Below are 288,358 nucleotides of genomic sequence, written 5' to 3'. Positions count from 1 at the left end.
TCCTTCAGAAAAAAGGGAATGCTGGTTGTTCCTGAATGCAGGATTTTTAGGAATGATAAAGGCACTATCCTCAGGAGAAAAGGATAAAGAAATTAATTGGATGCCTTTTCCTTTTAAGCAGGAGACCCATTATAGTTCACCCCAATTCTGCTGAAGTATTCCCATTTTCAAAGCTCCCTAAATAGTACATAAATTCTGTAGGATGGGAAGTAGAAAACTGGTTTTATTACAGTTTTCTGAAATTGCTACTGAGTTCCTTACTATCTAGCTATGAGGAAAAGTGTGCAAAACATACAAAATGCGTCATCTATTACTTTCACCGTGAACTTCAACCACACATTGCCTATACAATTTTAAGTAATAGAAATACTAAACTCTGAAGGTTGAATATTCTTTATATCGTCTCATGTACAATCAATATAAGGCTGGCCCACTAGGACTGGCAAAATTCCATTTTCATACTGACCCTCAATTGTTCTTGGGAAAAATGCTGAGAAATGGCATGGAGAGTTGGTTTCTCTGACATGGTGACTGAAACATTTGAGAAGGGCATGGAGAGGGGGCAGGGAGGAAAGCACCTGGGTAAGCAGGAAGTTAATTTCAAGGTAAGGAGAAAAGAGGGTGCTGAGAGGCTGGGTAATCAACGGTGGGAATGAATGCTTCCTCCCCATTCCCCCTTTAATGATCTTAGAGAGAAGGGAAGGGAGGAAGGAAGAGAGAGAGGAACATTGATTGGTTGCTTTTTGCACGTGCCCCTGTTGAGGACCGAACCCCCAACACAGGCATGTGCCCTGACTAAGAATGGAACCCCTGACCTTTCAGTCTGCAGGATGCTGCCCAGCCAACTGAGCCACACCAGCCAGGTCAGGAATGAATGCCTTTGAGCACTAGCCTGGAAGGTGCCAGTCAGATGCTTCTTTGAACCTGAGGAGATGACCTGAAGTTTATTGGAAAAGGAAAACAATTACAACATGAGATTATGTGCTCCACGAAGTCAGTGAGCATCATTGCGTGTTCTTCACTGTGTCCCCAGTTCTAACCCTGGAGCCTGGCTGTGTAATAGATGTTAATTAAGTATTTGTTGAATGCATGTTGAACAAATGAATGAAAACGGCAAGAGCCAGATCACTCTTTGGGGCTGCTTGTAAAGAGGTTGTAATATTGCTGGGGAGACTCTTCCTGGTTTCACAGGCAGTGAGGAGGTCAAGCTGGAGCACTATTCCTCAGTTAGCCCCGAGGTTAAGAGGTGGCAGAGAAGAAGATCTGATGGTCAAGGACACCATGTGGCAAACTGAGGTCACAGCACAACAGACTGGCAAGCCCGAAGCAAGAAGCAAAGAAAGGAATCCCAGGAGGCCAGAGAATTTAGGGGCCAATGATTCTACAGGGGATGTGAATTCAATCCAAACCACTGTGGACTATTGCCTGTACCCTCAGCAGCGGCTTGCCCTCTCTCATCCTCTCTCCAGTTCCCTGCTGGCTCCTCTCATGCTAGTGTGACTTGGGAGAAATGAGGGTAAATTTACATTTTAAAAAAACCTTCCTTCCTAAAACTTAAGTCTAATTCTGCCTTGTGGAACACGAACCCAAAATAAGTCTAATTATTTTTCCACATGTTAGGCCTTAAACAGAAAATGTAAGGTAGAAAAGAATTCCATTTTCCTTTTAGCTTGGAAAGGTCCAGTGGTTATTTCCCCTTACTTTTATTGTAGTTGTTGGAGAATTTTGTTCAAGTTATGCCTTATCGTCTCAACTCACCTTCTTGGAGCTCAAAGGACAATTTAATTAAGATACCTCAAATTGATTAATGAATAGAAGCAGGATCCTGTACTTCCCAGTTCACTTTTCTGACAATTTCAAAGTCATTTCATGTTGAAGGCATGTTAATTTTTTAAATTCTCACCCGAGGACATTTTTTCATTGTTTTTAGAGAGAGGAAAGAAGAGAGAGAGAGACAGCGAGAAACGTGGATTGGTTGCCTCCGGTACATGCCCCAACTGAGATGGAACCCAAACCTGCAGCCTGGGTGTGTGGCCTGAGTGGAAATGGAACCCATGACCTTTCGGGAGGAAGCTCCAACCAACTGAGCCACAGAGGCCAGGGCAGAGGCATATTAATTTGGTTTGGTTCATTACAAAGTTAAAATGGATTCGCTGTCCATTACGTAGGACCCATGGGGATAGAACTGTCTTTGTCATTCATTTCACATTGTCAAATTTATCAGATTAAAACTGCATGTAAGCAAATAATTTTCTGAATGCTTAAAGTTGGTCCTGATTCCACCAATAACTCTGGGCAAGACTGCCTTTCTTCCCTTTGTTTCTAGAGGTACTTCTGATATATAGGAGAGCAAAGATCTGGAAGAAGTCTCTCCTGGGTGACTTGCATCAACTCACCACTTTGAAGTGCACTTTCTGGTAATTAATGGGCATGTATACGTCTGTCTGCTGTGGAGTCTCGTTCCCCACGCTTAGGCTCGGAAACTGTAGATCACTGGCTTCCTTTTTGTTGGCTCCGAGTAGGGAGGAAGTCAGTGGACACATGGTGACTTTTGTTAGGTAACTGAAGATTTGAAACACCCATATTGAAGTTTGGTTCCTTGGCACTGTGACCCAGTCGCCATTGACTCTGCAGCAGTAATTGCCTCAGAGAGCATTCATTGAAGGGAGACACAAAGAACTTAGAATAGAGGCAAATTACATTTTTCTTTCCTTTAAAAAAAATATTCCAAATAGATTCTTGAGACTCAGGGCGAGGAATTTGTCTTGAAATGTAAGGGAAGCTTTTATTTGCAAGGGAAGCAAGGTGGAGGTGTTATTTATTTAATTTTTATTCTTTATTTTTTATTTATCTTTTTTTGATGAAGCAGCTGGATAGTTTATTATTAAACTTTCTTGTTTTCCTGCAAGGCTGTTGCTTCACTGTATTAAAATAGCACCAGCAAACTCAATATATTGCAAAATGAAGATAGTATTGTTCGTCATCTGACACTGTAACAACTAGCAAAAACTTTTCTCCACAGCCAGTTATTTCCAATGGAAAGATCGTTAAGTATTTTGACCCAAATCCGGAGACTGATGTAAGCAAGTTACAATATTACATAAGGCTTAAAATAACAATGCTATCCTTGAGATACATAATTTTTATAACTAAATTTTACCACAGACAATTCCAGAAATTCTGAATATTATAACTGTAGCCTAGCATCCAAATCATAGGCAAATGGGTTTTCCAGTTTGTCATATTCCTTTTAATTTTGTTTTTGGCGTTGGTGACAAACTACTTACATCTTTAGGTAGTCAGACGTATCAACCTTCCGTGTAATGAGCTCTTCCGTGGCTTTTATGCTTCAGGTCTCATTGATCCTTAATGAGTTTATTCTTTGCCAAGGCTTTCTTCTTGTTTTTAAATTTTAAAAATATTTAAACCACATGAAAGCCATCTTCTGGGAAATATAAAATAAGGTTCTAACTTGGATTTTTAAATGAATTTAATTACCTCGGTTATGCTCTCTGGGTCTGTGAGCTTAGAGTCCAGAGGAGGAAACAGAAGCTTGGAAGGGGGTCCAGTCATTCGCCCAGGATCACACGACTAGAAAACAGCAAAGAGCAGATTTAAACTCCTGCACCGGAAACCAACACATGCTCCCAAGTACTGGGGTCTGGAAAACAAGTGTCCCCCAAAGAATGTGTAGGCTCTGCATGATCTTGGTGACGTACTAAGTTGGTGGGGAAGCTTTTCAAATTGATTCTGAATTTCATCTGAAAGAATATGTTCATAGACATAGTGAAAAACATGTAGATCAAAGTATTAAAATGTTTGTGAACCATCAGATATCCAAACAAATTACTCAACTACCTTAATTTTTAGGTAAGCTGCAAGCAGCAAAGGGAATAAGTGATACAGAACTGAGAGCTTTGGAAGAGTAATACATTCAATGCCTGAAGAAAGAAAAATTGCAAACAAATAAAACAAAGGGCAAATAGTCTTAAAAAGAGACATATCTAATTGGATAGACACTAACACTGATATAAAAATGAGCAAAGGACACTTAACTTGGCAGGCCTGAAACGACTCGTACTCACGGCTGGTGAGTGTGGGTGCGACCTGGGCCCACAGCCCCTCTGTTGGGAGTCCCCCAGTAAGAAATGTCATGGGGAACACTTCACAAGAACCCCAAAACCTTTCCAGCTGGTACTTCCCTGAATATCTAAAGAGATACTGGACGCCGAATATATATTTAAACCTGGTACATTTTCACACATTACTTAAAATGGTGATAAGAGAAAATGGGGGGCTTCTAATTAATGATGATTTATGCCTAATCTATGATGGAGGGTATGTAGCCATTTAAATTTTAAAAATCTCGCTTTCAAATGATATTTGATGACTGGAGAACTGGTGATGATATAAGAGTAAATGGGAAAGAGCAGGAGGCAACTTTCTGCACAAGGCATGGCACTGACTTTACAGCACACAGATGTATTTATGGGTTTGCATGTGTGTCTTCACAGAAAAACGCTAGAAGAAACACACGACATCTCCATATTTTAAGTTGGGTGGGGGGGGAATCTGCCTATCTAGAATTAATCTCTTTCTCTAATTTTATGATTTTCTAATTTTTCCAGTGGGGGAACAAGTCTACCTATCAAGAATTAATGCTTTTCTTCTTTAGTTTTCTAATTTTATGATTTTGTAATTTGATGAAAACATTATAAATTGACACATCAAGCAAAACCATAATCTTATTTTTGGCATTTGTTATTTCTCTTTGAACCCTGTTGAAGGAAGTAATACAGGCCTTTTGGATGGCAACTTGCCAACATCACAGATCAGGATTTTAATGACATCCCTCCTTCGGAGGCCTAATTTAAACCCAATTTAAAGTAAACAAAACAAACATGTAACTCCATAAAGGAGAATGAGCACTTCTTTGTTGTGCAGGCTTTGAATATGAATCTCTTTATGAAATGAAAAATAGAGCAAAACATGAGTTTAATAAGCTAGGCTTCTCCTCTGCTCAGGCTTTCCTCATTAAGGTTTAATAACGTAAAGTGCCCTTAGAAAAGTTAGATTTATACAGTGTGTCAGTGGTGCAGTATTTTTTCCTCACCAAATGTTGAAAATGGGTGAACATTCCAAATGCAGGGACCAGCATGTGTGGGGGGCAATTTGCGGTTCATTAATGACCTCACTCCTTTTTATCTCACTTCTTGCCCTCCCACTGACCCCCCCCCCCACACACACACGTGCACACACGCACACCCTAACTTGTTTTGTGGCACTGCCCGCCACCATCGGTGCTGGACCTTACACATTCAGCCCGCCTCTTGGTGATGCCTTGAATCCTGCAGATGGAAAAGCCCACGACTGACCCCACGCTGGGAACCCTCCCAGCAGGGGGCAGGGAGGGGTGGGTGGAGAGTGATGTTCTCAGCAGCCCCGTCTGGTTTTTAGCCCATGCTGTGACCTGCCAGGCAACGCTAACATGATGAGTTTTGCCTGTCTTAGTCCATTGGGGCTGCTGTAACAAACAAACAAACAAACAAACAAACAAACAAACAAACCATAACTGGGTGACTTACAGACAACAAAGATTTCCATGTCGCAGTTCTGGAGACGGGGAAATCTGAGATCATGGCAATGGCAGGGTCAGTGTCTGGCGAGGACCCGCTTCCTCACAGATGGCCGTCTTCCGACTATGATTTCACGGCACCGAAGGGGCTAGGGAGCTATTGTGGTCTTATAATTTTATAAGGGCACTGATCCCTTCATGAGGGCCCCACCCTCATGACCTGAGCAACTCCCTGAGGCCCTACCTCTTAAAACAATAACCCTGGGGGTTAGGATTCCAGCGTATACATTTCTTGGGGCATACAAATATTCGCTCTGCATTGTTGTCCAGAGCATCGGCAGTTGTGAAAGAGCAGAGCACTGACTGGGTCCCCGGCCGCTCACTCTTCACTCAGAACAAGTGGACCACTGTTTACAACCAATTGCCCCAGTAAGGGAGCTGCGCACCTGCCATGTCCATTTCCCTGAATTTTCGCCCTGTCCAGTAAGTGCTGTATCCCACCTGGGGCAGATGAGGAAGGTGCAGCTCAGAGAAGCTTAAACCACTTGCCCAAGGAGTTTGTTCAGGTCTGTCACTCCTGAGCTCAGGCCCTTCCTCCGTGCTGCTCCTCTCTCAGCGGGAGGGCAGGGCTGTGACCCTCAGCGGGGCCTGGCCAAGTAGCGGCATCCTCGCCACCAGCCGGCCAAGCAGCCCCCAGCACAGTCACTGACCGACAACACCGACCTCTCGTACGCCCTTGCCTGCCCAGACCGTTAGAAAGAGCATTGCTCCTAGGCACTTGCTCGTCAATGGATCATTGGCTCTCCTCACACAGTCACTAGTGGTCTGTCGGGAGTTAGAAATAAACAGGATAATTTCCCTTCAAAACCTTCAGCCTTCTCTTCTTTCCAGATAGCTTTCTATACCTCCTCTTTTAATAACACTTGACATCACTAGTTTAGAATAACTTAAACATATTTACACAGATACACTAACTCTCCCAAGTGTATTTTAGTTTTCAAGTTTCATGCCATTAATTGGGGAAGAATGAGCTTTATTCAAGACTCAAAAATGTGCAGGATCGTAAAAACCATAGACATAGCACTTCCCCTTCTCTCCCCTCCCATTCCCTCAGCCTCCCTCCCTCCCTTCTTCCCTCCCTCCGTTCCTTTCTCCCTCCCTCTCTCTCTCCTTTCACCAATGGGGTGACTATACAGCCTCCCCTGCCAACCCCCAGAATAGTCCTCATTTTCTCATGTTATACCTATGTAACTATGAGTAACATTCACATTCACTATCAGAAATGTCCTGGTTTGAAGGATAAATCATATGATCTCTCAATCCATCAACAAGCATTTATTGAGCATCTCATGTACACCCACAACACATAGGACACTGTGCTGGGTGGTACAGAAGCAAAGAGACAGATCTTGGCCTGTAGACAAGTCAACCAACACTGAGTATTTCACTCCCTGTCTCCCTGCTAAGTGCTACAATGGACTAGGACATATTAGAAGATTTGTCATGGGTTTCTGGAGGCAGACTACACTGGTTTCTAAGCCCAGCACAGTGTAGAACTTTGGCCAAGTCGGCCTCCAATATCTCAATTTCCTTATCATTTCCTATTAAAATGGCCTCCTCTGGGGGCTAGGGAGAAGGGTAAAACGGATAATGTTCATAAAGCATCTAGCACAGAGCCTGGCACGTTGAGACTTAAAAGTGGTAGACATTATCAATATTTTATTATTACGATCATTACTGTTTTATAGTTTTCTTAATTATAAAAGAACAGCATGTTTATTGTAAGCAAAGCCAATAATACAGAAACACAAAATGGAAGTCAGAGCCAGCTGTCACCCTGCTTTCTAATTCTGCCGCAGGGGCGGCCAGCGTTCCCGGGCTGCAGGCACTGATATACGTACGGGTAGAGTAGGCTCTTTGATGTGTGCACAGACATTTAATTAACCATTCCTTTACAGAAGAGACATTGGAGATATATATATATATATATATATATAGATCTATCTATCTATCTATCTATCTATCTATCTACCTATCTATCTGCATTAGAGAGTGTGAGTGGTGTAAATGTGACAAGGTGCCAAATGGGGTATTTCCTATTGTTTCAGATTTGCAGCTCAAGCACCAAAGCTGAAGATAATAGATGATAAGCCACTAGTATTCTAAAGAGACTCATGACACAACTCACACAGGATTTACTAAAACAAAGCAAAATGAGACCCGTGTCATCACCACTAATGGCTGATGTGATGCAGCTAGAAATTAACGTGGAATACAATTTTTTGAAAGGAATTTGTAGGAGTGGAGAGAGCTGTCTTTGGCTTTTCCCCTCATCCTCTATTTCAGGCCTTATGGGGGGGGTCCGTACATGAATAGCTCACACCTGTGAGGAAGGAGACAGAGGTCCTTCCCCGGGCTGAATGTCTGCCGGGATGGATGCTGGTAAGGGCACTGACGTCCAGGGGGGCGGAGGGTTCTGAAGAGGACCCGGGGGATGTCTGGGAGTTGGGATGTATGGGCACACAGTGACGGGTGACCGCTTTCCTCAGGAGAAGCCCGAAGACAGGGGACTGAGTGGGATGGCAGCGCCTGGCGAGGGTCAGCAGTTTGTCAAGTCGTACATGGCGGGGCAAAGACTGTGAGTTTCACACACAGAGTATCAGTGGCCCTGACTCCTGCTGAAGGAAGCCTGCCCCAAAGCGGGGTCTGTTAGGGTGCAGGGCCCCCAGACGTAATGCATTGCAGGGTAAACTACTTTGAAAGTTGCAGGAGGGCAAGTGACTCCCTTGTGCCATTTTGAAGCTTCTACTAAGGATTCCCGAAGGACTCACCAGTGCGCCCCAATGAGGGAGCTAGAATGCAGATGCCTGCCATGACAGAGGTCATTGACAGGACCCCCGACCTCACAGCAGCGGTCAGACAAGACGTTTGGCTCTTTTTTCTTTAAAACCTCCTTTTCCATGACTTGACCCTGTTGGTCAAAGGTGGAAGGAAAGGAAGAACGAGTGGAGGAATGGACATTTTCCCCTACCCCACAGTTGCTCTCCATGGTACACAGGCCTGTGCTGGGAAGAGGGGAGAAGTTTTAAGCTGGAGGTAAAATTGAAGTTCTGATCCAGACTGGCTGTATTTTTCATATTTGCAAGTGATCAGAAAAGGGGCTGTGGGGTCTTCCTGTTATAGTATCATGGGACTGGGAAGGGAGAACCTGGAAACAAATACCCAGCTACTTTCTGTTGGTCACTGGGTTCAACTCATTTAAGAAGCTACTTAACACAGAGACACATACAAATAATATGTATGAATCATAGTATGCAATTTTTAAAACTAGCTTTTCTCACTAATCAATATATAGTCTATGATAATAAGTATAGAACTGCCTTGTACTTTTAAATAGATTATTTTATGCTATTTAATGTATGCACAACCATTTAATTAACCATTCCTTTACAGAAGGGACATTGGATATCTTCTAAATTTACACTTATGTGTTAGAAGTAATGCTTCAGTATATTTCTTTTTCTCCAAGTGTCAATATTTCTGTACAAGAGACTTGTGTAAGTGACATGCATATTTCAGAGTTTGATAAATATTGACAAGTTCCTCCCCTCCCTTAAAACTGGCATCAATTTATCTTCCCACTAACAGTATACAGGGGCTCCTGTCTCCTCACACTTTGCCGAGAATGTATATACAATTTTTTAGTTTGAAATATTAAAAACTCTCTTATTGTTATTCTCTTTTTCAGGTTTTTTAATCCCATAAGGTTGGGATTCTTCAAATAGGTTTTTAAAATTTTCTTTTAATGTACATTGTCTATTCACCTTGGCCACTTTTCTATTGGATAGTTTATCTTTTTATTGATCTGTGATAGAGTTCTTTCTCTGCTTCTCTGTCTCTATCTCTGTCTCCTTCTTTCCCTATTTCCGTCTCTTGCTATCTCTGTCAGTTTGTCTGTCTCTCTCTATATATACTCATATATGTATATAAACGAGTATCTGTCTATCTCTATATATGTTTGTCTCTCTCTAAATGTCTACCATTTATACCTTTTTATATCTTTCCCAGTTTATTGTTTACCTGTTTATTGTTACCTTTTCACCTTTGAATACTACTTAAGACATCCTTTGCCCCATTAAAGTTTTATTTCATGTACACAATGTTATTTGTTTTTTAACTTGCATTTGTTTTTTACTTTGTATGTTACCTAGGAAGGATTTCTTTACTCCAATATTATGGTTGTTTGAATCTTCAGATCTTTAATTAATCTGGCATTTATTCTATATGAGATGAAATGCCTTTTATATGGAGTATATAATAAATATATATTATAACCAGCATTTCTTGATTTTTTTTCCATTATATGCATCTATTTTTCTATTCTTATCTCAGCATCATATAGTTTTATTACTAAAACTTTATAGTATAAAGACAAATTTCTATAATTTAAAACATTTCCTTGTAGGCTAACTTGTTTCCAACAAATCCCTGTTAAGAACTACTAGAAGGGCTGGATAATATTATTTTAAGTCTCTTTGAAAGTCCTGAAGAACTACTAAAATAGAGATATATATGTAAAATAGAAATATACATATTATATATGTATATGTATCTCTATATTTGTATATAAATACATTTGTGTGTGTGTGTTTATTTTTTTTTACATTTCTGTGTGTGTGTCTAACCTTTTTGAAGGAACTGGACAGCTACCAATGCAGCAAGTACTTGAGGGGGAAGAACTCACAGCAAATGAAGTCCTTAGAGTTGAGACCAATTGGTGTCAGTTGGTGGCTGAGAGGCTGAAACTAATGACAGTTTTCTTTTAATTCATATGGAGGAGTCTGCCAAGAATTGAGCACAGGGCCCACCAAGAAGGACAAGCCCAAGGCTTTCCATTGAAATCCCTGAAGAGCTTCACTTTAGAAGTGGAAGAAGCCAGAAATAAACTAACTCCAGCTCTCCAAAGGACTGAGGCCCAGCAAAATATGAGCAAAATAAAATCTTTTCAAATGAACATAACATCTTCTATAGCCTTGAATGATCTCTGTAATTTTTCCTACACAATATTTACAATGTAATAAAAAATAATGAGTTAGGCAAAGAGATATAAATTAATTTAAAAAATCAAATCAAAAAAGAGAAAATAGAAATAGACCCACAGATGATCAAGATGGTGGAGTTACCAGGTGTAAACTTTAAATTAACTGTGATTATTATGTTCAAGAAATCAGATGAATAAATGGAACATTTCAGCAGAGAACTAGAGCCTACAAAACAGAAACACATAAAAACTGTGGAAATGAACAATATGGTAACTGAAATTAATAGCTGAATGGTTTAACATCACATTAGCCAGAGCTGGAAAGAGAATTAGTGAATTGGAGATAGGCCAGAAAAAAATAGATAATACAAAAACAGGAGGATGGAAGGACATGGTGAAAAGGTCTAGCATACATGTAGCTGGAGTCCTAGAAATAAAGGAAAGAAAAAATTGGGACAGAAGCATATTTGAAGACATACTGACTGAGATTTTCCAAAAAATGACCAAGAAATCAAATCACATTTTCAGGAAGTGCTATCAACATCATAAGTAACAAAGAAAATCACATCTCTATAGAACATAGTAAAACTGATAAAAAAAAAAAAACCAAAGACAAAGAAAATATTAAAATCATGTGATTGACTGAAATTCCTTTCTCATATTGTGCCTAAAATATATCTGTCTATAATTTTCACTGGTTCTAGTTTTAACACAGAGAATTTCAGAGAATTTGGAATTTCAGAATTTTGGAGGTAAGTCTTCCTCTATTTCTTTGTTGAGGATAATTCTCAACAGCTTCTGGAGTGGAGACTGAGAAACAGTTTTCAAACTAAGATCCACTACCATCCACCTTTTCTACAAACAATGAGCATCTATCATGTACCTGTTACTTTCCTAAGTGAAGTGAATACAATGATAACCGTAACACTCACTGTCCATAAGGTAAGTATCATGTAGAGGGTGGGAAAGATTGTAGGCAGTAATTGAAATGCTGTGTGATGATTTTAATTATAGGTGTAAGCGTAGTTGGTATGAGAGTACAGCGCGGGGGATCTAATGCAACATGGGGAGAGAGGACACAGTTCCTTAAGGAACTGATAGCTGAGATAAAATAGGAGTTAGCTATATATTTTTCTTTTTGAATGGAAAAGCAAAACAGGTGTCCTAATGTGGAGAACCATATGTGCAAAATCATAAAGAAGCGAAAGAGCATGCCATCTGGTCTTTCTGCCTTATTCTCAACTATAGCAGATGAGCTCCTTCCTGCAGCCAGGAAATAGAACTTTCAGCAGCTCCAGAACTGCATTGTTCCAGCTTAGCAAACTCAGGGGGAAAAGAAAGCTTTTTCCTCTATTCCACGGATCATTTTCCAGAGATGGGCGCTCATTGACCTTGCTTGGCTCTTATGCCCACTCCTTGGGCCATTATGTTTAGTGGAAGAGCGCTAATTCTTGACATCCTTGGACATCCTTGAAGCATGTACCTAGCCTTTGGAGGTGGAGAGGCCATGATTAGAGAAGAATCAATAATTTCCATCTCCGAAGGAATCTCATGGAGTAAGGGAGCAGTAGGATCCCAAGGGATAAGATAAGATGTTGGTCAGAAATAAACAATGCTTACTCCATTCACCCAGCCGAACGGCAGGGGGTAGCTGTAATACCAGTCTCAGGAGTTTTTCCATGTTGCCATGAAAAGAGCATAGAATTTGGAGTCTGAACTCCTGGACAGTTTCACCACTTACTACTTTTGTCACCCTGAGCAAGTCATTCTTTAAACTTCAACTTCTATGTTTATTTTAAAAAATGTGCAATGTTAGACTGGCTAGATTCTTGAAAACTTTAAATGCAATCCTCCATACAGAAGCACCTACCACAAGTCCCGGTGTTCAATACCTACTTAGGTTTCCTTGGATTCTCAGATATCTGAGATTAGGCCTGGGGGTGAGAATTGTACACATATATATGTTTGGATTAGGCATTCCTGAGATCGAAGGACCAGGGAGCAGACTGAGGAAAACGCCGAGTTGGTGGGAGAGAAGCAAAGATTTGAGTTGTCATGAAGAGGATTTGGGGCAAGGGCATCATTTGACTTGGCTTTTGACTTGACTCTGTCACCATTTGTGTGTGTGTGGGTATGTGTGCGCCCACATCTCTGTGTCTTGATTATATTGACCAAGTTAAAGGTAAAGTATTGACACTATTACAATTGACACTGAAGAATGAAGGACAAGAGAAAAAAAAACATCTTGATTTGACAATGTCAATGTAACTCCACCCTTCGTGTGAGTTGTTTACCGTTTATGCTAACTGCTCTGCAGTACAGTAAGAACTCTAGACATTATGAACTATGCTGCAGATTAAATTTTTTGCAAGATGTGTTTGATGACAACAGTCAACTTTGTTCACACATGCTCAGCCCTCCAGCTTTTCTGTCTGCTCAAAGTCTTGAAAGAGAAAGGAAAACTGCTTAGGAAACAAACGGAGAGAGAGCAGGTCTCCTCGCGAGGCTTATCTTGGTCTTCCCCATCTTTGCTACGAACAGTTCCTTCACTACGACCTTAGCGGCTGCATCTTGATTGGACCTCTTCCCTGGAATATAGTCAAACTTCCTGCGTGTGCTGAGAAAGGAGTTGGAAGTTGATGGTAATGAGAAATGGTGTAATTACAAAGCGTCTTAATATTGAAAAAGTAATTGAATCTTTAAATTTATTTTCATTAATAACACAAGACACTGGCATCCTGGAACACAGCTCTCTTCCTCCTCTCCTCTCCTCCTCCCCCTCTTCTTCCCGCCCCCTCCCTCTTTTACACTTTTACCTTCCTTTCCCTTTCTCAATTTTGATCTTTATTGTTTGAACAAAAACATAATAAACAATAATAAATAATTTAAAAATAACATGTATTTAAATAAAAATATTACCATCATTATATAAAAATATGAAAAAAAGAACTTGGTTGACTTTAAATTTTGCTCTTGTAATTACTGCTTCGAGTGCCAGTGTGACTGTGGAGGGGAAGCTGACTCCTGCAGCCGCAGCTCACATGCTGCCATGGAAACATCTGGGCTGCAGCGTTCACAGGGAAGCTTGTCATAAAAATTAACTCTGGCATGGGAAAATGACAGGGGATGGAACAATTTTGACTACAGGGGGTACCTCCATTAAGCAAAGTGTGTGTACACTTGTCTCCAGAGAGAAAAAAAATACGGATGACTCTCCTCCTTGTGACCATCCTTAATTTGCTAGCAGTGGACTTCCCATTAGGTTAGGGAGAGTGGCCTCTGGGACTTCGCTTCTCCCATTGTCTTGGGTTTCATTTTCTACGGTTTTTGTTTTTGTTTTTAACATATGCATTGTATTTGGTAATGGTTGAAAGTATATACTGAAACTGCTCTTAGAAAATGGATTTTCTCCAGCATGTTAATTTAGCTGTACATTCAATCAAATTTTAAATCAAACTATATTTCTCCTTCAGGGTGAATTCCTCTGAAAATCATCTCCAGATTTTGGAAGGAGTAACTTGACTGTAAGACAGAGAGAATAATGAGGCTGGGAGGAGGCAGGGGAGGGCAGACCAGTAAATCAAGTGCCTGTCCACCTGGGTTTGAATCCTACTTCTGTCCTTCGTTAATTTGTGGACACGGGCAACTAAGACAGTACAGAAACTCTGTACCTTTCCCCCCTATAATATAGGGAAGAGAAAGGTAAAAGTACAAGAAATTGCTTTGTGAGTTATAAAGTGTTATACAAATGGCAGCTGTTATTAAGGAATGTAAGTCTGTTTTACTTCCTCTTTACAGAGAAAGGTCCTTATTTAGAAAGACTTTATAAAATAGTTTCATTACTAGTGACAGAAAAAAAAGACGCCTGTTTCATTGTAAAGAATGGTTACATTACACTGTGAATTAAAATATTAATTCACGTTCACTCATATAGAATCTGGAATTTATTGATGCTGGTAAGTAAAAGGCATTGTGCCGGGCACTGCAAGGAGGTACTAATGTAAGCTCCACTTTTCCGGAGATTTCCTTTCACGGGGAAATAAAGGCAGAGAAATTCTACACAAAAGAAAAATAAATTACAAACTGTGATAAGTGGTACAAAGGAACAAAGAACGGAATTGGAAACACTTTACAACAGGAGGAATATGGAGCTAGAAAGATACGGTTGAGGAAAGACTACTGGAAGAGGTAAACCTCTAAAAGACGGGGTAAGGAAAGCATTCGGGAGAAGCAGCATGTGTGAAGGCCCTGGGGTAGAGAAGATGTTGCTTACTGAGCAGGAGAACTAAAATTAGGCCAGTGTGCCTGCGGCACATGGGCACAAGTTGAGAGTGGAGAAAGAGCTAAAGGCTAAATCATGTTGGGCCCTGGTAATTTTATTTCATGTAAAATTGAAAGCCATTGAAAAGGTTTTAAACAAAGAAGGAAATAGCTTCTTGGGCCATTCTACTCTGAGTCTTTAAGAGTTAGTATTCTATTGTAGTTATTCTGAGTACCTTGGCATACTTGAACATGTAAGCAGAAAAGAAATCCTGGTTACCACCACAAAGGGAAATCTGAAGATTAGGCTAAGTTCATTTTCATGTCACCTTATAAGTTTAAATTGAAAACAAGAGATGGTTTTATTAGTGGGAGGTCACGCCATCTTCCATTTCTAGTGAATGGCAAACTTACGACGCTGATGGTCTTTTGGAACCGAGGAATAGGAAAGAGCAGATCAAGGCTTTTCATCATCAAGGTATGCATATAATGAACTGAAATTCTTTGAACTTAAGTGCATCTAGGAAGAAAATATATTGTTAGAAGACTCTGTTAGTTTCCTATAGTTTTTCCTCCCAAGACAGTCAAGAATTCAGAGCACTGCTTTCAGCTAGAATATGAATAAAACTTTCTGTTCTGTTGTGCTTTCCATTTTAAAATTTTTGTTCTGGGCAGAATCCTGTCACTGAGCAAGAAATGCTAATTGGACATTTGATTCATCTGGACAGCTGTGAATGGAATTTTTGCTAACCAGCAGCAGATGCAGACCTCAAACAGCATGGCAAATGGCCACTGGCATGGCTAGGATGCTAGCTGCATGTGCCCATGCTCCGATCCTTGAAAGGGTTTTCTTACATATTTCTATAAATTAATCTTGGTGATTGTAAATGGCCAACCCAGTCCATTGGCATGGAAGGAGAGAATCTGCCATAGCATTTATAATACTCCAAAGAGTGACTTGGTGGAATTAGATGGGAAATACTTGCTTTCCAGCTGAAAACACAGAACAGATGCTGGCATTATTAACAGAACATTGCCTACTTGCAGTTCATGTCCTGGATGGAGTTGTATGCATCTTGGTCTCCAAGCTATGCTCTTTAGTTTATTTATGAATAAATGCCTTTTGAAATGAACTACCCCAAAGCAGGAATTCAATACATTCAGAAGATGATACTGATCTTTCTTATTTCCTTTTAAGTTTGATAAATTGGGGAACTGATTTTTTTTTTTTTTACCAGATGCTGGTTCATTTAAAGTGTAGTTATATTTAACCAGGACTGAACCTTGAAAATTACTCATGGAATTTATAACGAACAACAACAACAGCAAGATGGGTTTTATCTCCAGAGATTTTTATTTCAAAATTCTTCTTTGATCATTTTGATGTAGACCCATAGTTGAGAATCCCTGATCAAAACAAGACTTTAAAGAAATAGTTTAAGCTCCCTGTCTTTAGCATGGGAACGATCACAGCACACACATGCATGGTGCAGTTCCCACACTAAAGAAAGGTGGGGAGGAAATCCAAGGGTTTGGCATTTCCACATCCCCTGGCCTAGGATCCTCCCTACGATGGTCCTCCCTGTTGCAGTAAGCCATCAGGTCAGATTTTCCACTGGAGATTCCCCGGTGGAAGTGATGGGTTTGGTTTCCATTGTGTGAAAGAGCACCCCATCCTTCCTCCCATTCCATGTAAAGTAGAAAATTTTCCATTGGTCACATTCGTGTTGAGGGGAACCACATTTTCCTGTGCCTGCTTAAGTCTCTGGAGTGTTTCCTTCTGTGTGGAGCTTCTGAAGATCTACAGAGCAGTTCTCGGCCTTATCTGCACATTAGAAGTAACTAGGATGTTGGGGTTTTATCGTTTTATTTTATTCTTTAAATCATGCCTGCCTTCCCTACCATCCAATAGGTTCTGATTCAAATGGCTGGACCTGAGGTGCCTCACTGTTTCAATCCTGTAACAGTGTTCCAGGTGATTTTACCATGCAGCTAGATTTAAGAACCACTGGTCCATAGCATCCTAGTTTACCATCCACAGGTCTAATGATCTGGCTTACTATATTAAGAATAATCAATAAAGAGAATTATTAGCTGGAGTTATTATAAACATACTGGAATATGCACATTCTTCATTATAACCTTAATATGTCTTGGCTATTGTCAATCTGCAGATCCAAATGATTTGTCCAATATCTGTGGGTTTAGACCTCAAAACTAGCTTAGCACCTGACAGGGCTATTCTTAGGACATTCATCCTTTATTGACTGATTGATTGATTTATTCATCAACAATTATTGAGTACCTCCTATTTGCCAGGAATGGAGATAGATGTTGGGATATATATATATATCTTTATCTTAAAGGATCTCGGTTTAGTTGGAAGGAACAGATATGCAAACAAATAGTCGCAACATAATGTCATAAAAATTGTATGTAGGAGCAATGGCCCAAAGAGAAGATCACAAAAGAATGCCTGATCAGTTCTCTGTGATGAATAAGGGAACACATAAATTAGACAAGTTGACTGAGTGAATGGAAGTTCAACAAGTACACACATTATAGAGTTCAATGGAAAACTCCAGGCAAAGGGAAGTTGTTTTGCAAAGCCATGAGAATTCCAACTAGCAGGGTAGGCTGAATATAACTTGGTGAGGTTAGCTGGAGCATGGGCTATGTAGTAGGGAACGGTACATGGTAGGCACAGAGGGCTTTGTCTGCCATCCTTAGGAGTATGCATTTTGATCTATAGCCAGTGGAGCACTGTGAAAGGGGAAAAAGAAGCAGACAAATCAAGTGCCATCTTACAAAGTTGCAGGTCACTGTACCTGACCATCCATCCAGAGACAATCACATCATCCCTGAGCCAACCCATATGAAGGTGATTTAGGCAAGAGATAAGGTTCTTAAGAAAATACAAACCATCCATTCATCCACTTATTCACTGTGCAAACATTTATTGGATACCTACTATGTGCCCGACACTAAGAGTAGAGCAGGATTTCTCAAAGTTGGCACTGTTGCCATATGGACTACACTGGGCGCTGTCCTGTGCACTGTAGGCTATTTAACAGTATCCTTGGCCTCTACCCCTTAGATGCCAATAGCACTCTCCCCCTCCCCCACTCTCATGCCAAGTTGTGGCAATCAAAAATCACCACGGGGATATAGGCATGAATAAGACATAAACTCCCTGCCGTTATGGAGTTTACAGTCTAATCCAGCAAAGAAGAGATGCACATTTAAAAAGCATAGTTCAGGGTAAAAGTATCATAAAAGATACAAACTACTATGAAAGCTTATAAGGGATTGGCAAAAGTAGGTTTACAGTTGTGACTACATGAAACAGTTTATTCTTGTATTATTACTTTTTATTTATTGTATTATTTTTCATACAACTGTAAACTTAGTTTTGCCATCCCCTGTAGAGAAGGGAAATAATGTTTCCATTAGGGTAAGCAGGGAATCTTTATGCAAGTGAGAGGCATCTTTAGACCTTGGGCCAGTGGGGGAAACGCTGCCCACATCCCCTCAGTCACAAATGGGGAATGAATGCTAGATGGCAAAATAAAACAAGTGTACTAACTAATCTCTACCAACAATAAATATGAGTGTGATTATTATCAATATCAATTTCCCAGCAAGATTTAAAGCATCCTAGAGGGAAATAACTATATCTTATATTTTTCTCCATAACTTCATAGCACTGAACATATTTTCTATTATTACTTTCAAGAGCACACTTTGATTTACTTTAAGTATCTTATACCTTGATGTCATGTTTATCGGGTCTCAAATCATTTTGTGTCTCATTTCTAGGCAGTACTGAAATATAATGCTTCTTGAGCCCACTGGGGCAGTTAGTATGTATCGATGGATTGATTATGGAGATGAGCTGTCATTGCCTATTTATATTGAAAGGCAGCATGGGAAGGTGGCCTAGGCTCGGAAGGCAGAACACCATGGAGAGTGCAAAATGTGAACCATTGCGTACCGTAATTCACGGACATCATCTGATGGTCCAGCATGAAAGAGAGGGTAACAGAGTCAGAGTCAGAAGCTGAGACAGACCTAGAAAAAAAGACTGGAAGAGACCAAGACGAGAGAGAAGACTGAGACAGATAACTATAGCAAGTCTTCCAATGGCCCCAGAAACATCCATGGGGAACAGGTATGACTTGGGTGAAAGTTGCCAAGGGACTACTATTTTGTATTTTGAAAAAGTACGAAGGATCATCCACTGTCATAACTCATTGAAATCATTTCTTCTGGGAAATGCAGATTAGGTATTGTAAACATGTTATGTACAGAAACAGGCACAGGCACCCCTGGGGCACCGCAGGCCTCCTTTACACTGTGAAGTGCCCTTCCTCCAGAAGCCTGGGCATCGCAGAGGCAGCTGGGAATGCGGAACCTAGGCTCTCACCCCAGACTTAGGAATTTGATTCTGCGGCTTGCATGCACATTATAGTTTGAGAAGTACTGCCCTTGGGTATTCAAGGATCATTAGGGGAAAAATCGGAAGACTTGGATTCTAATATTCCCTTCGTTGCTCTCAGCCACGTGACTCTAGAAATGGCTCATTCCCCCAGAGTGTCAGCCTCCTCGTCTGTTGAGTGGGTATGATGTATCTACACTCCTTGTTTTTAGGACGTGGTGCGCAGAATCAATGAAATTTGAGCATGAAAGTACTTTGAGAACGGGAAAAGGCCCAGGAAATGGAAGATCTTCAGCTGCTTAGTACAGGAGGCTGGAGAGGAGACAGATCATTCCCCTGGCCGTCACTTGTGAGTTTTTTACTGTCGTTTTCTTTCTTTCTTGTTCTGAGTAAACTTCATCATGTGTGAACAAGTCAGCAGAGGATGCGTTTATTTTTGAACACGTTAATTTTTTTATCAGCTCTATTTATTTTCTGAGGGCATCACTGTATTACATTAATGCTTCCCGTTGTTAACAGTACCAGCTGGCACTGCAGGATCACTTAGTCACAGGGTAAAAGCTCAGGGGATGGCAGGGAAATCGCCATCCAAACCCCAGTGCTGGGTTTCCTCCTCGATGAGAGTTTTGTCTCCTTTTGGGTGCAGATCAACCATTCCCTCCTCTATTTCCAAAGCCTTTTATTTGTGATATAACTTGGCATGTCTGCACTTTGTTCTTCTCCAGTAGATTTTGAGGTCATCAGGGGCAGAGACTCTTCATGGTTTATTATCTCTGTCTCCTCAGTGCTAAGCACATCGTAGGAATACAAGAGGTGTTTGTCATTTGTGTGATGGAGGAAAATATAAAATCTACCATTTCATCCTTACCATTTAGTTTCGGCATCAATGGAACATTCAGGTAAGCTATCTGATGGTATAGGCCGGACCCTGTGTGCCCTTATTCTCCCACAGCGTCCTTCAAAATGCTCACCACCCAGGTCGGTACATCTTTACTGAATGTCTTTTCTGATCGCTTGTGAGCTCTCTGACAACAGGGATTGTCTCTCTTATTCCTCTCCATATGTTCAGGGCTCAGAACAATGTCTGTCGCATAGTAGGCGTTTAATAAATATGTGTAGAATTGAGGTGAGTGATTTGACATGGAGTCCAAGTTTTGAGGGTTCTTACTGCTTGCTATATTGTGATTTACAAGAAATATATATGTGGTCATTCATGTGACCAAAATACCTATATCTATCTATATAATAGTAATTATATATAATATATAATAGTATTATATAATATATAATCTATCTATATCTATATATATTATATATATGTCTTCACCCACAGTTCCTGCTTCATGGACCCTAAAACCCTTGGAATTTCCTAACTGATGAGAGCCATAAAGGTGCCTTTTGTTATGTTAATGAGGTAACTTTTGGAAAACACCTAATACTGGGGTGGGGGGGGGGTCAGTGGAGGGGGGGCTGGTTGCCAGTGGAGCCAACCATGTGATCAGAGGGTTGTAACTTTCAGTCCCAAATTCCAGGGAGGGGAGAGGGACTGGAAGTTGAATCAGTCCCCAATGGCCAAGGAGTTGATCGATCATGCCTGTGTAACGAAGCCTCCATAGAAACCCAAAAGGTCAGAGTTTGAAGAGCTCCTGGGTTGGTGAGCACGTGGAGATGCGGGGAGAGCGGCATGCGCGAGAGGACAAGGAAGCCCTGGGCCCCTAACACATACTTCGCCGATGCATCTCTCGCCTTGGCCGTTCTAAGTTATGTCCTGTTATAATAAACTGGTAATCTAGTAAACAAAATGTTTCCCTGAGTTCAGTGAGCAACTCTAGCAAATTAATCAAACCTGAGAAGAGGGTCATGGGAGCCTATTGTTTATAGCCAGTTAGTGAGCAGTAGAAGGAATAACCAGGACACGGGGCTGGTAAGTCCAAGGAAAGGGTCATTAGGACCTCCAGTCTAGAGCTGGTCAGTCAGAAGCACAGCTAACACCCTGGGCTCGTGACTGGTGTCTGAAGTGGGGTGGGGTGGGGGATGGGGGTGGTACAGGAAAGAGTCTGGGAGGACTGAGTCCTCTATCTATGGAATCTGCGGTCTCTGGGTGTCAGGATTGAGCGGAACTGTAGGACATCGAGCTGGTGTCCAAAGAATTACTTGGTATTTTGTGGGAACACCCATCTCTCCACACATGCTCAGTTGGCAATTGAGTCTGGAACCCTAATTTACCCGTCTTTGCTGTTTCTTTCCACAACCAATTTATTTCAACAGTAAACTTTCCCTGGTTGGAAATCTGGCCAATTTCTTTCCACTTTAGGAAGTTTCCTATCAGCTCTTTTCCCTGAGTGGTCTAATGCCTGGAGCAAAGGAAAGAAATCTTTATTATTGCTTACTTCCAAAAATTTGTGGTAAGTGTTACTATCTCTAGTGACAAAAAATGATGCCCTTCTTTCCTTTCTCCTCCCCACTGAATGGGAAGCATAGATGTAGGCACAAAATAGGCAGGGGGATGGTAATAATAGCATAGGAAATGGAGAAGCCAAAAAACAGGTATGTATGACCCCTGGACATGAACTAAAGGTGGGGATTTCTGGAAGGAATGGGGGTACTGGGTGGAGGGGGGCACAGGAAAAAATGGGACAACTGTAATAGCATAATCAATAAAATATACTTAATAAAAAATGGTGCCCAGAAGGGTAAGTGGCATGACTAAAGTCACAGTCACAGAGCTACTAAGAGGCAGAATGCCAACCCAGGACTGAGTTTACAGTCACTCTATCCACAGGTTCACATTGCCTGCCTAGCCAATGAGACTCAGACTTTCTCTCTGCATCTGGTCTTCAGGGAGGAACTGTCTGAATAGGGGCCGCAGTGTTTGAAATGAGTGATATCCTAAATTTCATTCCTTGCACACATTCATTTTCAACAAAAATCACTTCCTAACCCAACCTTCACCCCTCCGCACTAAGCAACTCTTCCGCCTGGGGCATGTAACTTGACTGTGGCCTCATTCCATCTTTCTCAGATCTAGGGCAGTGAGGGTCAGCCTGTTTCTCGTGGATGCTTTCTGGTTGATCCATTCACCCAGTGGCAGGAACTGGGTTAAGGCTCATAGTAAGCTCTGATGCAAAAGTATTTGGATTTTCAAGAAATACATCTTCCCCTCTCTCAGATACACTGTCTCTCACCGGCGTCTACTCTCACAGGACATATTCAACTCACATATTTCATGAAGTCTAAAGAGGAAAATGGTCATCCGCATACTTATTGTCTGGCTGTTTAAATAAAGCATTATTTAAAGTCTATTTTCTCATTATTTATATTTTATTTAATGTCTTAATGTTTTAATTGAACTTTTGAAGCATCTTTTCAACATTCATTCATCAAATACATGTATATTCGATGCCCACATTGCATCAGGTACTTTGCTAGACACTGGGAATGCCAAGGGGAGAAATTATGGGCCTTGGCCTCAAGTCTAATTCATTCCTACAAAATGTGTCCCAGTTTGCCTGACGGAGTCAAAGAAGGCTTTCCAGAAAAGGGAGCTGTGATGGAGACTGGATAGAGAAGAATGAGCAAGTCTGGAAGCAGTCATGGAAAATAAGAACAAACATAAAAACAACCAATTCTATAGTCCAATAAGTTCTGCCCATGCACTATTGTTTAGTGCCTCTACGGGGTGGGGGAAGGAATTTTTTAAAGGAGAGCAAAGGTGTGTCCGAAAACATTCAAGGTCATAGTCTTGCCCTGAGCAGATTCTAATAGGTTTTTCCTGCCCTGATGTAGTCATTTTGTGGAAAAGGACTCTGCATTTCAGTGGCCAGGAAAGAGCCATCAGGCTGCGCAAAGACAGATGCCTTCCATGTGGGCCTTTAAAATCAGGAGGGGTTGCAATGCTTTTGAGTGAGACAAATGGGACAGTCTGGTCACCGAGAATGAAGTGGCCGCTGTACTAAATGGCCCTTCTGTTAATGGCAGTGTCGTCTCCAACCAAGCCACATGGAGCACTAGAAAGATGTGTGTGTGTTTCTAGAACCCGTGCATTTCTTTTTTCCCTTCGGACTTGGGTCAAAGTTACACTGGGAGCTCTGGTCAGGCCAGATGACAGATGGCTTATTTTACATGCTGCCTCACCATGTAATGGATTCATTGCCTCGTCTGCCACAGAAAGTATCTGGTCTAAACAACTCTTTTTAGATGAGGAAAATGAGACACAGAGGAGTCAAGCAATTAACCCAAAGTCACACAGCCGATTAGTGCCCGGTCTCTATTAGACCAATGACCTTATAATAAGTGCTGACCTGCCTTATTTAACATTCACTAGTTTTTTCATTAATAATTATTTACCAAATGCCTATGGTATGCTAAACTCCTTGTTAGGCTATGGATTATTTTCCCTGGGGACACTGTCCTGTTGTGACTTTAACACCCATAGCTATTGGGTTTTGGACTAGTGGTATTACCCTGCTAAGCCTCAGTGTTCCCATCTGGAAAATGGAGGGGATGCCAGTCCCTGTCATAGGGACATCGTGAAGATGAAATGAGATAAGGCCCACTTAATACTGAGTTCACTATGATGATTGCGTTCTTCTGGGTTCTGCTGTCAGAGTGAAGATGTCTGTCTGTCCTAAAGATGGCTATGAAAGGGTTACACCCTTTGAGGGCTTACATTCTCTCCTAGTCCCTCTACATCCCTGGCCGACCACTCTGGAGGGCCGGAGCTTATCTCCCTCACAGTCCCTGCTTCTCCAGATACTCCATCCTCCTCCCCCCGGCTCTTGGCAGCTTCCTGTGAAGGGAATCTGGATGTGTTCTTCTTACAGCTGCATAACCTTGGGAGGGAGCTTTGTCAATGGCAGGCCCTCATTTCCTGAATCCATGCAGAGAGGGACAGGGGCCAGCTCCCGGATAGCATACTATCCATCTCCGAGCCCAGCCAGGTTTGGGTTGGCTTGCAAGATCCGGGACTTGTCATAATATGTCTGGCATTCTAAAAATGGGCTCCATACAGCCCCAGAGTTTAAAAAAAACCAACCCGCCCCCCACAAAAAAAAAAAAAACAAACACAAAACAACGCAGCACAGCACATCAGCCCTTTGGCAAGAACCAAGGGAGGAGTTCAGTTCGGCACATACTTGGCTATGCACGTTCCTAACAGCATAAAAGAATTTTCTTGGTTCCTCCTGAAGCTTGATCGCCGCTAATGTAATAAGTCATCTTCTGGGCAAGGGTTTTGCACATGCATGAACATGCTGCTTCTCTGGTTTCCTTTTGCAAATCATTCCCTATGAGTATGTGGGCAACCTACTCTTGTGCACAAGAGCCTTCTAGCTGGAAGGAAAGCAGGCCATTCAGTGTGCCGTTACTGATGGCACTACATGCCCCAAAGGGAGGCAGCAGCTTCAGCAGAGGTCTGGAACAGATGTGCAAAACACCCTGTCTGCATAAGGCAGCTCCACCATCAGTGGAATTCCTTAGTTTCACAGCTTTTGAGACTGAGTTGAATGGTTACCTTTTGCAGTTTCTTTGTCCTTTGAGGAATGAACTCTTTTTTATTTGGGATTTCTTACAGAAAATCTGAAGGATCTTATCTTTTGTTTGTTTGTTTGTTTGTTATCCATGAAAATCAAGATGTAGCTTTGAAGAGAAGGAAGAGAAATGAATACAGAGAAAGAGGCTATTTGTTTTTTTGTAGTGGGGACTTACATGAGAGGATAGTAATTCCTTCTTATCCATGGTTTCACTTTTTGTGGTCTCAGTTACCTGCTGCTAACTATGGTCCAAAAATACTAAACAAAAAAATTCCAGAAATAAATAATAAACAATTCGTAAGTTTTAAATTGTGTGCTGTTCTGAGTTGCATGATGAAATCTTGAGTGATTGGGCATCATAGGAAAAATCATACTTTCATCTCCAAGTATGATTTTTGCTGTGGATTTTTTCAAAAGGTGCCCTTTATAAGATTAAGATAAAGTTCCTTTCTATTTTGAGTTTGCGATGAGATTTTTAAATCGTAAAACGGAGAGGACTTCTGTTAAATGTTTTTTCTGTATAGATGAGAATATGACAACTAGCCTTTGTTTTGTTAATGTGGTAAGTTAATTGTTCAGCTTTTTGAATATTAAAATAATTTTGTTTCTTGGGATAAACTTTTCTTGGTCATAATGTATTAATCTTTTTAAATATTGCTAAACTTAGTTTGCTAATATATTGTGTGTAGTTTTTGCATCTTCATCACTGAGATCATCCTGTGATTTATTTTCACTTCTTGTAATGTTCTTGTCAGATTTTGGCATAAAGATTTTGCTGGCCTCAAAATAAGTTTGGGAGTGTTCCATTTTATGCTGGTCTCTGAAACAGTTAGTGTACAACTAACTGGCTATGACTTCATTAAATGTTTGGTACAATATATTGGTGAAGCCATGTGGTCTTGAGTTTTCTTTGAGGAAAGTTTATAATTATGGATTCCATTTCTTTGATGCTATAGGATGATTCAGATATTCTATTTTTCTTGTATTAGTTTTAACAAACTGTATATTTAATGTAAATTTTTGTATTTTACCACTTTGAATTTTAATAACATAAAATTGGTATATTTTCTTACTCTTTTTAATAGTTAAGATCTATAATGATGTTCCTTTTCTTACCTAACATTGGGTCTTTTCCTTTTTCTCTTTTTTCTTGATTAGTCTTGGTAGACGGTAATCAATTTCATTACTCTTTCCAAAGAATCAACTTTAGTCTTTGTTGATTCTAAGTTTGTTCTCTTTCCTTACTTTCTCCTTCTGTTTCTCCTTTATTCTGTTTTCTTTTATTATAATTTGCTCTCCTATTTCTAATTTCTTGAGATGATTGCTTAGTTCATCATCTGAAGTCTCTTTTCTTTTACAGTGCATACATTTTTAAAAAAGATTTTATTTATTTATTTTTTAGAGAGAGGGGAAGGGAAGGAGAAAGGAAGAGAAACATCAATGTGTGGTTTCCTCTAGCACGCCCCCTTCTGGGGACCTGGCCTGCAACCAAGAATGTGCCCTGACTGGCAATTGAACTAGCGACCCCTTGGTTCGCAGGCCGGCACTCAGGCCACTGAGCCACACCTGCTGGGGCACAATGCATACATTTAAAAGTAGAGATTTCCTATAAGATTTATCCTATAAGTATTTTTATATACTATTTTCTTGATCTTTCAGTTTAAAATATTTTCTATTTTTAAATTTTGATTTTTTTCTTTCAATGTGTTATTTAGGAGGATATTTCTTAATCTGTAAACACATTGATTCTTAGTTGAATTGCACTGATATTAATTTAGCTACACTAGCTTTTTTCGGTTATTCTTTGCATGCTTTATCTTTTTTCATTCTTTCACTTATAACATATTTTTACAATATATTTTAGATGACTCCTGTGAACAGTTACAGGTTTTGTTATAAAGCCTGACAATCTTTGCCTTTAGTTGGAGCATTTAGTCCATTTACATTTATCACTGATATATTTGGTTTGAATCATTTTACTGTTATTTATTTATGACAATTAATGTATATTCCTATTTTTCTTGTTTCTTGTCTTGTTTTATAGAGATTGCATTTTCTCCAGTTTTTTATTTTCCCTCATCTGTTAGCTTTTACTAATTTTTTGGTGATATCTTAGTCAGTTTGGGATGCTACAACAAAATATTGTAAACCAAGTGGTTTATGAACAATAAAAATTTATTTCCTGCAGTTCCAGAGGCTAGAAGTCTGAGGTCATGGTACAGCACAGCTGGGCTCTGGTGAGAGCCCTCTTCTGGGTACAGAGGGTAGATGTCTCCTTGCATCCTGATGTGGTGGGAAGACAGAGACAAAACAAGCTCTCTCATGACTCTCTCAAGGGCGCTAACTTTAATCATGAGGGCTGTACCCTCATGATCTCATCTAATCCTAATGACCTCCCAAAGGCCCTTCCCTCTTGCTGTCTTCATATCGGGGAGGATGATTTTAACATATGAATTGTAGAGGCTGCAAATATTCAGTCTATAACAAGTGGTTACCCTACACTTTACAACATGTACCTATTACTTGTCAATGGCTAATGTTCTTTGGCACTTTTTACCCTCTCTCCATACAATTCAAAGATCTCATAATATTTAAACTCTACCCTTCCTTTAACTCATATACTATTATTGCTGCATATTAATAACTTCACAGATATTTTGAGCCCTATGAGGCATAACTATTATTGCTTTATACAGCCAATATTCATTGAGCTCTAATCATATATTTTCTCTTTTATTGACATTTATTCCATCCTTCATCTCTAAGCTTCCATCTGGGATAATTTCTTTTATCCTAAAAAGCTTTCTTTAATATGGGTTTTCTCAATTTTTGTTTGTCTAAAAATATTTTCATTTCACCATTATTTTTGAAGGCTGTATTGCTGGGTATAGAATTCTAAGTTGGAAGATCTCCCTCCGCGCATCATATACTTGGTAGAAATAATTCTATTATCTTCTGTCTTTCATTATTTCTGTTGAGACAGTTATCAGTCCCTTTTTTCTGTTTTTAATGTTTTCCTTTTGTCTTTGGTTACCAGTTTTACTATGATGTTTTTAAATGTGAGTTTCTTTGTATTTATTGTGTCTGAACTAAGAATTCTTGAATTTATGACAATGTATTTCATCAGTTTTGGAAAGAATTCAGCCAATGTATCTTCAAGTTTCTTCCTCCTCATTCTTTCTATATTATCATTCTGAGACCCTAATAAGACATTTGTTAGACATTTTCAGTGTCTTTCATATGACATTAAGTCTTGTATATATTTTTATCCTTTTGTTCCATTTTGCATGATCCTAGATAGTTTCTTCTATGCTCCTGTTTTTAGTTGTGTTTAGATGCTGTTAAACACAACCATGGAGTTCTTAATTTTGGTTACTGTATTTTTTTAGTTCTAAAATTTCCAGGTCATTATTTTTTGTAGTTTCCATTTATCTGTCATAATTATGAATCTCACATTTTATCTCCTTTATAAGCAGTGTTATTCTAAAAGCTATGACTAATAAATAATTCTATTATTTAGAACTCCTTGGATCTTCTATTTTCTGTATTTTGTCTTGGTTCTTGCGTTTCTTGACTTGTCTTCTCATTTGTGCCTTATTCCTTTTGATTCTGTGCTGGACACTGTATGATAAAAACTAGGGGGAAAGCCTTATATCATGATGTTTTCTTTCTTCAAAGAGGATTTATATTTGCTTACTTTAGATAGCTACAGGAACTAGCAATCCAGGGTCATGTTAATACAACTTCATGGATTTAAATTATTTGAATCTAGGCTTCAACTTTTTAAAAGGTTAGTCTTCCATATTACCCTTGTTCATAGGATATCAAGACTTTAGAGTTCCAAAAGTTTGGCCGTGTCCCTTTGGTAGGCTCAGGACTCCAATTTTGTCTTTCTAACTCTAATTAATTTGTTAACATTTCTGTTTAGTAACTCAGACTATCATCTACCTCTTCTCGAATCAGCAGATATTCTCAGGGTAAAAGAGGTCCAAATGGTGGCCTTCCCTCTGTTTGTTTCCATCTTTTATGAGATATCAGTCTCATAAGTTCTCACAGCTTTGCAGGTCTCCAGTAGCTTGAAGACGATTAAAATAAAATGTTGTCCAAGTTTTCTAGTTGCTCTCAGTGAGACTGTTGGGTGAACTACTTAGTTCACCATTTGAAAAACTATTTAATTATCTTAAAATGAAATTGTCTCTTCTTTGTGCTGCCTAAGGGAACCATGTTGAAGAACTGGGTCCAAGCTCGGGCTGTGGGTTTCAAGGTGCACATAACATTCTCCAGTATCGGGGCAAGTCAGTGGCAAAAAGAGTTGGGAGAGTTTCTCCAAACTGTAAGGGGAAACTGAAACGGAAAAGATCCCCATTGTATCATAGATGCGTCTAGTTTCTTGGAATAGAATATTATAATAATATTCAGGTTTTAATTGTTTTCTATCTGTAACCACAACTATGTTCTAAGAACGGTGGTTATTGATGGTATGAAAACTTTTTCAAATCTGTTGAGCAGATTTGATAGATTTGAATGTTCAAGGATGGAAGAAAAACTGAATAGCTTTACAAAACAGAAGAGAATTAGGAGTTTTCCGTGGCAGTAATAGAAGAAGGAGGTGAGGGGAAACAAGGGGAAAGGTTAAGAAAGAGAGAGGCCACAGGGATAGAGGGTATGAGCTTAATGATGTAACTCCTGCACCTACACTGCTCACCTACCTCTCTTTCCCCAATCTTCAGTAAAACAAAACAAACTACCACTTTACAGCAGAAAGCAAAAAGTGAATTATCTTGTCCATTGACATGATATAGGACGAAGGCTTGGGATGGAAATCTAGAAGAGGCGGTTAGACTTGCCTGGGCTGTATGGGGCAGCCTATGCACCCATCGTGGCCTCTGGGCTACAACAAAAGCGGCCTCTCCTCCTGTATGGAGTCTCCTCAAGGGAAAGGCCCCTTAGTGGAAACCTGGGATAACGCCATGCTTCCTTGTTACGATTCCCACACTGGTCACAGTGAGGCATTACTACTGGAAGTGACAGAAAGCACAGTGACCTAGGAGTCTGAGAACCTGCATTCTAATTCTGATTCTGTCCCAGGTGATTGTAGAGTTGGTTGCCTTCCCTCTGGAGTGACTGTTTCCTCATCTCTACAATGAAGTTGTATGAGACTGGTGGTTTGCAATTGTTCTCTAAAGAATCCTTTGTAAAGTGAAATCTTAAATGGAAGCGTGTGCACATAAAGCAAGGAAAACGAACTCCATTTGAGCAGAGTGTCAGGCAGGCTGCAATCTCACCTGAGCTCACTTCCTCGCTCCACAATTCCTAAGAAGACTCCTCTGGGTGCCTAGATTAGTGGTTTGATAACCATTGGGCTTGATGGTTCCTTTAGTTCTAGCTACCTCCTTACACGGAGAAGAATGAATGCCACCTTTCAGTCATCTAAAGGCAACAGTAATTTACAGGAAAGATTCCTTTTTCCCTTTCCAAGGTGGGAGATGGGGAGTGGAAAGGAAGCTCACCTTTATGGAGGCCTTATTAAGTGCCAGGCACAGAGCTAGGCCTTTTCCTTAACCTTCCATGTGGAACAGGTTTTATGCCCAATGGAGGGAGTACCTGAAGCTCACAGGTGAGTGTTTGGCTCAAGGTTATGTAAGTAGTTTGTGACAGGGTTGCATGTCAAGCCCAGCCTGTTCCAACTCCACTATCACACATGGGGTTGGTGGGTAGAAAATCAGGCACCTTAGAAAATGAGTTACAAGTTTGAGTCCAGAAAAATGCCTTGGAGCATTTTCGTGTGTGTGTGTGTGTGTGTGTGTGTGTGTGTGTGTGTGTGTATCTTTTTGCCTTCAGGTTTAAACACGTTTATTTTCTTGTTCTTTAGTGTGATATGGGAGAGACTAATGAGATGACTCAACGCAAGGATGTGGCTTCTTTTAATTTCTAGTCTAAGCCTTCTTTCGCTTGGCTACCCACACTCACAGTCCTAGCCCAGAGGGCTGGAAAGCAGCTGTTAACTAGGGGTTTGTGTGTGTGTACGCGCTCTAGGGATCAATATGCGGCATTCCCCTACTTGTGCATTACTAACATAGGTTCCTATTTTTCTCAGGAGTTTTAAGGAAAACAGGCCTGATGATTAGAACCCTCGCCATGAATTGAATGGGTAAGATGTAGAAAGTTTTTCTATGGGAAGAAAAAATTGTTTGTGGCTTTTGGTTTCACTGTCATAATGCTGATGACTCTTTTTGGTTTTGAAGTGATGTGATACAGTGACTAGACAGACATAGAATGCCAAGTGCACAGTAATAACAGTAGCAATAATATTGCTAACAAAGCACCATTCAGTAAGTGTGATGGTTAATTTTATCGGTCAACTTGACTAGCATATTTGGTCGAATGTTATTTCTGGCCATGCCTGTGGGGTGTTTCTAGATAAGGATACCATTCAAATTGCTAGATTGAGTAAAACAGATGGATCTCTCACAGTGGGTGGGCTTGATCCACGCCGCTGAAGACCTGACTAGGATAAGCAGTGGAAGAAGAAGGAATGCTTTGTTATTATCTGTTTTGCAGCTGGGACATCAGTTTTTTCCTGCACTCAGACTGGAACTTGGCTCCCCTGGTCCTCAGGCCTTTGGACTCAGTCTGAAACGACACCTCCGGCTGTCCTGGGCCTCCAGCTTGCAGGTGGTGGGACCTCTCAGGAGCCAGGACTGCAGAAGCCTCTGGGTCTCTCATACTCACAACTGTAACCCTATTTTTGCCCCGCCCGGTCCCTGTCTCCTGTTGGTTCTGTTTCTCTGGAGAACCCTACTGCAGCGCACAATTCCTGGGTGGCAGGCGCTGCACTGTGCGGCTGCATGTAACATCCCCGACCCTCCATGACTTTGCAAATTTGGTCTTCCTGTTATATCCATTCTGCAGATGAGGCTTAGAGCAGTTAAGGAACTTTGCCAAGGCCATAGCTTAAGTAGGGGGACAGACACATGTCCAGAGTCATGTGGCTTTGAGTAGTCAATGAATTTATCTGACTGTATGTGTTCAATGGAGATGATAGCGCCTGCCTTGAAGGGCTGTCACATGGAATTAAATGAGGTGCTAGATATGAATTACTTGAAACAGGGTTGGGGGGACACCGCATTGACTCAGAAATAATAGCTTTTGCCATTTTATTTCTTACTGAGTTACAAAATTCAGAGGCTTTGCCGCTTGTGGAGTAGATGTAAATCCTCCAACCTATTATATCACTAAACATCTGAATTTGCTCATTTGTTCACCTCTGTTAAGCGCCAATGATAGTTCATGATATTCTGGGGGGAAGATGTGATTACTGTGACATTAAAAACCCTGCACAGCCCAGGGAGCGGGAGGAGGTGCGCTCCTAGAACGAAGGCAAAATCCTGGCCAGGCTGACGTTAGACAAGGCCAGGCTGCCGCGCCTCAGGGAGCCGGACAGCTGCAAAGGTCACCAGGAGGCCCGGTGTTTCCCCAGAGGTGTTTGGTGTTTACTTTCGCTCAAGCATGCTCCTCCTGCTCTGATAGCCGTTGTCATCTTCCATCACAGTAAGTGATGCCAGAGGGATTTTTACAGGCATATGGCGTTAATTTAGTTTTCCCTCTGCAGTCATAGAGAATTTGCAAAAATGAGGACGAACCAACCCAAAGCCCTGCTCAGCCGTTTATCAATTCATCTTTACTGCCCGGCGATCACGTGCCGCCCAGTGGAAGGACAGGTTCTCCACTTGGAAATCAGTGGGAACTGGCCCGTGCTGCTTGCTTCTCAATTTCCTCTCCGTTCCTCGGGAACCGGGTCAGAGGACTCTGCAGACTGCCTTGGGAAAGATAACAACTGCAGCCACGTTTTCTTTTCATCACGACATTACTCGGAATCATGAGCGTGCTCGATAGTTGCCAGAGCCTGCTGACGTCCGTCTGCTGCTTGCCACAGTCCCGGGAGGGAGCCAGGGCAGCCCTGGTGATTTCTGTCACGTGGGCGACCCGCAGAAGCTCAGGGGTGTTGAGACTCTCGGTCTCAGACACAGGAGTTTCTGAGGAAACTCCCTCCACCTTTGCTCCCTGCCCATCCATCCATCACATCATGGAGAGCCTTTAAAAAATTAGGCCATCATCCCGCTTTAGATTTTTTCCGTTCCTCAAACTTGTTCTTAGACTAATGCCAAACCCTTCAGGTGGCTACAAGTTCTGTCCAAACCTGGCCCTGCTCACTTCTCTAGACATCTCAGGCCATTCCCATTGGCCTCCCTCACATTGCCCACCCCCAAAGCTCTGTTCTGGCTCTTCCAGACCCTGCTGTATCACATTCCCTCTCTTCTCCCTGCCATTACTCAGGGGGTTCTCTCTCCTTCCTGCTGCCCCACTATTCCTTCCTTGGCTTCTGGTCCCCTTTCTCCACCTTCAGAGTCAGCAGTGCCCAGTCAAGCCCCTTTCGCATCACATCTCTCTCAGCCTCTTTCCTTGTCACATCTCCACCCCAGCCAGGAAAGATGCTCTGCTTTTTTATATATCCAGCTAACACTAATTATTTAACTATCCTTTTAGACATAACTTTCCCCAAGAAGCCCTCCCCGATCTCCTGAGTCTGGGTTAGATTCCTCTACTCTGTGCTCCTGTTACACCCTCTTTCACCCTGTGCTGGGTCTCTTTGCCTCTCCTGCCAGGCTGGAAGCTCCGTGATGGTAAAAGCTGTGTGCATCTGATCCACGGGCAGCACCTGTGCCCCTAGAAGGCAGGCGGCAGCTACCCACCAAGCCATGAATGGTTCATGAACTCATTCTGATGATATTTCTCAGACAGCAGATCTCTGCTTGCATCCTAAACATGACTCTCTGGATGACGCCTTAGGCCGCTCAGCCTCCGTCCGCCCCCACAGCCCCATGAGGAAGGGGGGCCCTGTGGGCTGCCTCCCCGGGGATCTCTTGCTGTGTGTTTTGGGCAGGCTTCCTCCCAGCGATGGAAGCACCCACAGTGGCAAGGATGATGGGAGGAGGTCAAGGTGAGGACAAACCCCTGACCTTCTGCCCCTTCCGGCTTCCATGCAGAGCTCTGAGAGCGGCTGCGGCCCCCACAACTACAGCTGCAGCGGGGGCCTCCTCCTCCGGGGTCCAGTTCCCGTTACTCCTCATTCCTACAAGTAGAAATGGCTTCTAACTATTGTTAGTTCCTGGGCGCTTCGCCATCACTTGCTTGTGAACCCTCATTACCAATCTATAAGTAGCGTCTTTATTTGGACCACCTGTAGCAGCTTCTACCTCCAGTCAGGTTGCTGACTGCTGAAGTACTCGACTTGGTACAGGTAAGATTATGATTTTCATATCCTCTGGGATAGTTTCTGGAAACTTGAGATTCTTGGAGGTAATTCTCAAGACAGCTCCAGATTGCTGCCTTATCATAGAGACATAGACAAGAATTTCCAGAAGGCTTTGCAGTAAAATTTCCCTTTGCTGCTTGGATTTTAGCATTTCCTCCAGAGCATCAGCAGTGTCTTCGGATCTCAGAAGCCACACTGTTCCAAGCAGGTTTGGTGTCTGGGTAGCTACATGACTCAGTGGGATCAGAAATCTCTCCCCCCGTGCTCAGGGACCACTTTTTGGAGTTCTCAAATCCCTCCAGTGCACTCTGCCTTCCTGTCATTTAATTCCCATAATGGTCCTGATGTGAAGGTCACATCCACAGTCACGCAGTGTCTGTTGGACTGTAGGGATGTTGTTGTGAAAGAGGTTGTAGGTGCCATGAGTTTAGGCATTTATGTTTTCCTTTAAGATCCTGCAATCTCATAACAATTATTTTAATAGAACAAAAGTTATGTCCTCTATGTGTAGTATGTAGGATAGACTGAGCTGTGATTTGGGAATGTCTGGGATCCACCATGACTAGGAGGAGGCAGAACCATTCTCAGACCGGAAATGCCCTGGCTTAGAATCTGAAATTTAATCAGTGGTCTAGGCCACCCTTCACTGAAGTAGGAGAAATTATATGTGCACAACAGTTATCTAGGTAAAATGTGAAAAGATTAGACTTAAACAAGAAAATATGTGAAAGTCATATATCTGACAAAGGAATTATATCCAGAATATACAAAGAAATCTCAAAACTCAGTTGCCAAAAAAAAAAAAAAAAAAAAAAAAACATTTAAAAATTGCAAAAGATCTGAATGGACATTTTACAGGAGAGGATATGGAGCTGGAAAAGAGGCAGGTGAAATGATATTCAACATCATTAGCCACAGGGAATGCAAACGTAAACTGTGATGAGATACCACTACATACTGATGAGAAGGGCCAAAATAAAAAATCCTGATAGTGCCAAGTGCTAACAAGGACAGGGAGCAGTGGGCACTGTCATACACTGCTGATGGGAATGTGATGGGTACAGCCACTCTAGAAGCCAGCTTGAAAGTTTCTTAGAAAGATAGACAGGATGAAGTCCCCCCAAAGATGCTCATGCCCTAAGCCCCAGGTCCTGTGACACATCACCTTCAAGAGCCAAGTGAGTTTGAAAGTATGATTAAGGGTATGGACTTTGAAATGGTGGCATTATCCAGGGTTATCTGGGTGGGTCCAATTTAATCATGTGAGTCCTTAAAAGCAGAGCATCTTTCCTGGCTGGGGTGGAGATGTGACAAGGAAAGAGGCTGAGAGAGATGTGATGCGAAAGGGGCTTGACCGGGCACTGCTGACTCTGAAGGTGGAGAAAGGGGACCAGAAGCCAAGGAAGGAAGCAGGGGTTCCAGTTCTACAACTGCGAGGACCTGAACTCTGAATGCTCTCAGGAGAGCTGACTGAGCGAGGAAGTGGGTTCCTTCCTACAGCCTGCAGGAAGCAACGCAGCCCTGCAGACAGCTGGGATTTAGCCTGTTAAGACCCCTGGGCCTCTGATCTATAAAACTGTGAGGTAATAACCAATCTGTATTGTTCAAGCCACTGAATTTGTGGTGATTTGTTATGATATCAATAGAAAGCAAATACCCCACATGATCAAGCAATCCTGTTTTGGGGCATTTCCCCTGGAGAAGTGGGATGTTCATACATAAATCAGTGCACAAATTTTACTTTTTTTTTTTTTAAAGCTACAATTGAAATATAAACAAACACCAAAACATGAATGTTTATAGCAGTTCTATTCATAATAACCAAAATCTAGAAACAACCCAAATGTCTTTCAGTGGGTCAATGAATGAACTAACTGTGGTTCGTTCACATAATGAAATACTACTTAGTAACAAAATGAATAAACTATTGATCATGTCACAACCTGGATGAATCTCAAAGTCTTTATACAGGGTGGAAGAAGCCAGTCTCAGAGGTTACACATTACGTAATTACTTATATATTCTCAAAACAACAACAAAACTATAGTTATGGAGAATGAAGAAGTGACTGTGAAGATTTGGGGTAATTTGGGGTAGGAAGGCAGAGCAGGAGGAAGCTTGTGCGGTGATAAATCTGTATCTTCATTATGGTGGTGATCAAATGTCTAAGTATGTGTTAAAAATCCATAGAATTATACAGCCTTCCCAAGTCAATTTTCTGTATGATTAGTTAAAAAATGTTAAATAAATAAACCAAAACTGTAAGAACTCAACAACAAAGAACCGAAACAGGCCTCACCAGCTGACACAGCTTTCTACGTTGTGGTCTAGGAACCCCTAGTTGTGGGGAACGTGCTACTAACAGTCTAGGGGAGAAGACAGTCACTCACCTTTCTTTGTCCCTGGAAGCCCCTCAGCATTTTCCTAAGCACAAAAGGAGCTACAGCAGGGTTCTGGAGACTAACCCAAGTTTTTCCTTCTCCCTGCAAAAGCAGGGGCTGGCTAACACTAGCTTTGTGGTCCTTCAGGGCAGGTAACTGGGGCTCAACCCAGCCTCTTGCCTTGGGTGCATGGTACCAACCACTCTGGCTCACGTAGGACAGAGGGGGCTCCCAGGAAGTGGGGCCTCCAGCTGTAAAACTGGGAAAGTCCCAGGAAAATTGGGACAAATTGGTAACCCTAACATGACTTGGGTCACATAACCTCTCAGTGCCACAGTTTTCTCACATGCAAAACTTTACCAGGTTACTGTGAGGTGCCAAATTTAAACTGTAAATTCTGTAAAATGTGAGTTGGTGGTATTATCAATATTTGAAAAAATTGAGATTTAGGGTCAGTCTTAAAATTTCAAAAAGTGAAAGTTATCCAAGGAAATCATTCAGTTTAAGTGTGTGTGAGCATGTGTGTGTGTGTTACTGCAAGCATTGTTGAGGTCACAGTTTCAATTTTGTGACTACAGGAATATATGGACCTAAGAATGTCAACTTTCGTTTCTGGCAACCTGCTCCCTGGGAAGTTTTACTCACCTGGATCTCATGACAGTCCAGAGCAGCAATCCTCACCCTTACCTGCACAGTGGATCACCTTAGCTACACACTGGAGTCACCTTAGCTACACACGGGAGTCACCTCAGCTACGCACTGGAATCACCTTAGCCACACACTGGAGTGGTTTAATACACAGGTGTCTGGGGTCTACTCACAGAGATTCAGATTGAACGGGTCCAGGGTTTGGGTAGACTTTGTGAGTTTAGCAATCTTTCCAGTTGATTCTAATCGTCAACCATGGGTCCCTTCATACAATGAGACTGGGCTATGCCCCAGCGGGCCACTGGGCGGTTACTACTAACCAGAGGGTCAAATTGTACTCACAGTCGCGTGAGCTCACTTGGCAAGAGAAGAGTCCGAGGTGTGCCTCCAGGAGGGCTGGCTTCTGATCTCAATAGGGCGGGAACGCACATCTGCAAAGAATGACCGACTGTGATGGCAGTCACTCAGGGTAGTTAGTAGTGTAACTATTACCTTTTTTTTAAAATTTAAAGAGGGTAGTTCTGGATTTGGGGGGTGTGGGTACATCAGTTTGCTCGGATTGCTGGGACTGAGGGGCTTAGACAACACAGTCTTTGGGAGTCTGGAGGCTACAACCAAGACGGGCTGGCAGAGCCCGGCTCCCCCTGAAGGCACCGGGGAGGGCGCCATCCTGACCTCCCTCCCAGCCTCCGGTGGTTCCCTGGCTTGTGGCCACACGTGTCCAGTGTGCGCGTGGTCTTCTCCCTGAGTGTGTCTGTCTCCAAATCCCCTGTTTTTATAAGGACAGTACTGATACGGGATTAAGGTCCACCTTAATGCCTTCACTTTAACTCAATTTCCTTTGTGAAGGGCCTATCTCCAAATGAGGTCACATTCTGAGGTACTGGGAGTTAGGATTCAACAGACAAATTTTGGGGGGACACAATTCAGTCCATAACATGAGAGAGTTACAGTTTCCGTGTAGATGGCACCCTGTACTGTATTATGTGTATGCAGATGGACTATAAGCACCATGGCAGGACATGGTCCAAAGAGCCTGGAGTCCAGCCCAGCATCTGGTAGGGAGGCATTCCCTGGCCAGCAAAGAAAACCCACCGAGGAGGCTAAGTCACAGGTTATTTCTTGTTGATAAATCAGTAATCTTAGTGGAATGTTATAAGAGTAATATGACTTTTCTTTTTAAGTTCTTAGCAATTTTCCCCTCAACAGGCAAAGCCTTGAATAGCTACTGGTCCAGAATGCTTTAAAAGGATGCTTTAATTTGAAAGGTGGTCGGACCAGAGGAACTTACAAATTCATATTGACTGAGATTTTGTGCTTCTTGCAAAGACATTATTCAGAAGCTCACCTTAGGTTTTGGGAGTAGAGTCCGCACCAGATACAGTGTCCAAAGAGGGAATACTTGTGCCTCATACTAAGAGTTAATATAAAAATTCCTAATCATGCATCAACTCTGCTAGAATCTATTGCTATTTTTACCACACAAAGGTTTTTAATGGAGAGAAAATAGGTCCTGGATCTTTGACAATGACAAGATATCAATGGCAAACTTGGGTGCCTCGTAGGATGGTTCACTCAATGATAAAGCCAGAGAATATTTAAATTGACATCTGAAATAACAGCAAAGGCCCTGGTCTTTACTCTGCCATCAAACCTGGCTGTCGCAAGAGGTTGGAAAAGGAAATGTCACATCTGTGGCAACTCTAGCATTTCTGGTAAGGAAAAAAAAAATCCCAAATAAGCATCGAATGCAGTGGATCTAACCACACAAGAGGTAGACACATATATTGAATGCAAATCTGTTTTATTGTTGTTGTTGTTTCCACAACAATCAATTTAATTATTGAGAATAAAGGTCAGGCCTCATTTCATCTTCCCAGCCCCTATAATATATAAAACAAGATTTCACTCAATTGTATGTAGAGTTCTAAAGCAAAATCCTAAAAGAATATAAGGGCAGTCACTTTTAAAAAAATAAACTACATGCTCACTGTAGAGAATTTTTAAAATGCAGAAAAATATAATGACTAAAATAAATATCACTAATAATATTATCTAATATTTTCTTCAGGTCTTCTGTGGTATTTATACATTGAATACTATTGGTATCTTATTGTTTCCACTTGAAGTTATATTGTGATACTTTCCCTGGGTCATTAAATATTTTTAAACATTTTTTTTCATGTTGAGTAACATGTTTTATTTAGATACTCCCCTGGTTTAAGGCATACATGTTTTGGGTTGTCCAAAAAGTTGTTTGTTTGTTTTTTCCTGTAAGATGGTGCTTGTCTTTAACTTCATTTGAAACATTTTTGTTAGATTATATCATCGCAGTTGTCAGATCAGCATGTATTAAAAAGAAACTTGTTTCAAAATTGGTGAATTTTTGTATAGCCATTTTAATATTGAAGATGGAAGAAAATATGCAACATTTCAGCATCTTATGCTTTATTATTTCAAGAAAGATGAAAACTCAACTGAAAAGCTAAAAAATATTTGTGCAGTGTATGGAGAAGGTGCTGTGACTGAGTGAATGTGTCAGAAGTGGTTTGCAAAGTTTTGTGCTGGAGATTTCTCGCTAGATGATGCTCCACAGTCAGGTAAACCAGTTGAAGTCGATAGTGATCAAATTGAGATATTAATTGAGAAAATCAACATTATACCATGTTGGAGATAGCCAACATACTCAAGATGTCCAAATCAGTCGAGTTATTGGTGAAAATGAAAAATTTGTCTTTTATTTATGGAAAAAACTAAACATCTTATTTGGCCAACCCAATATTTCCTTCAGAAAACCTTTTTGGTACATTTTGTTGGTCTAAAGTTGTGACTATTTATGAGTATAAGTTCACAGAAGTAGAACTAAAGGGTCAAAAAGGTTAAACATTTTCAAAGTCCTTGATAGATATCCCAAGATGGCTTTCGAAAAAGTTTGCAGTGACTTATAGATGGCCTACAAATACTTCAAAATACCTGTCATGTACTGTAGCATAGAGTATTATTGTGTTGTTAAAACTAGTTTGTTTTTGTCATATCTTAAGTAATCAAATATCCTAGGGAAGGCTCCTCACAGGTGGAAAGGTCTGTTTTTAATTTTTTTGAAATCGGCAAGGAACAGGCTCTGGAATGGGCTGTTGAGGGAGTTTGAATTGTCCAGCTTTAGAGGTTCACTTCACAGAGTAAAGAATACAGAGGCATCTGTCTCCTATAGCTTAGACATTCAACTCTCTGAATGCGTAGGGATGGATCACTTGATCTCTTCCAAGTATTTTCTGTTAGGATTTTTAGGAATAGCTTTTAAAATCATTTTTATTGAATTAAATAACTTTACTTAAAGGCCATTCTGTTTTCATTTGTTAAAGCATTTCATCTTTACCTCTATTTTAAGGATGCTGAGGGATGAGCAAGGTCCACGGGAATTTGATCCTCGGTACCGTATTTCATCGATGGTAAGACACGCAGTTTTCACATTTGCATATCTTAGAAATTCTGATGCATCACAGACACTGCCAGGCCTCTGGGACCCCTCCCCCACCCTCACGGACACCAGCCCCGCGCCCTCCCTCCCGGCGCCTAGCACCCGCGTGCCTCCGTGGCAGGGCTGCAACGGCCCACTTTGTGCATCTCCTTCCCAGGCCACTCCTGCATAACCAGTGGCCGGTGGTGCAGGGTGTAAAGACGCCGGCTCCCTGTCCCCTGACTGGGACACTTGTACTGTCCCCAGGGCCCCCCTGTGTGACTGAGCCAAAGTCCTCCCCGCCCCAGTGGCCTTTGCTGGACACCATACCTTTGCCTGTTTCTTCTCCCTCTTCCTTTGTGTTGGTCCTATTTCTCTATTTCTGTGCTGTTTTTTACTCCCAACCTACACAAATACTCACGTCAGGGGAACCAAACATATTATAAGATGTGTCTTACAATCAGTGGTGTTGGCCAGGCAACACAATGACATCGTTCTTTGCCTGTGCACACGGGAGCTTGGTTGTTTTTCCTGTGGTGTGACTGAACCGCTACTCCTTTAATTTTCCGTGAGTAAAGCACTGAAGGACTATCTGAGGAAGGAATATGAATCCTGGCTGCCGTCTGAAAATCTTCCATTAAATCCTTTCGAAAAGATTAAAGAAAACTCTAGCACCACAACCACAGAATAGCTGTCGAAGCCTTGGGGACACGCCCACGGAGGCCAGTGTGGCTCTCCCTTAGGACAGGCTTCGCTCGGATGGCAGAGGGTGTCACTGTGGGAAACCTAATGTAAGGGAAATCCCTTACGACCGGCAGCGACTACCGGTTCAGAAAAGGGAGTTCAGAGAGTTCCAGTCTGAATGTATAGAAGATTTGGAAAGTCACCATTTATTTATATTTAATTTTCCTTTATATACATACATGATAAAAATGTATGTTCCAAAAGCTCTTAGGTTTACTTAAAGGGCCATAACACAAAAATCCAAAGTACTATGTCACATTTTTAATGCCTTTTTTTTCAATACTGAGGGATATGTAAAATAATGGTGAGTCATAATTGATGGAGTCTTAAATTTTGTGAAATATTAATCAGAAATACGATACTCAAAGAGACGGAAGGAATATAATCAATGAACAACCTTAGCAATACTGGGAAAACTGATACAGCTTTGTGACCTCTCACCACATATATAATTCACATTAGGAGTTCCATCAGTGAGTAAGCAATCACTACTTTGGTCATATTCTTAAATTTTGTAGACTTTAGTCTATTAATAATTTCTTATTCCTTTAAAGTGTGTATATGTGTATACATGTGGTATATATACTCACACACCCATACTCACACATATACACACCCTATTTCTTTCAGATTTTCTATATTCAGCACTTATACCATTCAGAGATGTACTCCAGACATTTAATGTGGTGCAAGCTTTTAAAAAATTTTTTGTTGTAATCAAAAAACTATATATAGCCCATGGGATCAGTGGCAAAAATAGAAAGCTGGCATCAGATTAAATGCATGAATTGCTTCCCTGAATGATCAAACTACTCAGTCTATAGAGGCACGACCTGCCTACGAGTATCTTTCATATTCCACCCCAGAGAAACACCTGACCCCAACTGTCTCTGTATCAAGATCACGTTGTTATCCACCCACTTTGCTTTGTCTTCCTCTTTTCCCTTCCCACGTTTTCCCGATAAAAAATGAGCTTCTCAATTGTGAAACAGCAACAGTCGAGCAATTCCAGTGGGCTTAGTTATAGATGGGATAATTTCTGCACTTGCAAAATACTGTGGCAATACACAGCTCCCTTGTGCCAAATCAATTCTTCAGCACCATGATTAATTAACCTATAAGGACAGAAGTGTGGACGCTGCTGCCTTGAAATGCACTAACCTTGTATTTTGCTTTTCGGCTTTATCTACCCTCCCATACTCAAGTCATCCTGTTGTATTTTTCAAGAGCTTGGGCAAATTGACAATGTTGGAGCATGTGCTTTCCCACCCTCCGCTGCATTCACACTGTTTTATAGCCACACTTAGGCTGCACACGCTTCCTCCTTCAGCAAGATCCATGATGTTGCTCCAGCGTCAGAACTAGTTAGTGCGGACCGGCTTAAACTCCTGTCCCATTTTTCTTTTCATTCACTTTGACTTTTCCCTGCTGGAAGCAGGAAACAGCTAAAAGAGTTTTTGAAAACAATAGATCACCCTTTAAAATTTATTCTGTAAACATTTATTGAATATTCCTATGAGTGCAAGGGATAAAAAATACATGGACTCTGATTTAAGGGGCCCAAAGTCTAGTAGGAGAGACACACGTGTCCCTTTCCTGTCCATATTAACTGCGCATGCAGTAGGACGGAGGCTTTATTGAAAGGCGGGCAGTGATGGGGGCTGAGGAAGGGTGTTAGAGCGTGGCTCCCCCTAGTCAACCTTCTCACCGTCCAGTGATCTGGGTAAAAACACCCTGATGCACAAACAAGGAACAGGAGACTGTCTGAGCCTGTAGCCTGTCCTCCCCACTGGCCTCCCAGCTCCGCCAGATTCACCTGCCAAGCTGCTGATGTCAAGCGACAACAGCCACAGTGATGGAGACTAGCAGGTGTCTTTAACCAGAGTTCTGATTTTTGTTACCATGTGAAGATTTCAGGCTATTAAGACTCAGTCACCCAGCTCACTAGATAAAAATATATGAGCAAGTAAACGTAGTAACCCAGTGTGCGCCTGGACAGGCAGGTCAGCAGCTCCTCTTGGCGTGGAAGTTCTCACTCCCCCACCCCCGAGTGGGAAGAGTGGCTGGATGCTTAGGAAAAATGTGGAGGTGGCACCTACAGTGCCAGCGCTGGGTATGGGGAAGGCGGCGTGTGCCGAGGTCTTCACAGAAGACCGAACTGAGAATGGCTTCCTGGAGGAGAAGGAATCCGTGAGGAAATGAGGCAGGGGAGCTTCCGAGACAGGGAGAAGAGTCTATCTGAGTGATGGCTGAGGATGAAAAATGAGGCCGGAGAGATAACGGCAGGGGCCCGGGACCAGCAGAGTAACAAGGGAGCAGTTGACTCAAAGCTGTGTTTCAGAAAGAGAGTTCTGACAGAAACATGGTGGGCACATTGAGGGACACAGGAGTGGGAGAGAGGAAGAAGGTATATTGCAATTATCCATGTAATAAAAGAGAAAGATCTGGAAAACAAACAGGCATCGTTTGCATGGAACAGAGGGAAAGCAATATAGGTCAGAAATGTTCTAGAAACAGTACACATCTTGCTCTTTATTCCCAAATCACTGAGCATGGGAGCGGTGCCTGTGAGAGCAGAGGCAGAGACGGGCGGGAGGGTTGCTCTACAGAGCTCCCTCCACGGGGCGGGAAGCACCAGCACCCTGACCATCGCCAACCTTGGCCAGCTTACAGCTCGTCCTCTCTTAGGTGTCAGTGCTGCGCTCTGGGAGGCTTACCTAGTGCTAAGGTCTGACGTCACTGTCTATGCTGGGATTCACCGAGAGGCCATGGGGACTGAATGGATATCCTCACTCAGGACCAGTCAGTCTTCCCGCTACTCCTGCAATCCTTTTGGGTTCATGGAAATCAATCTGATTTGCTAATTTGAACACTGGGCTGGAGGAAGCTCCCTGAAGTTGTCCAAGGCTCCATCTCCTTAGACACACGGCACAGTCATTTCCAGGTGTAGGGTACAGGGAGGAGTGGGTCTCCTCTGCTCTCAGGACAAACACACTTGGGGTTTTGCTGCTTCAGGAAGGTGGCCTCTGGAGGTGGAGCCCATGCCCGTTTCTCTGAGCCCCATCAACGTTTTGGGCTTCCTTCCCCCCACAGCCGGGGGAATCACTTCCTAGGCAGGGAGCAGGGAAGCCTTGCTCTTCCTTGTTGTGTGTGCTCTCACATCCTTGGTCCAACTCAAGGATCCTTTCCAGGACCCTGGGGAGCCAGACTTTTAGAATTCAAAGAGCGCGTGTTTCTCTGCTTTCTGAGGTCACAACTTCTTTAAATTTTATTTTATTTTTTATAGACTTTATAGGGGTGACATGGTTTCACAAAACCATACAGGTTTCAAGTGTGCAGTTCAATGAAAAACATTATCTGCACGCTGCATTGTGCACCCGTTGCCCTGAGCAAAGTCTCTTTCTTGAAGCAATGAACATCGAATGGCCTAAAAGTCCAAATATGGGATAAGGGAGAAAGAAAATAAGCGAAAAGCTTTGGTTAACTTAAGTTGAATGTCCTTTCCCCAAGGAATACATCACATGGGGGCTAGGATCATGAAGTCTGTTTTGCATTGTATCGCTGGTACTTAGCAAAGTGTCTGGCATCCAAGAGCACTTTAGCGAGGGTTGGAGTGCATGAGTAAATACAAAGCCACGAGAGTGAAGCTAGGAACTAAGTCTTAGTTATTCACGACACATTACACATTCAGCTCCACGAGTGTGCACTGAACACCTGCTATGTGACAGGCACTGAGATAGATCCCAAGGACACAATGGTGAACAAGACAGAGAAGTATCTACCTTCATGGAGCTTACTGCAATTATTGCTCCTATTATTAAAGAAGACAATAAAAAAAAACCATTACAAATTGATACATAATGTGAAAAATAGGGTAAAATGGTAACAAATAATCTGGTGGCGGGGGGAATGGGAATAGGAGTTCCAAGCCATAAATCTGACGGCACTTTCCCTCAGATCCCCCCAAACCCAAGGGTAAAACTCAAACAAAAAGTGAACAAAAATAGTATTATTTAATGTAAAAATCATATGAAGAAAACAAATACAGAACTGCATTTAGTGTTTACATAATCATCGGGCAGGCAACGATATTACACGCGGATAGTTGTGGTTAAGGCATCTTGGGTATTTTATTTCTAAAGTTAAGCTCCACAGGCATATTCTGTTTAAAGTTCTTTTCATCTTCTCAAAAGCTACATGCAATAGAGCATGTGAGTTGTTTTAATGTTAGTTCAGTTCTTTCTGTTCTATATATTGTAAAACTCAAGTTTGTTGACCCTTGAAAAAGTTGCATTTCATTTAGCAGAGAAAATAAAATGTCCCACTTCCCCCTAGATAAAGAATAATATTTTCTAATTTTGCAAACACTTTATAAAAGTATCATTTGACTCTATATTTTTACAGCTGCTTTGCATTTATTATTGGAGAGGCCCTTCATACAGTATGTTTCTTTCATTTCTACTCAAGGGGTGTTATTATTTTGGAATTATTCAAATTTAAGAGCGTGATAAAGGATCTTCCTTCAGGGGTTCTTACTAAACAAACCCTTAACTTCTTGCTCCTAAGAGGAATAAAGACAAAAGGTTTCTGAGAAATAAGAAAAGAAAGGAAAAAGATGGTAGATTATGAGCTTCTTCATTTTGGAATTGGTACAATTCACCATGGTAAATTCAAGACCTGACATCTTGCCTGGCATTTAGCAGGTGCTCCAGAAATGGTCACGGAGTTGAACTGCTTTGGGAAGAGGCAGGGGGTTATTATCCTCCTTACACAGATGGGAAAACCGAGGGTCAAAGAACTTATAGGTGTGTCTGTACTGTGCTTCGCACTTCACCGATGGCCCTCACATAAGTGAGCTCATGTAAAAGCTGGTCCTCACAAAGGCAGGAAGGATTGAGGGTGGGAGGTAGGGGTGGGTGGGGCAGGGGGAAGTGGTGACAGGAAAATGTAGACAACTGTATTTGAACAATTAAAAAATTTTTTAAAAAGTTGGTCCTCATAACCATTACATGTAAACTAGGAAAAGTAAATATTTTCAGGTAAAAAGCTAAGCAGTGAAGTGTTCAACCTACAGTGAATTAATTAGTCACTGCGAGATGCCCCTCTATGGTGGAGAGAATTAGTCTATGATGGTAAAAAATAACTAAAACCTCCCAAGGAAAAAGTACTGGTCCTTAGGCAGCAGTGGAACAAAAAGCTACTCTTCAAAGCACAAAAACAATCAGAAAAGTTATTTGCAACCTCAAGACCCAAGAAAGTCCTGTGATATAGTGAAAAGCAGCTCTCATATACTATTGGTGGTAGCGTAAATTGATGCTATTTTTATGAAGGAAAATTTATGAATACCTAACAAAGTCAAAATGAACCTATTTTGACATAGCAATTTACTTTTATCCTTGTAGTCCCACTGTAGACATATTGGCACCAGAGTGCATAGGTATATGAGGAAAAGGATTGAATAAATATAAGAATATGAATATAAGAATGTTCACTGTGACATTCGTTGTTAGTAACAGGAAAACTTAAAACAGCCTAAGTGTTCATCAATAGCTTGCTGGCTACACAAGAGTTATCCAGGCAGTGATATTTTATGCAGATATTTGAAATATAACATTAATCTATGTATTGATGTGAAAAAAATGACCACAATGTATTAAGTCAAAAGAAAACTACTTAACAGAATGATTTCCTTTGAGTAAAAATGCTCATCAAATATTAGTGATGGTTCCCTCTAGAAAGGGGGATGGGCTATTTTTTTTTTACTTTATTCCATACTACCTGATTTTTAACGGCAATAGGTTATTTTTAAATACTCAAAAATTTCAGAGAGGCTGTCCAATTCTGGCCACCGAGGAAGCTTTTTACTTTTTTACCCACCAGTAAACAGAACCTAGGAAGTGGCTACCACCCTTCATCACCACAGTGCTTAACACAGAGCTTGCTCAGCACATCGTTGGTGCTCAGGAAATATTTGGAGAATGAGTGAGGCTGGCTCACCTTGGCCCCTCTGTAGTCAAGTGAGATGGAAGGACAGCAGAACACTGGGATGGCCCAACCCTAAAAATCTGAGTCAGTGGGTCAAGGGAGGAGAGTTTAAAATGACACATTGCTAGGGCTGGTTTATATAAAAGACAAGACTGGCTACGTAAATGTTAACTCACCGCGCAATAATTTGGGAGTTCTATTTGCAATGGAAAAAAGACTGGTAACACGTCCGTAGTGTAAGTTTCTTTGAGCATGTCTTGGGGCAGTTATCTGCTGGTTTAGAGGCCAGAGGAGCATGAAGAGGAGTGGAATCTTGGAGCCCGCTCAAAGGACACAGTCAATTCTGTCCCTGCACCTCCCAGCAACATTCCCATAGTAGGGAGTGTAGGCGGACGGACCATCTCCTGGGACAGCGCTCCCTCCCGCTTTCTCCTGGGGAATTCTTTTCCAGCGCCGACTACCAGGAAGTTCCTTATTGCACCGAACCAGAACCTGCCTCTTTGCGAAGCTGATCCACAGACCCCAGTTCTGCCCCTAGCATCCCACACAGTGACGTACGCAGCTCTGCCCAGAGCGGCTGCGTGAGACCCGCCTGAAACCCCCGCTTCTACACGAGTGCCGTGTGACTGTAAGGCCAAGGTTAGCCACTCTCTCCAAACCTGAGCTTCTTCTGTACAACATGGGGCGAGTATGGGTTCCACCTCACGGGTTGTTTTAGGAGGATAATAAAATAATATATGCGAACTGCCAATCACAACATATGGCACAGAAATACTTAATAAATAATAATGCAATTTTATAGGCCTTTCCCGTTAGGTATTTGACGGAAGCAGGGAGGGAAGTGGCACAAAATAGCAAAGTTAACATACAAGATGCCTGTCAGTGAAACGTGTGCCTGAGACCTTGATCTCCAGTGACTCCAGCATCTCCTCTGTGTTTCCTCACTAGAAACAAATTAGGAGAACACTCCCAGGAGGGAGCAGGAAATGCCATCCCATTCGTTGGGCAACAACAAAAAGCCTGTGCTTTCACAACTACAGATGCTAACTTATAAAAGTAACTCCAGGTGTTTGGGAATCTCACTCACTGACGGGGGATTCAAGGGAAGAGCCCCCTCCAGGGCTTCTCTCAAAACCTGTCTCCCTGAAGCTTCCTAACATTCAAACAGCCATCAGGCGGAACTCTGTCCTTTCCAGCCGTTCTGAAACTTTACCTATCAGCCTGGATTTGATCTTCTGTTATCATTATTCTAGACATAAATGATAAAGCCTATGTACATTCAGGAATGTGTGCGTGAGCACAACGTATACATGTAGTTACAATATACATCTATCTTACACGCTATATGAGATTCAGTGGCCTGGGAGACTGAGGGTCTAGGCCTGATGTTCACTGGGTCACTCAGTCCCTGCGTGAACTCTCGGGGCTGATGAGTCTTCCCAGGCTCCCGAGGCGCTCTGGGTTCGCACAGCAGTGCTGGGGGCTGCTTTCACCGGGTTCCAGGCCTTCGTCTTGTTTTAAGCAGAGCGGCAATATTTTTAAAATTGTGTTACATATATTGTGATTCTGTATGAGAACTCATTTGAAAAATGAGTCTTTTTCACCAGGTGTTTGGAAACTAGATGATGTTCAAGGTTCTGAGTTCTGTTTTCCTACCTGTATTTCAGAGGGGAGGTAGAGACGGAGAACGAGAGGGGGGAGGGGAGGGGGGAGGAGGGGAGGAGTATTAGTGGGGGAGGTGGGGAGAAAAGAAGAGGAAAAAAGTGGCCAGAGTGATGAACAGTAGCTTCTCTGTGTTACTAGGTATGGTTTGGGAACAGGCTTTCTGAGTAATTAATGATTCTTACTCACTTTCTAAGCATATTACCTAAAAATACAACACTGAATAAGTGCCTTTTTGTTTTTCAGTTGGTACCTAATGCCCTGCACATTTGAAATGATTTCCTCCCCACTTCCTTCCCCCCGCCCCCTCCAATTTCCAGCCCTGGGTTTGAATCATTAAACTGAGAGAAAATCCTTAGCACTCCAAGTCAATGGCTCATTCCTGCTAGGCGCTGTCTAGCATCCTTACAATAAAATAACGTAAGAACAAAAGCATAATTAGTTTGGTGGATGGTATCAGCAATAATGAGGTCTTGAACTTGGAGCAAAAGGGTTCAAGGGTGTCTCTTTTGATAGCAGAGGAGATTCTGGATGCCCCTGAAATGCTGCCTCTGGCAAGGGCCACCTACGCAGGGCAAATCCTTGATAGGAGCCAGCCTCAAGAAGCCTGCTGAAACATCATAAAACCATGCTCCTACCTGGCAAGGGTTTGGGAATGAAGAAGGGGTAAGGTTTTTAGGATCACAGTGGGGTTATGTGGGGGCCATGTTCAACTGAAGAGGTGCCTCCTGAATCTCGGCGGCCACCAGGGTGCACAGCGTGGGGCTCAGCTGCATCAACAGAACCAGGTGCCCTCTGTGTTGGGCTGTGACCTGCCTCTGCTGGGACAGCAGGGTGCAGTGGAAAGGGGGCTGGACAGAGAATCAGAAGACTCAGGGCAAGGTGCCTTGCTTCTCTGAGCCACTATTTCCATAAATGAAAGACAGAATAAAAATTACCCACTGGATCTGCCTCATGGGTGTGTTGGATGGTGTAAATAAAACAGGGTCAGGAAAGCATTATGTAAATTCAAAAGTCCCATAAAGGGTAGACTGTATTCAGTAGCCTATGAGATAGTTAACTGTGATCTTTAAGAAAAATCCCAAAAGCTTGCTTAATCACTTTCCTAAGATACAAATATAGAAGTCTAGTGAATTTTTAAATAAATGAAGTGTTTCACTATGTGCACATAATTTTCTAACCTTGGTCTTAATTCTAGAAATCATTGTATCAGACACTCCATAAAGAACTGCATATAAAATTACAAAGTTCTAATTATATATAAACATATACATAAGATAAAATTTAATTATATATGATTTCAAAAAATAGGACTAGATTATTCTTAAAGAACTACTGTAGTGGCAATTGAGCCTTTAAATATACACAGTTGTAGCAAAAAGTTTTACAAAAAATCGCCCTCAATCCAGAGTCTCCATTTCACAATATCAATAGGTCATATGCGTTTACTCCTATCTTAGACCACTGCGTCTCAAAGTCATCCATGTAGACCGAGGTGCTGGAAGGCCACGGAGCTCAGCTTCCTACAGAAAACCGTTAGCTCTTCTGGTCAGGAAGTTCTCGGGAGCAATCCTCTTCATTCTCCTCTGAGCAAGACAGGTTCAATGCGCTCATCACGGGATGGATCCAGGAGGTGGTCTGTGTTACGTGACTTGAGAAGAACAAGGAACGCAATTACAATCTGGAAGCTTGTCCTATCCATCCATGCAAGTACTTATCCTAGTGACATTGCTTCTACCCTACTGCAGTCCCTTGTGACAGGAAGTAATTGGAACTGAATCTAATCTATACATTTTTAAAAAATTTATTGATTTTAGAGAGAGAGAGGAAGGGACAGAGAGGGAGGGAGGAAGGGGAAGAGAGAGAGAGAGAGAGAGAGAGAGAGACTGATTTATTGTTACACTTACTAACACATTTATTGGTTGATTCTTGTATGTGCCCTGACTGTGGACTGAACCTGCAACTCTGGTGTTTTGGGATGACACACTAAGCAACTGAGCTGCCCTGCCAGGGCCTGGATCCAATCTTTTAATAAGTCTTAGATATGTTTTAAGGTTCACCAAAAACTGTTTCTTTTTTTTCTTCTTCAGTAACAAGAATTGCAGGACAGTGATTCATCTTGGATCCCTTGTTTTTCCTTATCTGACATTCATTCAGTCAGCAAGTTCTGCAACTGTCTTGCTGTCACATTTCTGGAATCTCTTACTTCCTCTCCTTTCCAATGCTGTTGCCTGGGTCACTGAAATTGCTTGTCTCTCTGCCTCTCTTCTAGTTCTTCTCTAATTCATGCTCCACTCCAGCCAAGAGATCTTTCTAATGACATACACTACTGATGCTCACTTGCTAAAAATTCAGTCCGAGCCAATGCTTCCTGGATCAAATACATACTTCATAGCATGAAAAACTTCAGGTTTTCTTTATTTCCTTCCTCCCTCCCTCCCTCCCTTTTCTTTCTCTTACTTCAACAGTGCTTTCTTCTCTGCTACAATCTTCCTTTCTCCCAGCTTGTTAATCCAGTGCACTAATTCTAAAGAACCAACTATCCCTCTATAGTCCTCCAACTGTATCCATGGTCTTATCTCTTATTAGGCTATACAACAAATCTCTGTTAATGCCTATGAAGCTCCTTCAGGGCAAGAACTGATTCTTCTCTTTCAATTCCTGGTGCCTAACATGTTTTCAGAACAAATGACTAGGCATTTCGGGGAAGAACAGAAGCAGAGGAAGGGAAGGACGTAAACAAGACAGAGGGCATGTTCGGGTAGCGGTGGAGCATCAGAAAGCATGCCCCTGCCAGGTGGACGGTGTTTCTCAGAACTGCTCCCCAGCGCCCCGGGTGCGGCTGGATGATGCCCTAAATCCACCACTGTCCGCCCAGCGCCTGTGTGCTGGACTGACAGCTTCTGGAATTAGGATTATTTGTTTCTTTTCCTCAGATATTCTTTCTACCCTTGGTTTATCCCACTGCCCTCATCCATCCTGCCTCAGTTTCCCTCACTCCTATTGTACCCAAACTCAGCCTCTAAAGCAGCGTCAGGTCTCAGAGCAAGTCACAAGTGCTGGAGCTTTTGAATGTCAAAAATAATTGTGGATCTGAAAGTGTCCCCTACATTACAGGATAACATTTTCCCAAGTGTGTCCCAAGGGTCTTCAATAAATGTTATGTGAAGAAGAGAATTTTATGGTCAACTAGGTTTGAGATACACTAGGTTAAACATAGGTAGGTAGGCTTCTTTAGGATTTCCCAGAACTTTAAATACACCATTGTGTTCTCTGACTCTCCAAGAGTATGCAATACTTCTCACACTAGTATGCCCCTATTAGCACACACATGGGGCTAGTGTTCTATAGAACGCAATTTGGGAATTATTACAAAATTGCTCTTGCTGGCTGTCGACGATAACTGAAAATGTTAGATTAAGTACAAATGGTCACTTTCACTGATATTACTGCATTTGGTTTGTTTCCAGTCCTATACTCTAAATTCTATCAATATCCCCTGATACAGGCTGTTAAACTTGTACGTTTAAATATTAAAAATGCATCTTTCCATGGAAGAAGATCACTGATAGGTTCACGACTGGGTAAAAGAGTTCAAGTTGTTTAAGAATCAAGGTGAAGGTGGTAAGGCCAGACATCTTCATAGTTTCAAAACCTCAGAGTGTGGTAAAGTAGTACAAAGAATCATTATTCTCTTGACAGTAATCCACATTACTATTATCTCTAAAATGGCTTAATGGAGTTTCTAATTATGGAGGCTGAACTTACTAAAGCAGTTGATGCTGCACAGGTTAACTTCGTTTCAAGGCCGTTATAAAATGAGAAAGCTGCCTAAATGGAGAGTGGTTTTAAATAAACGCTAGTGAGTGTGACCTAAGCGGGGTACGCCACACGAGGTGAGAGGAGGACCCGTTGTCCTGCACAAAGTACGTGTTTAGAACCAAAAGGAAGAAGTCTGGTGAGACAATTTTAAAATCTTGATATCTATATGCTTCAGTATTTACCAGCACATTTACAATACGCTAGTCCAAAGAAGAGACTAGAAATTACTACAAATCCTCCCTTCCCTCCCACGTTCCCTAGCGGGGGAGGGTGGAAGGAAGAACAGGCTCGACTGTCGGAAGGGGCGTGTGAGTTCAGGTGCAGGCTTTCCTATCTGACTTAAAAAAATATTCTCATGCTTGAAATATTATAACTGCCCATATACAAACATTCCATTAAATTGATCATTCAAAATAATCAAAAGCAAAATGCCTACGAGAGAAATGTCATTATAGACTCTGAACAATGAATATTAGAAAGTTCCACCAGAAAGTCATCCTCACCAGTAACTTTCCTTAAGCATTTTTCAGCAATGAGACAACATCTGATATTACACCAAACACAAATATTCATTGATTAATCTTATGTTCATGCTACGCTTTTCTGTATGTTTTAAAAACACACTCCTAAATACCCAAAAAATGCAATGATAGCAGCTATTCACTAGAAAGAAATAAAACTTCAGCAGCAGAGAGAGAGTGTTCTATGCTTCAAGTGCACCTTCCACCCCTGGGTCTTTGTGAAAACATCCAGGGCCAACACTTCTAAAGCTCAGGTGAAGCATGGAAAATGCCGGGCAATGAGCGCATAGTCCATAAATGATCATGGCTGGTTTTATTGATAATTAGAACTTTCTGGTTACTGCAAGAAAAACTTGGAATTTTTCCTACGATGATGGAATGGGGCATTTGTGTGTGTACCATTCAGTTTTATGTCCTAGTGAGCATTGTAACTGAAGAGCTTTGACATAATCAGTGTGACAAGATAATCCCCCCATTTACTGGCTTGGAGAACATTCTAGTATTAGAAATATTTCCTCCCTGATTTATGTGCTTGGTAATTCAACTGAGAAGAGAGAAAGTAAATCAGTCCTGTTGACTCTGTTTAATTAATAAAGATCCCATGGTTCATAAAGTGAGAGGCTGCTACTTAGAATGAAAAATTTAGAGGTCTAGAAAATAAATGAGGCTGGCTATGAAACATGAAAATCTTCCATTTGGACATGCAGTACCTCTGGCAAATGGTCCTGCAGAGAATGCATCTGATCTGATTTGGGGAGCAATCAACAGCAGTTCAGATATATTTGAAGGGATTATCCAAAGAATGCGTACACAGAACCTACAGACCCAGACGAGGGTGTGGTGATGGCCTCAGGGGAGGCGTGGGCGGGGACTGGGTGGAGGTGGGCAAAGCGGGGTTGGGAATTGGGGACCTGTGTGATAGTGTCAGCAATGAAATTAAAGCTAAAAAAAGAGACAAGAGGGAAGCGGGGGGCAGAGAAAAGGAACGGAAGGGGAAAGTCAAGGAACATATAGCAAGGACTCATGGACAAACCAAAGGGGAAGAGCTGAGGGAGGGAAGGAGGGAGGGGGCAAGGGAAAGAGGTGGGGGGGAGGCAGAGACAAATGTATTTGAAAAAATAAATTAAAATAAAATAAAAAAATAAAAAAAAATAAAAAGTAAGAAAGCATAATACTACATGCCTCTGAATGACTGCCAAATCTGTTATTAACAAACATCAATATGTGATTTGGGAAGATGATTGTATCGACCTTTTTCTTTTATAATAATAATACAATAAATTGAAAGACATGTTTTAGAGCTTATTAAAAAATCCTTACAGAACATGATTTATTTTATTGGCAAAGAAATGTAAGTGAATTATTGAAATTTTATTATAACTGCCCTCCTTATGTTCCTTACCTGCTAGCATGCAAAATGCTTTCTTCTAAAATACAAATTTAGGGCAGCATATTAAGAGAAAAATGGTTGAAAGATAAAAAGTACACTAGTTTCTAGAAATTCATTCATATAACCGTCTGTGATGGTGACGAGGCCTTTTTGTCAGTGTTCCATTGCAGACTGTACAGCATGGCGAGCTGAGGAGGACTGCGAGTATTATTTAATCACGTTTAAGATGAAGCCACAGTTAATGAGCCAAAGCAATTGAATTCTAATTTTTTTTTGGTGGGGGAGGGGCAATCTTTAGTATGTAACATTCATATGAACTAGAAAACAAGAATAAATAAGTAAATATATGTTAATTCAGTCTATTTCTGGCACCAGTAATGTTGAAGCATTAGAAAATTTTACAACTGGCCATAAACTGCAAACACTAAGGCAATAAAAGATTTATACTCAAAAAAAAAATGCCAATTGAAAACAAATCACATGTAAGAAGAAAAAGTGAATCATGTCAATAAGATTAAAAAGTCACCAAATCATGAGGTCACATGTTACCTTGTCAGACACTTGTTATAAGAATGACTGTAGGTTAGCAATATGAAGTATCCATTCCAAACATGTTTAAGACAAAATTACAGGCATTTGATCCCCCGATATATAAAGACTTTCCTCTTACATAAATTTGGAAGTACACTGCTAAAACAAAAATAAATATTTCTCAGAACACTTTGAGCATTTTGCAATTAGGAATTTGAAAATCCAGTGAGGCTATGATCAAATATTAGCAGGATCCCATTCAAATCTTTACAGTTTTGAAAATAAATTTTATTTCTGTTACATATTTATGGCACGTCTATAAAAAATTTATAAGCTATCATTTGAAAATTTAAAAATCCAATTACAGTCATGCGCTGCCTATCGATGGGGATCTATTCTGCGAAATGCATCATGAGGGGATTTTGTCAATGTGCAAACACCACAGAGCGCACTTACACACGCCTAGGGCGGGCAGTGCAGCTATACACCACGTCACTGTGCAAAGCCGCATGAGATTAAATCAAGCACAAGGGAAAATGATGCATCGAGAGACATGGTGAGCGCGAGATGAATGAGGCTGCCGCTGCTGCAGTCAGGTAGCGCTGCTCTACAGCAAGCTTATTTTTGTGAAAGGAGAAACAGTAAACTCTAAAATAATAACCAGTATACTATAATAAATACATAAACCAGCAACACGTTTTACGCCAGTGTCATGACCAAGGCGGGAATGATGGTGTTGTGCTACGACGTTACAGCGGCTACATCACTAGGCGACAGGAATTTTTTAGCTCCATTATAATCTTATGGGACCACCGTAACATACGTGGTTCATCACTGACCAAAATGCTGTTATGTGGCACATGATCTTAACTTAAAAATTTGTAGATCTCAGATATCAAACTATGTTACAAGAATCTAAAGCGATATAATAAAATACTAGTTATGCTTAATAATATAAAAAATTGCTATCTCACTAGACTTGTAAAACTATAACACCCAAAATGAACGCCCCCCCCAAATTTGGAAATATCAATAACAGTGTCTCAAATAATATATAGAGGCTTAGATTGCTGGCAGATTTGTATGGAGCCAAAACATCCCAGGTCCAAAGCTGACGCAATTGATTTTTCAAAGAAAGAAATTATATTATAGTCACAGATTACAGCTCTGGGTAACTCTTAGCAATCGCTACTGTTTTCTATCATGATAGGATTAAAAAACACACAAAAGAATTGCAAGAACATGTCCCACTGACACTGATACCTACACAGGGGACTGTTACATACTAATAAACAATCACATAGAATTCTGTAGTTGGTACATTTCTTACGAACTGGAGAGGTGTTACCCGGAGGCAGTTGCCCAGACAGGGACTATGTTTCCCAGCTCCACTACATTCTTATGTGAGCATGTGACTAGTTTCCACCAATGCAAGGTAAGAGAACCGATGTTTGTGTCTTGTGGGCCAGGGGTTTTTAAGGAGTCTGAGTCCATTAACTGAGTGCAGAACACACTGCGGCTCTAGGAATGGTACGGCCACGAGTTAAAAGGGGCTGGGGTCTCAAAAGCACCAGCCAAAGAAAAAACAAACCGTTCATCAACCTGAATGCCTGCACTAACTGGCATGTGAGCACTACAAGGCAGTGATTTGGTACAGGGGGTAATGCCATTCTAAATCACTGTCAGTTCAGACAGTGTTGCAAGATGAAGCCACGACTATGACTTTCCCAGTAAGTACATGTACACCTTCTACAAACCAAAGAGCTTTTTGTGTCTAAAATACAGAAAACAGGCAATAAATGTGTATTTTCACACTACTTTAAATATATATCAATAATCAAAATACTGTCGGAATATAGATTAATGAAAATAAACTTAATTAGGAACAAATTGAGCAAGACCACTGCCAAAGTTTTCAAATTAAATTCCCACTTATGAGAAGAAGTGTATGAAATATAGAAGCTACTTTAAATGTTAATGTTATTAAAATAGTGGGAATTATAATACAGTCTATAAGGCTTTTGCTTAATTTACCCAATAAAATAAGTTTAATAAACATCTGACTAAATGTACTTTTCTTCATTTCCAAATTCAAAATCTCAAAAACACTAAAATTATTTGAAACATACAATTTCAACTAATTTTATACTTATTCTAATATTATTTTTCCGCCAAAGTTAAACTGACTACACTAAAAATATAAATATACATACTGTATTAGAGAAGAATTGTACAGCCTAAAAATCACAAAGCTGGGAGGGACTTGGAGGGGTCCCTTATAAGACCATCTCTAAAGTCGGAGGTGCTTTATCAGTACTATAGACTCCATAACAGGTAAGTACCAAAAAACAGACACCTTCAATTACAGTTAAAAATTATGGGATAAAAACCGAACGTGTCATTAGGTTTTATAGTTCTCCCGTAAACTTTTATACTGATTGTTTCCAAAGGCGCCACCTTGGACTTGTGAATACATGGACTTAGCTGTCCTTTACAATCTTAGTATATGCTAAAGGAGAGAGAGTTACACTTACTATTCTCTTTTTCTACATGAGGAAACTAATACTGAGAGAGATCAATGAACTTACTTCAGGCCATAAAACCAGCAAGTATCAGAGCCAGGATCTGGGTCCAAATCCGACTCCCGAGAACTTAACCATCACGCTACACTCCTCTCTGGGGAGGGTATCGAGGTTCTGGGATGGATTAAATGGCCATCTGAAAAGGGGTTGTCAGCTTTACAAGATGAAATAATTAAAGATGTGTTGACTGACTAATTTAATGATCATAGATTATATGTCTAAAGCATTTTAAAGCACTTGCCACAAAATTGGTAAAAAATTTGATTAAGTATGAATGAACAGCATTTGTGAGAAGCCTGCTTCCTCAGCAGTGTACATTGTTCACATCACGTGGCTATGAACTCTCACTATGTCTTGTTTTGTCCACGAGGCTGTTAGCTTCTGGTGAGCAGGAGAGCGAGCCACACAGTCTGTGGTACTTTGTTATGGCAGCCCAAGCAGACTAATACAGCAACCACGCTTTTAAGGCAGAGTGCTTGATAAAACCTTAGTATTTGTTGACAAATAGAAATAAAGGATCCCGCAGGCAGAGAGAATTCCCATTTGGCTGAATAAAAAGTATAAAACCCCAGAAGGGAGATGAATGTATGCAGTTCCAGAAGATTTGCTTCTATTTTCCCAATGAAATGCTACCATCATACTTCCTGCCCTCAGTTATACCTGTCACTGGCTAAGTGGGGAAAAAAAAGAGTTTGCTGTTAGCTCTCTGGATCTGGATGTTTTATTCATTTCAGTGTGCTTTGCCATTCTGAGTAACCTCAGCCAGCTGGCTGGCCTTTCGTTTAAATGACAGTTGCTCACACAGCACTGCATATCGCTACACCTCTTCCTAGATATTTATAGAAAACCCAGAGCAAGCTGTCCCAGGCTCCTGAGCAGTGCAGCCTCTCTGTCCTGTCACAGGGCTTCCGACTGGCCGCCAAGTGGCATAAGCACAGGCTGTGGCTACTGGTTTCTATGTGCAGTCACTGAAAACTTCTTCGTTGGAAAAGCCCTATAATATAAAATACGCGAATTTTGCCAGGCTTTCATACCCCTTGTTTTGTTCAATTATCAAAACAATCCTGAGATATAAACCACTATCCTTGCTTATGGATGAGAAAAGGAAGTACAGACACTTGAAATAATACCCATTTTACCATGGTCACACTCAAAGGTGGTGGCATAAACATCAGAATCCCGTCTGATACTAAAGCCCACATTTTTCCCTCAGCAATGGCTTCTGCAAATTGCCAATGACGACATTCATTCATTGATAAATATTTATCCAGTCCCTATGCACACAAAGCACTGTATTGGTTACTGGATATTCTAAACCAGTTGTCACATAGATGCTTACATCCAAACTAGTGGCTTCAATACCTTACAATTTATTCATAGCTGAGAAGTATTTGGGGACAGAATATTAAAAAAGGTCTGTATTTCTTCCTTCAAGTCCTCTTTTGGCCTGTCCATTACAGCCTTGGGATGAAATGCTCAGGGTTCTCATACATGCAAAAGACAGTGAGGCGCCCACACGCATTCTCCTTCTCTAGGCTGAAGTTAGCTAGCTGCACACAAACAGCCGTGGCACCTCATCAAGTGGGCCTTAGATGTAGTCGTTTGTCAGTGGCGATTTCCTCTTAACTCCTCAAAGATCAAAGCAGCCAAATTAATGAGGTCTTCGGTAGGAGAGCTCCTGACAATGTCCACTAAGGTGGAGTGAAAATATCTGCCACAGGTCTAGGCAAAGTCAAAAATAGTAGCTTTTTATTTCCAATCCAGAAACTGTCCCCTCCTCTCCATTCTCCCTTCTCACATCTCCTTAATCTCTAATTACATTGGAATTACCTAAAATAGGCTCTCCTAGCAAAATAAAGTCAGGGGGTAAGAAAATATAACTTCGATTTTTCTCTTTTGTGTTGTTTATTTAGCTTTAAATTGAGATAACACTGTAACTTAAGTCTTTAATTCATACAGGCTGACAATGACAATTTTATTCACCTACAGTTTATGACCCACACCCTTTCCTACCTGGGAACAACCTACTGGGATGTCTTACCCCAGTTCAGACAACCATTTGAGTCATTAATGAACTCTGACTGGAGAGAAACAAGAAAAACTATGCCTACTAGAAATCAGTTATCCTTTCGGGTCATAAAAGCAACGCTCTTGAATACCGAATATTTCATAAGAACTTTGTCGGGGGGGAGGGTGCTGCTGTTGCTTATTTTGTCATTCCTGCCTACGATTTGCATCACTACTGTTCATCCTGGCAGAGTTCTGGTGTTTGCGATGTGCTCTAGGACACCAAGGACGGCAGCACCATGGCAGGTGTCCTGCATGTCTGTCACCTCCCCTCCACTGCACAGCGGACATCTCTCTTCAACCCATACGTCAGTGAGGTTGACTGTGGCCTCAGAATTCTTAACAACTACACTTGAGAGAGTGAGTTGAAATCCATTTGCCTTCCCTGTTCTAGATAGAAACTTGCTTTATTGAGAAATCACAGACTCCCTGCCTAAATTATACTGATACATATCTCTAATGCTGTAAGTACAATATGCTTCCTATGTAATGAAGAACAGGATTTATAACATAAAAAGCAATGTCTCAGATTTTAGGATCTGATATAAAGGCGTATTAACACAAATGAATGGATGGAGAATTATGAAGCAGACTTTTAAAAACAAATGATTATACCTCCCTGAAAAATCACCAAAGTATAATGTAATGTTTGAAGCAAGTATCTGGTATTGAGAATTTTGTATTGTCTATACAGATGTATAGATGATTAAAAAAACAATGGGTTTTATACATATTCCATTATGAAACAGCGCTGTGGTAGGCATCCTCTGAGATCGTTCCCAGTGAGCTCATTCACACCCTTGCGTATGCAGTTGCCGCCTACGCTGTACCAGGGTTGGTCTGTGTGACCAACAGCATATGGCAGAAGTGATGGCATGTCACTCACTTCTGAGATTGGTTATAAAAGGCAGTGCAGCTTTGGTCTTGATGTTTCTCTTGCTCTCACTTTTGCTCTTGCCCCTTGCTTTTGGGGGAAGTGAGCTGTCATGCTGTGAGCAGCCCTAGGGCCCTACGGAGAAAGGGCCACGGTGTGGCGAGGAAATGAAGCCTCCTGCCAACAGCCACGTGTGCGAGCCTGGAACAGATTTTCCAACCCCACTGAGCCACTCTGCGGCTCCCGGCCCTGCCTCGCAGCTTGACTGCAGCTTCATGAGAAACCCAGAGAGAGAGCCATGATGAGCCAGCAAAACCGTGCCTGCAGTTTCCATTCTCTGAAACTGGGTGAGAAAATAAATATTTATTATGTTAAGCTGCAAAATCTGGGGAAATTTTATTATGCAGCAATGGAGAATTAATACAATCATGATCATCGATCACAATAAATCTGAATCTTCCAATAAAAAATAGGAGTACAATGAAAGCAATGTAGCAGCTGTCTAATTTATAATATTTAAACTCACTTCTACTATCAAACATGACTCACATAATGATCTTATTAAATTATATAACATACAGATGAAGTATATGAACTTCTGAAGTGGAATCACACTAAAGACTACTATAAATCTGGAAGAGTATACAGCTTCAAAGGGAAGAGAACAAGTAGGGTAGATAAATGGCTCAAGTGAATCAGATAACTGCATTATAGCACCATCAAGATAACTGGCATTTTGTCATTAAATTTAAAAGTGATGCAACTCTCTAAGGAGAAAGTAAGAACATTTTCCCATGAATGCATACACACACACACACACACACACACACACACACACATACACACACACATGAGCGAGCCCAGCCTATGTGCATATACGTACACACATATATTGATATACACACATATACGTATAGAGATATACGTGGTTTTGGTTCTAGGAAACACTCTAGCAATGCCAACACTTGAAATAAATTTGCGTACACCAGGTAAAATGCTTTCTTCTCCGGTGTCAGAACTCCCGCAGGTAACTACGAAGTATTCACAGCTGTGCAGTGGACACATGGCTGATGGGAACGCTCCATGAGGGCTCGCTCCATCTGGGCCTTCTCGGGATAGCACTGACAGCTATTCCTTTGCCTGGGGCTTGGCTTCCATCAGCTGCGACAATTTACTTTCTTGGAAGACAGCGACAGATGTCACTCTCAGGGAAAAGGCTATATGTCTGCAGAGCATCATCTCCTCCGGTGTTCTGGAGGGGTGATTGCAGTCATTTCTAAGTAGAGGCGAGAGAGGTGATAACCTGAGTTCAGGTCTTGTTATTTCTTGCCGCCAAAGCACATTTGCCTGGTAAATGAGCCGCCTCTGCCTCAAAAACTGACACAGGCTGTCCAGCCTCAAATTTTGGTTGGTGTAGCGGGACGATGAAGATTGAAAAACAAAAAGCTATGCACCCCGTTGTTCATAGCAGCATTATTTACAATACCCCAGTGCTGGAATCAACCTAAGTGCCCATCAATAAGTGAATGGAACCAAAAGCTATGGTACATTTACACAACGGAATACTATGCAGCAGAAAGAAAAGAAAGAGCTACTACTACCCTTTGTGACAGCATGGATGGAACTGAGGAGCATTATGCTAAATGAAATAAGCCAGGCGGTAAAAGACAAATACCATATGATCTCACTTATAAGTAGAACCTAATCAACAAAGCAAACAAGCAGGAAAATATAACCAGTAACACTGAAAGAACAAACAAACTGACAGTAATGAGAGGGGAGGGTGAGGGGGGTAACGGGGGAAAATAAGGGGAAGGGGCAAACCAAAGAACACGTATGAAGGACCCGTGGACAAAGCCCAAGTGGGGCAGGAGTGAGGGTGAGAGGTGCGGGTGGGTGCGGCAGGGGAGAGTGGGGGGGGGGGAATGGAGACAGAGGTATTTGAACAATATAAAAAATTTTAAAATAATTAAAAAAAGAAAAAGCTAAAAAGCGAAACGAAGTTCCAAGAGAGTCACAGAGCGGCTGTGGGTGTTTGCTTATGCAGGCGCTACTTCTCTCTGGCAACGTCAGTTACCTGAAGGCAGCCAAGAGCCACGCAGCCACCCCCATCAAAATGTTACAATGGCGGGGGCCGGGGCGGCTCACCGTGCTGCAAGCGTCTACTTGGGCTCAGGTGCCATGATTGGCTCTTCTAATACACAAGCTCACTCATTCTGGACAGGAACCCTAGCCTAGGAGGCACTGATATTATTTCCACTCTATAAATGTGGAAATTAAAGCTCCGAGAGGTTACATACACACATCCAAAGTCATTCAACTATTCTATGGAGACAACAGCATTTGAACCCAGTTTCTTCAACTCCAAGGCCCATGTTCTTCTTTCCCCTCAACCATACAACCTTCCTGATCAAATCCACCTGTGCCAGAATGTATGCGCCTGACCCCCATACAAGCCGCTGCAGACACACACTCGGGGGCTATTTACAAGCAATGCAGATCCGTCTGATTGTCTGGCACCCTGTCCTCTTCAAATAAGAAGCTCCTGGGGAAGAGGGGGAAGTGTGTAAAGGGTAAAAAAGCAGAATGGGGACGAGGGGATGGATGGGCACGCCGAGAGCAGAGAGATGACAGCTGGGTCTGCATTCTAGCTAACGCGGCTTAACGTCCCTCTGCAGGGCTCACTGTGTAATGCGCAGGACTGACACTCATAAGAACTCGTTTTTGTTCAGCAGCCTCAGTGTAAGAAGGCAGGGAAATACGTAACACTTATTAAGTAAGACTTTCATCAAGAATAGTTAAGCAGAAATAAGGGTAGGTGCTTGAATAGCGTTAACGTCTGGCAAAAAGAGCCCAACTCAGAGCACCCTGTTCCCCCATGAGGCTGGGTAAGGGAAGCACTGGTATAGTGTCAGATTTTCTTGTCTTTACAGTTTGACCTTTTTGATCTCCAGGAGGTAACCACTTATTCTTAGGACTAGGCTTCTAATCTACTATTTCATCTTTTCAAAATTTTTTTATTGTTCAATTGTAGTTGTCCCCATTCCCCCCCTCCCCCCATTTCTCTCCCCTGCCCTATCTCCCCCTTCCCATTGTGTATAGAGCTCTTACTAAATGGAGATCTGTTTAAGATGCCTTTTTTGGGTAAAGATACCATATTAAAATAAGGAGATGGAGGTGGAGCAACGTGTGTCCGCATGCGCTTGTGTGCACGTGTGGTGGGCTGGGGTTTGGGGGGTGGCTTTGGAGCCAGAGAGCCCTGGGTCTGTATCTTTGCTCTGTAGTGTCACTGTGTGGCCTTGACAGGTTTAGCCTCTTTTTTCACACAGGTTCTCCAACTGCGATGGTGAGACAAGGATATCCACCATTGTCCTCTGGGGAACAGATTTTTCTTATCCTCTCTTTTCTGCTTTTCTTATGAGTCAAAATTAAGGTCAAAAACAACTGATGGGCTTCCAAAACACAGCCTAAGGGATATATTTTCTAGACTAGAATGCACTACCTAAATGTAGTGTCTCTATTCCTTCCACAGGGACTACGAGTTAGATCTCAGAGCAGGCAGGCAAAGGGCTTGTTTATTCCTTCTCTTCTCTTGTCTCCTTGGATGCTCTTCTGCCTTGTGGAAGGAGCCCAGCCCAAGGCTACTGTGCCAGTCTGTGAGGACAGCAGCTTAAGCACATGGGTACTGGGCGGCGGGACACACTCGCTCTTTGGCTGGCCCTCTCTTGCTCCCTCCTTCTCCTCGGTAGTCAGTGATGACGCCTTCGGTATCATTTCCTCACAGGACACTAGTTAGGCTCTGCCTCTCACCTTTTGGTTAGAATATACTGACAGGCGGCTAAGGCTAAGCTTAGGTAAGAGCTCCCCACAGCATCCGGACTCATTTACTGACAGTTTTCAAATGCCTAGGGATTCAGAACCCCAGATAATAATGAATACTAGTTTGCCTTTCTTTGATCAGCCATTTCTTTGGTGAACCTTCTAGAAGACAAGCATGGCAGAGGGCAGGATGAAGCTCACTACCATGAGAATACCACCCTAATGGGTAGAGCGATGCCCACTCTCCACACTGTTACGAGGATTCAATGATAGATGCATAGAAAAATACACCTAATGTATGTCTGGTTATTCAATACTGCTAATGCTCAATAAATACTCATTTCCTTCCTCACCCCTATATCTTTTCCCTTATTCATTACAAAGTTAATATGAGAAAGAAACCTAATGCAAATGTGAATATGCTTTTTCATTTTCCTGCCACACGGACAGCACAGCGACCCAATCTCCCAGGAACTAAGCATAGTTAACACGGCGTATCACAGTGCAATTTCCATCCAGAAGAGTTATGATTCTGGAAGTGACTAGTATGGTGCTAAATGTAGTCTATGCATGGAATTCCTGGGTCCTCTGCTCCAAAAGTCCCTTTCTCCTTCACAGGTTTTAAACTATATCTTTGTTTTATTAATTAGTTTTTGTTAGAGACCACAGAAAATATACATCATGACAACACTGTGACAGGTTTACTGCTAGTTTTGTCTTAAATCTTTTCAAATATGAAGCTTCTTAATTCTCCATGTTGTTAATGGTCACATGATTTTTCTTTTTCTTTTTTCCTACCAAGATGATTTCTCCATGTTGTAAATTTATGAGTACTTATTCGGCATCTACTGTGTTCAAAGTTCTATGCTAGGTGCTTCACATTTAACAACTTTATAAAGTACTTAATATACCCCTTATTTTATGATGAGAAAGCTGAGGTGAAGAGAGGTGGAAGAACCTGTGTAAAGTCCCAGCGCTTGAGAATCGAAAATCTGGACACTGCTTTGGAAAATACTTGCTTATTGGAAAGGACAGCAAGGACACTTCTCCTTTCTCCTCCCCAAATACATAGCAACTATCATTTCTTAAAAAGGACATCTAAGGGATCTCTTGGAATCTTCGGAGTCTGTCAGGAGTCCCTTTTTGCCCATATAACCCAGCTCTGGCATGAGAGGAATTACCGCAAACACTGTGGGAGAATCCCAGAGTGCTCTGTCCAGGGTAAAACTGACCGGCTCGGCAGCTAGAAAACGTATCCCTTTCAAAGAAAGGCCTCTGTTGGTGACAGTCTAGTACAGTGGAGAGAACCGTGGAGTCAGAAGACTGATTCTGCTCTGGGCTGGTCATTTAGTGGCTGTGGATTTTTTAGGAGCCTCCTCTAGACTCTTAATTTTCTTCTGTTAAACAGAACATAAGGGACACATACCTGCAAGGGTGTTCTGAGAGTCCACCAAGATCACCTCTGTTCATAGACTATCTCGTTTATCTCTTCAGTTGCTTAGTTCCTGTCTTTCCTCACTATTGTGTAAATTCCACGATATCAGAGAACTAGTCTGTGTATTTCACTATGGAATCTGCAAGGCCTGCATGGAACACTGCCTGGCACATGGCAAATCTTAAAAAGAAATCTGCAGATAAATGAGCAGTGTACTTTGCAAAGCAGTGAAAATGTTCATTATTATTAGTATTACTAAGAAGTTTTAAGTGGAGTTTTCATTAGATTAACTTTTCATAAATAGCAGTACTTGAAACCAGAACTGAATCCAGGCAGTCAATATTTAAATTCAAATGATGATCCTGCTCCTATTTTTTGATGTTTCCCTTGAAATTATTACTAGGTTTTGTTTCTTTCCCCAAATGATATCTGATATGAGCATTTAAATCACATGAAATGAAAATGGTGAGCCTACATTTCTTGTTTCTAATTTTTGTAACCTCCAAGAGTGTTTCTTAGTTTTGCTGATCATTCTGCAACTTCCAGGTTCTCTCCAGATGTGAAAAAATTGCTTACTTGGTGGAGATGCTCGCACTTACTTGATGAAGTACTTGATGCCATCTGCCGTGTAAGCTTCCTCCCACCCGTAAGGTAGGCCTGGAGCGAAAGGAAACCAAAAATACACTGAATAAGATTTAATTAAATGTATTTAATTTCCTAGACACCAACTTCCCACATTTTCCACAATGATTTGAGTACATTTCTTGCACAAAATAATTTTCTAGAAAGGAAGAATGAAAACAATTCAGATGAGCTTTCATACTCAGCTTCTTTAAAACATCATAAATAAGCCCTGAACAGTTCCTCTGCTTTAGTTGCATTAACTGGATTATGACTTGTCATTTACATGTAGTGAGAGCATTTCTGTCAGCAGGATTCAAGTAAAAATTTTCGGTGCAGGGGATGATTCTTGCCTGGAGGCAGAAGGATGGACAAGGTGGCCTCTGCTTGTCTATTCTGGCTCAAAGTCTCTTTAATTGGCTCCCTTTCCTTTATTTTGCTCAGCTCCACTGGGAATGAATGGTGTGCATGAGTGCCAGGTCAGCATGGGTTTGGAAGTAGCTTTTGGACAAGACAGAATGCCTTACGAAGTTTAAAAGTTTAGCAAAGTGATTTAAATGGACTGTGGTGTTATATTTTGTTATTTAAGAATTTTGTGTTCTAAACATAAGTGGCCAAACAATTTGCTAAAGTTAGCTTCCGTTTCTGTAATGGGATTAACAGTTAGCTATAAAGAGGTGCACATTAAAGTAAGCAAGCAATTCTTTGGCCATATTGTTTGTAAATGAGTGCGTTTTTGTCCTCATCACTCCATGAAAACAGGCCCATACTGAGGTAGCCACATTCTCTTATATTCCAATTAGAACCCTCTAGAACACAATGTTGTCCATCCTTCCACTCCATCCCTGAGTACAGCTAAGGATTTTAATTGACCTTTTGGATCAGTCCTTGATACAGGCTTATCATGGCTCCTTTGATGGGTATAGGACAGATTAATGTGCTAAAGAAAGAACTCCAAGCTCAGGGAGCCTCCTTGTTTAGGAGCCTCCTATGATCACTTGAAATTGTTTCTGGTTGGAGGTGTTTATCAAGGAACCTCACATAACTGGGCTACCCCAACAAACCACTGATTTCCATTTACCCAAGCCTCAGGGAGAGGTGGACCAAAGGTGCAGGAACAGTGACTATTTGAATGAAACAAAACCTTACTCTATCACCATTTGCTTTGTAAAGAATATTCTTTGACAGCATCACTCAGAATGTTGTTTTTATAATGAAGGCAAGCAACACAAGCTTTATTTTATGTCTCTCTCCAGTCTAAAACAGGTTGTATAAAATAAGATCCTGGTCAAAAATTCGTAACTATTTCCTTCCTAGGTAAACGCAGGCCACCTAGGAAATACTTTTCTCTCGTAATGGATACATGTTCCTACTTTAAGTAGAAAATGAGCACTTCTGGGAATTCGACATACGCAATTGACTGGCTTCTTGAAAGCTCCTGAAGTGACACTTCCTGTGTGTCCTCCAGTGTCTGCAGCCAGCGGTGCTCAGCCAGCCAGACCGTGAGAAACTTGCTGCTGCCCCAGTGCAAGTACATGCATTTTCTCTCATCGCATTTTCTGCGTCTTTGTTACAGGTCACCTCATTCATCCCTGACAAGCCCTTCGCCTGCAGCGAAGAGTCTGATGACTGTACATAAAGACCCTGGCTTCATGGCAAAAATGCCCAGAAATACCAGGATTTCTGATAAATGATAAATTGAAAGTCATCCTCATGTGGTTAGGACTTTTGCCTGACTGATCTATTTGTCTGTCTAGCACAATCATATTTGTACTCCTCCTTTCTTAATTTATAGAATTTTAATGAAAAGGAGAGAACATGTATACTTTAGAGATAGTATCGTTACATCCACAGGCTTACTTGAAAATCGAGATTGACAGTGAGATACCACATCCCCTATGCCACCAGAAGAGAATTCCTGCCCAGTTCATTTTCTTACAATTATTGAACAGGGATTGTAACTTCACAACAGACTTACTAAGGGTACCAATTCATATCTATTTAAGGCAAATGGTTATTTGACGACCTTAGCCATCAGGATATTCCTGTGTATTAAATAATATGTGTAGCTTATTTTAGGATAAATTCTCTGTTCTGAAAAAAAATCATCATTTCTTTTTAGAAGACTGAATGGTTTCTTCTTTTTCATGCAGTGAAAATACTGTAAAAAAACAGCCTTGGAGACTAAATTGACAGTAACTATCTCTCAGTGATATTTCAGTAACAGAAAATACAATGTCTGATTATAAGCTGGAAAATGGAATATACTGATAATCCAAGTAGCCTACTTTATATTAAAAAAGCACTGTTGACTTCCACAAGCTTATATGATTAAGATGAACTCAGTTTTCCACTAGTGAAGGTTTTCTTCACAGTAAGTACTTGGGGCATAATTATAACATATGATCTAAATACTTTTCAGTAATCGTTATTGTTCCAAGGCATTAAAATTTTTCTACCTTCCCCATATCTTTGTACTTGCAAATACATAATGTTTCTATTTTTCCTTTTCTTTTCATATTTTTTTAAACAATTGTTATAACAACTGTGATCACTTGACATTGTTTCTGGTTGGAGGTGTTTATCAAGGAACCTCACATAACCTTCCATCCATCAGGGGTCATCTGCTTCCAGTCAAACCCCCCACAGCGATGACTCTAAAGTCTTTGTGAGGGTCTTGCCAATTAAGAGTGTTGTACAGTATTCAACTTAGAATGTTGGCTGTCACCTAAATGTCACATACCCCAAAACAAACTCATCACATGTCCATACCAAATAGTTCCCTTTCAATTTCCCAGTTTACTTAAGTACCAAGATTCTCTTTGTCATGCTTGGCCCATTCATTAAATATTTATGGATCATTTATTATGTGTTCAGCATTTGATTTGGTGCTCAGTATACAACGATGAACAATAAACATGGACCTTGAACTCATGCAGCTTTAAAAAATAATAATAAGTAAAGACATTAAAAATAGGAATAAATACTATGAAGCAAAAGTATTGAACACTCTGAAAGACTGACTCATAGCACAAAGGCAAAACTCTCTAATACATAAAGAACTCTAACAATCAGTAAGGAAAAAAAAATCATTGATAACTAGAAGTCTGTGAAACATGTGAGACATTTAGGACACAGGGTGCAAATACACTTAAACATATGAACATATGCTTAATTTCACTCTTAATAAGAGAAATACTATTATGAGAGATCATGTTCATCATGTTAGCAAAGATTAAAAAGTGGTTTTAATAAGACACTGTGTTGAGGGTATGTAAGAGGCGGTCATTTTCAAACTGATGGGAGTTTGAATTGATAACACATTTATGGGTAGAAACTATCTAAAATCTTAAATGTTAATAATAACATTTTGATGTTTACTGAGAAGTTTATGTGCTAGATATTGCTCTAAGCTCTATACAGGTACCAGCTCAGAAAACCTCACAATCCTAGGAGAGGTACTGGTGTTATTTTCTTCATTTTACAAATAAGGGAAAGGTTGTCACTTGTTGGCAAGGATAGAGCTGCAATGTTGAACTGTCTCTGTGTAGCACTGCATCCAGGTATTTCCTTCTAGGAATTTATCCGATAGATATACTTTACACATAAGATTATTAATTATGAAAACAAAAGACCAAAAATAATCTAAATATTCACCAAGAGGACTGATTAAAGTCAGACAATATATCCAGATAATGGGCTAATGTCCAGCTGTGAGAAAGAATGAGGAAGTAATTTATGTACGAATTTGGATGCAGGGTGCGGTACATCAAGGCAGGCTCTTTGGAGGAGCTGCAGTCACCCAGGCACAGAGGTGGGAAAGGACGCTGCAGGCCGAGTGCACAGCATGTGCAAAGGCTCTGGGCTGGGGAAGGGCTGGGCACGGTTCAAGAACTGAGATCATTGTTATTGGAGCAGGGAGGGAGGGAGCGGGGAGTGATAGCAGAGTTGGCTGGAGAGACAGGCAAATATAACTATGCATGGCTTTGCAGGCCATGTTAAACTTGCTTGGAAGTTTCTTAAAAAGGAAGCAGGAGATCTGCTCCTGTTTAAGATGAAGAAAACTGCAAGAGAAAGTTGCTTCCACCATATGTGGGGAAAAGATGCGCAACTTAAAAAAACAATATATTCTGAGCTCCTCAGAAACTGAGTTCCTCACCTGAGCTGACTCTTGGGTGAATTGAATTCCAAAGGGGCAACAAGCCTCTCTGAGGGAACACGGGGCAAACAAACTCCTTCTGTCTTGACAGGGCACAGGAAGACGAGGCGCAGCCATAAAAATGGGTAAGAAGAAAACATCTAGCAAATTAACAAATTTGTAAAGTTTGATTACAGACCAGCATTCCTGAGAGCCCTGGACCCGAGGAGAGCCTGCTCTCCCTGAAGAGCTCTTTGCGCAGGAGAGAGGCTGGGGGATGGGCAGGAGACTGAGGGCCCCGGGAGCGGTGCAGCTCAGCAGCCCCTGCAAGGGTTCCCGGTGGAGCGGGCACGCCATCTGCTCTGGCCCTGCGGGGGCACAACATGGTGACCCACTGCTATGGGTGGCACAGGGGTATAACCTGCAGGTGCCTGGACCCTCCTCTGAGATAAAATAATAGGTTGCTGCTGCTGGGAAAGAGAAGCAAGAGACCCCCACACCCTGGACAGGAGTCTGGGGAACATGAGGCAAAAGTCATCTGTTTCTGGGAGAGGGGCAAGAAATCATTACATCCCCACTCACTGCAGGGGCGAGGGCAGGAAACCTTCCGAATCTAGAATCCTGCACTGGTGCAAAGCAGACTCCACAGTCCAAAAGGAGAAGGGCAGGAAACCCACCTGGGTCCCGAGTAGGAAGTGGCGTTGTTTGTGACCCTCGAGACTTGGGCACACAAGGCCTGCCTAACCAGAGACTGGAGTAGAAAAACCAGCAGCCTCTCCTCAACCCGCCACCCCCTCACCTACCAGGAACCTTGCACTGTGCAAAGAGCAATGGCTGTCCCCCTCAAGGGGAGGGCAAGAGAACAGACACGAAGCGTTCCCAGAAGCAGGGGCGCAGGGTTGCCAGCCTGCCAGTTGAGGACGGCGCAGCGCACAAGCACTGGAGGAAGCTGAAGTCTGTGCTGAACTTGAGATACAAAATGCGAACCCAGCTTGCCTGCAGATAAGACCATTCTGAATAGTCCCCATGTACTAATGGCCTGACAGAAGAGAGGCAGGCCCATTCAGGGTTTAAATAACATTTGTCTCAGTCTCTGTAGTTTGGTACCTTCGATGTCTGACATTCAGTCAAAATTATGAGACACAGAGAAATGAGAACAAATGAGACACAGAGAAATGAGAACAAAAAAATCCATTGCCAAAAGATAAAACTACGAACAGAACCAGATCCAAATATAGATAAGATACTGAACTCCAAAATTATTAAAATGATACATTAAAAGATCTAGTGGAATCTGGTGAATTATGGCTGTGTGACTGTAGCAATGCTCACTATTTGTGCATATTATATAGAAGGTGGGTGACTGAGCTGGTAAGGCCTGGGGTCTTGTTAAATGCTATGAGGGAAGAAGAGGGGGCCTCTTGAATTGAGGGAACCTGTAAGAAGTTAAGGCAGACTTTAAGTTGAACGAGAAGACAAGTAAAAACAATGGAGGAGAGCAACAAAAGAAGATCTTATTGAGGACAATAAATCTGTAGTGAGCTCGAAAAATGGGAGGTTTCAGTGGGAGATTCAGAAGTTTGAACGCTTTCCGTTGATGCCAATGTTCCTGGTAGGAATGGTAACATGGAAACATGTCACTGGACAAAAAGAATCGAAAAGGAAACGTTTCCATGAATGATGACAGGCATCGGGATGAGGAGAAACCTGGAGAATGAAAATTCTAATGATAAAATACAGAAAGATAATACCATCAATTGCAGACACAGCTCAAACAGAGTCAAATTTATTTGAAAAGCACTGGTTAGTATAATTGTTATAAAAACTCAAATACATTTCACTTCCAGCACCAGGTATCTTGGATGTAAGAAAAAGAGGCGAGGGAGAAGAAGAGGGAGAGAGAGATCTAATGCAATAATTTCAATATTCTAAAGACTATAAAATTCATCCCATAGTAGAATTTTCACTTTGTTTGCAATCAGAAAATCTAAATCTATATGCAATGTTCCTCAAGTTGAACAACCAGGGGGAAGTAATAGTCTTATGGAGTCTCAACTTTCTCATCTATACAGTGGTGATAATAGCAGTTACATTGTCTTGCTTATAGGGTTATCATGAGGCTCTTACTAGATAATATATTACTCTACAATGATATGCAGGAGACCATTATTCATAGTAATGAAAAGAACAGTTACTTCTTTATCACTTAAGATTCCTGAGATATAGAGTAATTTGGATGCTTAATATAGGAAAAGTATCTACAGGAAACATCTCTATTAATGTGTAAGTATATATTTTTTACAAAGTTCTCCTCCATACAGGAAATTGTTCTATTTTCATGCATGACAACCTTCAGCAAAAGAACAGAAACTAATGGGACACTGAGCCTCATTGAAGATGATGGTCAATGTTACCAACTGGCGCATGGCGGGGGGAGCCCTAATTTGTATTATTTGCTGATTTCATAGTGTAAATGCTCCTACAATGACCAACTGCAGTCTACTAATGTGACGCCAACTGACCACAGGGGTGGAGAGAGATGCACAGTGGCACACATAATCTAGTGTTCCCAGATAGGGCAGACGTAAATAACCTCAAGAACAAAGGGGATAGGAAAGTGTAGGAAAATAAATAGCATGTGGTAAGTTTGAGTATTTATTTTTCTTTTTAATATAATTTAACTTTCATCTTAAACATTTTAATATTTAATAATGACTATGTTTCACAATCAGCTCACAAAATTCTTGCAAGCCAGTTCCAACATAAGCACTGTGCAATCCATGTTTTAGCTTTTTGGTCCTAACGGACAGACAGTTCCAAAAATCAAGAGATAAAATACCACTTTGTCCAATGGGTCATTACACGAAACTGGGATCAGCTTTTAAAGATGTGGAGAATCATTGCCCTGGCAATAAAGTATGTATTTATCAAATCTTTACATAAGGGTTTTTTTTATGTGCCTGACACTCTTCTAGGTATTTTATAAATATTAACTCATTGTATCCTCTTAACAACTACAGGTTCCAGCATAAATAATGCCTCTTTTTTATTACAAAATCTTTTATTACAAAATCATAAGCACATGATTCTGTAACATAACAGTATCACACTCAAGTACGCCGTATGACATTTTGGGTGAAATGTTCACATTAAAACTATAAATTATTACACCCCTGTTATTACCCTGCCCGCCCCACTGAAGGAGGCCTCACTTCTGCTGGGCCCTGTATCAGAGATTAGCCTCGTTTTGCAGAGAGGAACAAAGAGGTCTGGGAAACGTGTCCATCAGCACCCTGCTAATGGATGGTGAGGTCGCAGCTGGAACCCACGCCATCTGTTGCTACGGCCTAAGCTTTCAGCTTTTGTCCTGCTGCTTCCCTTTCCCTAGCTCCTGCCTGCACGGCCAACGATCAACATTTTAAAATGGGCAAATAATACTTTCGCCTAACGTTTGAAGAGCAAGAACAAAAAAAATAAAATAAAACGCCCAGCACCTCAATTTCTGCATTTCCCAGGGAGACACTCTGAAAGGAACTGAGATAATTTTTAGGCTTGAACACAAAGCAGTCTATTTTAGAGACACTTTATGTTAGATTTATGACTGTACAAGTTAATTTGTAGGTCTGAACTTTACTGCCAATTTTAAAAATACTAGCTCATTTTCCTATGAAAAAAGAATCTATTATATTGAGTGATAGTTGTAACCTATAAATAACCAAATAATACAGCATTTTAAATATTAAAAATAATTTCTAAGGAAGCAATTTCTTAAAAACTATACAGATTTCCTGAATTGTGCTTTAAACACTTATTAAAATTGGACTTGGGTAAACACTATATTAACAGGCATAATTTAGATCTATGACTTGATTTTTTAAACTTTTTAATCCTTGCCTGAGGACATTTTTTTCATTACTTTTTTAGAGAGAGAGGCAGTTAGAGAAAAGGGAGAGAGAGAGAGAAACATCTATGTGAGAGAGATGCATTGATTGGCTGCTTCCCGTACAGTGTGTGCCCTGACCTGGGTGTGTGCCCTGACCGGGAATTTGCAACCTTTCAGTTACGGGATGATGCCCCAACCAACTGAACTATGCTGGCCAGGGCTCCATGACTTGATTTTTTTACCGCATGGTTACATACATCATCTGAACAAGCAAAAAAAAAAAAAAAAAAAAAAAAAAAGGGCAAATAATATGTATACTGTAGGAATATTTTATGTATTTATATTTATGTCTCAAATTCGGAGGTTAAAATGCTAACATAATTAGATATATTATTTCTAGTTAGAAGTCACTTACTGAGCAAGTTAAAAGCTGTAATATTTTAAAGGAACAACATGATCAAAAATATTCCTAGAGGTCATTTGGTGGTCCATAGTCCTCTGTACCTTGTTGTCATTATTTTGGGGCAAATAGATACTAGACTAATACCCACTTAAGCAGAGGAAAAAGCTAACATTCATTTCCTACAGTTCTCTTCCCAACAGATGCAAAACTCAGTATTTTTACAGTTGGAATTCTTTTACTCCCATTTCCTTGAACTATGATGCCCAGACATTTAGGAAGCCAGCTTCAATGCACTGTCCTGGACACCACTTAACTCTCATCTCATAGCCCAGACTGAAGATGAGAACAGCGGATTTCCTTGGCAGTAGTCTCTAGGTATTTTTACAATGCTGGGGGAATGATCTGTTGGGGTTTGTTTTGCTTAAAATTCTATCATACAATGGACTTCACTGTGTGCGTTAATATCAGTCAGCATAAAACCATGGAAGCTTTCCTCACTGGAGTGTGAGCTCCCTCTCTGCGTGATCAGCCTAGAGAGATGGCTGGCTGCGTGTGCTTCCTCATTCCTTTCAGTGTACAAAGATAAACAGGATTTCTTTAAAGTGCCGCTGTTAATACAATAACAGATATTAAGGAGTCAGTGGCTGCCCAGCATGAATTAAAGGACCCATCACAACTGACTTAGTGTCTAGTGGTGGTCAAGTTGCTGTCAGGCTTGTCTGATTTCCACCTGTTACAGGAACAGCAATACGATGGGTAGTCCAAAGTGGACACCGCCATTTGTCCGCAACTAACGGGTTGCCTGAGTGTAACACGTGGCCAGGCTTGATCTCAGAAATAGGAACAGCAGCTCACTGACTAGGTCAAAATGGATTCAAAGGGACAGAGTAATCAGTATATGTCTTAAGGTGATTTCACAAAAATCTCTACCGCATGTCATAGTTTTTTTCAGCTTCCAATCTGACTTCCCTGTGATTTCTAGACTCAGATTTGAAGGGCGTATGTGATTAGGGCAGGCCCACTGAGACAGTCTCCCTGGCTTAAAGTCAACTAATTGCATATGCAAACTCTCTTCCCAGCAGCACCTAGACTAGTATTTGGTTGAATAACTGGCAAAAGGGGAGTGTGCGCCAGGGGCCTGGAATTTGGGGGGCCACCTTAGCATTCTGCCTACCACAGTGCTCGGATAATTTATTTCACGTACTGCCTAAAGCAGAGGTGAGACACTTTTTTCTTCCTGGAAAGAGAAATGTCACTGATGAAAATATGTCAAAGGCCACAAACTTCATAACTAATTTCAGTGTTTTTAAAGGAGATGTATAAAATATCAATGTAATCTACAATTCAAATTAGTCATGGAATTATAAAAATTTGCCCCCAATAAATCCAGAAAACTGAAAAACGGTTTTGTGTTTTATTCTGTGGTAAAGGAAAGAGTGTGATAAAAAATGAGAAAGGGAAAGAAAAAGAGAAAACAAGCAAGCAAGCAAATAAGAGGCCAGGAGGCAGAAAAAGATGATAAAGAGATTTTTAAAAAATGCTTACTTCTCTTAACGAAATGGGCTATGAAGTCTTATAGTTGTGTGTATCATAGACCACACTGAAAAAAAAGAAGAGAGAATGCATAAAAAGGATCATGTTAAGTTAAATTTAGGCACAGCAAAGTTGGGAAGGTAAAGTGGATTTGGAGACGGTGGACTCAAATCTCTAGATCCCATCCCTCAATCTGATGGGGAATCTCATCCAAGCCAGCCCTGGCAGAGCTGGTCAAGACCTCCCTCACACTGGTCCAGCCTGGTCCACACTGGTCCGCACTTCTCGTGAGCGCCTCTGGCCCCTTACCCTGCCTAGACCCTGGATGGGTCAGAAGCATTACTCAGCACTTTTTCTGCTCACATTTGCTGAGTGCCTGCTATCCAAGGCCTGATTAGAAAGGCAGCCAGATCCAGAGCAGGGCCTGCTGTACACACGCATACTGGGCAGTCAAGAAACAGTTGTTGACTGCAGAAATTTGCCGCCCATGGAGGCTGATGGTTCAGTGAATCCTGCACATAGTTGAAATTTTATTGTTGTTATAAGGTCTTTGTACTCACTGGGGGAAGTTTCTTACAAATATTTGTACAACTGTTACTTGTGGATTTTGACAACAGGGTAGTGGAGGACCAACAGACACGCAACTTTAGAAATGCTGTCACAGACCAGAAGAAATTAAATCAGGATCATTTATGTTTCCTTCCTGGAGGGTAAATAATGCAACTCTAAAGACCACTGGCTCCTAATTATGTAGCATTTTGCTGTCAACATTTTTGTCTTTAACCATTTTTTAAAGTTTGGTTACCTGAAAATCTATTAAGGATCTCACATTACTTTCAGGAAAAACTTGAAAATATCATAAAAATAAAACTACTTTTGGGTATTTGTCTTTAAGAAGATTTGTTTAAATTTTTATTCAATTCATTGTTCCTTTTTTCTTGCATTCATTCATTTATTCATTCATTTTTCCATCACCATTTATACCCCCATCCCCTCTTCCACCGCCCCCCTCCCCGCCCATTACCATGCTGTTGACCATGTCCATGGGCTCTGTCCTTTCTTCCCCCTTTTTTGCTTGATCCCTCCACTCTCCCGACCTCCACCCAGAGCTGTCAGCAGAGCGCATCTTCCCCTGCCCTGTGGTACTTCTGTGGTTTGTACCAGCTTCTATCACAGCACCTAACCACTCTTTCACGTAAAACACGAGTTCCGTGAGGGTTATGACTATATATCTTATCTTTGTGTGCCTTTCTGGTACGCAGCGTGGGCTTTGCTGCATAACAAATGCTCAACAATGGTTTGTTGAGTATTCACATCCCAAGAAGTAAAACCCAGCTACAGATTTTTTTTTTTTTTTAAAGCAACATTGCCTAGAGGAATTTAGAAAAAATGTGGCATAGCAGGACTGCTTTCAGGAGAAAAGTGACAGCCTGCCTACCCAGCTTGGGCGGGGAGGGGTGGCAAACAAAAACTGATTTATTTTTAAGGAGCTCGGAGCTTGCTCAACAATAACCTCAAGGGCCTGGTTTCTTTGTATCTTTCTACTCTAGCATCCTCAGCGCAGCCTTGTTTCTGCAGAAAAGACCTCCAGGGCTACAGGTGTCATATCCATGTTGATTGAAGGCAGGAGGAAAGAAAAAGAGGTGGTTCCAGCTTTACTTGTTCTCATCCCATATTTAAAAGTTTCCCGAGAACTTCCTAGGCAGACTTTCCTTTGTATCTCATTGACCAGAAGTGGGCTGTGTGTACAGGAGGCAGAAAAAGCAAATGTCTGACTTCATAGTTTCTAATGTGATGGACCTGGTAGAGCAAACCCTGAGTCTTCCACAGATGACAAAAACAGTAAGACAGACTACAGGAGAGTGGGTTAGGTTAAGTAACATATTAGGGTATGAGGTTTGTTGGAATGAGTGTGTCGGAGATCTTGGGGACTCTGGGACATCAGTGCAAATGAATATTGCAGTTAATAACTCACGTTAAGATATTTTCTCAAGACTGAGTTTGCTATAAAGGAGCAAACTCAGGTAATCATGAGATATCTGTTTCAATCTTGCATCTCATAATTCTTTGAGTGCTTTTAAAATTACCAAAATCTACCTTAATGTCCCAGACATCCCAACTTCCTTTTGGTTCCATCACTGCCATTCAAACTTTCTCAGAGCCAAATCTTAAATGATTTGTCCTCTATAAACACTTTCCTGATTTTAAAACAATTTCCTTCAATTAGCACTTTGTACCATTCATAAAATATTTAATATATTTGACATCACTTCATGATGATTTGCACAATTGTTTTATTCCCCTCTTCCTGTAAACTAATTCCTTGAGGGTACTGAGTCTACCTCAGACAAACGTGGTTCCAAAATATTCTTTTCTGAATTGAATATTTAATTCATGTCCTCTCATTTGCTTACTCAGACTTTCCGTGTTGGAAGGAAGGAAACAGAAGGGAAGACTAACATGTACAAAAACAGGGCTGCTCCTTGCCTGTGGTGACGGTAAAAACTAGATAAAAAGTTCCCATTCTGGCTTGAAAATGGCATTCCGTCTGTGTGCAAGGGCTAGAAAATGCTGCCTCCTTTGAGCTGATGCAACTCTGAGGGCATGGCGCTTACAAGGCTAGGGGTCCTTCTGCAAAACAGAAAAAGGCGCTCATTACTCTAGGAAACACGGTCCTGTACCAGAGCATCCAGCTGGTTGCATTTCAGCCCCGTGTACCTCTGGACCTTTGCTTCTTGCACAAAATGCTCAAAGCTCTGCACCAGCCATATACAAGCAATTTCAGAAGTTCTATTTTCATCCAGGATATCTGCAACTCTTTTGTTATTTGTGCAAGCTTTGTAGTAATGGGAAAATAGGACTTCATGTTTTTGGGTAGGTCTAATTGTCCAAGGTTCTTGCTCATAATTTTTGCTCATAAATGAGCCAAAAATGTCCTCCTATTATTTATATCTGATAGCCCAAAGCCTTAATTTCTGATGCTGTAAGTACTAGTCATGCCTCAAAGCACTGTACTGGCATAGAAGCTGCCTCGTAAGCAACACACAAGTAATGGAATGGTGTGTAACTATTTATAGGCAGGGACCATGAACATGCATTTGGTTAGCAGGCATTTGTGGGTACATGCAAAGATATGTATTTCCGCTGTGGAAAACAGTATGGAATTTCCCCCCAAAAACTAAAAATGGAACTGTCTTTTGACCTGGCAATTCCACTGCTGGGATTATACCCTAAGAATCCTGAAACAACAGTTCAAAAGAACCTGTGCACCCCAATGTTCATAGCAGAATTATTTACAATAGCCAAGTGCTGGAAACAGCCTAAGTGCCCATCAGTAAATGAGTGGACCCAAAAACTGTGGTATATTTGCACAGTGGAACGCTATGCAGCAGAAAGAAAGAACGAACTTCTACCCTTCCTGACAGCATGGATGGAACTGGGGACCATTATGCTAAGTGAAATAAGTCAGGTGGTGAAAGACAAATACCATATGATCTCACCTGTAAGTGGAACCTAATCAACAAAACAAACGAGTGAGCAAAATAGAACCAGAGACATGGAAATATAGAACAAACTGACAGTGACCAGAGTGGGGGGTGGTGACGGGGGAAAGAAGGGGAAGGGTCAAGTCAAGGAACACGTATACAGGACCCGTGGCCAGGGACGATGGGGGGCAGGGACTGAGCGTAGGAGGTGGGGGTGGGTAGGGCAGGAGAGGGTAATGAGGGGCAAACGGAGACAACTGTAATGGGTAAACAATAGGAAAAAACTGAAAAACTAAAATAGAACAAATCAAAATTTACTTTAAGAATGTAATTTATAAACCCTGAGAATCTTAAACTTCGTTTCTATTGTCCCCCACCGGTTATTACTCCTCTATTATACTCTATTTTATGACATACCTACTTTAATCGCTTGTCATCCCTCACTGATCACTGACTCTGAGTATTAAATGTGAAATTTTAATTTGAAAATATTATTGATAAAAAAAATAAAATGCTTGCAGGCATATTTATAGAACAGCAAGAACTAATATTTAAAATGTAGCAGTATTAAAATTTTTATTTCCTGTCCTCTAATTGTCTTGGGAAAGACCTGAAATTAATTGAAAAGAGAATTTCACAAAATAAGGAAGAAAACCCTTTTAATTTATAATATTTTTACTTGAGAGGGATGACTTAGTAACCTTAACTGTGGTACGTGTTGGGAATAAAAGCGAGATTATAACGTTGGTTTGGTTTAATGAGTAATCAAATACAGTTCATTCTGAAAAGTCATCAGTATGATTAAAGCAGAGAAACACAAAGGTTAGGTGCATATGCCTAGAAAATTCAAAATATCCAAAGACTCATTTTCCCTGTTCGCAATACTTAAATATCAAAACCATGAAAGAAAAGGAATATTCTTGATTCCATTTATTCAATAACATTAATATACTTTAATAAGGAACATAGGCTGAGTTAAAGTTTATCTTTGTTTCACTAGACATATACTAGAACTGGATACAAAATTCTTGGTTATAGTAGAGATCAACCATCAGTTCAGGTGGCATGTATACAGCAGATATAAGATAGCGGATATATTTTTATTTATATACTTGTATTTATTTTATTTTAAATCAAACCATAAATGTATATTCATTTGCCAATCTTTATTGGGCCGAGTCTTTTCTTTGTTGATTAGTCCTCTGATCAGGATTCTGTGTTGCTCCCGTTGCAGAAACTGCACTCAAAAACGCATCTGCTATCATTCCCAGTGTCCATTTCTTCAAAGCAGATTGAGAGTTAAAGACAGTTATGAAACAACCCAAGGGCAGAATTCTTCTCAATTTTTAGAATTTCCCCAGAATCTTTTACAGATGATTCCCTCACATCTAATTAGTAGCATTAGTAGCTCACCTTTATCTCTTTAAGGAATTCAACTTAGTTTTTATGAAAACAACATTTTTCTCCATATTCGTGTTTCATGAAATTACAAATTACACAGTTAATTTATACTAGCAAGTACAAGAGACATTAATCATTTCGCAAATGAGTACAACCAGCTCTGACGATGCGCGCTGGCTGGCAACCATCAAGTGCCCGGCAGCACCAGAGAGAGGCCTGCTCGGAGCAGACGGCGCCCGCGCACGGCGTCTGCTTTGTAGGAAGAGTGGAGTGGGCTGGTTAACCAGTGGGCTGGTTTGGAGAAAAGATATGGAGTCTTTTATAATTTCCCGAGAATCATTTAAAAAATTTTAGTATCTACTATGACAATTACTTAACTATTCAGAAGGGGCGTCAAGGACCGTGTGTCAAGGACCCATGGACAAAGACAATGGGCGGGGAGGGGGACTGAAGTGGGGGGTGGGGGTGGGAAGGGCAGGGGGAGAGTAATGGGGGGACAGCGGGGACAAGTGTACTGCAGCACAGCAGCAGCAGCAGCAATAGCAGAAGCACGCTTTCAACCCTGCAGTCTGTCTTGGTTTCCACAACCCTACGCCTGCCGTATTCTCCTGTATCTTTCTGGCCACTCCTTTTAGTCTAGTTTCTTCTTTCTCTAGGGACCTCTAAATGGTCCTTTATCATAGGGGGCGCGTCCTGACTTTCAGAACTTTAAAAGCCCTATATATGTGGCCAGTCCAACCCTTTTCTTTAACTCTGGACTAATACAAGCAACTTCCCAATAACATATTTACTTAGATGTTTCCCATGCCCATGATACATATTTTTTCCAAAAGTAAGTTTTGATTTATTTCTCAAAAGTTGATCCTCCCTGAAATCCTCCCCATCTCACTAAGTGCATCATCTATTCCCGCCTCCTTTCGTTTCTTGGCCCGGGCAGCGCTTTGCCTCAGCCTGGAGTGCCCTGTCCTTGCTCCGTGGACGGCTGGCTCCTAGTCATCTTTCAAGTCGTAAAGCCTACCATGCAGAAAGACAATCCTTAGCATCCTTCCATGTCTCTCAGAGCAACATGTGCACTACAGCCATAGCACTTGGCTGAGTGTGACATTACATATTTACTGGTTTTCCCGTTACTGTTTTTCCCAGCTAAATCACAAGCTCTTTGAGGATGGAATCATGTTTCATTCATCTGTTTACTACAAACTCAGCAAAATGCTTGATGTATAGTAGTCCCCCCAAAATGTTTGCTGAACATATGAAGAACACTTTATTCTTGTTCTTTAGAACACTCAGCATAATTTGTAAGTATACAATTAAACTTTTTAAAAAGCCCCATTATTCCTCACCAAGTGTATCCTCCAGAAAAGCCATGTCTGTTTATTCCCCCACTCAATATACAGTGTCTGACACATAGTTGGTGCCGACCAAGTTTTGTTGAAGAAAGGAAGAGAGGAAAGGGAGGAAGAGAAGTGACAACATGATTAAGAGAGAGAACAGATCCTAAAGCATGCGTCACAGTAATACTCGGAGATTGTGATAACAATTCAAATATATTCAATCAGCCATTCAGTCATTTTGCCCACATAATGTAAACATCTGTACTTTTGGAAACAAAAAGATTAATGGATGGGCCAGTATTTCACTTGTAATACAGATGTTTGAAGTTATTTTACATAGAGCTGAAACTGTAATTTTATTTCCTGACTATTAGTACAGCCAGTGTGGATAGACCTGTTCAAGATACATAATTCTTTAGCGAGTGCGGTGCTATTTATTTAGTCAAGGCCAGGGTGTTGGTTGGGAAACCTTGCCCATGTGATGTGTGTTCAGTGAAGTGCCCTGAAATCTGTCCAGTTTTCTGGGACTATGTTATAGCATAGTGGTTGCCTTAAGACTTTTGGTCATCATCAAAATATAAAGGGACTGCAAAGAAAAAATTTCATAGCTAGTCTTTTTTATAGTAAGGGCTGAGCCAAGAGAAATCATTGTTATATGACAGGACTGGATCAATGTTTGCTCTCCAGAGTGTAAATATTTGTTTAAAATAAAGAGTGAGATTATAATAGTTTGTAATAACAGAAAATTCTTTGAAGAGAATAGATTAAAAATATTTGTTTTTTACCATATCAGATTAAAGGGTCACAATTTCTTCCTACCAAGAAGTCTAAGATTACATCAAATGCAGAAATAAATTTCTTTATGAATACAAAAAAATGTATTATTCAAAAAACTTCGGAGTAAATCTTAAAGTATTTACCTCCTAAGAAATTTCCCTCTAGAAAGATTCTTAATTATAGTTAGCTTATTAGCTCTTCCACATTATAATAGCACTATGTATTTGTTTCTCATTAATAAAAGGTTTTGATGAAAAACTTCACACAGTTAGTGCCTCTATACAGCTGACTCATATTTTATTATTGGTGGTAGGTGTGCAGAGAGGGAATACACTGGTTTTGTACAGGAAATACTACAGAGACTTGAAATCTAGGTCACAGAACAGAGCACTGTCATAACAGAAGTGCACAGAAGCCCAATGTTTTTTGTTTTTTTTTTTTTCCTTCTATTCAAATAAGAAAATCACGTTTAAACAAAAGTTAACAATTAACTTCTTTGTAATTACACTTGGTTAACTTACATTATAATTAGCTATAACCATAATTATTCTTTTAACCTCTTCACAGTTTTTACATGTTACCTTCATGTTCAAGTAGGGTTATATTCAGTGTGTACTAAAAGCAACCACTAGACAGAAAGCCAGATAATAAAATTCGTGCTTCTGTGAAATCTTTTATCTGGAAATCTCAAAACTATTTTAAATGCCAGTTAAAGTTTCTGAAGCATCATTAGGCAGCAGAGTTGAGGTGGGGAAATTTGACATGTCACACGGAAGGCAAGTCAACAACTAAACAGCAAAGAGCATGTACTTGCTGCTTGGCCCATTCTAACAGATTTTTGTGCCTTTATGCTTAGAATGTGTTTTATGGTCAACATATATTTGTGTGCCATGAGGATTTAGGCCCTGCTGGTCTTTGGAAATAACACAAACACCATGAACTACTTTGTTGATGAAATATTTAAGTTATGTTCTCAAATGCAAATATACTCCCCAACAATGTTTTGAGAACATTTATCAGGTCTTTGGAAAGTGGTAATACTTCTTTTGAGCATTTTAAAAATTATGTTTATAATTGTTTATGTTTCGTTAAACTTTTGGTCCTTGAGACATAAGAAAGTAGCTCAGATGTTTTCATTTAAATATAAACAACCAAACAAGGCATTATTTCCTGGAACTTGTCTTTCCTTCTATATTCAACTATCCAGGCCAACGAAGGAGACCTTAGCTAGACAAAAATCTTCATTACCAATTCAGGACAGAATTGAAGAGGTCTCTCTCTGTCATTTCTCACCATGGTTAAACCTAGCACATAAATTATTTCTGATTAGTTCAGATTTTACTCCTGAATTGTAAATTTAAAAAATAATCCTGGGTGCTGAAAGATGACATCTCTACATCCTAACAAATGTTCTCATTATTTAGCTCTGCTTCCCTTTACAATTGCCTTTGAACTCTGGGCTTCAAATCTGCTGCTGGCAGAACTCTGCTGAGGAATTAACTATTTTAAACTGTGATTGATTGGGGGGATCACTCCCTAAGTTATATAAATGTCTAACCATAATGCTGTGTGCCTGAAACTATTATTATATTAGTTTAATAATATTATATTAGTAATATAATTGAAAAATCAGAAGAAAATATAATTGAAAAATAAAAAGAAAATTTTAAAAATAAAAGTAAATGAAAATTTCTGAAAACTGTGATTGGGGTAGAATTATATATTCCAGTGAACAGCTTACTATTGTATAATTGTGCCATCACATTTTATTAAAGAAAAAACAAACAATGGTTTCTACTCCAAAGATAAAAAGAAGGTGTAATTAAAATTCAGAAAATATGCAAGGAAAATTTTTGCTTCTACTTGTGAAGGAGTACATCATTAATCACCCTTTAAAAGAAAACTTCAAGATGATGAGCTGAGTCAAGATGCCACACAAATCTGATCTCACTCTTAAGTCACCTCCTAATGAATGAAAACACACAAAGAACTATGAAACGGGCAGTTCTGTTGGATTAAGAACATCCAATGTTTTGTTGTTCAAATCTTTAGGAAGTCATATTACACATTGACATATTTTCCTTATCTTTGGATTAAAAAAAAGAGCTAGATGATTTAAGAACTATGTTTAATGAATTGCATTTATATTTTTAAAAAGAGCCAATGTGTTTCCTAAGGAAGTCTTTGAAGGTTGATTTACTGCAAGATACTTAGAAAAACCTGCAGCAGTCTGTTTCCTTAAGTTAATGTCAATTCACCATCTTCTCAAGCAATAAAACAATAGCATTTTGATGTTTATAAAAACTCTCCAACCCAAAGCACAACAATGCACTTCGCATAATCTTGTCAGTACCTTATAGATAAAGACAGTGAGTAAAAATATTACAGTACAAAGGCAGAGCAACGATGTTTTCAATAAAGGCTAAGGTTAACAAAAACCTTGTTCGTGAAGAAAGAATATTATAGATGCTTCACCAACTTTTTTCTGAGCCCCAAATGTGGAGAGTAATTAAGAGGGTGCCAAAACACTCAAAATCAAGGTTGGCTCTGGGAAATATGAGAATTATGACTGTCATACCCAAGGGACCTATTGAATTCAATGGGGAGAACTCAGAGCTTAGTTTTGTTTAAATTATGGATCCAAGAGAGAAGTGTTGCATCTTTTATGACCATGTTCTGTCTTAATGCTATTGGATCAATTATTTTAACCAAGAAGCTAACAAGGCCATAGTTTTTAATCTCCCTTTTCTTTAAGGATACTGAAAATAAATGTTAATCCATTCCTGAAGTAAACAAAAGGAGACTGCTTTCCCTTGGGTCCTCTATTATTTAAATAGTTCACATTTAGCCTAGTCTTAGAAACGTTTCTGTCACAATAGTCTGCACATAGCACACACAGTTGTAATGTGGTACCCGAAGGGACATATTACTGTTAACAGCCCATCCAGTGATTTGATTATCATTGCATGGTTAATGGCTTTTTAGGATAATAACTCTGATACAGACAATCAAATGCTTTAGTTAGTTTATTATCCTCTCTTATTTCAGAACAGATCCAGGTCATATTTGACTGGGGGCGCAGTGCAATGCAACTTTAAGGCCATTATAGACAAGTATAATCCTTAACTGGGCTCCTCAGTTGCTCATATTAGCCCAGTTGCTGGGAGGAGAGGTGGCTCTCAGCCTAGATGACATTTTAAAACAACATTAGCATATCAAGACAAATGGAACCAGTGCAGAACATCAGGAGGATGATAGATGCAATGACGCAAGGAATGGGAAGTCTTCCAAGTAAGTGCCAGTGGAGAGGGACAATAGAACGGGTAAGACTGGAAAGGTGAAAAGAGTATGGGATAAACTCTAATTTGTATACCAGATATTAGGACAAATAAGCTTATAAAAGACCTAGTTGTTTCTACATTTTACAGGTGAAGACACTGAGACACAGAGGTCATGAAACTCTTCAAGTTCATGTTGCTTATGAGAGGCAGAGGTAAGATTTGAATCCAGGCAATCTGATTTTTGAGTCCATGCTGTGTTCCTTCTCAGTTTTAAAAAACTGAAACAAAGGACTGAAAGTAATTAAGTCAAGAAGTAAAAAAGGATGGTCTCTTAGTCGTGAATTAATTTTTTCCTGCTTATTCATTCTTTTCAGATCTTTTCAAAATAACAAAAATAAAGTTTAACACATTTTTATGTCAGCAGACAATAAAATAAAAATATTGCTGGCCTACGTAACATTTTCCCTTTTATCTTAGCACTTCTCAATTTAGGGAAAAAACTGCACATACACTTAAATGGCACTTTGCTGATAGTTATCAGAGCACATTGCGTCCCTAACTAGAAAGTCTCAGAAACCTGGGCACAGGCAGGAATGTGTTCAAATTAAGTAACTGCTACCATATGTTGTAGGAGCAGTATAGATTCAGTTCAATTTCCTATATCTTTTTTCTTTAATCCTACACCTTTTAATCTACAGAGTTACATAACTGATATTTACAAAATGACCAAAGGTCCTAAGAGATACTGAAATGCCTTATGAATCACAGAAGAAACATTAAACTGGCATTCAAGACAGCGCTGGTGCAAGATGTATTTCTGCCTTCACCGCTCTATGGAGGCTTTTCTCTTAAAGGTCACCAATGCTTGCAATCACAGCGAATTCATTTCTCACATGTTGTCCTCTTGTTATCAGCACTTAACACTGCTTACCTCCCCCTCCATGAAATTCTCTTCTCCCTGGGCTTTTTTTTTGTTTTTTAACTTCCCAATAATCTATCTTCATTCTTACTGCTGGTATCCCAACTGCCCCCCATCTGGCCCCTCTCCCCCTGAGCTGTCCCCCAAGGACTTCTTCTTTTCCTGTCCCACCCTTTCTCTGCAATGTTGGGCTTCAATGATCAGAACACCACGACCCATCCTCTGAACATCTCCAATCCTGACCTCTCTCCCAGTCTCCTTCTAAATGTCTACGCGCATTTCCATAGGACTTGTCTGTCTGCTCTCCCAGAGCTGTCTTTCTTTCTGAGTTACTTGGGACTTTTAGTGGTTCCACCACCTTGCATTATCCTGGCTCAAAAATTCAGTGTCATTTTTACTTCTCTTCTTTGTTTCTTTCTTCAAATGTTGTTTAGTCTTCTATGATCTTATTTATTTAGTTATTCAATTAACATGTACTAAATGGCTGCTTTAAGGGATTCTGGGGCCACATGTATGAATAAGACAAGTGGAAACCTTGCCTTCCTGTATTTTATATTCTAGTGGGGCAGACACAGTCTCAGGTAGCAATCAGTGCTTCTAGGGAAACAAATTAGAGAAATCATGAGTGATACTTACCGTTGATGGGGGCTAGCATTTTAGAGTGGCCAGGAAAAGACTCTTTGTAAAAAAGACACTGGAGCACAGGCCTGAATGAAGTGAAAGAATGAGCCTCATGAAGACCTGAAGGCATACCATTCTGGGGAGGTGGAGGCCAAGTGCAAAGGTGGGGATGAGTCCGGCATGTTTGAACGACTCCACAGAGACTGGGGTGGCTGGCGCAGTGTAGCAGGGAAGAGGGGTAGACAGTGAGATCAGACAGCATCCAATCAGGGTCAGAAATGAAGAACCTCACATGCCACGGCGGTAGAGTTTGCATCTTACTCTGAGTGTTATGGGAAGTGATGGCAGGGATGTGGTCTGGTTTATGCATTAAAGGCCACAAGAGAATAGGCTTTGGGGAGACATAATGTAGTACTTGTTACATTTTCAAAAATCAACCACATTCTTAGGTGATGCACATGGCCACTGAGCATCTCTTCACTTACTAGCAATTCACTTTTTAAAAATGAAGGTTTTCGATTCGACAGGTATGTAATTTCCTAATTCACAAATAATGACATTATGAGCTGAAATACTTTCATTTGCTTCGTTTAGATTAAAACAATACCATGTTTCTGAAATGAATAGTAAAAGCAATGGAGCATATATTTTTGCCCATTTTCTACTTAAGTGTTATATAAACAAAACCCAATCTTTTGGGCATTTTGTCATCAGTATGCCCAACAAGGCAATTAGGAATAAATTAACAGAAGTATTTATAAAGAATTCACAAATTGCTAGTAACGAGGTCCAATGTACCAGGCATTCGATGTACCAAACAGGAATGAATAATGCTAAGACTGTTTCCACGAGGGGTCTACAAAGAAGGAAGCTGAAAATAAAATGAATAAAAGATAAAGGCATTTCAATTATTGTCAGGTTATAAAAGGTTTGTACTTTCATGTGATATGAAGATAGAGAATGGAAACATAACAAATGAGTCTATTAGGCCAGTCTCATTTGGAATCAGACAATTAAGCTGTTAGCATCTGCCAATACTGAATGTGTCTCATATAAAAACTAAACAGAGCTCTGTAGATTAAGAAGAAAACAAGAGAATTATGAAATAATCAGTATTCATATTAGGTTTTTAAGGTTCCTTTTATTTACAAAAAGTAATTCACTCATCTCTGTATTCTCAGGATTCATTTATTCACTTTCTTGTGCACAAATAAATGTCATGCTTGTCTTTTTATTCCCAAAAGTCTAAGAAGGAAAAGAAAAGCACCACAGTAGAGCAAAGTAACTTTCTTTCTTTCTTATTGAATCCATGGCTGAGGTAATTTAACAAATTCATTCATCAGTCACTGAGCATCAACTATGTGTCAAGCACTGTGATAGGTACTGGGAATGTTAAGCTGAATGGTGAGGAGAGATGGCTGCTTCCCTCAGGAAGATTCATGACAGCATTTCTAATATAATCTTAATTACGCTTGTACAGGTGTATCCTTCTATTTCCCCCAAACCTCCTCCAATTGGATAGAAAAGAGTTAAAGAGACGGGCAAGACAGAAAGGAGTCATCTCACACAGGGTGTGAAGTTGATTCACAAAGCTCATGGAAGCTGTAAGAACATAATTTGTATCTCTTCCTCTAGTAGAAGGAAACTTTTTCAAGGGGGAAAATTCTAGCCTTGCCACTCTGTACATCATTTTCTCAACAGGGAAGACAGAAGCAAATAGCAGCAGTTCATGGTATTAATTTTCTGTTTTTTGTGTTATAAACTACAACACTCTTGGCAGCTTAAAGTAACGCATTATCTCACAGTTTCTGTGGGTCAGGAGTCTGGGGAAGGCTTAGCTGAGTCCACTGCTTAGGGTCTCACAGACTGTGGTCTCATCTGAGGCTTGACTGGGAAAGACTTTGCTACCGTCAACAGAATTCAATTCCTTGTGGTTACAGGGCTGAAGGCTTCAAATTCCCTGGCTGTCAGCTCAAGGCTGCCCTCAGCTCCTTGCCATGTGGGTCTCCCCACACAGCATCTCACTTTTCAAAGTCAGGAAGAAACTCCAGCAAAAAAAAAAAAAAAAAAAAAAGGCCCTGAAATCTTATGGGATATCATCATGTATATCCCATCACCCTTGTGGGATCTACTCGCTCTGAGTAAATCCCAGGCCCTGCACATACTCCAGGGGAGGGTATCACACAAGGGCATGAACACCAGGAAGTGAGAACCACGAAGGTCATCCGAACAGCCTGTACACTGCATGATGTAGACGTTTTCCCTTTAATTTATTTAACAAATCTTTTTTTCTCTTTGCTAGTGCTTCAAATACAGCTCTCCCCATCTTTAATTTTTATAAAAAGTTAAGTTAATCCTGGCTCTAACATTCCTGCTGCCATTCTTATGAGTTCTTGTGAGTTCTAGGTTGTTTCTTTTTCCAGGTTTTGTATATTTGTTTAAACATCTCAGCTCACTGAAAAGCTCTGTGAAGCGTCCCTCGATTTACTTCTACCTTTTTTTTTCCCCTTACTGAGACTGTAAGTAATTGCATATACTTTTAGGATTTCTTACCCCAGAAGCTGCATTTCCATCCATGGTCTCTAAACATCAGGACAACCCCACTTAGCCTCTTTAAAACAAAACAAGGCAAAACTACTTTCACGGAATCTGTGGTATATGTCCAGATACATACATAATTAAAGAAGCACATCTTTAGATTCTTTTAGTAGAACTACAATTCCAGCAGATTTTGAAGTACTTCACTATTACAACAGCTTGGCCTGCATGAGTTAATGATCTCCTTTGAGACAGCATCATTCATATTCTTCTGCCTGAGCTGTCTGAGGTCCACTCTTATAGACCTGCTTTGGTTTCTTGCATTTTTTCATCTCTGATGCTCTTTATGGTGCATTGCCTTCACTCACATTCATGGCTTTCTGGACAGGAAACTGCCTGTAGTCTTACTCCCTTTTGATTAGATCTGTTGCTTCGAAAAAAGGTATGTCCCTTCATAAAAGTATATTGGTCAGAAATTCTCAGCTGGTGACATGTGGAACCCTTCCTAGGGTCTATATGTACAAGAAGAGTTCATTGCATCCTTCCTCAAGTCTTACCCACTGAGCTTCACTGCCAGCTTTCCACTACAAGGACATCCTCAACGTGAGCACAGTGAGCCTCTCTTCCCAGTGTCTGATGCACAGGTACTAAACATTCATATATGAGGTCTGTCCAGAAGGTATCAAGCCATGTAATATGAAAAAATAGAGACATTTATTGAAGAGGATACAAGATATAAGAAGCGCTGTACAGAGGACAATGATGCCTCAGTCCCCTTCAAAGTCGGCACCTTGGGACCTCACACAGTTCTCCCAATCACCACTAGCTGCCCCATTGTATTTTCCTGAACCTCACTGAAGGTCTGAAATATCTTCTCCTTCAAAGGTGACTTTAGTTTTGGAAAAAGTCAGAAGTCGCAGGGAGCCAAATCTGGGATGTGGGGCCTGCGTCACGTGGGTGATTTGATGTTTTGTCACAAAACTGCATGAGCAAGCGCATTGTCATGATGAAGCTGCCAATCACCAGTTGCCCATAGTTGTGGTCTTTTGAATCATCTAAATAGTTTCCGTGGAGGAATGTTCAAGCTTAACACAAAATTTGGGGCAGATCTGTTGCTCTCCTTCCTCATTCATTTTTAATGTGATGGCCACACTGTGCACATGCTCACTCGATGGCGCCTACCGCCCCCACTGACTAGCGCAGTGGAGTCTCTCCTTGGCTGCCAAGTTACGTGGATGTTGTGCAAACTGTTCTCGTTATATTAACAATGGCTGGACTTTTTCCGGACAAACTTCGTATATTAAGTAGATATTAATCACGATTTAAAAACATGAACATTTCATGAACACCTGCTATGTGCCAGGTACTGTTCTAGATGTTACCTAAAATGTGATGAACAAGACATTCAAGATCCCTGTTCTCAAGGGGGTCATATTTTAATAAAGGAGACACATAATAAACAAGTAAACAAACAAAAAATGCATAGTGTGAAATCCTAGGAGGAGAATAAAAACAGGTGAGTAAAACTGAGTATATGAAAGTAGAGAGAAAGGCAACATTAGGCAGGTGGTAATGCAAGGCCGTTCTGAAGGCCAAGGATCGGACCGAGAGGACTGAGTGACACAGCGAGCTGGACTCTCCACCCACGCCCCCCTCTTTGGTTTTTTACAAACATACCAGGCTCTCTCCTGCTGCAGAGCTTTTGCATTTGTTGCTAGAACCTTCTTCTACTATTTATCTACATGGCTTACTCTTTCCTCACATGGGTGAAATGGGTGAAAGTCTAGTTTAAAGGTTTGCAATGAACTGGTGGCTACTTGTACCCATCCCTGGACAATTTCAGTATCTCTACCTTCTACACAAGTTCAGCAAAGCCTCCCTCTCCATGTACAAAACTGAAATATGAAGAGCCCTTGAGGCTGCCAGTTAGACATAGACTTCTTTATTATGCTGAACTTTATATCCATGAAATACGTTTGAGTTGAAGCTAGATTTCCTATACAAATTTTACTACTACTTTAAAGAGTGAAACATTATTTTGAAATTGTTTTCAAGGATTGAGCACGTGGGTTCTTATGTGTTTTCAGTGGAGTAATTTAATGATAGATTATATAAATCTATATTAGTAAAAATCTTTCACCATCTTCCATGTTTTCTAACTCTTCCACCACTCCCCCAGTAAAGAGAGGGCGGGGGAAGAGACTAGTTTATCGTATCGAACTAGGCTGCAAGAACAAAATACTCTTACTACATAAAACAGTGAATGGTGAAAATAATAATGATGATACATATTAAGTACCTACTAGATATGAGTCACTTTATAATATTTTTAATAAGCTAGCCACTTCGGATACATTCTATTTAATCGTCACACCAACCCTACGAGTTGGTGATATCTCCATTTTCATAGATGAAGAAAATGAAACTCAGCTTACGGAGGCTTCAAAACAGATCTATTAACTGGTAGAGCTGTATTTGAACCTGGTAGCATGTGGTTTGCTCACTGTACTATTCTGCCTCTCTACAAGTGAAAAATGAATCTACCTTTTTGATAAAGAGAGCATTTAGGGTACAAACAACTAATTTTTACATAAAAACTAAACAGGATTTCACAAATATAGCTTCATTTTATCCGGTAATGTAGTGAGCCATGTAACACTCATTCTTTCCATTTTGGTAAATGTAGCAAAAGTCAGGATGAGGAATTAACTCACGGTTTAAAAGATCTTGTGCAAGAAGCAGGTTTCCTCACTCCCAGTGCTCTGTCTGCTTTAACTTCTCATTAGCATTTGGGAGTTATTATAAAAGAAATGAGTAACACTGATAGCATTGTGTAGTCCCAAGGTCTAATCATTTTGAATCTAATTGGCAATGTTGGTTGGATAAATTCATAAGGTCATAAATTTTTGAAAAATTTAAGAGATTAAAATTTAGAGATTAAAGATTTAGTTCTTGATTCTATGTCCTAGGCACATTCATTATTCCCTCTTTATGCATAGTTTTCTAAATGATTCCAAAAAGACCTTTTATTTCTTACTGTGATGTTTCAGTGATACTTAAATTTTTTTTTTTTGCTTTTAAAAGATGGTTTAAATATTGGAAGTAACAAATGCTCCCTCTAAAAGAAATTCAAACTATACAGAGGTTTCTAACAGAAAAAAACCCCAGATACTCTTAATAAAAACAAGCAAAAATCAAACAAACCAAAAAACAGATACTCTCCCAATATAACTTCCTGGGAAACTAGTACATCAGGGAGTTAGATGTCCTCTATACCTGATCAAAAATTATTAAAGCTTCTTGAACCAATGCAATCTGTTGCTTTATTCTGAATGTTTGTAAGTTGTGAAAATGAGTTAAGATGAGGTAAATTTTGGTCAATGATTTTAATAAAAATAAAACTGATAACATTTAAAACTTTCTACATCTATGGTATTATTATGTTAAACTATATTACCTGTAATAGTAATAGTAATAGTAATAGTAATAGTAATAGTAATATTCTGTTGTTGAAGGCAGGAAGTCCTGTATCAAAACTGAACTAGTTTATCATACCAAGTTATTACTAAACTTATGTAGCAATGTACACAACTGTTACTGCTGCTCTCTTTTCTGAGATGAGTTGTTGATACTTTGTCCTCATATGACCTCTGGAGAACACCTATTCCATTAACCGAAAGAAATGCACTCAGTTTGGACGAGGACATTCTCAGGCCTTGAGGGGAAAATATTTCTTTTTGGCATCATTGAAATTGTGCATGTCCAGTTATAGGACTGAAGAATGAACTACACTTTAGACTTTCTATTATTGTAGTCAGTTCTAATTGTGAAAGTAATTGGAGTTCCATTTTGTGGAAGGCTGATGATTTACTATACTTTACCATTAATGCCTTCAATAGTTTTGAAGCAGTCCTTGCATTTTTTCTGCTTTGTGTTAGAAATCATTTTATGTTACACTCTGTTCACCATGCCAGTCCTAAGGTATATCGGCATTTACTTGATTAAATCCCAGATATTGTACACCCTGTGCAATCCCCTTGACAACTACAGGCCTGCCTTGTGGGAGGGATTAAGCATTGCCCATGTAGCCATGTCTTCATATATTATGGCTGCTGGCAGTCTACGTGATTAAAGCTTATATCTGAAATACTTCCCTGGTAACGATCTTCTGTGAAAATGCATACCATGTAGTAGCTCTGGGATTAATTCACACTGGAAATTTGTATATACTAAATACTGGAAACACGGTGGCTTTCTGATTTTATGACTGACAGACTGTATTATGTTTGCTTCTTATATACCAATAGAAAATAGTAGAGGGTTACTACCGATTTGGTATTATTAAATAATTTCATCATTTCAATTCTCAGGAATTGGTTTAATGAAAAAGACAAATACCCAATAGTTAACTGATGTGCCGAAGAAGCAATAGGGACATGTGAGGCAGTCTACGATTGGCAATGACAGTGGATGCATCGCTTCGTGCACCTGGACTCCTGGACCCAATATGCTCGTGAATATCAAGTCTAAACATTAGTACTGAATTGCAGGTGTTCCAAATGTTATACACACCAATATACTGCTAATCTCTTTTTTAAAAATGAGTGTTTGTTCCTTTTTGCTCCAACTCTAGCCCAAGCTACTGCCATCTCTCATGTCGGTCCCTGCAATAGCCAAGTAGTCTTTCTGTTTTCTTGCTACTCTTACAGCCCATTTTCAAAGAGAAGCTTGAATGATCTTTTAACATGTATATCAGGGCATATTATTCCTCCTGCTTAAATCCATCAAAGGCTCCTACAGCACAAAATAAAATCTCAACTTCTGAGGGTGGAGTTCAAAGCCCTGTATGATCTGGCTCCTTTCTGCACCTCTATACTATCCTGTGTTACTCTCCCACAGGCTCGGACACATCGGATACCCAGGCATTTTTCTGTCCCTCAGATATGTTAAGATAGCTCCTACCTCAGGGATTTTGTACTTGGCCTGAGAAACTCTCCCCATAGATTTTTTTCCAGGCTGGATCTTGGCTCAAATGTCACCCCTTTAAAAAGGAGTAACATCTCCACTTACATTCCCTTACACATCATCTGGTTTTATTATATTTATAACAGCCATCATTGTCTGTAATTGTTATTTACTTATTTGCTAACTTGCTTGTCTATCTCCGCCCTTAAGCAGCTTGATGGTGAGGACTTTGTGTCATTATCTCAGTGCCTAGGTGAGGGTCTGGCCCGCTGTAGATACTCAATAAAAAGTTCATGAAAGAATAAAGTAGTGAATCTAAATGATTACATTTTCTTAAGTGATATATTTTTCTCTCAGTTTTTTTTTCCCTGGAAATAAAATTGTACCAGGAAAGAAATTACTTATTTTTCTTGAAGCTAATAATAATTTTCCCATTTAAAACAAAATTAAATAACCTAATCATAGTTTCTTGTCCAGAAATCACCCAAGATTAAATTTGATATATTTTCTTAATGGAACATTACAGCAGTGACCTACTTTTACTTTGCAACAATACAAGACAATATGTGATTTTACCATTTTCCTTGAATGGTAAGACACCACAAATATGTGGTTATTATCTGATTCTGAATAATCAAGTCACTAGAGAACAGTTCTACCTCATAAAAACAGGTGGACTGTCTCTCCAATGGCATCAGAATCATATAAGCTATTCCCTTATGCTTGGAACATTTTCCCAAATTCCAGGAGAAGAAAAATATATAAATATGCATGGTTACTTTATGAAGAAGTAAATACCATAATGCTCATTCTAAATAGTATAGCTGACTTTCACCAAAGATATATGGCTCTTTGGGGAAATAAGAAAAGCAATAATGATAGTTTGAGACCTAGAATAAGTACATTGAGAAGCTGCTATGTCAACTCTGAGTTTTGGACCTAAAAGAAAAATTACAAAGGCCTTCAAATGTTGCAGTGCTGCATTTCCCTTTCTTCTCGTAAAACCTTTTCCCATCTGCCTAAATAACTTCTAATTAGACTATAAGACAAAAAGCAGCTATTACTGACATTCTAATTTTAAAAGTTAAAATATTGCTAATTTCAGACAAGAACACCTGAATTGATGCAGGAGGCTTGCAGAGACAAATGTGTGCAATCAGATGGCCATTGCTTGGTAGGAGAAAAGTTCGCCCTTCTTTTCAAGTGGCTGAGTAAGAATTACATAATTATGCAACTAATTTGTAACAGTTGAACATCCATATTTCTATTATAAGAAATGCTATGATGAAAGCACATATATATATATATATTTATGCACATCTCTCATTTTTTTTCCAAAAAAATACCAATGGGTGGGATTATTAAGTTAAAATATATGACCATCACATTTTTTTTTTAACTTTTAAAGAAACTTTTTAAAAGCTCCTGATATGTACTGCAAAACTGATTCCCAAGAATGTGCCAAATTATATCCCTACCTTTTGTGGATGAGAATATTTATTTTGAATTTTAATTAGGGCCAGGCCCACGTGGCTCTAAAGTGGAGGGATATCTTTTCTTAGGTGTCTACTATACAAGTAACTTAAGAGAGTGTATTCTCCACAGGACAAATCCTTGCTTCCTCTGCTCAGGCTTCATTTGGGCCCTTGTGGGTGGAGAAACCTTTGCTCCAGCTGCTCATCTAAATTCCATGCATCTCTGAAGCTTGAGAACCCACTTATCATTAGAGTTTTACCCTCTGTTTTGGTGCAGGGAGATGATCCTTTCTTGGTTTTAATCTTTTAAACATACAAACACAATTTCAAATGTCATTTCTAAGTATAAGAGCAGAATGGGGAGGTTTTGGCATGAGATCACTATCATCTTGTTCTCAAACTCTATTCTGCATCTTGACAGCTATATTTGCTAGCTCTAATACTGGGACTTTTTCATAATCATGTATTGGTATATTTATATGTATGTCAGTTTGTAAGAGCTTGGATGAAATGTGTGCGTGTATATGTGTGACATATTTCTCTTTATAAAAGCTTGAATGTTGAGAACTCTCTACTCAGAATCGGGTTTTGACCTTTGAAAGGATGTGTGGGCCCCGGTTGTTGGCGTTGCCCCCTCAAAGCTCAGGCCGGGGGCTGGCCAACGTGCATTTGCAACGCGTGCTCAAGGATGACGCGGCGGCCTGAGGGGTGTGAGAAGCAAGCCAGGACCAGAGACGGCTGTGCAGAGCGACGTGGCTTTTGGTGCAGGGGCCACTGTGTCAGACTCCCTTTATATTTAAAGCTTCCCGGATGCCCCAGGGCGCGTCACATCTGAAGTGTGGCTACGCTGTCTAAAGGACCAAGCCCCGGTGCGCCTGCTGCTTGACACAGATTCTGTGTGAACGCTGAAAATTTCAAAAATGCCATTGACTTACCAAGATAAGAGTAAAAAAAGAGTCTGTCCATCCCCAGGCAGTTTCTGACATTGTTACCTGTTCAAATTAGAATGCAGTTGGGGTGCCCTAGCACCAGGGTTCCTCATAATTGCTACTGTTGTTCGGCAGAGGAGGGGACAAATTGGTCCTTGTGTTCTCCCTTCCTTCCTTCCTCCCTCCCTCCCTCCCTCCCTCCCTCCCTTCCTTCCTTTCCTTCCTTCCTTCCTTCCTTCCTTCCTTCCTTCCTTCCTTCCTTCCTTCCTTCCTTCCTTCCTTCCTTCCTTCCTTTCTTTCTTTCTCTTTCTTTTTCCTTCCTTCCTTCCTTCCTTCCTTTCTTTCTTTTTTTTAAAAATGTTATTTATGTACTAAACACTGATGTGTGAGAGAAACACAGATCAGCTACCTCCTGCACACCCCCTACTGGGGAACTGGCCCGCAACCCAGACATGGACTCTGACCGGAATCACACCTGCAATCCTTTGGTTTTCAGGCCAGTGCTAATTCCACTGAGCCACACCAGCCAGGGCTTGTGTTTTCCTTCTATGAGGTCCGACCTGCCCTGTATTGAAGAGTTTTGGGGGTCTGCCTGTAACTGCTAGTGCTGTTTTGAAGATTTCCCCCTATTTTCATATTGCATTAATCATTTCCATGGGAATCTCTTAAACGAAGGTAGCCGCTTGTGTTTATGTTACCAATTAATCTGGAAATCAATATCTTCTCTTTATCAAAGACCTCCTAAGGGATTATCCAGTTAGGTCCCTTCATTATGCACTTGGAAAATAGAACTGCCTCTTCATGCTTTTGTTACAGAATTATTTTGTCAATCAAAAAAGATTATAGTTCTAAAGAAGTAGTTATCTTAAATTAAGATTACACTAAAGTATCACAATATTGATCATGTAAATACTGACTGAGAACAATATAAGTACTCCAAGGGCTCCAAAAATGGTTGAGAATGCCTATTCTGTTTATATACCGTTTCAATGGAAGAAATGTCAAAGAACAGACCAAAGTTTTCTTAGTAGTAAACAACGGAAAGATAAGATGCTGATTCAGAAATTTAGCGTTTCCTGTGATGATAATACTCTCTAACACAAAATCCCTAATAACATTAAATGTTATATATTAAGAAAAGCTCTCATCTACCAATTTTCAAAAGTATCCAAATTGAAAGAAGCTTTAGGCAATAATTATTATTAAGTATTTTTCTCTGTACTTAGCACAGAGAAAAAGTGTGTGTAAATTAATTACTTTAAATGATAATGATAACGTGGTACCAGCTTAGCAGCTGTGGCTAGGTCCATTTATGGAACTTCTCATATTACCAAGTGCTCTGTTAGCCACTTGACATGTATCTCATCTAACCCTCCACTCCTGCCCTACAGATATGATCTCCACTTTTCATATGAGGAAACAGGCCCAGAGGTTGTGTAATTTGCCCAAGAAAGTCGAATGACTAATTGGGATGCTCTCTGCAGAGTCTACTTCTAGAGAACATCAGAGATTCTGAGATGCATTTGTTTACACGGATTCAAACTCCGCTCCGGGCTGCCCCTATGATTCAGGAACTTGCCCACTGCTACAGGTATTCTGTTGAGGGCTGGACAGCCATGTTTGCAACCCATTCGTATTATCTGTTATTCTCTATCAGGTTTTTTAAGTTGGGGTTCATACACACCTGAAAATGAATGCAATGTTGTATAATTGCACAATTCTGGGAAGAGGACTTTCCCCAGATTTCAGTGTAGTTCATGATCCAAAAAAGGTTCAGAACTGTCCTGTAGATATTCCTCAGAAGCTTGTTTTTAAGCTCTAAGACCCAAGAAATCTTATTCTCATTTCTGAGAAAATCTCATAATATAACATCTTAGAGTGTCCTTATATTATGAAGAAAGTGGAGGCAATTACCCAGGAGAAAATTTCAAATTGTAACTTGAAATAACCAGATAGCGATTGGCCAAAGGAATGAGGTAAAGGCTGCAGCCGAATTATCTACGTCATGGCAGTAATTTTCCGTTTTTCATTACATATGTAGAAAATGCTACTGTATAAAGAGAAAGAAAACTGAGCTGAGTTGATCTGATTACTAAACTTAAAAAGATATGTCATATACCATTATAAAAGCACTGGGAAAATATGCCAACATTGGCAATTATATTTCTAAATAAAAAGAAAACATAGAAACTATTTGCTAGTTTTAAGCAACAAACTATGTGTAATTTTGCAATGGATAAAAAGTGCAGATGGAATTTTTGACTCTTCTTCCAATGTAGTTCTGCTAAATTTCAAATATTTTCTTTGAATAATCATGTTTGACAAATATAAAGATTAATGTTAGCGAAGTAACTGAAATTAATGATGGCAATGTCCACTAGGCTGTGTCTGTGGGGGCACCTCCCTCCGCTGTTCCCACTCTAACTTACAAATGTCTGATGTGTAAAATTCTGAGCTTACACACGCAATGCATTAGGAGTGGTTACTTTTCATCTCCCCTTAAAATCTACAGGATTCCTTTACATGAGGAGCTCTTACAGGGTTTTTGAAATGTAATTTGATTTTTAAAAATGGCAATAGATTATACAAAACCAAAAAAAAATCCCATTATATAAATTCAGCAGATACTATTAAGAGGCATGATTTCCAATCCTGTATAAAATAGTATTGAAGTAAAAAGTTACCCCAAAGGATTTTTTACATTACTCTGTACCAAGTGAAGCCATTTACCACCCAGGATTTTATCCAAAACTTACTATATATAGATAATAAACAAGAATTTTATCTGTGTCTCTATATACTTATATTTACATATATTTACTGTCTGATCTTCAGTAGAGAAAAATTAAGAATGGCAATCTAGAGAAATAGTGAAACGTTAGAAGCCAGAACAGAAAACAGTAGGCAGACAGACTGACATCCGGAGAAGAGACAGAAAAACAGTAAGAAGGGTGTTCAAACCCACAAGAAGGAAAAGGGCCTGGGGACAGCAGGAGGAAAGGGGGGTAATGTCAGGCACTTAAGCTTTTACCCAAGGACCTCCCTGTGCTTTGAGATGTTGGAAGCTTCTGAGAGAACTGTCCTGCTTGTCTTTCTAGCTCAAAGGTGACTCTGTGGTCCCCAGTGATAGATCGTGCGTCTCCAGAAGAAAGGCCTCCTTGGGGCCCCAGCTTAGGAGTAAATGCCTGAGCAAGCAGCTGAGAAGAGCAGGGACGGGTTCAGCTCCGCACAGCCCTTTAATTAATCACCCTGCTCACTGCCCCAGGGCCTGTTCCTAGTGTTCCCTGCCTGTGATCCTGGGGATTTTCCCCTGGTTCTGCTGAACTCACTGTTTCAGCAGTGTTGTTTTTCATAGTTATTGTGTTTTGGGGTCTTTCGCTCAGCTGGGCTGTACCTTCAACCTTATTCCACCAGTTGTATATTATTCAAAAATTCCTCACTGTTGATTCCTCCTTTCCAGGTTTCCAGGGTTACTGTGGATTTATTTTTATGATTAATCTTCCAATTCAAAGAGACTTTGGATGGAAATAAAGACATATCTTAATCAGCTATCTTCTGTGGGAAGCCATTTGGGGCACTTTATATAAAACAGATATTCTTCCCCAACAATTAGTGCATTAAGATTTTTATTGCTTAGCTGTATCAATTTTACCGTAGTCAAATCAATACTTGAACACAATTAAACGGTCAAACTTGAAATTTTCTTTTTTTGTTTTGTTAAGTGAATTATTTTAAAAAGTGAAAAGAATTCAGAAAACTTACAGTCCATCTCAAGTACGGCACGGACAGATTTAACGAGCTCCCTGGATTCAAGTGCCAGCGTGGCGGCGACGTTGCGGCCGTTCCGTCCCAGCGGCGTAAGCGAAGCCTGGGAGGCTAACAAAGCTCTTCTTTCACTACGAGGGCAATAAAGCAAAGCTGCACTGATTACTCAGTAAAGAACACTGACCTTTGCTAAATATGAAGTCTTTTTAGTTATAAATTTGTACAAAAAATATTTCTCTGAGAACACTGAATTTTTATAGCCATAAATGAAGTAATTCACAGAAAACATTATTTGTTTTCAATTCTTTACTGTATAATAAATAGGCACATTTTAAAAATTAGGTTGATAACATACATAAGAAGGAAGAGATGGAAGGATGGTCCACCTCCTAAATCATTTGTTGGGCTTATTTTATAAGTACTTGTATTATGCTAACATGATGTAGCCTATTATTCAGTTTTGTAAAAATTCAAGTTAAACACACAAATTTATAACACCCATTTACTATTACTTCTGGTAATATTAACTATAACTTCAGTATCATATTCAATCATGAAATTATCTCCTAAGCATTTCCATTTGTTGCTCCTACATCTAACAGCCTAGCTCATTTATATTACTTTTAAAAATGCGAATGCCACCTGAAATAACTGCATTCAGATATAATTACAATGCAAGGTTTTACTGCAAAAAGTTATTATGCTAAAACTTCAGTTGAAAAGAGACAACTATTTTTTTATTGTCACCTGAGGACATACTTATTGAGAGAGACAGGAAGGGAGGGAGAGAGAGAGGGAGAGAAACACTGATGTGTGAGGGAAACATCGACTGGTTCCCTCTCATAGGTGACCCAGCTGGGGGCCAAATCCGCAATGTAGGCGTGTGCCTTGACTGGGAATCAAACCTGCAACCTTTCCGTTTATGGGAGGATGCTCTAACCAACTGAGCTACAGCAGCCAGGGAGAAAACAGACTATTTTAAACTAATGATAAAACCATACCTACTTGCTGTCCATCTTCTTAAACCGGATGGGATTAATTCACAAAGAGAAATTAAAGCATCAATTCTTAAATTCAAATACAGAGCCTTTATTCTGTGTAGAATGACCAAGACAAATATCCACTACAGAAGACATTATATATTAAAAAGACTGAACCGAATTTTGCTAGCATATAACTTTTCAAGACAAGGTGAAAATCTGCTTAATGTCACTTCTTAAAGTTATCTTTTTTTCCCCCCATGAACTAGTTTAAGGAAAGGGCAGACTCTGGCTTTTAAGTAGCCATTTTAACATTCATTTCTAATAACAGAACTTTCGGATTACTATTCAAGGTCATGAAGAGATGCTGGGGTTGGGGGTACGGGACACACCTGAGTCATGCCAGGGGAACCTGATCGCTGAGTAGTTTACCATCCTTACTAAAAATATTCATCATGGAATTCACAGAATTATCCTACATCATAAGTAGCATGGATAACAATTAAAAGTGTCAAATTCCCTCATTAAAAGAAATAAAGCATTACAAGTAAATGAGTCTAAAAGTGTACTACTATAGGAATTCTTCTAAATTCAAAAAAAGCTGTGGAAACCTAAAATATATAATAAGAATGCAATGCATCATCTTCGCTTCTTAAACTGCTGTTTTCATAGCAAAAGGAAGAATTTTCCTGTGCTTCTGCGAGCATACATCGTTAGAAGTTGAACGCTAATGTCAGCTATTATAAGATGAGGAAAAATTGCTTTGAAAATGTACAAACAGAAATTGTTCTTTTATATCATGTATCCAAATGACCATATTCTTGTAGTCTGAAATAAATGTTATTAGTATGATTGTAGCTCCTAGTAAGAAACTTTAAATCAGAAACTGTGAATAATAGCAAAATCAAGGTGTATTCTCCAAATATATTTTTAATTTATGTCTATTGAATGCTGAAAATGCAAGAAATTGATCGCCTGAGCATGTTTTATAAACTTTTGTTTGCCATAACAACTAATACCCTAGCTTGGGACTTACCCTTAGCACTAAACCTGTGTAGAGTAACTTTTATTCATACACAGGGTGCTTAAAGAACTTCAGGTTAATCTTGTCTTCACAGAATTACTGACAAAGACAAGATTCCTTCAACTTCAGAATACTAGGTTACAATGATTTGTTAAATACCAGGGGAAATTTCTTTCACAGAGATGGGGTCAAAAACAACACATCCTGTTGTCACGGGGAGCGTTGCGTTGCGTTGCGGGGAGCGCCATGGTAGAGTGTGGGGCTCCTGGATCTGAGGGTTACTGTCCAGAGCCAGCTGAGGAGGGAGCAGGGTCTGAATCCCACAGAGACTGTCCTGGGGTTGTCACGGATGGGGGGAATAAACGCAAGTTGTCCAAAACACTTCTCTGTTTGCCAGGAGAGAGGACATGGCTCTTCTCTCTAAGAGAGAGAAGGCCCCAAACCCCTTTGTCCAAACGCTTTTATTGAGAACCATATGCACAGGGGTATGGATGCAAAGCTCATCAATCAATGTCTAAAGGCTATGTTTACAGAAAACAGAGAGATCAAGGAAAACAATTGGAGGAACACAAGAGATCTGCCTCAGGTCAGGGTCTATGAATAATGTAAATCTCCTTCCCAGTATGAGCCAGTTATGGCTTTTGAGGGAAGAACAAAGCATGCTCAGAGGAACTTAACTTCTAGGCCTGACTGTCCCCGGGAAACCGCCCGATCCAGTTTAGGGCTGTACCTGCCTTTAGTATTGTTTCCAGCCTGAGCCCGGCGGGCAGGGCAGAGCCACCAAGAGATAAGGAGACTTCTTTCAGACAGAATGAGGACTCCTGGCCAAGTCCAGGCTGAGCCGAGGGGTGTGGGCCTTTTTGCCCTTTCTCCCTCAAGTCCTTGTCTGCTGCTTATACTAGCAGATATCTGGCTTAGGTTGTCCCTCCTCTTGAGAGATTTTACCTGTCATTAACAACTGACCATCACAGGGCCAAGCAGGGTGACGCGAGGCGGGCAGGGGCTGCGTCCCTGACAGGGGGACAGGTTTTGTTCCTCAGCGGCCTGTTTTCCCAAGTCCTCCTTGATTAAATCCAGCCTTGGGGCCCTCTCACCTGATGGCGGGGCTACAGTCCCTGAAACCAGACAGGGCGTTTCCCAACCCTTTGTATTTATCCCCACAAGACAATAAAGAACAGCATCGAGCAGGAGTTACGTAGCATCTTAAAACTAAGGGATTTTAGCATTTTAGTTCCAATTTTCAGACAAAAGTGTACTCAGTGGCCATACTCTGTAGAAAGTACTCAAATATTCTTACCTTAAAGTTGATAAATGAGCAGAATTATCAGAAAATACTTCTTGAACAGCCTAGCAACAAACAAAATAGTGAAGAAGATTTCTAAGTTTGATAGTCTTTTAAGGTGTCTTTTCTTGCTTAGTTAATATGTATAACCTCCTCCTTCAGGCTACTCCCTTAATTGATTAAAAGGTGTTTCTGTTATGTGATGTGGGGATCCACTCATTAACATGCCATTCTACTCAGAAATATAACAACTGTAGAAACTTTTCTTTATAACTGGTAAATATTTATCAAATAATGGTTATAGAGTATCAAGAGTTTTACTAGGAAATTATTCATTAACGCATAGCATCTATTTGGGATCATGTTGCCCTGTCTCAATCATTTCTCTTAGCAATGTGTATGTTAGCTGGTCTTCTCATTATCTAGGCAATTTTTAATCTGACTGTAAGTTCTTACTGCTGTTTTAAGCACACCAAACACTGACGTTTATCTATATGTTAATTGTTTATACATTTCTTAAAAGTGGACATAAATTAATATAATAGGAAAAGTTACCTCTACAAAATGAAGAAGCTTTTCAGTGGATGCCTCCAAAGTTTTCCGAGCCGTTTCCGATTTTCGCAATTGGCAGTCAAGGACTGTGATTCTCTTTCTTAACTCCTGAACACTTTCCTGGGAAGAGAGAGCAACCAGGTCACCTTACACACTCCTTCTGTTTAATATGACTGGCTCCTACTTTCACTTTTTGTTAACTAGTATCCTACATTGCCATATCATTTATTTTCTCTTTATTATGTATACCTTTTGATTTGGTGGCAGCACTTAAAAATAATGGCCCATTGAACAGTTAAACTGCACAGGGATGCTGCAAATTTTACAAGATAAGCTTCATATAACTTTATCGATTCCTACAATAAATTACATTTATATTAGTTTACAGTGCTTTTTTTTTTATTATTCCTTTGGCAACATGGCTTTCCAAATGCTGACAAAAACTCCTACCAGTGTGGCACAACTGAGGAAGGCAGAAGATAAGACACACATATTTACTATAACACAGTCCAGTGTGGAGCAGAGCTGGTGGGGAGGTAAAGGATCCCACGCGCAGTCCAGGAATTCCACGGAGATGAGCGAGAGCAATGTGGAGCGGGCACGCGAGGAAGGGCGCCCTGCAGCGTGACTTGCTCTGGGGGGACACGCTGAGCGCTGGCGCCGGACAGTCTGGGGTTTCATCAGGCACAAGTGGTAAACAGGAGAACTTTAACGGGAGAACTTGAAAGGGTGAACTAGAGAGGAACAAGCCCATAAACTGCACAACGGTTTAACTTTGGCCCTGGTGAGCAGATTAAGAAAAGTATCTGCTGAATAAGCGCCAACCGCAAGCCTCCGCTGAAGTAGGTTTAAAGTCTGAATTTATGCTACTGTGTAATCTGAAAATTCATAAGCTGAAATTTTAGTTGAAATTGGTCCCAGGCTGGTAGAGGAAAACACAAAGCTTCTACGGAGGGATATTTTCTAAACTGAAATTGTAAGTCATGCTCACATATATTGTATCAAAAGGACAGGTCCTCAGGAGATAAGCTACCGTAAGTGAAAGTCCACTGAAGGAAATGTGTCAGGGTCAGTCCTATGAAAACGACAGACGCTGGAGTGATCAGATACAGAATATATGGCAATGTTTAATATATCTTAAAAATTCAAAGGAATGGAAAGCATAATAAAAAGGGAGAAAATATCAAAATAGATTCAATGACATAAAAAATCCATCTTAAAAAATGTAATTATAATGAAATTAGAAACAATTTGCAAGCTTGCTTACTATCCAATTAGAGACAGTTGAAAAGAGAATGAGTCAAGTGAAAGACGGAGGTAAAGAATCTTATAATGAAGCAGAAAGATAAAATGGAAAGTACAAAAAAAGAGATGAGGTAAGGAGACAAAAAATTAGAAGATCTTGCATATGTACAATCTGAATTACACAAGTAAGACTAGAAAAAATAAAAAGAAAAATAGCTGAGGATAACTGCTTATGGTTGTTAGAAAAAAATTGCAGAAGACATTTTTCCTCAGGAAAGATATCAGGAAGCTCAATGACTCTAAATAATTAAGTTAGCACATGAGTCTTCCTAGTGAAACTGCTGAACATTAAGGGTAAAGAGACCTTAAAATCATCCAGAAAGCAACAATGGATCACAAACAAATGACAGATTGATGACTATTGCAACCACGGAGCAAAAACACCAAAAAAAAAAAAAAAGCTAAATCAACAATTCTAAAGGTAGCAAAAATGTATTTCAAAAACAAGAGTTCAATAAAGACACTTTCAGACAAATGAAAATGGAGAGAGTTTATTACTAGTAGATCTTCACTGAATAAATTTCTAAGAGCGGTACTTCATAAAGAAAGAAAATAATTTCAGCAAGAAGGTCTGAGATGCAAGAAAGAATGAGAAACATAGAAAAGGGTAAGCATAGTGGTCTAGCTAAACAAAGGCTGACTGCACAGAATAAACTGTAATAGTGTATAATTTATGACAAAGAACTAAAATAGTGACAAAAATAGAAATTAAGAAGGAAGAAATTATTGGATTTATATTCTAAACTGCTTTTATAAAAAAGGGTAAAGTTAGTGATTAGTTTTATAATTTAAGTTACAGAAGAATGTTAAATTGCTAAGACAATAATTAAAAATTAGAAAAAGAGTATGTAACTTGGGAACCAGAAGAGGGAAACAAATGGAAAGGGAGTGGAAGAATGCAGTAGAAGTCTGAACCAATTCAAAAAGGAGGAGGAGAAGGAGAGGAAGGAGAGGAAGTTGGAGGAAGGAGAGGAAGAAGAAGGATGAGAGGGAGAGGAGAAGGAGGAGAAGAAAAAGAAGACAGAAGGTGGCAAGAAGTAAAAAACACGAAGAAAACACGAGACAAATAAAAGGCACAAATTAAGAGGGTAGAGATGAAGCCAAGTGCATTAGCAAATAAAATAATGAAATTGAAACAATCTTTCTAGTTAAAGGTAAACAATTATTAAAATTGGGAAACACGGAAATTCAGCCACATGTTATTTATCACAGACACAATTAGAACACAGGGACACCAATAAGTTGAAAGTAAAAGGATGTAAAAAAAAATAGGTAAATACTAATCAAAAGAAAACCAGTGTAACTATTTTAATATCAATCAAAAACAAGCATTAAGGGGAAAAGGATGTTACTAGACTGAAGAATTACAACATTTTAATAAATGGATGATAACATAACTCCAACCTTGTAAGCAGCTAAAAGCATTACTTCAAAAACACATAAAGAACATTAATCACAAGCCCCCATGTGTGTGATTTTAATGCACTTCCCTGACAAATTAATATGACTAGAGAGCAATTGAACCCCACAATTAATGACTCTGATCTAGTGGTCTAAAATAACACAGCGACGTGAAACAACTACAGAACTCTTTTCAAGCTTCCTTTGAACATTTGCAAGCAGTGGCCATGTAGTAAAACAACCATCAACACATTTTGTTGTTATTCTGCAGACCAACAATTCAATTCACCTAACAATGCAATTCATCTTTCTGTGACCCATTCGTGTTTATAAATCAAGACTCAATCGTAAATATGTAAACTATTCCCAAATTAATCTATGCGCTTAAGGCATTTTCAGTAAAAAGGTTAATTTTTTTGGTGGAATTTATTAATTGAGTCTAAAAACATAAAAGATCAAAGGGTCATGTACTAACACACTTTTAAAGAAAAAGAATTAGGCAGGGTAAATAAGCTAACAAGACTTATGGCAAAAGATGTATTGGGTTGGTCAAATAGTTCATTTGTTTTCTGTAAGATGGCTCCAGTAGTGCTTAGTTGTCTTTAACTTCATTCAAAACAATTTTGTTAGATTGTATTGTGACAGCTGCCCTATTGGTATGCATAAAAAAAAAACACAAACTTATCAAAATTGCTGAATTCTTTTGTAGCCATTTTAATATTGAAGATGGAAGAAAATGAGCGACATTTTTAGCATGTTATGCTTCACTGTTTCAAGAAAGGTAAAAATGCAAATGAAATGCAAAAACAAATAAAAGATTTGTGCAGTGTATGGAGAAGGTGCTGAGACTGATTGAACATGTCCAAAGTGGTTTGCAAAGTTTCATGCTGAAGATTTGTCGCTGGACAATGCTCCACAGTCGGGCAGACTAGATGAAGTTGATAGTGATCAAATCGAGATATTAATTGAGAACAATTAGTGTTATACTGTGGGGGAGATAGTCAACATATTCAAATATGCAAATGAATAAAGTTATTGGTGAAAATGAAAAATATGTCCTTTATTTTACAGAAAAAACTAGGCAAACTTTTTGGCCAACCCAATAGTGATAACACAAAGTGTTATTTGAACAGGAATATAAAAAAAGACCAATAAAAGAGAATAGAGACCCCCCCCCCAAAGATCCATACACATAAAGTCTTGATATATGACAGAGCTGATTTTGTAGAGGAATTAGGAAAGAAGAAGCTTTTGAATAAATGGTGCAGCGACTTAGCTATTCATTCAGAACAGTGATTTTCAACCAGCATGCCGCGGCACTATAGTATGCCCCAAGAATTGTTAAATCATGCAATACCTGCCTATTTAGGGGCACTGACCTCTTTTCCCTTAGACTGTCAAATAAAAAGAATGATAACAGCCAATACAAAAATAGCTGTCCAGTGTGAATGAATCAAAATTAGGTCTTTTTTTTTTTTTTTGGTCAGATTGGAACCTTTTGGTATGCTATAGGATTTTGGTAATTAGTTTATGTGTGTCATGAGATGAAAAAGGTTGAAAACTGCTGATTTAGAAGAAATGAAAGAAGGAAGGAAGGAAGGAAGGAAGGAAGGAATCCCCAACTCACACAATGCCATAAAATCAAAGACAGAAGGATCAAAACCTTAAAATTTTTATAGGAAAATATAAAGAAATTATCTTAATATCTTTGGGAATGGAAGGACTTCTCAAAAGAAACATGAGGGAAAAACTGATAACTTTAATTATATGAAAATGAAAAACATCCATTCATTTCACCATAGGGTGGAAAAGGAAGTCATACACTCAGAAGATTTTTATAACATGTAATACATTATAAGTCTAGTAATGAGAACATAGAAACAATTATTATATGTCAATATGAAAAAGACATACCAATGGAAAAACAGCTAAAGGATATGAAGAGCCATATCATATAGAAAGACAAATGTCTAATAAATACATAAGTATATGCGCAGCTGTCTATCTGGGGCTGGGGAGGGGGCAAAGCCCCGGTTTATAGCGTTCGGGGGTATAAATAACTCTGTCATGGCTGTTTTCAAGCTACCAACCTGACGTCACTAACCAGGGAGCTGAGAAATATGTACCCAATCACCTTTCCTGAGCCAGTGCCAGCTGATCCCAGCATATCAGCAGCTCAAAGTCATTAGTAACCAGGGAAATTCAAATTAAACTATGAGATACACTTATCACACTGGACAGACTGATAAAAGTAAAGGAAAACAGTGTCAGCAAGGATGTGCAGTAAATGGTGATTCTCATTCAACTGGTGGGAGTAAAAATCAGTTCCAATCCTTTCAAACAGAATTGGGCATTACCTAGGAAAGTTGATTGTACGGTCATCAGCCAACATAGCAATTCCACTCCAAGCTATGAACTGAAGAAAAACTTCTACACACATAGAACAGGATATATATATATATATCCAAAAATGTTTTTAGCAACACTGTTCAGAATAGAAGAAAATGAAAACAATTGGACCATCCAACAAATACAGAATGGATAAATATTCTTTAGTACAGCCATTCAATGGTGTACAAACAAAGCAATGAAAAGACATAAACTAGCTATAAGCTTTAAGTGGATAAATCACAGAAACCAATATTGAATGAAAAAAGCAAAAGGCAGAATAGCACATGCAATATATTTCTATTTATATAAAGTCGATAAGTAGGCAAAATGAAACAACATATTTTGAAGGGATATAAACACACACTGTAAAATTATCAGCAAAATGGTTAACACAAAATCCAGGGAAGTCATTACCTCTGGGGCAAGGGAGAGAGATCAAACTGGGCAGGGACATTGTGCATTTTCAAAAATATTGGTAAATAAGTAAATGAACAGAAAACACAAGGGAAAATTATAATGACAGTAAAAAGTGCCCCAGCTGGTGTGGCTCAGTGGACTGAATGCTGCCCTGTAAACCAAAGGGTTGCTGGTTTGATTCCCAGTCAGGGCACCTGCCTGGGTTGCAGGCCAGGTCCCCAGTGGAGGGCGCATGAGAGGCAACCACATATTGATGTCTTTCTCCCTCCCTTCCCCTCTCTCTAAAAATAAATAAATAAATTTTTCTAAGTAAAGTAAAACGATTGTTATAAAAAGAAATCTGTGTCTTAAAAATAAATATTTGAATATAAGTTCTATAACATCTTGGCCAATGTCTCTTCCAGTAGTCTCACACAATTAGAAAAACAGTTTCTCTTTGTCCACTGGTGTTGGGTAAAAATGTTGAGATGCCCATGTCTAAAACCTCTTCTTTGAAAAAAAAAAGATTGTTTTCAGAGATAGGTTACTAGATTCACTAAGGGTATAGTTAAGAGAAATGGCGTATGATCCCATTATGCTAAAAATGAATTGAATTAATTTTACTACCAGACAACTTAGAACAAGTGTTCCTCAGCTAAGGAGCTGGAAGAAAGAATTTCAAATAACCTATGTTTTTAAAAACAAACTTAAATAAATTCATCTTAACTCCTTATATGTTGTAATTTTTTTTAGAGACTAGTTTTCCTTGCAAAAAGTACTTTGAATATTTTCGTCATTACAAAATTTTTTTTAAGAATCACGTTAGAGTTACATAAAATAAGTACATATCCCCATTTTTAGAATGTAAATATTGAGACAAAAATAAACCAATATATGTAATATTCCTAAGTTTTCCTGCTTTCTCAAGCAACATGTTTTCCCCTTGGCCTTGTGGTATTATCAAACGGTGATGTGAACGTCAGACTTTTTGTGGAATTGGTTTACATGGACAGATGTAAGGAACATATTACTAACTCTTAAGAGCTAACCTGAGGAAATTTCACATTCTCTTCTGTATTTTGCTTGTCTAAAAGGAGTTTCATTGGTATATTTAAAGTATTTAACTCTTATGTTTAAATAAATAGACAAATAATTCAAAGTTGCTTTATGTTCTCATGAAAGGTGATTGGATTAGAGATATAAACACCTATCATATTTATAATAAACTATGAAGTTAGAAAATATCAATTTCAATTTATTTTATATTCTATCTTGCCTCCATGAAGTCAATCTGTATGTCTATTATAGTTTTTGAACACCATTTAATGAATATCGTATGTACTATAGGAAAAAAATCACATAAAAATGCATATAAAAAAGTTCACATTGCCTTCCCAAAAGCATTCAGTGTTTTGCTATTGAAATTTGAGCCTATTATATTCAAACTCAGTTTCTTCCTATTAATTATCTTGGGCCTTGGGCAAAGTTATTTAACTTTCACACTTCCTTGAGTGCTTTAATAAAAAAGCAAAACCCATCCCTAAATTCTCCTCCTCCCATCCCCACAAGACAAATTAGCAAGTTTAGAAACAAAAGAGAAAAACAGTGTAATCAATTAAATGCTAAATAATTCCAGGATTTAATGCCTGAGCTGTACAATGCTGACCGATGACCCAAATAAATTTGGGGCACATGCTTTTCCATCACAAAACTATCTGAATAAAGGGAGGCTCACAACTTCCACATTGCCCCCATCACTACACATCATCCTGTCATTGAATAATAGAAGACAAACACTGACCTAGTTTAGAAGTGCAGATGAAAAGAAAATGAAAACAGGATACATGACAACGGCAAGGAAACCATGGTAACTAGAAGAGGGGACTGTTTTGCTCACTTTATTTTGGTCAGAATAATCAGCAAGCTGAGCCTTCAGCTCTGTGATCTCGGCCTCCAGCAGACGGATCACTTCTTCGTAGTCCATTTCCATTCCATGCGCCTGTCTCTGTGCGGCTTCGGCAAGATGAATCCGACTTCGCAGGGCTCTGGTTTCTTCGATGACAGCTTTGGCTTCCTAAAGATTTCAAAATTGGTGCCAATGTGAAAAAAAAAAAGGCATGTAAAAATAGTTCAGTGGTTTAAACAAAATATTTCCTTCCTCAAGAGGTTATAACTCCAAAACTTAGTGTGTGTGTATATATATATATATATTCCTCACATCTTGATTGAAAATTAACATTCATGTATTTTATGGTATAGAATAGCTGCCTGGTCTTACTTTTCCTTTGTTGATTTTTGGATGATTTTGCAGTATGGAATATCCAACTTCAAACACCTAGCATAACATTTTGAGAATAAGGGGAGTAGAAGAGAACTGAAAACAGAAGATAGAAGGATAAGAATCGGTTCAAAAGATAAAAAGAGTAGGGTTCCACAAGACTCAGGTAGGTGGTAAGGCTCATGCTCCAGGAATGCTCTTGCAGCTTCATCACTGCTGTTGAGAGATCCACAGTGTTGTGGGGCTTCTCCAGGGTCCAAGCCCTGGTAGCCAAAGCTTACTGCTACACATCAGTTGACCTGCTACCTCTCTTTTTCGACTTAATCCAAAAAAATATAATTCAGTAGCAAAATATATAGCTCCTTCCATAGGATGCAATGCTCACAGAGACATTCATTGAACACATGTTGTGTCTCAAGTGATTCATGTGTCTTTTCTCACTTAACTTTTATAACAACAGTGAGAGAAAGGCCTTACCTAAAAATAATTTTATACATAATCAAACAGAGGCTCAGGGTAGTTACATAATCCAAGGTCACATAGTAAAACGCCACAATTTAAACCCAGGTCTGTCTGACTCCAACCAATGCTTGTTCACCATTTTACTCTGCTACCAGATGATAAGTACAAACAAATGAAAAACAAACAAAAATCTCCATGTTTTAGTTACATTCTCCACCTGAGGAAGAGGATGGGGTGGCCAGCTACTTGCTCTCTCAAAATGTGCCTTGGTGCTGGGTCAACAACAGTCCCTGAAGACACCAATATAATTTAAATGGCAGTTATACTATAAACCAGTTCTTTTCTTTACTTGATGCAGAAATCTCTTTTCTCTGCAATCGAACTTTCTGCTCCAATTGCCATGCATTTCAACTATGGCTATTTTAATATTCTCAAAACTATTATAGGATGCTTCATTTTCTTAGCCTAAATATGATTGAAGTGAGAGGAGGGTTGGGAATATGGACATATTTTTAAGGGTCAAATTTTCACTCATACATTCAAAAACTATTTATTAAGTACTTACTTTGCATCAAGTTCTGTTTTTGGTACTGAGGGTAGAGCACTGAACAAAATAGACAAAAAATCCTCCCCTCTGCCCCCAGAATATACACTCCAGTTTGGAGAGAGAGTAAATTAGGGATTATCAGCGAAGATCTCATTGAGAAGCCAGTGGACCAGAGACCTGCAGGAAGGAGGAGCCCTGAAGATTTTCCAAGGAGGAGCTTTCTGGGTAGAGGGAACAGTTTGTGCAAAGTCCCGGAGGCAGGACTGTGCCTTGTGTCTTCAGAGAACAGCAAGGAAGCCAGTGTGGCAGAAGTAGAGCGTAGCAGGGGACAGGGACGGAGCAGGAGGGTATGAAGGCAGAGTGGTAACTGCGGGGAGGCCAAGGGTGGGGCTGGGGTGCAGTGGCCAATCTTAAGGGGCATTGAAGGCAATTGCAAGGACTTTGGTTTTTCTCTGGGTGAGATGGGAAGGGAATGGAGGGTTTTGAGCACAGAAGTGATAGAATCTACTTAAATTTCAAGTGGGGATCTTTTGCTGCTGTGTTGAGGGTAGAATGTAGGGGTTGCGCAAAGGTGGAACAGGGAGAAAGGGAAGGGGGCAGAGAAAAAAATAATTGTGGCTTGGATAAGGGTGGCAGTGGCGGACATAAGTGGTCAGATTCCACACGTAGTTTGAAAGGATCGTTCATCATCATTAATAACCTTTACTTATTAGCAAATGCTGTATCGGGACAGACATGCTATATCATAAAAAATACAAAGGTATCTTTCACCATCCCTTTTCTGGCTCAGCTTAGAACATTAGGTCTGACTTAGAGAAGTGGAGGAAGAGAGTAGAGCATGTTAGACAAAATGAACAATGTGAACGAAGGAAGAGAACAAGGAAGAACGTGGTGCCTTTGAGAAAGGGCACTAGAGATCAGTTTTGACTGGAGTCCATAGGGGAGCGATGAATAAAAAAGGTTAATGACAGGGAGAGGAAGGGCTGGGCTGTGCTAAGAATGGCATGACAGGCAAAAAAAAGTATTAAAAAATTTTATTGAGTGTATTGGGGTGATATTGGTTAATAAAATTATATACATTTCATTTATACATCTCTATATTGTACTGAATGTCCACCAATCCAAGTCAACTCTCCTTCCATCAACATTTATCCTTTTACCCTCTTCTCTACCTCCATCTACCTCCTTTCCCTCTGGTAATCACCATACTGTTGTCTGTGTTTATGAGGGTTTGTTTTTTTTTTTTTTTTGGCTCAATTCTTTCATATTTTTCACCCAGCCCCCCAACCCCTCGGCCCTCTGGCAACAGTCATTCTCTTCTCTGTACCTAGGAGTCTGTTTCTATTTTGTTTGCTAGTTTATTTTGTTCATTAGATTCCATATATATGTGAAATCACATGGTTCTTGTCTTTCTCTGACTGGCTTATTTCACTTCACATAATGCTCTCCAGGTCCATCCATGCTGTCGCAAAAGGTAAGATTTCCTTCTTTTTATGACCACGTAGTATTCCATTGTGTAAATGTCCCAAATCTTGGCTATTATATATAATGCTGCAATGAACATAAGGGTGTGCATGTTTTTTCAAATTAGTGTTTTGGGTTTCTTTTGATAAGTTCCCAGAAGTAAAATAGCTGGGTCATAAAGCAGTTCCACTTTTAAGTTTCTGAGGTAAACCCATACCGCTGGCTGTATCAGTCTGCATTCTCACCAACAGTGCAAAAGGGTTGCCCTTTCTCCACATCCTCGCCCGCACTTGTTGTTTGTTGATTTATTGATGATAGTCGTTCTGACAGATGTGAAGTGATACTGTGGTTTTAATTTGCATTTCGCTGATGATTAGTGACATTGGGCATCTATTCACATGTTTATTGGTCATTTGTATATTCTCTTTGAAGAAGTTTCTACTCAGGTCCTTTGCCCATGTTATAATTGGGTATTTTCTTTGGTGTTAAGTTTTATAAGTTATTTATAAGTTTTGGATAGTAACCCCTTATCTGATGTGCCATTGGAAAATATGCTCTCCCATTTAGTGTTGATGGTTCCCTATGCTCTGCAAAAACTTTTTAGTTTGATGTAGTCCCACTTGTCTATTTTTTTTTTTTGTTTGTTTCTCTTGCCTGAGGTTATATACCAGAAAAAATATTGCTATGAGAAATGTCAGAGATTTTACTGCCTATGTTTTCTTCTAAAATTTTTATGGTTTTGAGTCTAACATTTAAGTCTTTAATCTCTTTTCAGTTTATTCTTGAGTGTACGATGTAAGAAAGTGGTCTAGTTTCATTTTTTTGCATGTATCTGTACAATTTTCCCAACACCATTTATTGAATAGACTATCTTTACTCCTCCGCATGTTTTTGTTACTTTTGTCAAATATTAATTGACCATAAAGGCATGGGGTTACTTCTGGGCTCTCTATTCTGTTCCATTGATGTATATATTTATTTTTATGCCAGTAACATGCTGTATTGATTACTATGGCCTTGTAGTATAGTTTGATATCAGGTAGCATAATTCCTAGAACTTCGTTCTTTTTCTCTTTGCGGTGGCTATTCAGAATCTTTTGTGTTTCCATATAAATTTTTGGAATATTTGTTCTAGTTCTGTGAAATATGCCATTGGCATCTTGATAGGAATATTGTTGAATCTATAGATTACTTTGGGTAGTATGGACTTCTTAATGATATTCTTTCTGGCCATGAACATGGTATATGCTTCAACTTGCTTGTATCTTTAATTTCTTTCTTCAGTGTCTTATAATTTTCTGAGTACAGATCTTTTACACCCTTGGTTAAATTTATTAATAGGCTTTTTTAAATGCAATTGTAAATGGGATTGTTTTCTTAGTTTCCCTTTCTGAAAATTTATTATAGGTATATAGAAGTGCACCTGATTTCTGGATATTTATTTTTGTATTCCATCTGGGGAAGCAGAAATTGAAGAACATCATGCTTTGGAAAGCTAAAGCTGGCAGCACGGTGCAGGCTGGAGAGACATGGCCAACCAACCACCTACTATACCCTTGATTCACAGAACTTTATTTTCTTATTTTGTAAAGTAATTTTCTTATAATAAAAGGGTACTTGTAAAAAGAAATAACCAGGGAAATAAAAAGACAGTTATCTAGCCACATCAGTCACGTTTAGTTAGTTCAGCAGAGGTGATCAGGAGTCATCTTGTCGCAGCTGAATCATCTTCACATCGGTCTGTCGCCATGTGTACAGAGGTAATGGCGCCATGTGCTGGCAGTACTCTGTTTTACATGGATCAACTCCATGCATCTGCATACTGCTGTGTGAGGTATGTCGATTATTATCTTCATTTAATGGACAGGAAGTGAAAGCACAGAAAGGTTAAGTAACTTGCTCAGAATCACAAACCTAGTAAGTATCTGAGCTAGGATCTGAACCAGGCAATTGAGTTACAAAGTTCACGTTCTTGGCTACCATGCCATGCTACCTTTCCAACTACACAGAAAGTGCTAAAAAATTGCTTGTAGATGACAATATCATCATTGCCCAATCCTACACGAGCATAGGATGTGGCCTTTACAATCTACTCAGAACCATCGGAGGCGGCTATGTTGTCCTCCATTTTCCATTCAATCAGGCTAGGGAAAAAATACGTATGTGTTTACATATATACACACATGCAAACACACACACATACATACATATAGTCACTGAAGAGAAAGAGGAGAGGCAGAGAATTCTCCAGAGCTGCAGTGAAGGATAACTAATTTGATGACTTGTCTCCTTCACACTCACTTCATGCAGCTTTTATTCCTCTATAAAAACAGCACTTTTATTTGTGCTCAAAGAATGCTAGTTAATTAAATGGAGAATCTGGATGGAATTTATATACTCATTAGAGCACACTGATGGTAATACAGCGTGAAGTGCAGCAGGGTGGTAAAAGATGCAGAGGTTTTGATGCTGAATAAATTCATGCTATTTCTTTTGTAAAGGTATAACTGTCAAGTTGGTAGATGTGACCCCTTGGCAAAGTTCTAGCCCAGTTCCCACTGAGTGGCTGTTTAAAAGATTAGTGCATTGAAATGATGACTCTTAGAAGAAGCCATAAGGAAAAGATAGCAGCACTATTCTGTGCTTAACAATACAGGATCACATAAATCCATTTTTTTTCCTTTTCCTTCCAGGCGTCTTCTGATAACTAACTGTAAAGCCTCCTATGTCAGTAACAGTTGAGCCAGAATCTTCCCAGTACCTCACCATGAGCCTGAAATCCCATTGGGGTAAATGCTGCAGCCAGTTCGCTGACTTATTTTGCATGAGATAAAGAGTAATTCAGTTTAGAAAGTTAAAAAAAAAATAGAGAAACTAAGGTATAATAGTAAATCAGAAAAATCAACATAAGTATTATTCTTTTCAATACTAAGCAATATGAGCAAATACACTAAAGAGGACTTGGATTATGAAGTCAGATTTCTGAATTAATTTTTTGTTTTTTGGAGGCACAGGAAATGCTTTCAACTCATAATGTCCCACTGTAAAATGAGAGTTTTTCCATCTCACAATTTCACAATGAATCTTCAAAGGAAGATCAGACCAATTCTTCTTTGAAAATATACTTTACACTAATGAAAATCTTCACAGGCTACAAATACTTGGACCTTAGCTATGTGACTGTGTTGAGACAAAGGGCATTATAAATTCATACAAAGGGCAGTAAGAGCTTGGAAGGAAGACAATATGGTGTGTGTTTTTCTACATACAGCAAGCAGTTCTTCCCATGCAGCAACATGACACAGAATTCAAACACATGGGTACGAAATGAGAGATACCGAGGTCAGAATCTTAGATATGGGATTTTTTTTCCACTTTCTTGTGGTATAATCCTTTAAGACTCAGTTTGTTCATCTGTATCATGGGAAATAACAATACCTACTTTGAAAGGTCAAAACAGCTCTCACAAGAGGATTAAAGAAACTATTATGGTTCTTGTTAACGGTGTTTTTTTTTCTCCATTCCTCTTTACTGCTTTTGAAAAACACACATAATTACCTATGCAATTAGAGAGTTAGTCTAGATGATTTAGTACGGACTTTCCTGAGGCACTCACTTAGTAATGTCAGTTATTGAAAGATAGAGAAGTTGCTTACAAACATAATGCACACACGTCTTTTTTAAGGTTAGCAGCAATCATGTAAAATCTTTTCTTCTCTAATTATGAGTCATAGTGGCTCCTGAAAGTAAAAGGGAAAAGCAGGAACAGCAGTTGCACATTTGTAATTCGGCTAGCACATCCACATCACGGACCTCTGAAGTTCTGTAATTTTAAGCTGATCAATAAATCTTTCAAAATGTCAATGGCTGACAGGAGAAGAAGGAGACTTCAAAGAGATATATGTTTTAGTGGAATGTAACTTACGCTACCAAGCCCAAAAGAATACTTCTCTTATCAGCTTCCTACATTCACTCACTGGAAAACCTTTCTTGGTCTGGGTCCCATTACAGCTTGTGAAAAAGATTAGGGTCACTACAGGAAGAGGGCTGTTGAAGGAAAAGTGTTTAAAAGCTAATTTTATCTAGTTTCCTTAACTTATGTATCAGATTTAGTAAGACATGTATGATATTATTCTCAACAGATGACCTCAAAGTAATTTGCAGATATTCATAAACAAATGTGCAACTCATCCCTCAAGCATGGATGCACCTGGAGAAGACAATTAGTCCACAGAACTTTACACATGCCTCTGGTCACTGCTGTCTCCTTTCGCGTTCCTCACTCCTCCTCCATGCATACATCAGGCCCAAAAGTCCACCTCCTTACCCAACTAGCTACTGAGCACCTTGAGGTCTTCCTTTAGGATGTACTTGTGGCCATTCCTTAATTCCCATTTACACCACCACATTACTGATTTGTGTCTTTTTCAGCTCACACGAAAGTGCTATGAAATGACGGACGCGATCACCCTGCCTCCTGTTTTCTTCAATATGGTGTGTTCTGCACATCGCTTCTGAAGGACCGATTTTCCTAAAATATTGCTCAGTTCCACCTTAGGTAACAAGCCTAAGTACATGAGACAGGATGAAATACATCCTCAATGTCCATAATTCAAGGTTCTCTACTACTTGTTCCAAACCAATGTTTCCAGCCTTAGCACACTCCACTGTCTTCCAAGATCACCATATCCAAGTACATTAACCTAACAATTTCCCCAGATTAAACTCTCCTACCTCTAAGATGCTTTTGAGCACATTAGTCTTTGCACTAAGTGTACATACTTTCCCCATTTTATCTTTATCCGATTCTCATCTATCCTTCAAGAGCTACTTCATTTTACCTTCTCTAATCTTTCCAGTTCACTTTAGCTTACAATGATTTGCCACTCCTTTTATCTTTTATATCTGCTGTCTGTAATTAATCACATACTACTTGGTATCCTTAGTAAGTATCCCTACTGCTATCTTGAAGTGTCTTTAAAACATAAATATTTTACTAGCTACATTTCTAAAATGAAAGAGTCCTGGCATCCCAAATGAGAACACAGGCTGTCTGAGAGTAAGAACTCTACCTAATATGAACGGGTGCTCCACTTAACATTAAAATGAGTTATAACTGAGTTGACAACAATGGCAATGACTGTTTTGTTTTTCATATGCTATAATAATTGCCCTAGAGAACTTAATTAGGTAAGAAGCTTTCATAGAAAAGATCTTCATAAAAAGTTTCAACTTTATGGAAATATTAATAGAATTATAGTGCATTGAAATAATTATAATAACAAATCACAAAACATGCTATGAAAAACACCACATAATAAAAAGCAAATTATTTCATTAAATTCCTTGTTTTTTTCCTTTATTCAGGAAATTCCTTTATTTCATCTAAATTAAACAAAAATCCATTTGTAGTACTAATCAAGCAAATGAGATTATGTTAAAATCAAGTGAAATGAAGAAAATACCAAGGTTGATAAAAGACAGTTCCACTTTATTGTTTGACAATTTTATTTGATTTTTCATTAAACAGCTTTAAACAATTTAAAGATTGAATAACTATGCACACCAGTTTATAGTTCCCTAAAAATTACATTTTCCCATCATAAGTTAATATCTAGTACCTGCTCTCAAAAGAACTATATATCTTGAGGTCCTTTCTGACCCTACCTACGTATATCCTTGATTCAATGATTTATGTGGTGACACTTCTTTTTAAAGTGTGTAAAAATAATAGATATTTGAAAATCCAAGAAATAAAGGTTTTCTTTAGTTTGTATGAAAAACCAAAGTGCTCACTTTGCAAAGGAAGATTTGGTTAAGCTTTCTGGATGAAAAGGAGGTCAATCAAATTATAACTGGCTCAATTAAACCTTCCCATAAGTTGTCAACTTCACGTGACTCTGGCTCATTCTCCAAAAGGTGCAAAATTGAGTTCTGCTTCTGAACATCAAAGGCTATCGAAGAAACAATTTTCAATCTCTGTTTACAAAGAGAAGTCCCTAATCAAAGACAGACACACAAGAACATCTATCTGGTAAATTTTATCATGTGAACTTATATACAATATAAATATTAATTAGTTAAAACCTTGTTTTGACAACATATTTAACCCAAAACATATATTTTCCAGTTTAGTGAAGAATGATATAAAAGAAAAACCCATATTCCTCTTCTCTAATTCTTGTAATAAATGTACCAAAAGGGAACATTTATGGTATTGGAAATTCCTTTTCATAATTAGTATTTGAATTCTGTTCATCAAAACCCGATACAGCTCAAAGCCTACTTTTCCACTTATTAAACATTTAGAATTAATCTGAAGTTTGGAGTTCAGCGGAGATCTTACTTCAAGGCAGAAATATATTCTTTCTAAATTAACCTTTAGTGGCTTAATCCAATCAGAATAAAAATTTATCAAATTTTGTTTGTTTTGGAGGAACTGACCAAGAGTTCTAAATTTGAATCTAAATGTAATAAGATATAAATAATAAGATTCTTAAGTTGATTTGGAAGAAAAAAAAATCAGTGAGAACTGGTAAGCACATTTTGAAAGCCAACAATAACAACAACAAGAAGGAAAGGAGGAAGGCGGGGCAGGGCCCAAGGATTTAAGGTACATATAAAGCTGCAGTAGTGGGTGCTGACCAAAGAAGAGGGAGATAAAACATCCATTCACCCAGTCAGTATTTATTGACAAAGCAACTGAAAAGACCAGATGCCCCAAATGGACCTCGCTTATATAAGCATTTATTTATGATAATTGAGGTATCACATAATAGTAAGTGGCTGCGACAACAAACTATTTGGAAAAACGTTTAAAGTGTAGACTTTCATCTCATACCATACATCAAATGAAATAATTTCTTAGATGGGTTAAATAACAACAGACTTGGAAGGAAGACTAGGTAACTATGTATGTGAAAAAGATTTGATAACACAAAAACACCTGTGTTTAAAAAACTTTGAAAAATATTACAAAGGCAGTGTCCCCATAGGTGAAAATATTTATGACAGATTTGGTAGAAATAGGGTTAATGGCTACAGTAAAGAGATCTTACAAAATGATGTGGGGGGAAAGGGAAGACAGTTAGCACTTAATGCGAGAGAAATGAGGAAGAAAAGGCAGGAGTGGTAAGGGGACACAGATAACCGAAGGGACATACGGGCAGAGTGGCAGGATGTCACCGGTGGTCACATCAGGGAAGCAGCAGCCTTCCATTCTGAAGAATTGTGATCTAATTAACAAGTTAATTTGAAAACTATGGTCATAGACAATCCTCAGCAACCACCATGGATGACAACAAATCAAAGTATAATATTTTCGAATAGGGTGATTTATTTATGTAGGGTTAGGTATGACCAGAGGAGCCTTGTTTTTAATTCTAAAGTACTTTGTGAATATAAATCATGTAACACAATGTCACAAGTCCCCTACTGAAGTAAGAATACCAAAAGTGTTTCTCACATGGTAAGCTGCCAAGATAAGAATTTTATAGTATCAACGGCCTTATCACTACTTCCTCCTTGGGTAAAATTTACTAGTTTGTCAGCCAAATTTATATTGCTCTAACCCAGAGATGTTTACAATGCACCCTGAAAGGTGCCCTCTTTGCTAAGAACTGACTACTAGACTTTTAGAGATTTGTTTTTGTTTTTAGTTAAAGAAGGGAAATTATAGGGTGTAATGCCCACTTTGGACAATCATGCCTGTGACAACTCACCAGCAGCAGGGCACCTTTTCTGGAATGCTTTGTACAAAGTGAAGGTTTTGCTCTCCTTTCCTTTTTCTTTTTTTTTCTTTTTTACTAGATCGAGAGCTCCTTGTAGAGAGCATGTCTAACTTTCACAGTGCATCCATACTAAATAAGCATTAAATACATGTTTCTAAATGCCCATGCCAAATCTCCCTTGTAAGTTACTACAGGCATTTTTTTAATGAAACCATTTGTTAAAGAATGCTGAATATCTCCTCCCATGACCATTTATCCCCCCTATACCTTCCTCTTCTCCCTGGCAATCACCACACTGTTGTCCCTGTTCATGATGTATTTGTCCTCTTTTTTGCTCAATCCCTCCACCCAACTCCACCCAGCCCCGGGACCCCCACCCCCCGGCAGCTGTCAGCCTGCTCTCTAGGAGCCTGTCTCTATGTCGCTTGTTAGTCCCTTTTGTTTATTAGATTCCACATATAAGTGAAATCATATGGTGCTTGTCTTTCTCTGACCGGCTTATTTCACTTAGCATAATGCTCTCCAGGTCCACCTATGCTGTTGCAAAGTGTAATATTTTTTTTTCTTTTTTACAGCTGGTAAATACAGTGTACAGGTGGTGTCCTGTGGAATTGTGCACCTGAAACCTGTATAATTTTGTTAACCAAGTGTCACCCCAATAAACTGAATAAAAAGGAAAGAAAGCAAGATAGCTGAATGTGGTCCTTGAACAGCCAGGAGATAAGTGGCTCATGGTATGGAATCCAGAACCTTAACATCATTTCTAACTAAGCCAACCAACTACAGAAAATACTGTAATCGAATGAACTGCAAGGTTTCTATAAAGAATAAGATCATTGCCCTTCCAAATTCTTCCAGTAGTGAAAATTCTGTGATTCGAATTAAACTGACACAATTAACATGGGTTCTATGGTATGAATAGAATAATAAAATTTCTCTCAGAAACCTTAAAATGGTAAAAGAAACAACTGCATGAAAAAGAAACAACTACTTGGAAATGGGGATTCTGCAAAAGACATCTGTGTTTGCCAATGCTTGCTTAGAATGCTACATTCACCTCCACTGAATCACTAGCTATGGCTGGTGTCTGGGCAAAGAGGAAGGCCAGCTGGCTGTCCTCGCGTTCTGTCCCAAGCACGCTGTCTTTAACTTAGGCAGTTTTCGGGCAAAGCCTAACGGTGAAGAATACAGCGGTCATTTTTTTGTTCCACAGAAAGGGAATTAATGTTGAAAAATAAATCCAACCAAGTTTGTTAAATAAGGTTCTCCACTTAGGCTGCTGTCTATCATTGTAAGAGCTTTAAAATTTCTTTTCTCAAAGAGACTTCTTTCCTTTTAAAAATCATGTTATGATAACTGCTGATTACACACAGTTGCAAGAAATAATACAGAAGTTCCCTGTATTATCTGCTCAGTCTCCTGCAATGGTTATATCTTGCATTAGTATAGCAGAATATCACAACCAGGGAACTTCATGGGTACAATCCACTGACCCTAATCAGATTTCACCACTTTTATATGCACTTGGCAATAGAAAGGATCAACCTATAGATACATGCAACGACATGGATAGATCCCAAGGGAATTATGTAGAGTGAAAAAAGCCAGCCCCCTAAAGTGACACACTGCCTGATAACATTTATAAAACATTCCTGAAAAAACAAAATTATAGAGATAGAGAAAAGATAGCGGTTGCCAGGTGTTAGGGAAGGGGGATGGATGGAGGTGGCCGGGGTTAAAGAAGAGTATTATTCTGAGGGATGTTTGTAAAGAGGGTTTTTCATAGAACATGAAAGCTGATATCCTGAGGACCATCTGCAATGGAAACATAAGACCATTTTACTATAGCAACCTTTTAGAACAGAAAAGACTGACAAATCTAATATATGTATTTTTCTTTCTTTTCCTTCTAAAGACAAAAATGGCACCTTAGAATACTTACTATACCGAAATACTATAAAAAGTTCGGATTACTAAAGAAAAATAAAAAGAGTATGGGAAATCATCAATTCTGAAAATTAGAGATTTTACTGTTTCTTTAATAAATGCACAAAGAAACACAATCTCTGAAAGTGTAAAACATGCTACTTCTTTAGCGATCATGCATTATTGGTCCTTTTAGGGATTTATTCTGTCCTTAAAGTTTCCTTTGTTGCTTAGTCTATAAGCCAAGAGAGCCCACATGCCAGCTGCACCAGCTGTAACTGAGTTTATGTTCAACCACAACTATCCAGAGAGAACCCTGTGCTGATTTGACCTTACATTTCTGACTGAGAACTCAAGCATTCAACCCAACCTTTGCACAAGCAAGGCCAGCTACAACGGGGCTTATTTGAATCTAGATAAGTTGCCAAATGAACAATTTCCTGTGTTTCTTTAGGGCAAAGACTGGTTGAGACAAGCTAACTATTTTGGTTTTGGACTTTTCACCAATTCACTGCTGCCTTAGGTCATAACACTATACTGAAAGGAACTTTAAAAACAACTTAAGTGTGAGAGCAGGTTTTAGAAAGTTGTTGATCAAAGAAGTTGCTAGAAGACGGCCCATGCCTGTTAAAAGTTGTTAAAACTTGAAGAAAAAATAACAAGAAGTGCAATTTTATGGGATATTGTGCTCATGATTTTAAACTGTAGAGCTGGTTTATTCTGTAAGGCATAAAAACACATCAAAAATACTTGGATTTTAGCAAGCAGTACAGCCAATTCTTGACAAAATAGTCAGTAAAGTATTCTGGTAGCCACACCTGGTTTAGAAAAGTAATGTACTTCATATTTCTGATGAAAAAATAGTTGTTCTTTCATTTTATATTTTTTCTTTCCTCCCTCTCCTTTCCTTTCTCCCTTTCCCCCTTTCTTCCTCTTTTTGTTCTTCATTGTTTTCTTTTGAATTGGTACACTAAAAAAGGTAAATTAATTTCTATAATTTAAAATAGCTAATATATTTTCAAAAGAGGAGATTTTTCTGTTCTTAGGATCAGGCCACTATCTCAAAATAGTTCAATTAAAAGTTTACGAGGGAGTAACCAAAGTATATCAAAGTGTATTCTCTTCTCCCTTTGGAAGTAATTGGAAGCCATTGCTGTAAAATAAATTGAAAATCAATCTAGTAGTATTTTAATAATTAGGTTGACTATATATTAAAGGATATATATGTGTATACATAGTGTAATTATTAGTATTATACTGATTTCATGTCAAGATCTTCGAAAAGATACCAAAAAGAGAGGGAAGAAACTTCACCAAACTTTGTATAACATTATTAATTAAAACTTCTTTACTTTTGATCTCATTTCTGCTACTTGTTAATGGCATCATTACAGACTCTCAATCACCAAATCACAAAGCCTTGACTGCTCCCTCTGAGTATTACTGTACATTTTATCACTGTTAAGTCTGGTTGACTTTACCCTCATAGTATCTTTCATGCAGACCCCTTTAATATCTCTGACATAGTCCCACGCCCACTGCCCAGACAAATACTCCATTGCCTACTATCTGCACAAGCGCTTCTCAAATATTAAGGTGCATGTAAATCACCCAAGCACTAGTTAAGTGCGGATTCTGATTCAGTGGGTCTGGGGTAAGACCTGAGATGGCATTTCTAAGTTCCGGGTGTTGCTGACACTGCTGCCCCTGAACCACAACATTACTAGCAAGGAGGTAGACTTCCAGATCTGCATTATCCAGTGTGCCAGCCACTAGCTATATGTGGCTATTGAGCACTTGAAATATAGTCAGTCCAATAAAGAAATGGAGTTTTAACTTTAATTAGTTTGCATTTAAATTAAAAAACTTAAGGTTTGTAAAATATTTTTCCATTACACAAAACTTTATTGTTTTGGTATAATTATCCTTCACTTTAATCACTGTATCATTTAAGATATTACTGTTGCACTGTAGTGTTTGTTTCAGGAATGTGTCATTTGAGTATACATAAACACATAATTGATCTGGTTACTGTTAATGAGTTAATTAATTTCAAAGTTTTTATATACCAGTGTAATGGTGTGCTTATCTGAATATTTTATGCAGACAGCATGAGTTACAGTAATACATATGAGTCATAATTGGTAATGAAATTGAAATACTCATTTTATTAGAATATAATTAAATTCTTTTGTATTTAAAAAAGTAGGTATGGAAAAAATTTTTAATAAAAAGTTACGGAATATTGTTGATGTATTATAAAGATGCACTAGCTAGTAATATGACCAAAATAATAAAAAGAGGCTACAAGAAGATATGTTGCAAATTTCAAGATGAATGCAATGGCAACTTAACAAAGCTTTCTGTTGTACAAAAATTTCTTTAAATATAAAGAGGTTTTTGCAAATGCATGGTAAATTTGTTAAGACATTTTTCTCTTAACAGTCAAATAAGAAATGATGAAATTAGTTACCTGCAGTCAGAAATAAATGTTCAACATTGGTAACTTTAGCCAGCCATGAAATGGCTTGGAATTTTTGCATAAAAGAGTATAAAACATTTTTATTTAGACTGATATGGTAATTTTAGTTATGATAAAAGATTAGAAGAAATATTTTATAGAATATTAAAGATCTTCAATTAAGGCACAAAACAAATGCCCAAGAACTTTGTATCTTGAATTTCAATTCAAGATTTTCTTAGAGCAATCGAAATCAAAGACAAAATAATGGCAAACTGATTTACATTTTATCACCGATATCACATTATATATAAATGAGCTAAATTGGAAGCTCCAAGGAAACAGAATGTTTATTTGTTGGAGCTATACTAGGATAAGAATTTATACTGACTTTGAAACTTTTCATAATGTAATTAATAATAATTTTACATATTTTATACACTAAACCAATGTTATACAAATAAGCTACAAAAACTTTTAGACAGATGCTTAGTTAATATTGATAAATTTAGAACTGCTTTCAATATATGCAATACTTCTTTGAATTTGTTAGAAATATTGAGTTGACCAGAATTAGTGATGTACTTAACTTGAAAATACATAGTTTTGAAATGATTTTGTCACAAAGATAAAGTCTTCTAAAAGTATGAAACAGTTTTGTCAATATGGATGTAAACATTGAAAGAATAAGATTTTTGGTATTTATTTCAGTTATTGGAAACTTTTAGACTATATTTGTAACATTTGAGTATATAAATCTACCTTTTTAGCTGTAAATCTTGTTAAATCTAAACATAGATCCCGTATTTCCAATGGAAATTTAGTGGACAAATTAAAATGTGCTGTGTCAAATAACACTGACCTCAAAGATCCAGTATTTTTAAAAAATGTAAAATATAGCTTGTTACTGAATTTTTAATATTACTAAATGTCAAAATGATCATATTTTAAACATATTAAAGTAAAACATATTTTAAAATAACTTTTTCTTTTCACTCTTTTTAAAATGTGGCTACTAGAAAATTGAACAATAGGTGGCTTTCATTATATTTCTCACTGGACAGTGCTAGTCTAGACTATTACAAAAGCCTCTTATCTCTCCTTCCATTACTTCCCAACCTGCTGTTAATCTTCCTAAAGTATAGATGTTCTTCATTCACCCCTCCACACATTCACCAGATATTTATTGAGTACCTACTGTGTCCGCTACTGTTCTCAGACAAATCAGAGAACAAAGCAAAGATGGCTGCCCTTGGGGAGCTTACCCTCTAGTTGGGGGATCTATATAAAGGGCAAAAATATAACAAGTATATAACATGTAAGACAGAAATCGGTAATAGCAAAAAACTTCTCCACACATAGTGAGAACTGGAGTGTTAGTGAGGTGATGGTACAGGAAGGTCAGCAGGTTGGAAAGTTAGTAGTGAGAGGAGTGGGGAGGCGTGGTAGGAGATGAAGGGATTGCAGTTAGAGGAGGCCGTGGATGGGGATGGGAAGGCCAGTCAGGAGACTCTCGGAGGCCTTGACTTTTCCTTTTAGGCTTCCACTTAGGGTTTTGGCTTTCACTCTGAGATGGAAAGTCCTGGAGAGTTCCACTTAAGTTTTAAAAGGATGTTTCTGGTAGGACGAGGGTGAAAGCAGGTTGCTGTGATAGGAAGCTGTAACTGCAACGAAGGCAGGCGACGATGATGGGAGTGGTGAAACGTAGAAAAATTCTGCAGGTTTTTAAAAGGAGGGCCAAGTTAGAGGTAGAATGTGATGGAAACGGATGGGTAAATCATACATGGCACAAGTTAATCATTTTTTCCCCTTGTCAACTATCTGCAATGGCAACCCATTGTCTAAGATGTTAGATTGGTATTCAAGCTCCTATATGCTTTGACCCCACCATACCCCCTGCCAAATGTCACTCCTAACGCTTTCATGGTTCCCCGATGTCCCTAGACATTTAATAATGATGATAAAAGAACACAAATCAAAACTTTATTTTTAGGAGCCTACTATATTCCTGACTCAAGTTCTATGAACAAATTATAAGACAGGTATTATCATCACATTTTAGAAATGAAGATACAAACATATTAACAAATAATAGTAAAGTTAGCAACAAAGAGCACCTATTCTGACTCTGAAGACAAGACTTTTCCTTTCACACCAGGACTTTCCTGCTGCATCCTCTCTCTGCCTGGAATGCTCTTCCCTCCCTTCATGTGTTCCAGTTCATGCGTTACCTTCTCTTAAAAAAAAGTCTCCTTATCCCTCCGCCAGAATTACGTTTTCTTCCTTTAAATCAAATAGTGAAAACAAATCATTTCCACCTCCTTCTCAGCACCTAATATTTCTCTTTCTCTTATTCATAATAATGACTATCATAGTTGATATTTGTCGAGTGCTTACTAAGTGCTATATGTACACATTTATAATATGCATTTGACCTTACTTAACACTTCCTACTCTTTTGGGAGTGACTCTGTCATCAGACTCATTTTACAGGTGAGGAGAATGAGGCTTAGAAAGGTGATTTGATTGCCCAAGGTCAAAAGCAAGCAAGAGGCAGGGTCAGAGTACAAACATACATGATCTGATCCAAAGCTCATTATTTATTGGGTTGGCCAAAAAGTCCATTTAGTTTTTCCATAAAAGAAAAGACACATTTCTCATTTTCACCAATAACCCTTATTGATTTGGATATTTTGAGTATGTTGGCTACTTCCTTCATGGTACATCATTGATCATTCTCAACTGATGTCTTGATTTGATCACTATTGACTTCAGCCAGTCTACCTGACCATGGAGCATCGTTCAGTGAGAAATCTCCAGCATGAAACTTTGCAAGGTACTTTTGACACTCTCTATCAGTCACTGCACCTTCTCCATACACTGCACAAATCTTTTTTCTGTGTGTTTCAGTTGCATTTTTACCTTTCTTGAAATAATAAAGCATAATATGCTGAAAATTTGTGTATTTTCTTCCATCTTCAATATTAAAATGGCTACACAAAAATTTACTCATTTTAATGCTATTTTTTTAATGCACACTGATATGACAGCTGTCACAAACACAACTAAGTGCTACTAGAGCCATCTTATGGAATAAAAGCCAATGAACTTTTTGGCCAACCCAGTACTATACCACTCCTTATGCCAATTCATCTTTCATCATATAAGATTCTTTCTCCTGTTTATTTTTTAAAATCTATGTCCCATCTTTTTCTACTGAGTCATATTAAATTCTGATACCAAATTTAGATTATTTATTCATGTAGAATTGACCTTCCTTAATAACAGATACTAATCCATTCAGAGAAATAAATACTGAAAGACCTCAGGTGGAACAAGTAGGTATTGCTAGAAAAAGAAAGCAAAAATGCTATTTTTCTTTAGATATATGTCTTAATCAGCCCACAATGTAATTATTTTTTTTATCAAGTGTGCTTATATCAAGTATATTTTAAAGCTTTTAAGTTCCAAGCATTTAGGAGAAATTCTAATTAAATGTAGGAGAAAACAACACCCTCTAGTTTATTCTACATATAAAAATTAACAAAGAAGATTTATAAATGTCCACCTTCAAGAGGCAAAGAAACACTAAAATGTAAAAAGGCCTGGCCATAGAAACTGATGAAGGTATTGAAAATACAGAATTAAAAGAAACAAAAGGCATATCAGCTGAAGCACAAAAATACTTGATAAACTGGGTGTCTGAAAATTGGCCAACAAAATAGAGAGTTTTTAAAAAAACTTTCTATTTGGAAATCACTTCAGAGGTACAGAAGAGTTGCAAGAATAGAAGCAGTACAAAGAACATCTTCACATCCATCAACCAGATTTACCTAACTCACCAGATTCACCCTTTGACAACATGTTCACAAGAGAGAAAGAATTCTTGTAGGCCACTGACATACACAGGCTGTTGTTGCTGAGATTTTGCATGAATGTGTGTGTGTGTGTGTGTGTGTGTGTGTGTGTGTGTGTGTGTGTGTATGAATATATATACAAATAAACACCTAATTTTTTTCTTAACCATTTGAGGGTAAGTTGCATTCATCATGGCTCTTTACCCCTGAACACTTCAGTATTTCCTAAGTAGAAGGACGCTCTCTTACATACTGTACTACATTTACCAAATTAAGGAAATTCAGTACTTTAATCTACCATTGTATTCCAATTTTGTCAACTGATGCAATTTTATCCTTATCTTTAATAATATCTTCCCCATTCCAGTGCAGGATCCAGTCTAGGGTCAAGATTGTATTTAGTCTTCATAGCTGTTTAGCCATTTAATCTGGTACTTTTTAATCACCTTTCTTCTGTATTTTCATAGCATTGACATTTCTGCAGAATACAAATACACACACACACACACACACACACACACACACACACCCCCCTTTAAAAAACAAACAAACTGTCCTTAATGTTAGGTTTGTCTAATGTTTCCTCATGGCCAGACTCAGGTTATACATTCTCGGCCATGACACAACTAGGTGCTGTTTTGTCCCTCTCAAAGTCTCACATTTGGAATCATACATGACCGTCTGACACCGGTGTTTTGCACCAGTGATGAGTTGTCTTTCACACCAATGACAAGAGTGGTCTGATTTCACTACTGTGTATTTACTATTTTTTCCCCTTGCAATTAATAAGCAGTTTCTACAGAGCCACTTTAAAACCATGCTAATCTGTAAATATTCTGCTCTTCATCAAAATTTTCCCCTAGATTTAGCATCTGATGATTCTAGTCTGATTCAGTCTTCACTAAAACAGATGCAAAGTGCTGATTTCCCAAATCTGGCAGCCACTCTGTAGTTGCCAGTCAGCACTCAACTGACTATAACAGGCAAAGAGCCCTCCTTTCTTCTGATTAATTATCTACTTATTGAACTAATGATACCGACTCATGAATCACTTATTTTTCAATGGTTTGCAGTTCATTACTGCATTTAATTACCTTGATCTCGAGTACTTCCAGATTTGGCCAGTGAGAGCCCCTGCGAGCTGGTTTCCTGGGACAGGCCCCCTTCATTCTGAATACTTCCTTATTTTCTGTTGCAACATGTTCCAGGCTCACCTTGTACTCACCCTCCCCCAGTCCTAAAAACAGTCATTTCTCCAAAAGTCCTGGGTTCCTTTGAGGGGGAGTGGTATCTGGACACTTAGATATGCTATCGGGGTGTCTGCTTTTGGGCTCTTTCAGTCAACAGAGCTGTGGATGCACACACATGCCTGCACACAAATACATCTACATGCATACATATATACATGTGCATGTATACATTCATATGCACATATACATGTATTTAGAAATGATGCATTCACAATGATACCTCCAGTTCTAGTCCATCCCACAACATTCTTTCTTGACTTCCTTCATTCTATTTTCTATGTCTTTGTTTTTTCATTGAGATTATGGATGTCAACAACACATTCTTTGAAACCTATAATATATCTTAAAATTGTTTCAGAATTGTCTTGGTCATCCCCCTAAGAAAATAAAACATCCTAAAAAAATTCAAGATTTGTTTGCAATTCTTCTCCAACTCAACCCCAACCTGTCAAACACAACACAAACACTGTGGTCATAAGTGACTTGAATCGGTTCTTTCTTCTGTTTTCCTTTAGCATGGTTATGATAGTCATTTGAGACACAAATGGACTTGTAGTTTTAAGTTCATTTTGCTTTTCTTACCTTGACTGATTTCTTTACATACTTTTTGAAAGTACAGACGATTAACATACACCCAAAAGTAAAAATTACATAAAATGGTACTTTCAGAGGTGTCTGCCACTCCCTCCTGTAGCGTATCCACCCTGTGTCTACCCATGTTGTAGCCAATAAAGTTCAATGTTGTGTCCTTTATCCCTCCTTTGATTTCTTTTGTAAAGATAAAGAGATGTATATTTTAATTTCTCTTGTTTATAAGAGATCGCATACTATACACACTTCTTTGTGCTTTGCTTTTTTTTAACTTGATAGTATCTCCTGGAAATCACTCCATATTATCTGAGAGACCTTTCTTCACTTTCCTGCAGCAGCATAGAACCCCATTGTGTGTAAGGACTGTAGTTTATTCACTCAATTGCCTATGCTTAGAGATTACGGCAGCTTCCAATAGTTTCAATTATAAGGAATACTACAATAAATACTGTGCATGTGTATTTTAATATTATTAGAGGCATATCTTCTGGACAAATTTCAAGAAGTGAGATTGCCAGGTTGAAGAGTAAACGCATATGTAGAAATGACAAAGTTTTCTTCACGTGGGTGTACAATGTTCCATAACCACCAGCAATGTATGAGAATTCCTGTTTTGAAACAGCAGCAGTGCAATACCAAGCTTTCGAATTCTTGCTACTCTGATGGCACAGTTGTTTTTTAAAAAATAGTTCTGTTAAGGTATAATTTACATATAACAAAGTTTACTCATCTTAGGTATATAGTTTGATAACTTTGCTTCACCTAAGGTCACAAAAGCTTCTTCTAGGATTTAAGCTTTAGTTCTTACATTTAGATTGACAACCCATTCAGAGTTAGCTTTTGAGTATGATATGAGGTAGGGGTTGAGATTCAATTTTTCTCACATAAATATTCTTGCTATATTATCAGGCATTGTAACTAGCATCTTTCCCCACTGAACTGTATGAACATTTTTCAAATATCAAGTGACCACAAGTGTGAGTCAATTTCCACTGGTGCAGTATGCTATTAGCTCCAGGTTATTATTTGTGTAATTGAGTTTTGCATATTAATTTTATATCTTGATAGCTTGTGAATTTTTGAGTTAGCTTCTATCATTGATTCTCTTGGGTTTTATGAACTCCTATTATGTCATTTGTAAACAGTTCATATGCCCCTACTTGTTTCTCCAGTCTAACTTCATTTTCTTTTCTTTTGGTGCTACTTTCATCAGGTTTAGGGATCAAACATTAAACTCACTTCAAGAAAAGAATTTGGAAATTTTCTTTCATTATTTTGTACTTTGTAGCCATTTACATAGTTTGGGGATGGATTACCAAAGGTTTGGTTAAATTCCCCTGTGAAACCCTCTGGCCTGGTTTTCTTCTGTAGGATATGTTTCTAGATAACTTTATTTATTCTATGGATATAGGTCTGTTGAGCTTTCTATCTCTACTGAGGTCAGCTCTGGTATACTGTATTTTCCTAAGAAAACCTTTTTTATTTAACAAATGTGTTAATCTCATTCACGATAATTAGGATGACTGTTATGTTCAATCTCCATTGTCATAATGTTTTTTTTTTGTTGTTGAAATTACTGAGTACCTTATATTTACTGCATTTCTTTTTTTCATGTATCCCTTCTGCTTTTTAAAAAACATTCTTTTGGTATTTAGGAAGGTTTGTATTTTCATTCTATAGGTCACATGTGTACTGTTACATTTTTAAAATTACTTTTTATAGTGCTTGAAATCCTATTTTTACCTGGTCATTTACTGTGTAATGTCAGTTTCACATGGTATTCATTGACTACTACCTTTTACTTAAAAAGACAATGATCATATTCTGCTCCTTCCTTTTCCTCCATTATCCTCTCATTTTTTAAAATAAATTGCACCTTTTGGTTTTTGCTAGACATGTAATGTTTTCATGTTATTCTTTTACCCATGAACTCACCCTCATTTTAGTCCAAGTTATAAAATAACATATGTAAAATGCTTACTGTTTGGAAGTTCGCAATAAAGTCAGTGCAGTTACCTTTTGTGGTCTGATGAAACTCATCCTCTGCTGGAGTCCTCGGGAATACTACATGGCAGTATTCCAAACTGTTCTTCCACGGCCCTGACGTCTGAGTGTCAGCTTGGGCATATACAATATATCACTTTCTTCCTTTAGTTTCTTGAAAAGGTTGCTCCACGACTGCCTTACTTTACATGTTCTGTTGAGAAGGCTGATGCTGGCCTTTGTAAGTTATTTGATCTTTTCACTTGGAGGCCTGTGCATTTTTTCCTCTATTTTTTAAAGTCTAATAGTTTTACTGAATATGTCCTAGAGTTGATCTGTCCAGGTCAAATTTTCCTAGTACCCAAAATAGATTCAGGTCTTCTTTTAGTTCTGAATAGTTTTCTTGGATTATAGTCCTAAATATTAGTGCTGTTAAGTTGGCTTTTATTTAAGAAACTCTTTTATGGCTTTCATTCTCATTTTCCTGGTTTTCTTTAATGCCTTTTCATTTGAATACATTCTCCCTTGGGCAATTTGTAATTTAGTTTTCTAATTTGATTTTTGTCTTTTCCTTCTCTTTCTTTCCTAAGTTTTATCAAATTTCATTTCATTTCTTCCAGTTTTGGTCAATTTCTATTCTTTGTTCCTTAATTCTGATTCTTAATGCCAAATACTTGCTTGAGAATACTTAATTGAGTTTGGAGTGTGGTAGTAGTTTTTGTCAACATTGTTGAAATGTTTTGAAGAGGAACGCATTTAATTTCTATTGTCTAAGGAAAGCTTTATTTCATATTGTCTAATTTTACAATTGTTCTGTAATGATGGGGACAGATTTTTTTTTTCCTATTCCTTTTTCTTTCATAGAAAGAGTTCTCAGTTCAACAGCACCCTCTTCTGTGCAATTTCTTTTATGGATCTTGTTGATGGTTGTGGAGGGGGTAGATGGAGGAGGTAGATGGAAGAGGTTTACTAAATCCTGTTTCTCTCATTTATGCTACATCCTTAATTTTTCCCTCTTATATCCTCCCTTCTCTCCCTCTGTCTCTCTTTGAATTTTTACAAACGTTTGAGCTGAACATTGCCAAGATGTGAGATCTCAAATGCTCTGGAGGAATACATGCACATACAAATGTCTTAAAGATTCCTTTCTGTATTTCAAGTCATTTTTTTACCTTTTGAGGCGCTGACCAGTACTTCTGTGCAACGCGTGCCCCCAGGCCAGCCTGGTGAGGGTTATCCGATGTCCGCCTCTCCCTCCATCGCCTGGCCTCCCAGGGCCCCGGCCCCTGCTCTATTTATTTGATTCTCCCCCAGAAGCAATGGCCTTCAGGGCTGCCGCCTCTGAGTGTACACACCTTCTCTCAAGTCCCAAGGACACCCAAGTCATGACCCTATTCAGTATTTTGGCATTAATTGTTCCATTTTCTCTTTCTGGTGGTGAATTTATCTGTACTTCATCTAAGTGCTGTGTTTCTCCTAATTCTTTTTCAGTTTTGAAGCTTTACCTCCTCTGCTCTTTGCATTCCAGGTCTCAGTGGCAGGCAAACTGCAGGACTTTGATGAATTAAAAAAAATGTTATATATGTACTTTGAAGGCTGTGGTGTTCTCTGTCACATAGTCATATTGAAGGTGTGGGTCCAGTATGATTTTATTTACTCTATTGGTTTTATGTTTCCTGGGGGCATAATATTGGGGATATTCAAAACCAGGTGATTGCCACTGATCTCTAACAATGTTCTCTTAACTTTCTCGTCTTATTATTTTATTTGTTTGTTATCTGTATATCTATTTTATGATATCATGGTATTTCTTTCGTTGTAAGCTACCTAAAATTCTTTGAAGAACTTTTTACTTCAAAGTAAAATAAATTTTTATTTTATTATTTTTAAATTTTTTAATTGTTATTCTATTACAGTTGTCCCAATTTTTCCCCCTTCGCCCTCCTCCGCCAAGCCCGCCCCCTGCTCCCACAGTCAATTCCCACACCGTTGTTCATGTTCATGGGTCATTCATACATGTTCTATAAAAGTAAAAAATGCTCTTTCTTACAGGGTTATTTATTTTATTGCTTAGTTTGCTTTTACCTTTAAAAATATGAGGTATGGGTAATAAAGGAAAAGGAAAAAATAAAACAGAAAGAAAAGAAGAATAGAAAAGCAATGAGAATGATCTTTTCAGTCCATAGATACCTGGTTTTGAAAGCAATTTCAAAGAGGAGTTTTAACATTTCTGTGAGCAGTAACAGCAATATTGTAGGACAGGTACAGCCTCCATTACTCACATGCATATGTTCTAGGATATTATAGAGCATCATTGCTTTATAATGAGACCTCATATGTTTTTGCACACACACAAAACATATATACAATATATGCACTCACTTGTTTCACATTCTGGAGTTCCTCTGTCAATTGTTTCCTTTGCCTTTCTGCTTCAAATAATTTTTCCTGTATTTAAAAACCACCGAATTAATAACTTGTTATGAATATCAATGAGTACCATTTTTAGGGCTTCATTTCAAAGCTTATAAATGCCCCAAATATCCAACCACTACAATCTAAAAATTTAGTTCCATCACTTTTCTGGTTTTATATATAACATTTAAAAGTAATTAGCTACAATATAATTGTGATGAAAATGTATTTTCTGTTACTTTAATTTGCTATTTTGTAAGGTCTCAAAATCTGAGGTCCAACATAAGTCAACGAGGATCAAAATATGTAAATATTAACTAAATTTTGGGTAATAACTATCACTGCCAAAGAGCTTCCAAATTGGAGAGCATTATTATTACAACTTGGAAGTCTCTCTTTCTACACTAAATAAGACACATGAAACTGAGTTAAATAACATTTTCCAGATTTAGCTTATTCTTGGAAGATCACCCATAAAAATGAAGATATGACTGGTACAACCAAAATATGAAATGAGAGTTCTTAAGGTAGAATATTATACATGCCAATCAAATATTATCACCTTTGAATTTAAAATGAAGCATATACTCTAAAATGTTCACTTGTAAGCATGTTATAAATAAATCTACATTTTATTGATCAAATCAGAAACACTAAGTATAATTTAAGAACTTTTTTGCTATAAACTTGAAAAGAGGTATTGCTTGAAGATTAAATTGAGTGGTAAATACTCATGACAACACAGCAAGGTTTGTGAGAAGTCATCTGCTTTCCGGTGTATTTCAGCTCATTCGTGTCTAAGAGATAAGATGAAGGTATATGGAAATGAACATACTACAGCAATCTAATGAATCTGCCACCGACCAGGAGCCAAGAAACTGCTGGCTCCCATGCTTTTATGCTCTGGCAAGTCACCTTCGCTCATTGTGTCCTAGTTTTTTGCATCTGTAAATGGAAAATATATCTATTTTCATTCAGCTTTGCAAAGCAGTAGCAATGCGAACTCTGCAGAAAGGCTTTAAGTTAAAGAAAGCCCACAGCACTTTAAAAAATCATTCTTGCCAAATGAAATCAGACATTAGCATCAAATTATTTTGGCTTCACTTTTATCTGTACTTTAAGTCAGACATAAAGATTAGAGATGTACAGGATAATGGTAAGCAAGGAGAGACCATCTATGTACCCTATGAACTTCATTTAACAATGTCTATTTCTGTGTGTTTATAATCCAAGTAGGAAAATTAAAAGTACAAACATTATCTCAAATACAGTATTTCTTGCTTTGTATGTGCTTCTATATAGCTAAACAAGTGGTTCTCAGACAATAGGTAGGTTTTGAGGTAAAGGAAATTTCGATTATGCCACATTAGAATATGTTCGGTTACATTTCATAAACTTTAAATGTGAATTTAAAGCTTCTTCAGGAAAGCTTGGTTAAATGTTACATGAATACAGTTTTAAGTTAAAATTCTAATAATTAATGTTTATATTCATATAAACACTGAAATATGTCACTAAATTTAGCAATGATAAATATTAAGGAAATGAGAAAGATCGGAGAGCCTCTAAAAATTCTGATGGACCATAAAATGTAATGGTTTATGCAGTGACAAATTATATAAGAATGCTATCCTACCAAGAAAACTAACAGTGGAAATATTTCCTAAGAGGATGGGTATGAGGAAACTATTGTCAATATATTTTTAAAATTGAATTTATTTATTTTTAAAACTAAATGTAAAACTGTTAACTGTTATACCAGAAGTGTGGAAGGATAGTGGTTTCAAAGTTGTAATAAGAAGTATATAAACCCTGGCTGACGTGGCTCAGTGGATTGAGCGCTGGCCTGTAAACCAAAAGATCACCAGTTTGATTCCCAGTAAAGGCACATGCCTGGATTGCAGGCCAGGTCCCCAGCTGGGGGAGTGTGAGAGGCAAACAATCAATGTTTTTCTCTCCCTCTCTCCCTTTCTTCTTCTCTCTCTAAAAATAAGTAAATAAAATATTTTTTAAAAAAGAAAAAAGAAAAACTGAGGTTTAAAAGAACAAGTACATAAGATATTCCCTTAGTAATGGAATCATGCTCATATATATTTGGAAGAAATATGAATTGGCAAACACTTTTGAAAGGGAATTTGGTAACATATATAAAATTTCATATGTCCATATCTTTTGAGAAAAGAACTCACTTTCAGAAATTTATTCAATTTGTACTTTTACAATTGTAAATCACGCAACGATACATCTACAAAGCTATTTATGATGGAATTATTTTAATAATCGAAAACTGAAAATAGCCAAACTATTCATCATTAAGAAACTGGTTAAAAAACCTAGGACAGATCCATCTAATTGAGGATAGGAGAGCTGTTAAAAAGAATTTGGTGTATCTGTGTGTATTAACTGGAACATTAGCCTAAGATATAATACTACCGAAGAGGGGGAAAAAAGGCAAGTTGTAAAAAAGTGTACAGTATATTAAATGATTTTGTAATAGTTAAAAATATAGTTCATATTTTTATATATATTTATATGTGATATATTCATTTAAAAATTACAATTGGCTATCTACAGAAAGTCTACAAAGGATAAACAAGATATGTTTAACAATAGCTTCTTCTAGAGGCTGGACTTTAAAAACGAAAGTAGCAAGGAAATTTCTTTCATTTTATGGGTGTAATTATTTTGCTTTAATAAAAATTAAACAATAGAATTTCACTTACTTATGAAAATAATTAAAAAACATTAAAATATATTTCTATGTTGCATTAATGGTAAATCAGGTAGTTATGTTACTTTTTTCTCAAAGATTTAAAAAATATAATGGCCTTCTATGAAAATTGGGATGTAATTTAAATTTAAGATTCTACTAAACACAGAAGGAAAACATATAAAGAGAATCGAAATCTTAAATTATATTTGAGATATATTGTGTGTGTTTTCTTCCTGTAAATCACACGGCCTTAATTCTAAATTACGTTAGCAAAAGACAGCCCCCCTGAGGCATGCCCATGAACATGGGAGAAAATGTTTTTCCCTATGAACACCTGAGGACTCAACACTGCCATGGTTTGCTTTATTGGCTCCTCATCCTTGCCACCACCAGTGTGAGAAAAAACAAGAGGTGAGAAGTAGCCAAATCAGAAGGTCTGTGTAAAAACCACTGTTCAAACTGAATCTTACACAGCTCTTTTGAAAATATAAAGTGTGTAAACTGAAAAAGTAACTCTCTAAAGATCAATTGAAGAAATAAATTGATATTAATATTCAATATCGACCAATACTAACATTTCAGCTACTGGATATTAATATTCTTTATTTAAAAATAACACTAAACCCCAATACTTCTGAACTCAACGCAAGATGGTTTTCTTTCTCTTTTTTCTGAAGGATATGTGAGAAAGCGCGATTGGAGATTACCTTAAGCATATTCACTTCTTCCAAGGCATTGTTCCTTTCACGCTTCAGCCTTTCCACTTCATCCACTTCTAAGGAATCACAGGCGATACGCTGTCAACATTAAGATATAAGAGAAAAATTATGCATTAGATGCTAATTATGAGAACTAGCATAAAAATCTTTTCTGACAAGGCTTAGGAGTCACGAATGTCACAGCAATCTGGGGGAATTTCAGTCATTTACACTTAATCTTACATTGTTTTTACTTATAACAGAATTTATATGATTGTCAGGTATACATACTCTGGTAGTATCTTTATGATTCTTAGTTAACAATATAATTTTCCTTAAAAGTCCAAATCTCAAGACCGTGTTTCTAATGTTAAAAAGACTTTATGAGCTACTAACAGAAACTGTTCCACTTTTCAAATACATGGTCTCTAAGGCTAGCAAAATGCTGGGCACTATATACCAAGGCTGTTTACATAAACCCAGTAAAGGACATCAATTGATCATGTGTCTTCTTTTAATTAAACACAATATAACATAACAGCCAAGTAAGTGGCTTAAAAAGATTCCTGCACAGAAACTGTCTTGAAGATAATATTAATAATTCATGCACAAGTGAATAACAACAACAAAAAATAGCAGAGCTGACAATCTCTCTTACTTTTAACATGATCTCTTTGACAGTTAATTGCAAGGTAAAAAACAATAACAATCTTATCAGAGATAAAAATCCAAGTCTAATTACAGCTATCTTCTATGTAGAAGTTAAAACAGAACTAAAAATATAGAAAATATGATTTAAAAGATTAAGTAGAGAAAGCGATTGAATGCAGAGTAGAAAAAGATAATCCAAATAATACGAGCCATTTGTTGGGAAGTTACTATGTGCAGATGCCTTGCTAAGGACTATGTATGTTCAATATTAAATCTGCACTATGGCGCTGCTTCCATTTACAGATGAGGAAATGAGCTCAGAAGGTTAGGAATTTACTGAAGGTTTCACAGCTAATAAATGGTCATCCCAAGATTCTCAAAGAGGTCTGACATTAGTTTATGATTCTTACTAACTAGTCAACAAAAATCATGGTGAATTAACAAACTCAGATTTGCCTTCCAAATCCTAGAATAGCAGAGGCAGGGCCATACTTCAAATTTAGGGAGAAATACTCTTCCTAAGCATTATTGGTTCCTTTTGTTCTGACACATTTGCTTTTGTGTATCTATAAGGCTACTGTCTCTAATTTATATGATCTCATATTCTTCATCTGTCTCTACTCTTTTGTAAATACTCAACACACACACTTAGAGAATCCCTTCTTATACTGCCATAGATTAGATTTTGAAATGCTAAAGCACTCGAAAGTGTGTTCCAAAGGGTATTAACTAGCTTTGTACAAAAGCAAAACTAGGTGGTGGTGATGGTGGTGGTGGAGTTATCTGTCCACACTACAACACCCCCCTCATATATTTCTTATTCTACATTTGGATTCTCCTTTGTCCTCCACCTACATTACCTACCACCAGTTTCAACCACTTCCAATAACGGACACTATTATAAGATTATTTCTGTAGTATCACTTTGATCATGTCACTGTTCTCCCCCATGGTTCCTAACAGACCGTTAATAGAGTACAAACTCCTTAGTTTAATATTTATGCTCTCAGGCATAGCTTTTTTCACTGACCTGCATGCACCAGATTATCTTTTTTAAAAAGTAGATCACTCTGCTTACCGTTACATTATATAAATTGTGTTGCTGTTGTTCATGGAGGCACTCATCACTCTCTGTTCACCTCCTGAGCAGATAAAATTCTACTCATCATTCGGAACTCACGCAAATGCCAACTCTGTCACGAATCTTCTCTGAGTGTTTTAAGCTCTTTTATTATTATGGTCTTATCACACAAGGCATTTTCAAACTATAATTATTTGTGTACATCACTTCCCTGACACTATACCATAAGTTCTTAGAGGGACAGGCTAGAGTTTACTTATCCTTTTTTTTTTATCAATTACAGTTTACATTCAATATTATTTTGTATTAATTTCATGTGTACAGCACAGTAGTTGGAGTTTCACCTATTTAATAACAGGTACCACAGCACCTAGCACAATGCCATGCACACTGTAACTGTTCGACATACATTTAAGATTTTACAGATGAGTACACAGTGAAGTGGCCATGAAGTATTTACCACTCCACACAGTGAGAATATAATTTATATCATGACCCAGTATAAGTGAACTATTCTCACTCTTATCACACACAATTCACTTTGGTACCATTCTATTCTGTTTCTCTTGTTGAAATGGTGGTTGCAATCCACGAAAGTGGTTTAGCAAGAACACAAATTGTTAAAAGTCTGCATTAGGGAATTAAGAGTGTTTGCTCTGTGGTTTTAAGATAATCCATTTATGGTACTTAATAAATGGGGTAAACTCATCACATTAAGGTGAACGAGAGTCTGCTGTTCTAAGTTTAGAAGACAGCTAAATGTAGGCTCTAACCTTGCTTTTTCTGTGCATACCCTTATGCCAGCAGCAAGTGTAGCAATATGTAAATTTTTATATAGCAATGATGATTAGAATCACAGTAAGATAATTATCTTTTTGATTCTAAATGCTATGTTATTCCAAAACCAAAGCTTTTTGCCCACTAAACAAAAGTAGGACTGACTTATAATGCCTCAGCAATTCTTCCTTCCTAAAAGATAGTATCTCAAGAAATCTCATGAGTCAGACAAAATGATAAAGCAGCCAGTTACAAGAACACATGTTGTATGATTCTATTTATTATGAAGTTCAAGAATAGGCAAAAGTAATCTATGCTGATAAAAATCAAAATAGTGGTTCCCTGTAAAAGTGGGAGACACAGCTGACTGGGAAGTTGACATGAAGGAGCCTCTTGAGTGGTGATCACCCAAGAGGCACATATAAAATTCATCAAGTTGTACATCTGAGATTATTATACTTTACTGTGTGTCCATTATGCATCAGTAAAAATATTTTTAAAAAATAAATTACGAAAAAGATAAGCTTCCCCCAGAAAGAAACATGAAGAAGAAAGGAAGGAAGGAAAGGAAGGAAGGAAGGAAGGAAGGAAGGACCCCTAACAGATGGATTATAAAATCTGACTCTCTTGTTTGTGTCAAAATGGTTGAGGGGGTAACCAGAGTGGAATTTCCCCACCTTCAAAGACTGTCAGCATCCTCAGCCACAGATCAATTGATAAACTGCAGATGAGGTATTATAGCATTGTTTTTAACTCAGAAAACAATTGGGAATTATAATAAAAAACAATGAAATTTTTTTTTATTTGCTTCTGGTGAGCTGCTTGACAAGCAGTGATTTTTACAGAATTTTCCAAATTGTGGTACATTACCCATTAGTGAATTATTAGGCCAAATATTTAATAAAAAAGAAATAGAATTGAGTATTAAATAAGAATGCCATGATATAGAACAGGTAAGTGATGCTTTGATACTTTTGTTTCAATTCTACATGTGAGAGTGGTGAAGTAAAATGTATTCTTACTCTGGATTCCTGTGGGGGAAAATATAGGAAAGTCAACATTTAGGGGGATATCTTCTGTGTGCTGAGAAGCACAGTACAACAAAGGGAATCTTATAAATTAATACCACATCCAACATTTTGATCTGTGCTACAAACAGCACGTTATTGGCATGCAAAAGACCTTGCACAAGCACTTTGCTTTTGCTGCCGAAGTATCACAGGCTGAATACGTTCTTATCTGTCCTAAAATCATATCGGTAAGGACATAAATTACTAATTTGGAGCATGAGTATTTCTTTGCCTCTACTAAGAAAGCTTTGCATGCTCACACAAGGTACTCTGAATTCCCCACTTCACTTAGGTTCTAAGCCACGCAACCGTCTTGGCCTTTCCTCAGCAAATGTGGGTACGGGAGCTCTGAGAACTATTTAGCGATAAGAAAACAATACTCTGCTGTCAGTATTAAGTAGATAAACATCTGACATCTAAATCAGTGGAAGAAAAACCGTGCTCTTACACCTTCAGTTTTCTGACTCCAAATGCTAAAGAATCAGTTCTGATCAATCAGTGGCTCAATTCTAGGTCTGGGTGGCCTGAGAGTTTCCAAACACCCAGGCCTTTGGGAACTCTCATTCACTGCTGGTGGGAATGCAACGCTATACAGCCACTTTGGAAGACAGCTGCAGAAAACAGTGAAAAATGAAAAAAGCCCTCACACATGTCAGGTAACAGTCAAGACTTGTGATTTAAGTACAATCGAGACAATTCCTTGGGACATACTGTACCTGTGAGTCTAATACTTTGGAAATGTCAGGTGTACCAACACTGACTTCATCCAACTGCAGGCAAAACAACTTTCTGGCAACCTGGACAAAATCTAAAATGGAACACATTTTGGTAAGAACACATTTAACTTCATCTAAATAAGTCTTATCTTTTTCTATATTAAGTTGAAGCTATATAACTAATGTTTAAAATTTAACTTACTTAAATAAGTTGCCTTTAGACAGCATTAACTGGTGATAAATATAAGTTCAAGTAAAAAAGAAAGAGATAAACTGGTTTTAACTTCATTTGACTTTGCTGAAGTTAATAAATCAACTAAGATAATAATAAAGCAAATACATATCACAGGCATAAGTATTTCTCCAACTCTTAAATTATGAGTAGAACTTTTCCTGAAACATATGAAAATATTATGATTTACAGTTTTTCCAGCTGGAAGAACCCAAGATTTAATAAAAATAATAGTAGCAGCTAATGTTTCTGGAAAGCCTCTATATGGTGGGCATGAGGCTTTGCAATTTCATCCTCAGAATTTATGAGCAGGTCCTCTTACCCTCTCCATTTTACAATTTGAGGCTAAGACACATTAACTGTCTAAAATCACCCAAAGCCACTTGGCAATAAGTAGCAGAACAGGATTCCACTTAAGGTCTGACTCAGAGACATATACTCTTGATTGTTATATAACACTGCCTCATGCAGTCAGAGTGAAGGGTAAGCTTCTTCAGATATGGAGTGTAACCTATACACCTATCTACCCTCAAATGCTTTTGTTTTGACTGCAGTATTTTCAATTTCCAAGGATTCATTTAACGATCTCGTATTGTTCTGATCTTACAGTATCCTACCCTTATTTCATGGATGCCTTATCTTTGCTTCTCTTATTAAAGATGTTAATTATGGTTTATCATAAAGCTCTCTCCTGCTCTCACAATATTTCCCTTTTTTCTGAGTTCCTCCTCTTTTATTTGCCCAATAGTTAGGGGCTTTATATTTTATGTTGGAGGAGGTCTCCAAATGTCTATTGATTCTTGGCTGTGAGTTCGTAGTTAAGAAGAATTAGGCACTAAGATGCTGATTGAAAATTTTGTGTGGGTAACTCCCCTCATCAACTGGCAGCTCCAATACAAAGCAATCAGGTGGCCAAGCTGATGTTTTTGTTCAGCTGCTTCTGAGACTCCAACGACCTCTTGCCTGGAGTGTAAACACGGCTGCCCATGTCCCTGAACACTCGGGGTGTGTACTGTGAGTAGTAAGTCACTAAACACTTGCCCCAAATCCCAAGGCTGCAACTCTATGTCCACACCTCTCTGGCTTAACTTCTCAAGAGAATATACTTACTTTCTTCTGCAGGCATAAAGGAGAGGTGGTTGCCGTACTGCTTGTCAGGGGGCACAGAGCAGCACATACAATCGCTCCCTACACAAACTTCCAACTTTCGGTGTCTGGAGTCCTGCCTGCACCCAGCCTTCGGAGGTACCTGATGCTCTCAGGCCTTTTCAGGGACAAATCAGCTGTTCCCCATTGTGATTCCCTTATCTCTTCAGACTTTACCTGCCTCTGCTCGCTAATTCATTTATTTTCTGTCCTTATATGTTTTTAGTATATATGCAATTCTCTTTCTTGGTTCTCATTATTTTCAGGTGAATTTTAAGAGGAGAGGGGAGCAAATATATCTTTTTTCCATCACTTCAAAACCAAGAAGTGAATTTCCTTTTTTAGTAATAGAGCTTTTTAAAATGATACAATGTTGCATCTATGGCAGAAGAAAAAATTAAACAGGTAATGCTGTCAAAGATAAAAAGAATTGTTATATTCCAGTATTACTAGTGGTAGAACAAATAATGTGTGAAAAAACATCTCTGGAAAACAACTTATCAATATGTATCAAAAGTCCAAACCACTTTTGGGCATTCATCCTAAGAAAAAGAAAAACAAATGCTATGATGTTATATATAGAATTATTTATAATATCAGCTACTGAGAAACCATCAAAATTCCCAATAGTGAAAAGGCTTAATATTACAGTATGTCAACATTATGCCACCTTTAATAAGAATAATTATACAGCATCATAAAAATATTTACCGTATCACATTAGCTAAAAAAAATTAAAATTTCACTGTAGTGAAATTAGCATGTATCTTGTACTGTTTTGTTATTACTACAGCAATGTTTCTGCAATAAACAAAAAAACAATATGATAGAATTACAATATTTTAGAGCCAAAAGGTTCTGAGAAAGTTCTCCTTTCTGCTGACCAGTAATTCTAGCTGAATTTTTAGAGTAGTAATTGAGGAATTAGAAATAGATGTGGTCTTATTTTTTTCCTCACTCCTTCTAGGAAGAGGAACTTTTAATGAAAATGAGTCATAATAACTCTTCAAACAAGTTTCTGTGATGTTATAACACAATGGACCTGACATTACCTCCGAAAGACACTGTCCCCACTGGGTCTGCTTGCACCTGCTGTCTCAGGGCTTGGTGTTGTTCCTTTGTGGGCTGAATACCAAGATAATTTAGAGCCTGGAAGGAAAAGGACTCATGTAAAGCAATTTTTCAAATCTCCAAAGAATAAACTTTTCATTAGAACTTCCTTTTACAACCCCAGTGAAAAGAACCAATATCAGGAATAGGGATCAGAATTAGATGCCCAAAGAAAATCTGCTGACTGTTTATGGATTAATTTTCTGTAAAATATTAGCTTCCTCATTCTACCACCATCTCAGGTTTTGGTTTTTTTTTTCAAGGCTTGCACTTTAGCAGATCCTAAATTTGTAAGCATAGCCCTAGAACCAAAACTCAAATTATTTCCTGGTTTAAAATATGTGAAATGGCAGGAGAAAAAGAGCAAAGAAAATGCTATTAAATCCAATTTAACATTAATTTCTATAAGCAGCACTCCAAAGCATGCATATTTTGCTAATATCTTGTACTTGAGATGAAAAATAAAGTTGACAGAAACGGAATTAAATACAAAGTATTCTAATTTTTGGCTTGTGTGTGAACAGGCTTACATAAATAGGAAACTAAAATGCTTTCCCTGGAGGCTTCTCTCTACCTTCTCCTGTCAGCAACCACTGCAGATTAAAAATTCAGAGACTGCTAGATGCATTCTAGAATCCATTGTCCCCTTGTTCTTCAGTAACAGACTTAGCTAGAAACACTGTCATCCAACTAAAAGATAACCCCCTGCCCCTTCTGCAGCTTGGTGAGGACACGTGACTCTGTGTTGGCCAAGGGGATGGAAGGCAAAGTGCTGTGAGGAACTTCTGGGACGTCTTTCAAAAGTAGCAGTAGGCATGTCCTGTCCCTTTTCCACCTCTCTTTGGGCTTAATGAAAAGAAAACAAAAAGGAAGATGAATGAGAGGAAGAGAGGGAGGGAAAGAGAGAGGGAGGGAGGCTGGAATTCAAGTGGTCACCCTGGTACACGGTCGGCCTAAATAAAGACAGTGGAGCAGAAAGGTGGTGGGAACACAGGGCTCCACCACCGCAGGGCCCCCACGCCAGCCCCGATCACCTCCTTTCGGGTTTCTTTCTGATGTGAGGGAAATCAATTTCTAATGGAGACCACTGTTATGTTAGGTTCTCCAGTTATGTATAGCAAAACCTAATCCTAGCTAATGCAGGAGGACAGATTGGATGCCCTGTATTACTGAACTGCACAAGAACAGACTCTATATCAATCATATCAAAACTAAAACATAGGCAAAGTTTAATATTGGCAAGTGCCCTTTATAAATTTCTTCCTCTTTTGGAATCTGTTCAGTTACTCATCATTTCATGTATCAAATATTTATTTAGTGCTTACTATTGTAGTGTAGTGTAGGCAAAGGGACAACCAAACAAGATACAGTTAATACTATGGTCTTTAGATCGAGGATTATATGTAAATAAATGCAATTAATGCAATATGTGATTTAATGGAAGTGTGCGCAGGATATACTGTGACCAAAATGAGCTGGTTAATGTACAGGTGGCTGGGCACAGTGAGGGGAAGACACAGGAGGAAGGGAGGATATTGGGGAAGATTCCTTCAAAAGTGATTCTAGAGCTTCATCTAGTATTATTTGCCTACTCTGTTGGCAGAGTCATAAATACAATATTTGCCCTCAATAACAAGGAATAATGATTCTTTTGGCTTTCTTTGCCTTCAGTCATAAAAATGTTCCAAATTTTCCAAAATCTAAAAATAAAAGAGAATAATACGAAGAACACCCATGTACTCACTATCATCAAATACTTGCATTTGCTTGAAATTTATATATTTTAAAGAAATGAACATTAATGACTTAGTTGAAAGCTTTCTCCATTGTTCCCCAGCCAGAACCACTATCCTCAGGGCAGTGTTTCCTTCCTGTCCATGATTCGATGTCATCGCTACATACGTCCCCTGATGACATGCACTCTCATGCAATTAAAATTTTACATGAACAGTACAGAAGGATAATCTTACAAATCATTTCTACTTTTATCTCAATGTTTTCATTTCACAATTGCCCAATATTGTTTGTAAAACTAGTTCAATTATTTTAACTTCAAATGGTATCCAACTGTATGAATATATTATAATTTATTATCCATTCCTTGATTGATGGGCTTTTATGATTACTCCAGTTTGGTTTTCATCAAGACATTATATATGTTTCCTTGTATAGATGTGTGGGAATTTCTCTACAGTATATCCCTGGAAGAGGAAATGTGGAGTCATAGGGTTAACAGTCACCTTTATTAGATATTGTAAAATAACTCTCCAGATTGGCTGTACTAAGCAATTTACACACACCACTAGTACATAAGCACTCCTATTTTTCTACAGTCTTAACAGCATTTTGTGATTTTGCACTTTAATTTTTGTCAATGTGTTGTTTATGGTATAGCACATTGTGTGTTAATTTGAATTCCCCTAATTAAAGTGAGACTAAACTTCTTTTTTGATTAGCAATACCTTTGACTCACAAATTACTTAGCAATATATTTTAAATTTTCACACACAGTTTTAAGACACAATTTTTGTTAATGATTCCTAATTTGGTGGCATTCTCCCAATTGTGAAAACCAAAAATATCTCCAGTCATTGCCAAATGTCCCCTGAGGCGAAACTCCACATTCCTGTCCTTGGGAACTGCTGCTCCAGGAACACACACCAGTAACAGCCTGGTGTATAATTGTTCTTATTTTCTATGAGTAAAGCACCTATATATAAAAATATATATAAGTTATGTATTTTTTACAAAAATTAAATTTTACTACATGGAGTGTTCTATGTTTTTAAAAGCTATCAATATATCACAGCCTTCTACTCTGTAGATTTTAGATCTTTGCATGTTTTTTAAAATAGTTATAATAGTATATTAAAGCTTAGCATTTAAGTATATGTATATCAGATTTTGAATTTAACAAAACATTGTAAAAGGCCCTTCTGAACTTTTCTCCAGAGGTAACAACTGGTATACATTTGATTTAATATTCCTGAACATTTTATCATAATATTTGATGTATACTAAAAACATGGACTGTATGTAACAAGCACATATATTTTAAAGCAGGACAATAAACCATCCATGAATCCATTTAAAAATCACAAAACTGCTAATACTAAAATTTTGATACTATTTATTTTAAAATGGTTTGTCACATACAATCATATATCCCTAACCTATTATTTTGTTTTGCTGTTTATAAGCTTCAAAAAACGCTGCAGACCATCTTTTGAAACTTGTTTTTTTAATCTCGTGTTTTGGTTTTATCATTCATCCTTGTGGTTATATGCTATTGTAACAGCAATGGATTCACTTTACTGGCAAATATTTAATTAGATTAATATGCTACAATGTATTCATCCCTCCTCTTGCAGATGGACATTGGACTTTCTGCTTACCAGCGCTGCAGCAATGAACCTTCTTGTGCGTTTCTACTACAACACATGGGTAACAATTCCTTTAGGGTATAGACCTAGGGGTAGTTTTGGTGGATCTTTTTCTGATTGATTTATAGAGTTCTTTATATATTTAGCATTTTTATATGTTATGTGTATTACAAATGTTCCTCCCAGTTTTGGGCATAACTTTTCACTTTTTCATATTCCCTTCTTACAGTTTCTTTTTAAATTCATTGATTTTTTAGAGAGAAGGAGGAAAGGGGTGGGAAAAGAGAGAGAGAAGTATCAATTTGTTGCTCCACTTATTTATGCATTCATCAGTTGATTGTTTTATGTGCCCTGTCCTGGGATTGAAGCCCCAACTTTGGCATATTGGGATGATGCTCTAACCAACTGACCTACCTGGCCAGGGGCATGGAGTTTCTTATGGACAATTCCCAGGCACGTTTTTACACCATTGCTTCATATTTTTATAAATATATAATATGAAGAGATTTTAAAATATTTTAAGTTTTGATTTTTGTATAAATGTACCATACTGCACATATCAATATATGACTTCGTTTTATTAATAGCAGATTTATTGATATATAATTCACATCTCATAACATTCAACCTCTTTTGTGTACAGTTAAGTGACTTTTAGTATATTCACAAAGTTGAGCATCAATCACCACTAACTCTAGAAAATTTTCCTCATGTCCCCCCAAAAAACCCCATACCCATTAGCAGGCACTGCCTATTTCTCTACTCCTCCAGCCCCAGGCTACCAATAATCTATTTGCTGTATGTATAGATTTGCTTATTCTGGGCACTTCATACAAATAGAATCATACAGTTTGTATTTGTGTGTGTGTGTGTGTGTGTGTGTGTGTGTGTCTAGCTTCTTTCTTTCACTTAGTTTAATGTTTCTATGTTGTAGCATGTATCAGAACTGCATTCATTTTATGGCCCAATAATTCATTATATATATATATATATATATATATATATATATCTATATATATATATTACACACACACGCACGCGCGCGCGTGCTGCATTTTGGTTATCCTTTTTTTAAGTTATCAAAAGTGAATAAAAAATAAAAAGAACAAGATATTATTATAAAAGTACTAGGTAGATAAAAACAAATTAGAAACTCAGTAGATATGTGGAATAGGAGACGGCTACGAAGAAAGAGAACTAGAGCAACAATGTCTCACTAAAGTTAAAATACTGGGCAACAATAAGCAGGTAGGTTGGGAAAGAGCTTATCAGAGTTCAAGTGTTGTGTCTTGTATGTCTGAAAGAAAGGTAAAGATTCTGAGTAACTTTATACTGATTAAACACATATGTTAAAAATATCTGTTAATCACTAAAAGAATAGCAAGAGAAGGTATAATTTCTAAACAAGTTGGAAAGAAAAATAAAATGCAAAGTAACCAAATAACTAAACATAAACCAAACAATATAACAGAGAGGGGGAAAAGTAATAAAAAACAAAGAAAATTTTTAAAATCTGATAAAAATAAATCAAAATGCATTATAATTAGACTAAATGTAAAATATGTGGAACAATGAGAACTCTTCCATAACACTAGTGGGAATGAAAATTGATAAAAATATTTTAGAAAACAATTTACCAATCCAACAATTATTTTCTGATCACAGACTATGAGCCAACCATTTTTCTAGGAGCTGGAGAAACAGAAGTAAAAATTTGGCAACACCTATAGTAAAGTTGGAGGTAAACTCTCTGACTTCATAATATTTTGTTAGTTAATTTTTTAAAAGCATGTAAGTGGTAAACTAAAAATTTAGAATATAGTTACCTCTTGGGGAGAGGGAAGGAATATATATGATCAAGAAGAAACACAGGCAATTTCAAAAGTTCTTGTTCTTAGCTGGGTGATGGGTATATACGTTTATTAGTCTTTAAACTGTACATGTATAATATAACCATTTCTGTGTATAATTGATATTTTCATGTAAAGATACAAAAACAATTTTATAAAAATAATGCAAGTAAAACACCAATTACAGGAGGTACTCAAAATATGGTGATTCTTATTATATTAAGTAATAATAAAGTTGCAAAATGCAATTAACTACAATGTAAATTGATCTAGAGCTAACCTTCACTATAGGTGAAAGTTTTGTTGAATGTAAAATATTCAAGAGGAATACAGCAAGTCAGTGAGACAAGCTCATAAATTTAAACTGAAAGTTATTTTTGATCAAAAAGTAGGTTCTAATAATTTATTGAATAATGTCATCTTTTAGCCTTAAAAATGTAAATGTATTAATTGGACAATAACTGTCTTTAACATTTTCTGGTGTGTCTATGGTGAATTTAAGAAATGTCAGTGCTGTACATTATTAGTCCCATACTTCCCAACCTAGTAACAAAGAACAACTCATTAACTATAATCAGATATTGGGCATGCATTGCTCACTACACCTTTCTTTAAATGTTACAGAAATGGCAAAAGGTAAAGTAAATACCAGCAAAATGGCATCTGTATCCCAAAGCACCTTTCCCAGGTACAAAGATACAGATATTGATAGTATAGAAGTGTCTTCAAGACAACTAATAAACTGTATCTCTAGTTGCTACGTTTACCACACCTACTTAAAAGTTTAACGTTAGAGCTGAGGGAGGGAATGAGGGAGGGAGCAAGGGAAAGTGGTGGGGGGGAGGCAGAGACAAATGTATTTAAAAATAAATAAATAAATAAAGAGAAAAAAAAGTTTAACGTTAGGATCAAATGAGATACATAGTACTTACAAAAATACTTTGAAAAATCTATCACCAAATAACTATGAAATTATTTAAAAATACCTGTATATAAAAAATAATTCTCAGAGTAGTTATGGAAAGAGGCAATCATTTTTTCAGACAATAAATTAAAAAAAACAAAACAAAACTAGTTCCGTGTTAGAAATCACTTTCCAGGAGATTCTGACATAAAATTGGCTACTTGGGAAAAACAAAATGGATTTCACGAAGACAATGCCACTCGTACACACACTGCAACAGGAACTTTCCTTCATCGAATTCTAACCCTGCTGCCTTTCTTAAACACTGTACTGAGTAGGGTGATTAATTAATAACCACATAATGAGTTAACACTTTTTCCTTGTGAAATCTCATTACAGCACCAATTTCCTAGACACTATATGCAATATATTCACAGAAGATAAAGAAATGGAGATATAATTTTATTACATTTAAAATATTTGATCACAGTGTCCTTACTACTGCATAGGAAATGTATTTAAAATGTAATGGATGATAAAGTTGAATTTGTCTACAAACTAGCAACTATAATAGAAGGACCTATTTCAAATTAAAGTGATACAGATACTATTATAGTAGTAATTGACTATCCAAAAACGGAAGCATAGCTTGGGAAATATTTGGGTGGATAGATGCTAATTTAGATTTTAGAAAAAAATTATTAAGTGAAATAGAGTTTCAAACTCTGAAAACAAGGAATACTCTACTACAGTCACTAAAAATATTTTGAATAATATTTTCAAAAAATATATATCATACACAAGAAAATTTAAACGAAGTAAAAAAATAAAGGCTGCCAGGTAGTCCTTAGCTGGATAATTTTCTACTTATCCAAATGAATGATTAGCATTAAATCTTGAATATCCAGAAATGTATATTAAACCACCATCATTAAAAAACAATAATTATTCATTTTTAGACATTGATATATTTTTAAACCTCAAACATTTCATTTTTGGAAAATGTTAATATTAACTGATTGTATACTTTTTTGCCATTAGCCAGAACTTACATTTTAAGGAAAAATTAAAAAAAAAAAGAGTACAAATTAGCAAAAGATGCTCAGTATTTTGAAAATATCAAAAAGTCATTTCAAGTATCTAATTGATCACAAAATTTCACTGAGCAAAAGCTAGGTGTTTAAAAAGTGGTAGGTACCATGCACATTTGTGAAGAAATTTTATCTCATTGATAGAACAAGATACAGAAAAGACTATAGGGAACTACAAAATAATTTACAGATGTGCAGAATAAGGTAATATGGGCCCTAACTAATAATAGTTAGCAAAGTCTGGATGAGGGAGTTGGAATTGAGTCACAATTTAAATAATGGGTAAGATTAAAATTGGCAATGAAAAGGTCTCTGTTAGAGGACCATGCAAAGATATGAATATGGAAATAAACCCAATGTGTATTTATTCCAGCTATGCATTTTCATACTCTTCCTAAAATGTAAAATATTATTTTCCACAAAACATGACAGGAAAGTAGCTGTGGACCTTGAACATTATATCCGTTTTTATATTAAAAAGTAAAAGATATGGCACTTTCTTGCTGACAGCTCCCAAATAACCTGATGAGAATAAGTTTTAAAATGCTTTCCTACCTTTTCTTTTTCTTTTTAATCATCGGAAGTTTCTTTTACATACAGAAGGTCTCAATGTTTTACTCTCCCCAGGACAATAATGTTGTGTCTTAGTACACTGCTACTGTCTTCTCAACAGTGAGCATATGACTACCTTATTCTTTAGGATATAGTTTCCCTTAACTTTTTGACAAATTGAACAAATGGAGTATTACTTGCACTTACTGCTATTACATATGAAGTCTACTACACTTTGTCATAATTTATTCCATGTTCTCTTTGATTCTATGTTGTAAAATATCACATTTGTCTTATTTATACACAGGAGGAGACAGATTCCTTTACATGGCAATTCAGTGACAAAAGGTTTTATTACTAGTGAACAACATGAACTGCCCAACTCAAACATGAATAAATTAATTTAAATCTAAACTGCCATTAGTTTAACTGCAAATATATAACTTCTCAGGATACTAAGGGCTCCAGTCTTTTATCCTCTCCAAGAACAAGATTCCTTCCCTGCTGCTATTTTATGGAAGAAGAATGGAAATTTAAAGTATTTACCATTTCCAGTTTCTCTGCCTTAAGGCGAATGGAGGGATTGAGGGAAATCTTCTTTCCTTGTGGTCCATAATTATCAGTCCAGGCAGGAGCAGCATCTAGGAGACAACAGGGTGCACATTCATTGGAAATTTAATTGGAATAGAAATTTTCATTTGACAGGATGTGTTCTGAGCTCCTGCTGTTCCGAAATAATTCTGGTTAATCAGCTGGCAGTTTTCACTTTTGTTTTCATGGTTTTTTTGTTAAATATAAAATGTATCATATGAACCAGCTTCACTTGAGCCCTAAAGGATATGATATAAAAAGAGTGGCCAATTGTGTATTAAATCCCACAGAAATATTAATTTAAAAGACAAACATACATCTTACCATCATTATTCTGTCATTACAATGCCTTACTAATTGTAAAATGAAAAGTCTTTTTAAAAAAAATAAGTAAAATCATACAAGAAATTCAAAAAAATCATGATATTTCTTTGGCTGGCAAAAGTGGTTTTGTCATATGAGCTCTGGAAGTACTACAGAAAAACTTTAAAATGCAAATTGTTTCAAGTTTACACATAAACTGTAATAGACTTGCAATTTCTTGAACTAAAAAAACCCTATTTCTTATTTTACAGAAGGGTTATATTTCAAGTAGTATAAATGGACTTTCAAGAGCACCTTCCCAATCTACCCTGATTAGTTAGATAAGCCTTTGTCCCTGTTGCATGAATAAGACACCAGGTACCATCCGGGACTAGACCTTGAAAAAAATTATTTGTTTTAAAATGCCAAAGTTTGTAAAACAAATTCCTGTAACTCACGTCAATCCTTATAGCTAAATTGTCACTATTCTAAATACACTTTTAAATGATATTTTACTAGTTCTACATAGAAACAAGAGGAAGAGAAAAAACTTTTTAAAATGTCACATCTTTATGCAGTGTTTTAATTTTTTTAAATTTCTCAGAGCATCTGTCTCTAAGTACAAAATGATTTGCATTCTCTTAAGAACATAAGAAGCGCATATGAAAATAAATAGTCTTCCTCTAAACCTTTAACACATCGTTAACATTCTATGTAAAATCTTGAATATGGCTTATATGTGTCAAGATCATAAAAAATGGCTACTGACTTTTAGATTCAAATGAAATCAAACATTGAGAAAGACTGATTTTGGTATAAAATATTTTTTACAATTCTGATAAAAGCAACAAAGTTCTCTTTGTTAATGTGATACCTCATTGTTGACCATGGGATAAAAAATACCATATGCATTTTTTTCCTCTTAATGTAACTGCAGAAGCAGCTTTCCGTGCTCCTTGCTTGGGGCCCTGCCAATAAAATGGCTTCCACTTCTCCATTGCAAACCCTGATGTTCAGTGTTTGGCTTCACTGTGCATCGGGTGGGCAGAACCTTGTTCGATGCAGTTCAGTTAGGTTTGGTAACATTAAGAGAAATTCTCTGCCAAACCTAAAGTGTGGCACAAAGAGGGGCATGGAGTGGTGCGGAATAAAAGACCAAGGAGCAGATAACTCAAAAGTCATTTTTCATTTTTAAGGTTTGGACTTGTGAGGCTTGACAACGTGCCGACCTATCTACAGGGAAGGCACACTATCACCAGGGAGGCCCGAACAAAGCTAACTGTGGTCTCCAACCAAGACAAACTCTGGGCGTGAAAACTCAGTTCAAGTTCAAGTACACACTTGGTGAGGAGTTGAGAGCGAGAGAGATCAGGAGCGAGAGGGGGGCACAGGGACACACACCATCCGCACACACGTAGGCATGCGGTCTCGCTCACGCTCTCCTGTAGCTAAGCTTAAAAGTTTGCCATGCAACAGCAGAAATAACATGAGATTAGCTCTTCTAGTTATGTCTACTTTTAACCAGGCAGTGCACTAAGTGCTTTAAATCAAGTACTCAGTAAGTGAGTACTTATTAACCCTTAAAATAACCATAATGACATAGGTGTTATCATTCCTATCCTCAAGAAGAGATCAACTAAGGCCCAAAAGGGTAAAGAAACATACTCAAGATCACCTGGCTAGTAGGTGACCATGTTAGGGTTCTATTTTCTTGTGACCCCCCACAAACCACTGTTCTTAAATGTGTCAATATCCTTCACTGTCAGTTTTCTCTTCTGTAAAGTAGGAGCAACAAAGCAGACCAACTTACAAAAATTCTAAAGGTAAAATCAAAATCATAGAAAACTGCTATGAGTATTGACACAGAGACTGTATTTAAATAGGAGATTAAATGCAAAATTATACTAACCTCTGCTTAATAATATGCATCGCGGCTTAACAAAAATCACACTTTCTTTTTGCCAACCTTCCCCTAAACCTTTCCTTTTGAGGCAAAACCTGCGGAGGGCCGTGCAGAAATCCAGCGAGCTTTGGTTATTGGAGCAGCCTGACCTGAGGAGCCCCTCACAGACAGCTTTCCTCACTGCCTGTGGCATCTCTCAGGGTCGGCCTCTAACTCTTTATTTATTTCCTTTTCTCTGAGGGATGAGACTTTTCAAAGTATGGCTTATTATTCTCTTAGAGCTTCTCTTCCTATTTCTCTTTTCGGGAGCAGAAGAAAGGAAATGTTTTGTAAGGGTAGGGTCAATACCATTTGGTTAATACTATGATTCCTCCCAGGGTATTTTTCCCTGCCACTGCCTGTTTCAATTACAAAAGCCTTAGAGAGGGAGAATGAAGGCTTGTGTTACGCTAAAGTTAAAGTTAATGATAGTATTTCTTCTTTTTTCTTGTCACTTGCTATTTATTTGTTTATTCATTTTTAATCGAATTTATTAGGAGGACATTGGTTAATAAAATTGTACAGGTTCCAGGGATACAGCTCTGTAACACATCATCTGTATATTGTATTGTGTGTTTGCCACTGGAAGTCAAATCTCCTTCTATCACCGGTTATCTCCCCTGTACCCTCTCCGACCTCTCCCACCGGCCTTTCCCTCTGGTAATCTCCATACTGCTGTCTGTGAGGGATTTTTTTTTTTTTCTTAGTCTGTTTCTATTTTGTTAGTGTATTTTGTTCATTAGATTCCACATGTAAGTGAAATCATATGGTGTTTGTCGTTGTCTGACTGGCTTATTCACTTAGCGTAATACTCTCCAGGTTCTTCCAAGAAGTTTGCAACATCTACGCTGTTGCAAAAAGTAAGATTTCCCTCTTTTTTTATGGCTGAGTAGTATTCCATTGTGTAAATGCACCACAGCTTTTTTATCCACTCATCTAATGATGGGCACTTGGGCTGCTTCCAAATCTTGGCTACTGTAAATAATGCTGCAAGTAACATAGAGGGTTGATAGTATCTCTTTACACAATGATTCTTTAGTAATTTCTTTAGTAATGTCTTTAGTATATTTTTAACTCACAAGCTCTTGTGTTATTCAGCTGATGGCAACAGTAAACGACTCTTGATTCAGAAATAAGAAGTTTAGGATGTGAGGGCGATCTGGCTGTGACATCTGTCACCCCATCGATCGCCAGGGTTGATTCGGCTGATCTGGCTGGCTAGGCGGGTGTCCCCTTCCTCCCTCACCGATCCATGTGCGTCCCTCCCGAAGAAATAAGAAGTTTATTTAATAGTTTTAAAAACACATTCAAGTATTATGGGGATTTTAAAAAATCCTAACCAGTTTTACACTTTGGAGTAATTTTGAGAAGGGAACAGAGGTAGACTTGCCTTGTTAAGTTTATTTTTGTTGTGGTTAACATTAAAACTCATTTATATTTTTTGAATAAATACCAACTGACTGAAGGAAGCAAGGTGTCATGGATCTAATTTGTGAAAAATAATTAAGTACTGATTACAGACACATCACAATGTATATCAGCTACCTCTAGATAATTTAGGGTTGACTTTGCTTTTTTCCCCCAGAAACATGTGACCTACTATATCTATGTGGTAAGAAAATGGGACTAAATCAATGTTATTTCACCCCAGAAAACTGTTCCATTTTAATGGCATTTTAATACTTTATATACAGTTTAATCAAACATATTTTTCATTAAATTATTATTCTATTATAAAATCTAGCATTGTTTCTTATAGTCACTGATATAAATTTACTTCCATTTTTTGATTACTTGAGGATCCCTTTGCTTTACTCAGACCTGCCTCCTAGGTACACCCAACTTCTAGCTCATCCTTAGTTCCTTGCTTTTGCTAATGGTGCTTCCTTCACTTAGGATGATTCCCTACCTTCATATGTCAACTCAGGTTTACCACCCCCCCCCAAAACCTGAATTTCATGTGACTTTTGCCAGAAATTCTGTCTATTGTGACAAATTCCCTAGGTTTAGGGCTAGAATGGAATATGCAAAATTGAAATAAAGGATAAAAACTTCTACTCCTGCTCTATAAACAGGCCCTAGAAATACTATCTAAGCTACATTCCAGTCTGCAGATTCTGTAATATTAATAATAACAGCAAAATTTGCTGAGCTTATACTATGTACCAATTACAATGCTAAGTGATTGACATGTATGATCTTGTTTAATACTCATAACAATCCCGTGAGGCAACTACTTCAAGGTTACACAGCTAGTAAGTTGGGAGCAAAGATTTGAACCTCTACGTGAGACAGGATGGGGTAACAATGGACTCCATCTTGACTAAAAGTACTCCATCTGAGAGGCCTGTGACTCCTTGCTTTCCATAATATTAATATTCTGTAGCTGAAATTAACCTAAATTCATCCTTAAAGTAAAGAATGTATGAGAGTAACACCCTTTCTTAACATCACGTTCTGCAAATTAGTTTATCAATGAAATGGTGACTAAAATAGTTGTGCAAGCATTACTTTACAGGCCCTTTCTGTGGTTCACTGACCGTAGAAAACATCTTGTGACGACCCTGGATCAACCGCCACTAGATGATAATCACGTGACAGCTGACCTCATCTTCATTCCCAAGCCCTACGGCCACCACAAGGGCCCTATATAAGGCATCCACAGGAATGCCTTGGGGAGCTCAACGTCCCTTTTCTGGTCAGCTCCCTTGTGCACAAGCTCTTCTTAATAAACTCTATCTGCTTGCTCTTGTAATGAGATCAGTGCTCTCTTCCGGCACATTGAGATTCAAGAACCTGGCATTCAAGGTCTAGGAACATGCCTGCAGTCAGTGCCTAGTGAGTAACCACGGCGCCTTTCCCGCATCACTAACGCCGCTAATTACTTTCCTTCCTTAGTCCGCTTTGTTCATGTCTTTACATTATTTGTTCAGATGTGTAATTCATCCATGAGAGAGTGTAGTATACTCCTTAGAGGGCTAAAACCACCCACACCCTGTTCTAGCTGACAGAGAATACTTCAAATAGTAGTTATTCGATAAAATAAATACACATATACACATAAACTCACATATACATTTCTTTCTCTAATCTGAATAATGAGGGTTTTAACTCCATGTTTTGTTCTACAATATACTATTAAATATCTCAAGGAAAATATCCTAATTCTTTCATAATTCTTAGGTACTATGTTTTCTACACGTGACATAGTGCATGCTTACTGAATAAATAAAAGGTGAAAAGAAGCATTGAGTCGTTCAATTATTTTCAAAGTTAAAAACATGTTACATAAATGTCTCCACATGATTGTCTGCTTCTTTTATTTATCTTTTTTTCTCACTCATATGGGGTCATAATTTAATATAAAAACAATATATCCAGAGAATGAAAATTAATTATATAAAGGGAATAAACTAATAAAATTTGAAGTCAACAAATCCCACTAAGTAAAAATTAGGTTTACAGTTGTGAGTATGGAAAACAGTGTTTATTCTTTTATTATTATTATTATATTATTTTCCATACAAACAACTGTAAACCTACTTTTATCTCACCCTGTATAGTTTTTTGACTGTTGTGTTTAGCTTTTGGAGATAACTTCAGTGGGAGAATTTTTCTTCATATTTGAGCAGCTTGATAAAAATCCTTTTCTTATGGGTAGTTTACACAATCTTCTTTTATTATTTTATACAGTCAGTAAATCATTTCATGGTAGTTAAAAACCAATAATATTGAATTCACAATACTGTTCTTTTTAATTTATATCTATATAATCTCTTCCCAAAACCCCCCAAAATATTTCTTTTCTTAAGCTATGCCCCCTTCTATAATTTCTCTGAAAGGCACATTTAATACACCTAACCAGTATTTCACTTAAAGGCCAAGGCAACCTAATCTTGATTTACAAAAGCGTTTTCATTACTTGGCTTTAACAGTTCGTTGATTATTACAGCCTCACAGATCCTGTTATGATAATGCATCTCTGAAAATTTAAACCTTTTGTTCAGGAAAATTTCCAATAAAAGTCATAATCTAACAGGGACCACTGTACAATGCATTCATTTTGTTCCTTTATTCATTGAAGGAAAAAAGACTTAATGCATCCTTCTTTAAAGTCTATTGAGTCACATTATGTACTCCTTATTGAGAGAGAGTAATTGAAAAAAAATAACAGGAAAGAGGAATTAAATGTGCATTTACCTGTATTAGGCATATCCGTAGAGCTGTGGCCCAAAGAAGTAATTGGAGTCTGTTCTGTTTTCTTGTATCCAGTTTTTAACTATGAAAGAAAATAGGGAATATGAAATGTCATTTTCTAAAGTAGGTCAAAGACCAGACTAGACGCTCATGTTAACATAAAAAGAATAGTTAAAGTGATTAAAGCAATAGTCAAAAAATATATAAAACCTCTAAAAATTTGGTATATTCATCCTCAAACAAAGCAATTCAGAATTGAAGGTAACAACTGCTTTCAGCTCTACTGTCCAAGGACAACAAAATATAAGGCCATATGCCTTGTCTTTGAAAAGGTTAATTATAACTACAAATGAAAAAGTATAAAGAGCTGACAGAAAATCTTCCACTTTGTATATGATTAGCGTGTACATGAAATAATTTATATTTCATTGACTGAAAGCCTACTTGAATTTCCTATTTTACTTTATAGCTAACATAAATTTAGAGTATATACTCTATTTTATAACTTTGACTTATTAGAGTACTGGAGCAACTAGTTATTGATTGTGTTTATTTTGCTAGAATATAGAGTGAACTATATTCTAGCATACACATGTAAGGAACAAAACCCACCTACACTGGATGATTAAGATGAGCCTCCCTCTGTAGAAAAGAAGCTAAGGAGCATAAAAGAACACTGCCTGTCTTCAGTCAAGCAGAAAACAGAAATAATAATGAACTGAACCATATCAAACACTGTCTGAAAATAAAAATGCCATTCCTCACATAGTTTGCAGTGGTTTTAGGCATATCTTTGTGATGCCATTCCTGATCATGGTTTCCTGGACAAAAGACACACTGACTTGAAAGATATTATATTTATTGACAGCACAGCATAAAAATCTTAAAAAAATAAAAGATCTTTCAAGGAAATACCAGTTTGCTAGCAAGCTGTACTACCAAAATTGTAATTCTTTATGTAAATAATAAATTAAAAAAAAGGGATCTATGACTGTGTAAGTAAATAGAAATTTAAGATTACCTGATTTACCTTAAAAGAAGGTAAAATAGCATCTGTTGTTTTGGGAGTGGATGAGGTCTTTGGAATTAGTATTTCTGGGGGAGAAGAAAGAAGACTCCATGTTGAGGCTTGCAGTCCGCATTCTCCCGAAGTTTGTAAAAGGGATGTATGGGATGGCTCGTCCGGATGGCTGCCGTCGGATTTCTGTCTTATGAACGCTATCTCCCAAGCAGATTCTGACCTAGCAGTAAAAAGAAATCACTTTATGAATATATTATTGACATAGCACAACTGAATTATATAATGTTCCATACATTACTTAAAAATATTTTTTAGGGTCTGAAGTACTTAAGACATCTTAAATTATTATTTTAAGGAGACATGCTATATGATTCATTTTATCCTACAGATAGAAGAGTTACCTCAACTTGGCTCTGGTAATTATGCTTTTTGCTTCTTCATATGATACGCCAATCATAGATTCCTTGTTTATTGAGACAAGTTGATCTCCTGGCTTCAACCGTCCATCCTAACAAAAATAGTAACATTTGAAAAGAAACTAATGAGGATTTTTTAAAATTAACTGATACAATTAAAGCAAAGAAAAGTTTTAGTGAAGAATGTCTTAAAGAAAGAGTATTAAAAAACCCTTAGACAAAGAATCCCAGTAACAAAGAGTTTTGATTAAAGCCTAGTTTGCTAATAGACATGAATGAATAGGAACAGTTCACATATAGCTTGAATAAACTTGTACACTAAGGAATCCTGAATTTTTTAAGACATAACTTGGTACATAAGGAAAAGATACTTGTTTTAAAAGCTCCATACTGTGAGACAGATACAGCTCTGACTCTGTGAGAAAGTAAGCCAAATAACCCCAGAGTATTTCAGAATACAAGACTCTTTCACTTTAGTTTCCGAGCATTCCTGCATCTTTCATCCCACCAAACCATCGAGATTCATTCCACAGTATGAATTTTAAAAAATTCAATTGAGGGTCTTAATTATATTGATCCTACCCATATTTCAGCTGATGATCAAACATCTTTCCTGGACCTACTACTTCTCCATGACTCAGGACTAATTGGCTGCGCATATAGCTTTAGTCCCGTCCTACTAATAATGGCCACTCCTAACTGGCTGTCTGGCATTATCTTTGTTAAGTCCAAGCTCTGCCTCTAACTAATCTAAATGAATAAGACACAGCATATGAGTTACAAGATTTAATGTAGTTGTTAGGCAAATTTCTCAGACTCCATCTGTCTTTTCTCTTAATTCAAACTGGAAAAGAAGAATGAGCTCTCTTTCGCTGTCAGATCCTAAGATACTGCCGAGCGTATCATTTGTACAAGGACAGAAAGCGTTATTTAGATAACTGAGGATGAAGCTTACACGGTGAAGAAAATGCCCTGATGGCATTTGAGTAAATTCCACAAATTCCAGGAAATATCTTTCTTCAAAGTCTTATCTAAGATACATCACTGAGATCACTGATCTTTGGTCTGAGCCGCATTACATATAACAATGGTGACTTATGGTGACTTTACCACTAAATGGCAAGTTATTTTTTGTTCTTTAAAAAGATATTTAGTATTACCTCTTACGGAATACTAAGTACACATGAGACAATTAAGTAAACACACAATTTTTATCAAAAAAATGTGGAAGCATGTTATCTCAAATATTGTGTAAATGATATAATCTAAATGCATAATTACCCTATGACCTTTCTGAATTATAAACATAAAAAATTAAACCAAAAATGGTAATTTAATTTAATAATATATAAAATTTGAGAACTAATTTGGCTTTTATAAATATATGATTACCTCTAACTAGCAAAGTCAGAGGTCATAACACACAATTGCTATATTAACGATAATTTTGTTTTCCTCTTTCCATTTGATTAACATATGGGGAATAAAACACAACAGTAATGCTGAAAAGACTAAGCAGTATAGAGAGTATGTACAATACGGATTCCACATGTTTGGTAGATTAAAGAGCTGATTGTGAAAGTTTTTACATACACAGTTCAGTATTGCTGGGCCCAAATTATATGACAGAGTTTTGTTACACGTGCATTTAAATCAAGTATACCCAGACTATATACTTAGACACTTATGTACATTTGCAGGCGATTTAATATGCTTAATTTGAATTTGAGGACAGTCATTCATTCACTCAAGGTTAAGGTAAAATAACAAACAAGAGCCACTTTTTGGTCTTAGGCAAAAAAAAAAAAAAAAAAAAAAAAGACTAATAAAAGTTAGGGGAGAGTAAAAAATTGAGTGCTTATTTCTGGGAGGGAGGGTGAGGAATGTGATCTGGGGAAAGCACCCAGGGAGCCTTGATAGTACTTAAACTTCCTACCTCCTAAGTCAAGTGGTGTCACATTGTGTCCATTTTATTTTTATGCTTCTTAAGTTAGATATATTTTCCAATATCCTTTTGTATGCATCAAATATTACCTTATAAAAAAGAATATAAATTCTCCATCCCCCAAAATAAAAAGAAAGCTCATGTCATTTGTCCAACTATGTGCCTACCTAGCTAAATTATATTTTGGTTCTATATTCCAAACCTGATATTCAAAGAAAAGGTCAAATAGAGGATTTTTAATCTAATTTTAAAGTAAATTAACTAACAAAATTAAATAAATGTTATTTTTAAATCTATACCTAGAAGGGGGGATCCAAAAAGAACTGGAATTATCTTTTGGAGGGTGGGCCCCTCTTAGCACAGGCTTCCCTGGCTTCCTGAGTGTTCTAGGAACCCATCTGCATCAGTGTACCAGCTGGCGTTGTTGTGAGAGGCTGCGTGCAGCTTCAGTAAATTTTTTTTGGAAGACTCAGTGCATTTGCCCATTTCATGAAGGGTGATTTACAAGTGCACCTGCCCATGCTGCACTGAGCGTTTAGCAGTTTTGGACCAAAAATAGCATGACCCTCATGTCCCACCTTCCCTATTCACCCGATCTCGCCTTGAGGGACTTTTTTTTTGTTTCCCTGTATGAAAATAGTCCTCCAAGGGAAACTTTTTGCTGATGTAGAAGAGGTGAAACAAAAAATGGCAGACACACTGAACGGCATCAAAATCAACAGGTTCAAAATCTGGAGCAGTGGGAAAAAACGTCTCAATTAGGTGTACTGCATCAAATGGAGTGTACTTTGACAGTGACTGAAATTTAAATATGTAAGAGTAAATACACAATTTTTAATAAATAAATTCTGGGTTTTTTGGGTCCCCTCTCACAGGTAGATTTGTATCCCAAAGCCTGGCAACAATTTCGGGGGGCGGGGGAAGGAAAATAAAGAAATCCTGCTTCATTGGAGCAAATCATTTAAAAGCCACTGTCAAGGAAAGAAAGGTGAAAGAAATGGGGTGGCACGTATTAAATATTAAGTTACTTTGTGTGAATTCTTGGTGTTAACAGTTCCTTCTACTAAACTTTCTTGAAAAGAGGAAATTCTACAATGACACCTGTAAGTCAGATGGCAACGCAACTGCCTGTCCTTTGGGCAGGAGCTTTCAGAGGCTGTGGGCTGAAGTGGAAAGGGCACCAGATTTGGCAGCCAGATGGACCTGGATCCAAAGGCCCATCTTGCTAGCTAGATGTTCATAAACAATGAGAGAAAGAGAAGGTAGCAGGTGGGGAGGCGCACAATCACCTCCACAAAAAAGAAACCAACAACACATAACTAGATTCTAAAGTGTTTGAGGCAGCTCCTGTATCTATGCTTCTTAGAGAAACCACAGTTGGTTGTCAGGGTTGCAGAGAAAAAGGCTACAGAAAATAGAAGTAGACAACAGGGTTTAGGCTGACCTACAACCTCCCACATTCTCCTCTCAGGCTGTAGGTATGGGGTTAGCATACAGACAGAAAAGCTCTCATAAAGGCAATTTAACATAACTTGTAGTAAAGTGCACTGATGTATTTAGGTAGCATTTTCAAGCAGAACAAGAGTCAGCGAAGAGAGGAAGAACAACACCTTCCGACTTTGGCTTCTGTGTTTATATATATTCTTTCTAAAAAGTATTCACAGAAATGGGTTTTTTTTTTTTTTGTTTCCTAGAATAAAATCTTAGCAGATCATGTGAATTTCTGAACCTGTTTAAAAGTCAGAACCTGCAAACTAAAACAAAGCTATTTCTGTAAAAGTCTGGCATTCAAAACCAGTGAATTCTGCCCCAGCTGGATTAATGTATATGTGAAGATACTAACTTCAGAGGCCTCTTCCACACTGTCTAGATTCTGACTCAGCAGTTACAGAGCAACTATACAACACAACAGGCAATGTGTCAAGCACTCTCACGTGCCCAGCCTCAGAGTCTAAAATCTTTCAGGTTGACATTTATAGACATGTTGAATTAATAATGTACTCCTGACTACTTTAATAATCCTATTATAAACTACCAACACTGTTTATTTCATATTATAATGACAACTATGTAGTTTTTTAAATAACATCTTACCTTATCAGAAACCATCTATACTGTCTGACTGTGATTTAACTAACTCATTGTTCCGAAATACCAAGGGATGCTCTTGCAAAAAGCCTTTGGATCCTTTCCTATACTGCCATAAACTGTCAGCTGGAGGTGTCCTGTTTTTAAATCACTAATTATTTATGAGAAGCTAAGTGAGTTGTTTCCCTGGCTGGTATTGCTCAGTGAATTGAGTGCTGGCCTGCAAACTACAGGGTTGCCGGTTCGATTCCCAGTCAGGGCATATGCCTGGGTGGCACGCCAGGTCCCCAGTAGGGGGCATGTAAGAGGCAACCATACATTCATGTTTCTCTCCCTCTCTTTCTCCCTCCCTTCCCTTCTCTCTAAAAATAAATAAATAAACTCTTTTCTAAAAAAAGTGAGTTTTTTAACCTCTGTGAGACTCAATTTTCTTAGCTGTTAAGAGGGGATAAACACCTATCACACAAGGTTGATGTCACAATTAAATAACATACATAAAACCACAGCAAACTGTAGGTGTTAAACACAGGTGAGTCAAGTCACAATACCAAATCTGTTACGGGCAATTTTCACACTGACAGCAAATTTAATCCTGTTACTCCTAAATTAAGAACCTGTGATGACTGCCCACTGGTAGAAAAGTTGAAACTCCTGAACTTCGCAAACCCAGCAAAACAAACTGCAGCCTGCTTTTTATAGCTTCATCATCCACCTGCCATTCTTAGCATATGAATTCTTCATTCTATTTTCAGAAAATGTTCTTCAAACACTAATGCTTTTACACGTGCTAATTTCTGTCTAGGATAACACCACCCACCCTGTCACTTCTCTCTCTGATGAACTCTCACTTAAACTTCACAGCCAAAACCAAACATTATCCCTGCTGTAAGTTTTCCCCAGCTCCCTGGATTTACTTAATTGTTCCTTTCTCTTTGCTCCAAAAGCGGTTTTAATTACCTATACTATTGCAGTTCCTTTGCGCTGCCCTTCTTTCTTTCCCATCCTTACACCCTTTTCCTTGCAATCTCCCTCCTCCCTGTCCATGGATGCAGCTGCATCACCACCTGAGCTCCACCTCCTGACTCCCTACCCCCACGCTCTGGTTCCAGGAAAAATTGTCTTCCATGAAGCCGGTCCCTGGTGCCAAAAAGGTTAAGGACCGCTGCACTGGAGCATATTAATTCAGCGACTCCCCAACAAGCAGCACTGACTCTCAGCTGACCAGACCATGTCCTTTTCACGGCTGTTTCCCCCAGCATAGCGCCAGGTACACAGCAAGTCCACAGTAAATTAATCAGGTCTGGGAAACAGAGGGAATTAAGGTGGCTTTAGCAGAAATAATAATGACAAAGGGGGACAGAGAGTGACATTGCAAGATGAACCCTCCTGGCTGCTACTCCTTTAGCTCCGCCGATGGGATTGGTCTCCTTACCCCCTGCCCTCCAGAGGCCTTTGCCCTGTCTGTCTAAAACGCCTCGATCCCATGATATGCCTCACACCCTCTGAAAACAGACTTCCTCTGAAAGCTGACAATGTCCTACTTGAAGCCTTTGTGAATGACAGGTAACCATCAGTACCTGTATTTTTGTGATCTTTGTCTGTATCTAGGGGATTTGACAAAAAGAGTCCTGAGTTTATCAAATCCAAAATGACATGGATTTGTAAGATGTACCATTATTGTAAATATCATTAAGAGAAAAAAATGCTGCCAATTACATTATAACATTGATTATAAATAGACTCACCTCAATTTCAGAGAGAGAGAGAGAAAGAGAGAGAGAGAGAGAGAGCGCGCGCGCAATAATGTATCAGGTTTGAAGAAAAGCATTTGACCCCTTCCTGCTTTCCTTACATTATTAGCAGAACAAAGAAACAAACTAAAAACATTTAAAAACTTCAAAGTGTTTCCAGAATCTGACTCAAAGGGCCAGGGAGGAGGTACCTTGGTGTGAGCCCAGATGGTGAGAGGGAAATGGTAAACAGATCCCTAAGTCTCCGAAACGTCAGACTGACGACGGCATCACTTGTTCATTCATAAATACTAGGTGAAGAATAACTATATGTCAGGCACCACACTGAAGGCTCAGAATTTTATTGTGAATAAAATCAGGTAGGATCCTTGCACTTAGGAAACATACTGCTTTGTGGTTCAGTTAATAAAATAATCACAGATATCAGTTTACAATTACACATTGAGGTAGGTAAAAGCAAGCAACAGGATCCAGAAGCATGTGTATGGATAAAAAACCTGGGGGTGGGGGCCAGGAACACATTTCTTAGAAAGCGGTGTTTGAAATGATATCTGGGAGTAGTAAGAAAGCAGAGGTGGAGGGAGTGGGGGCTCTTCCCAGTCAGAGAGAATAGCGCATGAGATGAGAAAGAGCGTGGGTCCCCCCAGGAACTGAAAGAACGCCCCCTGGAAGCATACAGGTGAAGAGCCAGGGAAGTCAAGGGCAGAGTTCCCATTGTATTGAATACAGAGCCTTGTAGGCAACTAAGTATTAGTAAGATAGGTTGGGAGGGAAGTGGGCATGGAGCACATAAGCTGACAAAACTATAGGGAGGTCTAGTAAAAACTGCTGGCACTTTAAGCTGTGGTGGTGGCAGTGGCGATCATGAAGATGGGTAGGTTCAAGAAATAAGGAGAGAGGAGTCAACAGTACGTGCTAATGGACGAGATATGGGTGTTAAGGGAGAGGTAGTAGTTAGGATGCTGTTAGTTTTTTGACTGTACAACTAGAAGGTTATCATTCACCAAGATGGGACACACTGGAAGAGGGCTTGTTTGGGAAGAGATGGGCTGATGAGGGTGTGGTGTGACCCTGGGTCCTGCCACAAATTAGTTTGAGATCCTTTAAGAGATCCAAGCGGGAATGTTGATGAGGCAACTGGATACATGTGCATGAAGCTTCACAGAGTAGCTAGGCCAGAAAAAGGTCTAAGATCAAACATTGATGATTCCAGACTGATACGGACTAGCTAGTGAGATGAAAAGGGACTTGGAGTTCTTATATTTCCTTAACTCAGTACCCAGGACATTTGTCTTTAACCTACAGGCGGCCTCCAGCTCCTTTAGGGCTGGGATAATCTTCTCTTGTACTTGAACTGGAAATGTGTTTTCAAGATTTCACAAGCTTGAACTCTGAATATGTTTTTCAAAGAAACATAATATTTTGGTTACTGAACCATAATTGCATGTCATATTGGCCAGGTCAGAAACATTTGTGTGGGTGTGTGGGGGTGGAGGCTGGGAGGCGGGGGCAGCGGCAGCAGCTGTGTGATTAAAGACTCCTTCTGAGCTCCAATAATTCCCTAACATACGAAGTTTAGGGATATAAATGGAATATATTCCATCTAATCTTGAGATTGCCTGTATTGTTCATTCTGAAATACTATGTGAAAATTAGAGGAAGTCAAAGCACTTACGTGCATTTAAAAAATACTAACAGTTGCTCAGTTCAACAACTTAACAAGAATAACCTTATAGCCTGTGTTTCCTATTCTGAATATTCTTACTATGCAGAAATTTTGTGCAGATGAGGAGTTTATTAACATTCCAACACAGTATATGCTATTAACATAAAACTTTTTAAAAATAAAATAGCATTCATTTTGTATCTGCAGAGTAAATATGCATATAATTCTCTATCATGAGGAAGCACACAAAAAATAAATGCAAGCATTGCAAACTTATTTATTCTCTGTCTACACCTTTTATTTTTACTGTGGCTCTTCTCTCTTGGACAGGACCAAGTATAGTCAAAGAACATTAATAACTCTGTGCTGCTCCCTAGTGGTAAACATACAACATAGTTCACTACAGGGTTTTGCTTTTTAACAGCCTTTCAAACCACGAAATTCTAAGAAAAGGGAGGTGGGGTAGGTGGGGGAGGGGAAAGTGGGGCTGGGAAAATAGAGACAAATGTATTTGAACAGTAAAAAATTAAAAAAATAAAAAAGAAAAGAAAACCAGTAAGAAAGTATATATTATGAGTATAATTTCTTAGTCTGCTATCAATGACAGCTGTTAAGGAGTCACTCAGCACCACCACCATCAATTTATTACTTTAATTACACATATTTTTCATGGGACTATAAAAGCGCAAATTGATACTTGTCTTAAAAGCAAATTCTTATCACTTGTTAGGTACTGTGATCTATTATTGCTGCATATCAAGTACAGTTTAAGAAATTCCTTAGTTATATCAAACACACACACCCCCCCTCAGCTTCAAAGCTGAATACTAAACATTTCAATTCTTACCAGAAAAAATTTATTTTTGTTTATATTTAAGTTTAGCACTTAAATAAGTTCTTATTTGGTCAGTAATTTAAATAGCCAAACATTTATATCATTTTAACACTGCAAACTTATTGTGTATAATTACAATTCATGTATCTGGAAGATCTCAACAAGCATGAAACAAAATCATTTCTATTATTTTGGAAGTTATTACTAAACTGATTTTTTTTTCTAAGAGAGGAATAAATCTAGTAGAATAGATAAACTGCTTGCTAAACAAGTGTTTGGGGTAGGAATGGGGATATGAGTGGGACTATTTATTCAAACAAAAAGTAGAATAAGAAAACAATGATATGAACAAACCTAATGATAAGAGGATCCTTTCTTATATTATGCAGTTTGGTATTATATTAAATTCTTTATATACTATATTATTTCCAAAAAGTACTGGAGGCAATATTCAATAAAAGACATATATAATCACATTAATAAAACAAAAATGGTAATTATATCCAAGAGAGATGAGAATACAAATCGTAATCAGTGTGTTAACTAAAGTGCTGGTATTGTGCTTCAAATTTGGTCTGAGATTCCAAGCAGCTAGAGGAGAAAGGAGTTCATGCTTTACATATTTCTTATATGGAAGAAGAGAGCAATTTTCTATTGGGTTGGCCAAAAAGTCCATATGGCTTTTTCTGTAAAATAAAAGACACATTTTTCATTTTCACCAATAATGTTACTGATTTGGATATTTTGAGTATGTCTGCTATCTCCTGCATGGTATAATGTTGATTTTTCTCAATATTTCAATTTGATCACTATCAACTTCAACTAGTCTACCTGACTGAGTTGCATCATCCAGCAAGAAATCTCCAGCACGAAACTTCACAAACCTCTTTTGACACATTTAATCAGTCACAGAACCTTCTCCATACACTCTACATATCTTCTTTGTGTGTTTCAGTTAAATTTTTACCTTTTTTGATATAATAAAGCATAGTATGCCAAAAATGTTGCATATTTTCTTCCACCTTCAATATTAAAATGGCTACATAAAAATTTACCAATTTTGATAAGTTTTTAAGAAAATGTGCACTGTCACAATACAATCCAACAAAATTGTTTCTAATAAATAAAGTTAAAGACAACTGAGCGCTACCAGAGCCATCTTACGGAAAAAACCAAATGAACTTTTTGGCCAACCCAGTAATTCCTAAAAAAGGATGTTTTCTGGTCTTAATTCTAAAACTAATTTCTCATACAGATTTTAAATTTAATTTCTTATGTGGGTAACTAATTAGTGATATAATTAACAAACTCAACAAGAATTACTATAAATTCAGAAATGAATTGAGCTTTTATTTTGTTTTGCATTCAGGAGAGGCCAAATGAATATAGTTCAAGTTTAAGTGATTCAACTGAATCCAAACTCAGGGCAGCAGATAGATAATATGCCTCCAAATATAATTTCTCTCAACCAAAAGTAGGATAAGAGTTGAACAGCTTTTAATTAAAAAGATATAACCTTTAGTTAGAGGCTGAAGTCTGTTACTTTCACATTTATTTCATATACATTTCTTAGGTTAAAGGTCCTTGAGGGTAAAGGTCTATTTTTCAGTTCCTTTGTATCTTTCATTGAGAAATGGTCACAGTGAACATTGAGCTAATATTAAAAATATACTGATGAACTAGAAAAACAAACCTTATTATTAGTGGATTTGTTTTTTGGTGAGACGTTTTTTCTTTTGGTTGTGGTTTTTTTGTTTTGTTTGTTTTGTTTTGTTTTGTTTTTACCTTATAACAGTCTCCACCAGGAATAATTTCTTGAATATATACAAATGGACCTTCATTCCGGTTAATTCCTCCTAGGATCTTCAGACCAAGGCCTGTTTCCTTGGTAACTGTAATCATCTGAAAGGCAGGATCCCTAAGATAAAGTAAATTAGCACACATAGGTTAGCGAGAGATGGCACTTTTTCCTTAAACCACTTGTTAAATAAAATTCTCAGATTTAGATAACTCGAAGTACTCAGTCCATATTAGCAATGACATTTTTTAAAGTGTAGTGAAACAAAAGCAATCAAATGGATTTTCTTATCTGTATTTTTAATTTTCTCTATAAAATAACTAAACCATAAAAGAAATTACAGCAATAATGCTTACTTCTTTGGAGAACAAAGAAACATACTTTAAAAATACTATTGAGGTAAATTTTAAAATTTATTAGAGGTGACTAAAAAGATCTGCTATTACTGATTTGTAGACTACACTGAAGAATTCCAATACTAAATATTTTAATGAGTTAGGTGAGTGACTTTAAAAGACAGGTATGTGGGCATTTAAAACAATATAAATATCACCTCCATTTGAGTTGCAAAAAAAAAAGTTCATCCTTTTAATTTGGAAAGAGTATCTTCCTCGTGCAAAGCACCCACTCTCGCTGTAATTTCCACCAGACGTAAGAGCAATGCCATTAGTAAAGAAGGACCCGTCAAAAGAATTCTGTGAAAGTTATACTCCCAAGTTACGTTTTCGAACACTCTGGTCAGAGCTTTTACTTTTACTGGTTAATAAAGACTGAAATAAGGCTTAGGGCTGCCTGCTTATTTATTATGTACTGGGTAGTGCGCTAAATAATACACATATATTATGCCATTCAACTTACTATTTATAAAATCCCTAAGATTATAACCCTCATTTTTCTAAGGGAATGAAAACCTAGAAAGGTTAACCTGGTGGCCTATGGTTACAAAACTGGAGAATGGCAACATGAACCCAGTCTGCCTTATTCCAGAGGCAAAATGTGGTATGAAATCTGCTTCATTGGTATATTACAGCCACTGTTTAATATGGGAATTCCAGCTACCTTCAAACATATCAAAGAACTGAGGCTGTTAATAAAACAATTATTTACTTTGTATCTTACAGATGGTTATAGCTTTTAGAAAAAGTTTTCTTCATAAACGACCCTGAATAGTCGCAGAAATTAAATAAATAAATAAACAAATAAATAAATTAATTAATTAAAAGCTTTCTTCATTTCTGCCATAGAATTTCCAACTACAGTTAAGTCCTCCCTTCACATTGTTGACAGGTTCTGGGACTTTACTGAAGACAGTATGTAATGAAGCCAATCTTACCGTAGGTTAATTGATTTAACAAGAGTTAAGTTCCTACAGCATCTCATCAACGTTATAACAAAATAATGTTATTTGAGGACCTGCTGTATATCTTTAAGAAAACCTGTATTCAAATTCAGATTATAAAAAATGAAGAAAAAAATTTTTTAAAAACTTACAAACTCCCTGTTTTTTAATATCTTGCTGTCTATAAAGCTCATCTTTTAGAGTTGCATTATACTGAATTCAGCTCCAGTGTCCTAAGGCCTATCTGTTAATAGCTAAAAAAGGAAAGGACTGAGTCTAAAATGTTCCACTGTCATGGATTTCAGAAACTCAACCCATTTTTGATGGGATATTAGCTTACAAGGGCATAAAGGAAGGAAGCTTACAAGTGAAAGTGACAAAGGAGAGAACACAGGTGTCTCATTCGACACCTCCAGTAATCTCTAAATATGGATTTCCTTTAATGGGGACACGCACAATCTCCAGCATATATTATTGTTTCAGTAAAGGATCCCTCTTTTTCTAATCACAACAGAGTATTTACTGTCAACACAGTATCACTGTGAGGATCCTATTTTTAAATTCCCCTATTGTTAAGAATTTATATCCCTTTTTCTGCTATTAAAAATAGTTCTGCTGCTCAACTTTAATTGTAATAAGAAAGTACAAGTTAAAACTAAGCAGAGTTAATGCCATTCATCTATCAGGTTGACATATATGTAAAACTCTGGCAATGCACCCTGATGACAAGGCTGCGGGGAAAGTGTCCTTGTACACTGTTGGTGGAAATACACAATGGTGTAACCCCTGACAAGGGAATGTGGTCATCTCGAAATTTACCCTCTACTGGAGCGACCCTATTTCTTGGAACCTATACCAAAGATATTCTGGCAAAAAATATGAAATGACTTGATGCTAGGTTATTCATTTTGGCATAAGTTCAAATGTCCATCAATAAAGTGCTGCCTGAATACACTATAGTACAGCCATATGCTAAAATACTATACAGTTATAACAAGGTACAAGGAAGATCTTTATAAACGGATATGAAGTGATCGTCAGAGCATAATTTTAAGTTAAAAAAAGGTGAGGTCAAAACAGACATATAATATGCTACCTTTTTGTGAATGGGGCCATCCTACATCATTGAGTGCATACCAGAAGAATTAATTACAAAATCCCGACAAAGAATAAAAGCTTGCATTTTTAAGGCACTTTGGGATGCTTTGTTACTCAGCAAAATTAATGTTATGTTATATTGAAATTATAAACATATTTTAGATATTCAAAAATTAGATCAATTTTTATAAAGCAATCTCAAAAAACAATTCTAAACGAGAATGCAGAATTTGCCCTATTCACACGGAAAGGTGATTATTGATCAACTTCTGATTACTGCTATCCTAGACCACAGGTTGTTAGCTGTGGTCTCATTAATATTGTACAGATTTCAAACTGTTATAGTTCAAAACATACTAAATTTAATTTAACAATTACTTTTCAAGTAGACCGGATGGTACCACAGCAGATGTGTTCTTATTCATGGTCTCACCACAGTGGCCTTGCATTTAACACCCGTGTAAGTGAAAATCTTGAAGAGTCTATAAATACTTCTTTTCCTAAGATTGGGGAAGCAGAAAACAAGTAATCATGTCTTAGAACAGTCAAATTTAGTTTAGGCTTTGAGTAAAAACATCACATACATTTGGCACATAAAGTATGTGCCTGCGTGTAGATATTAGAAATATTTTCAATTATTTTAGGCTTTGCCATTGCTCATAGTTGTCTAAGAAATGTAAAGATAGTTCTGTAGATAAATAGATATAGGTACAGGAATATAACGGTATCATTATTAACATTTATATCTATATGAAATCTGCATTATCTGACAGAAGTGAAGACTATGGGTAAGCTTAGGTAACTGTTAGAGCTTCTACCATGAGTATGCTTAAAAAGCACATAACAACAAAAGACTGAAGGAAATGTCTCTTGTGAGCACAAGGCTAGGAAGTTTATAGTCAGAATGTCTGCAAAATAATCATACAATACGCTGTCAGAGAAAATTGAAATTCGTATTGTCTCACCAACTACTTTGAGGGACTTCCTGCAGATCCTAGATTACTCTGACTCATATTACTCCACAAGCTTCTTCAATATTTTCCTATCAAAAGAAAAAAAATGTTTTAATGTCTCATAGAGCTCCACTATGAAAATTACAGAGAATAGTTGTTGCATTTAATAAAAAGAATAATATTTGAACAGAGATTTACCACCTCTGCATAAGATGAATGAAAGATGAGTGAAATATACAAACTTAAAGCTAAAAAAGATTTTAGGATCATTTAGTACAACCCTCTTAGTAATCAGCAGCTAGAGTCAGAGAGATTGTGTACTTTCCCCATGCAAATAAAAAAGTCATTGGTTGTTTTCCCAGCTAGAGTTCAGGTTGCAGAACTACAGAACAGACCTTGACATCAGATACACCTGGGTCCCCACTGGACCTGCTGGCTGTTTCTTCATAGGTACAGTAGGCAATAGTGATGGTTTTACAAATGAATACACATGTCAAAACTTACCAAACTGTCTCACTTTAAATATGTGTTGCTTGTTCTAAATCAATTATCCCTTAATAAAGTTAAGTATTTATTAAATCTGATTTCTGGTTAAAAATGGCAGTTTGGCTTGTATCTTATCCTTGAACGAGCTCACTAACATGAGAGTAAAGGGTTTACAAACAGTATAAACTCACAATGTTAATGAATAAATGGAAGAATTCATTCCCGTATTCAATGTTAATTTCACCTGAAATTATTGTGAAAATAATTATTATTTGATTATGTTGAAAAAAAAAAAAACACTTTGAAATTCTCCTTGCCACTGGTTTCTCATATGAAAGCGCAGTGTGTGGAGCCCCGCGGCAGGATGTTGCTGCTGGTAGGAGGCGACCTGCGCATCCCACACCAGGGCAATAGTTTGCCGCTGTTACCAGGAATGATTAAGTATATTCTCTGCACTGGAAATCTTTGTGCCAAAGAGCGTTATGACTATCTGAAGACTGTGGCTGGCGGGTGGTGTTCACATTGTGAGAGGAGACTTCGGTGAGAATCTGAATGATCCAGAACAGGAAGTTGTGGCTGTGAGGCAGTTCAAAATTGGTTTGATCCCTGGAAATCGAGTTATTCCCTGGGGAGGTGTAACAGCGTGGCCCTGTTGCAGTAGCAGTATGATGTGGACCTTCTTGTCTCACAACACACACACAAATGGGAAGCATCTGAGCATGAAAATAAGTTCTTCATTGCCCCAGGTTCTGCCACTGGAGCGTACAATGTCTTGGAAACAAAGATTATTCCCTCACTTGTGTGGATGGATATTCAGTTGTCTACAGTAGTCCCTTACGTGTATCAGCTAATGGGAGGTGATAGGGAAGAATGGATTGAACACACACACACACACACAAATCTTAAAGCCAGGCCTGTCTTGATTTTTCTGTTGACTTTTTTCTTAATTCACTGATTTGTTCAGATCAAGTAGTTAAACATTTAGAGCCACAGAATTGTATCACTTTTATAATATTTTGCAGTGAAATATTTCACCTGTTGATACAGTGCTCTAAGCTTTTGGTAAACTATCAGAATTTATTTAGTTGAAGTATATGATTTCTATTTCTTAAAAAATGTCCACTGCACAGTAAATGGTCACATTTGTAAAAAGTTTATCCTTGTAAATACCTTCAAAGTTGATACTTGGAACTTTATTACAAAAGTAGTGCAGGAGGAAAAAGAATCTGGGCTTCCCTGTGTACATTTTTCTCTTCTCTAGTAATAAAGTTACCTTTCATTTGAAAAAAAAAAGAAAGAAAGAAAAAGGAAGACAGTCCACTGCATCAGGAAGAGCACTGGGCTCAAAGTTAACGTGTCCGAGTTCGAGTTGCATTTTCGCTGCCACGTAGCCGTGCGACTCTGCTGCCTAGTTTCTTCTCTCCTGCCCAGTTCCTTCACATGCAAAATGACAAGACCATTCATAAAATGACCTGTAAAGGTCCTGTTTTGCTCTAAAAATCACAAGAATTTTATTGATAAATAAAAATTTAAATGGTGATGGATAGAGACTTGGCTTGAAGTGGTGGGAATACACAATACAGTGTACAAGATGATGTGTTGTGAAATTGTACACCTGCAACCTGTATGATTTTGTTAGCCAGTGTCACCCCAATAAACTGAATAAAGGGAGAAAGCGGGGAGGTGGAAGGAGATGACTCTGGGGGTTATTTTTGAAGGAGAGTGAGTACCCTTGGGAAAAAAATAAAAATTTACATTAAATTTTTTTTTTTTAAATCCCACCTCTATTCTGTGTTTATTACAGTACAAGTCCCCCTGTTTTTTTTTTCCCCTCAAGGAGAAGATTTTCTTTTTTAATATCTTTTTAAAACCTCCAAGATCAGTCTGGCCCACGAATGGAATGGGGTAGCCTGCAGTCAGGTCTTTCAAGGAGGAATTTGAGGGGAGGAAAAAAGAGTGCTTGTGTGGTGAAGTTTTACATTAATATCATTGCAGGGGAGGAGGAGGGCATCAGGTGCTGTATCCAATAAATAATCTGTGTGGATCCTGTCACTGACAAGTTAGAAATACCTACCATTTATAGATTCACTGAAACTAATATTAAAAATGTAAGTATTGCTTCTTGTAAGGTTAGACCTATAGATTCGGAATTATACTTGAGGAGACAAAAATAACAGTGTTTAGAAACTGGTAACTTGTATGTTTTATCACATCAGAGATTCTTCAACGTAGCATTGGCTATTTATATAATCTGACAGTTTTTAAGAAACTGACAAAAATCAGGAATAACTCCCTTCCCTGGGCTAAACTCTACTTAAATGATCTTTTTAAAAATGACTAAAGTTTCAAGAAATCAAGTTACAAAAGATCAAAGAGTTCTTTTACTCTCTCTTTTATTCTGTACCCAAAAGCCATTTTCCAGCCACCAGTGCATTTTTTCCCTTCAGGGATCTAAACAGTTCAGGAACGCTACTCATTTGTCTTGGGGTGGACGCACAGCATCTGCCTGTAATACACAGCCCAATCCTGTGGGAAACAGCAGAAAGCTTCAAAGGAGTCCTAGACTGTTTGAAACATGAGATCTTCATCAGAGTAACAGCTCACGGTTCTCAGAAGTTTCCTTAGGCTGGATCCCTTCTTCTTGCTATATTCATGCACTCATCCACCACTTACTCAGCACAATCACGTGCAGGCACTACGCCAAGTGCTTGAGTTACTGTACTGAACAATCCAAGGTCCCTGCTTTTACAGTATTTACATTCTAGTGTTGGGAGGAAAGCAATAAAAAAAAGGAAACAGCACAATGAACTTTCAGATACCCAAAGATGATGTGATCAAATTTGACTGGACAGAGAAGTGCTAATTTGGGTTGAGTAGTGGTATTTCAGCCAAGATCCAAATAATAGGTCAATCAGGAAAAAACTTGAGGAACAAAGTATTCCAGGCAGAGAAACGGTCTCGAGGAAGGAAAATAAATCTGGGACATTTACAGCAGACAGAAGCACAGCTGGAGCACAGTGAGTGCAGAGATGGATCAGAGATAAAGTTAGAGACATAGGCCGGGTCTAGACTAACTAGGGTCTTATGGGTCATGGAAAGGGGTTTGGATTTTTGCTTGATCTTACTTCATACAACCTGACTATTCTCAGAAGACCTGAATTTGCCTTTTGCCTTATCTCTTTCCTTTATTTATAACCTCTGCTATTCCTGATAGGCTGATTGTGTATTACCCTGAATCATGTCAGAGTATCAGTCAGTTTGTTTTTGAAATATAACATGGATATTGGGGCCAGTACAAAATACAAATTCAAGGCTCCTGTTTAAAACAAATTATTTCAAGATATTGACAGCAGAGGATTAAACCAAATATAGGGCCCAACTAAGCCAGGGGCTGTCTTAAAAGTAGCACCTTGTGCAACTGCACAGATCACACACCCATGAAGCTGGCCCTGATCTTGATAAAAGTTACTTGAAAAAAATAAATGCCTTCTACTGATGAATGATTCTACTGGTTTCATTTCATCTTATCTATTAATCATATAAACTTATCCAAAACTTTAAAATGGAGTAGCCCCTGAATCATATGACTTAAAGAAAGATGCCAGGAATAAGAAAGTAGGATATCAAGACTTACTGAGGCAACTTCATGTCATTAGTGTGAACTCATCTAATTGGAACACAGTGATTATCCAGCCTAGTTTCAAGCAAACTAGGATTCATTTGTTCTTACTGTTTATTCAAATGCATTACTCTTCCACTTTTAGGTACAAGGAAAATCTTATAACAGATAGGTACCAAATAAACAGTTGTTTGTACTGGAGATTAATTGTTAGGTTATTTCACATTGCTAAATGAACCCAGTAACTATATTAGATAAACATACAGTTAAGAAATACAGCTCAGTAACTAATATATTAAGATTTAAGTTGGATTTCCTTAATTTATATTATCCATTAAAAGTGCCAAAAATTAGAAAGCAAATTTTAAAAATAACACATCTTTATAATCCTTGAAGTCTTCAGAAAGTCTGGAATCAGATAAGAAAATACGTGACTATCAAAATTTATTTTCTTTCTTTTCCACCTTCATCATTTCTCTCACTCCCCACCCCCAAAATGATTTGTATAAATAATAACAACCCACTGTACCTACTATATAAAATTAGACATGATCATAGCTAACTAGGATTAATTTTTTAATTAATTAATAACTAACTGGGACATTACAAATTAGAGGTGCCAAGTGTGAAATTTCAGTCCAGCCCCAATATTTTAAGTTCCTAATCAACATTTCTACCTGCAGAATAAGGTTATACTAGCCTTGACCTGAGGTGCTCCCATTCCATTCAAGGTAGAACCCATCATTTAGCATTAGTTATCATAGTGATTTACGCATTATCACAAGCAGACATAGACTCACAAGAATTGTAGCCAACACCACTTTATCGTTATCACAATTATTGCACCTTGGAAAGGAATAGTTTCATTTGCAATTACAAAACAAAATAAAATAATATACTCCAAGACAAAGACACTATTACTGACATTGGTATGCACTGCTACCTGTTGCTACATGAAAGGGCTGCCTGGAGAATGTTGGAAGGAATGTACTCTTGTATTCTGTGACATTAACATTTGCATGGGGTTATTTGAGTCCATGCTGTAAGAAATTTAAAATATGACCGATCTTGTCTTGAAAGAGTGGACAATCTGATATAAGAACTAAGAGAGATAGAGATGAAAAAGATTTTCAAACACTCACATAAAACAATACAAATAGATTTGTAGAATCATAGAATCTTGAGATTTTTGTGCCAGAGTAGGCAAGAGTCAGAAGGTGCTTGGATTTTATTTGTTTTGCAATTTTCTGGCCTTGTGATCACAAGTTAATCAATTACTCACTCAAGGTGACCATCATCACTCACCTGGACTACTGTAATTGCCGACTCCCATTTCTGCCCCTCCCTTCCCTTTAATCCATTCTCTACAACACGAACAATAAAAATGCGAATCAGATCGGATCACTTGTATGCTTCAAATTCACCCACAGCTTCCTATTCATTTTAGAATAAAAGGCAAACCCTTGGACATGGCTAAAAAGCCTCTGTATTATTTGGCCCTTTTACACCTGCTTTGACCCCATTTTCTAACCACTTTCCTGTAGCTCATTATGCTACAAACGCATTGGCCTCTTTTTTGTTCTTCTCCTGCCTCACCTCTGGGACTTTGCATGACAGAATTGTTATTGTACAGGCAGCTTCTTATCATTCAGGACTAGGATCAAATGTCACGTCCTCAGTAAAACTTGACTTTACTACCTTTCCTCCTCATCATTTAAAATCACGCTATTATCAAAGAGCGGCCGCCCCAGACCTCGAGCCACCTCCGCTGTGAGACCCCACCCTGGGTGCTGCCACCGGCGCCTCGAGATTGCATCAGCCTCCCCGAGAACGAGCCTGGCCGCCACGACCACCAGCCGCACTAACCTCCGACCAACAGCCACCGAGGTGCCCAAGTCCGAGCAAAGCAGGCGGCATGAGTGAGGCGGGCAAGGCCACTGCCACCGTCCTGCAGGCTCCCGAAGTCCCCCAGCACCCTGCACCCAAGAGCTTGGTGGGTGGTGGCAGGTCCCAGGCCGAGGCCCCAGCACCCTGTGCCCTTCTCACAGGAAACCCCTGTATCCCCCCTGGCCCCGCCTCTTCAGCCCCAACAGGCAGTGAAGACCCGGAGAAAAAAGTTCTGGTCATCAAAGTCCTTGGCACGGTCAAATGGTTCAACTTCAGAAATGGATATGGATTTATAAGTCAAAATGACACCAGAGAAGATGTATTTGTACATCAGACTGCCATCATCAAGGAGAACAACCCACGGAAATACCTGCATAGTGTAGGAGGAGAAACTGTCGAGTTCGAGGCGGTTGAAGGAGAGAAGGGTGTTGAAGCGGCCCACGTGACTGGCCAAGATGGCCTTCCCGTGGAAGGGAGCCGTTACGCTGCCCATCAGCGCCGTTACCGACGTGGCTACTATGGCAGATGCCATGGACCTCCCCGCAACGCGGGTGAGATCGGAGAGATGAAGGATGGAGTCCCAGAGGGAGCGCAACTTCAGGGGCCGGGTCATCGAAATCCAACTTATCTTACAAGGTCCCATAGGAGACCTCGTGGCCCACGACCTGCCCCAGCGGTGGGAGAGGCTGGAGAGAATCAACAATCGGCCAATGGTCCAAACAAGCCATCTGATCGCGGCGGATACCGGCGCCCACACAATTATTGGCATCACCTGGGTCCTCCTAATGCTCCTTCACAAGATGGCAAAGAGGCCAACGCAGGTGAAGCGCCTTCAGAGACCGGTGCTGAGTAACACCAGGCTCCCCAAGCACTTTCACCCTCAGCAGCTGACCTTACGACCATTCAAAAAATAAAGCAAAAAGTAGACTGCCACCTTACCAACACCAAAGAAACATCCAAGCAATAAAGTGTAAGACCAATAACCAAGATGTGGACATTGGAATGTTTATGATTATTCTTTATAAAACACGTATAAATGTCAGCTGATTTTTTCCAGCAATTTTTCCGTGAATACCTGCACAGAAGACAGCAACCTCCCCAGTTTCAGCAACCACTAACTAGGTTTATATTTTTTTTCCTGTTTTTTACTGTTTCGGTAATATGAATTGAAAGAAGAAATATAAATAGCACATGGGGAGAACCCCAAAGAAATCTGAAATATATAGTAAATATTTTTTAACCCCTTTTCTGTTCATTTAGAATGCTGGTGTTAAACTTCCAAGTGTGGTGATTTAAAAAGAAATTTTATCCCTTATTTCTAGGATGGGGGGGAGGGAGAGAGGGGTAACATTTTTGCTTTTATATGTGGCTCTCTTTGAAAATGAGCAGCATGAAGTTCCTCAAAAATAAAATTTTTACTCTTGAAAAAAATAATAAAATCGCACTATTTTCTTATTCCACTGTCTTCATTGTACAAATTGTTACGTGAAATTCCCTTATTTATGGATCTGTTACTTGGTTATCTCCTGAGTCTTCAGAAGAAAGAATTCTCCATAACATAAGTGAGCTTGTTGGGCGGCTTCCATGCTGTGGCCCCCAGTAGGTTGAACAGGGTCTGGACCACAGTAAGAGTGAAGTAATTGTAATCATTTCACTTCTCAGGCATCTCTGCTCATCAGAAAGAAAGCCTAACATTTACTAGTTTTTTACTATGCCTCACACACTGTGAAAATCACTTTACATGTATAATCGCACTGTTATGATTCCCATTTTACATAAGGTCACGAAGTCTTAGGTCAAATAACTGGCCCAAGGACACAAGGCCAAAGGAAACACCCAGGTATATATCCAAACTTACGTCTGACTCTGAGCTCTTGAGTCGCTACTTTCTAGTTTCTGGAAAGATGCTTCCTTACATTACAGCAAGATCAGCTATGCTGTCTGTCCCCCTCGGATCCTAGTTTGTCCTGGGGGCATAACTGAAGAAGGCTATCACATCCCCCACACGTGTTTCTTTTCCAAGATGAACAGCCCCCTTTCCTTCGGTCCTTCCTTAAATGATTCTCATACCCTGGTAAGTCTCCTCTAAACAAACTTCAGGTGAACAGCGTCTCTCCCGCACCACAAGCGGTAATTTCACTGGGCAGGAAGTTAAGGGGCATCGGAGCACTGGAAGCCGATTCCCGGGGGCTAAGAAAATGCTCGGGAGCGTTCGAGCGGGCTGTGGTTAGTTATCACAGGAAGGCTTCCTAAGACAGGTGATCCTGGAGCCCAGGTCCAGGGCGGTAAGCGGCAGACCAGCGGCCAGAGTATCCCTGGTAAAAAGACCGCGGAACAGCGGCCGCTGGGGGCCGCTAGGCAGAGACAAAGGCTGATGGAGGTAAGGAAGATCGAGGACAAAAGCCCGAGTGATGACAGAAGCACGCGGAAGAATATAAGGCGTTTTCCTATAACCACGGTACCGGAGGGAAGCAAAGTGTGTGCAACAGTCATAAAGCAAAACGCGAACTTACCCGTAACCTGGCAACCCGGCCTCCGTAGTTCGACTACAGGCGTAGGCTCCGGAGGAGCCTGGTAGCCAAGGTAGCGGCAGGCTCAACTCAGATATCGCGGGACAGAGCAGGCGTCGCGAGATCTTACCTCGAGCGTGACAGGCGGGCATTCTTTCTGGGCGGTATGGGAGGGCTTTGGCGTCCGGAATGGAGGCGCGTCGGTCTTTGTGGCTGGCGATGGTGTCCCGCTGGGGCTCCGACCAGCTTTGCGGAGTGGGTAGAGCAGTGTCTTAAGCCAGGGAGGAGTGGGACAGGAGGTGCTGAGAGGGGGCTGAGGCGCCTTGGAACATGGAGGCGCCCAAGCCTGGCCGGAGACCTAGCCGTACCCCGGCGACCGAAGAGCACGAACCCTTACACGCGCGCGCAGGAGGAGGAATGGCGGCGGCGGAACAAGACCGTCCTCACGTACGTGGCCGCGGCCGCTGTGGGCATGCTGGGGGCGTCCTACGCCGCCGTACCCCTGTATCGGCTCTATTGCCAGGTATGGGCCGGCGCTGCCTGCCGCGAGTTGTCACGTTGGAAGGGACGTCCGAAGTGATTGCCCAAAGAGGAAATGGGCTCAGAAAGGTGACTTGTCCAAGGTCACCAAAAAAGCGGCAAAGCTGCAAATAGAACCCACTCCCCTATAGTGGTCGTGCTTAGGTATATGGGAAAGCCCTCGATCTCTGACCTACACCTCATGAGAAGGGTCCGCCGCCGATACTCCGAAATCCAGCAAGCTGCCTTACCCCCCTGCTGCTCACATACGTGCCCGCTTTTAACGTGTAATTATACTAATACATTCATTCTGTGAACCGCATGGTTTATGTGCGAAGGTTAACTCTGGAAATGGGACTGTGCGTGCTTATCCTGGGAGTAGCTTTTTAACCATGCCAAGAGGCATGAATTAGGCCTTTGAGGATCCCATCCCCATTAACGTATAAACTGTAATGTGCTTACCCTTTTAGATCAGAAACTAGGTCGTTCTCAAAGTGTGGTCCTGCGGACCAGCACCATCAGCCTCACCCGGAAACTTGAGTGCAAAATCTTGGGCCCAACTACTGAACCAGGAGTGTTGGGGACAGGCCTAGCAATGTGTATTTTAACAAGCCCTCTAGCTGATTTTGGTGCAAACTAACTTTTCAGAACCACTGACTGACAAAGGCAAACCTGACCTATTTCATGTGTATTCTCCTTTGTTCTTAAGTAGTAATTTGCTGCTTTGGTTTGGCATTTGGTTTACCAGTGGAGCTGCTTAAGTCAAAATGCCAGGGCTCTCCTGCCCCCAGATTTCTGATTAGGTCTGAGTATTGGCCAGGAATTTCTGTTTAAAAAGCATGCCATAAGTGAGAGCTGTATATTCAGTTCATCAGTAAGTGTTTGAGAGTGGTTCCTCGACTTCATTGTACACGGGAATCACCTGGTGAGCTTTTTAAACTCCTGAAACCAGATCTCGTCCCTGTCCAATTAACTCAGAATGTTTTGGAGTGGGAATTAGGCATCAGTAATATTCTAAAGAATCCTCAGAATCCTCGATTCTGCTGTTAATGCCTGGCTTACTTCCCCTGATCTTATGGGCATTAACGCCTTTAAAGGGTATGTTTATTGATTTGGAGAGAAACATTGATCCGTTGTCCCCTGTACCTGCATTGACTGGGGTGGAACCCGCATCCTAGGTGTGTGTCCTTACCCAGGATCAAACCTGCAGCCTTTTGGTGTCCAGGTTTGATCCAACTGAGCCACCCAGCCAGGGCACTTTTCTTTTTCTTTTTTTTTTTTTTTTTTTTAAATAATGACTGAAACAAGTCAGAAGGACTTTTTCAGTCTCCTAATATCAGCATTTATGTGGGAAAGTCCAGTTGCTTGATATCTAGAGGATGAGTGTGGAATGTGAATTAGTTTTCATCAGTGGCCAGCCTGGACCAAGCACAAACCCCCGGGCTACCAGTTGGTGAAATAAGTGGAACTGAATCCCAAACAGTAGACTCAGAGACCTCCACAAATCACGTGGAGAGGGAGAAGGTCAGTGTTATTCTTCAGGGAATGTTTAGCAATATCTGAAGACATTTTTTGATTGTCACAACCTGGAAGATGAGGAGGGAGGGTGCTACTGGTATCTGATGGGTAGAGGCTAGGGATGCTGCTGAACATCTGACACGGAACAGGACAGACAACTGTCATCCCTCCGCCCCCTCCCCCAAAAAAATGAACTATCCAACCCAAAATGTCATTAGTGCCAAGGTTAAGAAATCCTGCCCGAATCTGAGTAAATGACAATATTTTGTGCATGTGTGTGCAAGTGCAGGGCAGAAAAGTAAAAAGTTGTAATATGTGATCTTAAACTTAAATCCCAATTTGATGTTAAATAGTGACAGTTCCAAAAGAGCATCTTTTTCATTTTTGGAACTTAAGAGGCAAAAATAAGGGATTATATAATAAGCCCCTTAATACAGTGACCTCATTTTATGAATATTAAAAGTGTAGCCCAAAGAAAGGTTTATTTAGTTCTTGAAGCTAGTTAGTAGCAGAACTAGACTAGAGACTAGGACATCCTTTCAGCGCTCTTCTCTATTGTTTAATTTCTGTAATTATCAGACTTAAAATTTAAATGATCTATATTTCAAGACTGCCTGTCAGAATACATTAAAGAGCCTATATTCAAGTGACTCAAATTCTTCAGGAAAAGGAGTTGTATTTTAAAACTTAAGCATTATAGCCCTCTTGGGCAGAAGAATATACATATCTATTAAGGATAAATAAAGCTTTGCCCTCTGATGCACATATAGAGTTATAATGTAATTTGATAGTGTTGCATGGCAGTCAAGTAAAGCTAGCTGACTGTGTTAACAAGCGGAAGATAGTAATATTATATTTTGATGTGAGTCTTCCCCTAGCCTCAAATTTGGTATTTTTTTCCTAGTGTAGTAACAGATTAATCCGGAGACCAGAGTTCTGGCAACCTCATGCATCAGAAGAGTGATGACCCTGGAAGTAAGGATATTTTTTAAGCATCTCTGATGATAAAGGAAATAATGACAATGAAGATAGGAAAGAGGTGTCATACACAGATTATTCTGGTGCCTTGTGTTTAGTTGATTCAGCAACCAGAGGGATCAAATTCTGATGAATGTCTGTAAAAGCCATACTATACCAAAAATACAGAAAAAAAAATTACAAAAAAACATTTACTAACATGGGAAAATTCTACACTATTGAGAAAAGCAGACTACAGAACTGAAGCTACACTAATCTGAGCAATGAATGTTATGATATGGAAAAGAACCAGACAGGAATGTGAAAAATGGAATAATTTAAATAGTTTTACTGAAATGACAGGATTGTGGGTAAATTTTATTTCTATTAATAATAGTTGATAGGAAGTACTAGCAATAAACGAAGGTACGTTTAATGGAAAGCCAAATATTCTGTATTATCAGTAGAAAGCTGCTCTCTTCCAAGTGACTCATTTTTGACTATCTCATGTAACCAAGTGATTGCTGGAAAAAATAAGACTAACAGATACTGGCTCCTTGACGTACCCAAAATGGTTAAATCATTGATACGTTCATAGGAAATGGTTAGTGACAGTATATAAACTTAGCTTCTAAAGTTATTTAAAATATATTTTTATCCAATAAATAGATCATCAGCACCTAAAAATAATATTTAAGGTACTATACTTTCTTTTTCTAGACAACTGGACTTGGAGGATCAGTAGCAGCAGGGCATGCATCAGACCAGATTGAAAACATGGTGCCTGTTAAGGATCGTATAATTAAAGTCACCTTTAATGCAGATGTGCATGCAAGTCTCCAGTGGAACTTTAGACCTCAACAAACAGAAATATATGTAAGTGTGTGCAGCATTGAGTAAAAGATTATTTTTTTCAGTGTAAAAATTCCTTTCACCACTTAAAATGTTTCACCGTTTAGGAAACACTGATCTAAATTATAATTTCAAAATACTGATAGACTTCACTACTGTAATTCTTTTATTTCCACAAGATTATTTTTTGACAGTTCCCTACAGGTAATGAACAGGATATACTGTAACTTCAGTTGCATGGTACTATAGTAAAAGGCAGTTTAGAGCAATGGAAAATGTCATGCTTTTATGAGAGTTGTATTAAGAGTTCACTAGGAAGTTCTCTGGTCCATACTAATCTTTAGAGGAGTAGTTGTTATATATAGTTAAACTTCTTCTCAAGTATAAGTTATTGAATGGAGAAAAGTTGAAAATTACAGCTTAAAATAGAAAAGTAGAGTTTACTAATTTACATCAAAAGTTTCCCTGTCCCTTAACATACAAATTTGAGGACCTTTGAAGTAACCATACTAGTCACGTTCTACTTCAGTAAGACTGTATCTTAAGGGTTTCCAAAAATTTTAACTAGAATTTGGGAGGGTTTCCTGAGATTCTCTCTCAACTTGATAGCCAGAAAAGCTTAATTGTGACTCTTACTGGGAAACCCTTGTTAGTGCTTTCCCAGGTTAGTAAACATGACTGAATCTCTCCATTCATTGAGGGTTTTATAGATTATGATTTATAATATTAGTTCCAATCCCATAGTAGTATACAAGGTATCAGTGGCTGAATTGATACAAGTGACAGAAATTGAATTTTTTTTTAAGCCTTGCAACTTAATCTTTTTGGTAAAATAAAAATTCTGTTCAGTCAGTTTTTCTCTGGTTATGAGTTTAATTTACTCTGTAAGCTGAATTTAATGCTGGTAACCTTTTAAAAAGAATTTTTAGTCAATCATAATAATATTTAGGAGTAAGTGTTAAGAAATTAGGCTTAAGCAGGAACGTCCTTGAAAACATTTTAAGTTAATTTGCAGATTATTGCTTGAAGACTTCACATATGGAAGAGGACACTCCATAACTAAGTATGCATAATTGAATATTGGTTCTTCACTGATACAAGTAAAATTTGAAAAATCAGGTGTTCATGCGTAGTATTCACTATTTTACTGTCTCTTAACATTAGTTTAAATTAGGTATTATGGTATGATGTTTAGGAAAAATAATATGACTAATTTAGTAGGGAAAGAGGGAGCTGTGTGTGATTTTTAGTATTGATAATGTATGTATTTTTCAAAACAGGTAGTGCCTGGAGAGACTGCACTGGCATTTTATAAAGCTAAGAATCCTACTGACAAGCCAGTAATCGGAATTTCTACATACAATGTTGTACCATTTGAAGCTGGGCAGTATTTCAATAAAATACAGGTATAAATAATTGCAAACAATAGAATATGATAAAAGTACAAAAAAACTTTAATATTAAATTTACTGCAGTGTTTTAGTAGGTACTGATTTCTTCTAAACTTCAGACTTTTTTTTTTCCATTACTTATAATAGCTATGTAGACGTTTTTGAGCCAAACCAAATAGAAATCTGCTTTAAGATTAGAAGAATTTGTTGATTCTTAATCCTTAAAGCAGAACTCACTCTGAAATGAAATGAAAAGATGCTGTGCTATTATCCTATCACAGAACTTAAAGATTATGTTTAACAGTATTCTTATTAAAGCCAAGAAATGCACCAGTAGTTTCTGTTAAGAACAGAAATATTAATAAATACCTTTCTGTAACTTCTAGTGCTTCTGTTTTGAAGAACAAAGGCTTAATCCACAAGAGGAAGTAGATATGCCAGTGTTTTTCTACATTGATCCTGAATTTGCTGAAGATCCAAGAATGGTGAATGTTGATCTCATCACTCTTTCTTATACATTTTTTGAAGCAAAGGAGGGGCACACATTGCCAGTTCCAGGCTATAACTGAAGTCAGCAACTAAGTCCTGCTTCAAATTTGTGATTTTTGAAAAATCATGTATCTTGTCTTCTCGGAAGAGAAACATTCTATAATAATATATTCCATGATATTTTATGCTTTCTATTTTAAATGTTATATAGCAATTTTTTCCCCCAACTAATTTGCCCTACTTAAAATAGAGACCAGGTTCAGCTTTTTATCATGAATCCACATGCCTTTTTAGAATGTGTGATTGTTCAAAACCATACTTCGCTAAGTAGTATTAAAGGAAACTGCTTTGTTTTGTAAATGTGTATGCCTGGACTTGGTGGTTCGGCTTAATTCATTGGTTCCCTTCCACATTATTAGCACTATACTTGTTAGCAATAATTTATTTTTTAAATGCCTAGTATTGTCTTAGGCTCTAGGTCAGAACTTCAGACTATATTTCTAAAAACAGTTGGTTTTCCCCATTGTGCACAGTCACTCTTTTAAAAATTCAAAATGGAAGAGGAATCACTAAACCCTAAGTTTACCCAAGGATCATATTTTGATTTCAGATGTGATTTTTTAAGATCTAGGGCAATTTACATTCAAAGTACTGAATAATTTGAAATTTTGGTATCATGAAAATGCAAGTACCTGCTAGGCTTCTAATATTTCTTATGATAGTTCCAAGTCCCTGAATGCTGAAGTGTGAGTGTGGGAAATGTGAAGGTTCATGACATTAGAAGTTCTGCAATGAACAGCCTCTGTAAAAAAGATGTATTAAATTGTTTTAATAGTAATTTATTTGTCATTGTAATTTATAACATAAATGAATGCATAATTTATTCTGAATGTTTTCCAGTAGTCTTTATTCCAAGTAGAAATATTAAATTGCAGTAAAAAGAAAAAAACATTTAGTAGTATAAAGAATCATATTTAAAGGGAACTAATTGTAGCATTTGGTGACCTCTTCAGGGTATCTGAAATATAAACTACAATATTAAAACTTTTTTACAATTCATAATTCTAAACAAGATTATTTATAAAGAAGTGCAAATAGACTTATGTTTAACTTCAGTTGAATGAAGGCACTCACTATTCTCCTTGAATAATATATTTAGTTTCTCACATTTCGTGCTTACATCTATTCAGAATTATTTTGTAATAAAAAATATTCATCTACTTTCATCACAGCCATGTGAGGATTTCTAAAGGTAGGAAAGCCTGTGAAACATAAGATGCTCCAATTAACCTGGTTGGCCTCAGTAAAATAAATTTTTCTCCTATTGAAGTTTTAAGTGAGTATATGTTAAAACCAAGTTCTTTTGAGATAAAGCTTGAACTGCACTCTTCTGTTTAAATCTCACTATTGCAGAGGAGAAGTGTTCCACCATGGTTTTGATGTGTTGGTTAGTCTGGTCTTCTGGGCTCCAAAGCTGGACAAGGTCTACCTTTTAGAGCGTTGTTGCTCCTAATGCAGTTGGTGAGCTGGTTGTTGACTTTCACCTGGAAGAAACAGAAGACAGTCAACCACTCCCATACTTTCCTTCTCTTTCCCCATTCCTTGATGGCAGGAGATCCACATACTAGTAAAGGAAAAGCAAGAATGTACTATTTCCATTATAGGGGATGGAGTGAGGAGAATAAATAAGGTTAATTGATCGTTACTGGCCATGCATTCATGAATAAATAAGTGGGAAGACTAGTGTAGCAAATAGAAATAATCCAGGCCTAACCAGGCTAACAATGAATGGTTTCTACTAGTCCCAGTTTACAGGCATTAACTGCACATAAAAAACAAATGTCTGATTCCAGTGCTGGAAAGTTTTTATTGACCATCTGTTTTCTTGGCATTAATATTTCTCTATATGAACCAACTGCATCCCCCAAATTGGCTATTTTTCGTTAAAGTCACAAAGAATGTATTTCATTAGTGAACAAATAGTTCATTTGACTGAGTGATTTGGAGGAACTTGTATAATATTTCATTCATCAAAGTGTCAAGATTCAAGTGGCCCTTAGAAAATGTAAATACTAAATGGAGAAAGTGATAATTACACTGAAGTCCCATAGAATGTGGAATGAAGGCTGTGTAAATGAAAGTCTTTACCTCAACAGCCACTACGATTGTGAGTGCCTTTGTGGTGATGAACATCAATTTCTTCATACGTGGCTCTGAAACAAACAAGCCATCATGGCCAAAGGGTTATATATCAGTTCCAAAGTACTATTTTGGCTTTTAATCTTAACTAATAACCTGGTGCCCTTAGCTGTTCCGGCTGTATAAGCAAATAAAACAAAAATCTCTGTCATGAATCTTACATTATAGCTTTCTTAGATCCTAATGGTGCAATTCCTATGCATCTTAAAAATATGTAAATTATATAATCAATTTATTTTAATTGTGATTTAATGAAAAATATGGCTAAAAGAGAGTTTGCTTTTCCTTTAAAAAAGGAAAAATTGTTCAGCTTTTCCTGGTGTCAAAACATTTTAAAAATTTACTGATTACAACCTATTTGACCTATGTTTTTACAGTCCAAACTCCTAAGCCACCTTTAGCTTATAACTGTCATCTTTGCACTTTATATATAATTTTCTATGACATTTCATACAAATATATGTCTTATGTCTGTGGCTAGAAAATATATCTATAAACATGACACGGACATACACAAAACAGGAATACCTGGCTGATGAAAAGTCTCATAAAAATCACAACACTGGGAAGCCTTGCTCATCCACGGCATGAAGCCCCATCAGGGTCCTCATAGCATTTTTAAAAGTTTCCCTAATAAGTTTTGTCTTCAGTTTCCCCAAAACTATTTTAATCTCCTTCACTCTCGAGTCTCTGATATCCCTCACCTCAGTGAGTTAGAAACCTAACAAAGTAAATGCCTTTACGGGGAAACTTCCTCATCTTTCCATCACTGAATCTTCAAACTTGTTTTCACCTGCACCATCATCTACCTTCTGTGATCCTGTCGAGCCCTGGCTTCTCAAACACTTAACTTCCTTTGGTTATCCCCCCTCCCTACCCGAATTTTGAACCTCTCCTGGTCTGCTGGACCCGCCCCTCACACTGCCTTGCCCCTGCCTCAATAGTACAGCCCTTAGTCCCCGGCCAGTAACCCTCTAGGTGCCAACCCGCTTTCCAGCTCCTTTACGATAAGAGTTTCTAGTGTCATCTGCACTGACTGCTGCTATTCCACTCTTGCTTATTAATGCGCTGAAATTTGGCCTCTGTCCCCACCCACCTACCAAAATGGCTTTTACTAAAAAATCACTAATTTCCTATTATGTAATCCATTATCTAGTTTTCAATCTTCATTTTCCTTGTCCTGTCAGTGGTGTTCATCAGAGTTGTGCACGCCCTTCTTTTTGCAAATTGCAATTTCCGCATCTGCTGACAGGTGGCCTGTTGCTCTTTGCTCTTGGCTTTGGCTTTCCCAGTCCCTTGAATGTGCCAAAACCCTCTTGGGGCCCTTTTACTGGTAGTTCCTTGGGCCTCCAACACTGATTCCTGAACCTGTCACTTGACTAAAAAACAATTGCAGCTCTCAACTTTAATGTCACTTCCTTAAGCTTTTCCTAACCCTCATGTAAATTAGGTCTTCCTGTTACACAGTGTCAAGTCACCATATTCTTTCATACTATTAACATATACTGTAAATACATGTTTGCCTGCTGATTTAATTTCTGCCGCTACACTAGATTTAACCTCCATGAGGACAGGGGGCATGTCTCTTGTTCAGTGTGATAAATTAGACCCTCATCATTGTCAGTGTTCAATGCATTTGTCGAATGAATCGTGTGTGTGTACATACACTTCCTCATAAATACTGTATTCATTGTCCTGAAATTCATGGTGTTCATGGACGACCAATGATATGAAAATCTCAAAATGTCTCTGCAAGATTTTGGGCTTTTCCTGAGAAGTTCCCTGGATTTTGTGAGACTTTCAAAGGAATTGAGATACCTTTACCCCCAGAAGAAAGGAAGGACTACAGTGGTAAAGATTTCCTAAGCCTCGCTTCTGCAGCTTTTTACTAATGTCTCACCTTTAATATCTTGCACTGCCATATCGACTTAGAATAATCTAGTCAACTAGAATATAATCAAGTTTTCTGGTTCCTATTCGGATATAGAAACTAATAAAAAAATTCAGTTTCTGGACAGCATATCTAGTTTAACCAATTTCTAATTCCTTAAACACTAATACATTCAGTGATATTTTACCAAGCAGAACAAACCAGGGAAATTTCAAATCCTGTTAGGAAAAAATACTTAATGAGCACCTAAGCCTATTAAGATTTATCCAATAATTATTCCAAAATGGACCACTACATTGAGGGTTTAAACCAGGCGTCAGAATTGCAAAGGCCTACACATGCCAGGGAGGTCGAATGAATGGACGCAGGGGGCCTGGTGGCCGGCAGAGCCTGTCTGATCTTAAGGAGGCAGCCAGTCCCCAGCCCCAGCCCATGGCTAGCATGTGAAAATGCAGGCCTGGCATCGAAAAGAATCCAGAGGTCCAAATTATTATTATTTTTTAAAATATCCCAGTGTTTAACTGTTGGCAATTAATTTTTAAATGCATATTTTAAATTCTGCACAGGTTCAACAAAACACAGCTGTAAGCAAAGATAGCGCCTGCAGGCTGCCAGTTTCTGAGCAGTTATTTCCATAAACTTGCTTTCATCATTTTTAACAATTCGGGGGGTGACCTTCAGTCAGTTAAAGTATATTAAAGCTCTCATGAATCTACCATCCCAGAAACAGCGATAGACACTTGACCAATAGGAACTTATATAATAACGGTGCTGTAAGGATTTCAAGTTATTTTTACACTACTTTATTAATCTTTTAAGCACATTATATGTAGTAAAAATTAAAAACAAGTCCTTCCATGAGTTTTTGGGGATTAGGAGTCAAAGAATAGCTAAAGTATCCCATCCGTGTGGTGTTACGATGTCATTAATCACTGACTAGAGCCCTTCTCAAGCTGGGGAGAACCTGACTTTCTGCCAAGGCATCCACGAGGAATCCATTAATGCACATGATGGTTCCGGTTATTTCTTAACGGGCAACCCCAGCATTTTTATTTTGCACTCACAAGGCCGAGAACAGTAAGACCATGAAGAGCAACAGCTTCCATAAAACCTCATAAGTCATTTTTAATAAGGTCATCGATTTGTGCCAAGATCTAAACAAAGTTAAATGTATACACGAGCCCTGTTAGCTCTGCTACCAAAGGGAACCAAGACAAAAAATAAATTAATCATTCTGTAAATGACTTACTCTGTTGTGACAGCAGGAGCTAAGGGATCAAACTCCATTACCTCGTAGTAATTGGGTGGCTGGAGATCACTCTTTGTCATCGCTTTAGGCAAAAAAAAAAAAAAAAAAAAAAAAAAAAAAAAAAGGCAGTAAATACACACTGTGCTTTTTGAGGAAATACCCACAATTAGTATTCTCTTTATGATTTAGATTTCAAACATAAGATCCTGACAAACACTGACAACCAAAAACAAACACCCTGGTGTTCTAATACCACTCTCGTGCAACAAATCTATATAACAAAATGATTTCAAACTTCAACGAAAGGCTCGTTTTCCCTCAGTGTTCAAAATTCAGTATTCAGTACAATGCAAGCATTTTTTTAGAATTTCCTAATGTCAGTCATAATGGTATTTGCCTGGAATTTACTTCATGGAACTTAAAAATACAAATAAACTCTAATTTCCCTCTATATGATTATTTTCAATTACCAATAAATCTCTAGTAGACTCATTTATTCTCACAGCTTTTTCTTATGCAAAGAATAGCATCTGGAGTACCTGGATGATTGCTGGGCAAGGCTGGCCGTCTCTGGTTTGATGGTGTGGTCGGAGTGGTCTGTAGACTCACCGGATGTAGTAACGTTGCATTTGAGTAGTCTGGAAGCTGAAAAAAGTACAGTACATATTCATATAAACATTCTACAATGCTTTTCTTTTTTTTATTATTTAGATTCCTAGGCTTTCAAGTGGCACTATTCCAAGAATCATATACTCTCCTAGATAAGAATTAGTAATTATGATCTATTATTTTAGTTTTTATAGCTAATAACCACTTATAAAATTTACTGCTTTTCTGTCTGGCTTTGTGCCCATTGCGTCTCATCTCCCATGTAAAATTTTTAAAAAATACATGTTGCTTTACAAAAGTAAAAGCAAGACTATATAGCTCAACCCAGATTCTGTTGTTTTACACTAAATATAAAAGCTCAGCTTCAAACAGGAAAAAAAAATATCTTGACCCTATAGAAAGGCATAAAGTGATGGCATTTGAAAAGAACTAATAAAGATTAAAAGTCTTAATGAGAAATATCTTTCTTGCAATGTTATTTGATGCACAAATACGTCCTGGGCACCTACTAGATGCCAGGCACTATAACTAGAGCAATAAATAAAATGGAGCAGAGAATCAGCAAATGTAAACAGACGTGAGATGGCACATGCTCTAAGATAGAAGGGTAATGGGGACAGGAGGGGCTGGGGCAGGTGGGGCGGTTATCACTCTGATCATAGTAGAGAGAGAGTGCCTTACCACTGCAAGCAGTGAGTGGAGCCCTGACTCTGAAGTGCACCCTCTGGTAACCTGAGGGGACACGCAAGGTCATGTGCTCTGAATAGGGGAGGTCAGTGTGGTTGGAGTAGAGTGAGCCAAGGGCGAAAGGTGAGAAGTGAGATTGGAGTAAAAAGGAGTGAGGAAGAAAATCATGGGTGGCTTTAGAGCAGGTAAGTGACATCGTATAACTTTACTTTTTTAAAAAAAGATTGCTCAGGGTTCTGATTTGAAACTAGATGGTGTGGTGGCTGGTGGGAGTAGAGAGGGGCCGAAGGAGGGCAACCCTTGGGAGACCGCTGCAGCGTCCATCTGGTGGCTTAGACTGGGATGCGGAAGTGGAGGTCATGTACAGTGTAGGAAACGGAGTAGCCAATGAACTTACACGTATGACCCGTGGACATGAACAACGTGTGGGGATTGCCTGAGGGAGTGGGGGTGCTGGGTGGAGATGAGGCAAAGGAGGGAAAATGGACAACTATAATAGCATAAACAATAAAACAATTTTAAAAAAGAGAGTGGCTGGGATAATGGATATACTTTGAGGGTAAAGGGTAAAAAGGTAGAGGGTCCAGCACTGTTTCCCAAGGTTCTTGACCTGAGCAACTGAAATAGTGGCGTGGTCATTTGCTAAGGAGGAAAAGACGGTGGGAAGGGCAGGTGGGATGCCTGAGCCAGGAAGAAAGCAAAGGAGATGAGAAAATCCAAAAATGAGAACAACATGTGCAAAAAAGGAGGAAGTGAGTGACACTGTCACGTGCTGCTGATAAACTGGATAAGGCGAGGTCTGAAAACTGCAGTACTCGATTTGGCAATGATGTCACTGCTGACCTTGCTAAGAGAGTAGAGCGGTGACAGGCTGTGTGAAGTCTGTCTAAAAGGACAGGAGCAAAGGAGGAGAGACAGTGAATAGGAACACTAGAGGAATTCTGGTCCTTTGTCATTTTTCTCATAGAAGGGAGACTCTTGTTTATCTTAAAAGATTTCAAAGACTTTCTCTGTCTGACTTATTTCACTAGGTATAATACCCTCTAGGTCCATGCATGTTGTTGCAAATGTGAGATTTCGTCCTTTTTCATGGCTGAGTAATCTTCCCTGATATATATGTACCACATCTTCTTTATCTATTCATCTCTAAGTAAGTCAGACAGCAAAAGGCAAATACCATATGATTTCACTTATATGTGAAATCTAAATAACAAACAAAACAAACTCATAGATTCAGAGAACGTTTTGATGGTTGACAGAAGGTAGGGGGTTTGGGATGGGTGAAAAGGGGGAAGGGATTAAGAAGTACAAATTGACAGTTGCACAAATAGTCATGGGGATGTAAAGTACAGCTTAGGGACCACAGTCAATAATACTGTAATTGCTACGTATGCTGTCAGGTGGGTATTGGACTTAATGAGGGTGATCACCGTGTAAGTTAAATAAATGTCTACTCCCTATGTTGTAAATAAACTGAAACTAATATATGTAAACTGTAATTTAAAAAATTAAATGAAAGTAAAAAGACAATAAGGGAAAGCCCCAACAAGGACTATATCAATACATTATAAATACAAGGAGACATTGAGAAGAACATTAGAATTAATGACCAGGAGCTCCTTTGTGGCCACGCTCATCTGATGAGGTACACTGCCAGCAAAGGGGTTCATCACTTACGCTCTCGTATGTATGATCTGAGGCGGGGGTTTGGCTGGTCCTTTGGGCAGACCTAGGATAGTGTGATAACACAGCATGATTACCCTACAGTGAGAACACAAACGCAAGAAGTAAGGAGACTTTCCTGGTCTAAAAGTGAAATGTACAATGTACCTGCAGACTGTACAAGAAGACGAATTTTACAAAACAATTCTATCTGGTTTCAGTACCTTCCAGGGTCATGATGCCCAAATACCAAAGAGTAAAGACAGCACTGTCCCTTGGCAGTGCTGGCCCTGAGACGCTGGAATATGCATAGCATGCAAGTAAAAACAGGGCCTTTGGTCCTTCCACCCGAGTAGCTACCATGCCGTCATTTCCCGAAGGATGAGAGGTGATGCGACCTAGAGGTTAGGAAGGAGGTGGGGAGCGCTTCTGGCTCTGGGTAAGCTGGAGTAAGCACACTTTCCTTGTCTCTCCCACTAAATGCACCTAGAAAACCTGGACAGAATGAATGCATGGGGGCAAATATTTGAGGACTGAAAAGGAAAGAGTTACAGGCTCGCTGGGAAGGAAGGCAAGAATCTGAGCTGCACTGAGTCGCTGGTGAGCTTGCCATGTTTTCTCCTCCGGTTTCCCTAAGCTGAACGCAATGCGGCCTAACACCCGAGAGTGGGCAGCGAGGACCGACAGAGCTCGTGGAGAGGCCGTCTCGTTCTCCCTCAAGGAGCAGTGCGCTCAGGGTGGGTGTGGAAATCCCTCACCAATTTCCCCTCTCCTCTCTGTCGTCACACCCCTAACACTGGGCAATCCCAAGGTGGCCACAGTGACATCGGGGGTAACAGGGGCCCACACAGGTTCAAGAAAGAACTCTGAGTGAAGGGGATCTTCCTCTCCAACAGGTAGAACTGTGGTCCCTAGCGGATGAGGCACACCTCCCTTGTTTCTGTTGTCCTGTCCAGGTCTGACTGGAGGTTTTCTGGAGTCTCAGGAAAGCAAACTACCAGAGACACCACAAAGAGGGATGAATTCAGGGAAACAAACTCATGAAGTCTGTGAAATCCTGAGCTTACCTGTGGATCCATTCCCAGGCAGGATGCCAAAGACAGAACTGAGCACACAGCCCGCCGCCCAGGCCTTAGACTGACCACTGAGTGGGGCACATGTGACAGGTGCGATTAGCGCCTCAGAGACTTGGACAGCCTAGCTGCATTGGAACCGCAGCACATGGAAAGCAGTTTAAAATGGCGGCAGGAGCCTAACAAGGCTGCCTGCCTATTAAGGCCAAAATATCAACATTCTCAATAACATTTAAATAAGAGCACGTGTTATAACATTAACAATGTCCAATATACAATCTGAACTTGAACCAGGAACATTTCAAATTGCAAGAGAAAAGACAAATTGACAGAAGTTAATATCATGAGGACACAGGTACTGAAATTATCTGAGACTTTAAAGCAGCTCTTGAACACAGATGCTTCAACAGACAACGGCAAACACTCTTGAAAAAAAATGGAAATATAGATGTCTCAGCAAAGAAACATAAGATATGAAGAGTCAAATGTTAATTTCAGAATTGAAAAACACAATAACTGAAATTTAAAAATAATTACAGAATGAGCTTAACATCAAATGGGGATGACAGAGAAAGCAATGAGTTAACCCAAATACAGGTCAATAGAAATTATCTGATCTAAAAAACAGGAAAAAAAAAAAAAAAGAGAGAAAAGTAATGAATAGAATCCTAGGAATCCACGAGACAATGACGAGATTGAACATATGTGTCAACAAGATTCCCAGAAGGACAGCAGAAAGTACATAATGCTCAAAAAACATTTGAGCAAATAAAGGCTAAAAACTTCATAAACTTGTTGAAAGACAAACCTATAGACTGAAGAAGTTCAGTGGAGTCAGTTGAATGGTGGTTCCCAAAAACTTACGCCCTTGTCCTAATTCCTGGAACCTGTGACTGTTACCTTATTTTGAGATGACAATATCAATCTGTATCATTCGAATGGGCCCTAAACCCAATGACAAGTGAGCTTGACAGAGAAAAGCAGTGAAAATGTGAGGCAGGAGAAGGCAATGTGAGGTGGAGGCAGAAAATGGAGTGATGTGGCAACAGGCCAAGGAATGCTAACAGCCACTAGAATATGGAAGGGATAAGAAATGGCTTTTGCCCTAAAAGCCCTGCTGTGTGGCCCTGCTGAATTTCAGAATTTTAGCCTCCAGGACGCTAAGAAAATAAATTCCTGCGGTTTTTAACCACCCAGTTGGTGGTAATTTTTTTTTTTTTATGATAGCCACAGGAAACTAATACACTCAGCAAACCAAAAACAGAATAAACTAAAATCCATGCCCAGACACATCATAATCAAACTGTTCAAAATTGGGGGAAAAAAGTTCTTCAAAGTGCCATCAGAGAAAACAACAAAGGATTTATAGGGAACAGCGATTTGAATAAATGCAAGTTTCTCATTAGAAACCATTTAGGCCAGAAGAGAGTAGAGTTTAAAAACCACTGGAAAAAAATGAACTGTTAACCCAGAATTCTATATCCAGTGAAAATATCCTTCAGGAACAAATATGAAATGAAGATATACTAGAGTGAAGTAAAACTAAGAGATTTCTGCTGTTGATAAATCTGCTGGAAAAGAATTGCTGAAGGAAATCCTTCTGGGAGAAGGGAAATTATACCAGAACAAAATTAAAGAGCAACAGAAATGGTAAATATTGCATAAATATAATAGGCTATTTGTCTCTTCTTGAGTGGTTTGAAATGTATTTGTGGGTTGCTAGCAAAAATTATAATATTGTCCAGTGGTATGTTTTTTCAGCGTATATAAATAATATATATGACAACTATAATTTAAATGAGGGATCTATATGGTAATAGGTTTCTACATTTCACCTCAAGTGGTCAAATACTGGTTCTAAGCAGACTTAAAAGTTATGTGTATTGCAATCTCTAGAGCAACCAGTCCCTGCTCCCACATATAAACTATACAAAGATCACAACAGATAAAATGGAATACTGAACATATTCAAACAACCCAAAAGTATGCAGGAAACAGGGAAAAAGGCACACACAGAAAACCTTACACAATGGTAGGTCTTAATCCCAACATACAATTACATTAAATGGAAATGGTCTAGCCATACCAATTAAAGACGGAAATTATGAGAGTACATAAAAATGCATGACACAACTACATGCTATCTATAAGAAAGTCATTTCAAATATTTTAGTATGGTTAAAAGTACAAAGATGGAACAAGATATACCATGCAAACACTAACTGAAAGAATGTGAGAGCGGCCCTAATAATATCAAAGTAGACATCAGGGCAAAGAAAATGACAAGGGACAAAGGGGGACGTTACAAAATGATAAAAGGGTCAACTCACCAAGAAGCTATAACAATCCTAAATGCATGTTCACTTATAACAGCTTCAAACACGTAAAGCAAACACCAATTTTTTATACCAAGAACTATATACTATATGATTCTATTTAGAAACCATTCTCCGAAAGACAAAACTATAGTGATGAGAACAGACTAACAGTTGCTGAGGCTGGGGAGGGTAGACTAGAAAGTAACAGAGCAAGGGAGTTTTGGGGGTGATGAAACTAGTCTATATCCTGACTACAGGTGGTTATATGAATCTATATATGTTAAAATTCATAGAACTGAACATCAAAAAAAGGGTGGGGCATCAATTTTACCATCAGGGGAACCTTTGGCAAGTTAATCGTCCTCAGTCTTGGTTTCTTCATTTGTAAAATGAGAAAGATGGGGTACCTACCTCAGGCCTATTGGAAGCACTAGCAAGAAATTAAAAGGCATTTCTTATTCTTCCTGGTCTGTTGCCTGATAGCAAGTGGGCTACAAATATGACCTATAACTCTATCCCATCATCACTGTTTCCCAGGGTCCTTACTCTTAGGAATAATTTCATCACTCATTTGTTCTGTGATGAATAAATTAAACCGCAAACAGAGAGGGGTGGCAAAATCTCAAGACCGTAAGGCCTTCGGATGGTTGATTTTGCCTCCACTGCTGAATGAGAATTTCTGGGGGCCAGAAACTTTACTGTTCAATGTTCATACACGCTGAAGTATGAGATCCTGGAGATCACCTAGTAAAATAAGCAACTATTAGCAAGAACTGCTACTTAATAGCTATATGAACTTGGGCAAGTTCCAGTCCCTAAGTTTTAGCCTTTCCCCAGGTAAAATGAGAATGACAGTAACAGCACTGACCAAAGATATCTTTTGCAAAGATTACATGAAATAAACAAAAACAGCTTAGCCAAGTGCCTGGCACATAGCAAGTACTTGGTAATTGCTGTGGCCATTACGCGGAATGATTATACACTTCATTTCTCTTCCCCTTCCTTTGTCATTGTATTTCCTCTACTTCACGTTATCACTTTAAAAATAGCAGAAACAGACACAATTTATTGAAAGCTTATTATCTACCAAGTGCAAGGTTAGGGGGTACATCCAGCATCTCACAGAATCTTTGGAAGAATCCTAGGAAGTGATCTTAAAAGAAAATGAAGACTCACTCTAGGTAAGTACCTTATCCAAGGATACACAGCTAGTAGGAAGAAGTAGTACTGAGACCCTAACTCAGGCCTGTCTGACTCCGAAGTCTAGTTTTCCTATCATGTCATGCCTCCTGAAGCATGAGAAACGGAACAAGACAGTGTTAGTTCTGGAGTATGACTCACATACTTACATGGCTGTTCCTGTATTTTCCAAAGCTAGCAAATCCACCTGCGGATGAAGACTGTGTTGCAAGTTGTTCGTTGTAACAGGACGTGGGGAGCTGAAACCTAGAACAGAAATTGGACTTGTTTGGATTTAAAACATTTTGTTAGTAACTTGTTCTGTTGCCTTTTTCACGGGGGCGGGGTGGGGGGAGAAATTTACTTCTGTCACCATAAAATTATGGACTTTCCTCAAACAGAAATTGAAGAACCTCATTTTAGGGTAATTGGAAAGAGAGAAATTCTCAGCCACAAAGAGAGGTTGTTGAAAAGGTAATAGATGTTATTGTACTCAGTTTTATAAAATCCCAAGCTAATCAAAATTAAAGGGATTTTACATGTCTTGTTCTACCAACTTCAAAAGTAAAAATCTATTGTATATACAGAGTTCTATCCTAACTTTCCCAAACTCTTAACTTCCCATCTCCAATGAGACAACCTAATTATTTTAGGTTAATAATTATTTCCCCCCCTGCCACCCAAAAAATGCCTGATAAAAACTCAAGAAAACTCTTTAATGTAATGGACAGCACACATCCCACTTTTTGGTTTGTAAAAGCAAGCGGCCCAACATTTCAGAAATGACAGGAGTTACAATAAAACCACAAACTCAGTGATACCAAGTATGTTGACTCTGGAAAAACCTCCTAACATCAGAGAGGGGAAAACCCTGCTTTTAGTTTGGCAAAAACTTCTGGACTTCAGCATTTTTTAAAAAATCATCCTTATTTTGTAATTTACCCAAACTTTTTGGGACTAGGGACAGCAGGAGATAACAAATAAGATTGATAAGATAGGTAACCACAAGCCAACAATGCATTTCATAAACATTATTCATTTACCTTTCCAGAAACCCATTAAAGTAACCACTGCTCTTACTGTATAAGGTAGGAAAGTCTCAGAGGTTAGGTGGCCAAGAGGCGGCAGAATTGGGATTCCAACTTGGACTCCTCTGACTGAAAAGACTGTGGTTTCTCCTCTACATTTCACCACCATGAGCGTAAGGCCTCGCGATTCCTGAATTTCTCTGCGTCCTCTATTCCCTTATCTGATGCTGTTGTGTGGCAGGAACACCCAGAGACATTAGTGTGTGGGTCCAGAGTAGACTTAAGTACCGGCCATGGAATTGAATCACCTCTATAAAAAGGCCACATGAATTCCAGGAGAGTCTAAGCCAGTGGGATACCTTTTTAGGACTTCCTCCCTGAGTCACATCTCACTCCTGGGCTGGGTGTGACCCAAACATTTGCCAAGAAATTACACCTCCTGATATAGCTGTGATATACAAACTGACTTCAGCCCTCTCTGGATGCACGGAATCATGAAACCAAGGAGAACTGTTTCACAGCAAGCTCTTCTGCTGGTCTAAAAGGCCCGCAAGCTTGCTTACTTAAGCCTGAAAGCTGAGTATTCATGGCGTTGAGCTCTTCCAGGGAGGCCCTGTGATTCGGAGGGCTGGGGCTTAGGTCAACGAGTTCACAGGATGGGGCAGAAGGTTCACTGGTAGTCTGAAAACAAAGCAAACAAAAACATAATTTGGAAAAACTGTGTTGGGTAACTGATCACAGCTTTCTCCCCAGCAGCCTTTTTTTGGAGAAAGGAGGATCCTATGTGGGTGCATTTGAGGAAGAAGTCTCCATTCAATAGGCGACATGAGCACCAATCTTATCTCGCCATCTGCATGGGCTCCTGCTTAATCAGAGCACCTTCTTATGCCTTCTTATTAATAACTGAGTAACATCAAGTGATTGAGAGGACTACGCTACATCACCAAAACCATCCCAGTCATTAAGGAATGTCTCCTCTTCTTTAAGGCCTAATAACATAAGTCTTGTTCTATACCATACAATTTGTAAACCGTTCAACTGTATATTTTATAACATTTCTAGTCACTTACATTGGCATTTTTCCTCTGATTATTTTGCTCCAAAATCCTTTGTTGGTTTCGAGTAAACCTGTTTGAATTAGCAAAATGTAAGTATTTTTTTAAAATGATATGAAAATTCGACACTATTTAAATTATTAATACGCAAATATTTAGGAACGAAAACCATCAGCTTCTTCACCACTTAATTCCCAATAAAGTACTTTAGTAACTTTTTTTAGTTTACAGAGGTAATAATGCCCTTAGAGAACACAGTAAGGAAATGGGAGTTTGTTGTTGTTGTTGTTGTTGTTGTTGTTGTTGTTGTTGGAGGCCGTGGAAATTCAATTTTCTAGCCAGTGGATCAGCAGCAAAGTTAACAGCCTGGGCTCCCAAGAGGCATCCGAGGTTGGCTGGCTGGAGACAGTTGGTGGAACGAACCCTGAACCTGGGGCATCTGCTGCTATTTTGGGTAGACTGTGTCCAAATTGAATTGAATTTTGGGACACCCAGCTGGTATCCCATAAACTGCTTGTTGGTGTGGGGAACCTCCACCCCTGACACTGATATTGGTAGCAGAACCTAAATATATTGGAACTTTAATGTCCAAGTATTCTAAAGTCCTTGGATGCCAATTCTAAAACTGGTTTTGCCCCTCCAGAATTTTTATCTTTTATCTCTGTTGCTTCTCTTCTTTTAATCTTCTTTGTTTCTTCTCTTTGTTGAAGGGCTCAAGGGTCTGGAGTTGCTCAAAAATGAAAAACTATTAAAAATAATAATAATTCTATCATCTAGAAATGGTCCCTAATCATTTCTATAACCTGAGAAATGATCCTTAACATTATGATGTATTTCCTTCCAGCATATTTTTCTGTAAGTTAATCTATTTTAAACTTAGTTGAAATTATGCTTTACATAATTCTATATCTGAATTCAATTACTTTGCAAGCATTTTTCTAGTTATTCAGAAATACAATTTATACAGGCTGCATATTTTAGCTTATGAACATACCACATATTTAACTATTCTTATTATTCTCAAATATTTAAAGTGTTTCCAATTTCGCCATTAGGATTTTCCATAAAAATTCAAATACACTTATTGAATTTTCACTATTTATCTTCATTTTTATAAGACATTTGATACCTATTAACAATACAGACCTTTTATAACTTTTTAAAATTGTATCCTGTTCATACACTGGAGATAAAGGAAAAGCAGTTAAACAAACAAAATAACAAGTTAGAAGGAATACTAAAGTTGAAGGTAAAAGTCAAGGTTCAACTATCAGCATTATTATCTAGTAGCTATATGACCATGGATATGACTTCAGACCCTCAGTTCTCCATCTGCTAAAAGAGAACAACAACAACTTGAACCATTTCCTCAAAGTTATTCTCAGGCGCCAGGTATTAGTGGATAATACAGGTGGATGAATGTGGAAATGCTCCGCAAACTAAGACTTGCTTTAGAAATGTGGTGTTAATACCATGACACACTGATTCTGTGAACCTAAACACTTTGAAGCTCACAGTGAATTGGAACATGCACTTGGTTTTAAGGATTTTTCCCTTTCTAAAACACGTTTGTTTTCTTCCATCTACTTATGACACTGGCCTCTTGTATGCTAGTTAGTTATGTGCTGGGCCTGAACACCCTTCACAGGTCAAGCCTTGAGTAACAAATTTCCATTTCCTTATTTGCACAAGTATTCCCTGGATGTAATGAGTGGAGACTTCTGGGGACATTGGAACAGGGTGAATGCATTTTGCATGTGGGATGGATATGAACCTTTGGGAACCAGAGGACAGACTGTGATAGGCAGAGTGAGCCCTGCCTCAATACATCCACACCCTAACCAACAGGACAGTGAGCATGTTTAGTTAGATGGCAAATGGAAAGAAGATGGTTAGCGAGCTGATTTCAACATGGGGATTATCCTAGAGATTATACGGATAAGCCTAAAGTAATCACAAAGGTCCTTAAATGTGGAAGAGGGAGGCAGAAGGGGAAGCAAGAGTGATATGATGTGAGAAGGACTCAACTAGACCAGGGGTCCCCAACCCCCAGGGAATGGACTGGTAGAGGTCAGTGACCTGTTAGGATTCGGGCTGCATATCAGGAGGTGAGCGGCAGGGTGAGCGAGCAAAGCTTCATCTGTATGTACAGCCACTCCCCATCGCTCGCATTACAGCCTGAGCTCTGCCTCCTGTCAGACCAGAGGTGGCATTAGATTCTCATAGTAACGCAAACCCTACTGTGAATTGCGCATGCGAGGGATCTAGGTTGCGCACTCCTTATGAAAATCTACTGCTTGATGATCGGAGGTGGAGCTGAGGTGGCGATGCCGGTGCTGGGGAGCTGTTGCAGATGCACATTATCATTAGCAGACAGGTGTGACTGCCCAGAGACCATAAGGAATCAATTGCTTGCAGGCTCATATCAAAACCCTGTCAGCGAGTGGCAAGTGACAATTAAGCTGCATCTGGTGGCAGACTATAAAGCGACCTCCAGCTCCCCAACCCCAGTCCATGGAAAAATTGTCTTCATGGAAAAATTGGTCCCTGGAGCCAATAAGGCTGGAGACTGCTGAACTAGACAATGGTGGCTTCCAAGATGGAGGAAAGGGGTCATAAGCCAAGGAAAGCGGGAAGCTTCTGGAAGCTGCAAATGTTAAGGAAATGAAGAAGACACTAGGGCCTCCAAAAAGAAACGCAGCCCCGCCAGCACCTCGATGATAGCTCGGTGAGACCCATTTCAGACTCTTCCAGAACTGTAAGATAGTAAGTTTATGTTGTTTTAAGCTAAGTTTGTGATAATTTGTTACAGCAGCTATAGGAAATTAATACACCAGGTGTATCTCTTCTAGGGGCAGGAATTTCTCTTTGATTCTTAAGACTTAGTGCTCCTGCCTCACAATCGACTGCACTTGCTTTTGGCCCCCATGGTTCAAAGCTGAATCAGAATGAGCCATTCATAGAAGTAATCCAACCTGATATCCAGACGAAATAAATACAAGTCCCCTTCAGAGGAGGATTTTAGTCATTGGTCTTATGGTCTGTAACAGAATTCTCCAAAATGAAAACCAGAAGGCAGCACTCTACTGAAAACCATGTGGTTTTCCTTAGCGATTTTTCAGCTTACGAAGATTTATGCCACAGAAAACAAAGGGCAAAAGATTGGGAGTTTGTTCAGAGCTGAGAGAACACTGATCACAGGGCTCCCAGCCTCAGTCGATAATGTGTCATCTCTTCATATAATGGCTGCTGTTGCTGATAGGTGGTAAATATAAGGTAGGGAAGCAAAGAGGTTATTTCATAGCTATTGGTTTTACTTCACCAATTCTTTTGGTTCATTCACGATCAGTGCAGGGAAAATCTTGTCAATAAATTAAAGGGTTCAGTGGGATGTTAACAGGGAGGAGGAAGACAAGAAATTAAATTTAATGAGCATCAAAGTGCTGCCACTCTACGAGGTGCTTTTATATATATCAACCTATTTAATTTCCAAAAGGAAACCCTCTAAATAGGTAGTATTATCCTCTTTAACAAACAGGAAAAAAAACCAAACAAACCATAAGTCTTAGAAAATTTAAACTGTCTGAAATCATCAAGATTTGATCCAGGACTGTTCTATCACTGCCCTTGTTCTTCATCAGCTGGTTGGACATACGGTCACTGTACAACTACATATTCCCAGCAATTTTCAACAGAAACGATGCTCCTAAGGGTATCTCCAAATGGCCCTTTAGGAGGGGCATGCTGGCATTTAGTGAGTAAGAAGAAAGAACACTGTCCCACCCAAAATGCCAACTCCACTCTTACTAAAAAAACACGGATCTAGAAAAGTAGGGATCTCAGAGGCTGCAGAATTTCTGCAGTAGGAAGACCTGGGGATAGCTCTGCAAAGAGATCAGGAGACTTGTCTGGAGCTGATTTCAGACTGAGGAAAAAGCCACCTGTCAATCAAAGCATGCCGCAGCTCTCTGGGGCTGGATTCTGGGTGCACGCTCTCTCCCCAGGGCTGTGGTACTTTCCACAGCTTCACAAACTGTGCCTGCTCGTGCTCTGCTCCTGGTTTGGTCAACTTCCACTCATCCCATAGTTCTCAGCTTAAATGGCACTTCCTCATTACAGCTTCTTTCTCCCAACTTGGGGATTGGGTCCCACTGTGATTTTCGCCAAACAGACCTCCTGTACTTTTGTTTCATGGCACTTATTTAAATTTCCAAGAGCCGATATTTATAATTTACGGTGGTTTCCTACTACAAGATTATAGGAATATTTCTTGATGAATAAGTGAGTCAGAAATCATGTAAATGCCTAATTAAGTGAACTGTGAGAGAAATATGGGCCATTATGCAGCTATTAAAAAGAGTGGTTTCCACCCTGACCAGTGTGGCTCAGTTGGGTGGGCATCACCTGGCAAAGTGAAGGATTTCTGGTTCGACTCCCAGTCAAGGAACATGCCTAGATTGTGGGTTGAGTCCCCGGTCAGGGTGCATACAAGAGGCAACCAATCAATGTTTCTCACACTGATGCTTCTCTCTGTCTCTTTCTCCCTCCTTTCCCCTCTCTCTTAAAAAAAAAAAATTCCCAAAAGCTTTTAAATAACACAGGATTCGCAAAGACTTGTGATGCAGTAAATAAAATCAAGGTAGAAAGAAAAGTTAAGTGTTCTCTATATAAACATAAGTATAAAAAATTTAGAACTCAAATATTAGTGATAAAATTATGACTATTAAAATTTTTTCCCGGTGTTTTCTTCTGAATGAAAAAGAATTTTTTAAAATCTAAGTTCATATAAAAATTTTCCCTAATGGCTGCTCTGTTTTTCATAGACTATTTTCTCCATATAAAATATTCTCCCCTCTTCTCTTCTCATATTCTTCTCCATCGCAAACTCGGGGTCAATTTCACTTTCACAGAGACGCTTTGCTTAAAGCATTTCATCTATTTGCGAGCCTACAATGAGCTCAGTGCAGACGACATTCAGTGACTATGAAATCCAGGCTCCGCTCACAGGGTAGGGGTTTACGCAGCCTGAGAGTGACCAACGATGCTCCTGGCACTGCTCATTCCGGCAGCCACGTCACAAGGGCCCCGAAGGCCAGGAGCAAGACCCCCTATCTGGGGAGGAAGGCAGCCTTTTTCTAAACATGCGCTTACCTTCCTGAGTTTTTACCTTGTAGGCACTCTAGTAAGAACGCTGAGTAACTGGTGGTGAAACTAGACTGGAGTAGGGCTGGGGAGGGTAGGTCTGCTCACCTCTCATATCCGAGGATGGCATTATTCAAATCCTCGTTCACTTGAATGAGCTCAACTGTCACGTCTTCATTCTCCACCACCACGAGCAGGTCCATGATCCGCTCCTGCATCTCTCGACATGTCTTATAAAGTTTCTGTCCAAGAAAGAAGAGAGATTTCTTTTTCCAAGCTTAGGAATGTTCTATAAGGACAACGGATTCACCAATCTTTATACACCTATGATCCCCTCCCTCTACCTTGAGCGACCTACAGGCGATTACCAAGTATTTGACTATGGACAGCTCATCCTTCCCCTCAGAAGTCCATGGGTTTTAAATGACTATATTTTCCTCTAAAAATCAAAATAGGTGCCATAAGAACAAATTGGTGCTGGACTAGAAATTGGAAGCAGAGTATGGGAATTCGAGATGGACTGCTTGTTAGCTTACTGTGCTGTTAGGGGGGGAAAAATCACTCGTTTTCTAAGTATCAACTTTCTCACTTGATAAATGAAAACCATACTACTTGCCACATCTGTCTCAAGGGATGACAATTAAAATAAAATGAGATGTACATAATAAGGAACCCTATAGCTATAAAGTACAACATACAACATAAAATGCTATTGTCTTTATTAGTGGTAGTGGAAGAAAGAAGTAATTCAAATTCATTTATAGCAACATGATCTTCCTATTATGTTTCACTTAAATAAACATTTAAAATGTATAGCTACAGCATCATATTCCAAAGTAAAATGAACCAGAATTAAAAATGAGTCATGGATAATGTCTTTGTCTGAATAACCTACAATCCTTGCAGTAAGTCACAGCTCCAGTCCCCAAACCAGCTCTTGCCCGTAAGCCTCAGAAGCAGGCTTCCTGATTCATGATCTCTTAGGCTGAGGGTCTGAGAATCCACTTTTTTTTTTAAACAAGCATCCCAAGTGTTTCTTATATACCCTGACATTTTAAAACAGCTGCCTTACAACTTACTTCCTCCTGGGCAGACTTCCAAATAAGCCTGAGGAGCATAAAACTGATAGTAATATTTCTTCAAACCCACCTTTGCTGGAATTTGTCCATGTAATAGTATATTAACAGCAGGCAAAAACACAGGGATGTTTCCCCTTTCACAAAGAAAGCAGCAGACCTTGCTAAGTCACCCTACTGTTATATTATCTAATATTTTTCCCTTTAAGAAAGACCCGCTGGAAAACTTACACTTTACAAAACCATTTAGAATCTCAAACAATCTATTACAAGGCTCTGACAGGAAATCTCTAAATAAATAAATCAAACCATTACCAGCTGGCATTTAGACTCAAGAGGTAAAAGCCATGACTCTCCACAAAAAGCATAACAAAAATATTTACAGGATAAAGGGAAACGCGAAGCAGGGAGAAAGTGAGACAGACGGATGGATGATAGACTCTGGGTTTCACACGTGCAGCGTGCAGCCGGAACACTCTCCTATTTGCTAAATAAATGCTTGGCCACCATCAGCAGTATGAACCAACTTTTTCCTTAAAGGTCCAGATATTAAAATATTTTCTGCTTTGCAGGCCATATGTTCTCTGGCAAAATGACCCTAGCTGTGCATTATAACAGGAAAGCAACCATAGACCAAATGTAAACAAAGACCTGTGGTCATATCCTAATAAAACAAAGACAGGTGGGAGGCTGAATTTGGCTCCCTGTGGCCCCTGGTATAGAGAAAAGAGAAGAGACTTGAGACTCGGTAGACTAAGACGTCTCACATATGCATGCCTGACATGAGATTTAGTTACCCTTTAGTTTCAGGGGTTTTTTTTTTCTCTTTTCTTTTCTTTCCCCAGCAATAAAACAAGAATAACACCAATATTCTTGTAGGGTTATTGTAAGAATGGGAAATGGTGTAGTTGAAACCCCCGTGTCTGGCATACAGTGGGTAGTCAATAAATGTATTATGGTTGTGTAGGAGCTATCACTAGAAGATGAACTAGAGTACTCATTCTCTCCTGTAATATTCATGCCACTACCCAGGACCTGAGATACAAAGGAGAGAACTCAGAGCAAGATTTAACATGATCTCCATGATGAATGAGAACTTTTCCTTTGTCCCTTCATTTGTGAGTGTACCAAAATTATTCTTCCTGCTCACTGGCAGCCTTGCTAGAGCAATGTCAAGATCAAGGAAGCACAATGGCTGTGAGAGGCTGGTGATGAAAAAATGTAGAAATTAATGTAATTAATTTGAAATGAATTTGCAGCCAACATCCATAGCCCCTTGCTCCTCCCTCCCCTCCTTCTGTTACATCAAGACCTTCCCTTTGCCCTATGGAGAGACAGATGGAATAGAAACATGAAAGGAACACCACATCTCCCACCAGGTTTGCAAAGCAGAATTTGAAAAACCTCTTCAAAAGCCAGCCCACTCTGATCTTTGCAATTGATGTGTCTCAGAGGAGGACCAAGCAACCTGGAAACAGCACAGATCAAGCACCACGGACCAAAAGGACAGGTCAGGCGTTCCCCACGGCAGGCACCCGCAGGGCTGTGGATGTGGGAAAGCGAGGGGAGTGAGCAAAAACACACAGTAACAGCTGCTGGTACGTATGTCCAGCATGGAGCCCTTGGAACTGCCTCCCTTTACACCGTATCAAAGCCAAGGCAGGCCTCTAAGTTAAAGTGGATTGAACAGTCAATTCAAAAGTCTTTGGAGCAAAATAAGGAGCTCTTTAACAACTTTCTCTTCTAGCATCCAGATGGCTTCTACTCCTCCACAGAGTGGTCAGAAATTGAGGAAGGAGAGCCCTCTGCACTTTCAACTCCACCTCTGATTGTACCACATTCACCAACAGGGCAACTCAATACAAAGAAAATGCAAGGTGACTGAACATTTCCCTTGAAAAAGTAAAAACAGGAAGGAATGTGTTTACTTGAAAGCTTTCTCTAGAAATAATGTCTGCACGGCAATACTCCTCTTATCGGCCCATACCATATTTCCTCTCTCCCAGGCACTGCATCCAGGTTGCAAGAGACCCAGAGAACATCTCTATCTGCTCAAAATGAAAACTAACCCCCACACCCTAAAACTGAACATTTCCCAGCCTAACTTGCTCAGGCAGTCTTTTTTGCCTTAGGCAGTCCTCAGCAAATGAATGACAAGTTAATTGTCAAAATAATCCTCAAGAAGATCATCCATTCATTATAACCCTTCTGACTTTGTCCAAGCTATAAATATTGTCAACATTTTTTCCTAACCCTCACCCAATGACTTTTTTTTCCATTGCTTGTGGGGAGAGAGGAAGCGAAAGAAACATTGACTGGTTGCCTCCTATACGTGCCCAGAGCGGGGATCAAACCTGCAACCTTTTGGTTATGGGATGATGCTCCAACCACGCTGGCCAGGACAAATATTGTCAACCTTTTGCTTACTGAAAGCCTTTGTCTTCAGTAACTCCTTAGCCCTTCTTTAGTCCTAAGTCATTGATTCTTCAACAAAGAGCATTGGTCTGTTCAAGATACATTTAATGAACTCACTCATAAATTCTAGAATACAAAGCATGTACTCTAAGTATGCGTAGTTGTATGGATTTAGAAATATAGGGCTTAGTGACTGCCTTCAAGTTGCTTCTATCCTAACTAGAGAGATAACATATATCCACATAAAAGACAACAGGATAACCATCTTTACTAGAAAGTTAATCCTGAGTTCAACATGAGAAGCATGGTAGAATGGATAGAACGTAAGCTCAAGAGAAGGAAATTTTCACTCCAGCCCCATCCCCTGCCACTGTGTGAGCAAATGAACCCCTTTCTGAAAATGCGGCCTAACATATAAAGGAAGACAGATGGACCCAATGACAGTGAAAGCCCCTTCCACTCTTACGCTTCTGAATGGTAAAGTAAGAGTGATCGGGGAGGCCGACTTTTTATTTTCCTCTCAGTTGTTTTTTTCCCCCCTCAACTGCTTGTAAATTACTCTTACATGGTCATATTCTACAGTCACATGATTTTAAACATCTCTAATAAGTTATAGTAAGGATTTCTCTAGTCATACTTTCAAAATCAGAGTTCACCTTATTCTACAGAAGACAAAAACATTCTATTTTTTCATTGTCCTACTGGAGCTAGGCAAAAACAAGATAAGAAAGACTAAAATGGGAAGTACCAGGGAAAGTCAGCTATTCAAGGTCAGCGTAAGGTGGTCCGAAGCCAAGTGCACGAGGCCAAGAAAGCAAATGCCAAGAACACATGCAGCAACACTTCATTCCTGTGACCAGAGCAGCACTCTTAACTCATTGCTATACTCACTAGATGGGATGCAGCCTCAGGATCTTTGCATTGTACTCCACTCGGCAAACTAAAACAAAATCCAGTCTCTCTCTGCCTCCCCTACCCCCTGTAGTGAAGCTCCACAGGCAACATGGTGGTGGGGAAAGGTGTTTACTATGCAAAATAGCTTTACCGCCTAAGAGCCTAACAAGGAGCAAGAGCCCTGTTAATTAGCAGAGCTTCAGGATCTAACCATTCAGCATGGACTGGAGAACAAATTGGGGATTCCAAGTAAGTACACTGGCTCTCTGATGAAAGGAAACAAGGCGGAATGGGTTCCAAAAGAACAGAACAGCAACTAGGAGGTAGGTACCAACAGACAAGTGGGAAGCAATTCCAAGTTTAGAGGTTGGTTGTAATGTTCACAAATTGCATTAACGCAATGACCAGTGGTCTTCTACACAAGCAGGGCCAAGGACTTACTGAGTCGGGACTGCTCCTATGTGCTGACTACCTTTCTTTAGTCCTCCAGATGCACTGTCCACCCTTTTGGCCCTGCTCTCTGCCCTGGGGACTGGCCTGGAACATGTCACCAGATCCCCTGCCTTCTCCCTTCTGACTGGATTCAGCAACAGGGCACACTGGCAGAACATGGGAGAAAGGAGGAGAGTGAAGTCTGGATATTTATTCCTTTCACTGTTTCCACCAAAAGCACCACTGCTCCCAAGGGCGCCTTCTCCACATGATTGCTTCTTTTGAGTTCTGGCAAAAGTGCCTTCTTGCCTATTGAGGAATATTAGTTAATAGCCCAGGGTAGTGAACTACCTCCTGTGGTTTCTCTGATCCTGTGATATCTCACTAAATAGTATGTTGATTAAGCTCTTCAAATGACCCAAATTGAGCATGCTGTTTAATAACTGATAAGCCCTATAAGACATGAAAACGCAAAGTATTGTAATTAAAATAGTATAACAACAACGCAGGAATAGACAAATCAATCAAACATGAGAACAGCCTCTGGAAAGACATCCTTGTATTAATTCTAATTAGAGGAGACAGTATGAATTGTTAATAAATGTAATTTAGGCAACCAGCCATCTAAATGGAAAAAATAAATGAAGGTAAAGTCTCTAACTCATACCCATGATAAAGATTTTAAGCCACGTAAAATCTAAGTACAGTACATGAACACAGTGAAGATATTTCCACTGAGTGATTACAGCAGGGAGCCAGAACCTGAGCAGTAAAGAGAAGCCTTGTGGAGCTTCCGTGCTAGTAGACAAACACGGCTGAACAAAAATTCAAGAAAAGTGACAGAGTGCTCACTGGCGAATGAAATGGGGATGCGACAGGAAAGGGTCTGACTTCAGAGTGAGGAGTCAGACAAGGCCTCCCAGAGCAGGTGACATAGTACGACCGGAATGACAAGAAAAAGCTGGTCATTAGAAGACGGGACTGGAGTCAAGGTTGAAACAGCTCCCTGGCCAGAATGAACTCAGTGTGTCCGGGGAACAGGAAGGTGGCCCATATGGTTGGACCCCGGAGAAGGGCATGCACTATGGATAAAAAGGGCAGATATTCTGTAATTAGATGTTTTCCCTGCCCTCGAGATAGGTCATGAAACATCGTCGCCAGTAATGCCTTATTACGGGCAAGACCCCTAATTTATATTTTTTAAGGGAAAGGTAAAGTTTCTCATGAGCCTACAAGGTCTTGATTTGCCTTCAGTTCAAAATAATTCACATGCAAAAGTGGCATATTTGGGGGAGGCCTGTTCCCGACCCCTACACCCCTGTAAAAGTACATAAACAATGGGGTTCGAAGAGCCTCTGGGTTGGCGAACACATCCATTTGCTGGGAGGGTGGGGTACTCCAACTCCATGGGGTCAGAAGCTCCCGTCCTCAGAACCCTTCTGGACCTCTTCATCTGCCTATTCATCTGTATCCTTTGTAATGCCCTTTATAACCAACTGGTAAATATAAGTGTCCCCCTACGTTCTGCGAGGTATTCCAGCAAATTACCAAACCCCAGGTGGTCTTGGAAATGCCTGATTTATAGCTGGTTGGTCAGAAGTACAGAAGGCCCAGCCTTGCAGTAGGCACCTGAAGTGGTGCAGCCTCTTGGGGCTCAGTCCTGAACCTGTGGGTCTGATGCTAACTCCAGGGAGCCCGTGTCAGAACTGAGTCATATTGTTAGACTCCCAGCTGGTGCAGGAGAACTGGTCTGTGTGGATAGTGCTGACTTGAACAGTAGAAAAAACAAAGATTCCCTTTCACTATATAACCACAAAGGAAAATGGTGTCCAGCCCTGACTTTCGGGAAGAGAAGGAAACTAAGTCTTTTTCTTGAGAATTCTAACAGCCATCTTCATCTCTAGGAATGAGATGCCCTGCCTTCCATGTTTAAAGTCCCTAGTGAGCGCCGGTCCTTTTTCTTGTGACTGATGAGGTTTCTAGTTCTTTGGAAACCCACTATTAATTGGAGGACAGTCCTTTCTCTGTCCTTTACAGTGTGAACAAAAGAGGGGCTACGTAATAAACCTGACAAGCGTAGGGGGGCCACGTGGCAAGCCCGACAAGTTCAATGACCAAAAGGGACCACACAGGATGGTCTGCTCATTCCTAACCAGGCAGGCCACAGCAGGAAGTCACATCCCAAGCCTCTAGCTTCCTTTGCAAAGGTCAGTTCTGACCTGAAATGAGCTCTGCCCATTGTTCTTATGAATCTAGGATAACACATTTGAAACATCAGGGTAATTTTCTTTCCAAGACCTCCAATGGCACAACTGCAGGCACCAGAGCTGGAGAACAGAGGACCCTCCACCGTCACCTTGTTCCCCGAATACCATCTCTATATACTGTGACTGTTGAGTATTAACTACCCTGTACCCACTGATATAAAAGAATCATTTCTCCATTTTGCTTTTTTCCAATTCTTCTGGTTTCCCCCCTTGTTATATGGTATAAAGGTATATGCTTTTTTCTCACCTTGTTAATCTACCTTGTTAATGCTATCTTGTTAATGCAATTTCAATATGCATTTCATATACCTTCCTTACATTTTCTCCTTTGATTCTAAATGTAGGAAAAAAAACCCCCAAAACTGCCATTCTCTGAAGCATTTTCTCAATCTGTTAAGATTTTGTTTCTGGGCATGTCTTCAAAATTTTGCCTCAGATAAACTCTTATGAAACTTTTCTGTAGGCTAGACATCTTTCAGTCAACAACAGCCACGCCAGAAAGTCCCTGCTCCTAGTTAGCAGCTGTTTTCACCTCTGTGTGTCTATCCAAGACCCATGCCATTTTACTCCGACCTTGAGGTTTGTAGGGCTTCCTCTGGGGAAAGTCACTTGGGAAGAGTCTCTTTGGCCGGAGTGAGTCTGTGGGTTGCTCCGTTAGTCTGATCCCACCTATGTTATTGGATACTGTGTCTTCTCACTGTTCTGGTCTCCTGAGTGCCTGTCTAGGCTCTTCCACAATCCAAGGGAGTTTATTATTTTCATATTTCTTCTATCATTTCAATGGGATTTGGGGAACAAAGAGGAAGTAAGTTTATAATTTTAGTGAGCTTAAAAATAAAACTGGTTATTAGCTGGTTTTGGAGAAAGAAACAGGTGTCTGTTCCACAACTCACGTGGAGTTGGCTTCAGATACTTGTTTGACTCCTTCATATGCACTCCTACCCTCAGAATATGCCCTTGGGATGTTCCCTGTCAGGGTGCCCTCACTGCCTCCCACCTTGATGTCCTGGTCAGGCTCACACCAAAGCCTCCAAAAGCCCCTTTGGTTACATGGGGGAGGCCAGGCAGGGAGCTAGCGCTATACGGAGGTTCAGACAGGTGTGAGAGAACCCCTGAAAAAGTACTAAAGAATTGCTCTTGTTTCTCCACAGTCTATCTTTGCTGACTTCATTTTTAATATCCTCGTATCAGATAGGCTCCTTGTCCTCTATCGCCATAGAAGATTTCACCAATTTTTTTATGGGCCCTCGTGAGATACGATAGTGTGATCTAATAAGAAATACAGATTGGGTCTTCAACTCCAGGTCCCAGGCCAGAAATTCTAAAACCCTTGGAATTTCCTGAGTGGTAGGGGTGAGGAGCATCTTTTGTCATTCATATTAAGCTCCCTTCAGCTACTAGACTTTATGCTAATGAGGTGATTCTTGGGAGAGGGAGGCTTGTTGCCAGAGACCAACCCCGTGATTAGAGGGTTGGGACTTTCTCCCCATCCCTGACCTCCAGGGAGAGGAGAGGAGCTGGGGGCTGCTTTAATCATCAAGGGCAATGACTAAGTCACCCATGTCTACATACTGGACTCTCCCGCAAAACTCTACATAAAGGGGTTCTGAGAGCTTCTGGGTCAGTGAGCACATCCAGGCCCCAGGGGGGTGGTACACCCCAATTCCATGGGGACCAAAGCTCCTGACCCCTCCAGGCTCAGCGCTGTGTACCTCTTCATCTGGCTGTTCATTTGCATCCCTTATAATAAACCAGTAATAGGAGGTAAAGAATTTCTCTGGATACTGGGAGCCATTCTGGCAAGTTATTGAGCCTGAGCAGGGAGTCGTGGGAACCCCTGATTTTGTAGCCCAATGAGGCAGGTGCAAGTTGTCTGGGGGCCCAGCACTTGTGATTAGTGTCTGAAGGGGGGGTGGCTTTGGGGGGACTGAGTCCTTAATCTGCAGCATCTGTGCTAACTCTGGACAATTAGTGTCAGAATTGTTTAAGTGAGGGGAAGAAACCTCACACAAAGGTGTCAGAAGGGTTGTGAGCAGAGAATTAATTTTCTTTATAAGGCTATTTCGATTACCAAAAAGGTTAAATATTTGTCAAAAGAATTTAAGACGAGCACTCCCCACACCAGATTTCCATGTGTTTTAACAAAAAGCATAGAAAGAAAAATAAAGTTCATGTTTAATAGTCTTTGGAGACAAGTTGATCTGATGCCAGAACCCATTCAACTTGAATTGGCCATGAGTAGTATTCTAATGTTGATTTACAACCCAAGTCTCTTTACAATTCAAGGCAACACACAGCCCTAAACTCTGGCATCAAAACAGCAACCAACAAATTAGCATTATCCTTAAAAAACTCAATCAAACATCTGCACCTAAAGCCTGACAGAAAAAGGCATTGCAGTGTACTCCAGGACGGCCTAAAATATAAAGCTGGATTTGCATATTTAAATGGAGTGTGGCCATTTTTGAAAAACATCTGCCACATACCCTTTTACTTTGATATTTAATTTTACATTTTAGTTTGACATGCTTGTTAAACATCAGGAGCCACAAAGTTTGTATCTGTAAAGGCCTTCCATTTTGGATTTTTAAAAAACAATACTCTATTGCAATTCTAATAATTAATTTTAACCTCCTATGTAAATAGGATATCCTTTTTGTTTACTGAGTATCATCTTAACTCTTCATTTTACACATACATAAACTAAGCCTAATGACAGTAACTGCCCTGCCCAAGGCGGACACCCCAGGAATCCTAAGCAGAATTATATACTGTTCCTAAGTAAAATATTCTAAAAGTAATATACTTAATGCCACTGATGTAAAATATTGATTTGTTTCTCTCAAGGTACATTACTCTGATGTCCTGTAGGATATTAACAGGTACTCAGCAAATGAAGATTTTTTTCGTTAAATCAGTTTGTAAGTGTTGGATCAAACACAGACCCTTAAAGCCCTTCCGACATGAATGGGTTTTATGAACTCCAGGAGGAGGAATACAGTAGGCAATTGGTTTTGTAAACTTATTTGACCACAGATGTCATTTCCCCATTAGAATAAAGCAGAAGACGAGCAGGAAATGCTGCCTGAAACTATGTCCTAGAGGATTTTCTTGCTTCCCCAGAATGTTATCATGTCACTTTCATTAGACAAATCTTTCTAAGACTCTACCTGGCTATACAGCCTTTCAGATGTCTCCTTTCCGCCACGAGGGTGAAGCCCACTCTGGCATGGCGTAAAAGGCCCTCAGTCACTTGTACAGACCAGACCTCAGCACTCCTCACCAGGAACTTTATACACTCCCAAGCTGTGCTTTTAAATCCTCTGCTCATCCCTATGTGCCTGAGAGATACCACAAACTCAAACCCTTTAATAATGAGAGGAGGTGGTGAGGAGTTCCTTAAAATGTATTATGCACTCCTGAGTAGTCGCTGGGGGTAGGTTTGCAGAAATATAGCTTGAGAAATGAACCCTCGCCTTTAAATAACCCTTGAAAAATGTAAAACTATTCTGAGTTCACAGACTACACAAAAAGAGCCTGAGGCCTGCATGTGGCCCACTGGCCAATTTGCTGATTCCTGGGTTAGGGAACATGCCAGACTGCCCGCAGTGTGCTCTGCCACAGAACGGGGAAGGAAAAGGCAGGCTGCTCTGTGCCTGGAGACGGTGGAAGCAGAATACGACAGCGTGAGGGGCAGCTGCCAGGCGCCTTGGCCGAGGTACTGCAGCGAAACAAGCAGGCAAGACAACGCCTGCTCATGCCCCTCTCCCAACGTGAGACCAGACAGCTGAGCCAGGATAGCTGCTTTTAGGTGCGAGCAGTGCTTGAGAGAGAAACAAAGGGCATGATTTCCAGTTGCTAATGGCATGCAGGAGAAGTAGGAAGCATGCAACTCAGAAAACCAGCTACCAAGATATCCCACTCAGCATCATCCCAGGCCAATTCCACATTCTTGGAAACCAGTTTCAAGCACAAGCTGCAGTAACTGCATCTTCCCCTCGTGTGCAAGAGCTGAGTCACAGAGAACGCAGCCCAGCCGCCAGGGAGTCTACCGTAAAACTGCGCTCACAATCAGCAACACAGCCGGATATTTGAGGAAGGCAAGTGAAACAGGTGATGGACAGAAGACTCTGCACCCCAAAACTGAGCATCCATAGAGGACATGGAAGAGCACTTTTAAAAAATAATTCCCATCCTCGGAAAGATAAGAGGAGGAAGCACATCCATGAAGAAACAAGGAGCACTGTGGAGCAAGGAAATATTTACAGTGTGCTGCCCTAAGAAGCAATGATTAAGAAAAATGTTATGTGCTAACCATCTGAGAAATTCAAGGAAAGGTAGCAAAGAAAAATCGCACTGGAATCTGAGGAAAGTAGAAATAGGATAAGGTTCTTAACTTACTGGAGAAGATTTATAAACTGATGTTTTTTTCTACCTGCTTCTAGAATTAGTATGTTAACATTAGTATGTTAGTGTGCTAGAACTTCCAACTGATCATTAGAACAAACCATTAGAGGGAAAAGGTAAAGGGCATGGATATACAGACGTAGCAAAAGGTCTGGGAGGGCCACCGCTCAGTACCAATGAACTAACTGCTTCCGGTGCTCTCGTCTGCTCCTGCAGGTCCGAGGGCGCTGCCCGCTTTTTCCTCCAGCGTGAGTACTGCCTTTGTCGGAAGCTTTCCAAAAACCTCACCTCTCTCCTTGCTTCCAGCCCTCATCCCACTGTGTGAGACAGATCAGCACAGTACCTGTAACACTTTATTAAACTGTGGTTTACAAAACCAAGTTCCTTGAGGGCTGGGACAGCCTCCTCATTTCTGAGTTCTTTACCACACTGTAGTTACTCAATATTGATTGACTGGCTGAACATACAAGCAACTTTTACACATTTAACACTATTAGAGAATAAGAAGAGATTGTATGTGAGCAAGGCTATTAATGATTAAATGAGGTAAATTATTTGTTGCAAAAGGCAAAGGAGCATGTCTAAATTACTATTGCATTTCTGAAAAAGTCACCCTTGCATCTTTTTTTTTTTTTTTTTTTTTTTGCTAAGTTTAGAAATCAATTGAAGATGCAGGAGGATGGACTAGATAGTCAATGTTAAAGTCTTTTTCACCTCTAAGGCCCTAAGTTTAGAGAGTAATTTTAAAAGACACTGGGATTGATTGTCTCTGAAATCACATTCCACCTGCAGAAGCTCTATGTCTTCACGGTTTTCAGCTCCAGGAATATTCTCCATCAATATGGTGGACATCACTTTCACATTCATCTTCACCATATCCAACTCGCTGAGCAATTTTCCAATCTGTAGAGAGCAGCACAGTCGCCAGTCAGCAAGTAAAGTGACACATAAAGAATGGCTACATTGTTTCCTTGTCTTAGGGGACATTTACTAGAAGAGAGAATGTATTCGTAAAATTTAGTATTTTCAAATTTATATTTTAATTAATAAAAAATATACATTTTACAAATGTGTAATCCATCACCTAAAAGGACTTAAAGATCTCTTGTAATAAATCCAAAAATATGCTCTAGGGACATTAAAAATAAAGGTAGGAAAATCAGATTAGGTACAATATGGGGACAGGGGAAGGTGGCTATACCAGGGACTGGACAAAATAGAAAAATGTTAATTTGGGTTTCTTGGCAATTGATGGGGGGAAAAAATAAATAAGTAAAGGCGTTATAGTTCTCATAATATTAGGGAAGGGATAAAAAAGAGAAACACATTTTTTTCTTCCTGGATTAAATTTTAAGAGAAATTAACTGCATGGATTTTTATATAATGCGGAATATTACTACAAAGTCTTTCAATGATGATTCCCTTAAAGGAGGACAGAAAAGACCTTCATACAAGGTGGGGCAAAAGTAAGTTTACAGTTGTAAGTGAATGAAATACAGAGTTTATTGCACTGTTATTTATTAATTATTGGATTATTTTCCACAGAAAGAACCGTTAGCTTTCTTTTGCCCCACCCTGTATAATAATTGCTCATCTGGACCTCTGCTAAATGGATATAGACAACCATGTAAAAGTAGTTCAGTTAGTACAATGAATACTAGCAGTAAGTCTGCTACTTACTGAGGTTTCTGAAACAGCGTTTGGACAGCCCTTTCAAAAACCATAGAAATCAGCCAGTTGACACAAGATCCATTTGCCAGCCCAACCTCCACAAAGACACAAAAGCCACTAGCCAAGCAGAACTGTTAAGAGCTTGGGCTTTAGGGTCAGACAGAATCCATGGGATTAAGTTCACTCAGAAGTGAACCATTGGAAGTCCCACAGTGTCAGCAAGCTCCAAGCCCCACCTCTGCACAATGAGGATGACGGTGCACCCCCACCTCATCACACGGTTAAAAAGAATCCACTGTACGCAAACCGCTTAGAACTTAGAAAAAGGCATCAATAAATTCAGCTGTTGCTATTGTTACCTGTTCTGGGACCATCGTAATAGTCATGTTCTTGGGAACAATTACAGAAGAAAGAGCTGGTGCACTAGGAACACATGTTGGTGGATTTGATGAGACCTGAGTCATCTATCAATATGAAATATGGAAATATTATTTAACATTTATTAACATAAACACCCCAAGCCTCGTATTTTCCATTCAGATGACTCGATCACTTTCTCCCAACCAAAGTCCAGGGCAGAGGGTGTCAGCTCAGAGTACACCATCAAATGTCCAAACTGACCAGCAGTTTGAGAACAGTATACTAAGAAAATGGTATGCCCATCATAGAGTATTTCGTCAATAAAAGGTGGCTATTATGATTATTGATTGATTTAAAATTTAATAAAATGCTCTTAGTTTTTTTTTGTTTTTTGTTTTTTTTTTTAAACAAAGCTCTACAAGACAAACTGCCATGTGAGCTTCCTGCCACCCTGTTTCTGGGTTGTTAAAAACAAATGGTAGATCAATTTGTGTCAAGTCTTTTTAGGCCGCGGCTGGCAAAGCATCTCCTTTTCCGCCAATGAACACCTCCCTGAACGGATGCTCCATTTCCAACCTTGGGTGGAGAGCCCAAGCACAGGGCTGGAGGCCAGTGTTTCTCAATGTGAAGGTGCAGAGACATCACCCAGAAGTCTTGTAAAAGTGAGATTCTAATTGAGTCCAGGATAGACTAAAGATTCTACCCCAAATCACACTTCAAGTGAATAGCAAGATTCTAGCCTACTCCTGCACTGTGACTTGGAAGAAAGACCAAAAGGGATGTGGCAAGTAGGCTCACAGGCAGATAAAAGAGTGGGACGGAAGGCAAATGGCCACATGAGTAGAAGAGCTGGCCCTCAGAATAAAGCCTCCACGTGAGGACTCCTGGTGTTGCTTATTCCACCAAGGCAGGGCTCATCGGTCTACAGAAGGAAAGAACTACTGTTTTTGCATTTTGGAAATTACAGAAAGTTAGGAGGTGAATTATAAATAGCCACTCAAAGTGCCATAGCTCAAAACCTTGAAACCTATTCACAGATGTGAGAATAACATGTGAATATCTAGAAACCCTCTTACATAGTATTAATAATAAACAAATATATTACATGACTACCTACAGTAAACACCCTTATCTAGCACCAACCCTTTCTTTTGAAAGCTTCCCTGTCCTCTACTATAGCCAAATGATTTCTATCTGGAGCATGATGTCATGTCCTTACATGACTTCTGTTGATTTGTGTAGAAATAGAAAAAGGACCCAGGTTTCCTTCTCCCAAGTTTTTTGACTTAGACTCTGAAAAAGCTAAAGCTGCCACATGAAAATTTGGGAGCTGTGTTATCCACTCTGTGGAAGAAGCTGGTCTGCCAGGAAAGAGAAGAATGAAGCTGATGATCATATAGAAGTAGATGAGTAACGAGGCATTTGAGCGCTTGGTTCATGGTTGTTCAAAAGATCCAGCTAACCCCAAAGTTCTCATGGCTTAGTTATTCTATGAGATACTGCAATCTCCTTCTAATAAATTCATCTTTTTGCTTATGTTGAATAGAGCAAGGGTTTTCCCTTTCAATGAGGAAAAAAATCCATGTAATACACTAACTTGACATGAGTCAAAGAAGAGACCTCCTACCTCTCGTTCTGTTGTTTCAGCCTCTGAGTCTGAGGGAGGAAAGTGAACCCCTTTCTTAAGCAGGTCGAGGTACACTTCTTTCACTTCACTTACATCCACACCTCCGGGGAAACCCTGTGACCACGTCTGAAAACAACAGCAAAACCAAAACAATTCTTAAGCTGGTAACAGAAAATGAGAGACTGACGATTATGGACCTTACTCAGAAAGGGAAAGCTACCTCTGAATGCCAAGGACAAACCGTACATTTTCAGAGATCGACTCCCATGTCTCAACATTTTAATGAAAACCTGGAATAGGTACTATTGATTGTTTTTTGTTGTACTAAATCCAGAATTAATAGACATGTTCGAAAACAGCATCAGTAGCTCTTTTGTAAAATAACTTTAAAAGTAGTCAGTTACCTATTTCAGACACAATTTTCACATCAAAATGAATGCACACATCACTCTCTCTCCTACCTGACATTGATGAAATAGAAATGGAAATAAAGTAGGAAAATGACTACAAATTCTTTAGGGAAAAAAGTCACCATCCAATGACAAAAAAATATTATTACACAGAATATAAAAGAGTAAAGTGCTTTCTGGCTCAATCTTACGTTTGTAAAAGATCACTAAACCAATTGGTACGTAATTAAATCTCTAATTGTAGAAAGCATCCAAGAAACTTACCTTAATAAAATTCAAAATTCTATTCTGAATGTTTAATGGCAAGTTGTATTTGGGATTCAGCAGCTTAACTAGACTATCTTTAATGAATTCCTTCTTCACAATCAGAGATTGGAAACTTGGACCACAGTTCTGCATGCACATGTCAATAAGCTAAATTAGAGAGAAAAAAAGAAACACTAAATTTCTTTGGGAAAAATCACTTCATAAATATAAGGTAAAAATTGCTAAGTAGCAATTTCTACCTGCACTCTAATGAACAAACAGAATTTGGTGTCTACTAAAACACATGGCAACATGTGAGGTTCTGGGAACGTGAGGAAGTATAAGGAATAATGTAACTGCTTGCGGCCGCGATTTTCACCCTTGTTCATCTCATGGCACACATATGCTAATTACTAAAATTCTGCAGCACACCAAGAAATATATTTTTTGCCAACCTGACAAAAAATAGATAGAATTTTGTTTGAGATACTACTACTACTACAAACTACTACTACTACTACTACTACTACTACTACTTACCTACCCTTTTTGCTCCTAAGTACCTTTTAAAAAAATCTCGTCCCTATACTTGTAAATAAGGATTTCTGGTACCAAAAATTAACCAATCAGACACAACCTCTTATGTGACGTGATCGATGAGATGCAGCTCCATCAAATGACCTATGTATTTATGGTTCAAGACAGGGTATTCATACTGGATGGCTACTGTTGCGTTGGCTGCCATCATTTTTTTTATTTGACAACCTAAGGGAAAAGAGGTCCGTGCCCCTGACTAGTGAGGTATTGCATGTTTTAAAAATCCTTGCTGCACATCAGTGGAAATCACTGGCTTAGATGACAGATTTTTACAAGAGCATTAATAATAATTCAAGGAACCAAATGGGAAGTAGAAACAAAATACATTGGCTTTAGAAAGGGTGATATTTGTCCCAATTTCCAGAGAAGTCCTGGTCGATTCCTGTTGACCTGGCTTTATTAATGATGATACTCTCTTTCCCTGTCAAAAGTGTCCTGTTCTGCCCCAATAAATTCAATAAAAAAATATTAAAGTAAACAAACAAACAAGTGTGCTAGTCTGGATGATAAATTACATAGTTACCCTCAGTTATAGACCTGTATGGACATATGTGATAATTTAGGGCCAGGTACTTAAGACTTTTGGAAAAGGCTGGTTCTAAACTGGGCTCTGAAAAATAGTTTAAAAATGAGTGTACAGCTATATTCTAAACATGTGAATAATGTTTACCCACACATACACAGGTGACAAGACATATGGATTGTGAAGAGGAAAATTAGTAGTTCAGTCTGTAGAGGCTTCTTTGTGAGGCAAGTTGGGGACCCTGAGGAGGTAGGGTAGATATCGAGCCTGGAGGAGACTCATCCAGACCAGAGAGAAATTTGTGTGGCAGTGAAGGGTTCTTGTTACTATGCCACCTTCACATCGCCATCCTGAACTTGAAAGGTTAATGGGCCAAAGTAATACTCAAGAAAGGTTTCAGGCCGCACTCTACAAAGCGAACTGGAAGGTAGAAGAACCTGGAATGATGGAGAAATCCAGCAGGGACTCATCAGCACAGGACTGACGCAGAAAGGCCTAAACCAGGATGATGTGGGTGCAAAGCAAGGAAAGACATGACAATTATGAAGGAAGACCTTTCAACAACTGAAATGTTCCTCGCTGTCATTCTGTGTGAGATTGATGGCACCCTGGATGGACACTGGGAAGTGGACGGGATGATATGACTGGTCTAGGGTAAAAATGATCTGTTTTGAGTTTAAAAGTACTAGGGACTGAATGTTTATGTCCCTTCCAAACTCAGACGTTGACGTCTCTAATGCCTGATGTCATGGTATTTGGAGCTGGGGCCTTTGGTAGCTAATTAGGTGATGAGGGTGGAGCTCTCATGAATGAAACTAGTGCCCTTATAACATGGACTGAGAGAGACGATCTGGCTCTAGGCCATGAGAGGATAGACTGAGGTAGCCACCCCCAAGCCAGAGAGTGGGTGCTCGACCAACACCGGATGTGCCGGCACCTTGATTTTGGATTTCATAGCTGTTGTTTAAGCCACCCAGTCTATGATACATTTATTATAGCAGCTCAAGATGATGAAGACATAAGGAATGGTAGGATATTCAAGTAGAGATGCCGGCTTGAGAGCTGGACATGCACTGCTGGAGTCTGGGAAGAGTGTTCAGCTAAAAATCAAAACTGCCTACGCTGAGCAGAGGGGGGAATGTCGGCAACCATGGGGTTCACCTGTTAGACTCATTTTATAAGGGCACCAATCTCATTCAAGAGAGTTCTACCCCCATCACCTCCAAAGGAAACTCAATAAAGGCAATGGAAGGGCAACCCACAGAAATGGAAGCATAAAACAAAGAGAATATAAATTCAGGAAAGTCAAAGGAGGGTAGTCTCCAGGAGGGTGGTGTGTCAAACAGTTAAGAATACGGACTGAGAAAAAGGCAGCTAGGTTTGTTGATTAGTGAGGCCCTTAGTTGCCTTGAGGGAAAAAAACCTAATATTTAATAAAGAAATATGAGAAGTCAGGCTAAGAAAGAAAGGGTTGGTATTGAAGAACTGCATGCAGAAAGCAAATTTCTAAAAGTGACCTAAAACCAAAATTAACTCTCTAGTTTCCATGATACTATCTTTTAAGTTAGAGCGGTCACAGAAACCGTTACGTGACCAGGATAGGCATAACCATCTCTGCAGGAAAAAAGCCCTGAAAATTGACTTTACACTATGCTCTGTATACTGTCACTTTAACAGCAGTACACAATGAAGAAGGCAGGAAAGCTGTAGATTTTTTTATCCTTACCCGAGGATATGTTCATTAATTTTGGCAAGAGAGGATGAGAGAGAGAGAGAGAGCGAGAGAGAGCAGACAGACAGACAGACAGACAGACAGACATAGACTGGATGCCTCCTACAGGCACCCCAACTGGGGAATCAAACCCACAAACTTGATGTACAGGATGACGCTCCAACCGACTGAACAACCCGGCCAGGGCTGAAAGCTGTAGTTTTAAGGGCAACATAGCTAAGAAAGCAATCAGAAGGTACGGAAGCTGAGCACACGCGGCTATGCGAAACACAGGGAAAACATGTAAGGCAAAGGAAAATAAAAAAAAATCCAAAACATATTTAGATGACGCTATCTTAATGCAAATTACGTAGGGAAAAAAGTGGAAAAGCTGAATAAGAAATGACTCTCTGCTTGATACACTATGAGTTTTCTTAGGTGAAACGCTGAGAGGAATGCCGCCGGTTCAACTAGAATCTATAGAACTACTTCATCCTCCAAGTCTCACTTTCCCTAATGGTTAAATGAATGGAGAATTTCTTGCTAAACAGTCGGCAAACCAATTTTTAGCTTTGGAGCACCAAGATTTTATTGTAACAGGTAACACTCCCAGGAGGTTACCTGTAGAAAAATCAAAGAGTCACTGGAAAACACTGGGAACGTTATCACCTGGAGGACACAAATTATGCCCTTTGTGTTTGCTGACTGGAATGTAGAATTTCAGGACTGATTACTTCTGCATCACCTCTCACGATGTCACGAGCACCTTCTTCACATGCACCCAGCCCACTTAAACAAGAAAACCTAGTGTGGCAAATTGGAAATATTAAATATGTTGCTTTTACATATTTTGAAATTGGGCTTTCATACAATTTATGTGTGAAGGTTGTGTTTACATAACCTAGCGTTGGCAATCCTACCACCGAGAAACCCTAATCTGAGGTGGGATAGAGAACCTAGGAGTCAGGGGACCAAGGGAGACCAGAGAGTGCGCCGACCTTTGCACTGGGCTGAACAAATCAAGCTTCAGGGCATCCTTACCCTAAGCTTCAGTGTCCTGACCTACAAACTGAGCGCTTCCCTCTAGAGACCCCTTGTAAGGCTGAAATAAAATATGTGTATGAACAGCCTGACACATAGCAGGACCTCAATAAATTATAACTATTTTTAAAAGTATTTTTATTGAATTTATGAGGGTGACATTGGTTACTAAAATTATATAGGTTCCAGGCATACAATTCTATAATACATCATATGTATATTGTATTGTGTACTCACCACCCAAACTCTAGTCTCCTTCCATCCATTTACCCCGCCTTCTACCCTCTTCTATCTGCCCCCAGCCCCCTTTCCCTCTGGTAATCACCATATTGGCATCTCTGTCTGAGAGGGTTCTTTTTGTTCTGTTTGCTGAATCCCTTCACCTATTTCACCCAGCCCCCTTCCCTCTGCCAGCTGCCAGTTTGTTCTCTGTATCTATAATTCTGTTTCTATTTTGTTTGTTTGTTTAAATGGTAACTATTTTGATCACCTGCTTCCATGGGTAATTTTCTATCAGGAGAGAATGTGCTGATTGCTGATATAAGTATTCTTTTTCGAGAAGCTAGACAAAAAAAAAAAAAAAAAAAAAAAAAAAGAGCTACTTGGTTAATTTTAGTTCTCATAATGTTTATACCAAGCACAGCAAACCAGGCTTTGGAGCCAACCAGAGCTGAAGAACCACACGGAGGTATGGTCACCCTAGTGGCTGAGCTCTCCCTACAGCAAGCTCTGAGAGGAATAAACACATTTTACACTAATTCTGAAGCCCCCAGAGCTCACCACCTAGGGGTGGGAATGCTCCACAAAGGCCTATTAATTGATTCCCAGAAACCTGTTCAACTACTTTCCATTTGACAATAAGATCTTGCTGAGACTTATTGATTCATTCAAGAAAAGACTAGCCTAAGAGTTATAAAACCTGGTAACAAAATGCTTTTTAAAAAACAAAACTTCTTGACAAAACTGCTCCACCAAATGACAGTAGAAAATCACAGTCTAGTCCTATCCCGTGGAAGACCCAATCACGGCTTGTAAGACCGTGGAGAACCCAAACGACGGATGATATTAAAAACATTTATAATTGACTCTGACATCCTCTCATCACTTTCCGGTAATAAAATGGAAATGTCATATATGGGGATTCATTTTTAAGAGAGTTTATCAGTAAACATATAATTGCCTTTGACACACATTAGATGGTGCCTTCAGTGACTAATTTTGATCACAGTCAAGTTTGGCTTAACAATATTAAAGTCAATATTAAGAATATTAAACACACCTCTGCAGTGCAGTGATAGTCTGAGGTGAGGTCACTGGGCCACTAAATATACAACTTGGGGAAATCTGAAAGGAGCTATCAAGAGTCAAAGGCTTACTTAAAGGAAATCCACGAAGCAGATAGTGAAATGAACCCTATCTTAACAATGAGGGGCTATTCGGGCTCTTGCCCTGTGACTTTCACCTTTGTTTTGGCACAGGTTTTAGATTCATGTGCTCCCAGGTACTGGTGTGGAAATCATGAGGCGGAGGAAGTACAGTTACCTGAGGTGGAACAGGTAGCAGGAACAGATTGCTAGCGGGTAGTAAGGCTTGAAAGATCAGAAGGGAAGGAGGAGTGGGAACCCAAAGCGAAATGAAGGGCCAGAAGGGTCAGAAGAAACAACACTCTGGAATAACCCAGCTTCCTCATCCTCAGAAGGAAGGAACCATGTGGAGAAAGATAAGGCAATAGAGGTAAGAAACAACCAGAGAAACGGTTGAGTAGGCTGGGTACAACAAAGAAGAGAAAACACTTCTTTAAGAAGTTGAAATAATACCACACACTAAAATATAGAAAGTGGCATAAATTCATCTTCTGCCCTTATCTTTCTCACTCAAGTCTCCTAACCTTTGGCAGCCTTGAGATATTCTGGATCCACTCCATTCCAAAGCTGTATGTTTCTACCTAAATTCTGCAGTACCTTCCGTTAGCCCTGAGTGTGCTTGAATACCAGGGGCAGTGGGGCACTGAATCATTAATTCAACATCTGATGCATTGATATATGGGTTCTGCACCAAGCAGGAAGGGCTTCAAGACACGAAGGGAACAACATAGTCATGGGGATGTAAAGCACAGTAAATACAGTCAATAATATTGTAACAACTGTGGTTGGACCCAGTTGGGTACTAAAAATATTGAGGAGAACACTATGTAAAGTATGTGATTGTCTGATAACCAATCTGTACACCTGAAACCAATACAAAATATTGAGAAATAAAGTAACAAAAGTTCTGAGAACATGAAAAAACGAAAAAAACCCCCAAACCACAGGAGCCCATTCTTTTGAGGGGCATGATTTGTTCTAAGACACAAATGGTATGGGGCAAGGGCATGGAATGTAGAATCTGAGGACGATGCCACTTAAATCTGGCATGGAAAAGTATCACGTGATCTCACTAGTCTCAGTTTCTCCATCTGTGAAATGGAGTTAATAACACAACTATTTCACAGGGTTGTCAGCATCAATCAGGTGTCGGGCAAAGGTTTACATCCACCCGCGACCCATGGCACAGACGCAACTGCTGACGTGCCCGGCTCCTCTCCAGAGCTCCCTCCACTCTGGGACCGCCCTGAGGTGGCCGCTATGGGCAAAGGACAAGGGAGAAGCCGAAAGGTGGTGAAAGAAGAAACTGCCTCTAAAACTACATTCAGCTCCCAAATTGAAGAGTTTCTTCAGTGATAGCCTCACTTTTAAAAAATATTTTGTCATTTCAACTGTTACTGTTGTCCCCGTTTTTCCCCTTTGCCCTCCTCCACCCAGCTCACCCCCCAACTCCCAACGGCCCGTCCCCACACCGTCGTCCATGTCCGTGGGTTATGCATCTATCTTGTGTGATGAACCCCTTCACCGTCTTTCAACCACTCTCCACTGCCCCCCTCCCCTCTGACAACTGTCAGCCTGTTCCATGTTCTATGCCTCTGATTCTATTTTGGTCATAAGATTCTACTTATAAATGAGATCATATGGTGGTTGTCTAGTGAAAACAACATTAAGACTGTGTCTCCTTCAGCAACTCTCCAAGTAACGAAGAACCAGGAAACGGGAGCGGTGTTCACCTCTGCCCCATGGCCCTCTTTATCGACACTCCCAAAGCCCCTAAGAGGAGCGTGATGCGGGCTGATTAGTGCCAGAACCAAGAGCGGCCTGGGGTTGGGCTGAGGCCCAAAGACATGCAGGAAGCCACACAGCTCACTCTCAGGCAGCAGGCAAGGCTTGCAAAACATATTGAAGTAAAAAGGGCAACTCACCAAAGTGACTGCAGAGGTCATATGGCCAAGGGTTGGGGGGGGAATGATTAACAGGTTAAGCGTCCATGCCCGATTCACAGGAAATACAGCGCACAGGAGAACTACTTAAATCAACAAAGGACCTTCTCCCAATTACAACAAGCAGCAGAACATGGCTAAAACTTAATGAGCTGCTTGTACCTCAGGATTCCACAAAGGTGTTCAAGTGCAATACAAAGCTAATGGGGAAGCATTTTTAAGACTTGTCTCCCCTCCCACCCTCCTTGGAACATACACATGCACTTTTTGATCAGCTCAGTACCTAGAAGTTTAACCACCAGTTCCCATTTCCTGACCAGGAAAGCCTGATTTTCCAGGAACACTCTTTCCACAGAATTAAATGCTATTATAATCAACGAAATTCTCTTGATTCTGTAATTCTCAATAAACAGTTTTAATTCCTATGGTAAATAACCTTCTGCTAACCTATTAATTATCTCAGAATATTTACCCAGAACTAAAATGTGACTATAGCTTGGGAAATCCTAGAGTCTTAATTATAACATGAAAGTACTTACTGATAAGGTAAGTTCAATTTCTTTATGATTGTAGTTTTTGGAAATCCTTTTCTTCAAAGCTTTTACTGCATCTTTTGGCCTACAGCAGTAAATACAACATAATCATCAATTTAGGCAGAGCTGAAAATGAAGAGTCTCTGAAAAGCAACGTGCATTGTGAAAGGAAGGGTGGCTGAGGAGAAGCCCAAGGCCTTGGCTCTGCTGTGTGACCCTGGACAACGCCTCTCCCACCTGTGTCCTCAGACATCTAGGCAGTCAATACCACCTACCCCCTGGTGACAATCAAATGAAATATTTAGTATAGCCCTGTTTACAATAAAAACTAGGAGTTTATATCCAACACTGTGAGATTGAACAGATAATTTGCCATAAACCCTACTAAGAAATACTCTGGCTTTTCAAAATGCCTTATTAAATGGAATAATAAATAAGACATGGAAAAAAGGTTCATCACCTTTTAACAGCGAAACAAGTGAGTTATGAATCAACAGTCTAAAATGTTAACTATAGTTTTTGTTGGGTGATGGAGTCATTTGTGGTTCTTAATACATGTTTATCTGCATTTCATAAATTTTCTCTGAGATTCATGCATCACTCACATAAATGTATTTTTGAAAAACGTTTATTTAAAATTAAATTTTAACTAGTCACACAAATCTACATAAGAATATGACTTAGAATACTTGTGAAATGTATTCATACACATCTGCCTCAATCAATGTGCAGAACCAATACACAGAAAATGCAATTTCCCAAAACAATGAAAGCTACCCATTTTGATCAAGACTATTAGTATTTCCTGAGCGTCCTATAGGCAATACGATTAACTAGGTCAACTTCTGATATGCTACAATTTTATGTTATAAAAGGAGGAATTATGTAGTGTTAAGTAGAGGGTCCAAGTTTTCTTTGAGATGGTCAAAAAAGTAAAAACTTCCAATGATAAATAAGTCATGGGGATGTATTCTACAACATGGTGACTATAATGATAGCTAGCACTGCTGTATGGCATATTTGAAAGTTGCTGAGAGTAGACTGCGAAAGTTCTCATCACAAGGAAAAAAATTTTATATCTACATGAGGTGAGGGATGTCAACTAAACTTCTTGTGGTAATAATCATTTTGCAATATATGTATGTCAAGTCATTATGCTGTACACTTTAAACTTATACAGTGTTATATGTCACTTATATCTTAATAAAACTGAAAAAAACACAAACCCTTTTTATATATTACCTTATGTTTGCATGGTTAGATTTCTATTATATGATAATAATTATATAATATTACATACGCTTACATGGAATTGCCACTATTATAAAATACAGTATTATGTAGATATTTTCTATATTTCTAAAAAAAAAATCCTATTTAAAATCTAGAATTAAAGTCTTGAAAAGTTTAAAAGAATATACTGTTTTAAAAGGAAAAAAATTGACTTTAAGATTCATTTTTTGTATTATGAAGAAATTAGTATTATCATGACAAAAAGATTCACAGAAGAACCAAATATAGTAAACAAGACTACAAAGAAAATACCATAAACACTTTAAAGTACAAACCTTAAGTGCTTTCCATTGATACAGTCAATAATTAAGTGGAATGTTTTCTTCATCAACATAAACTATACTAAATCTCTTTTGCTGTCACTTATCACTTTAATATACGCAGTAAAAATAACAGAACTGTATTCCTCATAACAATCTGTAATTCAGACTAAATTCACCAGTTGGTCTTCTTAACAATTTTTTTAAAGAAACTTCAATTCTCTGCCATTTAAAAGCATAACAAAAGATAGCATGGCGTTTAAGAAGATAGCATGAACATGGGCAAGTTGGCCTTCAGAGGAAAAATACTGTCTTGTGACAGGGAGAAAGAAAAGATTGCAAGATTATTTCCTGGTTACAATGACAACTGCCCAGAGATGGTGACCTCAGGAGTCCACTAGCTTCTTGGTAATATTTTTTAGTTGGGATAACATAAAATACCAGCAATCAGAACAGAAGTTCCTACAGAAAACAATCTCCCTTAATTTTTTTTCTTTCTTAAAAAACAAGGAATTTGAGCCAAAATGTGAAACTATTAAGGAAAGGGCAAAGAGGAGAACAGTTATAGTGGATTCTCAGACACAGAATATGTTGAAACAAGCATTTCTCCTAATACTTCAACCTGACATGTCTTCAAAACGCAGTGGGTACCTAAGTGGGGATGAAAACACTCTTTCAACAAGAAAACCAACCCTAGCTGGTTTGGCTTAATGGATCGAGCCCTGGCCTGTGAACCAAAGGCTCGCTGGTTCGATGCCCAGTCAGGGCACATGCCTGGGTTGCAGGCCAGGTCCCCAGTAGGGGGAGCACAAGAGGAACACATTCCTGTTTCTCTCCCTCTCTCTTTCTCCTTCTCTTCCCCTCTCTCTAAAAGTTAATACATCTTTTCTTTTTTTTTTTTTTTTAAGAAAATGGTTTGGAAGAGAAAATGCACTATAATTCTGCACTTCTTATCAGAGGCAAATGCAATAAGCACACTCTGTACTCACCCATCGTTGGCCGTATTAATTATGTCACAAATGTGCATGAACTGGCCCCAATCTTCAGTCTGAACTCCAGCAAATGTGGCCTTTTCTGCAAAGAAAAAGCTGTTGTGTTGACTCTGAGCTACAACAGAATGAAAAATGTCTGGTCTTCCTGAAATAACCTGCCTGGGGTTTGCTAGCAAGTACCATTAAGTTTATATTACCGAAGGGCAAAGAGATTTTTTTTCTGAGCAATTCCCAGTAATTCAGGAATCAATCAGAACCCAAGTTCAGAGTGCTGTTGTAGCAACGGTAATGAGTGACCTATTAATAAAGACTGCAGGCACAACACCTGGCTGCAAGGCTAGGCCAGGACGGCTAAATCTCCATCTGCCTGCCTGTTTTTTAGAGGACAGGCACTGACTGAGCAGCTACCTACAAAGTGAAGTGTGTAATGCTCAGTATTTTAGCTTATGTAATTTCATAAAACCCACTGTTCGGGATGATGAAACAGAAGTTTAGAGAAGTTAAGGAAATTATGCAAGCCTACACAGCCAGTGCAACATATAACTAACAAATCAAAGTTGTTTGATGCCACTTTGTTTCTTAAAATCATTGATTCTCCTGGGGGAGGTGTGAAGAAAAAGAGATCAGAACTACTAAAATCGGCTGTGTCCTTTAGCAGTCGAGCAAAGTCACTCCTATAGGTACAACCTGTACTAACCCAGGTTGTACCAGGCCAGTTTAAACATTCAGATATTTTCCCCCCTCCAGACATCCTCCTTAAGAATAGAAATGCTGTCTGGGAAGGGTACAGGAACACTCCACCTGAATGAACTTAACATCTTTTCTACAAGAAAGGAGAAGATCCCGCATCATGAAAATACCAAGTCCTAGGGGGAATGAAGAAAAAAGTTAAAATGGAAAGAATACAAGTTTGGTTGGGGAAAATGCTTCCCATCTAGAAAAAGAGCTCTTTGAATTTGGCGCTCATTGGACAAACCTGACCAATCTTATGTTGCTTAGGCACATACTGTCATCATTCCTTCTGCCAGATTCCTTGCTCTCCATTCTATGTTCTTTCTCCCATCTTACTAGAAAACTCCTATTCACCCTTCAAAAGCCATGGCTTAATTTCTCCCTTATCATGTTTTGGGTGGTTGTACACTTTTCTTGTATTGTAAAGGTTCCATATTATAGTCACTACAAAACTATACCCATCTTCCCTCCAAAACTGTGCATTCCCTGAGGGCTGAGACCGGATCTTACCTTTGCTTCATTCAAGTCCAAGCAGTCAGTAATTATTGGCAGCATTAAAGAATGAATCAGCCTATGAAGATGCAATGTGAATCCATTTCTGCTGAGTTTACTGACTATCTAACAGGGATACAGCCAGCAACCGCTTAGAAATCATTCCTCCTCAATGACAGTTACTCGCATCATTTTATTTTATAATGATGTGGGAACTAAAGTTCAGGTTAAGTGGTGTGTTCCATGTTACCTGGCACCTAACTGAGCCGCCTGCCCCCACTAAGCTCCTGACATTATCGCCTTTGGCTCGGCATCACATGCACTGATGCCGCACCTGGTTCCCAAAGGCCGCAGCAAGGAGGAGGAGAACGGAGCCATCGGCTCCTGCGGACAGTTTTCAGATACAGCCACAGGAGAAATGACACCTGCACGGTCCCTGATGTCTTGAGAGGCCTCTGGCGACTCCAGACGGCTTCACTCCTCCCCACTTCCTGCACTCTAGGCAGCAGCATTTTCGAGCTCCTTGTTTACACAGAGAAGTAACTCAGGTTGTAGGGGCTTGGTGCCAGGGAGAACTAGTTGAAGGGACCTGCGTCTCATCGTGAGGTGACATCACTTCGCCTCCCTGACCCATGTCCTCCTCTGTAAACCGGTCATAGCAGTGCTGTGCCTTCGAACGAACATACTTTAGGACTAACCGTGGCAGAGAGGTTTAAGCCGTCTCCTTGGAGAGGCCCAAACACTGCACACCTGAATCCCACACGTGGCTCACCTGTTAGATTTTGCTTCCCAGGAGGCATAAACAAGGAGGCAGATTTCTGAGGATGGGGTTCTAGAAAGAGTCAGCCGTAAAGAAATGCTTCAAAGGCGCCGGGTGGAATGCGGGCGCCCTGGGAAAGTTGCAGGGGGAGGGGAAGTATTTTCTCAAACTTGGACCAACTCTGTCCTCCACAGGCCTAGAAGGAGTCAAACGGGAAGGGTCCCCCCAGTCCCTAAAGCCTGCCCGGGCGTCTTCCCCGCGCGCTTCTTTACCTATAAGGTGGCCCACGGAGGTCGCATAGGGATCCCGGTGACTCTTTGCAAACGCCATGGTAGCCGGAGAGAGCCGGGCCCAGGAAAAACGCCTCCGCGGCTCTCCGGCTCTCCGGCTCTCGTCTCCACCCGCACGGTGTCCCTAGCTCCTCCTCTCCGCCCGAACGCTTCCCAGACTTGGGGAGGAGGCTGGGCAATCTGCCCGGCCGCTGCGGGGCGCCCAGCTGCCGGAGAGGGAGCGGAGGCGGGGACTCTAGGGCGGGGCTCCCGGGTGGCCGCGCACCTGCCGCGCGCCCCGCGGGACTTGCGGGGAGGCGCTGCCCGCTCGAGGTGGGACCAATGGGAGGTGTCCCCGGCGTGCGAGAAGGGACACCGGGCGCCCGCTCCCGACCCAGGTTGGCTTCTCGCGCCGGCGGAACCGGGGGGCGCCCGGCACCACAGCCTGCGAATTACAGAGCCCACCTCTAATCCCGCCGCCTACTGGGCAAATTGCTGCTTTTTCTCTGTCCCTCTTGCTCCCCTATGTAGCTAAAGAAATATGGGGTTAATTACACAAATCTCAAGAATATTATTAGAATTAGGGACATGAAACGCGTAGGTCAGTTAGTGGCACCCACAAAATACATATTTAACCACTGAATGAATTGAGTAAACTACAAATATTTACTCCCACCTTCGCCCCAGAGATCCCAGATAGGAGGTGTGTCTCTTGCCCTTTAAAGCTGCAGGTGATGGATTGGCCTTGAATTTAGGGGCCTTCCAGGAGCCGGCGTCCTATGTCTTGCTCTTGTTTCCCGAGGGACCACGGGGCACCGCCCAGCAAGCTCTCCGTTCTTACCCTCTCCCTCCTGGGAGCAGTGTTTTCCAGTGGCTGAAAAGAGGAAAGGGCTTTCCCAGGGCTCTGGCGTGGAGTGTTTGGCCTCAGAACTACTCTGGAATGTAAATCCTAGCTTAAGCAGCCCAACCCCTTTCCAGCTGCCCTTTCAGAAGCAGAATTTATTTCCTTTTTCCGTGCATAACAACTGATTACCGGTGTTGATCTCTAGCGATGCCAGAGCCTGCTAGGGAGTGGGGTGTCTCCAGGTGATGGCAATTAGCCATAGGATGAGATCCCCTTGCCTCTAAACCTTGCTTTCTGCTGTCACTTGGGCCAAAATTCCACAAGCCCTTCTTTGGCCCTGGAGATGGTGACAAAAGAGATCAAAGTGGGCTTTTTCCAATTTATGCTCTCAGTCATATATTTTAAAACAGAAGTCAAAGCCAATTGCAGTATGCACCAAGGGGCTTTCCCCCTGCCCCCTAATACTGGGAATTCTAAAATATAGAATAAAACATGTTTGTTGTGATAGTATTTCTCATAATAGGATCGGCCCTATCTCTAACTAATATTCTCTCCACCCCCTATCCAGGGTGAGGAGCTTCTTTCAGATGGTGTCATATTACAGTTTAGAAAAACCAAAGTATATAATTATTTACCTAGTTACCTGGCTAGTGAAGGACTATCTGATTCCAGAAGCTGTGACTTGCATCTTTGTACTGTGCGCCTCTCACGGTAGAGCCCTAGGTAGCAGGCGGTGCCCTTGAGTAGTTCGCATTTTTAAGTAAGTGGATTCTGGTGCGTGTGTGGAGAGTGAGGTGACTGAACATGGCAAGCACATATGTGTGGAAGACAAAGATGACCCATTACCAGGCTTCATGCAGGTAAGAGGCATTTCTAGCCTCACATTTAATTTTGTTCTTACTATTAAATCTCTTAGATGTTCAGATCTGGTTGTGACCTTAGAAATCAAAGTCTCTATCCCCATCCTCTCATAGATGAGGGGGGAAAAAAAAAAGAAAAAAGACAGCCAGAGAAGGAAAGTGGCTCGGCTTCCAGCTCCAGGGTAGAAAAGTGCAGCCCAATAGCTTAACCCCCAGTCCCAAACTCTTCCCACCACAGGCACCTCCTCTCTATTTTAATATTTAAACATGCTCCTCCAAATTTCCCCATAGTATTTTCTCTCGCCTTCTCTTTATCCTTCTCTTTTTTCAATGGCTCCAGCTCCAAACACCGCCCACTCCTCCCCCACAGCTGTCCCGTTATAGAAACTAATTTCCATATTGATGTGATCATCAGCTCTAACAGCCGTTCCTGGCCTCCCCCTCTTTGCCCTTCCGTGGTAGGTGATGCAGCTCCCATTAGCCAGTCTTTCCCCCATCACCTTTCAGTGTATTGTATCCTACATTCCTTTTTCTGACTGCTACTCCTCCTGATCTTCACTTGGCTAAGTTTTCCTCCCTGGCCTAACCCTAAGTAAGCCACTCCACAGTTCCCAAGTCTGTCTTTTCCTCGTTCTCCATTTCCCTCAGGGTGCCTTGTTCTTGTCCCTTTTCTATGAAGCCTTTTCTGACCGCTCCCCAGAGAACTGAGCCCTCCTCCCTTGTCCCACATATAGATCTCCATCTTAGGGCTCACAACACTTTATATTACTTTGTTTAGAAATCTGTTTGCCCACTCCTAGATATAAGCCCCTCCGGGACACATGACCCTATTTGTCAGACTTGGTATCCAGGCACTTAAAAGGCCTTAAGGGATGTTTGTTGAATGCATGAATGACTCTCCAAAAATCTTGAGCGGCTCTATCTTTCCTGAGATCCAGTTCTCAATTCCCTCCTGGATACCTTGTTGGAACCTTGACCTCAATATAATTAGAATTACTATACTCCTCCCCTTTCTCCGTCACCTCAGTATCCTGCCTGACTTCCTTGTTTTGAAGAACAAGATTACTGATGTATTCGAGTCACATGGGCTAATGTAAAAAAAGTCCTGATGCCTGGATTCCACCCTCAAGGATTCTGATTTAAGGAGCCTGGGATGCGTCAAGGGCATCACGATTTTCAAAGGTCCCCTGATGGTCTCCCAAATAAAAAATCTTGACGTTAACCCTAGGTCTTTCCTTTCAGTCAGTTCCCAAATCCTCTGTGATCCTTCTCTCTCTGTCTCCTTGACTTTTTCCTCTAGAGACACTGCTCAATTCAGCTGTTCTCAAATACCATAAGCCTTAATACTGTTAGGGATGAAATTGGACTGAAGCTTGGGTTCTCCCAAACGTAACCACAACTCCGTGCATCTAAAGGCATATTGTTTTTAAAATGGACCCTCTTTTACAGAATATTACCCATTATATTTAAAAACCATTATGTACAGAGATATATGTTGCCTTTATTGCCATTTTTTAAAATACATGAAATCTTGGCAACCCCTGATTCTAGAAATTCGAAGCTCAGCCTTCCTTCTCTTCTTGCTCTCAGATCACCTCTGTCAGTTTCACATGAGAGCGCTTCTCTCCCCACCCCCACCCCAGAGACTGTTGTTTTCCATTTCTATGAGCTTTCGCTAAACTCAGAGACTCAAGATGAGAGAGGACAAGGCACAGGAAGAGAGATGAGAATGAATACTGTAGACCTCCTACTGTGTCAGCCACTATAGAAAGTGCTTTGGTATTTCCAATAAACCTCCTAACACTCTTACAAACTAAGAATCATTTTTCCCCTTTTACTAATTGACTTGCCTAAAGTCACTCAGAATTGGGAGATGAGTTTGGGTTTGTTTGCCTCATTTCAAACTTTAGGCCCTTTTCCAATTTCATTTTGCTGCACCCCACACAGGGATCACGTCGTTGATCTGGGGGAGCACCTGTAGCATCGAGCCCCACTCTTCTCATCCAGCAGTGCCAAATAGAAATTTGATTTGTAGCAGGCCACTGAACCCTGAGTCAGACCTGAAAAGAAGACATGTTCCTGGGTGGAACTGGAAACATGCTAATGAGACAGGTCTGCCAAGTTAAAATATGGGGGAGGGCAAGAACCAGAATTGTCTTATGAAGGGTCTGCCCCCTGTAGTAGAGGCTTCCCCAGCTAGGTGAGTGTTCTAGGAACCCACCTGTATCAGTGTTCCTGCTGGCGTTGTTGTGAGAGGCTGCGTTCGGCTTCAGTGCATTTGTTTTGAAGACTCTTTAGACGCCTTTGCCCATTTCTTAATGGATGATTTATAAGCGCACCTGCCCACACCATGCTGAGTGTTCAGCAGATTTTGACCAAAAATGGCATGACCCCATTGCTCCACCCTCCCTGTTCACCTGATCTTGCCCTGAGCAACTTTTTCTTTTGTTTCCCCAGATTAAAAAAAAAAAAAAAAGCCCTCAAAGAGAAACGTTTTGCCAACGTAGAAGAGGTGAACAAAAAAATGGCAGAAGCACTAAAAGGCATCAAAATCAACAAGTTAAAAACTGTTTTGAGTGGTGGGAAAAAAAAGTCTCAACAGGTATATTGCATCAAATGGAGAGTACTTTGAAGGTGACTGAAGTTTAAGCATGTAAGAATAAATACACTTTTTAATAAATAAATTCCAAATTTTTTGGGGTCTCCCCTCCTACGCGGCTCTCCTGTGCCTGTGCAGCTAGGAGCCCAGCTGCCGTAAGGGACTGAACAAAGAAATCCACTCTACGCCTGCATGAACCAAGTGCCTGCTTGCCACGGGAAACCTGAAGGACAAAGGAATCTGCCCTGCACTTGCGCAAGTCAAGTGCCAGCCCACCAAAGGGGGAGGAGGACAACTGAGACCATAAGATATGGCCAGACCGCAGTAGTAGCGTCGGGAGCCACACAGCTTTCAGTCCAGTATGTGCTCTTCTGGTGCCCCGGGCCTTTTTACTTTGCCTTTAATAAACTCTTCCCTTCCGAATCTGCTTTGCCTCCTCCCTTGATTTCTATCCTGAGGAATGGAGGAGTCAAGAATCTTTGAGCTGGTAGCAGATCGAGTTTAAACATCTGTCCTTCCTCCAATATTGAACTTTAAACCATGCCAATTCTTTCAGTAGCTGTCCTTGTCATCTGTAACTTGAAGGAGCTCCAAAGAGATCTGAGACTAAGGGCATTTGTAGGCTAAATTTGTCATTTCAAGTGATTCTCATGAAGCTTGAAACCAACATTTTATCTGGAAACTTTGGGAACCAATATGTTTATAATCTAAGCCACGTAGCTTTCTGTAGCTTCCATGACCTCACCAGTACACACTTAACTCATTTGAGATTCGTGATTTAATTCCTGTGTGTCCTTTTGGAAATCTGGCTCAGATTTGCATGTCAATACACCTGGGTTCAAATCCCAGCTCTCAGGTGGTCAAAAGGATTCCAACTTCATAGAATTGTTTTGAAAAATAATGAGACAATGTATGTATAGCACTTAAAATGGTGCTCGACACATCATTAAGCCCAGTAACTATTAACTAATTATCATTTTCTCCTTTCAGCCTATCTGGTAGCTGAATTTTCTACTGTTAGAAAATAGTCTTTGAGGCTTGGCAATAGCTCCCTAAAAGCTACCATTTAAATATGTAGATGTTACCTGTTTGGGAAAAGAAGGTCCTATTAGCATGCACTAGAATTATACCTGTCATACATTTAGTTTCTGTTAGCTGAGGTGGGCAATTAGACATGTATGAGTAGAGCAAGGATGATCGACTAGGTACAGAAAGAAGATCACCAGGCAGAAAGCCCTGGGTGGCTAGCAACAGGCAACCCTGGCCTTTCATATCGCTGGCATATTGCTATACGTGCAAGTTAGATCCCTTTGAGGAGGAATGAACAAGATGGGAGAATAGCCCTTAAGCCTTAAGCCCTCAGGACAATGAGGTTATGACCCACATCAAATACCTCTAGACCTCAGTTGTGTTTCAACTCCAGGCCCAGAAAAGTGGCAAAACCAGACAAACAATATCATGGCTAATATGAGAACCAGCTGCGTTGATAAGAACCCCAAGCCTGGTGCTGACCAATCAGTGCAGACAACGGTCCTGAATATTCTATTGGGATCCTCCCCTAACACCTCCAAAGAAGCACCCTTAGGACAGAGGGCCCAGCGTGGGGCTCTCTCTATGGAGCATGCCTGTACCTTTCCCCACTCCCTCCCCCCAGGTGCATTTTCCATGCCTCTCTTTCTTCTAAGCTCCAAGGACCCTTCTTTTGCCTCTGTAACTTCCTTCCTGAGCCCATTTCTTCCGCAGCTCACATCTGCTACCTCTGTGACTTCCTAAATAAACTTTCCCTTATACTTTGAGCCTTGACTCTGAATTCTTTCTTAGCCAGGGTCTGGCCTGACTCCACCACTCTAACACCTAGTTCCGTTTCATTGCCAACAGCACTTTATGAATAATGTGATTTCTTGAGCAATTTACTTGAAAAAAGATTTTGTCAGCATGGGGCCCTGAAAAACCTGAGAGAGCTGGGATTTGGGCCAGAGTTGGGGGAAGGGCAGGCTCGAAGGGCTGCTGCTAGGAGGTTTGTTCTGAGGGAGATCACTAAAAGAAGGGGAGAGCGGGAAGAGAAACAAACTATAGTTAGATGTCAAACCTCGTTCTGAGTGGGCTAACACAAAATTTTTCCTCTTACCTTCTAAATTCTTCTAGCAGAGCTAATAATAATCCAATGAACAGAGACAGACTAACAGGAGAAAATGTACAAAATTTGTTATACTCATGCAAATTAGGGGGTGCCATAAGAAGGAGACCTGAAACTAATCGGGCAGTTGAGGTTTACATGCCACTATGGACAAAGACCAAAGGGGCAGGGGCTTGATATTTCTAAGGAAATATGCAATTTACAAGTAGCTGGACACACAATGGCAGGCAAATTTGTGCGAGGCAACTCAGAAACAACAGGATGCAGGGTGTGGATCTAGCCATGAGGCCCCTGCCTGGAGCCTTTCCATCTCTACTAATGAGAATATGCTGAGAGTCCCTTCCTGGAGCTGGCCTTTCTATCTGAATCACTTAGGCAGGAACAGGGGAGGGTGAAAAGTCCTTTCATAGTCTTGTTTCTTAATAACCAGTTTAGAATCAATTTCCCAAAAGGCAAGGTTGTGAGGTGGCAAAACCTTGGTCCCCTTCAATTCAAATCCCAGACTTGCCAACCATTAATTGTGACCTTTGACAGGCAACTCATTCTTTCAGAACCTGTTTTCTCATCTATAACAAGCTAATACCATATTTCTCAAAAAGTGGGTCTCAGGGTTAAACGGCACAACATTTGAACAATTTTAACAAATGCCTTGGCATATCAGGGGTGCTCAATGTTTAAAGCTCAAAGCCTAAAGTAGGCTCCTATTCCCTATTCCCTATTACATCATCTTGGTTATGCCCTTTACAACACTGATTATAATCTTAAATTGTTTTGTGTTATTGTTTACTTGTTGCCTGTTTACAAGACTTAATATTGCTCCCCTCTACCCTGCACCATTACTGATTCAAGGTTCATGTGCCAGATGCATCAAAGGCCAGTATTCAAACCATCAGAGTTTGGAGTTAGGAAATGTTTGGTGGTCAAGGCGGCGCCAGCTTGAGAAGATGTGGGGCCCATAAACTTCTGCAAATCCATCTAAAGAGAGCCTAAAATTCAGGATTCTTTTACATCAAAGGCTGGGAGAATGGGTGGGGCAAGAGGTATGTGATGTTTAGGCGCCAACAGGGTTCCTAGGAAGACTGCAAAACCTCTAAATCTCTCTGTTGACCCCTGCTAATCTGAGTCCAGTCTTCAGGCTCAGGCAAATCTTTGCCAAAAGCTTGAGCCTCAAGCAAAATTCCTCTAATAATTAGCATATCTGTAACAGGAGCTATTCCCCTGAAGGCCATGGGAAAAATGCAGGCTAGAATTAAGATAAAGTCAGAGAGAACAACAAGCATTTGGCTCTGTAATATCCCCTACCTACAACACACTCACTACAAACTAATGCTCTTGGTACTGTATATTGCCTTCAGGTAGGACCCATCAGGCAGGTTCTCTTGGCTCCCAAAAGCAGACTTATCCAAAAGTTACATATTTGCTCCCCCATATCTGTTTTTCTCAGTCATTCTGAACCCACTTTAGTTGAGCGGTAAGGTCCCTTTTAAAGGATATAGCTTTGCCGCTATTAAGGACAGGCCTCTTGATTCACTGCACCAATGTTCACAGTTGACCCTGCCTACTTACTGACCACATTTCTCCTCTTCCCTCTTATGATGGGATGGGATGCTGCATTCTCCTGGACTTCAGCTCCTTCCTACAGTGCTGATTTAAATTAAAGCTTCACTCTATACCCAGCCTCTGTTTATCCCATATCCTCATAGCACTTACTACTATTTGAAAGGTTCTCTTTTCATTAGTTGCATGTTTATAGTTGTCACCCCTCATCTGGCTCTGTGAGGGCAGTCACATTACTCAGTGACTGCTATATGGATACTACTTTCCATAGTTTATTGAATCTAAACTCCTTTAGTTGTAGTCTTTGGGACTACTAAAAGATAAAAAATTTCTAATTAAACTATGACATACTGACCTTTTATATTATTTAAATAACCCTTCGATAGGTGTTCATCAATAACTGAACAGTTAAAGAAGATGTGGAATATATATATGTGGAATATATATATATGTATATATGTGGAATATATATATGTATACACACACAATGGAGTATTACTCAACCACAAAAAGCACACAATCTTGCCATTTTTGCCAGCATTGATGGACCTAGAGATTATTATGTTAAGTGAAATAAATCAGACAAAGAAAGACAAATACCATATGATTTCATTTATATGTGGAATCTAAAAACAAAACAAACGAATAAACAAAATGAAACAAGAACAAACTCATAGATACAGAGAACAAACTGATGGTGGCCAGACGGGAGGTAAGTGGAGGGATTCGCAGAAAAGGGGAAGGGAACTAAGAAGCACCAACTTCCAGTTATAAAATAAGTCATAAGTCACAGGGATGTAAAGTGCAGCCTAGGGAATATAGTCAATAACAGTGTAATAACTATGTATGGTGTCAGATGGGTACTAGGCTTATTGTGATAATCACATCGCAAGGAATATAAATATGAATCACTATGTGTGTACACCTGAAACTAATATAATGCTGTATATCAACTATAATTTAAAATAAAAATTAAAAAATAAATGAATAACCCTTTGAGATTTACTAGACCTAGATTTTTTGGGCACATAGAACTCCCCTTCATATATGAGAGGGGAAATGTAAGCAAAACAACTTAACAAAGACATTTTTTCTCCCCGTACAGAATCACACTCTCCTGACTCGTTCCTTGACTCAGGGGCATCAATGTGTTAGCGTGTTTTCAGCCCCATGTCATTCTTTGTGCCATCAAGTCCATTGGTGACTCAGCATTTCTTAGAGGGCTCCCCTGCTGCCTTCTGATAGTTTCTCCTAGCGATTGAGGCCCATTTTGCCAGTTTCTTAATCTTACCAGGAAGTGGCAATGAAAGGTTTCTCAAACAACAGTGGGGACTCGGTTCCCCAAACGGTCCTTCAGTATTGGGCTGGCGAAAAAGTTCCTTTGGTTTTTCTCCGGAAGATGGCTCTAGCAGTGCTCAGTTGTCTTTAACTTCATTTGAGACAATTTTACTAGATTGCATCGTGGCAGCTGTCATGTCAGCGTGCATTAAAAAAAAAACTTATCAAAATGAGTGAATTTTTGCATAGCCATTTTAATATTGAAAATGGAAGAAGGTAAGTGACATTTTTGGCATATTATTCTTTACTATTTCAAGAAAGGTAATAATGCGACTGAAATGCCAAAAAAAGATTTGTGCAGTGTACGGTGAAGGTGCTGTGACTGATTGAACATGTCAGAAGCGGTTTGCGAAGTTTTGTGCTGGAGATTTCTCGCTGGATGATGTTGCATGGTCAGGTAGACCAGTTGAAATGGATAGTGATCAAATTTAGACATTAATTGAGAACAATCAACGTTATACCATTTGGGAGATAGCTCGCATAGTCAAAACATGCAAATCAATAAAGTTATTGGTGGAAGTGAAAAATGTGTCTGTTATCTTATGGAAAAAAAAAAAAACAAAACCCCAAACAAACCCGGCAGACTTTCTGGCCACCCCACGAGATTGAGGACTGAACCATCAAGGAGCGCAGTCATCTCGTCGGCCTGGCACCAGCAGGAACGAGCAGGCTGCACAAGCTCAGGCAGTGACCACGACACCTGCGTCCCTGTTGCTGTCGCAGACAAGTTGGAACACACCACAGGCTGAGCATCGTGTCAGAAATGTTAAAATATGAAAAAAGGGCATCTTAGAATGGTTGGAATTCCTGCTGAGTACTTTATAGATATTTGCTCAATGAATGGATACGTCCGTGGAACAAGTGTTACTGCTGTGTAAGGCAACCACACTCTACAGTAAATCTCCTATGAAAGTTATCAACAATGTACACTATTAAGCAATTATTTCATCTGCCTTTAAATTCTGGGACCAGTAATGCTTTCTTGACGATAATTCCCCTCTAGATGATAATTCATTCAATCTAGAGCAGATTTTTAAACTGTGAGTATATATTTTTTCACTTACATTTTGACTTATCATCCATGTGTATCTTAGAAGTTCACTGCAGCATACTTTAAATGACCTGCTTTGAAAAAGATGTAAGTATTAATCATATTTTCAATAGAATGCCCTGGATTTTTTGGCTTGAACGCATTTTATACAGGTGATATTTTTTTTAACCATGAGAGGGCAGCCTTGATTAACCTATCAAATTTTCCCGGAGGCCTAGCTGGGCAGCCGTAACAGCAAGAATGGTTCACTGGGCGGGGAAGAAGGCTCCAGAAGGCCCAGTCAGGGTGTTTTACTGTTAAGGACTAGCTGCTCTGCAGGGAAGCACATTGTTGCTGCTCACTGTTTCCTTCCTGGGGTCTCATATTGGCAGTAAAACCTGGCATCCAGTAAAACCTGGTATTCTTTATTTAGCAGGCAGATGGGGGACCTAGGGGAGATGGTTATTTAAAAGGATAGACCTGCATCCATTAGGTGGCTGCAGGAGGGGATGGTAAATGAAAGTCACACCTGAGATTTGAAATTCTGAATGACAAATATATACTTATAGTTGTGCAAACTTTGAAATACAGTTAGAGGTTGCCTGGAGAGGCTATGCCATGAAGAATGGTATGAGGTTGAAAGTGGCTCTAGCAAGGGAAGGGTGTCATGATCAATGAGCATAGATGGCCAGTGAAAGAGAGGATTGAGCCTTATATTTTATATCCTTATTAGATCATTTACTTATTCATTCCTTCACTTATCATACATTATTGAATTGTATCATACACAGGCACAATATGAACTCCTGAGCTAGTGAGAGAAACTGTCTAGAAAATGACAATCGCAATTCAGTCTAAGTGGTGAATGAATGGGTGCACATAGTATTGTGGGAGCATAGCACAGGAACTAACTTTGCATGGAGGACGGGTGCCAGCCGATGACGAAAAGTCTGGGCAGCATAGGGTTAGAGCCAGGTCTGCGGGCGCGGGCCTGAGCACAGACAATGCAATGGAGCGGCTGGGGGAGTGGGGGGGGGGGGGGGGGGGGGGGAGCTCTAGTAGGCCTGGCTCTCACAAACTGCACCTGACTCCTTAGTAGGGAGAGCTTTTACATTAAGTGCTTTTCCATCTCTGTAGGGGTGATAGCAGTTAGGAATGTGTGCCCAATTTCCTTTACAGTTAAAGGTCCTCTGGGTCAGTTTTGCACACTGAGCTATGAGAACATATGGCAACCTGCACTAGTTTATTTTACCAAGACATAATGGGACCCCGCCCCCCACTCCCCCATCCCCCAGTATGCCAGTCACTGTGCTCCGAATCAGTGGTATGTGAGGGAGGTAAAAATCCAATCTCTGCGCTCCATGTGCTCACAATCAAGTAAGGAAGAGCTCATAACTTAGGGGGCAAAGTTTATTTCTTTGTGCAGGTGGACAAAATATTCGCTTTTCGTCAAGTCCTTGAACTAGTGATCAGAGGTTTTCCTCGTTGGCTTCTTATCAAAAGAAGGATCAGGATGAGCTTCAGAAGGTCAAGGGTGGAAGTAGAAGAAACCGTTGTATTTCATTTTCGTCTTACCCAGGTTCATAAGATGAATGCCCAACCGTGTTCCTTACAGAAACATAGGAAAACAATAGCATCAATTTCATTCCAGAGCTAAATAGAAATGCTTTTCAGATCCTGTACTACGCTGATAGTTACATATGACAGTTTCCCAACAGGCCTGGAGGTACATTCCAACTCACGGAGAAAGAAGTCATTGAAGAGATAGTTAGGGATAAATATTACTTTTAGGTGAACTAACATATATTATTTTGTTAAATAGTTTACCTTCTATTATATTTTTTCATTACCATTTATCCCCCTTATACCCTCTTCCTCCTTCACTCACCCTACCCCCAGCAATCGCCACACTGTTGTCTGTCTCCATGAGTCCTTTTCTTTTTATATACTACTTACAACAAAATAATGTTGTTACATACATTTGAATGCATGCATATTTATTCAGCCTAGAGTGAGCATACAGACCCAAGGACTTCTTAAGATAATGGTGAGCCTCCCTGAGGCCTTTCGCCCCAGAATACCTGCTATAGTCCTGAGCCCTGCCTAAGAAAACCTACTTCCAGAGCACTTTCCTAAGAAAAACCCTGTCAGAATACTTCCTGGCTCTAAACATTTGACAATGGTCTAACATAGGGATTGGCAGACACTTTCCGTGAAAGGCCGCAAAGTATACATTTTAGGCTAGTATACATTTTAGGCTTTGGAGGCAACTACTTCACTCTGCCGGCCCTTATAGGGCAAGAGCAGCCAGAGACAATGCATAAATGAAGCGAAATACAAAAACAAAAACCAATAAAACCTGGCAGACCAGATTTGGCCTGTTGGCCACACTTTGCAGGTCCCTGTTCTAAATCATTTGATTCCACATTGTAGCTAATTGGTCCAGCAGATGGCACCTAAAGTAAGGGTAGCAAATCTATTAGGGTCAAGTTGATGGGCAGACTTTCAAGAGACCTGGTATGAGACCTTTGTGTCAATTAGTATAGATAGGTAGATAGATAGATAGATAGATAGATAGATAGATAGATAGATAATAAATAGATGATAGCTTAGACTGAATTGCAATGATCATTTACTAGACAGTTTCTCTCACTAGCTGAGGAGTTCACATTGCGCCTCTGTGCGATAAAATTCAATAATGTATGGTAAATGAAGGAATGAGCAGTTAATAGGATCAATTGCAGCAGGGACAATCAGTAGTCAAAATGTATCAGTAAACTAAAGCCAAAAGAGACAAATATTTAAACAGAGGGTGGGGGAGTTGCCTAACGACAGCAATAGTAGAGAACCCGACACTGTTGTTGGTGGAGGTTGTCAAGTTTTTGAAATTTTTGACACCACAATGGGTTTTGGGAATTGAGTGTCCTGAAAAAAATCTTACAGTTTTTAAAACTATACTCCAGCTTCAGCCTAGCCATTCCTGGGTCCTTGGGGGATTTCTTTTGCTGTCATTCCTATGTGTAGCCTCACAGCTGACATCCTATTGTTAGAAGTAACCTCCATGAATCTCTATTTCTGTAACTTCAGAGAACCCAGCAAACACTCTCTGCCTGCATGTAAAGAACCAGAGCTGGACATGAAATATTTATCACTAAATATTGGCTAGGTTAGAGTTCTCTGCTAATTGTTCATTTGATACTTTTCGTCTAGACTTTGAATGGACTGAGCACGCCTAAGTAAAACTTCCCTTGAAATTGCACAGACATGTTCTCTGGGGGCATTTGATGAGGAACAAACAGGAGAGCGTATTCCCTTCGGGCCCCACACCGCTGCTCAGTGAGGCGGGAGGGAGCCAGATGGTGGAAACTGTTTCGTGACAAGTCTGGTTTCTTCCAGTTGTTGCTTCTGTTGAGGACCTTGGGCAAACCTTTTCACAGTTCCCACCTACATGCAGCCACTGATTTTGGGTTGCCTGGGGACAGGTTTAAAGGAGGGTTACATTATTTATAAGTACACTTTTATGTCCAGTTGCGCCTCTGGCAGAAGACGAGGCCTTCACGTTGTTCTTAACAGTCTCTGAGATTTAATTCAAGTTTTGTCATCTGATAGTGTTTTATGGTCCCCTTCTCTGGCTGGCAATCTTAAAACAACAGGTTTTGGAAGAAATTTTTTTTGTCCTTTTCTTCCACGGTTATGGGAAAGGAGGTGCCATTTGGCAACTATTCAGGGTAGTAGGATATATTATTTTTGAAGAGATGAATTCTTGGATTTGTTACAATATCTCCTTTTACAGCTATGCTGAAGGAATTTTATATCTCTGAGTCATTCTTATTAAAACAAAAAACTTAAGCCAATCACCAAATATTGCATAAAACATGGCACCCTGCTTTTGGGACACTTTGTTATAGATCTGAGAGTATACTGCAGTTACTATAAATCCTTTAGCTATCCCTTCCGAGAACAGGAAAAATAGACACCATCATTATTGTTATTCTGCTAGGGATCAAACCACATAACTAACGTACCTAAGGTTTGCAAAGTTGCCATGCAGTAGATGCCGAGGCACAGAGTACTGATCATTTACCCAAGGTCTCTCAGCAAATAGCAGATACATTTGATTCCAGATCTTTTTCTGATCTGTAGCCACTGCCCTGTCCTGCTTCCCCAGCTATGCCCATGATCTCAGGCTCCAGAAAGCTTAAAGGAACACCCCGTGCACAGAGGGCGAAGAGCTGAAGAAGAAAAAACGCAGGTGTGAACAATGAGATATTTGATCCCTCTCAATTCCTTTTTGTCTTTTCTGTAACAGGAGAAATAGGCTCCCTGGATTATATTTTAAGGAAGAAGTCAGACAGTCAATGCAATGTATCGATGCCCACTACGCGGCAGCCTTCTGAGCGGCACTTTCACAACGAGGTTACAAATCAGAAAAAGGCAGTACAGGGGCCAGTGGGTGCAGAGGTGGGCAGAGGCTGGTCTTATCTTTAAAGAAAGCTATGTTCCATGCTCTTCACACAACTCTTTCCTCTCCTAATTAATTTTTGAGCTCTCCGTTGGATTTTAATTACAGACCTATTCACTCATGGGCAGAGTTGCCATGTTGCAGGTTGGTCATAGCAAATTAATAGGCAGGTGCTAGGTAGAAGGTCCTGAACTGACTCAGACCAGTTCCTACGTGAGAGCTGGAAGCACAGCCCAGAATACCTTTAGTTACCTGGAGTAGCATTTTCCTAAGAAAGAAATTAAGACAGATGCTAGTTTGGACTTGTGCTTTCTAATGGAGTGAGGAGGGTGAGTTGGGGTGCTATAAAGAGAAGGAATGGGAGGGGTACAGGGCTGGGTCACCTGGAACGACTTGAATAAAGTTCCTTGGGATGACATGAACGCGACAGAAGCACAGGAGAGTAAACAGACACTATTATGAGCAGGAATTGTCCTCAAACCTCAATATACAACTCTAGAGAGTGCAAAACTACAGAGAGTTCCTTTTTTGGCTTAGTTAACAGCTTAGAACCTGAGCTGGAAAAATGGCCAGTTTTTTCCCCCCTTAAGTTCACTTCTAGTTTTGAAACTTTGTCCCATTTTTGGGAGAAAAAGCCAGCCTAAGAGAGCACAAAAGAATAAAATAAAAAACAAAACAAAACACCTTTGCCCCAATGCGAAGAAGTCCCTCCCTGCCTTGGCTCTGTCTTGGTCTAGCCTCAGGTAAAGGGAACATTAGAAGGGACAGAGGTGGCCAACCTCCTTTCATTTAAAAGCAGCCCTGGCTTTAGTTGGTGACCAAGACAGATCTACAGAAAGGGGAGAAAGACTGGGCTAATCAGGTGATGTGTTAACACTTGTAGAAACTCTGCCCCTAAGAACCACAGGCCACAGCCACCCACCCCAATCAGCACTCTTGTCCCTTGAAGGCTACACTGTCTTCCCTCTGATCCTGCCTCTTCCTTGAGGAATAAAAGGCGGGTGGGGGACTGGAAAGGAGCCTTGACTTACCTGTCAACACCTCCCTCTATAGGGAAATCAAACTCTCCAAGTGCTATTTCTATGAGCAGGATTTCTGTCAACAGAGGCATCCTCTTGGGAATGAATTGGAATTACATAAAAAGGGATTACAGCATTCAAGAAGAACTTTCTAATTAGTAGAGCGGTGAGACTGTAGAATAAACAAAGATAACAGAATAACACCTAAAACGTAAAGATAAACAAATGCAATAGTAGTTTTTTAAGAATATGCCCCCTACATTTTTAACCTAAGTTTTACCAGTCTTTTAAGACCTCCTGAGCAGAATTAAATGCCCCTTATGCTTACTTCTAGCATACACTTGCATATTTATTATGATACTTACTCACAGGCAGAGATTATAGTCTATTCTGCTATTAAATATTAGCTGCATTACTTAAAGAGATATGGTGTTACTTAAAAAAAGTTTTACCCAAACAACTGTTTAAATGGAGCAAAATGGATTATTTTTTCTGAAAATGTTCAATAATGAGGGTGCTTCTGTAGGCAAAATATGCAATTATAAAGTTCAAATAAGCAGATTCCGCATTTAATTTTCCCGAGCGAAATGGCTTCTTTCTCATTAGCAGAGCATCCCTTACGCTCTCCTCTTTCTGACTTGTTATATCCATTGTTATTGCAAAATAAAGACCTGGCTCTCTCAAACCTAGTGGCTGCCATAGGTCAGCGAAAGCATTTTTGCCATACCTTGTGGAGGACAGATTTTTTTTTTTCCCCTCCCTACTGGCATTGTGAGTTCCCGGCCATCCCTTTATACCGATATTTGTCCTTGTAATGCAAGTTGTGTGCCCCAATTTTTTAATTTTATTATAGCCAAATCACATTATGGAAACATAAATTGTACGAGAGCGGCCTGTACCAGAGTTGGGCTTTCTGCAACCAGCTGCGCATCCAAAGCGCCTGGGGATGTTTTACCCACCGCAGCTCCTTGTCTGCACATCTGATCAACAGAATCGGAATCTCTGGGGGTGGGGTCTGGGAAGCTACATTTTCAAAAAGTTTCCCCCAGGATGCCGATGTACAGCTGGATTGGAAAACCACTGTACAACTGTATGTCTTGTAGTCTCAACATTTAAAAATCCTTCGGAGGAAAAATACATTCATTTTCTGCCTCAGTTAAGGTTCTTGCAAATAATAGTTGTCCAGTTAATAACTAGAAAAGGAGTATAATCTTTTATATATTTATTTATTTGGAGAGGAAATAAAATCATTGGGAGACAGTTTCAGAGGGAACTCTACGTAATTTTCTCTGATCAGACAGGGACTAACCCTTTCTCAATTCACACTGTGATAAAGGCGGCCAAGCAAGGTTGGCCAAAGGTTTGATAAGATGATGGATGTTAAAGCATCGCAACAAAGGCTGCCATTAATAAGCTAATAGGTGCTCCCTAAGTACATGTTCTTCCTTCAAGACATCCATTTATTTCCTATTTCCTCCTATCTCTCCCTCTCCACCGGTACCCAATCCTTTGTATTTTCCATAAATATGGAGAACAAAAATATAAAGGTATTTAAAAAGTCAGAAATTAGATAATATTAGTTATTACTCTTCGGGCTGTAATTTAAGTCAAATATACTATTTCCACTTTTACAGCTGTCCTTGCTATTTTCTCAATTAGTCTCTAGCAAACTAGCCCCCTTACATTAGAAGTTAATTCTTTTCTATACTCCCATGAAATAGTCCTGATCCTCTGTTTTTCTTGAAGATTAGCAACAATTCAGACAAAAATCAATTCCTTTTTTCTCTTTGATCCCAAAGCACTTTGTACCTCTGCTATAGAATTATCACAGACTGGCTTTTATTTTAATCACCTAACTGCATTCATTTTTTCCATTTTGATTAATTTTTGTATATCTCCACATTACCTTACCCATCATAGGTGCTCAGTAAATATTATTCTACTCTATGAATTTATCACAATGGTAATCAGTTAGGTTTGGGAGTATTATTTTCCTTTTGCCTGATTTCTCTGCTAGATGGTAAAGCTGTCTGAGGCAGACACTGTGTCTTGCCTGGAATTTGCAAACTTGCTTCAATCCCAAATGGCCTTCTACTTCCTTCTCATTTCTCTGTCCCCCTTCACATAGTGAGTTGTTACGTTTGCTTTCTCAACTTCCTCACCCCACATTCTCTTCTAAAACCATTCTAAGTGGCTTCTTTCCTATCCCTGCATGGAAACGTCCGTCATCAAGCTCAGCGATGATCTAGGATGGTCCACTGGTCACTTCTTTGTCTTGTCTAATTGACCCCTGGGCAACGTTCAAAGTAGCTGATGTTCTCTTGCATTGAAACATTCTGTTCACTCAATTCTATGATACCATAAACTTAGTTTCTTAGTTTCCTTACTATGTCATGGATCATTCTCTCTCTTTTTGAGAGCCTTGCTCCTTTCTGAGACTTGTAAATGTTAGATGTCCAGGGCTCTGTTCTCAACCTTCTTTTCTAACTCTCTCTAGGTGAACTTATCAAATTCCATGACTCCAAAAACATACTTTTGGTACCTTCTCTTGAAGATCGAGACTCTTCCATCCAACTGCCTATTTGACACATCCATGTAAATGTTATTAATCTCAAACGTAACACGATCAAAAGGGGACTCTTGATTTCTACCTCCAAATATTCTCTTCCTCTAATCTTCTTCACCTCAGCCAATAGCATTACAACCTACCCTGTTGATTGGGACCCACACCTGGGAATTATCCTTAATTTATTACTTTCTTTCACCTGCCATATCAGGTAGCCCTGTGGATCCTCAAAATGTGTCCTCTACCCAGCCACTGTTCTCCATCTCCACCCCAGAGATGTTGTTCCAAGACCCCTTAATTTATAGCTTTAAAGAGCCTCCTAATCTACTGCTCCATTTAAACTCATGTGTCTCTAGATTTCACACTTTGCAAAGCTAAAGAGAATGATCTTCTAGAAACACAAATATGTCACACACCCCCTCTCCACAGTTTAAAAGTTTTAATGGCTTTGACCCTGTACTTTAGATTAGAGTGACGTATTCTGATCTACAAAACTCTATACCAATATTTCCCAAGTTTGAACATGCATCGTGGTCACCTGGGGGCTCTGTTAACCCCCAGGATGCTGAGTTTCTGATTCAGCAGACCTGGGGTGCAGGTGGAGACTGCCTATCTTAGTTTCCAAGTGATGTTGATGCTGCTGCTGTGGGGACCATACTTTGAAAACAACTGCTCCATATCCTGCTTTCCTCTCTGACCTCGGCTGTATCAACTTTCTTTTCCCCTCCTGTGCTCCTTCTACCCTGGGCCCTCTTTCTTCCATTAAAACTTTTGTATCAACTGTCCACCTTTCTCATTTGAATGCTAACATAATGCTTAGCACTTAGTATGTGGACTATAAATATTTGTGAAGGAATGAATTAATGTTTCTCTTCTAATACATTTCATATCATCATCTACTCTACTCTGCAGTTGGTCTATCTTCCTTCCAGAGTATAAAATCCTTAAGCGGGGAAGGGAGAGCATCTTTTTACCTTCTGTTGACAAGCCCAATGCCTGACATTTAGTAGGTAGTCAATAAATGTTTGCTTTTTGCAACAAAAATTGAATTGTTTCTCCTTTCCAGGGGTGGAAAGGCACACCTGCCATGCACTGGTAGCTTCTGTGAATTTCCTGACCTGCTCAGGTCTGAGTATGGTTAACCAGTGCTACGCGGCTGCGGTATGTTGAGTCTGGGTCATGCTGGTTCACATAAGCCAACTGCTAAATTTTTCAGGAATTTTGTGGCCTGGTTGATGTTATGTTGGTCACTTGAAATCACCTATTTACACTATAGTAATCAGCAAATTCTATAAATCAGGCATTTTTTTTGTTTCTCTTGTTTTGCCAGAGAGCCGGTTGTTCCAATGTTATTTTTCTGAACATCAATGTAGTTGATTAGTACTGATTTTTTTCTGTCCAGTTTTCCATTCCTCAACTTTTTGATATTAGATTCGGGATGCAAGGATTGGTCTAAGAATCTAAAAAATAAACATCTGATACAGATTGACCCCTGACCCCTCCCAGAGTTGTTCTTTAGGATTTCCAAAGGAGACTGGGAGAGGAAGATCCACATCTTCCTGGTGATTAAGCTATAAAGATTAGAACTAGGGCTGTTCCTTTTTTTTTTTTTTTTTTTGACAGGCACAGGAACTTGTCATTTTTGTTACCCATTTGGGTAACAAAGGGTCTCCACATTAAACTAAAAAAGAAATCCTAGTTATTATCACTCTTGTAAAAAAAATTAGCACACTTTTCACAAATTACTTATGTAAAAGAGAAGAAAATACACATAATTTTATATCTTAAACTTTTTTATTCCCTACCAAAGACATTAATTTTGTTGTTTGCTTTCTTTGTTTTCTACAATGTCCAATTTGTACCTGTTATTTAATACTGCTTTAATCTGCTGAAGACATTAACTGATTGCTTTCCTAAATCTATGGATTATGTAGTTTCAGTGTAAATATATATCACATATTTTTGTAAAATTTTGACAAAACTGAATAGCATGCCTTGTTTTAAGTCCATGCTCCTTCCACTGTTTATAAAATCTGATTTAATGATAAAAATTCTTGGTTGTCATTCCTTAGTTACAACAAACAGTCTTCCTTCTGAACTGCAACTCACCTCTTTTTATATAACAAGCAGTCGAAAAACCCAAGAAATTATCTTAGTTTTTCCTTTTGACACTATAAAATAATGTGAACTTTTTAAAAAATGAAACAAACACATCCAAAACTCAAGGCTGCTCTACCTGTGCATTCCATGTGGTTTCGTTGTATTAAGCCTTAGAATTTCAATCCCCCTGACCTCCTTTCCACTCCCCTGCCTTAAAAAACAAAACAAAACAAAAAAAGCTTGTTTGAATGGGTTTTAGTCACTTACATCCTAAAAAATTCTGACCAATTCAGTACAGATACTCAAAGTTAGTATTTTATTAAAAGTATACTTCTCAATGTGATGCAGCATAGTACAATGGGAGTTTTTTACTGTTTATTAAGCCAGAACACCAGAGTTGGTTGGAGTGCCAACTCCACCAATAAGTAGCTCTGTGTATAGTTAGAAAAATTATTTAACCTCTCTGACCCTCCATTTCTTCAGCTGTGAAATGGGGATAATATTACCTACTTTGATTCCTCCACTGAGTTTCCAAACTGACTGAATATGACAATAGATGTTAAAGTGTTCTACAAACCATAAAGCTATCTATAGCTATGACAGTATTATTAACTATAAGAAGAAAGAATGGGATTTGTAGAATACATTGACCACTAGGAGAATACTTCTGGTGTTTCTGAATGCAACAATTTATAAACATTGAAAGTGTCAAGTGTCCCTGATCATTTAGGTTGTATGAATGAGTGCTGAATTTTATGGATAAACAAAAATTAACAGCAAAATTGGGTTCATGTCCTTAGATGCTTGTTTTTAGAATAGTTTGTGATGAGAATGTGGGAGAAGGAAGCCTTAGCCAGGGAGTGAATAGAAGTTGGTTCTAATTCTGACTCAGTCACCAATTGATGTCTGATTTGAATCATTGAAGTCACTGGTCTTCCCTGGACGTTGATATTCCCACTTGTACGATGAAGAGTTTGTCCTAAACTTTTCCCTCAAGTGTCTTATGGCTCAGTAAGTCGATACTCCTAATTGAGTAGACAGCGCATGCACACATGAACAGAAATAAGAATGCTTACAGAGTAATTTATCAGCAAGTATACACAACTACAGGCAGTATATGTTAAGAATTTAGATAGGTCAAGGAGAGAGTGACTGCGCTTGGGTGGGCCTACTTAAGAAAGATATTGACATCTTGACTGATGAGTCCTATGCCAATGAGCTCTTTACAATAAAGAATTTAAAAAGGAATGTTCATCACATGAGGCTCAGCTGCATGCATGAAAGTCTCCACAACAGATAAACAGATCAAGCAAAATTCTACTTGGTGTCTGCTAATGCCAGGTACTTTCATATTATTTCCAGAGAAGTTCAGTAACTTGCCAAAGGTCACCCTGTTAGCAAGTGGCAGAATGGAGGTTCAAATCTTTTGATTCTCAGCCCAGCATTCTTGCTGCTATACCACAGTACCTCCTTCCACTTGACCTTATCCATTGCATGCTCAGGTCTAGAGGTTTGACTCTAGATCTGAAAGAAGCTAGTCCACTGATTATCATCTGTCTCCCCCGGCATTTGGCTTTTGTAATGCTTTTGCATTTTTAAAAATTAAGTAACATTACTTGTAACTGCAGCTCCATTGTTTGTTTCTGTTGATGACATTCTGGGAGCTGGCAGTTGCTGCTTCTGCTGATTCCCTGTGTATCACTTGGGACAAGAAAAACCTCAACGCACATCTGGCTTGCTTGAGCAGCTAGCTTCCTGCCCTTCAGTTGCTACCATACCCTGGCAATTCTTTCAGCAGCAATTACTTTACTGTGAAACATTCTTCATAATTTGAAGATAGAGAATATTTTTGTGGGTGGGGGAGAAAGCATAATCACTATGTTGCTTTGTAATACTATTCTCTCCTCCATGTTGTCAGTCTTTACTCCATACCCACTCTATTTGGGTCACCAGAGTATTGCTTTGGGTTGCTACTAATAGATTAATGGAGGCTGCTTTATTAAGATGTATGTCTGTGTCACCCTAGTGTCACGCTAAGCATCAGCTGCTCTAGAGGCCGGCTGCAGTTCTTCCCTTCATGTGAGTTCCTCCTTGAGCTCTCTGCAAAAAAACAAAATTAAATGATCAGCCCATTCCACCAGTGCCTGAAGCAGTTCCCCCTGAATTTCCTGCATGTCACCCTTGTGAGCCCTTTATGGGAAATATTCCATACAATGAGATGAAAATAAACTGAGAGAGAAGTATATCTATCATGTGCCAGGCCAGGCACGCTATTTCAGAAAGCTCAGAAACAATAATGTGAAGTTATCCTCTTTGTCAGTCTGAGGCAGTTGCCGAGTTTCAGACTGCACACAGCGAGCTGGAATCATCTCATGGGTGTCGGCGTTCATGAGCATGCGTCTGAGGCAGTTATTCAGTAGGTTCACCCTTGAAAGCATAATTCTTCTATCGCTATTGCTCATTAGAGAATGTGTTACAGACCAGAGGTAACGTGTCATGCACACACGTTGAAATAATCCTTAAAATTAAAATGACATAAAGGGCGTACTCCTACTAATTACTATATTTTGTTCATTGTGAGAAGGCAGAATTGTAACCAGTAGAGTCCATTTCAGACATTTTAAAAATAATCTTTGGAAGAAGTATTAAGGGACTTTTTATTAAATGTAAGTATTTGGGGCTTTTTGAAAATGACAAAAGATTAGATAAGAATGATTAACTCCGAAGTGCGTAATGGAAAAACTCACATTTGGCTTAATATACATTCTTTTACAGGAGAGAGATTTTTAAGGTTCAGTAGCTCATGGCTGATTATTTTTAAAAATACAAAAACATTTATTAGTAAATTCAGGTAGCAATTTTGTTTTTTACTGTTGAGTAAACAATAGTTCATGGTTTCCTACATGTGACAATTCTATTCAGAATCCAGGTTGTGCAAATCACTTCTCTATTACTAAAATTTAAAGATAAGTGAAATAAGTATTTCATATATAGTCTTTCATTAAAGTCATGGTGACTGAGGTATAATTTGCATGCAGGAAAATTTGCCCCTTTTTGGTGTATAGTTCTATGAATTTTGACACATACAGGGATGGGCAAAAGTAGGCTTACAATTATACATATGGAAAAATATATAATACAAGAATAAATAATGATACAAGAATGAACTAACTCTGTGTTTCACATACTCACAACTACTGCCCACCCCTGTATTTATAGCTGTGTTGACCACCACCACAGTCAAGATATGCAAAAGTCCCATTACCCCCAAAACTTCATCTCCCTGCCCCAGACTTGGTGACTACTGATGTACTTCTTTTATATTAGATTTGCCTTTTCCAAAATGTCATATAAATGGAATCTTACAGAATGTACCTTTTATATCTGGCCCTTTCATTAGCATCAGTTTTCTGAGCTTCCTTCTTCTGGTTGCAAGTATCAATAGTTTGTTTCTCTATATTGCTGAGTAATATTTTATTGCATGGATATATCAGACATTGTTTATTCATTCACAAGGTGATCATAAAGTGATGGATGGTGATGGACAACCACCATCCACTTACTAGCTTTTGGGTATTACAAATAAAGCTATGAACATTCATGAAGAAGTCTTTCTGTGGATATATATTTTTTTATTTCTTTTGGGTAATAGTCTAGAAGTGGAATGGTTGGGTCATGTGGTAAGTATATATTTAGCTTTTTAAGAAATTGCCAAAATACTTTCCAAAGTGGTGGGTTATTTTATATGCTAATTAACTGTGTATAAGAATTCTAGTTGCTGTACACCCTCACCAACACGTGGCATGCTCAGTCTTTTAAATTTAGCCATTCTAAAAGATGTGTAGTAATATCTCATTGTGGCTTTAATTTACATTCCCTTCCCTAACAACCGATGATGTTATTAGTTATCATAGAAACACAATAAATCACAAAATATTGAGCATCTTTCCATGTGCTTATTTGCCATCTGTACATCTTCTTTGATGAAGTGTGTATTCAAAGCTTTTCCATTATTAATTGGATTATTTATTATTATTGGGATGTAGGAGGAGCTTTTAATATATTCTGGATATGAGTCCATTATCTTCTATGTGTTTGACAAATATTCTCTCTGGATTTCTTTTAATTTTCACAGCAGTGTTCTTCAGAAAGAAATTTTTAATTTGGATGAAATCAGGTATTTTTAATCAATTTTTTTTTGATGGCTTATGCTTGCTGTTCCCAGCTAAGCAATCTTCGCCTAACTTTCTTTGACAAGGACAATAATTCTTTCCAAAACCTGTAGAAAAGTTCTTCATGGCTTCAAAACTTCCCTGAAATTTGTATCTGTGCAAATGTCTTCAAGATAAGTCTCTTTTATACGTAAAATAAATCTTTCCAGACTGAGTTATTTTAGTTCACAGTGTTCTTTTCCTAATGAGAATTTCTCTGTGTTCGTAGAGCCATCTTTAGATACTATTATTATGAACGTGATTTATCTTTAGGTAATAAGGGACTCAAGGCTGAGTCTCATATCAACTGTGTATGTGTAGCAGAGCCTCATATCAACTGTACAGATGATGACTGCCCAGGTGAAAGGCTCACACAGTGGGGACCTATCTTTTCTGTATTCTACTTACAAATATAGGACTCTCATCTGGTTTCTGCTCCATCAGAGAGAGGTGGACTCACTACCAAATACTGGAAGGTGGCCATAATCATTTGTAGTGCTTGGAAAAATGTTTTTATAATTTTAAACTATTTAAAACTTATTATCTGCCTATACCCACATGCAAATAGGATGCTTTACTGAATACCTATGATACCCTTCATTCATTCACTAATCTATTTTTTTATTTAGATATTTTTAAAGTATCTACCACATGCTTGCCACTAAGCTCAGTACTAGGAATTCTTAGTGGTACACAAAATTTCTTCTTAGAAGTATCCTAAATAATAAAGTTCTGGATTAAGTTTCCTACAAAATCTTTATTTTCTGAAAAATAATAACATCAGTAACATTTTTACATGTAACTAATTAAAAGAACATAGTGTATGTTTTAAAAGTCTTAAAAACCAATCTCTGATGAGAGATGGGTTTAAACTAGCTTCACAAGAACTTGGTAGCTAAGGTTCAGCCAGCCTTCAAGAGTCCTCCTGACCCTTTCCAATTCCACACCCTTTAACCTGCCATGGATATTAATACATAATGTCTGTGCCATCAGTTTTCAGATTCCGTGTGAACTAAAGAATGCAAGCATGGCAGAGGTAGTCTTTGCTAGAGCACCCTTTTACTTTTTACTCCAGTATATGCTCATGATGATCCTCAGGTCGCCTCAATAGAGCCAGATACATATCTTATTGCATCTGATAATTTAAGACAAGAAGGTCAAGATTCCTGGAATAATTTGGCTGTTGTTTTACATGGATCTTTGTTGTTATGATCAGATGTCCTCTCCATGGAACAGCCTGGTTATTTTGGCCTCAAGCAATAAACTTTTGTCCCTTATTTCCCTTCCTCCTCACTCTCCACACCCCTTTCCCTGCCTCCCTCCTCTTTGAATGTTCCCCACACACTTTGAAAGCACATCTGGGTTTTCAATTCTCCAATTTTCTTGAAGTCTCAGGCTAATGTTGCCATTCGTTCGGCTTTGCTTCCTTGAAGCACGATAATAGATTTGCCTATATCCAGATCTATACATTATGTATTAGTAGATAAGAAATCACACACAAATGGCAGGATGTAGCAGGAGGCATCAACACAGATTAGCTCTAGCTGATCAAATAATAACCACCAGCCAGCTCTGCTCTCTGCTCAAGTAGTCTCAAGAGGGAAATCACGGGAATCTTTTCTATTTTTCAGAATGGCTTTCCCTCTCTTGTACTCTTAATAAAAACATTTGTTCCCTGGGCATCCTGGGGTAACATTTAGTCCTAATCAGTAACAGTCATCATAGCATTAAACATTAAAGAAGAGAAATGCAATGAGTCAGAGTTCAGGGAATAATGGAGGGAGGACTAAGCTGGTCTTACAGCACAAATTAAGCACTTCTGAAGCAAGACGTGGAATATGGGGAAAACCAGGAAGAGCTAGGTAGCTGAGGGATTGGTCCTGAGAAGAAGGGTGTTGGCACACCCACTGAATCAAGTAACAGAACATGAGAAGGAGGGTGGCAGCATTTTCTGGCAGGGAAAATGTTTTCTCAATGATGGCCTAGAGGTGAGCAGTGCCTCAATATCCCAAAAGGGTCCTTACTCTTTTTATCTGCCACTTAACACATACATCTGGATGGGCATTTGACGAGCTGATTCATGGCCTCTTTTGAAACCAAAGACAAAGGAATGAAGGGTTTTGAACTCACCATCATTAGAATGTGATCTCAGAACTGGAATTTTTGCCTAGCCCACAGCTTTACTGCCGTTTCAGAACACTGCTTGGGTCTTAACCCCATCCCAGTGGCCCGGCAGGAGGGGGGTGGGTGGATGGATGGCCACAGGTGGGAGGAAATCAGAGAAGTCAGGGGCTGATTTGTGCACTCAGGTTTCCAACTAGGAATTCCCAGCTACACTGGAGCCAAGAGACCTTACAGGGTAGAGGGAAACATTCCAGACAAGGGGATTTAGAAAGGGGGACCAATCAGGGGAGACAGAAACTTATACTAAAACCAGGGATTATGGATCAAGCTACAGGGATCATAAAGAGAATGTCCAAGTAAATACATTGGCAGTCCAGGACAAATGGTGAAGTCCCACCTTTTAGCTTTCTGCCCCTGCATGGAATATTTAAAGGTCAACTGGTAGGTGAGCTAATTCTTCTCTTGGTTTTGGCCTGTTTGACCTCTTCTGTGTCTCCAGTTCCCTGGACTCTGACCTTCTGGGGGTCTGCAAGGCATGCTGATAAGTATTTAGGCTTGGGCACTATACAAGCAGGGCTCGAATCTCTGCCTCTTAACAAGCTGGGACACCTCAGTAAGTTCACTTAACCCTGGGGTCTCAACCCCTTTGTAAAGTGCAGTAAATGACTTCACCTTCACAGAAGTGTTTTTAGGATGAAATGGTATAAGGTGGGTGTAACAACTATTACAAGGTCTTACATGGTGAATATATGATGTTAAAGTCATTAACCTGGCTCCTTACCAAGTAAGATGTTTCTTTGAGTTCTATGAGCTAGTCCAGCAAAGTAATGGAACCCAAGGAGGGGGTCATTGGACCCTCCAATCTATAGCCAGTTGGGGACAAGCCCAGGTGACAACCTGGACTTATGATTGGCTTCTAAAGTGGCAGAAAGTGGAGCAGTCTTATGGGACTAAGCTTTTAACCTATGGGATCTGATGGTATCTTTAGGTAGATAGCATAGTGTCAAAGTTGAGTTAAATTGTGGGATACTCAGCTGGTGTCAGAGCATTGCTTGTTGGTGGGGGGACACCCCAAACTCCCATTCAAATTGGGCACAGAACCCTTAGTCCCTTAGCCTTTTGTTATTCTTATTAAAAGGTCTAAACTCCCTTCAGAATACTGCCTAAGCAGATTCCTAGTACTTCTCTGCTATCCAATGGTTCCTCTATAATTCAGGGACTATTTTAGGCATTATTTTCTTCATGCTGAATGACTAAGAGTTAACTCAAGAGCTAGTGAAAAAATTCAGACATTACCTATTTTTAAGCCACAGCTGTTAAGGTCCAACCTAGTTTTCTGGGCATTAAGCATTTTGCTTAAGCGTTTCAGCATTAACTGAGATGTAGGAGAATGCACTTTGAATTCAGTACAAACAGCATATTTAAACAACCAAGTACCAATTACTATTTCCCAACATGGATCATAGAAAATTATGTTTTTGCCTTTCCCCCTCCTGTAGTAGTCTCTCTACATGAGAAAGATCAGGATATGTAAACTCACACACTAAGGAACTCACTTTAAAACCAATAGTTTGTTGCCACAACTCTGATCTTGGAAAAATAACCGACCTTTACTAACACGTAGTTTGCTTTGCCTGAGGAGGTGTGATTTTTCAGTGTGATCATGTTTTTGAGTAAATCTCCTTTTTTGAAAGCCTTTTTTTTTTTTTTTTTAACCTATGGGGCTCTCAGCTCCTGCCTCGATCCTCCCGCCCTTGTTTCTCTTTAATTACAAATGGAAAATACGCTACTCTAAGTGCTTCGTATCCACTGTCATTCCAGCTCAGTCTGGTGGAGGCCAGACATGCCCTGAGAATGATGACCACAGGCCGAGCTCAAACCTTTCCTTTAATGAGGAGCTCCCCCGACTGGCTTTTAAATTGTCCTGGTCATTGCAGAGAGATCAATGGCAACATCACCGTATAGTCATCACAATTATGATTCTAAATTTTCAACTTTGTAAAATGGGAGAAGCTACACTTGTTCCAATAATATGATCATTTTGAAATGAGATGTATGAGGTCTGTTCAGAAGGTATGCAGCCGTGTAATATGAAAAATTGGGACATTTATGGAAGATAGAAGATACAATAAACATTGTACAGAGGACAATGACGCCTCAGCCCCCTGCAAAGTAAGCACCTTGGGACCTCACACAGTTCTCCCAATCGCCATCAGCTTCCCCATTGTATTTTCTTAAATTTCATTGATGGTCTGAAATCTCTCCCCTTTCAAGGGTGATTTTAGTTTTGGGAAAAGCCAGAAGTCACTGGGTGCCAAATCTGGGCTGCAGGGAGGCTGAGTCACCCGGGTGATTTGATGTTTTGCCAAAAAACTCTCCATGAGACCTGATGCATGAGCAGGCATGCTGTGTATGCTGTTGTAATGAAACTGCCAATCACTGGTTGCCCATAACTGCGGCCTTCTCAATTATCTGAACAGTTTCTGTGGAGGAATGTTCAAGTTAAATGCAAAATTTGATGCAGATTCATTGCTCTACTCACTCAGTCATTTTTAATGTGATGGCCACACTGTGCACCCGCCCACTCAGTGGCATCTACTGCCCCCACTTATTAGTATAGTGAAGACGTCATTGTTCACACATGCACATTCAGTCCACTCTCCTTGGCTGCCAGGTTACATCGATGATGTTGTGCAAACTCTTTTCATTTTATTAACAATGGCTGGGTTTATACCAGACAGACCTTGTATAAAGGTGAGAAAGAATTAAAGATGAGGTCAGAAATATCAAATATATGCTAATATAAGAATGTAAGGATAGTTATATAAGGCAAATGCCCTTTTAGTTGTTTCTTTCAAGAATCCTTTTTATTTACAAACCAAGGCAGTGTTGCCATGATTAGGTATAGTCAGCACATCGGAGGGGTATGAACTAGAGAGACAGATCTTTTGCTAAGGCAGCTTTGTGGGCCTGGAATGTTAGCAGCAGATAATGGCCAATAATTTCATTAGGTTGGGACCACGAGAAGATACATGGCTACTGGGTGGCAGACACTGCTTTGCGTGAAGCTAGGTGATGGCATCAAATCCTGTCTTAGGATTCCTTCTACTCTCTAACTCTCTAATTCTGTTTTTGTTTAATGAGATGTTGGCTATAGGTATTTGCATTTAATCATTTCCCTCATGAAAAAATTGGTGGGATCCCTTATGGAAAATACTTAGATGGGAGTAAATATGGAAGTTGTGTAGATAAAGTCACTCTTTAGAGAATGGAGTGGGACTAAGACAGCGGTTAACTTTCTATGCCAGGAATTTTCCCTTCATTATCTCACTTGCTACTCAGGCAAAGTGGGAAACATTTAGGCATTTTATCAATGAGAAAACAGAAGCTCAGAGAGGTTAACTGACCTCACTAAGATCTCTTTGTAAGTAATTGGCCGAGATAAGACTCGAATCACACCCATCTAACTCTAGAACACACGCTGTCTCCATTGAAAGCCACTGCCCGTGGCAGATGTTGCAATATAGGAAGAAACAAAGTGAAATGGTTGGTGGGACCTGGAGATGTGACGGCCAATGTGGGCAACTGGGGAAACTTCCTGGAAAAAGAGAATTATAGTAAAGCTTGAAGGATGGGCAGGACTGTACAAAAAAGAGATGAGCACTGGGGAGAAGTAGGAGAGCGGTGGGTTGTGGGCTCTGAAAGGAGTGTGGGAGGAAAACAGGTTGTCCAAAGATGGCAGAAAATTCAGTGTGACTGAAAGATCGGCTGTGGGGGATCAAAAAGAGTGTGCAACGCGTGATAAGACCGAAAAGCGGGGCGGAGGGCTACGCTACCCCAGCATGGTGTGTGATTCAGTTCCAAGTGGCTTACAGTGTAAGCAGTGTGAGTTCAGAGGAGGGAAAAGCTAATGTGAGCATTTGCTCCTTGAGTCATTTTTGTGGTGGAAATCCTATGCTGGCAGTGCCTTTCCCTGGCTCCATCTCCCTGAGTGATCTTTGAAAATGCAGACCCAGGACCTGAGCATAGCGGAGAGCTTAGCAAGTGGGGGAGTGGATCAAGGAAAATTCTGTTATTCCTCAAACCCAGAGTTATCTGCTCCCTCAGCCAGCATAGCCTCCAGAGACCCTGGAGCAGTCGGAAAGGGCTTACCCATTCTCGGGCTTATCGGGCTAAGCAGCTCAGAGGCTGTGTGTGAGAAAGACGAGAGAGCAGGACTCTAAAGAGAAGGAAGAAAATAACAGGGCAAAGCAAAACAGTAGGTGTATGTATATATTTGTGTACATGTAGGTGTATACATATATGCATATGTTACCTTATCTATCATCTATCTACCTACCTACCTACCTACCTACTTATCTATCTACATCTTCTTCGCTGATCTTTTCATTTAGCCAGGTATTGCTATTAAAAGATTCTTCACTAAAAGAAAATGAACATGCGGAGCCAGGTGGGGAATTTCCTCATTCTACCGGACTGTTTTCAAAGAACAGGATATACAGTCTCAAGTGAATCTGCAGGGTTAAAGTCTGAGCTCACAGGCAGATGGATGTCTGCAGCAGCAGGTTTCAAGCAGGGCCAGGGAAGCAGGCAGCTGGTTTGGCAGACAGGTATCTGACTTCTGTGCTAGAAAGGGCACGCAGCACACAGGTTATTCTTATATGAGCTGGTGAGAACTTTTGTAGGCTCTAATTTGAGCTATCAGTGTGCGCTGTGTGTAACAGAAAGTAGACAGCTCTAGGTTAAATGAATTCATTTATTTAGCACATATTTAATAAGCACTCATTATGTGCTAAGCCATGTGTTAGGAGCTAAAGGTAGAAAACAAGAGAGAAAATGTCTCTCCAGCGTGGAGCTTGCACTCCCTTGTGATCTGCAGATTCCCTGTCATCTACTCCACACCATTCACAGCAACCCTCCCAAGAGTGGACTTGGCACAGCACAGCCCGTGGTCCAAATCTGGCCTGACAACGATTTCTGTGTGGCTTGAGAGCTAAGAATGGGTTTTATATTTGTAAATCATTGGAGGAAAAATCAAAAGAAAAATATTTTGGGACATGTGAAAATTATATAAAATTCACATTTCATTGCCCATAAGTGAAATTTTATTGGAACACAGCAATGCCCATTTGCTTCCATATCATCGTGGCTGCTTTCACCCCGTAGTGACAGAGGTGAGTAGTTGCTTCAGAGACTGTAAGGCCTGCAGTGTCTAAGCTATTTCCTGTCTGGCCCTTCTACCCCTTGTTAAAAGTCTCTTCGCTCCTGTAACACATTCTCCTCTCAGTTCATTCTATTCAGGCTTCTGCCTCCATCCTTCCAGTGTGACAGCTTTTGTCAGGCATAACAGCATTTTCCATGTTACCAGATCTAGGGAGTTCTTGTTACTTGATCTTTCAACAGCATTATACATAGATGGTGTCTCTGTTCTTGCAACACATTTTCCTCCGGGCTTCCACAACCCGACACCCTCATGCCTTCTTACTGCCCACCGCGCCACTTCCAAAGAAGAAAATTAACCTCAGTAAAGCTGCAGGTTTCGAAAGGCCCATTGTAGTTACACGGCCTGGACTTGCCTCACATGAGACATTCTAATGTTATAGATCCCTTCGCACCCCGCCCCGGAGCTGTGTTTACATTTGTCCACATCCACCTTTACGCTTGTTCCTCACAAACCTGACATTCCCTGCTATCAGGGAGATCGTGGGCCATTTTAGTACCCACTGGGGCGTCTCCAGCCCTCATGAGCTGCCGGTTTGGGTTCTCCAAGTTCTGCCCCAATGTGCCCAGTACTATTATCATAGTGCTTAGGTTACAAAGTTACATACATCTTGAGAGGTTTGCCCTTACCCTACATGTTGCATAAACCTTGCTATTTTTTGAGTTTAATTTTGTAAAGTTGGAAATTATTCAGGGATGCGTATGCCATGTTATATCACAGTAATACCTGTATTGGCAGGCTCTACTGATGGTATGAAATTAGAGTTTTAGGTCTTCGGGTCAGAATGAAGCTGTTTAGCCATCCCCATGAGATCTCTAGCACAAGCTGGCGTGTCAATCACATAACACATTGATTTACTAATCTACTTCAAAATGATTAGGAAGGAACTCCTACACCCTCTGAACCTGAGTGGTCGCTCTGCCCCCCCCCCCGCCCCCCGCCAATCTACCGTTTCTCTGTGTGGTTTCAATGAGCTGTGGTCAACCATGGCCTCAAATATGAAATGGAAAATTCCAGAAATAAACAATTCATGTGTTCAATTATTTGCCATTCTGAATAATGTGATGAATCTCATGCCCAGGACGTATCCTCCTTTGTCCAGCATATCCATACTGTATACGCCGCTCACCCTGTAGCGACCTTAGTTATTAGCTCAGTTTCAGAGACAGGCCATCTTCACATAACTTTTATTACAGTAATTGTTCTATGTAGTAGTTATTGCTGTTAATCTCTTATTGTGCCTAATTTATAAATTAAACCTTATCCTAGGTAAGTATACGTAGGAGAAAACATAATAACATTGGGTTCAGTACTGTCTGGTTTCAGGTACCCAATGCGGGGCTTAAAATGTATGTCCATGGATAAGGGTGGGGTGGCTACTGTACTTTGGGTTGATAATTCCGAATGCTTTTACTGGCAGAGTGGAGAAGGAGACCCTAGCTCCCCGAGGCCTACCACAGCCCTTTGAGGTGCAGGGCGAAGAGCTGACTTCCAACGCCTGGCGCCTTTGGGTCCTCGCAGTGAGAGCAGCCTCGCTGTGTTCCTGCGGGGTTGTCCCTGATTCCGTTCTCAAGCACAGCCCTCGGGGTTCGCCAGCGGCTTTGTCCTTTTCTGGGTACATGCAGGCCATCCTGAGCTTTATTGTTTTCCTGGTTTTTTTTTGGGTATTTTACTAAAGAGCATTTCCCAGAGTTCATACCTCTCTCAGCTGCGGCGGTCACTCAGAAGCGGGTCTCCCTTCTCCCTACACCGCGCCCTGGAAAGACGGCTGCTGTTGCCGGCCGACCAAGTACAGCAAACGCGTGGCAGCCTCTTTGAATCTGGTACACTTTTTTTATTTCTTATTCTATCATGCAGGGAATTAAAGGTTCTCTATGAAATTATGTTACTCTGAAAACACAACCTGTGAATTTTGGTCACGTGCAGCACATGTGGTAATAAAGGGGAGCACAGTAGGAGGATGAATAATCGGTGGGGCTTGAGGGAGAGAGGAGAGAAGGCAGTGGCATCGTCTCAAAGGCCAGAAACCTCGTTCGAATAACAGTATCAAGTGAGCAGCTTAACTAAGAGGTTTATTCTGAAAGAAGCCTTAAGCGATCACGTGAAAATTTAACATGTTTAAAAGTGTATGCTGAGTTCTCCACAAACAGCAATTTCATTAGCTGCTGGTGTTGCTACATGCTAGAATCATAACTCTTTTCTTACATTACAGAGCACGCTTCAACCAAAATATCTTCCTTATAGGCCCTCATAGTAAAGAATTTTTAAAAAAACAACAAACCTGAAATATCGCCAAAGATGCTGCTGATATAATTCTCTTCTTCAGACCTCGTGAGGTTCCCAAATGAGATCTGTTTATGATAATATTAGGACTCAACATTTCCCAAAGCTTTCACTTATTCTTCTTTTCAATAGTCAAGTATTAATTAGTAATTTCTCCTCCTGGGGGGATATGGTTATTCCAGAAGGGGTTACATGAAATGGGAACTGATATGATGGTCTCCTCAAACGAAGAAGTCAGGGATTTGTCTCAATTAGGAAGAAACAGAGGCTCTGTTATCAGCAGTGTCCTCTGATTGGGAATACTGTTCTGCGTATGTGGTTCCTCGGTTCTACCTTTCTCTTCCTCCCACCAGCTTTCTTGACACTTTCAAGGACCCTCCAGATCTGCCACTGCCTCCCTACTACCAAGAACAGCACAACCTTTTTACCACGTCATGCAAAACACCAGGCACCCCACGACCTGCCTCCCCCGCCCTTTCTCTTCTCCAGCTTCCACTGCATCCTCATGTGCATTTCACGCACAGCCATACAGCACCCTCATGAGTCAGTGAATGAGTTGTGCTGTTTTTACAGCTATAGGTTTGGACAGCGCTCCTGCTTTTCCCTCAGATGACTTTAACCCCTGGCCTGCCTGAAGAATTCCTCTCAGTGCTCAAATTGCAGTTCGATGGCTGCCTTCTTGGTGAGATCGTTTCCAGTCCTCGCTAGGCTCTAACCACACGGGCCTCTTAATTCTTAGACTACCCCAAGCTCCTTTGTACATCAGGGTTTTGAATCCTAGTGTGTTTTATATCTGCCTCCTTCTCATCATTCATGTCTCATCTCATATGCCACCTCTTCCAGGAGGCCTTCCCCGGCCACTTACCTGAAGTGTGTCCACCCTGGTGCTTGCTGCTGCTGCTTTGCTTTGTTTTGACTTCATCATGGCATTTGCCTCCCTCTAAAATCAGTGAGCTTTGTTTTCTTGATTTGATGGTACGTTCTTTCTGGCTCCCTGCTAAGATTATAAACTTTTGAGAGCAGTGACCTGTTTGCCTGGTTTATCCCTATGTGCTGAGCACCTGAAATATTCTTTAAAACACAGCAGTTGTTCAACAGATACTTGTTGAATGAATAATAAGTTACCTAGGCATATTTTGTAATTACATTCCTGTCATAAACATACGCGTGCCTCTTGATTGGGGAGTTTGACCCTAATTATTATAGATTCATCTGAATATATCAGAACAAAGAATGCTCAGGTGCTTCTATTTTCATGGAGCGGGCTGAATTAATCTCAAGCCTGGGCTGTCACAATGTGTAAGGCTGTATATTGGTGACTAAGTCTGGCAGCTTCGTTCCTTGAACAGTATGGAAAATGCGGGAATGGCGGCAGAGCTCAGCAGGGAGGTCATCAACTGAAGCCCATAAAAGGCTAAGCACCTGAAGATCAGGTCCAAATCCAAAGTCTTCCTTAAATATTCTTCAGCATAATCCATTCAGGACTAGACCTTTCTAGCTCAGGAGAACAAAGGCAGCAAGTGACAGATTCTATCTAGTGGCTCTTTCCAGTGTATCTGGAATTTTAATTTCAATAAAACAGGTGACTTCTTATGGAGGGTGAGCTGAGCTATTAATTCATGGGAAGGAAAAAAGGAGGTTAAATGTGGGGCTGCCAATCTGAGCAATGCCCTTGCAAGACAGATGATACTTCTTCTCTTTTCAATAGCCTTCCTGGCATCTAATTTGCATGAATTGTGAGATAACACTCAGCTCAGTCTCATTTGCAAATCTGGAACCATAAGGGACAAACACTGAGACCTCCAACAGTAAATCCAGAAAGTGTGGCAAGGCTAACTCTTCTTATTTGGAGACAAAGATGATATGCTGGTCATCATCCGAAAAAGAAGGACCTGTGAAATTTTAGGGATATCTACTTATGTACATACTGACACAGTCCCTGAAATAAGACAGTTAGATAAGGAATTTACTTCCCCAAATTGAGGGTATTTGCAGAAGACTTCCTGCCCCTTAGTAAATGAATAAAGTTCTCATCACCAAAGGGAGTCAGCAGGTTTGACAGTCATCGGTTGACAGTCAGGGTTTCATGATATTTTTGGAATAGTTACTAAAAGGATTTATTTAAAAATATTTTCTGTTCCGATTTGGACTGCTAGAATAGTGGTATTCATTGCCTCTACTTATGGGGTATGCAAAAGAAAGCTAAGAAAACTCCCAAATTGTTCCCAAAGAACAGCCTTGTCCCTGAGAGTACTCCAAGGACGAACAATAGAGGAGGAGAACACAAAATGAGTCAGTGCTGGGAATCAGGCCAGGGGAGTAGACAGGGATTCCAAGGCTGCATCGGTTGAGAGGTAGAAACAAGTCTGAGGAGAAACAATGCAGTGTGGGCTTTGATACAGTAAGTCCCTTAAAAAGAAAGGTTTGGGGCTAGTGGCACCTTGTCCTACCCCCTTGGGCTAATTTGCATGGGGAAGTGCAATAAAAAAAACGACAAGTGTATCTGAAGACTCTGTGTGCTGCTTCCTGGAAGAGAATCTCAGAGAACTGGCAAGACCCCAGAGAGGAAATGGCAGTGAACTTGGGCTGATGGATCCTTAGAGAAAAGAGGCTACTGTGTGGTAAAAACAAAAAAACCTCTGAAATCTCAGTTGCTTGTTCCAAAAAAAAAGTTTATCAATTTATTTACCAATAAGTTACCAACTGGTATCAATTAATTTTTAAGTTAATGACAAAAATGACCAATTAACAAATGTGACAGTCCTACTAGACATTCTCATGGGAGTGTAGTTGGCCTGACTCCCACTGTCGCTCAGGGGCCAAGGCCGATGAAGGCTGTACCCTCTTGGGACGCTGCTTTCTTATTAAGGCTTCTAGGGCTGATAGAGCAAGGGAAGGCAGTGCAAGAAGGTAATGTGGAATGTTCTAAGTGTTATGCTTAGAGCAATGTACATTTGTTCCACCTAAATTTCAGGGGCCAGGACCCACATATATAGTGCCAATTTAACTTTAACTGCAGGTTGGGCAAGAAGTGTATTCTTCCTGGATGTCCAGGAAGAGGAAAATGAAATGGAAACTGGTAAATGCATAGCATTGTTTCTGTGACAGGGAATTTTCATAAATATAGAAATTAATAGGTGAAGTTAAACATAAGTTGTACATGCATAAAAAATCAAACCAATAGCGAAGCTATAATTACTGCTCCACTTACAGCATTCTGACATTTACTTCCTCAATCTATTAATTTACGTACTTCCTCTTTACAAAAATGACTTGAGAGGGCCTTCAGTAAAATGTAGAAAAATACAAAATTAATATTGGAGAAAGTACAAAAATGTTAGTTTTGAGTTTCTTGGATGTCTTGGTGAAAAGCCTCAATGCCATCATTTTCTAATAACATTTCTGTTTACAGGGGATAGAATTCTTTTCTTGCACTGATTTTGCTTTTGCTGTGTTTTATTTAGTAGGCATTATACAATATACTAAATAGTTTCTTCAATAGCAGTTATGCAAGAGGTGACAAATTTTTGACCCTCTCAATAAGAAGACATAATTAATAAACTGGTCTGTAAAGGCATTTCTTAGGAAACTAATATAATAAGTCTTGCATACAGCTTTTCTGGCTCTTTGACTTGATTCAGAGATAAAGCTCGGAGGATTATGGGAAATGCATATGTAGCAACCTCTTTTAAAGTATCAGTTGTCTCAGTCAGAGTTTGGAGATCAGGTGGGTAGACGAAGGGGAGATGAGCGTCTCCTTTCCTAAGAGCAAATATATTCATTTATGGCTAGAAGGGGGTCCACATACCGCAGTGGGCAATGCACACATGCAAGAGTTAACTGTATGATAGGATAATTAAGGAAGCTGACTTGCATTTTACCCTAAGGATACATTTTAAAGTAGAAGGTTTAGAACACAGACTTTTAAAACGTTAAAATATTGTTTAGGTTCGGAATTGACCGCACCAAGGGCCCATTTCTGTGTGATCTATTTTTCACAGAGGCAATCTGACAAAGGCTTGGAAGAATCATTCAGAGTCCATGACCTATTTGGAGACAACCGGCCCTTGCACTGTTTCCATCTGTGTCATGAAAAGCTCCTGCAGCGCACTTCTGATTTGTTAAGCCAGCTGCTTAGGTCCTTCCTACCTGTAGGACTGCGAAAGCAAGCCACAGGCGGTCTTTTCAGTTAGTGCTTTGGATCTTCTTTGCTTGTTCCTGGCGTGACCTCTGTCTGATCCAACCCCCTTCTGACTTCAGCGTTTTTATTCCTTCCCTCAAATCTCAGTGGATTTTCCTTTTTATAAAATCTCTTTTCTACCCCCTGCATCTTGCTTTTAGCCATTGTCAGGAGATTTTGGCTGGTGTGCGTGTTTCTGCTTCTTTTCATGTTGCCTCCAATACGTTGCCACTCTCTAGTTTTAAGTTGCTGGAATCCCCCAGCTCTGAGCCTCTGCTCCTCAGGCGGACCAGCCCCACCTCGAAGGAGGGTGTTTGAACAACGTAGAGGACAGATCCATTCTTACTTCTAAAAGCCACTCATTTTTATTAATACTCCATCAGGAAAACTTGAGGGTACAAATATTCAATGGTGTGCCAAGTGAACCTATGACCTGACAATTCTTCAGGAAAAAGATGAGTAGAGGGCCACTTATGAAAACCATGGTTTGTTGTACTTTGAAACCATTCCTAAGGGATACATACCTGAGGCATGAACTAGGTTACACTGTTTTCCAAGGGTTTGTAAATGCTTTCTTTAGAAATTTTCTTCAATTTAAAGTTGTTAATCAGACACAAGCGGACCTTGGAGATATTGTGGGTTTAGTTCCAGACCATTGTAATAAAGCGAGGATCACAATAAAGCAAGTTGTAATCTTTTTTGCTGGCCAAGGGTCTTGCCTTCAATTTTTTAAAAATACAACACCTGTGACGCAGAGGCAAGGAGGTGTAATAAAATGAGGTATGCTGGTACTCGATGATAGGTAGCTTTAACATTTCTCAATTAAGTAGGGATTGAATTCTGCATACAGGTGGCAGGGGTCAACGGATTATAAACTTAGGGCATTCAGAGTTTAAAATATTTGGGAGCGTATTGAACTAGAAAATCACTAAGAGCTTTATGCTCCTGTGTTTCTAAGCAGATTCTGCAGTATCTGGTATTTTGATTTAGGTAAAGAGACTACATTAATGCATACTTAACTTGGATCATCAAATTGGCCAGATTACTTCTAGGCTTTTACATTGCTTTGACGTTTCTTTCAGGAGCTTTCGCTCTCTGGGACCGGCTGAAGGAGTTCTGGGTGGCCGGAGGGAAGGACATTCTAACCACTGGGTTCAACTCCATGTTTCAGTAACTATTATACTTTTTCCTTTTGGATGTTAAGGGCCAAGCTCTGGAGTTATTACTCACCTGGTGGGAAAAGGGGTGGAGAAGACATGGAGCACCAGAACTTTGTTCTTCAGAACAAGGCCCTACTCCCACAGATGGCTCACGTGCGGTTAGTTCCAAAGGCTTCAGTGTATTTGTGTCCCAACTCCCACACCTGAAATTTTTCGAGTCTGCAGGAAAATTTCCTGCAGATCCCACCTGCGTAGGTCTTTTCAGAAAGACTAGGCTCCGCGGCCTGCGGCCTTTTGCTGTGTCCCAGGGGTGGAGCTGGTTAAGAACTCTTCCTCCATTGGTCGCACTCCTGTGGGACCCACAGTATAAACCACTGGCTACCAGAGCGGGGGCGGGCTTTAGAAGTGCTCTCCTGGCTGCTGCCAAGAACTGGGCTCCAGAGGCGGGTATAAGTTCCCTCTGGAGTAGGGCGGAGGGGGAGCGGGAAGATGCCACCCGCCAGCCAATGCCACCAAGGGTCTTTCAACAGGCCTCCGGGTGCGTGCGACATCAAGACGCCAGGCTCTCAGGCGGGCCCTTGCAGATAAGCGAATCAGCCTTTCACAGGAAGTCCGGGCACCTTTGCATCTGCGGCCTCTGAGCTGCGCCCTCGGGCAGGTGAGTCCAAGTGCATTTGAAGAGTCCTTTCCCAGGTTGCTTGTAGCCTGTGGGCCTCGGGGACGCAAGAGTCTTCGAGTTTCAAAGCTAGATGTTTTAGGGGCTCGTCTCACCGGTTGCAGATGTTAAAAGTGGGGGTGCCTGATGTGGGATTCAAACCCATTGCTTCCTTGGGAGACGCTGTGGGTTTTGAGTACTCTTGAATCGTCAGTGGCCTGGCTTCGCTGTGGGTGAGGTTTATGGTGAGATTCGGGTCTCAGCCTCTATTACCCTCTTGGATGTAGTTCCCCGCCCCCAACCCTGTTTGCCCAATAGTTAGCCGTTGCTCCGCTGGTTTTTATTTTATTTCGATTAACTAATTAGGAGGAAATCATTCCATATGTAGCTTTAGCTTCAGTATGTCCTTGGGGAAAGGTGAGTTCAAGATCCCGTTGCCATCTTAATCCAGACCTCTGTAGTTCTTTACCTGAGGTGAGAAACATGTCCTGAATACTCTGTGGTCCTAGAAAAACAATGTAAAGCTGACATTAACGCAGTCCCTCAAAGTTCACGGGGATTAATATGCTGCTAAATTATTTAAAAGAGTCGACAATTCTTGATCTTATCCATATGCATTGCTTTGGTGTCTTTACGGTGAGATTTTAAAGGTAAGATTTATCAGAATGCTCCTCTGAGTTAAAAATCAGCTCAGGGGTAGATAAAAATGTGCACTTTGTGGGACAAAATTGACCTCACAAATGCTGTGTTTTCACGCTGGTAATCTTTCAGAATGACTTTGCTTGAACTGCGCCTCCTTCAGGAGGGCTTCTGCTTTTCAATGGCATTCGGCACCCGGGGCAGAATGGCGCAAACACGGGGGGAAACCGTCAGGATGAACACGCCAGTGTGGCTGGACTGGCTTTCTAGGCCCGGGTTCTAGAACGCCGCTCGGCTTTCTCTGCTTCTCCTCCCCCTGCTTGCTCAGATGTTGGCCTAAGTGGAAGCTTTGTATTGTATTATTTTCTCCTCTGAAATGGATGCTCATGCACCCCTGGAGTTGTGTGATGCAAATTAAGCTGTTTGTTCTCAACCTCTCAGAGGTAACCCATATAGGCAAAGTCTAGCTGATTGATTATTTCAATATCCCCGTCTTAGAGCTACCTTTTGTCATTGCCATGATCTAATGTCGATTGTGAAACCTTGGTGGATAGTAAACACCTGAAATGGTGGGAGAGGAAAATCATCATGCTTCCCTTCTGGGGATAATTTAGGTTAGGCTTGGCTTCTGGACTCACAGAAGGATAGCTGTAAAAAAATTGGTGAGTGAATTTAATACTTGGCAAAGGCCTGAGACTCCCGGCTGGTGAGAGAGGCTGTGAGGCATCTTCAATGGGTCTGTTGATGAGTTGAGCTTTTGATTTGCCATATGCTGCTCCTTAGCTGCAAGGCCTATTGGGAGAAGAGCTGGGCTGTTGCAAAAAAACACTGCGAGTCTACGGGAGGGAGGCTAGAGATCTCCCGAGATCCTCCTACCCCCAGCTGCCGGCAGTGCTGCTGGGCCGCCCAGGACTGACAGCTGCGTGCCGGGGAGAAGGGCGTTGCAGGTAGAAGGAAGAGCGGGCGTAATTAGAACCACAAGCACGAAAGACAGCATTTCTTTTCCTGGGAAAGAGGGGAAAGGCCGTATAATGAGGTTGGAAAAGTAAGCAGGATTCAGATTCTAATGAGCCTGTACGTCATATTAAATGAGGAGTTTGAAGTTTATTCTCTGGACGTGTTTTAAAAAGAGAAGCAGCCTGATTAGATTTGGGGTACATTTGACAGCAGCCCTTAGAACTCCTTCCACTTCCTGAGGGGAGGGGATTTTGGGGGAGGAGAGAGGAGATTTGCCCAAGGCAGGGCTGGGGTGGTCATAGACGCTGGTGATGCGGCAAAGTCCCCCATTAAGATCAGGAGACTTATTTTTTTTTTAATTTTGAAATAATTATAAATATACAGGCAATTATAAAAATAATACAGGGAGGTTCCATGTACCTTCAGGCAGTTTCCCTCAATAGGACCGACTTACTAACTGTATAGTACAGTATCAAAGCCCCCACATTGGCATTGGTACGATCCACAGACCTTATTCAGGGTTAACCAGTTCCCATGCATTCATTTGCGAGTGTGCGTGTGGTTTGGTGCAATTGTATGCACATTCTGTTACCATTACAACAACCAGGATTGAAAACTGCTCCGGCACCTCAAAGTCCTCTTGCTACCCCTTTATAGTCACACCCATTGCTACCCTGCCTCCCCCCTCTCCCCACCCCCGCATTCCTAACCCTTGGAAGACATGAGTCTCTTTCCCATTTTTACAATTATGTCATTTTGAGAATGTTATAGAAATAGAATCATATATTATGTAACCTTTTGAAATTGTCTCCCCCTGCTGCCCTGCTCAGCATAATGTCCTTGGAATTCATCCAAGTTGTCTTGTGTATCGATAATCAGGATTTTAGGAGTCCTTTAAAAGTGTATTATATTCCTACAATGTCTTACTTGGTAGCAATGTAAATAGTTATACAGAGGCCTTGAAATAGAGGCCAAAGGAAGTGAAATAGTGGCTGAGTGAAAAAAAAGGAATCTTGCATTCAGAAGGATAGTTATTACACATGACACGCCTGCAGTCCATGGGAACTGAGTGACTTTTTCTCAGCCATAATAATCATGGGTAGATCTGCCTCTGACCCCTTTCCCGGGATTTGTGGTTTTCCTAGCCTTCCCTTCCTATGCAAAATGGGAACGGAAGTAGCTTACCTCTGTGTTTTCTTCTGTGCAGTGTTTCTGGAACCGTGAAAGTCGGACAGCCTGGGTGTGTGTCCGACCCTGCCGTACACAAGCCTCACCACTGTGTCCGAGATTCTTCCCTTGTAATGTGGGGGATTTGAAATCTATCTGCCTTTTCTACATATAGTCATTAGTAGAATTGAATGAGATTACATGTTTTAAAGCAATATTTAAACTGTCAGGGATTATTTGAATGAAAGGGATGGTTTTTAATATTGACATGTCCTAATGAAGGGATAAAATATTTGCTTTTCTAATTGAAACCCACAGGTTTAAAACATGAGAGATAACTTGGATTAAGAGAGAGTAGGGCAATCAGATCCCAGCTATTGAAAGCCGTGTCACTTCCAAAGTTTACCTAATCTTTCTCAGGCTCACTTGTGCTTTTAATATAAAAATGTATTTTTAATACCTCTTTTGGAGGGTTGTTTTGTGACAGGAGATAAGATAGTATCGATGATATAAAAAGACCTTAGTTCATGGTGTATAGCAATGGCAGTTTCCACAGTATTACAAATACTACTACAATTTTTAATTTTAGTTTCTGCGAGTTGATTACTTTTGGAAAATACATGGTAACTTAACTCTGTCTGGTTCAGTACAACAGTGGAAAGATTCTGTCACTTGCCTACATGCATTGCTCTTGTCACATGAAGTGCCACAGACCTGTCCTCCTGCCGGATTGGAAGGATAATGTGTATAAACGAGAAGAGCACAGACTTAGGAGCAGAGAGATCTGAGATCAAGCCTTGGGCAAATTAAATAATCTTGAGCCTCAGTTTTCTTACTTATACAATAGGAACTAATAACATTTTAGGGATAGTGCCTTTGGGGGTAGTTTTGATTATGAAAAGTACATGATGAAATGGCTGCTATGTAATAGGTACTTGGCAATGACATGAACCCCTAAACTGTCCCCAGTTTTTAAGAGAGTACCCACTGTCTCAGTGTGGAGTGAACAAGTCCTGTCTTCTGAGGGCACAGGACTCATAACAGGACATAGCTTCAACACAAGGACTATATTAATATTATAGTTAGAGCTTATTGAAAACTCAATTTTTAAAACCTTAAGATTTTCAGCAGAGGCTTAGAAGTCATTTGGTATAACTTGGCAGTGATCCTAGCACACACCCCTCCTCCAGAATCCCCAGGAGCCTGGAGCTTCTGCTTAAATACTTCTGTGGGGCACCCTGTAACGCCTTCAATAGCTCAACCTTCTGGCCTTTGCCTTTGCCAGGGTCTGTGTTGATTTTTATCCTGAATATCAGTGAAATAGTGCCTGTGTTTCTGATCCTGGAGGCCAAAGTTTTTGTAACTGAGCTACTTAAGATGGTCTGGAATATCAGCAACTGGAGAAATGGATCAAAACCACTGTTCAGAAAAAGATCCTGAAGGTGGGGTTACAGATACCCCAGAAGCCCATAGTTCCAAAGGGCAGAAGTCAAGCTGCAAATGGGAGAAAGTAAGGATTAGAATCTGGGGATAAAAATGGAATGTAAGAGAAACATAGCTAGGAAAAAAAAAAAAAAAGATGGTTAGAAATGCAGAGGAGATACCTGGACCTTATTATTAGGGGCACAGGAGTCGTGCGTGGCTTAGGTGGGTATAAAGAGCAGGGATTGAACTGAATCACTGGTTAGTCTTCCCCACTGATTTTGTTCACACTCTGGAAAGAGCAGAATGAGTCTTATTACTTCTGCCACGTGGGACAATGGGCCTTGGCAGGAAATAAAACTATTCTCTGAGACTAGGTAAGCTTCCCACATACTGGTATTTATTTGTCCATTGTAATTCCCTTGCCAAATCCCACCAACTGGGAATCTGGGAGCCTGGCTTAGTGTGGGAATGCGGTGAGTTTAGCCTGAGGGCCACAGACCGTGGAATTAAAATGGACCCAGAGATAAGGTCGAGGAATGAAGTTCAGGGACCAAACAGAATTTTAATCTGAGGGCGCTTGGTAGAGTCATAAATCAGATTGATGCCAATGAGGCAGATCCTGAAAGAAGAAATGCAGAACAGGCAGGCTTGGCTTGGGATATCAGCGTTAGATCTGAAAGGGGGGAGACCCTGAAACACTGTGGTACAATTCCAGCGATCTTTACAGAGGCCTTGAGCCAGTTGAAGAGGAGCAGTTAGTGTGTTCACAGTACAGCTTCTCCCCATGCCACCTCCTCCTCAGTCCTGCCCACCCCTCCGATCTGCCACAGATAAAATTTGGCTACACCTGCCCTGGGTACCTCTGATAGTTCTTGGGTCTCAGGGGCAAGGAAAAGCACTGGAAAGGATTCTCCAAATCAATCCTCTGGGTATTAAACTTTCATTATTTAATGTCAAAACTTACTAAAAGTTATATTCCTGAGAAACAAAAAACAAAAAGTGATGTTTAATCGGTATGGGTACTTGCTTCCCTAACTTAGGCTAAAAGTTTTATTTCAGTGATTAAAGAAACGCATGAAAAATATTTGAGTTAAAAAAAGCTCTACTTTTTGGAAAACCAAGGATGTCAACATCATAACACAATTTTAACTGGCTGTGATAGAAACTTTATTTACCTCACTGGTCACTGGTGTAATTTGGGTTGGCCAATGCAGATCTAAAGTGAAGAAATGAAGGTAGAACCTGATTTATCCTGTTAACCTGGAAAAGACATTAGATTCGGCCAGTGAGGTGCTCCTATCATTATGAGTCTATTGAGCTAAACGTGAATGCTCTATTCTAAGGTGAGGCACTGTTCCTTCTGGGAGTTTGGTGTGAAATTGTGGTTTATGAAGTACCTCCAGTAAAGAGCAATCCTGTGAAAACAGGACCAGATTTGTCATGAGGTACAAATGTGTCTACGGAATGAGAAAACCAAAAAGGTCTTTCTAGCCTTTGAGAAAAAAATATTAATGCTTTGTGGGAATTTATGAAGTGCCTATTTTCTGCTAGGTGTTCTTCTAGATTGAGGATCAGTGAGTTTTTTTTTTTTTTCCTGGAAAGGCTAGACAGCAAATATTTTGGGCTTTGTGGGCCACCTGATCTCTGTTCCAATTACTCTATTCTGTCCTTGAAATACAAAAGGAGCCATAGACAATTATGTAAACAAATGTGGGTGGCCATGTTCTAATAAAACTTTATTTAAAAAGCAGGCAGCTGGTTGGATATAGCTGCAGGCTGTGGTGTGCCAATTCTTATTCTAGGTACTGGGGTATGAAGATGATCAAAACAAAAGAGGTTCTTATATGGGGCTGCTTCCTGGCAGTGAGGTAGGGGTAGAAGGGCAGATAGTGAATAAAGAAATGAGTCAATAAGCAAGAGAAATGTCACATTGTGATAAGTGCTGTGCCAACAATTAAAATAGGATGCTGTGATGGATGATTGCTTTTATGTAGCTGGGAGAAAGACCAACCTAGGAAATTGTATTTGGGTTGAGATTTCAATGACAGGAAAGAGCCAGCTAGACATTGATCTTGGAATAGAATATTATGGAGGAAAAGGTGTTCTAATGAAGGTTCACTAAGTTGGGATGGGTTTGGTATGTTCCAGGAACCAAATGGTTAGTGGGAGCACAGTGGGTGAGAGAGAGAATACAAGAGAGAATAATTTCTTATGGAAATAATTCCAATGAAAAATATATGCATAATGGTTTTCAGGTTGGATTTTTAATTTTAAAATTTTTTTAAAAGTTGGAACTTATTGGGGGTAGCATTGGTTAATAAAATTATATAGGTTTCAGGTGTACAGTTCTACAGTACATCATCTGTATATTGTATTTTGTATTTATCACCCTGTGTCGAATCTCCTGCCATCAAACTTGGATTTTCTTAATAGTGCAAAATTGGAAGCTGTCAATTTCTTAAATGGGGAGGATTACATCTTATTTATTCAATAGCATGGAACACAGGGGACCATCTGTGAATGTTTGTTGAACTAAACAATCTAAATTTCTGGCAAAAGGTAAATGCCTAATTATATCAATTTGATGAATTGTTTTTCAAAGGTATTAAAACTATCATAGTAGCTTGGAATGTTTTCAACTGCAATAACAGAAATTCTAACAATGGCATCTAGAAACTTGAGTTTTTAATTCTCTTATCACAAGAAGTCCAGAGGTCAGTGATGGCCGGAGTTGTAGCAAGGGCTTGGCAATCTCATGACCGATGCCTCTGAAGTTTTTAGACCTGCCTCTCACGCACACAGAATGGCTTCCAAAGATCTAAGTAGCAAA

At 39.4% G+C, this 288,358-nt stretch overlaps 4 protein-coding genes and 1 pseudogene across 4 annotated transcripts; 3 read left to right on the top strand and 2 right to left on the bottom strand.

Moving 5' to 3' along the window:
- Nucleotides 1–50,514: 50,514 nt before the first annotated feature.
- On the bottom strand, nucleotides 50,515–186,947 carry STXBP4 (syntaxin binding protein 4). The gene is made up of 18 exons (XM_054585433.1): nucleotides 186,865–186,947; nucleotides 178,372–178,448; nucleotides 177,785–177,906; nucleotides 174,957–175,089; nucleotides 164,872–164,978; nucleotides 164,480–164,690; nucleotides 163,453–163,531; nucleotides 156,963–157,057; nucleotides 148,579–148,675; nucleotides 146,149–146,240; nucleotides 141,863–141,952; nucleotides 138,410–138,475; nucleotides 113,376–113,552; nucleotides 105,989–106,105; nucleotides 105,449–105,498; nucleotides 102,145–102,278; nucleotides 66,679–66,736; nucleotides 50,515–50,689 (listed from the first exon to the last, which is right to left on the bottom strand). The coding sequence occupies exons 3-18, from the start codon at nucleotides 177,853–177,855 to the stop codon at nucleotides 50,575–50,577; spliced, it is 1,692 nt and encodes a 563-aa protein (XP_054441408.1). The 5' UTR covers nucleotides 177,856–177,906; nucleotides 178,372–178,448; nucleotides 186,865–186,947; the 3' UTR covers nucleotides 50,515–50,574.
- On the top strand, nucleotides 179,210–179,800 carry LOC129080200 (vacuolar protein sorting-associated protein 29-like; annotated as a pseudogene).
- LOC129080199 (Y-box-binding protein 3-like) lies at nucleotides 184,380–185,204 on the top strand. Its single transcript, XM_054585497.1, has one exon. The coding sequence runs from the start codon at nucleotides 184,380–184,382 to the stop codon at nucleotides 185,202–185,204; it is 825 nt and encodes a 274-aa protein (XP_054441472.1).
- A 32-nt stretch (nucleotides 186,948–186,979) lies between the features above and the next one.
- On the top strand, nucleotides 186,980–193,655 carry LOC129080157 (cytochrome c oxidase assembly protein COX11, mitochondrial). The gene is made up of 4 exons (XM_054585432.1): nucleotides 186,980–187,384; nucleotides 190,576–190,731; nucleotides 191,988–192,113; nucleotides 192,485–193,655. The coding sequence occupies exons 1-4, from the start codon at nucleotides 187,028–187,030 to the stop codon at nucleotides 192,665–192,667; spliced, it is 822 nt and encodes a 273-aa protein (XP_054441407.1). The 5' UTR covers nucleotides 186,980–187,027; the 3' UTR covers nucleotides 192,668–193,655.
- A 12-nt stretch (nucleotides 193,656–193,667) lies between these two features.
- Nucleotides 193,668–241,135, bottom strand: TOM1L1 (target of myb1 like 1 membrane trafficking protein). Its single transcript, XM_054585431.1, has 16 exons — nucleotides 240,998–241,135; nucleotides 238,739–238,823; nucleotides 236,203–236,281; nucleotides 228,503–228,652; nucleotides 227,829–227,954; nucleotides 226,201–226,305; nucleotides 224,957–225,073; nucleotides 212,788–212,921; nucleotides 207,553–207,610; nucleotides 207,046–207,163; nucleotides 205,625–205,721; nucleotides 200,900–200,951; nucleotides 198,466–198,571; nucleotides 197,927–198,008; nucleotides 194,736–194,800; nucleotides 193,668–194,131 (listed from the first exon to the last, which is right to left on the bottom strand). The coding sequence occupies exons 1-15, from the start codon at nucleotides 241,053–241,055 to the stop codon at nucleotides 194,737–194,739; spliced, it is 1,431 nt and encodes a 476-aa protein (XP_054441406.1). The 5' UTR covers nucleotides 241,056–241,135; the 3' UTR covers nucleotides 193,668–194,131; nucleotide 194,736.
- Between the last annotated feature and the right edge of the window lie 47,223 nt (nucleotides 241,136–288,358).

The sequence above is a fragment of the Pteronotus mesoamericanus genome, unplaced genomic scaffold, assembly GCF_021234165.1.
Source record: "Pteronotus mesoamericanus isolate MK-2021 breed Mesoamerican mustached bat unplaced genomic scaffold, CSHL_Meso_final contig_84, whole genome shotgun sequence".
Lineage (NCBI taxonomy): Eukaryota > Metazoa > Chordata > Mammalia > Chiroptera > Mormoopidae > Pteronotus > Pteronotus mesoamericanus.
Note: the sequence above shows the minus strand (reverse complement) of the source record. Positions and strands in the feature narration are given on the sequence as shown.

Excerpts from the sequence above, each read along its gene's own strand:
- STXBP4 (XM_054585433.1), bottom strand. The coding sequence starts at position 177,855 with ATGCAAGGCCACTGTGGTGAGACCATGAATAAGAACACATCTGCTGTG. Across the intron at positions 157,058-163,452 it reads TACGGATATGCCTAATACAG|ATGCTGCTCCTGCCTGGACT; the intron begins GTAAATGCACAT and ends GTTGTCTCCTAG. Across the intron at positions 138,476-141,862 it reads AAGAAGTGAATATGCTTAAG|GAAAAATTATTTGAAGCAGA; the intron begins GTAATCTCCAAT and ends TTTTAAATACAG.
- LOC129080199 (XM_054585497.1), top strand. The coding sequence starts at position 184,380 with ATGAGTGAGGCGGGCAAGGCCACTGCCACCGTCCTGCAGGCTCCCGAA.
- LOC129080157 (XM_054585432.1), top strand. The coding sequence starts at position 187,028 with ATGGGAGGGCTTTGGCGTCCGGAATGGAGGCGCGTCGGTCTTTGTGGC. Across the intron at positions 187,385-190,575 it reads TGTATCGGCTCTATTGCCAG|ACAACTGGACTTGGAGGATC; the intron begins GTATGGGCCGGC and ends TTCTTTTTCTAG. Across the intron at positions 192,114-192,484 it reads AGTATTTCAATAAAATACAG|TGCTTCTGTTTTGAAGAACA; the intron begins GTATAAATAATT and ends TGTAACTTCTAG.
- TOM1L1 (XM_054585431.1), bottom strand. The coding sequence starts at position 241,055 with ATGGCGTTTGCAAAGAGTCACCGGGATCCCTATGCGACCTCCGTGGGC. Across the intron at positions 238,824-240,997 it reads CTCCGTGGGCCACCTTATAG|AAAAGGCCACATTTGCTGGA; the intron begins GTAAAGAAGCGC and ends TTTTCTTTGCAG. Across the intron at positions 212,922-224,956 it reads AAGACATAGAGCTTCTGCAG|AAACTTTATAAGACATGTCG; the intron begins GTGGAATGTGAT and ends TTTCTTGGACAG.